Here is a 247,148-nt window from a genome sequence, read left to right as displayed (position 1 = left end):
CCGAGCCCTGAGGGCAGCAGGTGGCGCTGTGCCGGCTCCACCCCGCCCGGGGCACAGACCGTCCCTCAGCGCCGCGCCGTGCCCCTCAGGAGCACACGTGAGGCTTCCTGGAATGCCGGGGAAGCTCCAAGGGGAGCCGTTCAGATTTCCTGACCAGGAGTGGCATCACCGGCTGAGGTATCCCCAGATTTCCTGACCAGGAGTGGCATCACCGGCTGAGGTGTCCCCAGATTTCCTGACCAGGAGTGCCATCACCGGCTGCGGTGTCCCCAGATTTCCTGACCAGGAGTGCCATCACCGGCTGAGGTATCCCCAGATTTCCTGACCAGGAGTGGCATCACCGGCTGAGGTATCCCCAGGGCTCGGGCGGCACCTCAGGCTATGGGATAACACCCCCCACCCGCCAACTCCAAGAGTCGCACCCAGGGGCACAGCAGCCACAAACCAAGCTAAACTGAATATTCGACACATTTCCGTCCATCTGTCCCTGATGGGTTATYGAGCTCCATCCCTCTGCGAGGGGCTGCCCGCGGTGCGAGGGGAAGGCAGGGAGGGAAGGGCGGGGGTGGGCTGCTCTGGCTGCCCCATCTGCCGCAGGAAGCCGGCAGTGGGGACGCGCTGTCCTGGGTGAAAGCTGGCTTGGAAGTAAAGCACCAGAAAACAGCTCACTCAGCCCCTTCGCTCTCCCTCACCCCGGAGGGATGGGGAGGAGAATCAAAGGGAAGCTCCAGGTTGTGATAAGAACGGTTTAATAGTCGAGAACAAAGTAAAATACAGAAATGACAATAAATGATACTGATTATGATAATAAAAAGGAAGCAAACAAGTGATGAACAAATCAATTGCTCACCACCCACTGACCAGTGCCAGACCCCCATTCCCAAACCCAGATCGGTCCCACTTCGGGATAACTCTCCCAGGCTATACCAGGMATGATGTTGTCTGATGTGGAATATGCCTTTGGCCAGTCCAGGTCACACATCCCACCTATGGTCCCTCCCAGTTTCTCTTGTGTACCTTCTCACTGGTAGAGCATGAGATTAAGAAAAAAAAAAGTTAAAATTCACTGACTTAAGATAAACACAACTTAGCAAAAACCAAAACATTGGTGTGTTATSAACACCCTTCTCATTCCAAATCCCAAACACAGCACTGTAACAGCCAGAGAGAAGAAATTAACTCCATCCCAGCTGAAACCAGGGCACAAGGCTTGCCGTGAGCTCTCACCTCAYGCAGGGGCCTGGCCACTGCCACAGGGAAACACGCGTGTCCTCATTTTCCAGCCTGGCCTCGAAGCAGGATTGCAGAGACGTTTAGGCTCAGAGCTCAAACACAGCMAGCCTTTGGGGATTGGGGTCAGGGAGAGCTGGTAAATGCTTGATTCAATCCCATTTGTGAATTAAACTAAAGCATGGGCTTAGCAGCCATGCTGCAGGTTTAATGAAGCTTCAGCTTGTGCAGCCTGCCTTCCATTAACTTGGACAGACTTTCTGGAGTGCCCCAGAATGGGGAATGTGAAAAGACACTTGGTCCAAGTTGATCAAGAGGCCTCTGGGCAAGCCCAAACCACCATGTTCTGCCTGCCAAGCTGTGTGTCAGCCCCTCCTGGCTGGAGGCATGCCAGGACTACTGCTTCCCCCTCTGAATASAGAGAAATAGTAGAGCTGTACTGCAGAGAGATTCCCAGCCTCATGATGCTTCCAGTGAAAACCCCAGKCATAGCTCCTGAAAATAGACAAAGAATTTTTTTTTTAAAGCCTGTCTGAAACTTGGGGTGTTTCAACAACCTTCTCATAAAAACAAGGCATGTTCTTCACATTGTACTGGTTTTTAAACATTTGACACTCKGTACTTGTGAGAGCAGCATTTCCACTGCCAAGAATATTTTACTCTCATAGGACAAAGATAACCAAATCTAAAAACATGGAGCAAAGACTTTGAGAAGATCTACCCAGTTATTTGACAGGCAGAGGARCTGCCTCATTTTGCCTTCTATTTTAATAACAAGCGCTCTTCTCAGTTGCCTGGATTGAACAGGCTGATCTCACCAGCAAGCTATTTTTCCACTCAAGTGTCTGCCCAGCCAACTTGGATCAAGACCGAAATGCCAGGCAGGGTTCTTTTATGGTAGGAGYAGTAATTAAGATCCCAGACGTTGCYGCTTTKCACCTGTACCTGCACCTTATTTTTGTCARGCTGCAACTGGAGCTGGAATGTGACACAGCAGAATTACAGCTGCACTTYGTGCATCCTGCTGATGAGACAGTGGCCTGCAGCCCTGTGTCAGGCACTGCCACTGCTGGGGACAGCCTGCATGCTCTGCTCTGAGGCCTCAGCGTTGTCATGCCCTGCCTGCTTTGGCAGAATATTTGCTGACCTGCCTGCGAGTTTTCTTTTAACTTGACTTAGCTGCAGCAGCATTTTTCCTTCTGACCGCATGTCATGGGTGATTTGGTTTTACTGTTGTTTATCCTTGTATGGTACCACTGTAGTTGTGTACAGCCACACCTGAGAAGTCACTGTTCTGTGCAGAAGATACAACCAACATGATGATGYCGTGTGGAGAAACACAGACCTGGGGTGGTAGCTGAGGCCTTGAGAGGAGGATGCAGTGGGAGAAGTACAGGAGTGAGATGACCAAAGATGAGGCACGGGTTTGCCACTGGAGACACCACAGCTACAAACAAACCATTGTTTTCATTTAAAAACACACACCTAGGGTTAGACAAAACCACCTTTTCATGCATAACAGAACAAAGAACAAGTTTCTACCATGTGTAAGATACATCATGTATAGCAAATTTGGATATCATGTGGGTTCCAAACCAGTGATGAAGCAGCAAGGTRTGAAAGCCTGTTGGCAAACATAAAAAAAGACCACAAGTGAACCCTGGAGTCAGAAAGATGCAGCCATTATCACATCCCTCCCAGCCAAAAGACCCTGCCTGCTGGTGACCAGCCTTAGTGCCCCTTAGCACCACCACACTGAAGGCAGCAACATGAGGACTCTGAGAAGTTGAAGGTTCTACAGCAGGAAAGGGGCAAGAAGCTGGAACTGTGAGTATGAGACTTATCTGTATTGTTACTATTACTGTTGCAATCCTTTCTGTATAGAAGTATTTTTTTCATAATAGGTCTGGACTAATTATGATTCTTAARGTTAAGATTTCAGCTATACTAACAATAAGTTTTTGGCTTTGTGTGTGTGTATATATATGCATAAAATATGTTTTCTTTTTCTTGATTAACAAGATTTTGAGGGTAACATGCTTTAAACCTACTCTGTTGTCACAGTAGTACTCAAAGTGCACTCAGAGATGCAGGACTAAGGTCTGCATATGGAGGAGATCCCATACTACAGGTCACTTTTCTTGAAGAAAGTACAGCAAGCAAAAAAAATGGAAATACTAAGAAGAGAATTTAGTAAGATGTAAAAGTTGTCATGGTAATGTACTCTTACATGTAAATCAGTGTATGAATTTAGGCAAATTAAACTCAGAGGTGCCACTGCTTATGGATTTTTATCTCTTTTGTAGGAAAGTCTTGCAATTACTTTTTCCATTTGTTTTTAAAAGTGTACATTTCTTATTGAAAGAATAGCAGATTATTTGCTGAATTTTACTTCAGACATTTATACATTTCTTTGAAAGAATCTCCATCTTCTTGTAAACCAACTCTCCCTGACTCCCTCCTTTTAAGGATTTATATTTATATATAAAGTGGCCAAACTTGCCACCCTGTGATGTTGGAATGYGTGCCTAGAACTCACGCCATTGTTTAACCTTCCCAGTGGGGAGGAGGCAGGAAAKAAATCTAAGAAGTTTTTAGAAACATTTCTACTAATTGCATGGAATAAAGGTCAAAATTAATGAAATACCTGACATTGTGATGAACTTCCACAGCAACAAGGTTTCAGACATACGGAATTTATTGCGAAGGCTTACTAAAAATACCACTCCTTAATAATTAACCCAGAGCTGGCCTTGGAGCAGAGCAGTATACATTTCTGTGAGCAGCTCCTTGAATTTGGGTCACTTTCATGTGCAATTGAGAAGCCTTTGCTAACCGTGCCAGAGCCCACACATATCCTTGGATGGACTTGGAACAAGCAGCAGTGTGGCAGTGCGGGGGTTGAGCTCAGCGGTGCCACTACTTTCTGGGGATGTGAACTGCGGCTCTCAGCATTCCGAGTGCACCGAGCCCSGCTTTTGGCAGCGCGCACGGGAGCGAGCAGGCTGCTCCGGCTGCCCCTCGTTGATCCCCGGGGCTGCACTCTCTCACWGCTCCCTCCCGGTCACTGAGGCTGCCGCAGAGAAAACAGCACTGAGGAAAGAGCTGAGCTGCCCCGAAAGATGCACCAAGTGGGGAGCAGCAGAAAGGCTGGCTGAGGAGGTGCCTCAGCAGCCTGGTTTCATGTGACCCGCGCTGCCCGAGGGGATACGCCTGACCACTGCACTGAGGCCATCTCCAGCCATCAGAAGCTGGAACTCTACCCAGGGTCAAAGTGAGAACAAGATTTGCTGCCAAGGCATGTCTGTCTGACTGTGGCATTTGTTTAATATTTTTGGAAATGCAGTCTGAGTGTAGGAGATTCTTCAGAGAGGACTAGGWCTATTTTTGAAAAGAATACAAATTATTTATACATGGGGTGATAGGCATGTGGAGGCTGGGAGAAAGCAGAGAGATGAAGGGAAATTAGAGCTAGAAAAGAAGCAGGAAGGTGATAAATGAGTATATGGTGAACTCTGGAAAATACATGCCAAAAGTGTGGAAGAAATGGGAACAGACCCATGCTACCACCCAGTGGGATGGAAAMCATCTTCCTGCCCCATGGAGAGCGCCAGGGCCTGGCCAGTCTGCCTCTCCAGGACTGTCAGGCRGGGACATGACTCTTTAAGCCCAGCTAATCCTCAATCACAGTGATGTCTGGGACAYTGCTGGGTAACCGAGGAATTAGGCTCCAATAAAGCTGCTCGTGCYGCATGTGCACACTGCAGCACACAGATGATGCTTCCACAAGGAACAGTGCAGATGGGGGGCTGGGGCAAAATCTGAGAGACCAGCTCTTGTAGAAACCAGAGAGAGCTCCTACGGCTACCTCCTGCACTGCTGTGCACTTGAGCTGCCTGGTATGCAAAGGCTGCTGTTCAGGAGCAAAACATTCAGAGCAAACTGTTCCCAGGATTGTGGGGCAGCAAGTTCCACAGTATAATTCTGTGCTGTGTTAAAATGTACTTCCTTTTGCTCGTTTCAAATTCTCTTACCTGGTAATTGCACTGGGCCCTCTGTTACAACAACAAAGGAGAGCTCTGGGAGAAGGATTTTCTATTCATGTTTTCCACCTTGTATTTGATTTTTTGCTGTTATTGTTGCCAGTCATGTATCTCTAGTCATTATTTCTTCTTCAAGCTGAAGAATTCTGGACTATTTAACCTCTTCTGGCTATTCCACGTTCCTGATGATTCAGGGTATAAAGCAGAAAAAAAAAAACTAAAATAATCTTCCTCTTGCTATTTCCTAAACCCCATGCTGAGTTCCAAACAAGGCAACATCAGGGATGCATCCTGTGATTCAAAGATGGTCCTTGATTTCTTCTTCTATTTGTTTTCTGATTACAACTGATGTTACAAATGTTGTTCTGCCCTCTGTTGGAGTTGACCAGTCAGACTTGGTCACCGCCAGGTACCAGTTAATTTGCACTTTAACGTGCTATAGTAGAGCTAATTGTCCTCCTGTGCGTCGATCACCAGTGACAATCAGGCCAGGATTCACTACAGCCTGTGCAGCTCTGGGCACTCAGATTTGTATCTGACTATAAACACCCAACCACCCCAGAGTGCCGAGCGCCTGCATTCCCCGCCCCTCCTCTTRTCAGGGCAGTCATGAACCCAACCAATAGGGCACTCAGCCCGCAGTCCTTGGACTCAGCAGAGTCCTCCTTTCCTGCAGGGATGACACTGCTATTTCTGCTCAGTTCTTTTGAAAGCTTGGAGTGAAGGTTATCCATGCAAGAGAAGACTTTTCTCACTACCCATAGCTTAGGGGCTCTCTGAAGCATTCATGAAAACTCTGGTTCTTTTGGTGTTTTGTTTTTTGTTTTATTTTGGTTGATTTTTGTTTTCTTTTTTGACAAATACAACTTACTTTTTTTCACTAGGGAAGAAGCACAGCCCTGGTGTGGATTACCCAGAGAGGCTGTGAAATCTTCATGATTAGATGTTTTCAAAATTTGGCGAGGTAAAGCCAGGGCTGATCTGAACTAGCTTTGAGCACAAGTCTGGASTAGATGATCTCCAGAGTCAACAAACACTTGCATGGTTTTATAGTCATGGTATTGCCCCTGCTTATAAGCTCCTCCTGGCATCTGAGTAGCAGCATCATTCTGGAGCCTGAGATAAAGTCTGCAGACGTTACACCATGCACTGCCAAATCTTGGGCAGAACACTGRCCTCAGCTTATCCTGCCATGTTCGCAATGCTCCAAATTGCTTCTGGTTCAGTGTATGGAATCTCCATGGCAACTGCTTGTAGGTGATATGCCCTGAAGTATGTTAGGAGACAGCAACCTAACCCTAGACAGGACGCAGTACTCCTGGGATGTCATTTGGGAAGGAAGACACTCATGGGCTAATTTTTACCCATTTGGAGACCCTCAGAAGCACCTTGCTTTCACCAGAAATACTTGGCACTTGAGAACTGGGAGTGCTGTGCAACCACACACCAGCCCAGACGTTAATCCAGCTTCTGCTGTCATACCTTGCATGATGTTTCTTCTTCATCCTGTCAGACCTTTGTGTCTCTGACTTCATCTCCAGGGAAAGCTTGTTAACCAAGGCTATTTACTCTCCTTCCCCACTGTTGGTCACAAGCAGATGACATCTTTTTAGCATGCAATGGCTGAAACATCATTTTCTTTCACAAGTCTGAATCTGTGATTCTTAATTTATCTCCAGGACATCAACAACTCCACATGCTCCCAAAACAATTTGATATTTACTGGTGTTGAGAAAACTTCATCAATTAAGATAGCAACTAAGATATACTGAACAGTCCTGCYCTTGCAGATACCCCTCTCTTGCATATGCCTTAATTCTGTGTGAAAGGAAGATGATTTCTACCTCTCCAAGAGCACAACTCTTGAGCTGTGTTTGGGAAGTCAAAACACAAGTCTAAGTGGAATCTCATATATGACACTAGTTAGTGAAATCTAAGTTTATAGTACTCCTTCAGGCCTTCGGCTGTATGATTTCTAAAATCTTAATGTAACAGTTTTCTTGCTCAGGAGAGAAAGTGCATTCCAAAGGTGATGTGCTGCTCTCACTGCAGAGGCTCACAAGGGCTCAGCAACCAGGTGGGTTTTGAAATCAGCCTGGGAAATGTGRGGGAGTTGTGGCATCAGCAAGACCTGGTGCAGAAACAGCCTGAGCAGGTGCCCTCCCCACCTTCCAGCTCAGACTGTTCCTTTGTGAACAGGCAGAGACCGAGACAGCCGCTTCCAGTGACCTGAGCAAACCCCCTGTGCACACGCCAGCTCCTCCCGATGGATCTGGCACCGTGCCCCACTCTCTGGGTCTCGCTGACGCAAGAGCCCTGTTGGTCTTGCTGAGAACTGAGCATTTGCTGAGGGCRTCTCGCAGAAAAAGGTTCACACTGAGCTCAGCTTTAAAGACCATCAATCACCCCAATGACTGAGGTTGGCAGGCTTTGAATTGAGCATTTTGAAAACTGCAACTAGATAAAATCTGCACAGAGAAGGGTGGGATTGTGCCGACACCTGTGGTTTGAGAGCTGCTTCATTTGGTCCCAGGTAGCAAAGTTCAGAAACCAAAGCACACCCATCCTATAGGATTTTCACATTTCAAAAAAGCTGAAGCTGTATCATGTATGTTAATCAAACAGCACAAACCAGTTCTCCTGAGAACTTCTGAAGGCTAATCACAAATATTACATAAAATTAACATGTATTTCATCTTTGTATAAACCTACTGACACCACCAGGATAGACAGGTATWTCATTCTTCTGTGAGCAGCACTAACATTTAGTTCTCTCAACAGAAAGATTTCAGGTTTTGCATTTTTTTAACTACTAAACTGGATGCATAATAGACTAACCAATCTAACCATTCTAAAGTACTGGTTTGCCCCAGCAATTTCAAATTATATTCTACAGGGATACATATAAATGAAGTCCCGTACGTTTGCTTTTGTTTCACATTTGAAATTTCGCTTGAATAACCATTATCACCTATATAAAATAAGGGGGAACCTGTATGATTATTTGGGATAAAATAGCTACAAATTTGTTCTCACAAAATCCTCAGTAAGACTCTCACTGTAATCTAAGGTATCACAAATAAAAACCCATTGTTTTGCATTATGAAGYTCCATTTTGAAACTGGATGTTTGAGAAATATGAATATACTTAGCATACAAATTCCAATCAGATTTTTCCACTAGGGAGATGACTTTTTTCCTTATTAAAAATTTATAGGCACGTTTTAAAAAGAATTAGGGCAAAACAGACAACAAACAATTAATTGCATCACTTCTATTTAATTTACAATGCTCAATTTCTGCTGCTGAAGTATAATTTCATTATAGCATTTTAACCTAGCTATTTTTAATTTGGGTAAGATAGCTTTGCTTTAAAATTCCTTGTCAAATGAAGACAAAAATTTGAAATATGAGCCAGCAAAATGACACCAGATGTTACACAGTGGTTTTATATAACACATTACTGAACTGGTTTTTAAGGCTCAGTAACCTGAATATCAAGCTTTTGAACCTAAATTCATGCCTCTGCACAGAGCTGAGTGATTTTACTCCCAAGTTTTTCTTAYGGTTTGTACTTCAATTCAAACAGASTATTCATTTAACAGTAGATCAGAAAACAACTCTGGCTGGATATTTTAAAACTTTTGCCCCAGAAATGCTTTCAAGAGCCATATGTTTGGGGTARAAGGCCAACAATACCCCATGAATAAAACCTCAGAGTTCCACTACTTTGGCATCATTCCCAGAGGTAAGGTGTGTGCACAGCTCCTGAATGGTATCACTTGACACAAAATCAACCCCTTCTTTCCCTTTGTCATTCAAACTTCTGCAGTAATGCCTTTCACCTTGATTTTCACACCTTATGTACTAGAAACAGTGAGAACAAAATAATCGTCATTCTAGGACATAATCACAAGGTCAGCTTTACAGATAGAATGAAATMATTTCATCCTCTTCACACTCCACATTAACACTCTTCCTTCCTCCACTTAAAAAAAACAAATGCAAAGACACAACTAAATCATCTGTCATAATACAGGAAATTTAAAGGATTCCTACACTAAGCAGTGGATTGAATAAAATTCCTGTTATYTTTACTCTAAGCAGTTTTCTTTTCTGTATCACCTGATTCTACTCTGCAAAAGTTCAATGAACCTTGCTTTAAGTAACTTTGGTCCACCTAAGAGACCAGAATTCTGGAAATAGGTACTACGGCCTGCACAACTCTTCATTATCCAGCAATCTGGCTTTCCACACATAAAGAAACTCTTTGGCCTTTCCTTCTCCAAAGTGATGAAATGGAAGTCCAAGTTGTGGGTTAGGAGATGTGGATACAGTTTGAAGACACAGGTGATATAAGTGACACATCTGCCTCTCAAATGTCAGGCAGTCTCCACTTGGCTCCCAATAAGGGCTGCTTTTTCCAGGGCTCCTCACAGCACCCTCTGCATCCCCAGGGTGCTGTTGTTACACACAGGTGTATCATCCRAAGTGTGGCAACCTGGGGAATAACCTATAGCTGCAAATTCAGTTCAGTTTTCACAGTTGGAATAAAGATCCTGTGTCATTAGTAAACCAATCTACCCCTGGACTTCCAGCAGTTGCATTATTTATAATGGTTTCACTTTTATTTACAGTAAGACTATCTGAACCTACTGAGGCTGCAAACATCTTAATAAATTACAGTCCCTTAGATAGAGGACCTTTAGGGCAAGTAAAAAAGAATATGTATGAAAGGCTTCTGTTCCACACAGCTAAAAGAATCCAGTAGTGTCCTTTACCCAAAGACAAATTAACATATTACACAGAAGAAGAGAAGCAGCAGCATCAAAAATTACAGTGGCCTGGTTTTGAAAACACTTGGCTAGAGGAATTGAGGGCAAATTCCAACCTCATTATCTTCAAAACCCCAATTAACAGGCCATCCTATGAGGGCAGGCTTGGTGCAGAAGAATGACAGTTACCTAAGCCTTCTCTGTCTTTTGAACTCAAACTCACTTTTTTGGTCTTCCATGCCCTTTAAACAAGTACCACATTCATTAAAAGAAAATTTACTGGAAAAGCCATGTGGGCTTGCCTGGTAACAGCCCCAGCTAACCAAGAATACTTTGGCATCTCCTCAGCTATGTCCAGCAAGGAAAAACAAGAGGAGACAGAATGCTCAACAGTACATCTGACACCAAAAGTATCTTTATCAATTCAGGGGGTACTTGAGCCTGAAAACACGGTTAAAAGCAAAAACTCCTGCTAGAATATTCTGTTAGAGAGAGGTGAAGTGTAGCCCATGTCACTGCCTAGAACTGGTGTGAGAATCCCCACTGTCCCCTCAGGCACACACAGTGGTCCCCAGCAGAATCACTCCGTTGCACTGTGCGCTTGGCACCACGCTGGGCTCAGGAAAGAACCACAATGTTACASATTTGTGATCCCCTTCCATGCCAGCCTTCTGCTGACAGACTGAGGCTGCTGACAGCAAAACACCAGCTCCGTTCGGCTGCTGGAGGAATCACCTCCAGCACTATCTGCTCTGGTGTTCAGTTTCTGAAAAATCAGTGCCAYACACATCAGCTACTGTGCAAATCAAGCATTTCAAAACAGATCAGAAGGGAAATAATTTATGAGAAAGGCTGTGGCTCCCAAATCTTCTGCAGAAGCTTCACAATTATCCTGTTAATCTGAAATTGCTGATGTCACCCCTAAGCATCCACACACAATGCCTTCATTACATAACTGCCAACAAAATAAGAGGAAATACTCTTACCAGATTTTTTTTTAAACATTTGCTTACATAAAGCTGCATTTGTGTCTCACAGTATCACACACTAACACCACACTGTTCTGTAGATCAAACTCATTCCTTTACAGCACWGAAAAACTTACATTATGCTGCTGCTTGTTCAAAGCAGCAATGAGATGACACATCACATTCAACTCTCTTTACAGTTCATGAATTACTCTCTCTTGTACCCATATCTAGTTGYACCAATTAAGGAAAAATCCATCCTGAAATTAAAGCAACATTCACATTAATCAAGAAACAGAGCAACACTGATGGCAACCCTTTGCACTTAAGAAAGCCATTAAGATCCCCCATGATGTGAAAAGTCTCACCAGAAGAACTGCCCCACTTTCCCTGTGCTCTATTGTATTTTTGTTATTCTGGCTACAGCTCTTGAGAGTTGTTACTGAAAGTTCAATGGCAACTTGTGTAGAGAACGCCAAAATGCATCAAGAGACACAATACATCATCTCTAGAAAATTTCCAGGCTTGGCTGGTTTGAYGGACCACAGCCTCAGGTCCAGGCATTGTGTTTTGTTCTCCCAACACACAGGTGAAAAGCAAAGCACTACCTTCAGGATGCTCCACTGTTATTTTTTTCAATTTTTTTTTTCTTTTAGCAATTTACCTGACRCTGCCTTCTTTCTGCAATCACTCAGAGGAGTGCTTTATTGCATGTTAAAAGACAAGATATGTATTGAAAGTAGCAATTTTATTTGAGTTAAAATTATTTACAAAAACCCAAAGACATACTTCATGAAACTGGTACAAACTATTTTTCCTGCCGTTGGCTTTTGCTCCAAAGATCACAGCTGAGAAATACTGTATAAAATAAAAATAGGATTGGATTCAGAAAAGTACTCTACTGTTCTAATTTCCAATTGAGAGTATTTACACAAATATTTACAATGAAAAAAAAGTTACTTTAAAACTTTAATTTGCAAGTTGGCCTCAAGTACCCTTTAATGCAGAGTTATTTGAGGGTCTAACACACAAAAATGCACTGCAGTTCACAGGGTGATTTCTACCCCCACCCTCAAAAAAAAAAAAATCTGCATTTGTCAGTGCTTGACAATTAGTTACATTTTTAAAAAAAGCTGTTAAACACTGAGGTAAACCAATTCCCAAACAATTACCAGTGTAACAAAGAAAGGTAGTTGTCCCTGCTTTCCCCCTTCACCATATTTGTATCTTCTTTTCTCTTGCCATCTCTCCACAGAAAACTACATCATCAATTTGAAATTTCATTGTAAGTGAMAAGCTCTAAAATCCAAAAACTAGATGGGCCAAATATTTAATAATTTCCTCCTAATGAAGGTAATTTACATACACCTTTTCCCTCCCTCTCAATATGGTTTATTTTTTCTTAAAGAAGGGGAATACAACCTCAAAAACTTTTCTAAGTTACACTGATACACTAAGTTTTAGAAGGTGATGAGAGAAAATGCAAAAAAAATGAYCAACATAAGATTTTTGCCATTAATCAGTTACTTCCTTACAGAATTCCCAACAATCTGCATTATCAAAAATAGGAAGACATAGAAGGCAGCCACTGTATGTAAAAAATTTACAGCTGGCACTGATACAAAAGCACAAGTTCTTAACTTTATACATGGAGATAACACAAGATCTAAAAGCAGGTTAGATTTCCTGTTATTTCCCCCTCATTATACATAGAACTAATATTTTTATGGCTTCAAGTTTTACAAATTCAATGGAGTAACATGATGTAACTACCTATACAGGTATTTAAAAATGTCAACGAAGCAGATCGCAGAACAGTCTGCAAATATTCAAGACCACCTTAATAAAAATAATTAATAATCAATTCTGTTGGTCTGAATAGTGAGTGCAAGAAAAAAATTGTTAAAAAAGTCATGTATTTTTCTGGGATTCTTTGTTCCACTTAAGTCCTCAAACACAATGCTTTGCTGTGAACTAGACCTCAGACTGAACAAAATCTTAGCTATATCAGCAATTTAAGGCTTTGTGTTGTATGCATTTCAACTCTGTCATACTACAGAAGGATGAAATAGAAAGATTATGTCAGCTGGAACCATTAATCCCCATTGGTGTTTTAGCTTCTTTAAAATTCTTCCCCCTAAAGCATCCAAATTCTTTGTATTCAACATTATAAAACACACCTTGAGTTCTTCCTTGAAACAAATTAAAACAGCATTTCAAAGTTTTTGCTTATTAGAAGTGTAAACTACCCTGGGACTGAGTGCTTTGTAAAATATCTTTTTTTTTCTTTCTTTCTTTATTTTATTTGCATTYAAACAGGGCACAACTTTTTACAGTCACTGTTCCTTTTGTGGATAACATACCCTCAAATGGCTTTGTGTGTCGATGGGTCTGCATGCTCTTGGAACTACAAAGCGTTATGGTCTAAGCAGGTTACAGTACATGGGCCATGGGAGATTTAGAACTGAGAAAGACTTTATCGACCTAATTTCAATCAAAACAGTATAAAAAATAAACTATCCAATCCTCGCTTCTTTGGATTCCAACAAATTTTAAATATAGACAGTAGTTAAAATCACAAAAGTATTTAAAAATTTATATTTTATGATTTTGGAATAATCTAGTAATAAAAAAGCAAGAGCAAATTAAACTCAAATAGGAGCGGTGCTGCTGTCCAGAATTTCTTTATTAGAACATTTGTTTGATACCTCAGTAGCTAAGCTGCCTTTGCACCTGGCTGGCATGAAACAGTGGCTCAACAGTAAACAGCAGTTGCACTATCAGCAGCGTTTCCCCTTGAAACTTGTCACGAACAAAGCAAGAAAAAAAAGATAGGGAGGGTAAACCCTGCCAAAAATATTTAAATACTGCACTGCATCATAAACAGCAAGGTTTCTTTATTTACTTTCCTCAGAACCTTTTCCCCCTCATTTTTGATAGTTGCAGATTGATGTAGTAACTGTCTTTTAGAAAATGCTGAATGCATGGTTAAGAGACCAGGTAGCCTTAAAAATCCGAACACGAATGACACAGATGAATGCTCTTGGTATATCCTTCAAGGACTTCTTTCATGACTTCTTCTTTTGTCTAAGGGTAGCTCCAGCATTAGAGTGCCTGCAGCGGAAGTTAAGTATCTAGCAGTGTTCCAAGTATTCAATCACCCTAGAGATAGATTTCTGGCCTGTTGTTCCAACAGCACACTGGAAATGCAATAGAAAACACAAGTAACAAACAAGCATTTGTAGCACCTCCTTCAAATAGCTGAGAGCTATTCTATTTTCAGAATTTTAGTATTTACAATTATGTATCAGTAAAAGCGACTAGGTTCAGGCAGACAATTCAGAAATATCTTCCTGACCAATCACACTATAATGACATACAAATGGGTTTTCAGTGTTAAAAAACAGAATATCATCCTGWGCTCTTATGAAAACAAATATGAAAAAATGTCAATGCTTCTAAAAATGCACAAAATATTAACAGAAAACAATATTGCAATTAACAAAAATATCTACATATGTCAATTTAAAGTATGYATTACTTACAGTAAGGTTCATAAAACTGAGAAATTTTTTGAGCATTTCAGTCATTATCGAGAAGTCCCCTTCAGGTAAGTACTCCCTCACAGTAGTCACATTGATCTAAGAAACAAAACAGTCTTTTGTCATTTGAAAAATATTTTTCTGACACAGAACTATAACAGTCTGCACTTGAGATGCATTAAGCTAAGTATATTCACAGCATTATTAAGATGGCTTTTGCTGCCATCTTTATGATTTAAGTCTCTCTTAAACAATATTCATGTCTTTACTGTGTTTATGTTTCTAGAATTCAACTGCTAAAATAATTTTTTGTGTTTGGTTTGCTGGGGTTTCTTTTCCCTAAAAAAACAGAAGGACGATTAGACCTCCCCAGAACCTACAAAWTATCAAGAATTAAAAAGCCCACCAGATCATTTCCCTGACAAGGAGATTCTTCCACTACAACTGTGAATGGGTTGAGAATTGCTGTTCTTATTGTCAATCTCACGCTGAACACTAAAACTGTTATGGACACTAATCAGTCCAAAGGCATAGAAAACCACTTTAAAGACCATTTCTGCCACYACAGTTAATTTAGACAAGCCTGAAGGCAGGTCTGAACCTCATTTTCATGTGAACATATATTTGACAGAGACTATTGAGTTCTCAGCCACTGGAGTTCAGTATTTTTCACTGCAGCTTTCTATTTCCAATCTGAGACAATTATTTAACAGGGACATACAGAAGTTCATGTAATTTCAATGGAAGAGAAAATTGAAACAGACTGACAAAGAATAAATAAGTTTGGTGGTAACTTGCTTACTAAAACTACTGAGAAAGAACAGGCTTAGCCAATTTTCCTCTGCCTTTCCAAAGTAAGTTCTTTTGCTGGCTACAAGTAAAGGGAGAGAGGTAAAAKAGGTCAAATATTCAATTTCAACTCTTTTTGATAAACACAGTGATATTCAGAAAATCTGCTTTGGATGGAATAACTCTGGCAACTTCTCCCAAAGCTGTATATATCAATGTAGCTTCACCAATGTACTAGTTCACGCTGAAGCCAAATTTAATTAACCCCTTTCAACAGAGAAAATTATTACTTCATTAAACATTATACTGGATTTAATATCAACTTATTCCCTTACTGGACTCTCCTGGCAGAGACAGCCTAGAAGCAATGCTGTGTATGAGGCCACAATGCAGTCTTCCATGTGCTTCCCAGCATGCTGAAGAGCTGTAAAAGAGACAACAGTGTATTGTATTCTCTAAGCAGCTGGTATCTTTGACTGTTGTAAATACAATCTTTCATTATCATTTTCCAGAATGCTTTTTTCTCAAACAAAATGAGCTTTTGGACTGAGATTTCAGAGATCAGGAAACGCCACGCTTACTGACTCAGCAGCACATTCTTGACAAGAAAAATGGTCTTCATTCACTTTCAACTCATTCTGCYGCACAGTATTTTGTCATTTGCCATTTCAATGTGCAAACTATATGCTGAACACACCGAACTACCAATGCAAATGTTTCATCTGATACTATAGGCCTCTAAGTCTTCCCCCAAAGTAGTTTCTTGTATTAAGGATMACAGACACAGCACGTTTTGCCGGTGACTCAGCATTTCAGGAAAAACTACAAATAACTGCAGCACCAGTTGACGGAGCTACAAAAAGAAGCAAGGATATAAAGCAAGGTTGGAGAAAGTAATATACAACAACTATTAACATAAGATGAAAGAAAACACCATTAAAAGCAATACATTGCATCTACTATCAGAAGATTAACCAAGGAGTGATATTCAGATCCATTTTGCAGAGACAAACTATGTAACAAGTCAGAGATACTCAAATTCCTGGAACAAACTACCAAAGTTYGGTATCAAGGCACTACACAGCTATCTCACATATCACTGATGAAGTGACACAAAGCAGATGGGGACAGAAGAGGACACATGCAAATAGGGAGGGGAGGGAAAAAACCCCAACCCTTAAAAGTTGCTTTAAACAAGAAYCCTGGAAAACAAAATTAAGGCAGGTAACTTTCAGGAACTATTTCAGAAGAACAAGGTAACAGCGTAAAAGCCATTCTTTCCAGATTATTTTGTACATGCAGTGTCCCAAAAAGGTTTGGGGGTTTTGGTTGTTTCTTTCAGGTTTTTTTTTTAAGAAACAGATAAAAGTTTGTATTAAAAACATAAAAAGTAGCCTAACTTCTTCTACTTCAGATCTGAATGGCTCTTACGGTCTGCAGCAGTTTCACCAGGAACACACTGAAGAAATCTCAGCGCAAGAGACTGGATGTAGATAGGAAGCAGAGGACAAGGTGGGATTTTACAAGCAATCCCACTGTTCTTTGCCTTTTCTGAGTTTATCACAGCCACATAACGTACCTTTATTAAGATCAAGCTCTTCATCATCTTCCTCCTTCTTATCCTTCTCCTCAGTACTGTCTGACTTCTCTGTAGAGACCCACTGTATCTCCCCACTTGTCTCCTGCCATTCCCCACTCTGATCATGCTGAGCAGTGGGAGCTTCTTTAATCAGCTCGTCCGTCTGGCTCTCGGCCAGCTGTGCCGCTCGCTCACACTCCAGGAACAGCTAACGGGGGAAATTCCACCACAATTTCTGTTAGAAACTAAAACCTCCACACACTGAGTTCATACCTGTAAGCTTATTTCCTGTTCACCATTTGCCCCTTAATACAATTAGTCTTCAACACTTGTGTTAACAACAGGCTTTTCTTCTTTAAACGAATACACAATCTGGCCCAACTCTAGTGCTGTACTCCACACCAAGACCTCCCTCCYTGAAGCTGAACCACTTGCCAGGTTCCTCTTGGGCATCATAAATGTCTGATCACCTGCCTTGAGACATGGCTTCAAGACTAAAAGCTGCCATAATTTCCTGACCATTTTGTTCTCCACCAATTTTCATTTTCTTTTCATGCTAACTATCCCCTCTTGGCTTTCTTAGAGCAAAAGTATGAAGCAGTCATTTAAAATGACTTAGCAAGAATGTGAATGAAACAGGAATCACACATTGTGCACTTATTTCTCTTGAATTATTTCCCAAACCATACAACCACCCGTTATAAATATTGCTTTGCCAAGCTACATACATTAAGATATTTAGTATTAATATTTTTATTGTGTTTTTTGTCTGCTGCTGGACCGTTATTTCATAAAGTTAAAAACAACTTCTAAAAGCATCCATAAAATTAACTCCACTGAAACAAGGAATCTGTAATTCTCTTTCAATTTTTTCATTTTAGTTTCCATAATGAAACTCATTAACTAAAATTATTGGTGGCTTTCTTTTTTTTTAACAAGCTAGTCAATACAGTATTTAAGAATGCTGTTTCACATCCATAATAATAACATCTGTATTTTATTGCTTTTATAAAGGATGATCCTTTTTTAAAATTTAAAGTTGAAAACTCCCAAAAACATGGTACTTAAAAATCTATAGAAGCAAGGCATATAACAGGAAGTAGCTTATTTCTGGTTTAAAACAAAAGCAGAAGCAAACAACCTAGGAACAATAAAACTAGAAATAAATGGTATAAGGAGAGAAGAGTTTTATTGGATRTCAGTAAACCACTGTCTTTTACCAGGGAAGCTGTTTCTGTAATGGACACTACTGCAAAAGTCAAGATTGCGTAGGCAGCAATCTTCCCCTACTTTGCTCCATTCTTCAAATGCTGAACAGAAAAACTGACACATTTTCACTGCTGAGTTCTCCCTTCCCCCCGACAGTCTGATAAGGAGAAATGGAAACTACTGCAGAACGACCATTTCTCACCTGCACTAAAGCCTGAACAGCATCAATCTGTCCAGTTATCTTCAGGCTTTCGTCTCCTTCGCCCGTACACAAGGAGTCAAAAGAACACGATGTTTCCATGTTGACAAGGCAGTGCCTRTTCCGGGCACTGTATTCTACAAGATTGATCAACAGACCCAATCCCTGCAAGATTGGAGAGTCAGAAAGGATTACACACATTGGAAAAAAGGTCATTTAGCAAAAACCATCTATTCACATAAACATCTTTAGGCCTTATCTTTGTGAGAACACACAACTTATGAAACAGTCTGACAGGGAGATCAGKATCTAATGAAATACAAAGCAAAACAGAGATCCCTTTACAGGAGAACTTTTATGCGGGAATTTGTTTTTCCATTTCTGAACATGAAAACATTTTTTGAGCTCAGGTTTCATTTACAGTTAGGGATTCAGGTATGCAACCCTCAGTTTACATTCTTAAGAGATCCTCCACATACACAATTTCACTGTTGYTATTTAGGCCACTCTGACCCATCTTACATAAGCTGAGGTAAATTTGACAAAGCCTTTAACTCAAACAACAATATCAACCACATCTCCACAATTGAAAAGATGTTTAAAAATTAGTAAATCACACACTTATTTAGCTAAATCTCTTTGTTCATCAGCAGGGCATTTCTTCCCACCAATTACAGGGAAAATAYCCTCAAACCCACCAAATCCTTGCAGAAATTTCAAGTGCCTCACTTTAGGTGTATATACATGGTCACTGAAAATTGCAAGGGAAACTATTCCTTAATATGGAACATGAGCAGCTCAATGCACAAGGAGGCAAACCATTTTCTGCTGATGTGATGAACACAAGAACTTACCAGCACCCGAATATCAAATCTCTGTTCTTGAGGTAGGAACTTTGGAACCTGAAGCACACAATTCATCGCTGTGCCTATCAGACCATCTTGTTCACCTGTTTTTGTACTACCCCATTCTGCAAACAAAGAGAGTTCAGAGGCTCAACACTGAAAATACTCACACTCACAATGGTAAGCAGCTAACAGAAGTTTTTCAGCCCTGAAGACAAACCAGCTTCTCTCAGCCCAAGCCCTCATCTGAACATTTCATACTTGCAAAAGCTAATTACTGAAGGCTGTAAGAAAACATCTACCATGCATAACAGCTTTACTGCACTGGACATAAAAAACCATAATCAGCACCAAAAAGTATTTACGTTAATGATTTGACACTTTACCACAGAATATGCAAAAAAAATTGTTTTACCATTATCATTTGTCAGGTTGAGCAAGACCCCAATGATGGCCCTCATACAGTCTTCCACTGCTTTACCCACGTGGTTAGTTACATTCTGGTGAGGCAGAGTTTTATTGTCTGGTAAACAGATACTGTCTTCAGAACGATTATATCGCTGGATTAACTCCTCACAATGCTGCAGCGCTCTGCAGGGAGAAGGTGCARAACAAAATTATATTCACAACATACAGAACGTTCCAACTTTATACTTGTTTCACAAGGGAAAAAACCTCAAACAGAGCTTATCCAGARTTTTTCTGATATCTAGTCTGTAGGGAGAGATAGTAAAATTATCACCTATTAAATTTTTTATATACTCAACTAAAATTGTGAAAACAAAAACCTGGAAATCTTAGAGCCTTATCAGCTTGATATTTCAAGAGCAAATTAGCTTTCCTTTACAGCTTCATCACATGGTCTTACAAAAGGTATCTCCTCTTTTTACAAACCCAGTCTCTCATATTCTCTGACCATCAAGGCACACCAGAATTCTGACAGTGTTACCAGCACGTTCTTACTCTTTTCTCAGAGCCATTTCCATTGAGTAAGAATAGACAACTTCCTGGCAGTAAAATCTTAATCTTTTAATACTAATGGACCACAGGCACGATTCTACTCTATAACATTAGCTTCATGTTAAATCACCCCAATGATTTCAGTTAACAACAAAACTAGAAAAACCAAAAATATATACCATTTTAAATAACATATTAAACTGTGGTTTGCTTTGTTTTAATTGAAGAAATACTCCATATATCTAGCCTATAACCRTGAAATTATTGTGTTTCCAATGAGGTCTGCAGAGTCAAACTTTCAGCTTCATTTGTTCTCTCATGAAAAGCAATATAAGGGGTAGATAGGCTCTGCCTGACAAGTGAGACCTCACCCAGATTGATGAATGGGTTAGAGGTGTTTAGAGGTGTTAGAAACTCTGCCAGGGAGAAATGCCAGGAACAAAATTTCACTATTTTAGTTCCTAGTTACACTGTCAATTCTGCTATGCTCCATTCCTGTAAACACCTAACTATAATGAAAACACAATAAATAATGTGTWAACACTCCTCTGTATTCCTACTTAGTACAGCAGCAGCTGAATCCACAGTTTGCAGCATCTACAGACCCTAGGGGCTTATTCACCCCTAGAACATTCTGGTATAAACCATTTCTTTTTCTTCCCTGTCATGAGGTATTTTGCAACACTGGGGGTTTTTTTCCTACTTACTTAGCTGAGGAGACTATGAGTTGTGAGTCTTTGTATGCTATCAAATAGCTCTGATTTTCTGGATTATGCACAGTTACCTAAAAAGAAAAGGAGAAAGTAGTATTAAAAATAGCAGTTTTCTTCCCTGAAGGAGAAGTATTCCTTTTTACTACTACTATTACTACACTTTATTCAGTTCCACATTTCTTGGCAATTATCCAGTGTAAACTTTCATGTTCATTTTCCAGTATGTCCTTGGAGTTTTCATCTCTAAGTAATTGTGGCACTGAAGATAAAACCCTGATGAAGTACAGAAACCATGCAGCAGAAAGTTTTGCCACAGCAGAACCCTGAATTCACATTCTGGGACTACAGTATCCTAAGGGTGTATACAGAATACAAYTATATATGGGATATTTTAAGGATTTGACATCAAATCCACTACTGAGAGCTTACTATACATCCAACCATAACACACAAGTTTTTCCTTGATTCTCTTGACTGAAATTTGGAATCAATTTTCAGAAACAATCAACGATCTCTTGGAGTTGCATGATTTGGTGTGTTTTGAATTTTGTCACCTCTCTCAAGTTTCTAAGGATCTTACTACATCACAAACACTTGTAAGTCCAAATTTGAACATTCCAACACTAAACAAGGCTCTTCTGCTTTTGCTTGGCAATTCCATCTATTAAATATAAWAGCAGAAAATGAATCTCAATTTTTTTTCTCACTGCTGAGAAGGCAGGTAWAGAGAATTTTTAAGTAGACATCCTTCAACTATTTCATCTGAGTTTTTAGCTCGCATTTACACTAATTTTGATTCTATTTTAGTGAACAAAACAAGTGACCACCGTAGCTATTTGCCCTCTCATTTGGGTTTCAGGTGTTCAGTGAGATTCACTGACCTGTACTCTGACCCCAAATATTTTCTGATGTGTGGTGATGTGTYACAAGAACATAATAAGGTTCTTCTGCTTTCTTAGCATATCACAACAGAAACAGAGTAACCAGTAACAAACAACAAACTCAGTGAAACAAGGCATTGCAGAGAAACACACTCACCATTCCTGTCAACTAAATTCCACAAAAGTACATCTATTTTTATTTTCTTCCAAGTTCTCCAGGAAATATTTACCATCTGCATTTACACACTCAACTGATGACAGGACTCATTTGCCTTTCAGGGCAGTATTTTCTTCTCTGCACTTTGCCAGCTGATGGCTCAAAGTAGGAATTCTTAAAACTGATTATTTGCTTCTGAGAAAATACCATTTCTGAAATGATCAGCTATTACTAGACACACATTAGAAAGTCAAACGGATGCCTCAAAAACAACATCCATGAAGAGCAGTTTTTTGTAGGAACTTAAGRAAAAGCATCATGTTACATTAATTTATTCTTACCCAATATAATTTTGGAACATGGTACACACAGAACAGTAAAATAAATTTCCAAACATTACAGAAATACTGATAATCATCAGAAAGTTAGTACAGTCTACAAAAAAAAATCAACATTAGAGAGCTGAAATGTGACTATATATTGAAAGAATGTAAACCAGAACAGGTCTGCTTAAGAAGCAGCTTTCAGAAATGCAGTGGATCTGCTCATACTCACACTTTCTAAGACCCGTAAACATCTCTCTGCACCCCATAACGAAGCAACCAACTTCTCTTCATTTTCATCACTGCTTAGGTGATCCACACATTCTTTAACTAAACACAAAAAGAAGTTGTTTTCCACTATAAGTAAGAGGTCTCCAAAAGCCAGGTGCATAAACTAACCAGCTACASAAGAGTTGCTATCGCCCTTCTTTTACACTCTGTACACCTCTAACGCCAGAAAACAATCATGAAGACATGCTCAGCACTCCAAAATATTTTACTTCTCCACGTAAGTAAAAAAAAATTTTACAATTTTGTCTTTATAAGTCTAAGATGGTTGCTACAGATTACCTAACCATGTATTTTCTTCCAACAATAAGAGAGGCCAGCACATGACTGTGTTCCTTACCTCTAARGGACTGTCTCTTAGAAGAGGAAAGAGATAGGGCAAGCACACACTTCCCACACTTTACAAGTCTGAAACCATAACCTGAAACTGTGTGCAAATTGAATACTTTCATCTCACCAATCCTACCTTTGTTCTCCTTCTGCTTACTTAAGATCAAGCTTTATTCAGGTCAAGAATTCATTTAGAAATGTCCCTTTTCCTACCTGGGAGATTCTGATAAAAAAAAACACTAACTTAGACATATCCTTGAAAAAATAATGAAATCATCAACCCCCCCCCCACCACCACCATTTCTTCTTGAAGGGTTTGCTTCCTTTACTACATTTAGTTTAAAAATATCTTGACTGAAAATAATTCTAGAAGACTACAAAGCAGATTCTACTCTAGAGTAAGTGTGCTATAGAGAYATGTAACACAGCCTTCTGTCCAAGCTTAACCCATTTTTAGTCTCACACATTATAACACAACACTTTACACATTCTGTTTAACATGAAAACTACTTTCAATTCCACAGGCAACAGATTAAAGTCACCAATATTTCTCAGTAATCTGATATTGAATTGTATACTTTATTTTTAACACTGTTAAGAAAAAGATATAATATTTCTGGTTTTAATATAATATTTCTGTTTATAACTACAGGAAAGGAACATTACAAAAAGCATACATTTTCTTACAATTCATTATGTTTTCATGCTGTCCAAGCAGTATCCCCACTATACCTTTATCTACAATATGATCCAGACCACCCAGAAGTCGCAGYTCTTCTTTAAACCAGTCCCCAGCTCGCTTTGAGGTGAGAGACAGTAAAGTCTCCATTGCCAAATGCCCAGTCTGAAAGAATGAGGTTCTGGAATCAGTGAAATCATCATATGCAGCTGTGGACAATATATCAAGTCATACAAATATACGTCATATAAAAACCATCAAAACAGAAGTATAGATTCTGAGTAGAGGAACCACCAGAGGGAGCAAGAACAGACTGGAAAATACATTCATCTTAAAAAAATGACAGTACTGATAAAAAAGGTACTTGGCATTTTCARATTTCTGTAGTTTTATTAATAGCTTAGAAAACCCAAGCATACTCTTGTCACTTCTCGTTATCAAAAGAAACAAGTGGAGGAAGGAAATGAACAAATCAGCCAGGTAGCAAAAAAATCAAGGAAAGCCCAAGTGAACACAGCTTCTCCGTCTCCCAGACACGTTGGCTCTGCTCACAGAACACATTTGCTTCCAATGTAGCTATCTTGTGTTCTTAATTTAAACCTACAGAATAAAGCAATTAACTGAACCACTGCAGAAAATCTTATACTATTTACTCACATACTTTCTTTAGGAAAAAAAGAGGAACACATATGCAAATTTAGCAATAGTGAAGCTAAGTTCACTCCCTGCAAATGAAAGAATAGTCCTCACCAGGCTTCAACAAACACTCCATTGTCTTAGTATGGGCCCTGCCCCCCAACCATGCAGCTTTTCCTGCTGCTTTTCTTGCTTTCAAAATACTTGATTTGCAAGGAGAAAAAGAAAGCTGAAGATGRGACAAAGATGAGTAACCACCCAAAGTTAATAATTTCTGGGTTTTAGGAGCAAGCGCTGCAGCACAATGTCACTACGAGCACAATAGTAACAGCATTGCTCCAGTGCAAATGGAAGCATCCTTGGGTCATCAAAGTGTTGTGGGATCAAGAGAACACAAGCAGCAGTAAATCTACAATATACTAGTTTGCTTCCTAAACACCTTCATCACGAAAGCTCAAAGGCCACACAATATTTAAAAGATGGTGATTAGTTTTTGCCAGAGGGCAATAAGACTTCAAGTAATTCCAGAAGAATAAAATCTAGTATTTATATATAATATGAACACTAATATGTCTACTTAAGGGTTTTTTTTGTTTTTTTTTTAGAAAAAGCAATGACACCTTGTAACCATATTGCTTGAGGGAAGTAATCCATTACATTCCATTTTTATGTCAATTACTACAAAATTTTRACACCAAAGGCTCAAAACATGGTTTTCTTAAGCTTTCAGCTTCACGCTGAGAGTGAAAACCATCTGAAAAGAGAAGACATTTCTGAAGGTTTTTATTCTGATGCAACAATGAGGAGGTAGCTGCAATAGCATGAGCTGCAGAGGGCTGTGCTCACTGACAGGTGAGGGCCATTTGCTGAGGCAAAGGCCAAGTTCTTCACRTTTTATCTTCTTCTAATCCAGCACAACGAGCCTAGAAAAAATTCAACCTGCACACACCTCCTTTTCARTTTCTGGGTTTATGTTTTTAACATTAGTAGCAGTCAAGAAAACAGAACCTTTGAATATTCAAAAGTTAGCCCAGCCTAGCTTCTAGAGAGACACACAAAWGACATTGTCAGTGGAAAGAGGGAGGCAAATTGATGACCTTGGCCTGATCTGTGTATGATTCAAAAAAGCCAAGGTGTGAGAGGTTAGGCACAAACTGGAGGAATAAAACATCTGCAATCCTCCTGTTTCTCACTGAGTATGTCTGAGTCTGAAAAAGCAAAGAGCTTTACTTTACCCCCAGAAGATTTGCATTTTTGTTTGTATTTTCTGCCTGTCATCTGGTACAAAATAGAGATTACTTATTGTATCTTATGACAGGGATCTACATGAAAGCAGCTTGATCTTCAACACATGAAGTTGATTATTGTCTCAACTTACCATTGCTACTATCTCAAACTGCAAGAGAACCTAATCATCTCATTTGGGTTGCAAATATTCTCTAAATACTACATAGTCTGCTTCTAGATGGTGCAGCTGGGAGGAAACCAGTTTCCATCTGTGAGGCACKACAATATTCAATGCATTTACAGCAACAGCTCGAAATAAATTTAAGAAATAGAGCTGCCTTAGGGAAAAACCCTCAAATAAAACAGCTGAAAGTGATGGCCTAGGATATTAATGCTCTTTACTGATGAACAACTTCCTCACAAGACAGAGTCCCTTTTGATATATCCTCTCTTTTTAAAACCCATGTCTAAGAAAACACAAGAACAGAATTACAGTTCATAAAGAAGCAAGAGGCTAGATCAGATTATGAATATGAGAAAAGCTCAAGCAGGAGACAGTGGTCTTTGTGGCTGGATGCTTTAGCAATGAGGAACCTGCACCAGCTGTTCAACGCTTAATAAAGGGAGCTGTCTTACATTTTACAGTGCAAGAGATATCCTGGCACTGACAAACTCTGCTATGTGAGCTGCCTTCAGTGCCAAAACAGCACTGAAAGAAGACTCTGATTACACCAAATCCTAGCTGATCACCACCTAGAGAACAAATTTTATTCTGTGGTGGTATTTTCAGGCTGTAAACCAAAAGTGCAGAATAWAATCTCCAATTCATTCTCCCTTTGCAGATTTCCAAGGCCAGAAAGTTAACTCAAGCTCCCTACCTGCATGTTTCAGATGTTTGTATGAAACAAACCTAAAACTGAAACTTGTACTCCACTGTCACCACAATCTGATTACCAAGGTTAACAGTGATGMCAGGGATATTATCTTCCTCACCCAAAATTCAACTCTTGCTAAAGCTACACAACAGTGACTTTTTGTACTGATTCAGCTCTTTGTTCCATAGCCAGAACTTGGAGGGAAAACACCCCAACGAATCCCTTCCTAAACTGACTCAAAAGTCCCACAAGCTACAAAAGCAAATGCCAGGTCAATAAGGCACATCATCTTTTAGCCCAACCCAATATAAAACACAATCCTGACTGCGGATTACTGCCAAGAGTTGGAACGTTACTTGCAGAGACAAAGCTCTGAAAAGCTCACTTCATGAAGAATAAATSAGAAGCTTCTCCTCTTGGGTATAAGCATTACACAAAAAATGGCAAAAGCCCTAGTAAGAAYCTTAAAAAGAATGTATTACAGAATGCTAAAAAATGAAGATCATACTAACATCCACTGTACAGAAATATGAAAAAAGCAAGACACATTACTAATTTTTGTCATTTATGGCCACTCATCTAGTCAATCTGTCAATCAATTCTTTAAATACACTCCTCTAAAAAGCCTTGCAAYTTATCCTTTTTATTTTCTAAACTAGCTTGATGCTAGCATCAAACCATAGCCAAATTTATTTTTAAACAGAACCAGTTTGCTCTGCTACACATGAAGGTATTTTTATAAAGAGCAAGTATGTTTGAGAAAGGGAGGAAAAAAATTCATCCACATTTATGGTAAGTAGCAGAACTGCCACCACACTTTGGGCAGGGAAAAATCAGTTTCTTCCGGATAGATTTTTTTTTAAATGGGAAAACCTGCACCACATCTTGAGTTTAGCACACAATACTCTTACTCCCTTGCACAAACCCCTATTTGTTTGTGAAAGTACTTAGAAAATTTAGGCAAGGAAATGGAGTCAAATAATCTAAGTGTGGTCTTTAAACACACAGTTAGTGTTACTTGTTTGCAACTGCTCCCCKAACTAGCAACCCTTAGCAGGGGGAAAGGAAGACTCAGGACAGCTGTAAAACATCCTAACTTTATGCTGCTAACAACCTTGGAAAAAGGAAATTTCAAATTTAAAGAAGAAAATACTTGCAGTGCAGCCAGATATGCATCAAAGGCAAATCAGATATCAGGAATCATTTGCTGRGGATATGAAATGAAGGATGAAGCTCGCAAGTTCCATTTTATTAAGCATTCCACAACTGCCAAGGCTTTCCAATAAAAGCATGTCACCCACCGTGATGTTTTCGAGATCAAGATGTTTGTTGTGAACCGTTTCACACAGTCTCCGAATTTTTTCCTTGATTTTATTCATGTCTTTTTCATTCAGCAGYTTGGCAGAAGAAGCATCTTGTTCCAGTTCCAGAAGCCGTATCATCAGATCTAGACTGGCTCTGTCTAAATCCATGTTCAAACGATCTCTACTCAGGATGTACATGAGAGCTGCTGTACAAAGGGACAAGTTCTTGGGTTGGGAGAGAAAGAAAAAAAGCCAGTTAGCTTTTACTGATTATTTTAGGCAGACCTTTTATGTTCAATAAACAAGTTGAAGATGTATAAAAGAAAATGCCTGACAGATTCCAGTCTTAGCACTTGCAGGAGCACTCACTGTTGAATGGAGATTCCTTCTAGCAAGTTACTAATGCATTCTCCTGACAAATAAAACTAAGACATAAAACACTCAATGTATTTACAAAGCCCTAGTAGAAACGCAGGGATTTCGCCTTTTTAGGGACTCAGTGCTGCAGACAGAATAAGAAACAGTAACTCCAGTAACACGGTATTACAGAAGAGCCAGATGGCAGGGAAACAAAGTGAAAAAGCCGGGGTACATGGCAAGGTAGGTGAACATTCTGCTTCCTGGGGATGAACTGGTGACAGCACCAGAACATACAGAGATCATGGGAACAGTGTCTGCAAGGGGGAGCACCTGATTCTGCCAAATGGGTTTGTCAGTTAACAGTTTGTCCAAACCTTTCCAGCACAGACACATTTTATTTCCAGGGGAATTCTGCTTTTTGGAATTGGCCAGAGTATAAATCAGTTTTCCCCTATGCCTCATCCCCATCAGTCCTTAACATATAAATGTTATTAACCCGACCATCCGTATCTTATACAGAATTGCTGTAGAGGGACATCTAACTGGCTGAAGAATTCTTAACTCCTCTTGAAGGAGGAAGTAAATTCTACCTTCATGAGGATGCAGAAAGRCCAAGGCAGAAGCTGACTGTCAGGAAGGGACAGACGACAGTGAAGATCCCTGGTGGCTATGTACAGCACTGCAGTGAGAGCACTGACCCCTGAGTTCCCAGTTACAGTAAAGAGGAGAAATGKTCACTGGGAACTGAGCTGTGCTGGGCACAAAACTTTCAGAAACCTCTGGAAGCAACTGAAGGTGTTGAGAGCAGGGGGTGTATGGGGTATGTATGTGTGTGTCCTACTGAGTTCAACCCTCAAGAGTCAACASGCTGCACGCATCCATCGCAATTGTTTCTGTGTAAGGTAAATTAAACATGGGAACAAACTAATTCTGGAATATAAATGTTGTACAGCTCAACAGGAAAGAGCAGAATYCTGTGTCATAGCAGATTAACATCTTGTTTAGAGTTCAGCCAACTGCCAAAGCAATCATTACCTGCTCTGTTTATTTTAGAAGCAAGTAATAATCATACCTGCTCATACTATCAGCATTTCCAAAACAGGATTAGGCAGTTGACAGTCTACCAAAAGCTATGTCAAAACTCCTTCCTGTCTGAGTCAAGGTGAATAAAGACTGGAATCTGACCAGCTATCAAAGATGCATTTGAAGGAAGGAAGCAAAAGTTTCCAAATCTGCATCTTTCATGAATATATGAAGATGGGGTTGTAAAAAAAAACCTACACAAAATCTTAGCTGTGAACATCACTACTCCAGCCTTGCCAGATGTAAGGCAGAAAGCATCTCTGCAACTTGTATGTGGAGGGTACACATTGTTTACCCTTAATTTTTATTAACTTTCTCCAAGAAGCCTTGCAATTTTATCCTTTTAATCACAGAAATTGTTGACTCTAGATTTACTTGCAGCTGGCTTAAATTGTACAYGTCAGGTTCCTTGAAGAACTGGGTTCTTTCAGAATGGCAGTGATTAAAACAGGCTTTAGCTTCATACCAGTGAAATGGGTTTTCTAAAACTGGTTTCTAGTCCCTGTAGGCTTCATCTGGCTTCATCTTGAACAAAACAATTCTRTATTTTGCAATTAACCACACTGCCTGAAAGGGATCTCATGCCCTACCATACATAAATTCTGAGGTCAGAATAAGTGGAAAATGGTTGGTACAACTCAATTTTGATCAGTAGCCTAAGAAAACAAAAAAAAAACCCAACCAAAGAACCAAATCAATCCTTCAAAATCCCACCCTTACAAACTGCAGAAGAGTGCCTTTTTTGATTGTGCCTCCCCTATCCCACTCTATTCCTCAAAATGCATAAAACACATTCTGATCCCAAATAAATCCAGAGACRAGAAAAAAGTAAAATAAATAGAATTTGCTCTAGACATAAATTTCATGGCATATCTAACTATGGATTTGCACTCCATACTTCTACAGAATTCAGGAAAACATCCTAGTTTGAACATACACTCCAGAAATGGCAGACCATTTACACCCACACTCATCCTTGTCTTCCCTTGCTTGTTCTATTTATACTCCAGCTTGTGGGAACAGATGGTTATTTTCTAGGGTTCAGCACTACATATAATGCACTTTTATCTTTTTTAAAGTTATTCACATGCTGAAGACATTACAAAACCACATTTCTGTGCTTAACTACTGACAGCTATAATGAAAATRCAGTTTTTATTTTAAAAATTAATAACTTCAAAACTTTTACAGAGCACCACTGAAGAGACAACGTCAATTAAAAACTTATGCTTAAACACAGGTCTACAAGAAAAATGTGGCAGAACAAGTAATTTTCTTGAGGTTATTTCTGGGCATAGACCAGATAGCTGGTTATTCTGTTTTCCCTGCTGGTTAAAGCAACACCAACTGCTACTATGCCACTGCTACTTTATAGTCCTTGGAAAAATGTTAAGATTCCCCTACACACTCAGTCTATTCCACTGCATCAGAACAATGAATGCAGTGTAATCTCATATAAACTCCTATTTGTTTCCATTAACCATGTCAGTTTTCCCATCTTTAAAATACTCTGAAGAAATATTAACCAAATAATTGCAYGTTTTTAGTCAGCTCTTATTTATCTTACAGGGATTTGAGCCATGCATGCAAAGCTTAGTGTGATATTATTCTTGAGTTCCTTTGAACTGAGATTTAGTGGAGAAGTTTCTACTCATTTTGAAAAAATTAAAATTTCAGTGAAATAATTAGTGAATGAAAGAGTAGTACAAAAAGACAGTGTGCTTATCCAGAGATGATTGTGCTGAAGCAAATGCGGTCAGTAGTTAGGGCATATCCATTAGCATTTATCAAGAGTAGTTTGATAAATCAGTAATTTCACAATACTGTAAAACTTGAACCAAGAATGTACTATAACAATACTCAAACATGAGCTACCAATTTTTTTCTTTGACAGAAGGGAGCATTTCATCAAATATACTGAAAATAGTGAACATAATCAATGCTTTTGTTACTGCAGACTAATAATAGCATGCAATTTCCTTTTGAACTGCATGCGCTATTTCTTTTGAAAATGAAGGAATAATGGTAACAGTTAAAAGACAGCCAAAAATACACCCAGCAAGCTTGTACATTTTCCAGGGAACCATAGCTGTCCTCTGCTGATCTCCTGCAACTCAGTGGTGGCAACTGTCCTAAATAGTGACTGTATTTCATTTATTTCTAGTATCACTTTAGTACTATTTTGACAGCTCACAAAATAATGAATTCATTGAACCCGGTGCCTATGCTTTACAGTTAGCCACTGCTAATTTTTGAGGGAGACAGAAAACAAGCTATTATTCTAAATCAGTTACTGAAAACTACAGCTTTTTYCCCCCCACCCACAGTAAGATATCAAATACCATCTCTGAAATTCTATTTCTGTGGGTGCAAAGTTGCATTCTGCATTGTATGTCATTCTTCTAGAGTTATTACAGAAAGTTATAAACTTGACTGATATACGTATCTACTCCCCATTTCAAGTAAAATCCTATATTTTCAGTTTTTGTAAAAATACCTCAAGGGATACCCCACAGAGGTAACACCACTAAGAAGGAAAACCAAACCCCTTCAGTTTAACTCTCAGATCATGTTTCCATAAATAGTTGAAATTTACCTTTCCTAGAATCCAACAGAACAAGGGATTCTCAAACTGCACTTACAGCAGTGCTCAAGGAGACAAGCACAAAGCATGAAAAAATCCCTACAACACCTACAGAAGGGGTGGGAATTTCCATACAAGCAAGTCTGGAGACAAGCATTTAGAGCCACCTTGAAATCTAAGGAGGAAGGATTCCTTTGAAACCTATTGTATTTGAACAAATTTAAAATACAAGAATAAAACTATTAAACAAGCTTAAGAGAATAAATAAAATAGCAATCCAAAGCTCAGCCCGTTTTTACAAAACCCCTAATTTTYTTAAAAAATAATTTCCAAACCCAAAGCACATAAACAGTGGAATAAGGAATCTGTCAGTGGCACGCAGGTGCTCTAGTTTTTCATTCCTCTAATGAATGCTTTCTAAAATGGAGCCACTGATCCCAGAGGCACCATTATATACAGTAAAAAAAAAAAATATATATATATATATACACACACATACACACACCAGTACWCACTACACTGGATGCTTGACCACCCTAGAATAAAATTCCTGCCCAGTAGACAGGTACCAACAAACTTCCATGAAACCCACAAAGTGTCCATACCTGGTGGTGCTGGGAATCATCCAGTGTTTTGAAAACCATGGCTACCATCCCATGKGCTCTCAGATGCATTCGGAAGCTGGGCATGGCGCACTTGGTCGCCAGGCTGATTACACTGGAGAAAATGAACTCTGGGTTAGAACTGAAGTGACCACACTGACAAGAACAGCAGATAAACAAGTCTACATCACAGGACTCATGACATGCCTCACACCCTGGAAAACTCTGCTGGGATGCCTCTTCTAAAACTTGTATAAAGGCAGGTTTGCAGCTGGGGAACAGAGCACTGTTTTAGTCAAGCTGCTCATCAGCACAAAACTATGTCTGCTTTATTTTAAGCTTGGCTAAAACTTGGATTTTAAAAGGCAACCTGAATTTGCTTCTTAAAAAAAAAGCTGAAAATTTCTCATAGTTAAATTGAAAATAAAATGTCACGGATTAAGCATGAAGCTCTGATTTAGAGACACGGGAGACCTCATTACGGACGAAAGCACTATCAGAAATTACAGACGTGACCTTCCATTGCTATGTAATAGTTATCTAATTAACTGACTGGTCCCACTTATGCTTAACACTACTAACATGTAAAACTTTTTTTTTGTATTTAATGTTGCATTTATGATTGATGGAAACACTCTAGCTTTCTGAAAAAATCTGACAAATATATCAGTCTAATCAGCCACTGGCATAAGAGTTTATGTTAAAAATGGAAGCCTTCCCTTAGCTTTCTCAGTAAGCTGCCATTTCTAGCACAGTGCAACATAACAACTGCTAAAAATACATTGCTTTTAAATGTGCAGTAATGTGGGAGTGATTCTGCAATCAAGGCTTCCATGACTGCCGAGGAATCTGCCTCTAAGAGATTCACACAGTAAGGTGTTTAAAAGWACAAGTGGTCTTTCCATCTCCAATCACAACAGCACCAGTTAGAGCTTACCTACCTGAGTCTTTCATGTCTACTCCTATCCTTATATACTGATTTCCTTTGGAAAAACACCTTTCTTTTAATTTGTTAACTGAAAGAAAATATTTTTGWTGTGTTTATACATTATATAAATTTGAAAATAATTCAGTTAAAGATCTTAGTAAGTTTGCCAAATGAGGAAATGAGGAACGCTCGTGTGCAAAATATTCCTGTAGTGTCATTATAGCAGTAATTTATTCTTATAATAATYTATGTATGAGATGGATCATTGAGTTCTTGTATTTATACTCCAGCAACAATATTCACTGCAAGTTTCTGAGGAACAAAGAGTAAACTTTATAGTAGCTCTCTCAGAGGCATATAAAGCTTTATCTCAGCCACAGTCAAATCACAAAGTACTGCCATCACCTGTATCTACAGCTTCAAGTTTCTCCTTCTCTACTATTTTAGTTCTACTAAATAGAGAGGAAAATTGAAGTTAAAAAAAATTAATATCTGGTTATTATATTTAACATTATTAYAGTAACTTTTATGTCCAGGCAATAGACATCAATATCAAGTCACAAACTTTTTCAAAGCGAGGCTAACATTTTTGATGCAAACTTCACAATAATGTGTGACTTGAATATTAAGAGTGCAATGAGTAGTCCAAGACAACTTATGGAAGCCTCAGCGCTTCTAGTGGGTGCCAGTTATGTCATTTCTCAACAGAAAATAAAGAACAGGCAGCTGGAGTTAAACACTTATCTCCCTATCACCTTAGTTCTAGATTACTGGCAAACTTTACAGTCTCAAGGGTTTTATCTTAGAATTGAATATGCATGAAAAACACAACAGACATCACACATAAGATGCACTAAACAAAGAGGAGTTGTCAGAAAGTTTTAATTTACAGCAAGAATAACCAGTGTGTCCAAGATGTCTCTCAGTGGACAATTTTCTATTTCATATTCATAGCCATACTGCTTTTGATTATTCACAAAATATCATCTTAATTATTATTTTCAGATTTTATTCTTCATGGCAGAAGTGCCAGGTAAATGTCAATGACATTCTAAAGCCCAGTCACTTCTCTGATGCATATTTAATTCAATATCTCTTAAATACAGGTTCAGTGTTTTACATTAAGATGTCTTACCTAAGGCAACGTGTGTTTAGGGGCTGATTGCTCTTCAATCCACTTAGCAAGTACTCAATATCATCTGTGAACTCTTGATTTTCACCAAATTCCACTACATCATTGAAGTGCTTTACATGCTGAACAACAGTGTATAACTGGAAAAGACAAATATTTTGACCTCAGTAAGTTGCTCTTGGGATTGATTATAATCTTAACAAGCACARTTTAAAAATCTATTCAGTTTTAAGTGCAAGGAAACATTAAGATGTTAAGAAAGGCCGTTCAACTATTTAGATAAAAGCATTATTTTTAATAGGAAAGGCAAATTTCATTTTGACACTGTTCCTTCAGTAGTTAGGGTTACTAGTAATTCTTATCTGAAAAATTTGTGAAGAATACTTACTTCTTTGTCTTCTTTTCTACATTTCAATGCAGTTACTATCTCTTGATAGGGCTGAGTAGGTATTGTCACAGTTTTTATCACTTTGGGAGGTGGTGCAGGAGCCTTAAAAACTCCATCATCTTTATGAATTGCCTCCTTTGAAGATAGCCTTACCTATTAATAAGAAAGCGCTAAAATGGGCAGATGTTTTGAGCATAAAACATACACTAAATACATCAGGAAACAGTACAGGTGTGCAATTGTCAAAGTCACATTTTGGGACTATTTAGTCCTTGCCTTGCACTACCAAGATGTACCTAAGCTGTGTGACAATCCATCTACCTTTAAATACAAAAAACCCCATTTCTAMGTATGAGGAAAGCTCCAGTTTTCCAGCTCAGAATTCTGAAACTAAAACCAATAGAAGAAGAAAATGTCCTTCATATCTGTTCCCTAAGCTCTAGGGTAAGTAAGCCAACCGAATTCAGTGTTTATAATTTGGTACTCTTTGGAGTCTTCTACCCCTCTGCACTGGAGATGCCAGGAATGACCAAACTGGCTGCTCTCTGGAACCCTCACTGGGCTGGGTGTGAGCACAGCCTTGAGCCATCCCTGCCCCAGCCCAGCCTGGCTGCAGAGCTCTGTGCCAGCTGCTCTGTCCCTGCCTGCCAGGGGACACTGCACTCCTGTCCAACCTCACACTGCAAACTGCAGCTGGCCTGGAGGTGGAACACTACCACTACACATTTTGTAGCACCACAACAAATGCCACACAGAGCAATCAGAGGCTTGGAGCAGGCCTCAAACAGGTAGAGCATACTCTTAGCATTCTCTCATCCCTACTTGTGCTGTCAAATATTTTAGGAACATCATACCATAGCACAAAATACAGCAAAACCTGTTCTACAGGGAGTAGRGAACTTGATGTTAGGTCTAGAATAACTGACAGGTTACCAGACAACTCAGGCAAGTATTACAGGTTTCTCCTCAACGTACTTAGCTATATTACTTTAAGGTTCCTACAAGCTAAAGTGCCAGCTTATTTTCAGATTACTTCTTGGGCACAAATTCAGATACGAAGACAAACTACAGCAAACAAAGCATAYGGAAAAAGACTTCCAAATGCCAAAGTCTAAATGTGTAAGTGCCAGTGCCAGTGGGCATTTACTCACCCTCAGTCTCTCAGCAACATCATGTACTTAGCTTCCTTACACAGCAAAATGAGAATATTTGAAAAGCGTGACTGAAAAAATAGCATTACTACGTAGGCATAGAAAATACATGAGCTGTTACTCCAGGGAACAGCTGGAGAGAAAAGTCTTGCGGATTGTACATTGACAGTAAAAATGAAAATAAAGGCAGAAGAAGCTGCTGTATTACTGAAGTATTCTTTACATTCTGCCTCTATCACTGTGTGGCATTTCAGTCTCCACTCATTTAAGTGCCAGTGGCAAAATGGTAATAAATCACACTGAAAAACTGGTTCAGAGCACGTACTGGAGGACTGATCTTATCAGTCTGTGAACACAGGAGAGCCAATGAAGGATCTCCTSCAAGTCTTGGTTAATGGCTGCCCCTTCAAAGCAAAGTTAAGGGAGCTTGGAGAGGCCATAAAAAGAGTATTTGGCATAAGCAGTTTGCATGCTGTGAGTTTCTCACCATACCTGAGACACATTTCTCCCAACCTTTAGGCACTTTCGGTGACAAATTTCTACAGAAATTAAAGAGGCAGGATCATATGTGCAGGAAGTACCACTGAACAATTAGATCCAGGCTCATTTACCTTGTAACTTTGAAGTCTTACAAACATGTAAATGAAGGTTAAAAAAAGCATCTGAAGTAACTTCAGATGTACATCAAAACAYGAGCAGCAGATACAAATTCCCCTCAGTGGTTTGTTCAGCCAAACCTCTACCACATTCCTGAATTAACATTCTGATGGTTCCAGACACAAAGTGGGAGTCTGACAGAAGACAAAAGTGACTGACTGAATGAATGATCCAGACATTTTTCTACCTTGAAAAAGCCATATTCAAAGTCTGTCTGACAGGACTCGGAGAAAATCTGCCTTTAAGTCAGCTATCAGAGTACTTCACAAAAATCAGTACCAAWAGATTCAGTAAGCAACAAAAGCTTCAGTTCAAAAGTACATAATATGAGAAAAGGGTTTAGGAAAAACCCAGGGCTAAAATTTTTGCTCTCTACTCAAACTCTAGTGGAAATGGTTATTTTTAAATCAGTTATCTGCATTTTCCAGCTGGTRCAGTAACATCCAAAGAAGGCTGTTCGGAATACTGTGAGAAGCAACGAAAAGCAACCACAAATCAAAGAGGAGGAACTACCAGAACACCACAGAGGTAGAATTAAGAAAAAAACAAAACAAAAAAACTAACCAAAAAACCCCCCAACCAAACCCAAACGAAAGAAACAAACAAAAATTAAACAACCACAGACTGGCGACAACTACAAAAGCAGAAGATTTATCACTGCAAAAACATCTACTTTCTGATTTTCTGTTCTTGGGCAAGTACTATCAGCAAAGCACCAAATGAAATTATGTTTATTGACAATGTACCATGCTCTATTAGTATAATCAAAAAAAATTTTTACAAATATAAGCCAAAGACCCTGGATTCTCAGAGTCTCAAAAGAGTTAAGAAACAATTACTCTGAGTCTTAAAATGACCACTGACTTTTGAACAAACTACATCAAGAACTGTTTTCACCCCATGTCTATTTTTTGCAGATATGTTTATGTCCAATACATTGGTATTAGCATTTCTGACTCTACACTGAAAATGGTGCTTCTTTCATTGTATCTAAAGACTCAAGTCAGCAACCAGCATTACTCCATTAGAAAGGAAAAATAAATTAAATACCTCTTTTCGAGTTTTTTCTTTTTCATGTGCAATTTACTGACTTCTGTGGTCATTAGCAAGTTAATCCTGAGAGTTCTCTCAGGAAATGAAATGGAGTCCATTGTAAGAAAGCTTARCTTCAGCAGATTAGGGAACATAACTTGAAGAATTTTTTTGTAACTCTATASTGAAGTGATATGAAAGATCCTATTCTATAGTATTTCCACTGACAATTTCTTTTCTATCAAATTGCAATGGCTTACATCACAAAGGGGACTTCATTCTGAATTACTGTGACATTACCACATCACAAGAACTTGGGTTTAAAAAAAAAATAAAAAAAATCACTGAATGTTGAAAGGAAGTTTAGTAAATGTGAGGCAGAAAACCAGTAGTCTACTTACTGGGACACTGGGAGTTTTCAAAGCTGGTGGTGCTGGCAGAGCCTCTGATTCTGGCTGGTTCCAGTGTCTAGCATTATACACAGCTTTTGTGGGAGACTAAAAGATAAAAATAAAAGTTATTTTTAAAGTAAATTACCAATAGTCACTATACACTTCAAAAATTACTGTAGCAATACTGTGGCCAAACAAAGAAAATGAGCCTCATTTTCCCTGCTGTAATCCCAGCAACACAAGTTCTCAGTATCACATGTATCAGAAAATCAGACATTGACACATCTGATGGTTTTAAAGATACAGACACACTCAAAAGACAAAAGACATGACATGTATGTATTTAAAGAGTTTTTCTGCTGTTTCATCTCTTAAATTTATTCAAAGGCAAAAGGTCTGCAGCTTTCCTATAGACAAAAACTGACAGCTCTGGGGAAAAAACAAGTTAGCAAACACCATGTCAGTAGAAATATGACTGGTTTCGAATCAAAATGCAGAACCGATACAGACTTTGATGCTAGGAGGAATAAAAACACTCCACCAAAATGCCTTCATCCATATTAGTAAATTAAGAAGTCTTTTTTTTCGTGTTGCTCAAAAATGTGTCAAATCAAAATGCATCAAAATTTATTGTCCTTGAATTTCTGGAAAAAATTGTTTTGCTTTCCTTGAAACATAACATACTCCTCAGAAGAAAGAAAGACAGAATTCTATTTCTAGCATTTGAGCTTACCAATCTACTTGCATATTATTATTCTAGAGAAATACAGCATAACAATTTTCACTATTTCCCACCATGCCATAGAGCGAGTAAACTCTTAAGCACCTGCTTTCTCACAGCACTTAAACAACATTTTAAATGTGAAAAAATGCTTTCAAATAAACACTTTCTGTCAAAATGTAATATATCAATTATTTATCCCAAATACAGCTCAAGTAGAGCCCACACTGGGGCTACATGTGCCAAGCCTTAATACCAGCCAGGGACTGAGCACCACCCTACAAAGAGCAACAAGGTTCTGGCATGTCAAAAGCTGGAAAGCCACATTTTTAATTCAAGGGTTTCTGTATCACTGCAGTGTAAAACTCCACTGTGCTCCATGCTTCCATTGTTCACAAGAGAAAGCCCTACCTAACAAAATTTCAAGGAATATTAGCAGAATGAAAGCCTCAGCTATGACTTTTCACAGCCCAGAAGCACTAAATCATTCCAGTCTTCAGCCAGGAGAAAAGCCTCTTTCCCTCCTAGCGTGTGCTTTGATGTGGTCCTGAGAAACTTGGATTGTTAAATTATGTTCTTAAAGCAGTGCTCATGTACCATTCATCAATGTGAATACAACAATTATCTCAAGTTTCATCAGTTTTTGCAAGGAAGCTCTTTYAGACAACATCTGTTCAGTTCAAAAAGTTAAACTGAGAAACCAGTTTCATGTTTACGATACCGTTTACAGTCACAAGAGCACATCTGGGCCCATACAGGAAGAAAGTGTCATAAGGATCCCTATCTGAAAAAAGGTAACTGGGGAAAGGACAGCATAGACTTTAACACTTTTCTCCTAYACATTTCAGAGCAGCAAATATTTACCTGGAATCAGGGGTGCAGYAAACTAAGGAAGGGCAATTTACAAATGTTTTTTAATAAAGAAAGATACAAGTTTCACAGATATCTCCAACTGAAAAGAACAACTGAGTGTTTGTTTCTTCAATTRCTTACAATTGCTCCACACTTTATCTCAGTGCATATTTAAGATTGGGAGGAGAGGGTATAACTTTCTGGTTGCCCTGTCCAGGTAGAGGATAAATCAAGGAATAACATACTCTGTCAGTAACCTGCATGGTACAGGTTATCCTAGAATCCCAGACTAGTTTGGGTTGAAAGCCTCTGCCTGTGCCCCACCTGCGTGTTCCCTTTTCTTGGGCTCCACGAGGAGCCAAACACAGCCCCAGGCAGGACAGGGGCAGCAGAATCTCRCTGGATTTGAACTTGTCTTGCCGAGGCAGCAGCTGGGACACAGCTGAGCACAGCCAGCAGTACCTGCAGTCTCCTCGGTTTGCCAAATTCCTCAGCTCTGCTGTGCCCATGTGTGCAAGGCAAGGCGGCCCAGGCCACAGGAAGCTGCTCACTGTGGAGTCAGAACAAAGCACACAAACAGCTGTGCCAGTGCAGCTTTAGTGTGTTTTCCTCAGCAGAGAGCAACAGCTGATGCATAGGAAAGAATTCAACAGGGCAAACAGATAAAACCAAATTCCTTCTAAATACTCGGGGCTCAGAGGCTTCCAAAGATGGCATGCTTTCTATTTAACAGTCAAAAATGGGCTTCTCTTCCTCGGTTTCCCTTAATCCCTTACTAAATCAAAAGCTAGGGTATCCCAAAGTGTTTTGTGGCACGGCACATTACAACTTAAGCATTACTAGTGCAAGAGAGAAAAAAGGCTACATTTTACATAAGAAAACAAGTAATGCCACCAATAAATGCYTGTTCTGAGGAACAAGGACATCTTCATTTAACAGCTCTCTTGTAACAGGGCCTGAAGTGTAGCTGGAAAGAGCAACACTTAAAAACCTCAAATACCAACGGAAGGTTAGTTTTAGCCATCATCCCTTGTAGTATCTTCCACTTTCAGATCAGAAATGACCTAAAAAAAGTGATTGGCTCATGATTCCATATTTTCCCAGCAGTATTTCCTTAAACATCCAAGCATTTGGTATCTGGTAGTCTCACACTGCCTGCACAGAGCTGATCCACCAAAACACACCTGCAAAAATCCAACTGCTCTCTAAAGAAATAKCTTCTAATCAGTTCTAACATTATGCAGGGACTTTGGAGCCTCTCTTACAACTCACATGGACTTTGACACAGCAAATACATCCCTCCTTTCCAACCAACTCTTAAAGCAACGTTCTCATTTTCCCTTGCAACACAGAATTAAGATGAATTTCCTAAACAACTGCAAAGAAACTGCGTCAATACTGACCCATCAGTAAGCACTGTGTGGACTTGCTTTGGATTATTGTATGACAGAACTGAAACCAAGAAAAGTATCAGAGATCAAATGAATGCTAGTGAAGAAAGACTTTTCAGAAGGGCTTGATCACAAAAGCAAATAGGTTGGTTTGTTTGGTTTTGGGATKKTTTTTTTAAGGCAACTCAAGCGCTTGTGATAACAAGCTTCCCTGAACAAGCARCACTGATATTTAAGCAGCAGTAATTTAAGAAACTGACTTACYTTCTCTTAAAGACAAGAAAACCTTGCAATTATTCAAATAATGCAGACTTTTCCATAGTAATTCTTTCTCTTAAGATTAACTTAGAATAGATGCAAGTGGAAGTACATAGCTCCTTTGAATTCTGTGTTCTTAAAGCAAGAAAGTTCTGCAATATTAATCAGCTGTAAGAGCTTCTGCTGAATAGCAGAGGAGTTTCCTTTTTTCGTACATCTAGAACTGACAGCTGCTTACCCAGAGATACATGTCTGAAAGACTGCAAATATTCCAGGGAGGGTATGAGGCGTAAGGTACTGTGGGACTCTGCATGTGGTTCTGGGGGGTGAGTGGAGACACAAAACCAGAACTAACACCAGGGATTTTACAAAATGCACAGAGCTGTCGCTTTTATAAGATCATCTCCAAACAGCATCAGCTATGGGTCATGCTTAACCTCCCATCCCTGAAAGCCTCAAAGCTGAAATTTTCAAGAGCTGGCACTCTGCACATACTGATGCAGCACTGCCTGCCATTCATGGATGTAAGAATAGAAGAAGATAAGAGCCAGGGACATGAGTCACACAGAAAATGCTCATAAAATGAGAAAGAGCATCTATTTGCAGGCAATAATGCTTTCCAAGGTAGAAGACAATAGCAAAAGAAAACCCAAGAACCTTTTTTAACAGATATSCTGATAAATTATTTATTTATATCTTAATTGCATTCAGTAATACTGCCAGATGCTTGTCAAAACAAAAAACCCCAATAAACAAAACAGCTGATTTACCACTTTGTATTCATAATCATTAAAAGTACTACCCTGTACTGCATGTCTCACTTTGAATAGAAAAAAGGTTACAAGCATGTTATGCAGCACAGAAATACTGATAATGGTCTATTTCTTTTGAAAAGGAAAAGGAATGAACATTACTCAGAGCAATGAAAAAGAAATGATGCTTCAAAACAGGAAGATGGAGTATCAATTCAGCACAGGCTGAGCCATGTGTACAGAACAGAAAAGAAGGTAATTTGGACTCCAGGTAAGACAGCAGTTGCCAACAGAAGTTTAAAACCAGGACCAAGTCATTTTTCCAGTGTTCAAAATCTGAACGGAATATCCATTATTTGAATCACAATGCAGATTAGTGCCAATAAATCACCTCTGGGTGTCATGGATCACTTAATTGTGAGCTGCTATTCCATTTAAACACAAAACACACTATGCACACACGTAGCCAGATAACTACAAGCTGTTAGTCAGACAAGGCTGAAGAGTACCAGCAGCAGACAGCACAATGAGAAGGGGAAAAAAATATCACTGAAGCTTTCTTTGCATCAGACTTTAGAAGAACTGCAAAATACTTTTTCTTCCTTGAAGCTCCAAATGAGGCGCAGAGGGCACAACAAGATGATGGCTCCAACACCCAAGTGAAACACGAAAACAGAACTTAAGAAACAGGACACTTTGATAAACAAAAATCATTAACAGAAATAGSCACTGATGTTCTGTATGCTGCTTATGTTGAGTGTAGTCCAAACTGGTCAGCTCAGAWGCAGAAGCCATATGGTTATGGTCACTAATTTGGCCTGAAACCTATGTTAAGTCTAATTAAAAGGGACAGGGTACAATAGTTTAGACATATCACTACAATACTGAAATCATACTGTTTCACTGGAGAGAAGAAAAGCCTGCACTTGCCTGCAAGGARCACCCTGGCACAAACTCTTCCCAGCACAAATTGTTCACACAAAATTCCTGCTCTCTTGGTTGCAAAAGGCAGAGACACCCAGGCAAACACAGCCACACGTGTCYCCTCACCTCCCCCAGTTAATCCTAATCCACTCAAAGTGTATCAATCTACTAACAGGAAAGCCTTACAAAATTGTAACTGCAATGAAATTCCAAAGGTCGTACGGCTGGGGTGTGTGTACACCCACGGAAGTGTTTCCATTTGGATCAGTAAAACATTGTCCAAAYAAATCTCCCCAATGTCCTCAGTTACAACACTGGGCTTTGCATCACTGAGTCTGAGGACACTGACCTTACCACTTGCCAATGTGACCAAACTTTGGATGCACCTCCACAGCACCTACCTCATGCCAGCTGATGGGGCACTGCCTACCCCAGCTCAAAATCAAGCTAATTCAAAGTAAAACCTTTGAAATGTGTGTAACAAGAACACTGGGCTCTCAACACCAACGATTTCCCCCTCCAGTCGTGCCCATGTTGCATTGTGCACTTATCAAATGTACATCAAGTCACAGACACAGTGAACCAATCATGCTCATACAGTACATGGGAGCTGGSAAGACAATTTTGCATATTCATCTGCATATAAATTAAGCTCCCACTGGCAAATCAAAGTGGTATATTTTAATCTCTTTGAACATTTTTCCCATTTTAGAACTTCCTACAGGGCTTAGACCTTGTGCAATGTAACATTTATCCTACACAGATATCCTGCATTGCCAAATTACTAAAACATTGAGTTAATTACCGGAACTACAAAACTTATGTGTGAGTTTTTTTGCAGGGAGTGTGAGGATGCAAGAGAGACTCTACTTTCAAAAATACTTGAATGCATCTTTGCTTCTTGCCTTAGAGCTAATACCAGTAGGCACTGGAAGTAGAAAATGCCAAGTTTCCACTGTGACATTCAACATTTTCCATTCAACTTGATTTTCCACTTCCTGAAAAGCATCAGTACTCACAGGAGAAGGATTTCCAGGCTTACTTTTCCTTTGTTCCYCCTGCCTTTATGAGGACTTAGCCTGTTATGCTCCCTTTGCATCCCTACCCTTCCCAGACAAAGCTGGTAACAACACTGTTGGCACCACCTAGAAACACAGCCATGTCCAAAATGTTGCTGCCACAGTTCCACCTAACAGCTGTATACCAAGGACACTGGAGGAAATAGTTTTGCCAGGTGGTAGYTTGGCATCTACCAGAACACCGACTTGACCACAGTTTAATAGGAAGGAGTGAGAAAAAAATAATTTTGATCAGCATCAATTAYTATCTTGAAGTGAGGAGACCAACTGCTGGCATTTGCTTTCACTCTGAGATGGCTTCAAGGTGCTAAACTCCAAYTCAACTCAGAAAAATTACAGCAGTTACCTCATTCTTCAATTTAGGTGACTAATCTAAAAACCTGCCAGTCCTGACTAGTGTCCTGCCTACTACCTTGAACATTAAGAATTGGTTTTGGTCTATTTACTTTAATAATAATAATAGAAAAATCATTACATAGTAAGCACTTGGAAGCCAGTTCTAAATAAATGTGCTCATATAGGAATCTGGTTTTGCAAATGTAAAGTGAAATAATAGTATCAATATGAGGATTTGGTTTTTAACAAATCAGCTACTTAACAAACAGATTTATTGTCACCTTTTATCATACTTTATGTTTTTTTAGTTTTTTTTGTTTTTTTTTTTAATCCAGCAATATAAAACTTGCTTACCATACACAAGCTGCTTGTAACTGGCTGGCACTTAGAACACCTCATCTCTTGTTTACCATTCCAACAAAATGTATTTGGACAAAAAATTCCCCCTAAAAACCACTTCAGTCGAGGACTGGGCAGATGATCTGCCAGAAGCACCAACCAGCAAATGAAAGGAATGCACTGCAGAAGCAGCAGCCAGGCTGTGAGCTCTGCCCAGCACAGTTTGTCAGCCTGCTGACAGACAGACTGGGCTTAGCACTGAACTGAGACATGACAGAGATGTCACAGAGTATTTCAATTGTCCAATTTCAGCCTGACTCGTCAATGGAGTCAAACCAGCATTTGTCAAGTAATAATCTTTCTTTAAAACAAGCAWTTTTGACTTTGTAAATTAGTATGCAAAGAGCAGCTCAATGTGCTTAATTATCAGCAGTTTAATATCACTGAAAAAAAAGCTTTATTACAACTGTTCATCCTTAGGGTAGGACATTCTTTAGCTAAAGGTTATGTGAGACCAAGACAAGCAGTTCCTTTTCAAATGAGCCCTGGCCAGTCTGCTCTGATTCTACCATTATATGCAYAGAATATAGCAAAACTCTTGAGTGATGATTCCACTTCTTTTTCAGGACTATTTATTTAAAATAAGTTATGGAAAAAGTAATTAAGCAAAACCACATAGGTTTGTGCACTTAAAATAGGCTAATTTTCACATAATTTAAAGCTTAAAAATTAAAGAAGAAAAGAAAAACCTTTAACAATCTCATTTGGAGAAAYGCTAATTCATTTGCAGGCCAGCAAAAAGAAATGTTACTTGCAGGATGCCTTTGATAAACATCTACTGTAAAGTATAACACGAGCTAAGTGGAAAACTACAGACCACAGTGCAGCYTAGTTTCTGTCCCCTCCCACGCACACATCATTGTCACATTAGCCCTAAGATTACTCAGCCAGCCCAGAGCCGGGCATGAGTTCGTACTTCTCCAATTTCAAAACACTTTCAAAGAGCAGGTATAAGCATTTCACCTTGAACTTCTACTTTACTTAGATCCAGCATTTGTTTCAAACTGGTATTTATAGTTCCTTCCAGTCAGCATGAAACACCAGTGGAGAAAGCTTCCATCAATCTGCAAGAGATCTCTTATTACCCTTGAMACATCTATTATAATGAATCCTATTAGAAACAACTGGTTCACATGTAAGTTTTATTCTCAAAATTGACCATGTCTGAGAGTGCCTAAACTTAYAACAGGAGTATGGCAACTCAAGGAAATTAACCTCCCCATGGAAGGAACTGCCTATAGGCCAAGAAAGATGTATTTAAATAATGAACTAAGGACTAGCTGCAGATCAGACTGGAGTGACAGAAAAGAAGAAAACTTCTCCTGGTTCAGCATCTGGTAACTGGAAATAAGTATTCTTTACACAGTATTGATTTAGCATGTCCTTCCACCTGACCTGTCCAAAGACCACACCTAGAAATCTTGCACACATTTCTGTACTTGTTGGGTACAGAARTTATTCTTAAAACTTGACTAAAACATGAAAAGCAATAAATAGTTACAGGGTTAAGACTGGCTCAAGTTTTTCTCTGGGATACAAAGTTCAGCAGCAGTCTGTTGGCTAAGCCATGTCTGAATTCAGCAATGCTTTCATTCAAGTATTCGACACTACTGTCATGACTAACTCTTCTAATGTCACTTGATCAAAGTGCTGCACGTAATCCTGCTAACGCCGCTGTGTTTAGTGAGTATTTCTCAGTTGCAATGTTGACTTAACCAGGTTAAGATGACTTAATCTCTCTTCTTGGGTTCCCTCAACTGAGTTCATAGTTTAGAGTCTCGCAGTGAACTGGACTAAGATTTATGCTAAATGTTTCCTTTTTAGTGAGTTATTTTTATGGTAATGTTGGGAAGCTGAAGGAGCTGGTGAAGCAAAAGGAGCATAATAACCTGCTTCTATCAGTATTTTTTGCCTGCTTCAGGTAAAACCAGTCCTTAGAGTAGATGGGGCTTTCTTTGGTTTGCGGTTGGYTTTTTTTTGGTGGTTGTTTTCTGATGCATAATCCAAGAAGATCTCAGGGCAAATGCAGTCTGCATTAGTGGAGTAACTTTCAAGCAATGCCACTATTAAAGCAGTGTTATCAAAATGTTCCCAGGCACAGCATGGAGCGAAAGCCAAAAGCAGCCACTAACGAGCACCAGGCCATGCCACACAGTARGGCAAGGGATCCCCATGGCAGGCAGACACCTGTCAATGCACAGCTCAMCTGCACTAACAGCTATCAATTTGATCTAGCACATCACAATCAAATCTGTCATTATCTCAAACCCGCTGAGCATCACATTGGCTGCCAAAAAGGACTGCTGTGATTTAACCCCCAGCTGGCAAAAAGCCCACCCAGCTCCTCGCTTACTCACCCACAGTGGGATGCAGGAGAGAATTCAAAGGGTACAAGTGAAAAAACACGAGGGCTGAGATGAAGACAGTTTAACAGGGAAAGCAAAAGCCATGAATGCAAGCAAAACAGAACAAGGAATTAATTCACCACTTCTTATGGGCACACAGCTGTTCAGCTGTTCCCAGGTAAGCAGGGATCCACCATGTGCAACAGCTACTTGGGAAGACAAAGGCCATCACTGCAAAGGTGTGTCCTCCCCCTCCTTCTTCTCCAGCTTTTTATATTGTTGTGCCAATGTCACACGGTATGGAATATTCCTGAGGTCACAGGGATCAGCTGTCCTGTCTGYGTCCCCTCCAAAGCTCCTTGYRCAGCCCCAGCCTCCTGGCAGGCAGGGAGGGATGAAGAGCAGGCAAGGCCTTGGCTCWGTATAAGCACTGCTCAGCAATAACAGAAACATCCTAGTACCACAATACTGTTCTCAGCACAAGCCCAGAACAGCCCAAAACAACTGCTCTGAAGAAAATTAACTCTATTCCAGCCAAAACCAGCACACACAGGGAACTCCACGGTCCAGTATCTGAAYGACCCAAAGGAAACACCGTGATAATTAAGTCAGTGGCAAAGGGGTTTTTCATACCTTTTCCTGTATAACCCAATGTGTGCACAACAAGAGCAAGAAGCAAAAGCCCACTGATGTATTCTTATTCACTAGGTACATGTGGCAATGTATTCAYGTCGCAAACCTGACAGGTTTTTTAGAGCTAAGATTTCAACAAGTGAACTTGAAAAAATTTCTCCAGGCATAGCAACACAAGAGAGTAAGAAAAAAATCTAAACTAGCTTAAATTGATTTATAAACATTCAATTTTCATTGTAAGAGTGAGTGCTTAAGTGAAATACACCCATTTTAACTGGAGTCAGAAGTCATTAAACAATAYATTAACCTTCAGGTTAGTTTCTAGTTTGATCAGTAGTTTGTGAATCACCAGTGTAGACTGACCAKGCAGTGAGCACTGTCATCCTCATCTTAGGAAAAAAAGCACATTTCATACTCTCAGGAAGAAGTTTGTATTTTATAGGTGCTTTTATTGCATTGTGTAGTAGCATGGAAGCTTAATGAAATAYACTCAKTGCACAAGATACCAAAATGTAAGAAATTAATTTCTGAAGACCTGTCTCTAAAATTCACCTACTCTGAAGCATAGGAAAAAAAAAATCCTCTTACAGCACTCATCTAATCAAAATTTCACGCTACTTTGAAAAAATGTAAGACTGAGTCTGCTTCCAGTTGTGTCAACTTGAGAGAGTCAGGGCTTTTTTTTCTGTTATACCTCCTTTGTCTCCTTCATGTAGCTCCCTAAGTCTTCCCATGTGTCTCAGCAGCCCTGAAGAGCAGTAATAGAACGAATATAGTTTGTCCCACCTTCCCAGGCCCCTTGAGCTGAAMGGCTCCCATACCTTTTAACTATGATTTGCAACTCTATCTAAATTCTTACCTGGAAATATTCAAAGGTAATCAGTATTCACCATGTCTAGGCTGGCTTCCTACAGCCACAGGCGGAACTAGGAGCAGCACAGAGCTACAGATCACTCATATATTTTTAGAGCAGAGGGGCCATCCCAGAAAATGTGCTGTTCAGAGGAACATTTGGGATCCCTAGTGACATGCTGGACAACACAAACACTGAACTGACACAAAACAGCAAGTATCAATTTTTAGGGCTAATAGATAAAAATATTAAGTTTGGGGACAGACTAGTTCTCTTTATCTTACACTTTTAAGTTGGGGTTTTTTTTCAGGTTCCTATTTAAAGACAGGTATTTTGCATAAGACCACAGGAAACCGTTCCAGTGAATTCCTACAAAAACTGTTTGTCTTCATTTGCTGACTCTAGCTCAAATCTGTTGTGAAAACAGCAGGARCAAGAAATCTCAGGAAATCATTTTTATGCTCCCTATTTTCAAGTCTTCAGTCTGAGTAGCTTTGGACCATAGCAACAAAAAAWTTCCTGTCTACATTATTGGTTTTGCCTGCTAATGGAGAAACAGTTTCATCTGTAGAAGGGGAACTAAGCTCAAAGGGGCTAGCAGGTGGGGTATCCAGAGCTCCCAAACATACATGCTAGAGCATGACTTACCCAACCAGTTGAATTAAAATTGTAAACAGCTGCAAACAAACTTCTGCAGATGTTACTCATGCATGCCTCACACCCTTAATTTGCAACTCAAGTAATGCCAATATTTATGTACTGTAAGCACTTAATTATGTTGCTATGGAATGTAACACTCCTCCTGGAACTCRGGCTCAGGATAAAGGGGTTTGATTCACTTAAAAGCATGGCTCTGGTTAAGACTTGACTTACCTATCATAAAGAACATGGCTACTGCAATCAGGCAATGATTTCAGTCCTTATGGTAATCTAAACATTACAATGTTTAGAAACACTGTTAGTCACTAAGTCAATGGTGTTGGTAACTTTACTGTACATACACTCAAAGTTCCAAGAACTGGACTTTAGCATTAGGAGACAATGGTTACGTTTCAAAACCACAACCATGGGTGAGCGATCTGCTGAATACGAACTGGAAAAAATACTTGCTCTTTCTGGATCTGCTGAAGYTTAACAATAGCACCTGTTGCTTCCTGAGTGACAGAGCTGTTTACTTGGCAGCTCCATCTGATGCAGTGTCATACCCCTATAACATCACCACCTAGCAGAAAATAATTAATACTCTATCTGCTAGTGCCTAAACGAAAAAATAAATGGTGCTGTGACAGTGAAGAATTCCAGAGGTGGGGTTTTTTTTTAGATCATTTAGTTATTATGATCAGGTTAATATTTCGGTTCTTTTTTTTCATTCCCAGAATGAAAATTCCCTTAAGATATAACTAAGATTAAGAGTCTATATCTATATTTTAGGCAGATAATTACAGCATCTCTAATTACCATCAGAACAAGCTTTACAAGCTTTTTTAGTAACTCAATGTAACAGCTATATGATTAGAGAACATTAAAGATCTGAATCTCAATTACACCAACATCTACTTCTAGGTCCATTATATCACTACAGGGTCAAAAAAGCTGTTTCATTCTCAACTTTCCCACTTGAATTAAGTTTATTCCCAACTGAGAACTTTCTAGAGTGGAAACCATTCTCTTACATAGTATGATATTGCTGTAAGGGTTTCTCCCCCCATGTAATTTCATAACATATTCATTCAAAATTAATTAAAACCATTTTCACATAAAATCTCAGGGATTTAAGGAACAAAAACTTAACAAGAAACATATGAAATGCAATTATAGACTATTTGAAGCACATAAATACTTAAATTAAAAAATAAAAAAAAATCTGTAGTTACCAAAACGCCCACAGCTGTTTTATGCTGGTAGAAAAAYAGAGCCGAAAAAGTGACAGTTAAATTTACACTTCCTGTACTTCTGTTTGACAGTGTACAGTAACATATKCACTGATAAGAAACTGAATTTAAAAAAAAWMYATTATTTAATCAGCAGWAGCTGAGGAACTTTCATCTTCAAGAAATATTATTTCAGTTCTGAAAACACCCTCTTCGTTATCTGACTTAAAACTGTGGAGGCAAGAGCTTCCCACTGTGTCCAAAGTCAAARCAACAAGTGACACTTCTTTTCCAAAGACACAACTGACAGGACCTATTGGTCATGTACCCTCCCCCTGTGTGTTTTAAGAACTAAAATCTGCCATCCTTTCTCCAGCTGCAAATCCGTATTTTTAAATGAGAAATCATTATATATCAACACAACTGGGGAGATAATAAATCTTCTGGTTCTGGAAGACCAATAAATAAATGGCAGCTTGAAAAATTACCTCAAGTGAAACTATCATAACACAAGTAATCAGTTATGTTCATGAGAAATTACTAGAATTTCTAAGGAAAAATAATTTTAAATCTTCTTGGAACTGCTGGACTGATGAACATCTTCTGAGTGCATATAGAAAACAGTTTCTATAATGACACRCAACACACAAAACCTATGGAACTCAAAGGGGAAGCAGAGATACAGATTCATTTCCCTCTTTCTCCTACTGGAGTAGTTGTGGGTTGCAAGGATGGTGAGACAGAGACTGTTGCCACCAGGTAACATGAACAAGTTATGCATAAAGCTCATGAAAAAGCCTTCAGCACTGAAAATGTCTGTCCTGGACATTCAGATGATAAACATTTCATTTAATGGAGATTACAGGGATCCTCCTATTGCCAACTTTCACCTGGTAGCTAAACTCAATTTTTGCTACATGCACATTTTTAAAAGCCTCAAAAAACTGAGTAGCCTATAATGGCAGGTAAAATAAACCACACCTAAGATCAACAATATGAATAAGCTTTTTTCATGCTATGAAAGGGCAAATTTATTCTGGATACTACACAGCTGGGGAAGATTGGGGTGGGATTGGTGGTTACCTTTTTCCTAAGTAAATCTCACTATACCAAATGCTATAAAGACACTTAWAAAGACTATACCAATGTCCAACTTGAAGTTTTCAGGAAAGCTCAATTCTATAATATGAGAGATACTTCTTGGGAGAGCAGAGACCAAAAGAATCCTTCCCAAAATACCAACAAACCACAGAATAAAATACAGCATTTACTGATGCTTTGCTTTAAAAATCATCTCCAGGGAATGCATCAGTATTACAACTCTGGTTCTCCATAACAGTAATGTGAACCTGAAAAAAGAAACTTCCAGTAACAAATAGAAAAATTTTACACTTGAATGTTTTTCTTTTCCAGAAATAATACTAAAAGCCAACATATGATCTCAAGTGCAGATACAAACTGTGACAAAAGCTCTGCTGCATATGTAACAAGAAGCATCACTACTGAGTTTATTAAAATAAGAACTCTGTATCCATCTCAGCATTATTACTCACCCGCTTTGGCCCACTAAAAATCTTCCTGGTGTTTTCCTTAGATTTATCACCTTGTTTATTTGTGGATTTCTTATTGCCTTCAAGCACACCAGATGTATCCTCTGAAAACTCCAGATCTGTTAAAGGTAAATATAGACATGAAACAACCATTTTAAAACCTTGAACTGCTAGAGCATTTCTTGTATCTGATGCTATACACGTGGAATTATTTCTAAAATTACATAGTGAACAATCAATCTTGAGAAAAATCAGCTTTAATGCTAAGCACAGGATGCAGCTCAGGTTTACTGACTGGGTTGCAGTAATACTCAGAAGCATGACAAGGTACTCAGTCACAACTRTTACAGCACCTCTTGCCCACTGGRTAAGCTTCAGGCTACTACTTCTCATTCCATACTCCTGTAAATCCCAGGTTACCTTTTACATGAGCTTTCTTATGGCTGGCTTACTGCTACAACTCTGAGCAGCAGCTGAGTAAAACAGCAGATTGGGCTCTTCAAAAGTGTGAGATTAAGAGTTTTAGAAGAACACACTGCAATTACAGGACTGAAGAATTGATTTCTCATAAAGGCAGTGGTTTTATTTGCTTATTCTGCTGTAAACAGGAACACAATATGGTCATCCGCTCAGGAGAGAGTCAGCAAGAAGAACTGCTGACATGGCCTTTCAATGGACTCAATACTTGCCTTACCAATAATTTCAGCACCCAAAACAGGACTATAAATCTGCAATTCACTCAAATTAAATTTTTGTCCTTTTTCTTTTTTTAAACTTGTGTTGTTTTATTTGAAACATTATCCCTTGGAGACAAGGGAGAAGGGTTTACTTAGCACAAACCAAGAGTTACCACAAATTTCAAGATRGAAACAAAGGCAGAGAAGCACTGTTTCATTTGATAAACTATTTAGACATCTGCAAGTCTCAATAGTTCTCCACTCCTGAGAAGCTGCTGTTGTTTGAAAAGTGCAAAAAGATAAGCAGGTAGGACGGGTTACTCTAATCCCAAATACACAAGGGTGAGAAGGCAAGCAAATGCAAATGAGGCAACCAAATTTCTAATGGCACTCTCAAGGACACAAAACTCGTCTTAGGAAGGTAAGTATTCTCAAAATAAAGCTCTGAAGTTTCCTGAATTGCAGGAAATTTCACCAGGCTTGGCAGCACCAGGACTGGCAGGATGCCTACTGGAAGGCACCTCCTGGGAACACCGGTTTTCAGTGCAGTTGTGCCATGAGAGCACAAAAGCCTAAGAACACACCATCAGCAGCCCCTCTGAAAAAACCTGACTTTAAAACATGTTTGATAAAATGAGTGTAATTGAAGAAAAATACTACAGACCAATTTTCATTAACCTAAATAAAGCAAAACCAATTCCAAATCTRTGTAAAAGACAATTTAGTCCTTGCTAAAGCCACTGAAAGAATAAAATCAAATTGCTTTGATATACATCCTTATAAATCCTGAAATACTTTTGAAGAAGTCAGGCCCTAAATCCAAGTCTCAAAGAAAGTCAAAACAACAGAACTGGATCTTCCTATTGTAGATTAAAAGCTAAAAAAGCAAATTACTTGAGCACAGCCCTTACAAATATGCAGGTCACTCTAGAAASACAAAATGTTTCACCCACCAAATGAGAAAAGTTAACTCATGCCCTGTGCTAACACTTGGACCTGGCGTTGCCTTCAATAATGATTAACAGTGCTCTGAATCAACTAAGCCAAAACTGTAACATCATTTTAAGTTTCCTTGTTCGAACTCTACTCCTGTGTGATTCTGAACTATCCTGCTTAAATTAGGTAATTTTAAATTCAAAGAAACTTCTTGATAAAAACATTTCACCTCCTCTTACACTAGGATAATTCTGCATTTTCTGATGTTGCTAGCACTTCAAACACTTATTAGCTTTAAGTAAGATTACCTGGGATGTTTTTATTTGAGCAGTGCTTCTGGAGGCCTTCTAAGTAYCCTAAAAGCACTCTGCATACATTATCTTAGCAGACTTTAAAACCTAAATTAAATAGGGTTTGGAGAGAAGTCTTTTGTTAACATGAACTGAGTGAGGCAAACACATGAGTAGTTTGGCAAGAAGTGACCCTACTGAAGCTTTTCCACGGGCTCTCTCCTGTATGATTTTTTGGGGTTTTTTTTTTTACCCCCTCATAGAGAAATTGGTCATATTGACCTTTTTCTCAATGTGGGAGCATGTAAGGCCTTTTCTCCTTTGTCTAACCATTTTCAAGGCATTTATAATCTTTGAGATAATTTGCCTGTCTCGGCTAGAATTGGAAARATGTTCAAAGACCAACTAATGCAACAACCACAGTAAATTTCCTGGAGAACAACAACGTAGTTGTTGTTTTAATGTCTCAGGTAATTCTGCAAAAGGTTCGAAGTCCAAACAGGACTCTGCCTTTGATGTAGTTTTAACTGGCTTAAAATATTTACCCAATAAAGGCAATTCAGTTCTTGAGAAGATGCAAAGGAATTAAAAAAAAAATAGGGCAAGTTGGCTCACTAGAACTGAGCCCAGTGCTAAATGCTGGTTTACAAAAGCTACATTATCTAGAAAGATTACAGGAATCTCATCTTGATCACTGAAAAGAAAAAATAAATAGGTGACACAAAGGTTAAGCTATCAGAACTGATTTACAAAGCAGAAGTCTAAGCTGCAGTACAGATTTCTCCCGGATCCAACTCCCCACTGATTACTACACTCAAGTCAGTCARTGTCTTCCAGTATTAAAAGCTTCTCTTCACGGGAGTCATCCTGTGTACTCTGGCGACTCAAATGAGAAAAGCAGAGTTTCAMAYCTAACAAAGTCTCACCAGAACTTTKAGCCCTTGGCAYTCTGGCAGAATCCAGCTSATAGGCTCACAARTCAAAGGGGTTTTTGCTTCACTGGGCTGCTACAGCATGATATGAGARAATTTTAGACTGTAGTGGAAAAATAAAAAGTAAACTTTTAAAACAACTCAATGCTTCAGCAAAAATCCAAGGCTAATAAAATAATGAAGTATTTTCATTAAAAAGAAAAGTGTGGTAACAGCATCTAGGAATTTAAAAGGTAGACTTTTTTTGGGAGTCGGTGGGTTTTATTTGCTTGGGTTTTATTTGGGTTTTTTAACCACTTCAGCAGAAAAAACTATCATAGAAGCAAGCAACAGTAAATATCTTTCAATGAAAAAAAGTCTAATCAAAACTGAATGTATTGACTTTGCAATTTTTCCAGCACTAACAATATTGTTCCTACAGTCTTTCCACTTTCTTGGATTTCATTTATCGAAACATTTAAATACGCATTGTAAAACTCACTTTCCCCTCTGTGAACTACTAGACTAGAAGGAATATTCTTTATAATGTTTCATTACAATATCTTTTTAAGATGTTTTGAATTAAGATTCAACATGTTTCATGAAATTACACCCAGATTATGGCAAGTAACCAAACCAGTATTATGGGAAAGTAAGGCTGTTACAGAAAGCATCAAAGGCATTAAGTTTCTTGAAAAACTGATTATGCCATGTAATATTCTTTATGCATGGAACACCAAAATCAGTCTTGGGAATTTCCAGGGCTGAAATTCAGAGAGGCAGTCTGGCGTCTCCCCTGTCAGCCTGGAACAGGAACACTGGATTTTTATCTGTGCATTTATTCATTAGTACAAAAAAAAGAACAGCACATACAGAACTCAGATGGCATTAGCACCCCTCAGTACTGTTCATCATTTCAGGAGGCAGTTTTATCGTGCAAGATATTCTGAAAGCTTTTGTTCAGGCTTGGAGTCAAAGCCAGCATTTTTCATGGATGCAGAAGTCATGTTTTTCCAGTATGTAAAGACAATACCTCACAGCAATGTCACATTTTACTGCAACYTCAAGGCTTAGGTCCAGAGGCTGGTGATTAATTCTCAGGCTCAGGATCACTGTATTTAAGGATCTTAATATGGCTGTTCTGAGCTATCACGACGCTCAAAATTTGCAAAGGTCTGAGAGAAGAYAGCATGAACTTTAGCAAGGAGTCCYACAGATTTTAGGGCAGCATCAGACTCCCTGTTTTCATAATCTGTACCACAGGACATCACCCTTACAAAATTCAGAAGAAAAACTGCAAGTCAATTCTCACTGGGCTACAGTAGCACTGAACAGGAATCAAATGAGCAAAGGAGATGCAAAATAAAGGGGAAGTGTCTCTCAGCAGAGGAACTGGGAGGTAGCTCTTACCTGAAGTGGAGAAGTGCRTTAAGAACTAACAAAACATAAATTTACATCTCCCTGTGCCATGGAAATCTCTAGGAAAATACTTCAGAGAAACAATCTGTGATACCTCAGAGTATAAAGGCCAGCTTGGTGAGAGCAGTGCCAAATGCAAAGTGTAGATATTTTGAGACTCCTGAGGACAGCAGCTGAAAGGATTATTTGATGGGTCAGCATCTCAGCCGCACTAAGTGTATAAGCAATTTTTTCCCTTGGAATMAATGGCTGAACAAAGACTCATTAGAGACAGGGACTAAGAGTACTTCTTAAGCAGCCCAGTAAGATAAACCCATTTTCCAAAGTGGCTGAAACCCAAGTTTCTCATCATAAGTAAATTCTGTGAAAACAAGTCAGAGTCTCTTTTGTTTGAAAACAGAATCTTCTCGTACAACATCAGCATCCATTTGTTCCTTTCAAATCCAGAAAAAAACCCCTAGCAGTGACATTTACTTTTGATTAAAAGGCTTACAGAAAATTCTGGTTTTAGATACAGCTATAATTAGAACAGAGAAATGAACGTTTTTTCCTCTGAAATTTTATTTCTGGATCATATTAGCAGAAGCTATTTGTAGGAAAAAAACCCAGCTTCTCCAACATTTGCAAGGCTAGACTGAGATCCCCCTCTCCCTATCACAATGAAATATATCTTCCCCAAGTTTTAACTACGTAATAGTGAGTAGGTAAAATTTCTCATGCTTCATGCTCCAAAATGGAGGACCAAAATGTTCCATAGAAGAGTGGCAGTGTTTTGAAATAGTTATTCCAATGTAAGTGATTCTTCAGTGTTAKATCTTCTCAACCTAAGAGCTAACCTTCCACCAAAGTTATTCCTTTTATTTTTCCACTTACACACGTCAACCTTGATCTAAGTCACTAGGCAGGACCCAACCAACCCCGAGGCAAATCTTAATTTTTTGAAAAATTTTTAACACCAGAACCTGCYCAGCAACTGCCTCATGTACAGTTTTACTCATGTATGTGTGAGTACACACACACACCTTGCCAGCCTGTACAGAAGATGGAGATCTCTAAAAACTGAAAACTAGCTCAGAAATAAATGAATACGCAGAGGCTTTCCCAAAGCCCATTATCTGACTGGCACTCCATGAGTCCCCACAGCCTCTCCCTCGAGTCATGCATCCTCAGATAGGATGGAACTTGAGAAAGGCCCAAACTGCCTACAAACACATTCAAAAGCAGAAAAAGCTACTTCCCATCTCTTAAGAGCTACTTAAATGTCTGCATTGAGCTCCATAATTGGGGGTTGATCTGGAGGCTCTGCGGGAAGATACCTGCCTTCCAGGCATAGATACTGTATGCTCAACACACCAAAAAGGCATGAATTTTCTGTTCATAATGAAAAAAACCCTCCCAAGAGATCAAGGGGTATAAAGCTTACTTCAAGAGAGATATGAAAMACCAGACAGGACCACAGGAGAAGTGAGTTTAACTGCTAGCCTTCAAGAGATCTTAACTGTTAGATTTACAAACCAGTGGTATTGTTTGACAAATTCCTAGGTACACTGCAAAAAGAACAAAATACTGAARTCAATTAAAATTAAATGACACCTATGCATTCCAAAAGAGTTCTACTGACCTGCATTAGTAGTGAGCTGGGTGTCCTGGGAACAGTTTTCATTGCCATCAGAGGTTGACTGTAGTGAAGCAGATGGTACAGYTCTACTTCGCTTTTTGCTGGCCTTCCGTTCCGCTACCTGCCACTCTTCCTCTTCATCCTCGCTTTCACTTAGATCATCAAACCCAAAGTAYTTGATTTTGTAATTGGAACTCCCAGAACTTCTAGAGGCGCCTTCATCTCCCCCTCCCTCATCTTGATCATCAAACCCAAAAAACTCTAATTTGACATCCTTTTTGGATTTGGTATTGCTCGGTCGGAACCTGGTTGTAGTTTTTGTGGTAGCAATGTCTGCTTTTTTCCTTAAGCGCCCAGCTTCGCCCAGGTCAGTAGGGGTTGCTGTGGTGAATTCATCCATGCGCTCCATGGTGTCCTGGATGGTGACATTACAAACTGACAAGCAYGATGGATGCAGAACAGTGTAGTCTCTAGTCCGTCCAACCGTCCCTCGAAAACTGGTCCCACTACTTAAAACTTTTTTTCCTGGGTTCAGACCATCATTATTTGACTCATTGTTTGCTTTGGATAAAGACTGACTAGTGCCATCCATTAGCTTGTCAAAATTTGTTGCCCCCTGCAGTTTTGCTTTGTTGGATCGACAATATGTCCTACAGTTGCTTGGCCTAGGAATAGGTTGCACAAGTTCTTCACTAATGGCTTCCTTTGGATTTTCACTATCTTCTTTATCACACTCCTCATCCTTGCTCTTCACCTCTGAGAGATGTTCATTGTCAAAAGTTAACGCATASTCTCCAGTTCTGGTGTCTTCAGTTTCATCCTCCCATTCATACAAGTGAGTTCTTAGTGGCCCCTTCGTCTGAGATATTTCCGATACAGAATCTGCTGTTTTTCCCACRTGGGAGTCCCAAGAATCAGACAAGTCCTTGGTTTCAGTGTTGCATCCAGAAGTGTCTGTAGTCTCGGCGTTGGTTTTATTACTGTTTTCAGCATTGTCATAGRTGAAATGACTGTTCTCATTATCTGCTTTCAAGTTCTGGATTTTATCTACAAGAAAAAGTAGATTTATTACTAAAATGCGATGCTAAAAAAACCAGCCACCCATGTGGGCAACTTTGAAAAGTCACAATGTAGCAAAAAATATTCAATGATCAATGACAAAAAAACATTAGAGGTCTTTATCCACCTGGTTTATACTTTTTAAGCACTCCAGCTTGAAGGTTTTGCTATAAAAAAGTCTTCTTATAATTTCTAAAAACAACTTAAAGTGTCACTCTGAAAACATGTGCATCATGAAAAAGACAACAGTAAACCCTAAATACAACCACTTACTTACTGAGGTACATTACACAAAAAAAGGAGAAACTCTATAGTGAAATTTTCAGAAAAGACAATTACCAAAGTTTCACATGCAAGGGACTTACAGTGAATAATTAGAGATGAATAACAACTACATATTTTCTCATTACATAAAAAAATAATTTCCTTCTTGGACCCTGAACAAAATGGCACACAAATTCAGCAACTGTCACTTCATTTTGCTGCTTCAAATGAAAATATTTGGACTTACAAAAGAAATATAGAAAATGCAATTCTCATCTCAATTTTTAATTATMTCACTTCCAAAATTCAGGTTTTTGAAATTAATTTCTCCATCTCTGAAGAAGAGCTGTTGCCAAAAATTATTCTTGCACTTCTCCAACCCATAGCCACATTCACATTTTACACTGTCCAAATGAATAAGTTCCCCTACAAAAATCAGTTTTTATAAAGTTTTTTCCCAGCCAACCAGCATCCACACATAGTAATGTCAGGAAATAATGMAAGTACTAAGTCTTCCACCAGTCATCCTCTGGTAGGGAAACCATTCCCTTTGTTTTCATTGAATACCAACAAAAGTTTAAGAGTTTGATGAGACTGCATCTGCCATTCTGTGTTGTTGACATCACACACACACACAAAGCAACAAAACTGGGTTACTTCCAAGAAATATTAATTTCTTGGAAATTTCTGAGACTGTATCACCAAACACAGGAACCCAGGTGCCTGCCTTTACTGCTGATGCACAGAAATGGCTGACTGGGCCAGGAGAAGCAAGATAAGAAGTCTGACAATGCAGAAGACCCTGGTGCACAGAAAAGTAGCACACGATGGTATAAACTGGAGACACAGAAGCAATTGGGACAGGTGAAAACAGAAATGCTAGAAGAGAACATACTTAGAAGACACATGCAGAAAACCAAATAAAAGGGGCTCCACTAGCAAAATGCAACCCCTAAAGTTCAAATTTTTTAGACAGAAAAGGCTTCTTAAACTCATMATTCAAATGAAGGCTTAAGCATCTCTAGTCCTGCCTACACTAAATTTCATCAGCTTCCATTTATCCAAGCAGCACAGACGTTTCACAGCACTGACCAGATTTCAACCTCCTGATGAGGGAAATAAGCACCAGCTCTGTTCCAGRAACTTTTGCTTATTTGTTATCAAATTAAAATGGCATCATCTAAATGCCATTCTTGCACTTATGTTTTATAAAAGAACTTTCAGGTACTCAAAATTCTAGTAAAAGAAATGTCTACTAAATCCAGTTTTGCAGGAAATGCTAAAATTCCTCGGGAACCAGGACAGGTAATATCTGACAAACTGGATCTAAGTTTTCTGGGAGCCCAGCTGAGGTCTGTCACATAAGTACACATACTCAGCCAAAAATAAAAAAAAAAGCTTTTCACCGAATATATGAAATACAAAACTCAAAGCTAAATCCATCAAAGAACAAGGAACCATAACCCTGCCATCTCAGTGTTGGAATCTTGGTTATTTCTTTTTCAGTATCAATAYGTTATACAAGCAGTATTGTTATTCCCATTTCTATCTCATGCTTGTGATAATCCAAGAGGCACAACCAGAATGAATCTTTCTGTAATTAAGGAGTGAGTTTGACAGTGTACAGTATGTTCCTTTCTCCCATATGTTTTAACATTATTGTGAAGCTGAAGACTACCACAACACTTAGGCATGAAAAACAGCAAATTAAATGTAAAAAATGTTCAGCCCTCCTTGCTAAAATACCCTGTTTTGCAGTCTCTCCATTACTGCTCCATAGCTAAGCGAATTACTTGAATTAATAATGTCTAAGAAATATTGAAATAAGTACMTTTAAAACATGTCTGTCTTGGCTCACTAAACCATACAGAACTGCTAGGAAGAAGTTTCAGTATGCATATCTGCAATAGGAATAGTTTTCCACTCCTAAGAAAGTTCAGGATCCTAAAGAACTGCATTTYGTAACAGGAGCAAACCAAATCTCATCTTCCCAGGAGAGAAACGGAATATACAAGTGTGTACATGCTCCATGATGAGCCAAGAGCCAAATAATTCAGGAATCTGTTTAGAGATGACAGAAGTTGAAATTTAATTTTATGTTTTCACTTGAACCATTATAATTACAGCTACAGTCTGTACTCTCAAGCAGGAAAAATGATCAACACATCAAGCCTGGAAAACCAACTGAAGAGGCCAAAGCTGATGCACATCAATAGCATTGATAAAAATCAACAGAAAAAATTATCAAAGAATCTACCTCCAAAGAAATGTTAATCAACTATTCTGAAAAAWTTTTATTTATTGGTTTGTTTTTGCACTCTGCTACTAACAGACCACAAAAATCAAGTCTACCCTACAATACAAAACTCCACAGAAGTTGTGTTAAAACTCCAGGTTTTAAAAAGTGCGACATGTGAAGATATTCAGGGAGTGCATATTTAACTCTTTCACTTGAGATCAGTTCATCTTAAGCACAGCTCCTGAATGCTTCTGTTTATTCATTAGTTCTGACACAGTTTAGCAGCTGGAACCATTTTACTTTATCAGACCCTTACCAGGAAGTTACTCTGCCAGTAAAAGCCATTAACTACTACGCCATTGTAAKAAAGATGATCTTTACAGCACTTACATCAACAACAACGCTGCTTTTATTTAAAAGAATTTTTCCAACAAGCATTAGGTATTTACCCAAGTAATAATAAAGTCAAACATAGTATTTTCATTAAGTGTATTTGAATTAATTTTGATAATGTAGTTACACACAGAGAAAAACTCCACTAAAAATTGTTCTAGAATAAATTAGAAGGTGCTAAAATTAGCCCAATATTTGTAGGACTGAAAACCAACACAGCCCCATCCAATCATCTGTTACCTACTGAGAGAACAAAAAATTCTTCTCTTAYAGTAGTGGCCTCATTTGGACAAACTGAAGCATCAGTTGAGAGCTGCATCATGACAAGAACAATCCCACTTCCCATCTATTTTCTCTATTTCAATTTTTTTGTACTTGCGGTACTGAGGTCACTACTTCTTCTGCTCCCATCTCCAGTTTCACACTTGCCCAACCCACCTGCTCTTCTCCTCATGCTCGCTCCCAACACCCCAAAAACAAAACCAAGGAAACCAAGCTAACTGTCAGTTCCTCAAYGCCCCAGTCTCCACCACCTCTATGAGAACCACCAAAGACAAATTTTGGAAACATATAGTATTTCAAACTATTGTGTTTTGAAACAATACACTAAGACTAGTCTTAGTAACTGCAACAGGGAGGTTTTTCCATCTCCAGTAGCAAGGTTGATGGAAAATGTAACCACTAAACTGTTTAATGTACACCAGGTAGAAAGTTTGGCTTTAAAACCAGATCATCACAATGCATCACTGGAAAACTAAGCAGTGACATTTAGAGGAATACCTCCTCCAAGGATATTTTGTCAAGCATTGTTCTCATCTCATCAGTGGGTCAATATCTGTCAGCCTGAACCTTCAATACCAGAAAGTACTGTTAATCACTTCCTAATTGCCCAAAGGTGTACAGTAATAGCAATTCCAATAACCTTGATTTTAAAAATACAGTATTTATTGGCAGTAACTATTACAGCAGAAGCTAGCATGACTGTATGAAAAAACATGAGAAAACAAACTAATTGTGAATTACTAGATACTCTGTAGTCCAGGAGAGGCATGGAATTTCTCCTCCCATTTTTAACTGCAATTAGGCTCTTTTGGGGCTCAAATACCAGGGTAAGTCTCCCAAGAAATTTTAAATCAGCAACAGCATACAACTCCCCGCCCCAAGTGCAAGCACCATATACCTAGGAACYTAGGTAATCATGATTTGTTTTCTCTTTAAAGCTCTAAAACTTAATTAYCAGAGTATAAGAGAACCAATCTAAATGACTGGCAAGTCAAAATCCAATGTCAACTGATAAACAGACCTCTTGATACACACTTCTTGCTTTATTTTATGCTCCAGTTTGTCACTTAACAAAACATAGATGTCTTTAGCATTGCTGACGAATTAAAAAAAGTACACCTTATGGTCTTTCCCACCAAGCACAATGATCGTTTTCACACACAGATGAATATTAYCAAATCTGTAAAACTGTGTTTAAGTGATGATGATTATTGTTCCAAGTAATCTTTGTCAAGTTACAACCAGAGACAAAATTTCAAGTTCAGCCAATGCAAGACAGTAGATTTACATAAGACAATAGAGTTTATACTCCTCTATAACATGTATAGATACACCCAAACATTCAAACAGCAGGAATGTAAGAGTTGGCAAAAGCCCACTGCTTTTTCAGTAACAAACCTTTAAACATTTATCAAATATGTGTCTGTATTTATATGGATTAGACTGGATGGAGAAAAAGATAGCATTCTGTTCATATTTTATTTTTTAAAAATACATACTTGCTGTAAGCACTCACTTGTTAGATGGAACAATGTTATTCTATACATCCAACAAAAACAGTAAATGCTTTCRGACTACCACAAGTAGCCAGTGGTACTACCTCCTTCCCTTTCATTTTTAAGATCATTGACAAAATGAAGAATGCAATTCTAGACTTTAAAAAAAACCACACTTTAAAAAAAAAGAGAGAAATTAGTTTTTTAAGAGGTAAGAAACCTACATCCTTCAGCTCAACATCTGACAATTCTGACATTAAAATGTTTCACTCYTCAACTTACTTTTTTCTTTAAGTATCTTTAACAGTAAAAGTTTGACAGAAACTTCTTACTTGAAGAGGAAACACTGAAGTTTGGAGAAAAGATAAAAAACACTCTCCACCAAATACTGAAGCTATAAGAGTTACCATTCATACCCTGATCTTTCAGGTACAGCGTTTACTGAAATGGAATCCAAAACAAAGTAATCTTTTAGGAAATCACTCTTCTGAGCAAGAAAACCAAGCAACCACAGTCCATCTATCCTCCAGCCTAGTCCCAGTTTTACTTTTCTTTCACTTCCATTTAACTCACAAGGCTAAGCCACTGGGTTCCAAGTCTGAAAACAMCACTATCAGCTCCATAAAAACCAAATCACCATTAACAGCCTAGCACTAACTGCCTACAGTCAAATATTACATGCTTTTGTTAGCAATTCAGTGGGAGAGCTGCAGAATCTGATTTGCTATTTTCAAATTATTTGATGCACAGAGCAGGATCTTGGGCTGTGAGAACAATGTCTCCCYGAACAGATTTGGGGCTCACAGGGCAAAGCTGCTCCACAAGCCAGCCATCAGCTCATGCAAACACCTGAAGAGCAGCCTGTGTGGCTGGGCAGGGGACATCAGCTGCTGTGGATCACGTACCACAACATGTGCCAGCTCCATGTGCCGGCTCAGCCACTTGCTGCTGCCTTCCCAGGGATTAGGGACCCGGTTAAAACCTCATCTGCCTTGCCACCATGCAGCCAACAGAGGCAAGGGCACAGATGACACTTGAAACWACACTGTATTTGTGAGATCTCTCTTTACCTCTCCAAGTTAGATCAAAAYTGGTTGAACAGCACAAATGTTAGTAGGAAATTGAGTAACACAAAAGGACAATCAGTATTAGCCTTGGTATGCTGAAAAAACACAACGTCAAAATATCACACATGCAAAATAAATGCTTACTTTTTCYTGTGTACTCATGGACAGGTCGCCAGTGTTACATGCTAGCTAACTTGAACTTTGGGTTACTTTTCTTTCATTTMCAGCAATTCTTAATTAAAGCAAAACAAAGTATTCTCCAAGCTACAAAGAAAAGGCATATGGCCTTCTATAGCCATTTGCAGCATGAAACCTTACACTCCTTCATTGCTGTGTAAACACCTGTCCAAGCCTTCACTTTAATACTGAGAGAAACATGATTAGCATTCACAGGAAACAAATCTACAGACTTAAACTAGGTTTCTCTTAATATTAGCCACAATGCATATAATTCACTGCAAATATTAAAGGTAGTCAAAAGCAATGAAATCATAAGAGCGGGTAGGTGCCATGATGCCAATTTTATACTCCTCTTGATTTCTCTTCCAACAGACTCCAAGAGATGGTAGCAAGAAAACAAAACAGCAAGAAAAAGTAGACAGTAAGATTAAACCCACAAAAATTGTACACAGGGCCTTCAGAGCCCTCCAGCTACTGAGGGCACATACAATTAACAGGCTGCAGCTCATGAACAGATCACTGACACAGGATGGAAGGAACACTTTGTTAAGCTCATTATGAGCTACTGCTCTGCCTGATGTCCCTGAACACTCAGAAACATTTAYTATGGTTCCATTACATCATCACCAATGTTCTCAAGCACAAAGCTACATCGCTTCAGTCTGCAACTTGCAGCTGACCAGGCTGACGGAAAAGACAAATCTTTACCAGATTCTTGTATCACAGCCTTCATTGGTAGGAGAGCCCAAATGAAAGACACAATATGATCTCTGGCCACTAAAGAAGMATCAAAGGAAAAACAAACAGAACAATTATCACACCAGTTTGAACATGGGATATTGACACAGCAAGAAAATGGTGTGTAAGGGAAAAAGGGCTGTCTTCAAAAGGGGAAAACTTACCAAAAGGCAACTAAAGAGAGGACCTGTGGATAAATTGCAGCTATCTACATACCCAGCATAACTACTGCCAGCCAAACAAACCTCTTAACACTGAAATTCTACAGGCACGTATAGTTTTTGGACAGACTTTTCCCCTTCTCTGCTATCAGTTTCTTAATGCTTTGACCCAACCAGAGCACAGATGGAGTTCTTTTTAATCATTGCTGCTGCCAGCGGTCTCCTAAGACTGCCAAATGCTCAGGCCTTATTCAGGTTCCCACACCTCTGCTCCATTTTGGGACAGAAAATATTTTAGAACTTCTGGTTTGTGAACATTTAAGATAATAGTTAGGCCAGAAGAGTATCTTTCTTCCTCTGCAGTTTTTGAGTGTAAGTTATTTACTTTGTGAAAAAGAATTCCAGTTTAGTCATTTTCTGTCCAAAAATTTGAAAGGAATACCCTGACCAATCCAGTTATCAAATGCAATTACAAAACAGACCTGCATTTGGGAAGTTGAAACTTAACTCTAAAGATAGGGCTCCCCACCCACATAATCAGGATGCAGAAGCTTTGTACACAGAGGCACTGAGGCCCTATCAGGATAGTATGTCAGGAACAGACTTGATTACTTAAACCATCTCCTTTCTGCAGGGCATCCATTTTCTGCCATTTACTCACTGCTTTCTGTGCTTTTCCAGCAACCAACCACAACTACAGTCTGCATCCTGGGCCAAGACGTAGAGCACAGCCATATCCCTTTGCTGCTGCACTGCATACGCACCATTCTTAAGAAGAACTACACTTGCCATTTTGATTTGTCACCTATAAATGCATTGGCCTTAAGTGAAAAATAAGGGCATTAAGAACTACCTAGAAAAACAAAAGAATTGAATAGCAGTCAACAGATAAATGCTTCCTCCCTTACACCACCAAGAGCAAAACTAGTCCCAAAACAAAACCTCTTTGAATACCAATACACAGTAACAAATAACAAGATGAGGAATAGCTGTTTTCATTATTGCTCTAAATGTTAGGGGGGAAAAAATATTTGATTCTTTTAATCTTAAAGAGCCTAAAGGTCACTRCTGACACAAGAACCACAAAATCAGTACTTAACATCACAACACAGCAGAAAGTGCCACAATTCTTAAGCTGTTTTGTAGTCTGGAAATATTAAGCCATTCTGTTTCTCCACAGCAAGTAAAATACATTTTCAAGAAATAAATTSATAGGCTCTAAAACAAACCAAACTTAATCCATATCAAATTAAAATAYTTCTACTTAAATTAAAAAATTCAATGCATGATTAAATACCTAATATTTTTACTTAGAACCATTGTAGAAAAGGAATATTCTCTCACAGTCCACAAACARGAATACAAGGTGGCAAAGATGAGAMAYGTCTCTCGACTCAAATGCTTTCTCTGATGAGGAGCACCAARYCCTTGRACCAACCCCCCAAAAGGCCTGAGTTACACACCTCTAAGCACTGTGCACAAAAACAAAAGCCAGCAGATCATCACCACATCGAGAGTCAAAATGCAAACTCACACTACAATACCAGAAGTACTTCCACAAACTGAAACAGAGTAGGCAAACCAGCTATTCCAAGTGAAACATGAACATAATTATGAAATGCCATACCAACCCTTAAAATTCATCRAACTTTGACATTAATTTTCATCTGAAAACTGGTACTAATTAATTTCAACCTACAAGCTAACAAATATTCTCAAAGAGCAAACTTAGAAAATTTGCTCTGCAAGGCCTTGTTTTTATACCAAAGCTTATGTGCAGATGAATACAGCATGGCTATTGGGTTTATRCTTTACAGAGTAAGTTCAACAATTAAAAAAAAAACATCCCACCAAACTGTTTCAAAAATCTTCAAAATATTGCTCTGAAGCTTTTCACCTTGCCCTACTGTAAGACACTGTCATGAAACCTAGTTTTCCAATTAGCTGCATTTTTACTCTGTATGAACTACCAGTGTGATATTTTTCAATGACACAACTTATTTTCTAGCTACCAAGYTCTCCCTAACTTCACAAAGATAACCTAACAGTAACTATTAATACTGAACAGTCTTTCATTGTTTCAAATTTCCCTAAACTCCCATGTGTAAATTACCTGCTACATAGAGGATTACTCATAGATACTCTTCAGACAGTATTAAGTCTTGATCAAGCAACATTAGGGTGAGATTATGAGAAGCTTTCCACATTAAGAGCTTCTCAAAGCCTTTAAAATGAGATTGTTACAAGCACTAGCTGAAGGCTATTAAAAAAAAAAAAGACCAGTAAGTTCTACCATTTTAAATAAAAGATACAGATCCTCAACTCTGTTGCATGGCTGCACAGCTACTAAAACAAACCCCCAAATCAACTATTTCTTAATACCAAACATTAGCTAAAATTAACTGACATTGTATCACCTTCATTTTAATGCCCAAAGATATGGCCACTGAGGCAGGATAATACAACTGGAGCAGAATTAACTGTACCTCTCAGTTTGTGCACAGCCATGCTAAGTCACATTTTTCAACTCAGTCTAATTCATAGCATTATCCCATCTAGGTTAAGCATTAGGTTAGAATTAAGATACAGGCTAAGAATTAAGATACAACTCCTGCTCTCTGGAAGTCCTGAGACCTTCATCATGCASTGTCTAGGCAATATGAGGACAAAGACTAGCAAATTGCACATGAAAACACGCCAACAAGCACTTCCTTCAACATCAGTACCAACACAGCCTAGTTTCTCACACCCGGAGACCCAGTGCTGTATGTGGGTTAAGGCTGAGTTCACATTGCAGTCTTCCTTACACTGGGAAYAGTAATATTCTTCTACCTGCCTCCTTTCCCTCCCACCTCCAGCCCCTTTCTTTCCTCATCAGGAATAGTCCAGCATGCAGTCTCATGGATCTATAAGCCCTTTGGACAAATCTGGTTGAAGCTGCTGGAGTTCAAGAGGCACCAGGAAGGGGAAAATTATTATGGGGAGGGCAAGGACATGTAAGCAGTTGAGGCAAATACATTATTGCACTCCTCCCAGGTCCCTTTTTCTTCCAGAACCTACCCCAAATCAATCAAATTAACTCCCTACAGTTCTGGAAGAGCCTCCCTATCAAACTTTACTCAACACTACAACAAAGAAGCCTTTGAAGTACCTACCYTTACACTAGCTGACTATATACCACTATCTCTAATTGCTCAGTGCTGAGCAATGTCCTCAGAGACAACTTTTATTTATTTTGGATCAGTTTACACACAAGCATAATAGCACCTTAAACCATCCAAGTTTTATTTACACTAACTGCCAAAAATAAACGCTATCACCAAAACTGCAGTCTTTAAATATGGGTAAGGAAACCAAAGACCTCTTAGGATGTTCTGCAAAGATTCATTCTCAGCTGAATTTCACTTCTGAAGAAAGAYACGAGGAGTTTTTATCTTCGTTTAACTGGTGTCAACACAATGTAATAGACTCTGAAAGAACAGAACCATCAGATCAAGATCCACCTTTCCCTTAACTATTTCTGGCTGAACTGCCATCAGTAACAGATATTTCAGAAAACATWGCAGGAACAGAATTCCTTCAGTAAACTGTTTAAATAACCTCCCCCTCTSCATCCAGGCCTCCACCACACTCAAAAGCTGGATGAACTTATTCACCACAACTCATCAGCTTCCTTCTGTTCAGAGCTGCATGTTTACGGTATATACAGTACTGTCTAAYAAGGAGTTTTATCATTTAAATAAGCACCAAACTAGTAAGTTTTTCTGTGCTAAATATTTTATTTTATTATTTTCCACTGGATTGGAATGAGGCAGCACCAATGCAACTGCTGAAGTTAGCTCCTCTTAGCCTTTCTCTCACACATTACGAATTTTCAGAGCTCTATCACATTTTCTCCCCATAGTTCTCTCACTTTCTTTTCCAACCTGAAAAATACTGTTCACAAAGGCTGTCTACAAGGAAACCATTTCACTGTAAAACCTGTTCTACTACAATCTCTCATTAACAACCAAGAAAACTCATTACTATTTCTTCCTCTTATGAACACTGGGGCATGAACTTACTCCACTTCTTATGGAAACTATATTCAAACTTAAAATGTAGATTTTATTTCAAGAYTGAAGATGAATCATAGTTAGAGACAGCTGCTGAAAATCATATGAAAACAAGAAATATTTTTTCAGCAAAAGTAGGAGCAAGATCAAAAGACAACTACACATCCCACCAATTGTGTCTGTAAAACTACGATTCAAATCAACATTTCCTGGGTTTTCTTGAATTAGATCTTTTAACATATATTACAAATAACTGAACTGTGTCTATCTTCTACTATTCTGTACCTTCTTGTTTACTGCATTACACCTCAACAAGTCCACTAAAATTTCKRATTYCMAWTTTYTAAGGGTTTGCTATAGCTGAGAAATGAAAGTTATGTAAGTTCTTCTCATTAAAATTGATTTTGATAAACCAGAGCAAGTCAGTAGGTGTCATCTTCATCCAGGTTCATCTAATGTGATCTTCTACCCAATTATAGAACTGTGGTTTAATCAGCCCATTATACAAAAACCTCYCATGAGATATTCCAAGAACGACTTGAAAAAATTACAGTGATGTTCAGCTCCATGGGSCCCTTGAATTCCCTCTGAAAAGTATTAAGGTATCTTACAAACACTCCAGAGCCCAAAAACACCTCCAAAAGGAAGTTTAACAGAATTCAGTTTCACAGGTCTGAAGTTGTTTTATATACACTGATACAGCTGTGCTAATTACAAACAAAAAACATTTGTGCAGCTCAAGTTCACAAAACTAATTTTCCCATCCAAATAATGAAATAAAGCATGGTCTAAGCTGTATCTGCATCTTCATGGCAGTAAACACGTACCTGCACTAAATCAAAGCATTCTGTTACAACTAACRCATCAGTGTTCAAAGTACACGCTTAAAAACCAAATGCACTCAGCMACTTTAGAAAAGGAATATGATTATTCCATTTTATGGAATAACTGGACTAAGTGGATTAACATGCTGCACTGAATCTAAAGCACTGTGCCATGATCTGCAGACACATGGATTACAGTGCTGAACACCTTGACCAATGTGTAAAATGCACAACATGTCTTAGTGCTTTTAGTTAAGCTGAATATCCCCTACAATTGTTTATAATAAAGAATTGCCCCCCAATTTTATTAGAACACACAACCATCCCTTGAAAACACAAACTCTAAAAGGAGATTAACAAAGGAAAACAGAAGTATCTGAACAGCTAAGCAAACATACCTGCRGTTACAAGTTTAGCACTGCTGCCCTTGCATTCTCCATCTTCCACACTTTTGCTYGCAGTTTTTTCTTTTAAAAGAGGAACAGTATTGTCAAAAGGTATGCACTTGCTGGATGCAACATTTTCTCCACTGTCTGGCTGATTAATTCTGCTGTTTGCTTCAAGTAGAGGAGTGAAGTCCTCAGACTGAGCAGCTTCACCAGGTTCTAGCTGAGAGGAGCTTTTAGCCTGTGTCACATTCTTTGAAGACACAGGAAGAGATTCTTCATCACTGTCAAATCCAAATGGATCCTCTGTTACCTCATCTTCAACTTTGGGTTTCTTAGGAACTTCAGAAATATCTGGTTTGACACTGGGCCTCTTCTGTCCTAATTTGGCCATGAAGGTGGTTTCTCCCCACTTTGTACTAAGGGTGGTCCGTTTGTTGGAAAATACTTCATCAAACTTGGAACTGCCATTTCCCCCTTTCCGGCTGTAGGTCTTTCCAAATCGGGATGTCATTTTGGCTCCTGTTTCATATTCTCTGTTGTGAAAGAAATAAGAAACATCAATTCACCGACTTTCTAGTACAAATGACTGTTGATCAAACAGATCCATCGTCTGTTTCTTTGTAGACTCTCTCATTCACATGTGACTGTCATTATGGCAAAAGTTTCTGCACTAAGTATCTACTAAAATAACTCAAAATTCAGTTGTTTGCACATTTATAAGACAATGGGACAATGGATCCTTAAAAAAAAATCTGCCAAGAATGATATTGCTTTGCTCTAATGTTATATTTTCAAGCACAAACAGCACTGCTATCATGAAACACCATGAAACAACTCAGCAATATTTTCACCACATGTGAACATGCAGCTCTCTCCTAGAGTCCAATAGCACAGCATAGCATGAAAAACATCTTGCCAGTTAAATACAAAAACCGTCAGAATATTTTCAAGTTAAATATATTTAAGACATATTTTAAGTACTGATTAATCCCAGCGATGACAACTCCATCCAGTGTTCTTCTTTCACACTCAGACTCACTCAGMAAGTGTTTTACTTGGTAACATGATGTGGTTTTTGCCATCTGCATCAGTCCTGGTCAGGGCTGGTGCACAGCAATCCCCCACGAGTAAATGTGATTCATCAAGGGACAGGAACAGAGACACTGCTCAACCATTTCTAAGAACATGGAGGACACCTTAAGCAGGCCAGTGTAAACCATTACTGTTCACTGGCTCTTACAAGCACAGCCACCTCACAGCTCACTCAGAAGAATGGAAGTTTAAAATTAATATATTAAACAGGAATACATTKTAGAGCTCCTTGCATGTGATCTATTTCTACTTTTGTTTAATTCCAAAATGAAGACAGGCCACCTGGGGTTTTTTTACCCAAAACAAACCCTTCAACTGGACAAATGGAAACTTAAACCCTAAACCTTCATATCTGTTTTGTGAACCACTATTTCCCTCTTTTTGGTCCAAACATGGATAGGAAATTGTAATTCTTTATAGTCACCCTGAATCTAATCAAGCCCATCTTTCTCTCTGAAACTCCTCTCCATCCTGGAAGTCTGTTAAAAAGGACAGTTGTCTAAGGTACAGAATCAAAGAAATCTAACTTTYAGAACATTAACTAACTTCATATCAGGTAAAATATATGAAAAATGTCAGGTAAAATTATCTTTATTGAACTTATCACGATCTATTTGTTCAATGCAACTGTTTTTATTATTATTCCCAAAAAAACATGGGTATACTGTCTTTGCTATTTTTCACCTCAACACTCATAGTTTCTCAACCTGAAGTATGAGTCTTGCTTCTGACAAAATGGCCAGACTGCTTTCCAAAACCGTCCATCACTTCATTCTAGCAAGACTATCTCACTAATAATAGCCTCCCTCTATCACACCAGGCCAACCTTCATTTATACAAACCCAGCAATTCATGTGGAGAAAACAACGGATAAAATGTTAAGTGAATTAAAATGATCAAATTAGAACTTCCTAAGTTTACCAGGTAGATGGTGATGCAATGCTGAAGAACTACAGGAACACTCACTTTGGGAAATGCTCTTCACCTCAGCAGTGCAGCCAAGGGAAAGGGARGTGCTTATCTACTGACCAGAACTGTGCAAAAGCCCGCTCTGCAGAGGGCTTCTGGCTGCTCCTAGGAGACAGAGCWCTTTAACCCCAACTCCTCTTTTCCCCACAGTGTTATCAACCCACTCCACATTGTTCCAAACACATTGCTGCCAAACTYASTCTTTTTTACTCCCCTGAAGGTAGCTCAAATTTTCTATCTACACATACTTTAGAAAGCAATCAGCAAAATAAACCAAAATTACCAGTTTTATTTTGCTGACACTTGAAAATATTCATAACATCAACCAAAATATTTTACAGCAGAAAGACCAGTTTTTTGAGCCATAGAAACTAAAGCAGAATATTTATTAATATCTCAGTTTCTAYACAACTTACAGGAAAGAAAAATTACTTCACTCACCACTAGTACATTTTTCTCCCTTAAACCCTTAAGACTCAAATAAATATTACTTAAATGAGCATTACAAGAAGTACTCAAATGTGTATTTTTGACGCTGCATTTCCAGCCTATGCAAAGATAATGACAGATTTAAATTACAGCTTGTGGCTTGCAGTTCTAATGAGAACATGCCTGTAGTCAAGAGGGCTTCATCTTCAGAAGCTTAAACCACATTTTTCTATATACAGATTTTTAAATTAATATCAGTTCGTAAGAAGTTTTAAATCAAAACATAAAACCSCACATTAATACTCAATATTATGTGCACAAGTTAAAAAATGAGYATCAGGAGAATACAAATATGCCACGCTATAAACTCATATCTTAGATAGCGATTAAATTTAAGGCATAAAAAGGTGTCTCCTTACACAAGAGCATCAACAGAACAGGATTTTTACCCKTTACTTACAATTTTCTCTTGATATTTCACTCAGATGAAAATAAAACACTTGGTCAAATTCACTCTGTTTCCACTCCCTGCCTCCCTCTTCTGCACTGTCCTGCACCATTTGGAGTGCAAATATAAATACRTGTAAAAACCCGAAACGCAGTGCTCCCCCATTTCCCAGAGCTAACTCGGCGGACCAGCTGGAGACAAAAAACCCGGTAATTCCCGAGGAAGCCCATCAGCCACCCCTACTCATCACTCCTCTACACCGCTCTTCTTACATAATCAAAGGAAAGAAAAATAGGTTAAATGCACGGAGGCAGAAGGAGCTGATGAAATCCCACGGTGACAGTTTCTTTTTTCCTCCCTCCCCCTGCGGCGGGGGGGTGCGAGCGGAACCGGGTCACCCCACCACTCCCTGATGTCATTTCCCTTCCCGCCCGGCCACCTCCCCCGCCCGCCGCACCACCGGCCCACATTACACAAGTGCCCGGGGCAGCCGCGGCCCGGCCGGGCGGCGCARCCCGCGGAGCCGTAACCCCCCCGCCTCCCAGGCCGCACTTCACCCCCGAGCCAACTCCCGCCCCACAAGTTCGCGGCGGGCCGGGGGCGGCGGCCCCACACGCCTCTCCAGGCGGGACAGCGCCGGGGGCCGCGGCTCTCGCCCGCGGGGCGCAGGGCCCGCTYGGCGGCCCGCACGGCGCCGCCACCCCCTTACCCGGCACCCACCTCGGCGTCAGCGGTGGCGGCGAGTGCCGGGCGCGGGCCCGGCCGATGTGGCTCCGGCCGCGGGTTCGGGCCGCCGATGCGCCGCCTGAGAAAGGCGCTCAGCCGGCGGGACGCCTCCGCCCCTCCGGCAGCGGACCCTCTCGGCGTGTCGCGGGCGTCAGGGCCCCCGACGCCGCCTCCTCCGGCGCCGCTTCCTCCGCACCGGGATTATCGCCGCGCTCGGGACAGGCCCCGGGACCATCTCTCCGCCATTTGCCCCCGCTCCTTCCTGCCGTCACCGCGCGCGCCCCGCCCACCGCCGCCGCGGCCAATCACCGCGCGCCTCGCTCGGCCGCCCGCGCCGCCTCCGCGCCTGCGCCCGCTCGCGCGGTGGTCGACGGGAACTGTAGTTTGCGGCGCGGCGCGGACCCCGGCACGGTGCCGGAGCCGGCGAGCGGGTTCCTGCGGCGGGGCGGCCCGAGCTGGGRTGGAACGCGGGGGTCCGGCATCGTGGGGCCTGCCGCCTCCTCGCGGCCGCCTTCACCCGGGCCCGCGCCAAGGCTCTGAAGGCGGGGCCAGCGGGGCCCGCCGCGGGCAGCCCCGACCGGCCCCACCCCGATGGCGCTCGGGCCCAGGTGGGTCCTGTGGCACCTCGAGGGGTCTCGGTGCAGCGCGGCCACCCCGGCCCGGCTGAAGCCGGAGAAGGTCAGAACGCTGCCCGGGAGTTGGGGAAGGCTGCAGGCGCTGAAGCGGCCCTGCGTGGACTCCATTAAAAGTTTGCGGTGCCTCTTTGAGGGCAGGCGAGCCCCTCGCGCTCGTGGCCGCGCTTGGCTGGTACTCACAGTGGGTGCACAATGTCCGGCCTTCACATCCGCTCCAGGGAGGAAACATGCTCTGCACAGAAGGCCCGCCGAACCAACACGGTGCAGCCTGTGAAATTGTGCCTTTCACATGCTCCCACTTCCACAAGCTGTTACATCCACCCACATGCGTTAGATTTATGCACACCTTTGAGGCTTTAATTAAGATGCATACTGTGCAGAGAGAAAAAACGCTCCGCAAAGTTTGTGTCATGCAGCAAATACATATGGGCATCAAATAGTCACCAAATCCAACATTTTACATTCTGCAGCAACATTTTATAAAATCCTTGTGGGATAGAAAACTAAGGATTCATGGCCAGAAAAACTGTGTTAAAAAAAGAACATCACACAGATGTAGTTTGGCCATTTTTCAGAGAAGTGAGTAATTCAGAAAAATCAAATGAAACTCTCCAGCCTTGGGGTTAAAAATAGTTTCACATACTCATACACAAACCATCATAAAAAGCTTTGCAGTACAGGTCCCAAATACAGAACTAATTAAAAAATCTAAAAGGCTGATTTCACAGCCCAGAAGAGGTTAGAGTTGTCTCCCTACCTCTACGTTTTTTCTTAACTTTATATTTACCCAATGATAAGAAATGACTGCCTCTCAACAAGAAGATGCAAGACTGGGTTTGTTTAGTCATCCTGAGTGTAAATCTGGTCTTTACCTGGTCCCTATTGATGTGTTAGAGCTTTCAGGCATTACTTCTGAAGGGCAAACATGCTGTGAACRTGCTCTCTAAAGCCAGTGTACAACTGGTCCTGCTAGAGAAAGTGAAGATAAAATCAGCTGGGCCTTGCAATGAGAACTACAAACTTCATTTGGAATATTGTTGAGGTTTGTGTTGTGTTTCAGAGAAGGCTTACAAGCTCATCTGTATCTCACTGCCTGACTTAGTTATTTAAGAGCCACTGAAAAACAGGCGACAAACTTTAAAATTCGTCATTTGAATACAAAAAGTGAGATTTTTTTTTCTCCTGAGAGTACTCTTGAGCATAGCTCCTAATTAGCTCATTTAAACTCTAGAGTAAAACAGATACCTAAACCTGTTTGAGTTTTGCATAGTCTTATTTGGCAGCTAACTGATCTGTTAAACAGAGAGTAAAACTACTGTGAGAGCTCAAACTACTGAGGCTCTGAGAAGTTCTTTACCACATAAAAGTTTGTTCTGAGAACCWGAAAAAGGGAAGAATATGGCCACAGTAAGGAAGTGAGACCAAGAAACTATTAGGAAAAAGTTTCTATTTTGCTATGAAGTTAGAAGAATTGAAATGAAATTARATCTGTTTCCAGTGTAAAGCCTACCTAAGTCACTTATACGGTTATTTAGAGAATTTTGCAGTCTAATGATAGTAATTGGATGTCGTTTGAAAGCTCTCACACACCTTATACCCCTGGGCTAGCTTCATATTTCCAGCAGTATTTCCAGTCTTTATAGAAACCCTACACAGAGTAATCCAAAACACTGCAGATTCCTGGTCATGAGGGAATTTCCCATGACTAGCAGAGGATAAATTAAAATCATTTATATGCTGCCTATCCCATCTCGGGTACCAGCAGAAGTCTGTAAGTTAAGCCTTTTACTAGGACAATGGTGGGAAAACAAACCTCATGTTCAAGAGCAGCAGAGATGTGTCAGTTTTACTGCCCTAACATACTTAAGCTAAGTTGAAAATTTGACCCTGTGTCTTAATAAGCTTGGCAGTTAACATGCTAAGCCTTGCTMTTTTCATTTTCATCTGGCTCACCTCAAATATGCAAGTGCCATGGCACAGCGAATAAAAGCCAAATCCCATCTGTGTTTGGCAGTAGGTATGTTTAATTCTCAGAGGATGGGATTTAACAGGCATTTAATGTATTTTGTGAAATTATATTACTGATAGTTGCCATCTCGCCTCACACARAAAAACCACCCCAAAACAAAACCCCAACCACACAAATCCTTTAATAAAAAAAAAAGTAATCCATGAAACACTCCAGTTTGGCATTTGTCTCCATGAGAAATGGAGTGGGAGATAAGCAGCCATCTTCAAACAGCACATTTTCTACCTKCAAAGTTTTTGGGGAAAGCTAAAGTGAGTCCTACAGCTTCCCATTACTGCCCATAAGAGAAACCATCATCTTTATTACTTATAATGTCACAAAGCCCTGAAAAACACAGCTCAAATCCATCAAAGGTGGAGATAAGGGAGATAAAACCATAAYAGCAGAAGGAACACATAAGAGTGACAAAACAGTTATTTGGATACATTGCATCTTGATACACTCTAGAACCCACTCAGTTCTCTTTCTGAAGTTCTGTGTCAGCACCTGTGCTGGGGGAACAAAACAATTTTCAAAATGAGTTGCGGCCCAGTACAGAGCTTTTAAAAAACATTTTAAACTGTTTCAGTTTGTTCCAAAACAAAAGGGAAGTTCCTTCCCTACCTATCATCGAGGTGGGAAGGGATGGATGTGAAGAGGGTGTCCCGCTGCACTCACAGCTGCTGCAGTGCTTTCATGTCCCAATTAGCACCACTTAAAATGCTAAACATTTTGGTGCTTTTTTCTTTTTCTTTGCAAAATGTCAGCCTGCTCCTGTTGCTGTCCTTCAAATGTCATGGGGCACACACAGGTGAGAGTACACAGGCCCTTGCCATTTTGATTCACTGGGGCAAGAATGTCCCCCTTGCTATTTGCACAGTAAAGGTGAAGGGAGGGTGAAGAGRCACAAGAAGTAACTAATTACCATATTTTCGTCAACTTCTCCAGAAATAGTCACTTAGACTGTAGAATTGCCATTAATGTGCTGGAGGAAGGGCAGCAACACCAGCCCCAGCAGCAGCACAGGACTGGGCAGGAACAGCAGGGCTGTACTGAGCTGCAGCAGCTGCACAGGGCAGACACAGTGGATTGACCCAGGCTGGATTCATGTGCCCATGAAAGCCACTCTGTTACTGCCGTTTTTAACTGGGCAGGGGAGAGAAAATATTACAAAAGGCTCATGGGTCGAGAGAAGGATTGGGCAAGATCACTCMCCAATTACTGTCATGGGCAAAACAGACTTGACTTGGGAAAATCAGTTAAATTTCTTGCCAAGTCAGAGTAGGATAATGAGAAATTAAATCTTAAAACACCTTCCCCGCATCCTCCCTCTTCCTAGGCTTAGCTTTACTCCCAGTTTTCTCTGTCTCCTCCCCCCTCTCACATATTCCTCTCTCTCCAGCTGCAGTGGGGCAGTTTTTGTCTTCCCTTTCTTAAATCTGTTGTCCCAGAGGCGCTACCACTGTCACTGTTGGGCTCAAGCTTGGCCAGTGGTGAGTCCATCTTGGAGCCAACTGGCAYTGGCTAAATTGGGCACAGGGGAAGCTTCTGGCAACTTCTCAAAGAAGCCACCTCTGTTACCAAAAGCTTGCCATGCAAACCATAAAATGGAAAGTACAGGGGCAGGGAAAGAGGAGAGCTCTGCAGCCCAGTGTACAGCAAAGCATGATTTGTATCAGGAATAYGGCTTTTCTTAGKGAGGTGTTTCCAAAGGATAATGTACCCCTAATTGCTGACACTCAACCCTGAGAAGRAGGACTGAAAGGCATTCAAACAGGGGGTCTTTATGCAGCTTTAGATCATAGTTTTCAGTAGCTGCCTCCTTATGTGTGGTGGTCAAGCCAAGGCATTAACCGTCAGTAACTGGAAGATTAAAACAGCACAGCTGGACAGAACAAAGGAATGTTTATATGAGTGCAGCAAACGGACAGTTCTCTGTGATTTAAAAAAAAAAATGTTTCCGGGATCATGGCATTACTGAATCAGGCCCAGGCAGCAGAAAAAGTTGTGCTACTCCACCTTCTCKCCAGCCTCCACACCCCTCTGTTGCAATCATGCAAGAGGCAGCATCATCCCTRCAATGTCAGAGCCTCTGGAAAGACTTGTTTTACTCGATGAAACAACAGTAGTCATTCACCTACGACTRAATTCTCAGTGGTTTTCTGTGCAGCTTTTTTCCCCTAGGTGATCAGCCTGTAAGTCTCCTGGAAAAACCTGTGGTGAAACTCTRGTGGGAAAGCACAAAGCAGCTCTCACCTTGTTATAATCATCAAGGTCAGAACYTTTTTTGCTTTGCAGTATATTCCCAGCAAGCTCTGCTGAGAAAGTAACTGCCTGTGCTGTTTCCCAGTGAAGATTTTACGATGTGCTAACATGTTTCAGGAGAAAAAAAAACCCAACAAAACAAAGGCATTTGTAGTAAGGATGCAGCCTCACTTTAAAATCTGCAAGGAAAGTCCAAGTTCCTCTGTCCTTTAAACAAAGGACATTGTTTTGTTAAGGAATAAAAAGGTGCTGTCTCTCAAATATCTGAGATGTCTTGCAGCCTTGTAGGATGACCAGATTGAATACCAACCTTTCCTTCTCCCTGAATTTTTTGGACTCTTTTTAGGATCTTACTGTTTTCCATTATTACTGAATTTCTGTTGGTCTTTATAGCAATAGCCCTTAAGGAAAKCTACCAAAGTGCACCAACATAGTGCTTGTTGGAGAAAGAAAAACACATGGGAACCCAACAAGAAATTTTTCTTAAAACAAGCTCATTGGTGCAACTGTCACGGTCCTATATTATTCCTCCTCTGGCAACAGGGGAGCAGCCATTTCTGTTGCTTACTTTGCTACTTTGCTTCCTTCATCTTTTATAAAGGGCAGTATGTGACCAATATTTTATCTTCCTTTGTTCTCTTAGTTTTGGTTTTTGGGTTTGCACGTGGCTTTCACGTGCAGATGCTGTAACCTGTAACATTACCTTTTGAATTTTAACTTAAAAGTTTTATTTTCACCTTTATATTTCCCAATTACTTGTTTCTACTTTTTAGAAAGAGGCCAGTAACCACATCTACAGCAGTTACAAACTATTAAACTCCATCAATATCAGGTCAACAAATTTGTGCACTGGAACCAGGATGTGTGGCCATTGAGGATTGTGTGCAATGCTACAAAGGACAGCAATATCAACTACAGCTAGAAAAGAAAATCCACAGAGAGTTAAAACTCGTGTAACTAATGAGGTCTGGATGGACGTGTCCCTGAACATCATGACAGAATTAATGTACAATCTAGCAAATTAAGCTGATAAAATGAAAATTGAAAAAAAAAATTAATGTAAGATTTCCTCATGGGGATGTAGGAGGCAACAAAATATCAGTTAGTGACTTCATTAGTTTCCTGCCAGAATACAGCCCCRAACAAATTACTTTCACCTTTACTCAGATTACAATACAGCGCCATGAAAAAAGCCGCCAATGCCTGTTGCACAAGACCCTGGTACACCCAGGGCCTTAMGTTGTGCCAGTTTTGCAAAGCTGTTCACACTTCAGGTTACCTGCATACAAYGCAACCATGTCCCAYGAAATGATCAAAGATCACACTAGARCATGAAACAGAGGGCTTGTTAATGAGTGGGGGCAGAGTACACTCAGAAAAGTAGTTAAAGATGATAACAAAAGGCTAAAAACATCTGTGCATTGATTGGTTCTTTAGACATGTCACAGAAGTGACTTATTACTAGATCAGTCACATGTAAGGGCAACAGAGCAGGCAGTGCATTTACTGTCCAAAATCACATTATTATTCTAATAATACAATGGCCTACGGGCAGCCTCCTTATGTTATACTTCTCTGCTGGATCTGTGACCTTGAAATCGTGTGACAAATGTTTATTGTGCAGCAGAGGGTGTTTTTTTCTTGGTAAACATTTGAAAGAAATGGAAGGAATTATTGATGCAAGAATTTAGGCTCAAACTAAGACGCTTTGACTGACGCAAAATGCCTCCCCAGTGGTTTTCATAAAGAGTAAGCCTTGCACCATGACTGGGGGAAAACATAATTCCCTTTTTATCGTTTAGTGTATGATACCAAGTGGCTTGAACAATATGCCAAGTATCTACTTGGTGCTTTTTTGTGCCTTTCAGATAGTAGATACTTAAACATACTTGAAAGCTCATCTCAATCAAAATACCTTTGCTGATCAGCTGTCAAGCAGACTACAACAGAAAAGAACTACAGTTCACTGAAAAAGAAAAAAATCTTTCCATGTTATGCTTCAGCTAATCCTAAGGAGACTTCATCAGCAGAGTGCTATGTCTTCTAATGCAAGGTGTAGGAAATTTTAYTCCTTAAATGCTTTCTCAGTCTTGCAGAGAGCTGTTTGGTGGCTAACAGGTCCTTTCTGTCCCCTTCAGTTCCCAAACTCTAATTTTTAACACAGGTCCCAAAACAAGAGAGGGAAAAAAAGTATTTAGATCTTTTGGTTTGACTTTCCATTTTCTCCCCACCACCAAATGCAAGATTGGGTAAGGGCTRAGTAATCATACAGGCACAGTTAAGTGGTTTCATCTTTGTATAAAATCATCACTTGGGTCATTACCAGCTTGGACCAGATTCAGGCATGCTGCAGAGGAAAAAATCAGAAATCTTTCTCAAACTGTTGAATTATCCACCAACAGTTATCAGTAGCTAAGACAGGAAAAAACATATTTGAAAGAGCATTGATCACAGTTCTTCATTTTTATTGTACGTACGTCAGCATGTACAAATATTGAATGTTCCTGTATGAAAGAAAGGGTCGATTAAGCAGAAAAGAAGTTTTAAAGCAGTARTACCTCTCTGCTGGACTCCAGTGACACCTACTGGTAAATAGAGAAATTACAAAACATTGCTTGAAAATACAGCAGCATCAATTTATGAACCTGCCCTTAGGATCGCTAATAACTCTTTTTTTTTTTTTGGCAGCTCAGGCTACTAACTACACTGCAATCAGATTAATTAAACAGTGTATTTTTCAAAACCGGATTTTTACTCGATTATTAACTACTTGAAACTCCATTTTTATCACTCCAAAGGTATTGTSAAGTTACATATTTTGCTAATGGCAGCAGTAGATTAAGATAGGCCAGTGAATTCCTTGCTTGATGGAGTACACTGGACATATTTCCAATTTAATGTATTTTCATTAATATAACTATAGTCAAAAGTAAATAATTTAACACATCTCCATTTGCTTTCAGGTGCATTCCTTTTAGCACAGATTCCAAAAATGAAGATCTCAGTAGCTGTGAGAAAGTGACTGAAATCATGGCTTTCTGACATGTCTTTGCGGTTTGTAGTGCTGAACTGGTTTGYCACAGCTGTGTTAGTCTGGCAGGTCATACAGATATTTCTGAATGGAACTTCAGCCAGCACCCGTAAGAGAATAAATACCAATAAATTCCCTAAGTGACAGTTGTGGGATGGGGATTTCAATAAAACCCCACATGATGCAAGGCTTTACCCACTGAAAATGGATGCAATATTTACAGTGTAAASTCAGAGACACCACAGTTGCCAGTTGGAACAAGCAGAAGCAACACAGTAAGGAAAAGCTGCACTACAGCTATCTGCACGAGACTCACCCTCCTATCTAATTGGGCTCCATTGCATAAAGTAGCTCAGTGCATGGACATGAATTTCTCTGAGACAGTCTGTGACTGAGGGATTTCTTCTRTGATTGACAGGGAAATAGCATACAAAAGGTTTTCAATCCACAGTCTTGCCACACAATTGGCGATAAATATCACTGATGGAGCTCTGACCTTCCCCATTGCACCAGCAAAATTTGCCCTACTACCTCTGTCAGGTTTAGAGTTGTCTTAGTTTCATCCCTAACACTGAGGYACTTTCAGATATGGCTGAACAAAGCCATGAAGTTTTTACTTCTTTGTTCTGCAAATCCTGCAAGGAACTGAAGGTTCCTGTCCAAAAGYCTATTTTGGTTAATTCTGACAGTTTCCAGTGCAAACTGTCCAAAGACAATCAAAATGCTCTATTATAGAGTGGTGAGGCCACCTGGCAATGAACACAAACCACCTCAAATCAGCACAGAGGTCAAAGTATCAGCCCAGGCATCTCAGAACAAAGAATGCACAGACTTTTTTTTTTTTTAGAATACAAAAATTTAAGTTGAAAAATCRCTTCTGACAGAACACATCAGCCAGATTTGCACAGGCAGGAATATCGTTGTAAGTTACTTGAAAGCAGACAAATGGGAGCAAGGCAACTTGGTTTTGTGGTAGAATACTTGTGAAATAAATGCTGTTCCCGGAACTTATTAAAAAAACTGGAATATGAAGACAACAATTTCTAAAGGAAATGTAGAAACATTTTTAGAAGTCAGGCTATAAATCTGCTAAGCAGTAGTTCAATATTGATTTTACAAACATTTCCATAATAATAGCTGTACTAATCTGTGCACATAATTAGAACGGGTAGCTATCAGAGAAATTACAGTATGTTGCAACTTACGAGATGTGTTAAAAGAATTATTTTTTTTTAACATGATGCATTATACTTTATCAGAGCAGAACTATGMATGATGCCATGGAAATCAGATGCCCAGTTGTTACTTCCTGGCACTCTGCATTTAGGCCCTGGGTTAACCATAACTTCTGTGAAGTGCACAGTGTTGACAGACTGATAGGAAGCTATCATAGTGACAAGCAAATGCATATAAAGAGACATATTTAGAAAGAACCATCCCGTAAAAATCAGACTTTGTACCTTGGCTAAACAGATTCACATAATAYAATTATTTACCAAGATTAAAGCTTCTTGTAAATCTAATATTAATTTCTCCACATTTGGAGCAAAAATATTTAAATGAAACTGAAGAAAATCCATCCAGTCCTTTGTTGAAGATAAGTGGGAAGCTTTCCTTGGCAAATGAGCGAAGCCAAGTAACCTGTTTCCAAGTTTCCATTCAAACCCAGTAGTTTAAATTTCTATTATTAAAAAAAAAAGACAAGCCCAAAGCTATCTTTTATGTGAACAGATGCTGTGCTGTCTTCGTGAAGCTGCAGGCTTAGAGGCAGATTTTTCATGCAGCTGCAGAATGAAGTCAACAAGCCCACTCTGTTCCAGGGTTGCTATTCAGAACCTTTTGGGCAGCAATGAAAGAAGATCACATCAATTTCATGCTGGTTTTGCTGCTCTACAAAGAAATGAGCAGCAGACAGAGACACGAATCATGCCTAGATTGCGAGGGAGAAAAATGTGTCAAACTCCTCAGGAAAACAAGGTATGGAAGATTTAATCAAATACAACTTTTACAAATACATCTTTTACTTCAGGGTACTTTTGATGCCATGGCACTATTTCTGTAACAGCCTCTACTCTGCCTGAGTTACAGACATTGAGCTTCATGTGCAATTAAGTACCATGAGCAGGGCCCCTGGATCCCTCCTAGAATAGATCTGACAGACATTGGCCTCTGTCCCCATCAGCAGCATTTCTCCTGTGGCCCATGTCGATTCTCAGGATTSTGCTCTGCATCTGACATTACTCCCAAACTACAGTCCAACACACTTGTTTTACAATATGAATTTAATTGTAATAACAAGAGAAATTCTGACTGCAGGTACAGAAAAACGTTTTCAGGCACGTAAGGAAGCAAGGTGCCCAGARAGCCTGTGCAGTTCCCATTCTTGAAGGTTCCCAAACCTACCTGGATAAAGCCCTGAGCAATCTGGTCTGACCTTAGAGCTGACCCTGCTTTGAGCAGAAGGCTACGTGAGACACCTCCTGAGGTCCCTTCTCAGCAGGACTATTTTATAATTCTATGATAAACTCTATATGCTAGTAAGTGCCAARTGATTCATATGCTTTTTCAAAATGACATTATATACATACACACACTAATACCTGTACATTAAAATACTTTAACTTCAGCTCTCTATAATGTTAAGAGTCTAAATTATTGCCCACAGAAYACCTCATTCTGTGTGACACTGCTGCTGCAGGTTAGGATGGCTGCAGTGCAGGGCTAGAAAATACAACTCTCAGCACTCACCAGGTTGTTCAGATCAACAGAGTAAGTGTGCATAGCTAGACATTGTTCTTGCAGTACTCCAACRGAGAGGATATAAGGAATTAGCAATTTGGAGGTGAATGGATTGCCTTTGTTTTGCCACTAGTTAACAGCAAACCCTAGCATTTCAGTGTTAGGAGTCTTGGAAGCAAAGCTTGGTAAAAAGCAGTGAACACATACCAATGACCACAATCAGRGTTAACCATGCTGAGATATGAATTTATAAAATTGGATAAAAKTAGAGGCACAAGAGAGCTGGAAAGGAAGGTACTGCAATGGAGCCTGTCAAAACCCASAGACTAAGCATTGCCGTATCTTTGCCTTTAAGGACACCCAGCAACCTCAACCAAGTACATTCACATTAAACTTAAGTCTTGTTTATTTCTTGTTTATTTCCCATCTTTCACGTTAAACTCCAGGAATGTAATCTGTATTTTTCTCCACAGCTTAAGAAAGTGTTAAGTGTGCCTGCTAGCAGCATTGATTCATCCAAAATGTCCTCATGTTGGTAACTTGGGACATTAAAAGAACAGGACTTTGAAATTCAAATGGATGAACTGCTGAAGTGTAACCTCTGATCTGCTTCGGGCCATACTTGCACATTCCCTTGATTACAGATGAGGCTTGGTCTGTTTCCTACTGGAAAGTCTTGCTCCCCCACCAAAGCAGCAATTCCACTAACTCAGTTTTGGGCAACACCTGTAATGCAGGCAGGTGTTTGTGGCCTGAGCCTGCACATTCAAGCTACTTCTTYATCAGGTAGAGGACTGGAAAAGCTAGAACTGCCAGAGTGTCCCTGCTGCTGATACCCAGTATGGGCAGATGGGAGCAAACTGGTGTGACTCCAGCAAACCTGTCTTATATCCCTTTGCAGGAGACACTTGAGAAGGTGCAAGACAAGCACAGACCTTCCTCTCCATTCGTATTTCACTGCACTTAGACATATTACAATCAACATTTGCCATTCTGCTTGTTGGCAAGTTATCAATCACGAGACTTCAGCACATTCCGTCCTAGAGAAAAGGGATTAAACGATCAGATTTTCTACTGACAAGCTAAGCAGCCAGTCTCCCAGGAAAAAGATCTTTTCCACAAGATGTTAAAGAGGACAGCTTTGTACTCCTATCACCAGCTACTTGCTTGTTCAAATACTTGATAACACTTTATGCTGACAACTAAGGTGCCACATTGATCTGGACCCCAACTCAGCTTTCTCATCAGACCCTGGACACAACTCAGCACTACAGACAYGTCTCTGATGGCTGTGGCTGCCATGGAGCCTTCTCTGCTCTTCCTGCACAAGTACTGTGAGATTGGTAAAGCCACYTCCTATACCTGCTTTGCTGTCATTCTCAGCTCCTGGTTCACCAACATTGCAGAGCAGTCTCTTCTTACTACTCCCTGATGGTAATCTCTCTTTTTTAACAAAACAGGAATCTCAAATCTAACCTAATAGAAAAACAAACCMMAGTCTGGTAATAAATAAGGTGAACKGGAAAAGTCCTTGATGAATTCAGTTCTCTTTCCCAGGTCCTTCTCCAAAYTCCATTAAGAAAGCATAAAATACAAGCTCTCATATATCCTASGTACAGAGCAATTCAGACAACTGGCCCACAAAAGCAACACTTCAGAAAACATAAGATCAAGATTCTCTGCAACTCATTTTCCACATCTCATGGCTGGAAACCTGCTGCATGTCCTAGCACCTTGTACAATGAGTCAGATTCAGTAATCAGTAGGAAACAGAATTAGCAGAGAAGGCAAAGATATTCATGCAGTGCAATTTACAAGGCATCTGTCTGTTCATGAATAAGTATTTTCCTTAATTATCTGTAATAGGAAATCCCAAGATTCTCAGCTGGCCCTGTCAGTCAATATTAACTACGGACTTGGAAAATGACACAAAAATAGAAAGGAAATTGAATCCTGCAGAGGCTGCAGTAGCACTTTACAAGGAATGCAAAWAGAACTTCACTGGGAACAGTTTCATTATTGGCATCATTGGTCCCACTCCACTGCAGTTTGCCAACACAGCACGCAAAACAATACAATGTGACATTTAGTTAACTTGCAGCTCTCACACGGTRCTAAGAGACCACCAGAGCTGGCAACACCGATGAAAGCGTAAAGACCAGAGCAACACATGATGGTTATCCATCCATGCTTACCTTTTAGCGTGCAGTGGTTTGCCTTTTCAAATTTCTGAAGACTTGATCATAAAGATGATGCAGTCCTGCAAAGAATTGTGTAAGGCATACTCCTGGTTTTGSCTGGTTGAGCACATAGTGCAGATGCTGTTCATTAACAACAGGGGATCTACTGTTCCTTCTGTCCAATAGCCAATCACCTGCTACAAAAGATGGAACCTGCACCTAGCAGGCAGGGACTCTGGGGACTTGGCCTGGGGTAGGATTGTCACACAGATATTAGGTGGTCTCACTCGAGGCTTCAGAGTACTGCTGGCAYAGTCATTCCTCATTACTGCATGACAAAATCCATCTGCAGTCGCGGGTCCAGGAGCACCAGATATCAAATACAGAGCTACAGACGTGGTCTGCAGGCTTCCAGGTCAGCCAAKCATAGTTATCTGGGCTGAGCAGCAGCTACAGAAGACAGGACACACAGAATCTCACTAAATGTCAGTAACAGCTGTAACCATCCTGGAGACAGGGAGTGAAAACTGGCAAACCAGACACTACTCCATTACTCTTACACAAAAAGAAAGCTCGCAGTCTTTCCCATCATCATTTTTCATTCAGTCTGCTTCATCTGCTCACTCTGCCTCTGGCATTTCATATTGGCATCCATCTCTCCTTACCACATTCCTTCCTTTCCTGATTCTCCTATATTTTCCCCCTTGRCTTCTCTGACATGTTTAAGAGCAGGACGGATGGCACAACAATGCCATCATGCTATGTCTCCATCACTGTACTTAGCTTTGACCCAGCTAAATACAACTTTGCTCTTTGGCTAAATCAGCAGAAGATTTAGGTTTTTCTAAGGCACTGGGATTCAATTCCTTTAAAGGGGAGCAAACACAAACAAATGAATAACTATATGGGACCAAAATATTTGTTTTGTCTTCACAGGCAAATCCCCAGCAGCAAAAGACTGGCCCAACGCAGAACAACACACACACATAYACACCCCACACCATCAGATTGCTTTGCTTCATATAAGCCAGGAATCCAAATAAAGCTGACACCTTCGCAACAGCCAACAATCTGCCAGGATTCATCACCAGATGACTGCAACTTACTCAAACATTACTTTATAATTTTAAAAAAATATCCATTTTATAACAATACATTTCTATGTTAATCAAAAAAGGTTTTTTTTTTTCACCTCCAGACTTTCACAAATATATGATTTCTCTTGCAGGAGAAGAGTTAACTCAAGTAATTATATTTCAAAAGAGAGCACAGTCAATCTTCTTGTAGAGAATTTCATTTACAGTCAATTATTAACAGTGCATTGTGTCATGCTGACTTTGAATATCTAAATCCACTGCTTGCTCCCAACTTCTTCTGTTATATAATTTGTGGCTTGAAAAATATCCATCTAGGTCCTGTCATAAACTGATAACAGCTCCAAATATCAGTGAGAATTATTTCTGTTGGGTAGGTTTGAATGTCTGCTTGTAGCAGTGTACCCGAGAGCTACTCTGTAAACAGACCTTATGTGCCAGAGTATTACACTTCCACTGTCTGCAAGTGTCTGTCCTTTTATAAAAGCCTGCATATATCTAATATTTACTTGATAGCTTACAATGCATTAGTGATTAAGGAGCATTTAAGACAGACATGAATCTAAAGGTTTTTCTACACACAAAAAACTATTAATGCAGATTAAAATAGCTTTGAAAACAAGAAACTTGCTTTTAGCTTCAGTTTCTGTAAACACTTTAAAAAAAAATGCTCCTAGCCAAAGTTAATAGCCAACTTGTCATTCCTTCCTAGGTATTGTTTATCTTTYATATTCCTTGGAAAAAACCTCAGCATGGCAACCTGCAACCTGAAGTTCTACCAGCTAAAGAAGCTGCACCTCTCCCATGTCTGAGCTTTTTCCCTGTCAGAGCAGGACTGTTCCGTCTGACCCAGGTATGMTAGAGCATGAGACATCAGTCACAGAGACCATTGGGGATTGAAAGCATGAGAAGAGAAGCCACGTCCTGCACTGCCAAGGGCTGYTGGTGTTGCACCAGGACCACAGAAGCAGAAGAATTTTAAGCTTTCTGAGAGCAGGTCTACAGCCCATCACAGACTGTGGCACTTCCTCCCTAAGAGAAACACCAACACCTTTATAGGGTTGCAAGAGTTGAAGAAAGGCTCTAAGGAAGCTACAGAACAGCATGAAGGCTGAGAACAAAGCAGGATTCTTTGACATACGCTGGCCTGACATACTGGAAACACTGGGGATTTAGGCTGCACATTAATTCGTACGACCATGGCTCCAGGACAGATTACACATCATACAAACAGTATACTGAACATTGTTAAAAAAAAAAAAAAAAAAAACAAAAAAAAAAACCCAACAAAAAAACAAAAAAAACCAAAAAAGCAGTGTTAGTGTTTTGTAGGTCAAAAGTGATTTAACAGCAAACCTCAGACAAATTGTAAGAAGGTAGAAGAACATTAAGGCTGTGAAAATTGCAGAACTAAGGGGGTAAAAAGAAAGTAATTTCCTTGCCTAAGGGTGAGGATCTGTGCTACACTGATAGAAAAAAAAAACATACTTCATACACCACTCCTACATTAAAAACAGATTCTTCTGTCTCAAGGAGAAGATAGAGTAAAAAAGGCAAGTATCTATAGTAGTCAAAGAGGGTTGACCAAATAACTTTAAATATTGTCTATGAAGATCATCATTAGTATTTCTGACTCCTAAAAGAAAAAAAGGTTCCACAMGCCATAAACAWCTGGTCAGTTTTGCAAAATTACAGCCCTGAGGAAGCTTCTGCTGCCATAGTCTCCACCTGACCAGGCTGTACCTGCTGCAGCATCAGAGCCCTCCCAGGCTGCTACAACCAGCAGCTGTAGTTCTGTCTCCAGCTGGGTGATCCCTCAGTAAATTCACACCCACAAAGACAAGATTTACTACTGACTTCCTCTTTAGTAGTAGCCATAAGGCAGAAATAATTGTCTTTTTCTTTTCTAGGATAACATAGCCTTCTGTGCAAGCAAGGACAGACGGGTCTTCTAGACAAAGYTGGGACTCAGGCAGCCTCTGTTTGTGGTATGGACTTTCTGAGTAACTTTACATGACTCTTAAATCATGTCTAATTTCTGAGTTACAAGGAAAAGATACTACTTTTTCCTTCCTGCCTTTTGTTGGGTTTTAGAGGAGAGAAAACCCCATTTTTGACATTCTTAGAATGGAATCCTGTTACCCCTTGCAGTCTTTTACGGCTTCCCACTAAAAAGAGCTCATTCTTTGGTGAGAAATGTGGCACTGGGGAAAAGGGAATGTTATTACTTCCCTTTCCTCAGTGACCTGCTTTATGAGAAGAGCATCTGGCATGGCAGGCCTCCCTTGTAAAGTGTGGTAGGACTTGACTGATACAACCAGACTAGTCACTTCGAGTTGCAATTTAGCCTAGAGTGCAGCATAACAAACCTTTATCTTCTCACACTTATAAGATAARACAAAACCAAAATTTTCAGAGCACAAGGCAGTAACATATGGATTGTCCTATCATTATTATACTCCTGGGATTTGACAATAGGGGCTACTCAAACACTAAATAAAGTAAAAATCCTCACTAAAAAAATTACCTTGTAATTACTTTCCGAAGGAGTTAAAGCAACTAAACCCTTTCTAACTCCTGAGCAGCTAGGAAGAAAAGTTCAAATAATTTAAYAGGCATATCTAAAGAAGCCAGAATAGAGCTTTGTCATCATTCATSCTCAGCCTCCATCAGCTTCCTGTACTCACTTTTACTGTACTTTATTTTCAGTTCTCTGAACTGGCTCATTACACAGGAAGGAAGAACCCTACCTTTAGGAAGCAGCATAATAACACATTACATAAACGACAAACTGTAGGAACAGCCTCAAAGGTAGCAGATGAGAGCAAGCTGAGAAATTTCTGTAAGCTGTAAAGCATTATTACCAACAACACTAAAAAAAAAATGAAAAGGCAGTATCACATAGAAATATACTGACTAAAGGTGCTTAGGCTCAGMCCTGAGTTTAAGTAGCACTCCTGGGCCAATAAGCAGAGTGTCTGTGGGTGTGGGTGGTGGGGGGTGTCTCAGATGAGGTCAATTAGGGTCATTAAGGCCTTGTCATTCAGGCCTGACACATTTCCATTCATCTTCAGCAGGAAAAAAAAATGCAACACAGTTCTTCAGAGAATTCACAGCTATGCAAGCACTGTATTTGCACAGACTTAGGATATATTTGAGGAATTACACTGTCTCAAAAAGGTATCACARGCCCCATTGCTCTTACAATTTAATTTTCAAGTGATTATTGGCACAGCTGGCTCTGCACATGACTTGTGCCTACACAGCATGTGATCACATTCCTCACAACCTTGTGACAGTTCACAAGGCCTGTGCTCACTTACATCCATTTAATTTACTGTCCTGAAAATGRCAGGAGTGCCACAATATGGGCTTTGAATCAACGTGGCCAGTTGCCTTTCCCTCCAACTGCTATTTTAAATAATACCCCAAAGTACYTTGCAGAACATGCTGCATGTGTACCTTCCCAATACCAGGGATCTTTGGGTATCCAGCATCAGGACATCCAAGAGTACAAGGTGGTGCAGATTCTYGACTGTTATCCCCATGTGTTTTCTTTTTTTATTACCATTTTCAGTATCCTATCCCATATGCTGTTTTGCCATGCAGAGAAGCTAAAAGTGGTAAAAGAAGTCAAAGACAGAAGAAAGTGCAGCACTACAATTAGAACAGTTAATATTACTGACAAGCAGKGCCCAACAGCAGTAAGTGGCTGGGAAGAAGTGTTGTACTGACATCTCTATTCTGCCTCCACAATCGAAACTAGCACCTCTGCATGGTGCTTCTTGTGTGGTGTTGACATGTCCTCTGTTCTCTCCTTGAAGCACAGCATTCATTTGCTCTGTCGATAAAATGAAGGGGAAGCATCAACAGCCTCATGTCTACCTGATCTGACAGCCTGTTAGAGTCCAAGTTATAGAGAGCAAGAGAGGCTGAAAATCACTTAAATATAATTCACATCAGGAAATCAAAGAGAAACCATAGTGAATTTAAATGCAACATGAGAAATATTTGGGGATGTAATTAAAGCTTGTGTGATCACATGGTAATTTTGAAAGAGATGGGGTTTTTTTTAACTTTTTACCTTGGTGAGCCTGGCAATAAAAGGTGAAAGAAGAGCTATATTAATRTTAGTGAACCAGCTGCTCTCAGGGGAGTGTTTTCAAACTCTCAGAACCTGGAGTGAACTAACAGGCCCTAATTGCCCTGACCAGCCTCAGCTGCTGCCTCTACCCACCCCTCCTAATGAGGAGCTCTATTTAGCTCAGCCCTGGACACTCTTTTTCTCTGCAGGAAGGCTGCTGGGTTGTAGCTCTCTCCCTGCTGTGACTGGGTCTTTTTTGGTTTTTGGCTTCTTAGCTTGACTTTAGACCAGCTTCCCTGAGATGTCTTGCCTTTATTATCCTTAGCTAGTTATTTCTTAACTTAATGTTGATGCTGCTTTGTTATCCTTGGGTGCTTAGGGAAGGATGTGGACTCTCAGCTGCTCTYCCTCAACCTGGCAGCTTCTCAGGTAATGTGAGACTGGACCCTGTCTGGTGGAGGTCTCTGTTCTCTTGATTGTGCTGCTGGGTCTGGTTTCAGTGTTAGCCCTGAGTGTTTTCTGATACAGAGTTTTTTACACCAGTTTTACTTACTGAAAATCATACTTTGAGTATTTCTCCTGCTCTTTTACTTTTGTAAATGAGTGGTACTAACTTGACAGGGCTTTTATGAGTGGGCTTAGTTCAATAACACTTCTACTGGTGATCCATGTCTATGAACAGTTTGTGTGAAAAGACCTTGATCCTGTGTTTCTTGTTCCTAGGGAACTTTGAAAAGAAATTTAGACTATTGCAGTCAGCTTTATTGGAACTACTAAGTCACATTTCACATAACTCTCATATTCCATTCTTTTAATAATATATTAGCAAAGCAGTCTTCTATTTATATCTCTGATGCTCTTATTCACATTATAAATCACTGTTGTTTAAACTGCAGTGTCTCTTATAAGAAACTCAAATTAGCGTTAATCCTTTTTCTAGTGATAAAATATTAATTCTGTAATACCTTAAAGCAAGGGTATTTGCTATTAAGTGATAAGTCAATAAACAATTTTATCCCTCCTGATACATACCAAACTAAAATTTGCAGCATTCACTGTGATCCTTAAACATCCCAAGACTGGGAGAAGTAAGCTTTCCCTGAATTAGCCAACAACCCTGAATTTCAGGGTTGAGAGGAAGGTAACAAGACTCACCAAGTACATACAAGTCTTCTCAATTTATAACTTCTAGYAACAAATACCAAGTAGGATCTACTKATGMATGTTATCTTRTGTTGATTTATTACATCTGAAAATTGCTTCTGGCAAATGYAACTGGGAATTATTTCTACTATTTAAGCTAAAATCAGAGCCATTGCAATAAAGCCCTGCTTAGGAAAGACTATTCATGTCAGGACCCTTGACAAACAGATTAACTACTGCTCTCTCTGCTAATTAAAATTTGCATATTAAATTGGACAATACTGTAGTATGCTATGAGCAGGAAATTGATGCTTGCTGTGGGTTAYAGCAATGGTTCTCAGTCTTTCTCTGATGACCCAGACTGCTTACTTCTGCAGCTCCCAACTGAGAAACTTCCTTACAAAGTAAGTTCCTCCCCGAAGGTTCACGTTTCATATAATTTGTGTCTCAGCTCTCCTGATTGTTACTGTCAGAATATTCAATCTTCTCATARATAACGAAGAAGTTGTTTTGTTGCTTTTTCCTGTTGCTCTAATCAAATTGATAAGCTGGCTAGAAAAATCCTGTGGTATTTTTTTAGAAGAGCTGCACAATTGCCAGCCACAGTAGAGCATGTAGYTTGAGGTAACAGAAACAGTAAGTGCTTCTCTTAAAACTGAATGTTCTAGAGCTCTACTTAGTGATTAATCAGAATCTARCAGGCAATATAATCTAATCAAATTAAGGAACAGTAGATAAGTTCATGGTGTGACTTGCTTTTCAAGCACTGAGAATTGCTTAGACCAAGTAGAAGAAGAGAAAGAAGTGGTGTACGACTGAGACTATATCAAACATTACTACCAAAGCAGAACCAGGGAAGAGAGGTGTGAGAAAGATGGACCTCCACATGCTCTGTTAAGGTGGAAGACAAGTTCAACCAGAGAAGTTTACTTTTCCCTCTTTACAGAAGGCTCTTGTATGTCTTTCAATACAACTGATAACCAAGAAAGAGGTCCTTCTAAAGACTTGAGCTCTTTGCTAAAGTACTTTTTGCTGTCTTATATCAGAAAGACCTTCTTAGTTGGAGCTATCGTTTCATTTAAAAAAAACCAAAACCAACCTGTTTTCTATAATGTAACAAATACAAACTGTGTGAAAGAGATGGAAAATAGGCCCTGTAATTTTGTCATGTGATAAAATAGGTTGTTAGTAAAGGTATTATGCCTTGTCAGTGCTTTCACATTAAAAATCAATATCTGTTCAAATGAAACTGTACTCAAAGAAATCAAAGTTAGCCCTTTTACTTCATGCAGAGCAAGATACTCCCTGTCCCTTCTGTATAAGGTACTGCTTACTTGGACATGTTAATTGCTTGTGAAGCAAATACGAACCTTTTAACAACTGTCTCTGGCCGGGGCCTATGTCTTAGAGGGTAGTTAATGTTTCTGAGATTGCATTTGTTGGAACAATGTAATCAAATGAAGAAACAAAACCTAGTTCCATTGTTTAGAGCTCAACAGACTGTATTAGTTTGTAAAATAGATTCTGTACTAGTTTACCAAGCTCACCTTAATGCTATTGGTTTAAAGAAAACACTCCCGCTCTCCTTGTCTAGCTTCTAAAACCAGAATTATGCTGTTCTTGGACTAATTTACAAATACTCAAGTTAACATCTATCTAAAGGAATAGCTGTATCTATTAAATAGCTTCTGTGTAGTGATATTCTGATAGTACAGGGCATGGACTTCTTTTGAACTGTTGATTATTTTTCAGAATAAGCATACACTTTTTAAATTTACATTAATTCAGCTAGTGCATTATATGCAGCAACATGCAGTAGTGTGCCTTTACTCTGGGGGGAAAAGCCACATTCTCTTGTATTTATCTTATAATTAAGTAATGTCATTCTCCTCAAAGAGCCTTCTGTCCTTTCCTAAAAAAAAATGCCCCTAAGTCTGCACCAAGTATTTCAGTGAAAGCTTTTTAACGGTCTGTTAATAAGTCTGTGTATTTGTTAGCTTGCTGGGTGTGCAAAGAGCTCCTGAACACAGAAATAGAGTGGGGCTGGCTGCTGTGAGACTTGGAATTGTTCCAAGCAATATCCATCCCAGATTAGTTTACTTAACAGGTTGCCTGTTAAGAAAAATAACTTGCCTTTGTGCTTTTTTTGTTTTCCTGTAAGACTAACTGTTCTTCCTCAAAGACTGAAAAATGTTGAAATGAAAAAAGGATAAATAAGAGAATTAAATGAATTACAGATGCAGCTTGGGAAAATGGAAAGTAATGAAGGGTGGGAGGAAAAAGAAAAGTTGGTTGGGATGAGAAAGAACAGAGGAAGGTGAAAAAGGTAGCAAAAGAAATATTTCATCACTAAGGCAATATTTATAGCAGAACAAGAACAGTGTATGCTGGGTAAATGAACTATTGCTTGAGCTACCAAGCTTTCACAGAACACCATTAAATAGTAATAAGTGTAATATTAGGAGGCCATCTTATCGTTAATTTCTTCCAGTTACACTCATAATTTCTTTTCAGCAGGACTCCAACTCCTAGAATGACATTTTCCGATTGGTGTGTACAATACTGTATAAAGTTATCCTTCTCCTGTACAAACACCTGAAAGAACCCAATCCCCTCGAATGTCCACCATTATGGGATTTAACACCAGTTCAGTGCTGGAGCTCTCAGGACCAAGGACTCACTTGAGAGTGTTGCTTTTACCAGAGTGTGCCTTAGTCTAACACACTGTGCTCTTGTCTGACCTGTAGGGATTGAGTGCTGTTAATTATTCACTTGTTTAGCAAGGGCCTATGTTCATTAGTGAAATAATCATATTAATATTTACTTTCCTGGCCAACAAAGGGGCTTCTAAAACTAGTTATGCCTTACTCTACCACATACATAAACAAAACTAAAATCAATATGACTTAGCATATGCTTTACTTTCAGTTACCATAAGCTTTATAACATTATCAGGTTTGATAGAAGTTAAGTGATCCCAGTTATATAAAGTTATCACACTGGTTCTTACAGACCTTCTGTAATCCCATTTTATACCTTTTCATCTATATCTGGAAGCTTGCCCAATTTTTGAAACCAGTTTTATTTACAGAATTTGTATATAGCTGTAATTTAACTTAATTTGCTTTTTCCAGATAGTTCAGTTTTTAACTTGCGTTTCAAACAAATCACAACTTCTAGGCACAAAAATAAAGGACCAAAGGGATAAAACTAAAGCAAAGTAAACTAGTAGTGGGGCCTGAAGTTAATAATATTTTAGTATGAGGAAGGAAGTAACATGAGCAGCATTTGCATTGACTTTTGGAAGCCTCAAATGTCTGCTTGTAAAAATATTTGACACAGAATTTCAGAATTTTTTTTTCAAGAAAACTATCTTTGGTTATCCCCCTTTGTGGGTGGAGGCAATGAGAAAGATACCTCTTCCCTTTGTGTGCTATTCATTATTAAAGATATAAGTATTTTTGTGAGCAAAGCCTGCTAGAGATGTTTTCCATCTGCTTTGGACATKCAAAGGCCATTCTTGTCTGAGTACAGCTGCTCTTCAGAGGAGGGTCTTTTTTTAAGAGATGATTCCCGTGACATACTTGCTTTATGTATTTGTAATCCTCTCACATAAATATTATGTCAGCACAATTAGTAAGATCAACATATTTCATGTCAMTAAGTATTCCTTATGCAAGATACATTTGAATTGATTTACTAGWCTTACAATAGCACTTCCATCTCTTTTCTTTCTATCTAAAGAATAACTCTGCAACAAAACATTCCTGTAATGGAAGAGCCTTTTCTTCTAGATAAAATAGATAGAAGTGTTTTGCTTTTCACATAGCTAAAGGGAAAGATAGCGAGATGGCACAGTCACTGTATTTCATGACTTCTCATATTAACTTCTGGTACTGAGTAGTGCTTTACTAAAAAGTTTCTAAATTGCTGACCCTTAGCAAAAGACAGTTCAACGAGATATTTTTTAGTGATGTAACCTGAAAAAACCCTGAATATTCTCCCATAATCTTTTTGAAACCAAGRTATTTTTAGTTTAGAAGCTTCAGGCAAAAAGTATTGAAAGGAACCTATCAAGACACTTATTTTGACAGTTCTTTTTATGAAAAAAAATCAGAATTTGCTTTTCATTTTACTTGAAAATATAATATTAGGTTTTGCACAGTCAAAACTGTCCATTTGCTGACTATTGCTAATGTCAATGTTCTTGCAAGYTGCTTTTAGTAAGTAAGCTTCCCATACCACTAATGACTTTTCAGTTCCATTAGTCTGCTGTATATTATTGATTTCAGGCATTATTGATTCATGCTGTAAGTAGATTTATTTATGTTCCTAGAGAGTAAAGGATTGGCACCTCTGGTGATGAATGGTATCTCACTGCTTGCTTTGGTCAGTTCCTTGCTGACTCCTTCCCTTCTTCTGCTCTAATCTGTCCCCTTGTTTATATTTTTTTCTAATACTTAGCTAAATGTTAGATGCGTTCTGTCCTCCTTCACTGTAAGAGAAATTTGCACTAAACTTTGAAAAGTATGAAGTGGTACAGAAATGGAAAACTCATGCATGTACAGGGGTCTTTTTTTTCAAAGTTAACAGGGTAGTGTTTCATGTTCATTACTCCTTGCAGAGCCCCACTCTGCCCATGGCTGCTCCTGCTCTGCAGGATCACAGGCTGCTGCTGGCACTGTGCAGGCTCTTCAGTCACTGAAGCAGCTCCTTATCTYATCATTTCCAGCTTCCAGAGCCCAGATACCCAGGTGCCCAGATGTGTGGGATAAGTTGGATTTCTCACGATTCACTCAGGGCAGCATGGTATGCTTTGTGTTTGTGATCAAGCCCCATAAACTCAGATCCAGCTCTCCAATCTCTTGAATCCAAAGATTATGAACTTTGGCTCCTTTTATCTTTTAAACTAGTAACTTGTTACATTGTGTGTTCTTGTAGTTATCATCTCGTCTGCACTTTTGAATTACTTTGTGTTGAATATCTAAATTCAGCCATCAGYACCTCTGCTCAGTACAGGTGATATATCTTTGGCTGTTCTCTGCATGCTGCTCTGTAGCTGAATGATAGCTCATGTCCCTGCAGACTACAGGTATTTTACTCTGTAATAGAGTATATAGCTCAACACCTGCACTTTTAAGTCCCTTTCTGTTGCACAGCTATAATTGACTTCATATTTTGCTATCAGCACTGATAATCTACACCATTTTTCAAAGTCAGGGTTTTTTAAGTACTTAAATGGCATTTTGGGGAAATCTTACGCAGTTCCAGGTTACAAAATGTCTGTGAGATTGTCAATCAAGTTACTTCTCAGTTTTGAGAATGTGCCACCTCCATCAGCTGTGTGACAGAAACACAAATATCACATGCCTATGTAAATAGAGACTTGGAACTTTCATATAAAAGTTAGTGCAGGTGATTCTAAAAGCAGAGTTATAGAAGTTTTAAATGTACCTGGTTTCATATGTTGGGGTGGTGGTCTTCTGTTAGACCTGTCACCTAACAGCCATTATTTTTCTGCAAGGAGACAGAATGAAGCACTCTGTATGAAGTGGAGAAAAAGTTCCTCAGCTGGGGACAGGTGGCTAAAAAGGTTTTCCTTCCTGTGAAGGAAAAAGATTGAAATTAATTTAAATAGACTGAATAGTTTCTATCTTTTGGTAAATAARTTGTATCCTGAATTTAAATAGTGTCAATCTTCTGCCTCATGCAATTCTAATTATAAGAAAACAAAATGCAAATTATTCCTCAGAGTTTAGTTAGATAAGTACCCTGCATAAAAGATCACTGGCATCTTTGACTCCTATGGATGTACTTGTAGAAAAGTACATTAAGTAACCTCACAATAAATATACAGGTCGAGTTCCAGAACCAGGGCTCCAAAATGCATGTGCACAGATGATCATTAAAGGACTAAAATACTCATCTCCCCATGAGTGGATGTGTTTCTCATATATCCACAGCTCTGCTGGCTACCAAAAATTAAGAACCTGGCCCCAGTGGAATAGTTGGAGAATGAAAAATACCCTCTCTGAAGCCTCCCCTTCATTATTTTTTGATGTTCACTGAATCATGATGAGTCTTTTACTGCTGTAATCTCTAATAAGCAAAGGTAAGAAATTCAGAAGCACCATAAAAGTACAAGAAAAGCCTGAGAAACAGCAGTGATAAACTATTTCCAGCACAGTGACTGTATTCCATTACGGTGATAGATTTTTAGTTCTATTCAGCCTCTCCATTCTTAAGCCTAATTCTCATACAGAAACCATGTTCTTAAATCTTCAGGTAGTCTGGGTGCTTCAGTTGCAGGTATTTCTCCAGAACGTAAAATCTCAGTTCTGATCACCAAACCCTAAAAAGCTGAGCTTTCACTAAAACTATCTGGGATATTAAAAAAATAAAATGTTTAATTAAATTTGGTGAAGCAASAATTCATTTTAAGAGGAATAATTTCTCTTCCAATAATTAGAAGAAAGGAAGAAAAGGAAGCTTGGGTCTCAGCTGGTTCATTCTGGCAGTTCTTTTGAAAGGCACTTGCATATCATGAAGAGGGTTGCTAAGCTGAGCTGAAAACTGGTTTTGTAGTATGACTGTGTTTTAAATTATACAAAGCTGTCCAAGAGAGGCTGTGTTAGCTTTCAGATTTCTGTGCTTGTGCTCAAGCTAAAGAGCAATTTGGTTTGGACCAAAATAACTTCATGGTTCAGACTGCAGCCTTTCTTCTCCCAGACGTCTTCATTGACAACTTGAAACTACATTCCTACCTGCATCCTGAATCCTTTTAGAAACCCACAAAAGCCCCATCAATGTTTGATTTAGATCACTGAAATATGGGTTGAGAAGCACAGATTTGCTAAGATTAATGCTGTTTGAGACTGAAAGAGTATTTTAGGGAAATCTCATCATATTCTTGCACTCTTTCCTGGCATGTTGCTTTCAGTCGTTGGATGTGGATTAGAGACAYCTTTGGACAGACTCAGAATGGTCATTCTCATACTCTAGTTTATGTTCAGAAAATAGCTCTGGGTTTCTTTGATATTGAACTTAAGAATGCTGCCATGAGGTTTTTTGTTCATGGAGTAACCACCTACAGTCATTGKTGACTCACTGCATATACCAGTGCAGACTGAGATCTCTGCTGTTGTCTAACGATGGTAACAAGTTCTGATTGCTACCCAAGGACATTTCTTTATGAACTGTGAGATAAATAGCCCTGCTCTCTCCCTCTGAAAGAAACCCAAGAAAGCAACTGTGCTACAAGTCCATGAATTTGAAAACAGAGACTTTGTGGGCTTTTAAATATGTCTATAGTCAGGAATAAAATAGCAAAAGTTCGTACTGGTTGCATGGTTAGGATGTTTTGAGCTTCATTTAAATTTGTGAAGACAGAAGTGACTAATTCTGTTTTCCTCTGCTTCCTGACAATTACATACTATAAATGAACACCAAAAAGGTAGCATTCTCACCTCTTGGGTCAAAGGCAGCAGCAAAGCTTTTTTTTAGTAAAATATATGTGTAATAAGGGCAAAGATTTATTTTTTTGGCTATATAGAGTTTTGTTTTGGTGGGGGGAACAAGAGATTATAAGAATAATTATTAAATTACATGTTATAACTGAAACTGTAAGGAGGGGCAGAGACACACAAAGAAAATGTCTTTGTGATTGGGGAGAAAAGCCTCTAAATGTCCATTTTTATTGAGGTGTTCTGTGGCCTTAAGTCCTACCRCTGAACCTCTATTTAGAAAAGAGCACATTAATTTTTCTCCCTAGGAAAAGAAGCAGCTGAGTCATTCATTCAGAGGTGAGATAAGGCCTGTCTAAATCCAATGCTCCTCATCATGAATCCATTTGTTTATTACACAGGGAGAGGTCAGTCACTCCCTACTGGTAACATCCTTAACTTTCAGTTTGTACAAGAAGGAAACTCTGTGATGGTGTGCAAAATAGTCCAGGTGTTCTGGGGACTAAAGCCTATATTCAAGGCTGTATRTTAATGTGTTTTCTTGTTTTAAGCACATTTGTAGCTGTCTGAAAGAGCAGAAAGAGGGTGCTGCCCAGCTTTCCCAATCACATATATGAATTTCATGACATGATTTCAGTGAAAAGTTCTTACAGTAAGTAGATATGCCATGTTTGTCTGCTGGGCAGTAAAATTATCACCCAATTATGTTTTTGTGGTTTGCAACATCATCTGCAAGTCATGAGCAGGAATGCCAGTTCTGAAGGGAGTAAGCAGAAACATAAAACTWAAGTGAGAAACTGTAGCTTGACTTTCTGAGGATCAGTGCCAGTTTTTATCACTTTATATGGGTTTGCTTTTCAGAGGCCTGTTTATTTAGAAGGCTTATTCTTTTGCTTTTTAAACTCAGAAAACCATTTTCAGCTGCTCACTTTTTTACTAAAACAAAACCCTGATGTTTTCTTGTAGTCATACTGAATTATTCACAAGTTCATCACGAAAAAATTTAAGCAGAGTGTATTTGTTAAGTGAATTCATGGCATGACCAGAAAATGAAAGTCCACTATATTTGCATTATTCTCGTGCTTAGAAATGTTAGGCAAGTCAAAACATGATCCCAGCATAGAATAAAAAGTCTCTGCTCCAAAGAGCTTGTGAACGAGGTATAAGGAGACAAGAAATGGAGCTGTACTTGCAGGAGGTGGGGAGGTACAATCAGACAATATAAATCAGTGGTGTCAACAGGGCCAGCAGGCTCTATGTGCCTGCAGCCTAGCTATTGTCATTGTSTCTTGCTGCCACTGCCACCAGCATGCAGAGCTGCATGGAGACAAGCAAACCATGCATGGTGGAAACTGTGTTCAGTGAATGATGGAAATGGGCATCACTGGCTGACAGGATGAGAGAGTTGGCAAGCCAGAGCTGTCTGAAAGATGATAGCTAAGCTGGAGATGGAGAATCTATCACGGTTTCTAGAAGTGAAACCCAAAATTTATATCTGATTTAAGAGAGGAGAGTGGAGAGTTGTCAAAGAAGGGGATGAAGGGAAACAACATCCTGCCCCAGTTCCTGAAAGCACTGAGCACAGTCTAGAACAGCAAAACAGGGCACTGCCAATGGCTGGAAGCTGCTCAGCCTGCTTTTTAGTGCAGCAACAGAATTTTCTCCCACCAGTGGTTTGACAATTGTGATTTGCATTTCTCCCCCCCTACATAACCACTTATGGTGTTTCTATAAACGACAGGATTTCTTTCACAGGGATGTTGTGAGACAAGACAGTTTGTGCCAGAAGAAAAAAAATTGGACAGCCACCAGGGCAGCATATGTATTCTCTGCAGATCATTTGTGGACAATAGTGCTATTTTCTAAGGAGAAAGATGATAATTCTTTAATGTCAAATGACGCCACACTTTGTTTACCCTCTGGTTATCATGAACTATTATTTCTCAAACATCAGGGTTTTCATTTTGATTGCTGTGTGTGGGTACAAATTGCTTCATACTGTTCTTCTTTCCATAGTCTATTCACCAGAGATCTGTCTGTCTCCATTACTGTCTTCTGTCTTTCCCAGTAAGATATTTCTGCAGCCCCTCCCATGAGAGGCTGGAGTCATTGAGTTCTTTCTATTTCAGAAGTAACTTCCACATAAACAAATGGGACTAAAATCTCACAATCAAAAACCAAAYGGTACCAGTAGTTCTTCCTGTAAGCAGCACAAGTTTTCTCCCAGTGCTGACCAAATCCTGGCACTGCTGTCTGCCACTGGCTACAGTGTGCACTTCTAGTGGTAGCCAGCACTTCAGTCTGAGGGGAAAAATGCTTGATACAATTTCTCTGCAATTTTATTTCTCACCCCTTCTCTGTCARTAATCCTTCTCTTATTGGAGTGATATCGTATTTGGGAAACACACAGTTCTGCTGTGTCTCTGCATGAGCAAATCTTTCACAGCRCATGCCTTTCATAGTGCATTCAGCAAAAATGACAAAGCAGCTTAGAGACCACCATATGCTGATCCCACATTTCAGCCCACTGTAGACTGAGTTGTCTGTGAGAGAGACAATGGTTTATTGAGGAGAGGAGAGTAACAAGAGCAGTTTTCTTTAAGTTTTGTATGTAATTATTGCCAACAAGATAGGAGGGTCTTTTTTTTTCTGCAATGATACAGCAACTTTTCAATCATTTTTTAAATACGATTTCTCCCTGCCTACAGTAGACGCTAAATTGCACCAACACAAACCTCTCTAGTTCACACATGTGAGAAGGTGAGAGCTCTTATTTAGGAATGGGAAGTAGGGAAGCTTSCAGCTGAAGTTGTTTGAAGAGAGTTTGGCTAATCAGAATTCCTTGGTGAAGGGTAGGCTTGAACAGAGGGAAAGTCATAGTAGGCAGGGAAGGATGAACCTGAGAGCTCATCACAAATCAGGGTCAAGAGGCTTTTTCTGGAGGCACTAAAATCCAACTTGGCTGGTCTTGAGAGCTCTTTGTGCAACTATTTTGTGCTCAGATTCTGTGGGGAAGGACCACAGGGGAGAGAGGCAGGCTGACCTKTTCAAGCTACCTGGCCTTGAAGCCATAAACCCCCAGAGTAAGCTGGAAACACAAGTGGGGGTACTAAGGCAGAGCAGCTGCTGGATTGTCCCTTGCCACGGAATTGCAGCCCAATGCCATTTACAGGGCTACATTCAGATTGTGGGAGAGATCACTGATAGAATCTTTTTATCTCAGTGGAAAACATTTCGGTTTTGCTAAGTACTAGAAAAAAACTCATGTGTTTGAAGGGACTTTTCTTAAACCAATCTTTCTGTTCTGACCCTTCTGTACTTGGCCCAGCCCTGGGATTCYTCCTCTCCTGCTCCAGGGCTAAACAGCTTAGTGTTAGCACTTRCTGGCTGCACCCCCACTTTGTGCCTTTGCTGTTCACTGTAGATCTTAGATCTTAGCTACCCTACAAAATTAGAACTATCCATGAGGTGAATTATTCACTTCTACAGCACAATAGAAACCATGTTGATTTGATTTACTGTTTTCTATTTTGTCTATTGATTTTTGAGCAGTCCCAAGAGTATGATCCCATGAAAAGCCATACAGAACTTTGTATTCAGTTTAACAATTTTATTTACGAAGGGTCTTCTTGCCTCCTGTCCACTTGCCAAGTTGCTGCAGGCTTGAAGAACTAAATTTAATTTTTATGATTAATAGAGCACACAGAAGATATATATTACACAACTCTCTCCCTGCTTTGTTATTTGGGGTGCCAAAATTGCAGTACACTCTCTGAGGACAGGCAAGAGGTGGGAGAGCTCTCCTCTGACAGCTCTTAGCTGTTAAAAGGCAAAAAGAACACAGATGGTTGAAACKAAGAGCTTTGTGTCAAATGAACAAMTGCTTTTCACCTGCATATCTAAGCAGATATGTTTGTTGCAGGTAGCAGTATAAAAATAGGGCCCTGAAAATGCTTCTGAGAGAAATATGTTTTCAGATGTTGCAGTGAGTGAGAAGCAATGCCAAACCAGGTATCCCAGGCTCATGCTATGCAGGAGGGGCTTTGTAAGAAAGGCTGCTAGGGACTCAGATTTTATAGTATGATATTGCCTTTTGAGAGGCAGATACTGCAAATGGATGGACACTCAAATGAAAAATCAATAGTTCTTCCCTCTCTCCCATTGCTTATAGGATTACCTAGCACGTCTACAGGGCAAGCAGAGCATATTTCGAGCATTGAGAACTGTCCCTATCATTCTCCACATCCCAGTGGGGAAAAATAAAATCTCTCAACTTAYTAAAAATACCCAACAACTTTGATTAGTGCATGCCTCCTTTGTGGTATGCACTGGTTGCACAGGTTGCATGGCCTACCTGACCATGCCCCTGGCCTTTTAATTCTCCTGGCATTTCCCGAAATCAGTCTGTCTTCTAGGCTGATTACCCGCTCTTGCAGTGTACTCTGTATTCCAGTAGATGAGTGAAAACCTAATTCCACCCACAGCTCCCAGCCAAGGAAGAGGACAATGAATTCTTTTTCCATCATTGTGAAAGAAATCTTAAACTCATTTGGACTTTAATTAAATTTTTACAGGCTTTATCTTTCCCTTTTTCTGTTAGACAATTTTYTCAGTTTCCTGGAAGGGTCTGGAGTCCATAGTCTTTCTGCTATTTTTGCTTGTAATTTATAAAAAACTGWGAACAGAAGTAAATTATCAGCAGCAAGAGTTTGCCTTGGCCCTGTCTGAGCTGGAGCTCATTTTCCCCATCACAGCTCTCCCTGAGCTGTGCTGCATTGGTACATAGARAGGTGCTGCTCACACCCYGGTGTTTTGGCTATGGCTGAGCAGAGCTGGCACAGCAGCAACGCTGTCTGTCCAACATTCTCCTCTTGCCTGTGGGCTGGGCAAGATCTTGGGAGGGGCCATAGCYAKASRGCTGATCCATCTGACCTAAGGGATATTCCACACCATACAATGTCTGCTCAGCAATAAAAGCTAAGAGAAAAGAGTGGGGCATTTGTTATTACAGTGTTTGTCTTCTGGGATAATTGCTGTGCCTACTGAAGCTCTGCATCCTGGGAATAGGCTGGCCAGCTCYTGCTGRTGGGAAGTAGASMATAAGTATTGTCTTTTCCTTTGCTTCCACATGTAGCCTTTTTATTTTATTAAGCTCCCTTTAACTTGAGCCCCAGGTTTTTTTCTCCTTCCCCCGCCATCCTGCTGAGGAGGAGGGATGGAGCAGCCTCGTGGGCAGCTGGGACCCAGCCAAAGGCAGGACTCTGAAGATGGGAAGGCCATTCTCATCATAGCTCTATGTGACACAATTCTGAGAGATTAATGCTGGACGGATTATCTTTTCTCTAGAAATGACTGGAGGACAATTCAGACTTGGGCCATAAGCCAGGCAAACTTTCTGCATGTTTCACACAAAAAACTTGTGGTAGAAATGTCAGAAAGCTTTAGGATGAGCTGATGCCTTTGGAGAGTATCTGGGGTCATGAACTGTTTTTTTCTCCATTAGGCTTCCCAGGAATACAACAGGGGTAAGCTTTTGGTAGAGAATAAAGAAGGGACAGAGAAAGAGAGAGGTCAAACTTTGCTCCAGATACACAAGTCTAATGTTCTGATAACTTCAAGTGAAATAGCCTCAATGATAAAGATACAATTATAGCTCAATGCAATACTTAGAACTGTTCTCTCTGGTTTAGCACTGCATATAAAGCAAAGCAAACCTGAGAGAAAAAAGTTTTGTGAATAATTTTCTATGAGTCTTTGTCTGACTACCCAAGCCTTAGGGACAGAGAATGAGATGTATCGTTCTTCACACCTTGAACAGTTCTAGGATTATTCCTCTCCTTCCATAGAAGCTGAGTCACCAGGCATAAAACAGGGCAGCTGAATGGCCTCTAGCAAATGGCCATAATAAAAGATCACGCAACTGCCATCATATGAGAACATCTCCAATTGACATGAATCTTGGTGTCAGGGTCCAGTTTTCAGAAATAATTTCCCTAGCTTGTCAGTGTCTAGCATTCACAGAAGCAGAGTCCTAAGGCTAAGGAAGGATACCAAATGAGCAACCCTCTGCACTAGCATCTGCTTCCCAGTGGGAAAACTTCCTTTCTTGCCTTTCCACTGCATATTCTTTCATAATATACTCGCAGGGGCTGCTGAACTAATCAAAGTAATCTCTCTGCAAAGGCGTGTACACCAACTCCAAATCTAATGAAGAAAGGAGACAGACAACTTCTATAATGTCTGCTTTACTTTTTAAAAAAGATTACTTTTATTCCATTATTTGATCACTCTGCCAAGCATATTGGCTTCCCTAAAAATGCCAAAAAAGTCAACGCTTCCAGGCTAACTGGAAATGAAGTATATTCAGTGCATTGACTTGTTGTTAAGATGRGAGGAAATAAGGAGGAGGAAAAATGTCATCTGAGACCCAGGGAAAAGGAAAACTCTATGCACAAGCTGTATGTAAACAGATTGAGTGTTGGCATTGTCCAGAATTGAGACATAAAGCAGAAAACGAAGACTTTGTCAAGTCAAAGATCACATCTGACCTAGTGTTTATGCTTGTCTTGRAGAGTATGTCTCAAACTTTACATCTTATCAGTTTGACAAGAACAGGATGTAACTGTATGCAACTCCTTTGAGCAGAGTTCACATACACGGGAGCCCTCCCATTGTCTCATTTATCTGCACGTCAGTCATTTCTGTACTAACTCCTCTACTCCCTCAATAAGCTTAATTTGAAGATAGTATGAGCCTTTGCCAGTTTCACATTGTGGCATTCTGAAATGACATCTCCTGACTAGTTAGTAGGAAAATGCAAAATTATCTTCCAAAAAGATCCTGTCCCTCAAAATCTCCAACACCATTGTTTGCTGCAGCATTCTTACAGCACTGTGTATGCACATAGGGGTGAATTTGGAGCTCACATCAATGTCTTTGAAGTTCATACCATTAATGTCACATACAGCATTGCCCTGGTATTTATGTGTCTGGTGTCACACAGAAAGAAGAGGGGAAGAGCACACCCTAAAAAGTGACCATAGAATCTCAGACACTGGCAAAAGGTGAAACTTGTCAGTTGATCAGCCACCTCTGGGTGCAGTTCTGCCACTGCTGGTYTAAATCTGGCTTGGTTGTGTCTRCCAACACTGTAGGGCAGGGACACTYGATGAAATTTCTCTGCCTTTCATAATGGGCCTGCTAAAAATTACTCTTAGAGTGTCACAAAGAGAGCCTGAAGAGTCTGAGGASTGTCTCTGTTTATTAATGTTCAGTGGCCTGGTGACAGCAAGGATCACTTCYCTCCTTAAGTGACCATCAAGGAAAGGAAAACTGCAACACTGTAGGTGGGTGCCTTTCAATAGAGGCACAGCTCCCATACAGGCAAAAAAATGCAGTACCTTTTCCTTCATTTTATGGTTTAGCGTGCTGCAGGTGCTTATTTAAGGAAAGGTATTGTGCAGAGCTGGGGGAATGCAATCCTCACCATTACTAACACAGCCTTCTCACAAAGGCTTACCAGTAACAGTTCACACCATCTATTTTTATTATCAACTGCAGTGAAGCTAATAGCTTTCATCAGGGTAATTTTGACAGTGGGTGGAAGGCCTAAACTCTGTGATACTCCGGCTGCAGTATGTGCTAGAAGAGCTTTTTCACACACTGTGTCTAATTCTCTGTTGCAATTAAACTTCACTTTACAACAGTAATGGGCCTTCAACTGGGAATACAGCAATTCATCTCTCTTTGCACAGTGCAATGCAAAGCCAGATTTGTGTGAATAAGAATCTGTTCATGTATACTTTATCTAAACACAACTGAAAAGAAAGCAGGCAGCTCTTGAAAGAGGTGGATATTTGCTCTTTCCTGCCTAAAGTATTTGTGTGTGGTTTGGTTKKTTTTTTTTTTAACTAAAGAGCAGAAAAGGATGATGTCAGGTTTTATCCCTATGTTTTGTTTATTTTTAGAAGTGGACCAACAAACAACCATGACCTAAATTCTACAAGACAGAAGTGCACACAAGCGCATTATTAAATATCAAAATCTATTTGAGTTCTGACAATTTCAGCAGAACTGTACACACACATCTTCTTTAAAAGCAGACTACAAAAAACTAATTCACCAATAYAGTGAAAAAGAACTATAAGGTCCAATATTTAAGACAGAGAGTGAACTCCACCTTTAACTTGTCTTTATACAGAGACAGTGTGGAAATAGCATTGAAATCAGACATTAATTGGTCAAAGGTAAGAAACAGACAACAGCACTTTTGAATGAGMATTAGTTTTATACTGTCATTAAAGTGAAGCTGGAATCAGGATGGAGCAAGCTTCAAACTGGGCATGTGCGGACTCTGCCCCCTCCTGTATTTAAATGGMAGCCGCTGTGCTGTCCTTTGCTAAGCTGATGATGGACTGTAGCAAWCTGAAGCTCTAGTGAGAAACTCTGCACTGGATCTCACATCCTTCCAAAGAGTCTAACAACCTGCTTCACCCACACACACAAAGGTAAAGTGGCTGGCTTAAATTCAGAAGACAGTTCTTCTTTGTTGGTTTTTGCTTAGATTTTGTTCACCTGAATAATCAGCTCATTCAGAAGGGGATCTCTTTTCTATCCGAGGACACCATCAAGCATCAAAATTGTGAAGTCCTTCACTGCGTGGAATGGCTCAGAAGCCAATGCTTACACACTGATGGATCTGCCTCTTAGATCCCCAACAGTAAGTGTTTTCTCTCACTTAAAGCTGTAGCATGTAGATATCTAGCAAGGCTGACATTTATAGGACTGTAAAAGGACAGTTAAGGAGCACGTGCACATTTAATGCTGTAATGCAATAATGAACAACTTTAAAATCTTCTTTTTATTTCTTTAACTATTTAATGCAGAAAGGGCTGTACCTGTGTTTTTCAGCAGAGTTGCATGGRTAGAAGACAGACAGGGATGTCTAATGGCAAAGTGCATCAAATATGTTGCAAACTACCAAAACAAGATGTTCTTGTACGTTAAACTGCTGTTTAACAGTTCAAACACAATGCTCTCTCGTGTTGTTACTCAGCATGGAAATCCCCATAATTTCTCTAATAATCTRTAAGTGCAGTAGAGTGCCTATGTAAATGTTAGAAGAGTTGTTATATGCATTTACCCAAGAAAGTTGTTCAGAAGGTCTTCTCAGGTAAGTCCTATCAAAGCTCTTTTTCAGTATTTAAATCCTAAAGTTACAGAATTTTTCCTTGGAAGTGTGAAGGTGAGAATCTGTTGTGATGACACTTCAGGATAGAACTTTTTGGGTTTGCTAAAAATTTTATCCATCCCACTCCACAAGCATAAACCAAAGGAGTTCAGAAGTCCTCTTCCTGGTTTTGTCTCTCAGAATATTATCAGGGCTAGAGAGGTTTGGTCACATGCTGTTTATACAAAAGTTTGTTTAAAAGCATAATAAAAACATGAGCCAACCTAACTTATTTTTTTAAAGTCTATTTTTTAATAAAACCTGGATATCTGCAGTGTATTACAGAAAAATAAACAGAGAAATGTCCTGAGGCAAGGCATTTACAAGACTAAATTAGAAGGATAACACATAAAAAAGGATAGCAGAACACAGCAGGGRAGGGGAAAAGGGACTGGACAGCGCATGGCAAAATGGAAAAGGATTCTGGGGACATAGTGATTTACACTGGAAAATTAAAAATTGATCTTTTCCTTATTCTGCTGAAAGATMTAATTAGCTGATCCTTTCCTCTCCCTAGGTCAAGTGTCTGTATTGCCAAAATTTTGTGTTTTAACTTGACACAAAGACTGCCTTAAGAGAGTTTCAGGAGTGAAAGCAGTACGTGCTGCTTGTGGCTGAGATTAAATCCGGAAGATGGGATACAAAATCTGCTATCCAAATTGCTCAACAGGACAAGCATCATCTATGGAAAGCCCTGCTGTCTGCTGGAAAGGGCTTAGCAGTTAGCGTCACCCTGCTGAACCCATAATTGAGGGGGGATTACACTCCTCTCTGTGCCGCCTGTCATCACACAGCAAGTGCCCACAGAGGCAAGCTCAGAAATCAGAGCAAGGACCTGTGAAAGAGAGCAGGTCCTAGCAATTGTTCAAGGCCTCTTGTAGGTAGGSAGTACAAACACCACACAGGAAACCCCAGGAAATTACAGTGTTTCTGGTCAGGTAATTTTTTAAAACTATACAATTTGTTGTAATGTAAAAGGGCTAGCCACTACCACTGGTTGTGCAAGTCATACCGTGTAAATAAGTGGCTTTCTCACCTGTATTTGTAGGAAAATTAGGAACAAAGAAACTTGTTATATTGCCAAAGTCTGTGTTGGACTTCCAGAACTTACAGTGTTTTGGAACTGGRCTCTATTCCATTATAACATTCATTTCGCAAACCCAGTGCCTATGGTTTGAAGTTAGGTGAATTCATAAACGCAACCACAAAACACTCCCTATATTCTTTTTCCTTTCGTTGTCTCGTATCAACCAAGTTAGATACAATCCATCTGCCATGTTCAGGCAGAAGTAGCTGAAAAATTGTCCTTGACATAGTTTTTTCTACTGCTGACTTTGGAATTGATGTCATACAAATAAATCAATCAATCAGAATCAACACTGAAATATATTCAAATGCCCAAATGACCTTATGAGGATTTCCTCTTTCTCTGTAATTATAACTAAACCTGATCTTATATTCTTGCCATTGTGAGACTGTGAGGAGTGGGCTATATCAGATATGATTTATATTTAGTAYGAGTATTTGCTTGCATGGCCTTGCTCCTACCATCATAACTGTTAGCCTTAGAAGGACTTCAGTAATAATCATCTCCAAGTGAATGGTAATTAAGTGATGATTTTATTTCCTCACTCTGAAAAAAGAAGATGTTTTTTCCTCAGTAATAGCTGAATTGTATTTTTGCATTTTGTCCTTTTGTAAGTTTTACACAAGTATTTTTCTCATGATACAGGGATGTGTGTTGGATGTTCAAAAATGGTGTATCTTCTGCTAGAAGTTATTCAGCAGTTTGAGTTTTTAAATTTATTAACTGAATTATTAGTAACTATTAAAATACTTAATAAATAACTTTTAAAAGTTCTCTTTAGGAAACCGTATGATAAACAGATAATCAACACAAAACAGATGCAGGCATCAAATATTCCTGGATTTAACATCTGATCTAGACTTCCTTGTTACCTGGATAAATCACTTAGGAATTGTAATTTTTGTTTGGATTGCAAAGGAGGTCTTTTATCCTTTCAACTGTCTTCAGATTAGGTTCTTGACAAACTTCATGGGGAAATACAAGTTTTGCCCTATGTACCCTAATGAATCTGCTCTGTGGCTGATTCATTTTTACTCCCTTCTCTGCTTGCACCAAGCCTTAGTCTGTCTCTTCCTAAAGAAGCAACCTGGCTCCTCGGATTGTCCCTCAAGGAAGAATTGTGCTTCYTTTGTAAGCAGCTGTAGCAGCAGGCCATAAATATAGAATAATGAGGCTCCATATTGTGCCTCGGCACGGATTTAGGCATATTTATCTATAAAACATTTGCTTTTCTCCAAACTCGCAGAAAGCATCTCAAGTTTAAAAGTCTCAGTCAAGTTTACTGAAAGACAATTGCAAACACAGTTCTGTTTTAGCTGTTTTGTTGTGGGCAGTAGACAAACATTCCTTTAAGGAAGAYAGTGAACATTTTAAGAAGGCAAACTGCATTAAACCTATCTCTTCCCCTCAGCTCTAGTGCTTCCACAAGGATGCACTTAAACCTGCTCGCAGGAAACACACTGGCATAGACCAGCTTCATAATTTCTTCGTGCTGCATCTATTGAGGCAAATGACAGAGTAGGATTTAGCAAAGGATTACACCTATATATGGAGGATTAAAATTTATGGAGAACTAAGATTTTCCTTTCCAAGGGATAATAACACTGGTTTAGGRTAGAAACCAATTACTAAGACTCTACTTAAATTCCCACATCACTATTCATTACACACATTTGGCACCTCTATGAAATACCTGGTCCTGGCTAAAGGCAGGCTGGTGTTTTGTCAGGAATGCTTGTCTGAACCAGCGTGGCACTTCTCAAACTGATTCTGCAAAACTACAGTAAAAATAAATAATAAATTATATGCCTGTCAGAAATTAAAAATGTAGATTCTTACACAGCTCTAGTAAAAGGCCTGTTTTCATACACACCCAAACAAAGTTACAGAACTTGAGTGCTATAATATACAAGTTATAATCTTGACTAAAGAGACAACTGGACTTGTTGAACCTGAGGAAGAGATGGCTTTAAGGAAACCATAGAGCAGCCTGACTACCTAAAGAGACTACAAGAAACTTGGAGGGGGCAAATTTTACAAGGTCACAGTGGTTAGGACAAGCAGAGGGTAGGTTTAGATTAGATATTAGGAAGAGACTCCTTACTGTGGGGATGTGAGGCTCTGAGTATGTTGCCCAAAGAAGCTGTGGATGCCCTGTCTCTGGAAGTATTCAAGGCCAGGCTGGATGACATCTAGTGGAAGGCATCCCTGCCCATGGCAGGGGTGCTGGAACTAGAGAAGCACTTACACAGCTCAGTGTCATTGGCAAACCTGCTGAGAGTGCCCTCAATCCCACTGCCCATGTTGCCAGCAAAATGTTAAATTGTGCCAGTCCCAGTACCAATATCTTCATTACAAGGTGTTTATAGGAATAAGGTCGAACAGAAAAACATGCAAGGCAATACAGTTGTGTAATATCACTGCAATTGAAATAGTTGTTCAGGGTATTCTCAAAGGACAAGTGCTACAAYAGAGATTGCAACAGGGGATTTTTTTAGTCTCCCTTGCCCACTTGTACTGTGGGATGACAACAGAAGACAGAATAAACAAGGCTAATGCACTGGAGAGACTGAATAGAGAAAAGCTTCGGGAATTACCTGATTTCTTCATTATCCTGCTGACCTGATTTTCTCAAAGCACTCTTTTTCTCCCTATCCTTTCTTTTGATGCACAATTTCTGTAGAAGACACAGAGCTGAACTTGATACAGGCACTATTTTTGTCTTCTAGTAAAGAAGCTGTATGTGGGCAACTTAGTGATAGATTTGAAGTGCTTAGGGCTGATTTAATGCCTTCTTGATCAACTAGTACCTTTCTTTGACTTAAAGAATAACAATTGTATTTCCAATGAAAACAATAAAACTAATTTTTGTTTTTAATAATTGTTTTTTTTTCTCTTAGAGAACAGCCACAGTTCTACCCTTGGTTAAAAATCCAAGGCCTACAGAAGTCCACACTAAAATGCTGATTTATTCCTTTTGCCACATACCTTTTCTTGATCATATATGTAGTATTATAATTTATGCCCTATCACTGCTCAAGTATAAATATTRTTCCTTTATTTTTCTCACACTTGACTTTTTTATTACTCTGAACTTGTTTAATCTGTGAATAAGTAATTTGAAGGTCTTCTACTTTCCCTTAAATAACCTTGCCTCCCTTGTGATTTCTCAAGGTTTTTGTGTATTTATATTTATCTTTTAAATTTTTCCTYGTCCTTAGTCTTCCACAAATTTAATTCAAATTAAAGCCCCTTTAATCTGTTCTTTGTAGCCAAAACAAGCTCCTTTAGTTGCCTCATTTCTATTACATTGATCCAGTTCTGATTAAATGGATAGCTACAGGGGAAAACATCAGAAAACTCCATTCCACTAACATTCATAATTAACTTTCTACAGAACAGCAGTTTCAAAACGCTCTAGCCAAAAGGCTAAGGAGAAATAAAACCAACCCAAACCAAAGAACACCTGATCTCATTTACTTGAAAGAGTTTTATCTCAGAMTCTCCCTGTCCACTTGCTATGGATTTTATGGGATTATTTTTGTTAGTTTACTGGCAGTGGATTGAGCATGGCAATTTCTACCTGGGCAAGATGCCCGTTGGTGCTATTAGTTATACCAACTTCCACTTTGCTGCAGGAATCTGAATAATAAATGCTGTGATACCATCCTTCAGTGAGAATATCAACCTTAACATTTTGCTGCAATTACAATAACAGCTAGAGCTACGTTTTCTTTCTCTAAAATCAGAGTATTTGTCCAGCATTTCATTGCTGCTAATGTAGAAACGCAGGGAGTGCGCTCTGGTTGTTGAGGATTGCTGTAGGCAGATCTTCAGCATACAGAGCAATCTCTTCCAGAATTCCAGGCACTCCTGGGGTTCACCTCTTGCTACTGGCACATTGGTTTTAAATACACACTGCCTGTAATAATCTCAGCCTAACCTCACAGATGCATTCAAGTGTAATGTCCACCTCTGTTGTCAAAAAATACCCATTTCCAATACTGCAGACTTGGCTACTGAATTTCGCAGTGAGTTATTAAAAGGTTAAAATASAAATGCTTCAATCAAGTGGTTCATGAAACACTTCACAGAAAGCAAAATACCTTGATTCAGGCAGACCAAAACCAAAACTGGTGTGGAAATGAGGCATAARGTATAAAAGATTTGTGGTTTAGTTTTTTCTGATCCTTAATTTAATTTCCAAAAGACTCTTGTTCAAGCTGCAACGCTTTTGGTAATCAGCTCTTGAGGGCAGCTCACAATTCAGTGTTAATCGGTGGGAAAAATGAAATTGCCATCTGCCAAAGGAGTAAATGCCTATTTATCCATAGCTTGTTTCTACTTAGTGAGAGAAATCTAGACACTGATGTCAGAGTACAAGAAATTTTACTTCACAGGTACAGAAATTCACCTGAAATTAAATCTATAGGAAGCTTACTTGTTGTTAAAGGCTGCATTATCTGATATTAGATGCAATGAAACAGGTTCCTTCTTGTCTCTTTTTGTCCTCCATATCCTTATTTTTCTTTTGGGAAAGAATATGTTGCTTTTCTTCACCAGACTCCTAAATCAACAGTAAACACACAAACTGTCCTTTGTCCTTTGCCCTTTGCACTGCTGATGGCATATTTTTCCCCCAAAGACGATCAACAGGAAATGTATTTTAAAAGCAATTAGCTTATTCTGACTTTTTTTGCTTGTTGTCTTTTTGCATTCTTGACTGTTTCCTCTTCTAGAGAAGCACATGCCTTATTCTTRTTTGCTCCACAGAAGATGACAGTGCAAGATGTTCCTGGTGTCTTTCCTACAGTGGATGTCCCAGATCACGCTCATTATACRATTGGAGTAGTCATTCTTATAGTGGGGATCACAGGAACTCTGGGTAATTTCCTGGTCTTCTATGCTTTCTGCAGGTACTTTCCTTTCAAATGTCCTTTAAAATACTCAAATTTATGAATTTGAATTATATCCTRTGCTCTGCAAACACATTCCAGGAATACTATCAGACTATTTTATGGAGTAAAATGCACTGAGAGACATTGGTGTAGGAAAAAAGGAACAAGTTGCCATTTCCTTCTGACTTCTTCCTATTAACCGCAGCCATAGCAAAATTGCTATCAAAATTGTAAAGAACCACCCAGATATGCCAAGCAATAGGAAGTCAAAGTAGAAATGTTACAGTGATTGTCCTTCTACTGGCTGAACAGTGTCTGCACTGGACTGATGGACTGGTTTGTCCTGCTGKATCCCACAAATCTGCTCCATTTTAGATGTTTCCTTCCTCATGTTTCTTACCACTCAATTTCCTTCTTCCCCCCTGTTCCTTAGTGGCCATGTCCCTTTTTTTTTTCACATTTTCCTACACTTGGTTTGTTTCCTTTCAACTAAAGCCACATTCCAACTTTTATATCTGACAGAAATAGGATCTCTGACAACAATGTCATCTGTTCACCATTCCTGTTCACTCCTCATTCTGTGTCTGATTTGTCACACTGGGGAAGCATTGACATGACGTCCAAGCCAGTGAGCTTCTACTGTGTGATTAGTCTTTAGGCACTAAAGTAATAAACCAAAATAACAGCAATTATGTGATCATTTGGCCATGTTAACTGACATCACTGGAGTGTGGACAAAAATTTTCTTGGCCTCAAGCCTATATTTATGGGGTGCATTAAGGAGTAGGTTTCAGTACATTTATTTAGAGAAGATACTATAACTTAAGTGAGAATGACAGTGACCTTAAGAAGAGAAAAGGTGTTGGCATGCAGATCAGATATGTGAGGGTGAAGTACATGAGCCGGCTTAGCTCATTGGCTGGTCCTATACAGGAAATCCAGTGACGGCACTTACACTTCCACTGGAGGCACAGCTTGTCTTCATTTGAAGGTGATATGAAGACAGAAAGGGATACTGATAGCTAAATAATGAGCACATCAGAAATTCAGAACAGTTTAGGTGCTTACAAAGCAGCCTCGGATAATGGCAAACCATAAGACAACCAGCTGCCTGAAACAGAAAGGTGTTCAATAACTTTACAGACTACAAACAAATACACACAACCTATGAACACCTAGTAATATCTCTTTGTTCCCAAATTGACAGCCAGGGGACGGTGATCTTAGTGATTGATTCTGGGACAGTGCAAAAAAACTATTTATTCATGTATTTTTCAATTATGTTTAAGATTGAAATTGAGAAAGGAGCCACATAGTTACACTGAACCTGAAACTCAAGAGCTCTTGGTTGAATTTTAATGTGTRACCTTTAAAACATTGTGCTGTAATACTGTGAATAACCAAAGCAGGCAGAATACACTGAAGGCTGCTTATTGTTCTTTTAAGGACAGAGTCTGGGCCGGTGAAATGAGTATCACAGAGAAGAAAGTGCTTCATGTGATACATAGTGAGTTTGCTTAATCCCTGTGTTCGGAAGTCACCGAACTTATCTTATCAGCAGTGGAAAATGTATGTCCCTTCTGCTTAACAAAATCCAGATCCAGAAATCCATAGTGTACATCAACTTTAATTTCCTGTTAATCGTGGACATGAAGTGCACTGGGTTAGAATATTTAAAGAACTGTGTGATGTATCTCCATCACAGAGCTCGTTATCAAAACAATCCTGTAAAATGCACAGGAGTGTAAAGGTGTAAAMCTGAGCCTTGCTCATGTTTCGTCATGAGAAAAATGAGAAGCACTCTGCTTTAGTTTACCACRTAGTGTTCCTTGGTATTGTGAACTCACAGGAATGAGTAACAGCAGAATTAACAGTGCAGCAGTGTTTAGCAAAATTTCTTCTGATCTCTGTAGGAGTAGGAGCCTTCAGACTCCAGCCAACATACTCATCATCAATCTAGCTATTAGTGACTTCCTGATGTCCATTACACAGTCTCCAGTTTTTTTCACCAACAGCCTCTACAAACGCTGGATTTTTGGTGAGAAAGGTCTGTATATATTCTTTTTAAAATATCGCTATCTATGTTCTTACCGTAGTGGCAGCTAATCTACCATTTCCCTACCCTCAGGTACTCTTGCAATATTGGGAGCATTTTTCAACACTGTTTCAGTGTTGACACAAACATTTCTTTGAACATTTGTGTCTGTGTGCAATAAATACACTGCCACCAGGAGACGAAAATTACATTCATGAGACAGATACAGAGGCACCAYTGGCAACATGAGGCACAGCACTCATCTTCTTGTTTCTGCTCTTCCCCAGTCACCTCATGACTTAGCTACTGTTGGAGTCCTTTGACAAAGAAGCACTGCCCCTCAGCAGACCAGCTTAAAAGCCCTTCTAAATAACCTGGTCTGGGACTTGAACCTTGCAAAGTGAGGCAAGAAAGCCTGGAAAACCTMATTTTTCACAACTGAAATGCTAAGACTTCCTGTGTAGTGAGAAAATGTGAAATGAAAGTGTTTTCATTCTTCCACTATAACTGTTGTAAGAGGAATACTAGTTTTTGCCTCTTGAACAGGTACTGACAAAGAGGAAACTCAGAGAAGTAAAATTGCTATTTTGATCTCTGATGACCAAAAGCATATTATATTTTACTTCCATTAAGTGTTCATTTGCATACATGATAAAACTAATGCAAACCACTGCTTTTMCTCATTATGTTGTTTGAACAATTAAAATCACTCATTAATGTATTCATAGTCTGAATATTTACTTCAGCTAAATTATTAATATATTCATATTTACTTCAGTTTTGCTGCCCTTGAGATATGAACAGCTCCATGATACCAAGGTAAATATATCCCATTGTTAAGGAAAACAGCTGCTTCTATGRGACCTGCAGTAAAACTGGAGTAAAACGAGATATTAATGGACTGCTGAAATTACCCTACTAGAAACATCAGAAATCAATGGGTGAAAATATGTTAAGTATCACTGTCTCCAGCAATTGAAGCAAACAAAATCTTTGAAGTTTATCTCCATGGATAATGTAATTAGCAAGACAGACAGCAGCTTTGAAGTAGCATTATAACTTCAGGAAAACTCAAGTTTCATTGCTTTACAAATTCCAGAAGACATTATGAACTCTCCTAGAAATTAATTAGTATGGGTAGATTAATTTCACTGCTACTTCTGTCATCTTCATTGCAAGGCTGTGAGCTGTATGCCTTCTGCGGAGCTCTTTTTGGCATTACATCTATGATCACTTTGATGGTGATTGCCTTGGACAGATATTTTGTCATCACAAAACCTCTGGCTTCTGTTGGAGTGACATCTAAGAAGAAGGCCCTAATAATCCTGATAGGAGTCTGGCTGTATTCTTTGGCTTGGAGTCTCCCACCCTTCTTTGGATGGAGTAAGTGAAATGGAATAAAACTTTTTTGCTCTCATAGTATTGGATTAAAACCAGTACAGAAGAGGGTTGAATCAATAGCTCGTATGCCAGGCTTGAGTAAACCAATTTGAAAAAAAAAGATTAAATGCATATTGAAACTGAAGAKCTCTAATCAAAAGAAAAAAACACAGCATGCATTACAGCATATTATATGACAGTAGTGCTTTTCCTTAAGCACGTTACTAACTGCATAAAAAGCAGTACATAAATTCATGCCCAAAATTTATGAAGAATACGCCTGCTCATTATCCCATGTCTACTTCTATTGAACCAAATTCAACAATATAAAAGTTAAATAAATGTATTTGTCTTATTCCTGATTAATTTTTTCCCCCAAAGGTGCTAAGACAGCAGCACCAATTTAATTCTTTTTATTCACATAAAAGAGTCTGAGCATTTGTGCAAGCAGATCTTCAGAAACCCTTGACTGTGTTCTGGATGGACAAATTGCACTCAAGTGTCATGTCCACATTCTCCATTCAGTCATTGGTGTTGTCRCTGGCTTCCAATAAGGATGGCATTTAGTAGTAACTAAAATGCTTTTGTAAATGTGAATTTTGCACATGGKAATTGGAACATTCATACAGCACCTCGATTGCTGCAATTTGTAGCAAAGAGAGTTTCTGTCCTCATTTGAATTTGCCTCACTACCATTATTTCCTGTGAGTCACCAGTTTCAGTCACTAAGTTAGAATGAACTCATCATTCAAAACCCCAGTTCRTCATTATGCTCCCTAATTCCAGAAGTCAATGTATCTGGCACCTGAGGTGAGAACATAGACATGTTTGACTATTAAAGGATGCAACAACCAACTCAGGTACTGAGTAGAATTTCAGCAGAGTTTTGTTATTGTCRTATTATTGCCATTGTGGTCCCCCATTAACATGAAGCGTGTTTAAGCAGGCAAAGTGCAATACTGGCAGAAGCAGTCTTTAGTTGAGTGAGGAGCTGTTAAAATAACAAAATGACCATATAACCTTAGATTATAGATTTTCAGTTGAAGAAAGTGGAATAATTGCTTGAAGGGTGTTATTATCTTAGATTAGATTGTAATAGTGTCCACAGTATGAACTCTGACCCTGTAATTAATGCATTTGAGAACATCTGTTGCAATATTTTTAAGAGCTGAACAGAAAATATCAGCATAAGCAGTTAAAATTCAAAAGTAAAAAGACATTGCTATTGCCAATTTATTTATTTAACAGTTTGAAACAGTTCCTTTAAAGAGAATATATTTTATTTCAGGCAGAACATTAAGTATGTATTTTTTTTTACTTCTACTCAGTTTTACTTCATGACAAAATATTTTGGTCTAAACAATTAATCTTTCTCCTTTGCCCAGTCAATTTTTCTTATCTGCACATGCTTAGAGAAGTGGTATCTAGAGCAATTGGTTTGACTTCATAGGAAGAAAGCAATTTGACAGGAAATGGAGATATTTAAAAACTATRCAAGTCTTGTCCAAGATCCAAATAAGAATTTGGAGAGATTCCCTTTGACTATGATGAGTTTTAAACAATATTCAAGGCTGAAGCAAAATTACTCAATTTTCTGAATGCTTAGACTGCTAAACATGAATACAATAGGGAAACAAAATAAAAGAAAATTGAAAAGTGCTTACGTGAAGAATTATTTATCCTCTTAAAACCTTTTTTCCCTTTCAGAGAAATAGGACTAAATCCTGTTATTCTAAGTAACTTATTCAACTTCTGCTCTCAGAATAGCAATCACTTTGTGGTTTACGCTTTCTCCTGTCCTTCTTTCTAGGTGCATATGTTCCTGAGGGTTTGCTGACTTCCTGCTCCTGGGACTACATGACTTTCACACCATCAGTCCGTGCCTACACGATGTTGCTTTTCTGCTTTGTCTTTTTCATTCCTTTGATTGCCATCATATACAGCTATGTCTTTATATTTGAAGCTATCAGGAAGGCCAACAAGTAAGCTGCGAACTGTCCTATATTTTCATCCTTGTGTTTAAGTGACTGTTTTCTTAAAACAAAAACAAAAACAAAAAACAAAACAAAAAAAAATGGGATGTTTCTCTTATTTATTTTGTAAGCACAACTGAGACAGRAAACCAAATAAGAATTCTGTCAATAGTCAACCTGGTATGAAACATGATTCTTAGAAGGGCCACTCCTGACTTTAGGCCAGAGCTGATCAGTGTATTATCTAATGACATGGAAAAGGGTACAGAAATTAACCAACCAGAATAAATACAAAAGAGGCCTCAGAAACACCTCATGGCAGTGTATCAGTAGCTATTTCACAGAAAAATAGATGGAATTGAACTACTMTTTTTTAAAAAAAGGGTGAAAAGGAGATTAAAGATTTAATCACAGGACTCTGAAACAAAAAGCTATTGCTTTAAAAATAAAGGCCAGCCCACCACTGCTTGTACCATCTGTGTGTACCAGTCCTGTAGATCCCAGCAGATCTGGTCACTTAGCTCAAAAGTACAAAGTGACAGCAAGGTGGTAAAACTGGTTCTACGGCAGTAAAGACTCCTCTAACTGTCTTTTACACAGCATTATTCAATTCGCTTAAATATCTGATTTATGTGGAAATTCTTTTGGTACAGGGCTATTTTYTTCACTGAAGCACAATGTGGATCTTGCCACTGATTAGTGCAGCAAAAGTACATCGAACTGTGAAGGATGGGTCACATACTTGCATTAAGATGCAAAAAACATGCATGAGTTCTAACCTAAAGTAGCAGAAGAGTAATTGTTGCTCCACTTCATAAAGCTCTTTGCTCATTTTTCTACCTTTGTTTTTTGCTGTTGTATGTTTATTTTCTCTAGGTCTATTCAGACATTTGGATGCAAACRTGGAAATAAAGAGTTCCAGAAACAGTATCAGAGGATGAAAAATGAGTGGAAGATGGCCAAAATTGCACTGATTGTCATCTTGTTTTTTGTTATTTCCTGGTCACCATACTCTGTTGTTGCTCTGGTAGCTTTTGCTGGGTAATTATAAATGTATTAGCAAAGGAATATTCAGTAAGAGCAAAAGATGTGAAATTGTAAAAGAGAGATGAAAGTCACAGCTACTTGTCAAGTTTAATGTCTGAAGTGTGTCTAAAACATTCATATATTTAGGACTGATATTTAACAAATGGGGYACATGATGACTTAGTTTCACTTTAAGAAAACTAAAAAAAAAAAAAGAATATTATTACTGGCAACTGCCATGCTGAAGATTTCTGAACACATTCTCTATGCTAGGATACTTGAACAATCTGAACTTTATTTAGTACTAAAATGCTAAATAAAGGACACAAAAAGATCCATCCAGGGGTTGATTCTCTTTTCTTTCTCCACTTCTTTAACTTACAAAAGTCTATTCATTTCCTCATGTTTCATCAAATGGCTGCAATTCCTTACATGTATAAGCAAGCTCAAAATTAGTACATACATGCATTGAGAGCTTTTTGATGCTGGATATAAAAGGTCATAAATATAAAACATCAAAGCATGTTCATCTGTGTAATTGCCAGCATTTTATACAGTAATTTCAACAGAAGTGTGATAGTACTGAAACAGTATCTGCACACAGCTTGACACCAGCCTACAGCTGATAGAATCCAGGCACAAGTAATGAACTGGGAGCCCAGATGCCTTAGCTCTATATGGTTATTTCTCCCACTTTAAGATGTGAATTTTCCTGTGTTTCTGCTAAGCTTCTCTAAAATGTGTGTGACTATCTGCTTTAGGAAGGCTTGTCACCTGCAAAGCCTCAAGTGGAAGATTCTTATGACAGTACAAAATACTTCTCTTTGTATTTTTCAAGTTAGAAATAAAAAGGAGGTGCTCCTAAAATTGACAGACAGTCCAAATTTACTTATGATGGAGCATTTTGGGAGACAAGGGTGATTTTTGTTACACACCCAAGGAAGAGGCCACCATAGGGACTCATCTCAAATGCAGCTTAGGCAGGCAGTGTCCTAACACAGCACTTCGAAATCTTAGGTTTAAGAAGAAAAAATACTCAGGGAAGTGAATTCTCTCCCTTTGTAWGTAGAGAGGTAATTCCAAGCTGCAGCGAATATTTTCTCCACGAAGGTAAACAAATTCCTCTCTCAGAAATACGAATCCTTCAGATTCGTGTCCTAGTGTCCCATTTCCTGTCAGAGGGGGAGCTTAGGTACAGGACAGCCACCATTGGTGACATGTGACCGGTTAGACACAGAGGAGGAGCAAGGAGACAAAGAGATGCAAAACAGCCATCTTGCAGTACTGTAAGAGAACTAAAAGAAAACAGGGTGTGCTTTAAGCTGACCATTTCAGCTGCATAAAACTGTTGGGCTGTCCTGCACGATTCTGCATCTGCCTCAGGAGAATCAAGTACCTACTGAACTTGRCTTCTACTCCATGTTTCACACTCAAAAAAATCTGAACAAATGGACAATTTTATAACTGCAGTATGTCACAAATGGGCATTTGCAAATTTTGCTCGTGAAGATATCTGGAGAGCAACATAGCTTCATTCAGTTTTTCTTCCATTTCTGAACTACATCTTTTAGGCAATATTTCTGGGATTTTTGAGTGATTATTAGACTAAGTCTGGATATCTTCTGTGAACTTTTATTGCAATGGACTCAGATAAAATCACTGTATGCGACATATGGGAGGCAGACATTGAGCCTGCGGCTACAGTCTTGGACTAAAGACAAATCATCTGAAAGAGCAACATATGAAAAAGGAAGGAAGAACTTTCATTCCTTTAGATAATACTTTGAATGGGGAATGGTGAGCCAGCACAAATCGTGCTCACTAATATTGTTGGTCTATAGGTTGCATTTTCTGGCAATGGTTAGCTTAAGAGACAAGGCTTTGCCATTGTTTGTTTCTCCTAGCTCAACTCTYCATCAGCCTTACCAAAGCACTCTCACAGCTCAGGGTCAAAAACTCCATTCCAGTAAGGTCATGCTGTTGTGTGTTATCCAGAAGCTGTGGAGATTTATCTCTCTAAGCAATTCTTTTGAAGTATGATCAGGAGAAACTATGCTAAAAATTGCACATGGAGAACGCTCTTAGCAGAGAAAAACCTTAAATTAAGGTGAAATGGCATCTCAACATTCAGTCAGCTGACAAAATGGTTCCTGTACTGCAATTGGCAAACCATTTCTACCTCTACATGGAGCATAAAAATTCCCACAGTATGATGAAAAACTTCCTCACCAGGATGGTGACAGGCTTCTTAAAGGCTGACATTGTCCCTMGGCTAAACAACATTGGAATTACCATCAWCCTGAGTCATACTAGTGCAGTGCTRCAAGAGAAGCYGCAAGAAAATAGTATTTTTCAGAAATGCAATTAGATTGATGTTGATATTTACAGGCAAAGGGTGTAGAATTTGTTCTCTCACTGTTTTGGTATAGAACTCTGCTTTAATTCTCTCTTCAGCCTTAATGAAGTATTGTCTTGCCACCTATAACTGCATAGATAATGCAGATCTTAACAGTAAACATATAATGTGTTTGCATTGCTCTAGATATTCCCACGTCCTAACACCCTYCATGAACTCCATACCAGCTGTGATTGCCAAAGCTTCTGTCATCCATAACCCCATCATTTATGCCATCACTCACCCCAAATACAGGTAAGTTCACTCTTGCAAGTTATGTTTAATATAGCAAAGAAAATCTGAGAGTAACTTTGTTACTTTTAGGTCTAGTACCTGACCTCTTCTTCACCTGCTCATTTTAACTCTGCAGGACAGCCTTGCCCTCCACAGGAACACTTCTCAGTGCCATAGAAATGTCAGTGGAATTTGTACTTGGAACAAACTACTAAGCAGATGGTAGTTAGAGATGCTTATGGATACTGATCTGTATTYACCTACTGCATGATAAAAGATGGAAACCTTTCTATTTCAAAGGAAAGCACTATAGATTTTTGACTGTCTTCATGAGAGAGGCAGACATTGGGCAGTGTTGCAAACAGCACTGGTACATTACCCAAGCCTGTGAGAGATGGCCATGTCACCTCTTCCCTATTTGGTGCATCCTCATCACGTTTCTCCAGGCTTTCATATTTCAGATAGTATTTCCTCTGACTGGTAACATGGAGGGTCATTACCATTCCAAGTTTAGAKGCAGGCAGTGAGATTTGACAGATGGCAGCAAAACCACAGATAGGCTGTTGTTTCACCACTTACAAAGACCTGCTGAGAAACTGGATAGAGAAGAGGTGGGCAGGAACACCTAAGTGGGGAAGGCTGGCAGGAAGAGGGAAGGTAGGCCAGAGTTTCCTAACGCTGCATATGAGCAAAGTAATGCAGTAATATAAATGCACACTCTGTACAACTCTGCAGATAGCCAGCAAACAGATGTGTAAGATGAGCTAGAATAGCTGCTTAGGGGAAGATTAAAATAATTCATTATGTAGTACTTCTGTGGGGTTCAGTTTAAAGGGACAGAATTTTATTTTTGCCCTGATTAAGCTGAAAGCAGATAAAACATAGTTTTAATAGCTCCCTTCAGTTCCAAGACTTGTATTTTAATGCCCTTATCCCTGCCAAGCAATAAATTTGAGTTCTGCAGAACACTGCGAATAAGTGATCTTGCAGGGCAATTGTATATGAGATATCTGATATCTGGAAAACTCTTTATGTACCCAGTAATTTTCCAGTCCATGCAGCATTAGTTCATCTCTCTGACTAAATGCATTGTTTATAATGATTGGATTTTTGTGCTAACAGAAAAAAAATCTAACTGGTTCTACCTCTTATCCATTAGAAGAGCCATTGCAACACATGTTCCTTGCCTTGGATCGCTACTGAGAGTTTCTCCTAAAGACTCACGGTCCTTCAGCAGTTACCACTCCTCCAGACGAGCAACCGTAACCAGCCAGTCTTCTGACATAAGTGGGCTGCACAAAGGAAAAAGGAGACTATCTTCTCTCTCTGACAGTGAATCAGTAAGGGAGACACTTCCCATACAGCCATTTTTATTTTCAAAGTAATTCATTTTCATATAGAGTCCTTCCAAGTGGTAGATTCTTTAGATGAAATGAATTATGGTGCTTGTYATAAAAGCTCCAGAGAAAGTGGAGGGGCAAAGCAAAATTAAAGACAGAAGGCTGAAGTGTAAAAGTAGAGTGTAGATAATTTTCTTCTTGATGGTTGGTGGCACTAMAGGAAGACTGGAAAGATGGAATAACAGGAATTTTAGAAAGTAAAGGAAGCAGAGAGTCTGAGCTCCATTGAAAGTCTGATCATACTTATAGGCTGTGCTTGTCAGACCACAGATTTGCAGCCAGGACACAGAAAAAAGAAACTGCTAGTCACTTAATATTTCTCTAGTGAAAGCAAGATTGCAATGAAATAGATAATGCTTTCTGAAAGTAGGATGTATTTGGAAACACATTCATCAGATCTAGACAAATCAGTAAATCCATTACAGCATCTTTCTCACAGAAGACCTCAACAGCTGGCTGCTGCCAGTCTAAGTGGAAAAATATGTTTTGCACAGCAGCTGAAAACAGGGCAAGTATTTGGCACTCASGCTCTCTCTTGTAACTCAAAGCTATATTACTAACTAAATAAGCATATTAGTTASTTCATTGCAATCATATAAAACAAAATTTCCAAATAACTGAAAAGACAAAATTTTCTTGGCAATTCCTCTTCACAGTCAGGATAATAATTGTATCTAATCCAGCCAAGTGCTGAATTCTGACAGTTGTTTTTAACAGTGACATTTCAATTTCTTTGCCCTGTTCTTTTGACTTCTCAGTCCAAACAAAATGAAATTCTTCTGGCTGGTAGCCTCCAGTCAGGTGGAAAGTTTAAAACTGGCTAATAGAAAAGGAACATTTTGATATTGCATCTCTTACACTGCAAATCTTGTGTCTTAAAAGAAAAACAGACTCCATCACTAACAAGGTTTTGTTTTCCCATTAATTGGAACAAAGTTTATAAACMTACAACTCCCTCCTGAAACAAAATATTTCTAAAGCACCAATTCTGCAGTCCTGAGACATTTCCTTCTATTTATTTCTGCTTCCACCCAAACCACTTTGGAAACTTTGGCTCTGATTCCTCCAAAAACCTATGCTTCCTGAGTGGGTAGTATTGTGGAAACACTGTCTCCATGGAGTTATGAGATGCATCAGAAAAGTTTCAATAATAGATTGTAACAAAACACTATTTTCTTTCAAATTTTGCAGTGCATCCTGTGGAGGAAAAAAAACGTAAGCCAAATTTTAGATGCAACAGACTGATARTTCTTATAAGCAAACATTCTATGAACTTGTATATGGCAGAATTTTTGTGAAATGTCTTCTATACAATGCCTGTCTCTTCTGCAATTTCTGTCTTGGTGAAACTGGGGCAAATTGGATTAAAGTCTAAGGGACCTAGAGTGAATGTTTTTGTTGTATTAATTTTAGGGCTGTACTGAAATAGAAACTGATACTCCCAGTATGGTCTCCAGACTTGCCAGAAGACAAATTTCCTATGAAACGGATAAAGACACAACTCAGACTAGTGATATAGGAGCCAAACTGACAAGCCAGGATTCTGGGAATTGTGAGAAGGTAATAGACTGTGTAATACCTAAATTCTCTGACAACTGGCAAGTTAACAAATCTTCACATTGTACCATAATTTATCATGAAGGTTCCTGCCAAGAAGATGCGGATAACTATGAGTTAACACAATGAGTAATGACTTAGAGGCTGTAAAAGGTCATCAGCTTTTTATTCCCACCCTGGTTCATYATTCAGCTGTCTTTGTTGCATTTCTGCTGCTGTTTTAGAGACCTTAGCATCTGAATRATGTGTTGCCTTGTGTTTGGTTTTAAGTGTGTATTCAATAATACTTGTCTTTCACTGTCCAAATTACTTGGTCAATCTTTCTGTTGTCTCACCATTTGTTACCAAATGAACACATATGCTAAGATGTAAAAAACCAAGGCTATATTTAGCATATCACTGCTTTTCAGTCAGTCCTCTGCTCTCCTTTTCCCTATGCATTTTGCATATGCTAGATATTGTGACATACCTATATACCATTTATGTCTTTCTTATCTGTGTTCATTTTTCAGACAGCTGTAGATGCTGATGATATATTGATGGTGGAATTGAATGTCACAGAGTGCATGGCTACATCTACTGTAAGAACTATTAYTTTAATATTTGGCATGCATCTAACWGAGGGAATAAGAACTAATGACAATCCCAGTCCCTGAGCACAAATTAAGTTGTTTTTGAGATGCAAAACTTATACAATACTCCCAGCTCAATGCAGAAAACATAACCACAAAGGGTAGACCATTGCTGAAACTAGGCAGAAGGAAAACACAGCGTTCTCCTGAAGCCAAACTTCCTTAAGCTATCTGAGTATTTTCTTGAATTTAGTAATTCCTCTGATGAGGTCTGTGATTTCCTTGGTGGATCATGGAAGCATTAATTTTGTACCATCTTTATATTAATGATGTATACACTAATCTGAGACAGTCTTAGTCCTGTGATAAGTACTGCTGTACAAAGTGAYGCTGTTACCTATTTAATGTTCTCTGTTTTGGGTTGCAGCAAACATCTAAAACATGCATCTTGGAGGAAATCAAGGTCAGTTTTTGAAATGTGCCATGTCACCTATTCAGTAAGATGYGATAGTGTGTGTTTCTTCTTCATCTCACACAGCTACAGCATATGGGTAAAAATATTTGACATTTCTCACAAGACAGTCAACTTGCCTTAATTCTCAACAGACATGAAAATGGAACCAAAGAGTCGACAGGTTGAAAACAAAGCAGTTTTATCTTTTCAGCATTAACCTCAGTGTAATACAACCACCTCAAACTGTCTCCTTATTGTTAGAAGTGATCCTTTTGATTTATTGAGAGCCTCATCCKAACTGATTTTTTCATCCTGTTCAAGTGACAGCTAACATTGCTTATTGTCAAAAAAAGCTAATTAATTTTTCCTTCAATTTTTACCTCATTATGTAATTTGCTCCCCCCTTCAAACTTTCCATGCTGTTGTCACTGCATTTTACATTACCTCTTTCTTGCCCAATGACCCTAAACACTCCCTCTTCATGGAGAAACTCCTTACTCAATTKAATTCATAGGCTGTCTGAGCATATTCACAGTAATTCTGTTCAGAGTTGAATGTGCTGTTATTAGTCTGGCCTTTCTTCAAAGTAGATCAGCTCTTAAGTAGCAAATGTATTTAATGTATTTAAAGTATTTAATACTTTAGTTAACCATTAGTTAAACATTAACTTGTTTAACAGCTGGGAATTATTTTCGTAAGTTTTTCATGAAATTTAAAAAAAATTCTCCTTTTGTCTCCATCATTTAAGTTTGCTTTGGAGTCAGTGATGGGGAGCAGTAAAGTGCTTATCTAAATATATGCCATTTTTAATAGATGATTCAATGTGATCTCCTTGTAGATGTTTGTGTTGTCCATTTCTTGTAAATTTTTGCATCCTTTAGAAAGGTGASAGCCTGAACAGTATTGGACAAAGAAAAGGAGAGTCTCACCAGGGACCAGCTTCAGCCCAGATACCCAGTATTAYAATAACATGCAGCAATGTCCAAGGAGTAGAGCTGCCTTCTAGATACAACTCTGGTTTCCTGTACCCTAAATCCAACAGTCACAAGCAGAACAAGAAGTCCAGCASTTAAATGAGTGGTGCCAGAATATCATCTTAGTCAACAGCTCTGGATCAGCTGTGGACTGGCTGAATCCAGAATACCTTTCTTGACTGGTCTGAAAYGCTCCTACAAAGACTCAGCACAAGACAAGCAAGGATAGAAGCATGAGGAGTGATCTTTTCAACATCAGAACTCTCTCCAGTGGATCACATCTTGATCTGAGTCTCATTGTAATTTTAATAGTTCTTCTTCATGCAACTCATGAAACAATTTCTTTTGTTTGGATTTTACTCTGCTTATATATATTCCTACCACTATACAGACCTCAACCAAGAAGYCTCCTAAGATTAACCTGAGAGGGAAGGGAAGTACGATATTCCAAACTGGCTTTGTTYACTTAGTGTATTAACTTCAAAGCTATTACGGAGCTAAAGCTGAGAAATTTGGGTGGAGATGTACATTACTTCCTGGGGATTGTTTCTTCATTATTGTGAAGTTTCTCGACCAAATGTAAACTTAATTACACAGTCAGTGCTCCCTTCTTTCATTAACGACATGTTTTTTCCCATTTTCTTCTACAACCCCATGAAAGGCAATGCACTTCAGCAGTAATTTGAAGTCTCAGATCTTTAATTTCTGAGACTGTGGGAAGAGAAAGGAATAACACTTGAGGACGAGGCTATGCTCCTTTCCATACTTAGCCTCTTTTCTAATAGTGGCTTAAGACATGATTTTAACCCATTCTCAGCTAACTTCCCCAGAGCTATAAGAGATTATTATGAAATTCCTTCTGACTTTCCTTTAGCAGGTTTCATGAGAAGAATGCAGAATACAAAGCAATGTTTGTACTGAAATGTCTTATGCATAAGTCAATACATCTGCTTTCTGATACTTCAAAGTTGTCTACCCTTTGATGTGCTTTTCTAAAGTAAATATTGGGAGAAAAGGGTTAATTCCCCAAAAATAGTTCTTCTAGAGATGTTAGAATCCACACCATCCCCACTTTGTCATTTCCATTTTCCTCTTCTCTAAACAGCAGCATTTGCATAGCTGAGGGTTTTCTTCCACAGCCACTACATCCACTTACTTATTTCCCCTGAAAGGTAAAGAGTTCCATCAATAGTGATTTTCAGCTTTTCCCTTGTGTCTCTCCTAGTCCATAAGAATAAATAGAAAAAAATAATTTTCAATTCATAGCAGTCTTTGCCACTAGTCAGTCCATACTGGGGCTGAGCCCAAAAGAACAGGGCACAAAGAGCTATTGAAACAGCTCTTCCCTACAGGCCTTCCAGCAGTTCACCCTTTGGCTGCAATAATGGAGGGAACCCAGCAAGGCATTTTGTCCTAAGTAAATCAATTCTTCTCTGTGTCACATCATAAAAAGCATAAAAGCCTTAAAATCAATAAAAATGAAACAAGCTTATTACTTTGAGGGGAAAAATCAGTGGGTTCCAGAAGATCTGGGGCATTGTTTTGAAGCAAACTTCTGGAAACTTTGGTCAAGCTGAGGTTTATGAAAAGGAACGTTATTAAAACTATAAATGAGGTGATAATTACTTCTGCACCAGAACAAATGTTAGATCATGAAAAAAGTGAGGCATTCAGGCTGGTAATAAACCACCAAAGAAACACATTGTTCAAAATCCAGTGGTTTATGTWAATAAAATCATAGGCACTGGAGATGGAAAGCTATTACAGTTTCTGCCYTCACCTACCACAACAGGATATTGTCTCCCAGCAGATGACAATATTAAACTGATAATATATACAGCTAAGCAATAAGGAGAAAGAAAACATCTTAAAACAGGAAGCATGTTCAAGGATATTTATAAAGTCTAAGGAGTTCTATTATGATTTACTGCTTAGGCTTTTAAAAATATTTAAAAATGGAAAATTTGTAATTCTTCCTTTGTCATTAAGGCCATTGACACAAGTAAAAGATGGGAAGAAACGTTAGCAAATGCTGTCTGTTTCATATGGGTCACAAAAGACTGAACCTGTCAACAAAATAGGTCTAACTCACACGAGCCATTTGATGTATTAACAAGAAGTGTATGATATGTGTCTTTACTCCAGTCATGACTTTGTTACCAAGCAATATTCATCRAGACTACACTCTGCACTCTTCTGCATTCCCTTCCACTTTTAGAGGGTATAAAAAGAATACTTCCATGGCTAGAAGAGCTTTATGAATCCACAGCATGTTGTTCTCTGTATCCTTCAACTCCAACATGTATTAGAGATTAGTTTGTATCTATAAAAAGAACTACAGCTGTTCATGCTCATCTACTTACAAGAGACTTGTAAAGCATATATTAATTAGGGAGAATTTGTTTGTGAGCACTTCAAAACCCTTGTGTGTACTCTCTCTGTAGCTAACAGCTTTGCCTTCCTTCACCTCTGCTGTGTCTATAAAAATCATACAGGGGAAAGCCTACAAAATTCATCTCATCTGAATATCTCTACAAGTGGCTCACAAGTGTAACCCCTGCGGCATTTGGAATAAATCATTATTAGTTCATATTTCATCTCATCCTAGCAGATTTATTTGTGTCCTGTATCCTCCACTTGGCAGCCATTCTCTCGGGTTCGCTGTCTCTTTACACCCTTCAACACAGATGACTGATTGGATTAAAATAATTTAGGACTGAGATGATTCACGTTTCACTTAAAGTCAACTGTACAGGCTGTTCTGCAGAGACTGCCTGTGGTTTGCCATGCACTTGGATATGTTCCAGTGACTTGGAGTGTGACAGGACTAGGGCAAAACTGAGACTTCCCTTTGGCCTTTTGTACTCCAGCAGCTGTTCACAGASCAGGCTGCTGGCAAAGGCAATGGCAAGCAGTGTTGGGAGTTAACACACAAGCTCTGCCCCTTCACAGGGGCACAAACTCAGCCTTGGGTCACCAGTGAAAATGTTTGGTCTGAGCATTCAAGCAATTCTGCAAAACTGCTGAGCCATTGGTCACCACTGCTGGAGCTGCAAAGATGATGCCAAGAGCCAGTGTAATGAATGGCTTCTGCAAGCCAAGACTGAAGGACTGCATAAGGCAGCAGCCACAAGTTGCTGATCTTTTCAATTTTAACATACCACCAGGCTTACTCCCTGTGTTTTCCTGGTTACATTCACATTTCATACTGTTGGAAACTTTTTTTTTACACCCATTACTGAACTAAAAAGCRGCATCATATAATGTGACATTGAGTATTGACATTTCACACATTTTCTGATAAGACAGAATACCAAACAGTATTTTTCTTGGAGTCATCTGCAAAACTAACAGCAAGCTTGACATTCAGACATAAACAAAGACACCTGCAATGCTTTTTGGGGTGTTTCTAGAGCTCCAGGGCATAACATGGGTAAGTCACCATTCCCACATGTGCCCATTTTCCTTGAGGTGGTTGGTGCCACTTTTTACTCAGGCCATCTCAAGAAGTGCTGCCATSTGCCCCTCATCCTCTGATCCCTCCGTGAAGGGCACTGCCATCTCAGTAACTGTGRCAGGGCACGTCTCTGTTGCTGAAACCACGACTGAGACAGAGCCCTCACCTGCAAGGCAGTGTTAGTATCAGACAACGGTGGCTGAAGAAGTATCTCTGTTCAAACACTTGTGTTTGTAGCCTTGCAGTTGATAATGTCATAGGAATGTTAGAAATAGGTTTATATAAAGGCAGTCTTAAAACAAATAAATTAWTAATAGCGTAATTCCTAGCAACTTTATACATGGGCCACGATCCTGTACACAAAATTATTACTGTGCCTCCCTTGCCCTCTCCAATTTATAACCTAAATGCTCATTTTCAGACTTATACAAAGATTTACAAACTATCCTATTTACTTCCCTTCTACGGAGAACAGACTGAGTAGATCACCACTTTAAGMTTAATAAAGGTAGAAAAATTTTTCTACAGCAAACCCAGCCTTAACATTCTGATATAAGCCAGTTACAAGATTTTTTTTTTTTTTTTTAAGAAAACAGTTACAGTAGTTCTGGCAGCAGCAGGGCTCTGAATTCTTTATACCCTTCTCACAGAGCAAAGAAAATGCTGTAAGAGTCACATCTGTGCAGGAAAATGCTTGCTCACTCTATATAGAGATGTAAGAATCTCATGATATTAGACTGCAAAGCTGGACTCCTAGTGGTAGGTTTGATATTACTTCACAAACTCTTTTGGCAATGAAATTGGCTCCCAAAATTAGGATTCACCCAAAACTGGAGGTAAATTGTAGGACTACCCCACTAGCTGTGAAAAAATGGAAAGGGATTCATCCCTTCACAGTGAACTTTTCTTCCCTTCTGTTTAGTTTTTTTGTTGAGGTCTGTGGTTTTTCGTTGTCTTTTTGTTGTTGTTGTTGTTTGTTTTGTTTTGTTTTTATTGTTTAACCTTACACAAACACCAATATTAATGTGGATTTAGTACCAAAGATATTTTCAATCACTTTCAGGAAAATTTTAACCAACCCTTGTCAAGGAGACTTTATGTGGGAGAACCTTTTTAAGATCCCCTTTCATTGGGGTTACTGCAATCCATATTCAGTCATAATCAGTGAAGCAGAAGCACAGAAGCACAGAAATTTACAGCAAAATGGCCTGAGTARATCTTCTGATGATGACTGTAATTGGGAAGATAAGAATTTTTAACTTTATCAGGGCTTGAGTCAAGCCTTAGATATGCTGTAGAGCAGAGAGAGCTGCAGCTCTGATTAACCTGCGTCAGAGCACAGGCACAACCTCAGAGTACAGTTCATTATGCACRTAAAAAAATAAACATGACACCTATGTAAATAACTTGCTAAGGWGAATTTTTGCTGGGCATGTTTTACCCACAATGTAAAAGCAAAGCAATTGCTCATTTCCCTCAACATTTAAACTTCATTGTGAGTTCCACAAGTGTACAAGAAGATGGTTTGGAAATGGATACAAGAATCTGAGACTATGTCATTGTATAGCACAAAKTCTCCAATGTAAAGTTCCATAGAGGATATTTCCTGAATAGGCTGTGGGCATATTTACAGTTGCTACAATGTTTTCCACTGACTGGAAAAATAGAAAGRAAAATCTATACCCATGCACATAGTGCCATGTCTGAAGAGTTACAAAGAAAGTGACTGTACCTCCTTCAAAAGCCTCAGTATTTCAGCAAATGTATTACACACACCCAGATGCAGCCTTTGCTGTAAAACTGGTAAAACTGCTTTTTTTTATGAAGTTTTTCAGATGCCTAAAGTCAATTATATGCATAAATATTCACATAACCCCTCAGGACACACAAGGAAAATGAAGTAGTTAAGGGTATGTCAGGTCAGTACTAATAAGTTACTGAATTTTTAAAATATTTTTCCAGACTAGTATTTGCTAACTCCATGGCACTGTACATTAATAAATTTTCTGACTTTCAGATTTTTTAAAGCCAAGGTCAATACTGATAGGCGAGCTCAGCCGCAAAGTGCTGAGAAAATGCACAGAAGTTGGAATCAGAAGTTCAAGATCCTATTTTTTTCCATGTTGTCTGTGTGACCTTGGGAAAATGACTTAATCTTCCCATATYTCAATATTTCTGCCTGTGAAATAGAGATAATATGCTCTTCATCATCATGTGGCTACTCTCAACTAGGTTTTACAGTTTCTTCCAAGATTCACAACTGGAAACAATTTTTTTTCTATTTMTTTTATTCACATTTTCTTTCTTTACTGTGCAGTTGTCAAAAGATCTAAACTACACTATTACAAATGAAAGACAGTGATATYGAAGGGGATAAAGGATGTATAGTCATTCTTTTTTTCATCAAGAGTTACTCAATAAAAATCATTTACAGACACCCACCACACAGACTTCAGTTACTGTTCACAGGTACATTTTAGTCTGTAACATGAGTGAAGTAGAATCAAGCATTTTATGGATAAGTTGTAACTAACAAAAATATGTAGCATGCAATTGTGTACATTTTTTTTATCAAAAGCCCTGTATGCAATATATATGTTTGTTCTCTGAAGTCAACAAAGTCAAACAGATGGTAGAATCATTTTTAGAGTTTTCTCTTCTATTAATGGGCCAAAAAATTTTTATGGAAGAATGAAATCCTTGACCAGCCGTGTCATCCAGGCAACAAGGGCAACATAAACAGGATGAAGCTCTACAAAACCAAACCTACAAAATTTCCACGACCTTTCCTGAATACTGCCCAGAATGAAAACTAGAGAAAACTRTAGTTTATCCCTCTCTGAATATCAGACAGTTGTTTCTGCCCTGTCCAGACAWGAGCTACACTTTCAAGACTAACTTCTACATTCATGCAGAAAGCACTCCATTAATATCAAAGGATTTAGAAGAGGGCAATTCATCAAAGCTTGAACTCCAAGAACTGTTAAGAATATAGTGAGGCTCAGTCATGAAAAGAAGGAAAGAAGACAAGAAAAAGACTGTACTCTTAAAAGCTCATAAAGGCCTTTCCAGTGGCTGGAGCACGTAGCTATTATCACAGCATGCCAGATTCTCTAAAGTAACTGTCCAGTGCTGACCTGTGACTTCAAGGAAATCAGTATTCATCAGAGTCCAAGCAGTGTTAACATAGATTGGTCATAGTTGTAAACACAAAACCATAGAACAGAACATATGACAATATTTCCAGTAATGCCTCTTCCCTCATTTGTCTGTATTACATATGCTATGCAAGTTCACCTCTAAAGAAAAAAGGAAAACAAGAAAGAGAGGTTTAAAAACAAGCTAAGAAAAATTGGTTTTCTCTTTTTTGATAAAAAGTTTCAGATCTGAACTTACAAGTTCTTTCCCAGTGTGACTGCTCACCTTCATCCTGTTGTGCAGACTTCAAAAATCCTGCTCAGATCAGTCCACATCTCTTAGCGATTTTTCTTATTTTCTCTACTTCCAGTAATGAGGGACTAGTCAAACCTTCTCTAGTTAACCCACAGGGCCAGAGGGAAGGCCCTTGCTTACCTTTTCCATGAACCTGCTAAGAAATAGCTGTTGCTCACCACACTTTCCTTTCAAGCCCTGATCTCTTGGGTGTCTGTAAGCCCACAACTCAGCCCTCTTCTACCTGGCAGTAGAGATAATACCTCCCAGCAGTATCACCATCTTCTTCTAGTTGTCAGTAGTTCACACTTCTAGTACCCTCTTCCAAGCAGCCCCAATGCCCTCAGGTGGCAAAACCASCATTAATTAAACACAGCTCCCTCCTGGCTTTTGAAGAAACTATTTATGCTTCCACCTTAACATGTAAACAGATGGAGTCTGGGCTTATAATAACCCTCCAACTGTGATTTAAAAATATGAATCCTTTTGATGCTGCTGTCCTCAGCTGAAGCATCTGAGTAACAGAAGCAAATGGCAGAACCCTTAATGTGTATTGATAGATCTTATTCAAAGTGCTATTTTCCAGACGCACTTGACAAAACTCACTTTCTGCTGCTGCTCAGTGAAGTAAGAAGAGAACTTAATCTGATGAAGGACAGAGTTGGGGTAGTAGCATCGGGCAGCTCRATGGTTCATCACATTCACTGCATGGATTCCTTTTGAAAATCATTCCTCTGAAAAAGAAAAAGCCACACCAGTSTTTCAGGTTCAGGACCATTATGTTCAGTTAGATGAGAAGTAAGTTTCAAACAGAAAGAGCTGCTCTCTTTAGGCACTGTARATAGCATTTATTTCACCTGAAGGAATTAAAATAATGTAAATTCCATGAAACATGATGTGAAATTCCATTTTGATAAACAACACTCACTTCAATTCTTGTTTTAACCCAAACTGTCATGCTAAAGTATGGCCAAAGGCAAAGAAAGCAAATAAGAAACCGCAATCAGGACACCCATTAGCACTGCAACAAAATAAACTGACTGAAAATAAATTAGGGAATCCAAAAGTGTTGGAAAACACAGTAACTTAATATGAAACAGGCATCTTGTCTTTCCATTTGTGGGCCAGAAAAGGGACTCACAGTACCATCTTCTGGCAGATTTCTCCTTGACTATTCTCACTGACTCYTTAATTTTCCTCATGTACAGGAGCCAGACCATAGTGATTTCACAGACAGGGCTAAGGAGACCTCAGCATGTGTTACAGAGYTGCATCTTGCAGCTTCCCTTCATTGTGCTGTTTCCTGAAATAGAAAGAGTCCCATCACACCTAAGCCTGCTCCATTTTCACTGGGTCACAGTACAAAGACAATTGCTTATTAGAGCAGTTCATGTACACGGCAACAGTGTAAGCTGTGTGAATTCTAGCTTTTTAAAATAAAATTACTGCAGGAGTTTTCAAAATAACACAGCTGACTGTCCAACATCACTGGAAGCCACTTCTGGGAAACCTATGATTTGGGGATTAGGATCAGGGCATTTCTTTAGCCAAAAGATGGTCAAGGCCAGATGTCCTACCAGACCAGCCATACAACTATCATGGAATGGCATGATACCAGTAAGGAATTGGAGCAAAAGAATTCAGAGAATTCAGCCATAAAGGATGGATCCTGATGGAAACTGGGTTTCTTATCTATTACTTAAAGGGAATTCTCTGAACAGAAAATCATTGGGTTAAACAACTTCATGAGGATCGTAAATCAGTTCTGAATTTTTCAGTTAAAAACCCAAGAAATCCAGTGGCAATAAAGCAACATCCCCTACTAAGCACTATGTGCCTTTGTGACTACTTGCTTAAGATTTTCACAAGTATTTATTTCACTAGTATTTATTCTCCAGTTTTGTATCTCTCAGGATGGCAGACAGAGATTTGAAAAAGGATTCTGGTAGTGCAAAGGACATTCAATTAAATTTCAGCATCTGAAAATCTTTGGAAGTCCCAAATGCAACACTCATAGCTATTACATATACATATAGAGTTACACCAAATTMCACTCCAAATGATGGTTGATTTGACAAGTCAAGAGGACCCCATAATGTTTCTATTTCAACATGTGACTAACTTGCAAGCACTTGTTTTTCTCTGCTTCCTCCTTCCAACGGCAAATGGCTTGGTTCCAGCAGAATTATTTGACTTCAGTAAAATTTGACTGTTACTAGTTCACTTGATCTCAACTTGAAAGAGCTCATAAAAAGAAAAAAGCTCATCACTGAAACTTTTATTCCCTTCCCTCTACAACTGATATCCAGCATGTAAAGAAAATGGCTGAGAAACAAAATAAGAAAAATTGAATAAAGAATAAGACATTCTTGTTGACTTGTCTGGGAGCTCYGTTCTTGTTAACTTATGCACTCTGCTAAACAATGGGGAATTGAAACAGGTTATTTATACAATAGGATCTTCAACTTGTATCCCACTTGTCCTCCCATAGCCCACAAACTCACTTGGAAAGCTTGACTGACCCTAAACAAACCTTATATTACTGAAACTGCCAATAAAAACCACAAAATAAATAAATTCATTTTACTTACTGTGATTGTACAGTAAGTAAGATGTGATCTAGAACTTWTTTTTTTACGTGGTTTGCCTTTCTTTACTAGTCCTTCATTCTGCTCACTGTGTGAAAACATTGTGCAAGGACAGAGMTGCTTGCTCAGTTATCATCTAATGAGTTGTGTATTTAGCAACTGACCATCAAGGTATTCTTGATCTTCTTCCAAGGTGGGGCACTGAGGTGCTACCCTTTGAAGAAAAACATATACTAGCACTCAGGCTCCAGCAGAAGCTGAGTTACACTTAGCTCACAGTTTCCTCAGCAAAGTTTATCCTGGTCTTCAGACATCACAATGAAAATTGTTTTAATAAATCAATGGGATCAGCTGAACAAATCATCAGATCAAGGAAGCAAATAACCAAACTCATCAAGACTGGTACTCAGCTGACACTGCTTTGTGGTAAGTATCAAAGAYAGTCAGTTCTGAGTCAAGAGTACGGCATTAACTCCTGTGACTTAGGCAATTCAATTTCATGCAGAACCCAAGATTATCTGGAAAACGCCATATCATTTACTCCTGGAGTTCTRCAAGGCAAAATCAGGAAGGTTTTGCATCCTCAAACAGATTAGCACTGCCTGTTTTAAGAAAGATGCAATGATGGATTAATCAATCTTCATCTGAGCAAGGAAACAAGTGGGAAGAGATTCACCCTTCCCTTTATACAAAAAGCCTSCACTTAAAACTGAATATTTACAGTTAAACAGTGAGTTAGAATTAAGAGGGCAACAATTATTTAGCCAGACTAACTGAAAATACTAAGTTTTAAGAGAATTACAGCTTTTCTTCCATCTGAAATCAATGAACAAGATTTTTGTGCTGACTTTTAGGGGCTGGATTAGCCCAAATTTAGCATGAAAGTGGTAAGGGCTGTAAATCAAGTGGCATTGCTGGGTTCATCCCGCTGACAGTTTCTCTTGAATTACCTACTGTCATAACTCTGTTTTCATCCTGTTTGAGGCATGCTGTGCTAATAATATAGCCAAGGGAAATGACAGCAACAGTCCAAGGAGGTTACCATGTGGACAGCCTTCTTTTTTATGTTTGAGCAACACTCTAGAGTTGCAATTCMAAATGTTTTATTAAACTCTCTGTAACAGCTTGACCTTTTGATTATTTTGTTTGCATGTTTGTTTGTTCTTGTATGTGGGAAACATGAGGAGCCCTGCAAAATTATTACTATAAGACTGAAAATGGGAATGATGACTCTTACAAGGGTAAAATTACTAAAGTAGTGAATGTGATCCTCATCTGAGTGAATGTGATCCTCATCTGAGCTGTGCTTGGTACATGTTCCTAAGATTTTCTGTAAAATTTCTGCCACAGAAAATAATTTGGGAGATCCAAAATATTAGATTTCTTTGGCAGTTTTTTGCCAATRCCAGAACACAATCCCATGTGAATCAGACTGTTAACCTGACTGTTAAMTATAGACACATCTATAGTCCTAATTCTAAAGAAATTCCTTCCAGTCTTTTGTCAGAAGRGATGTGAAAACTCTGAGTTGTTTTGCAAATTACTCATTCATTTGTCAGTGACAGAAGGAAGAGGCCACTGACTGTCCTTCCCCCTAATGAAGCCATGCTGCAGAAATTTATGAARAAGCAGGGGTCTATTTACAAGGAAAAATATGTTTSTGAGACTGATCTGAGGCTGAACAGMTGATRAGACAGTCTGGGAGATCAGACTGTGRTTAGAAGAAAATATAAAAGACCAGGAGAAAGACTTGCAGAAAATTAGCTCTTGAAAGAACTGTCTGATTTTCCCAGCAAAGGAAATTGCCCAGGCTGGAATGAAACTCATGGGTCAAACGCAAATCACAGTGAGTGAGTCACTGAGGAAAATGGACGGCTAAATCTACCAGTAAGCTACTTGCCAGAAAGCAAATAGGATTGTTTGCACAAGATGGCCCAGCCWGCGTAGTCTCAATGCTCAGCTTTTCATAGAAAGTGGTGACCCTGAAGGTCTTTCAGGGAACTATTCCAAGGCCATTGGTGGGTAACCAACATATTTCTGAAACATCATTTAAAACACAAGTTTAAAAATGTCACTAGTGCTTTCCAGAAAAATAGGACAGAGAATTTTGTCCCTCCAAGTGACAGGCACAAATTTCTGGAATGAAGCCTGCAGCTCTTTTAGASAGTGCTAAACAGGTGGAGTTCCCACACTTTCAAATTCCCTGGCCTTTAGTGAATGAATGAGCAACATACAMGCTAGTGTATTTCATCCTGTTTCAAATAAAAACAAAAACAAAGTCTGAAGCAAAACTGACCCACCACTTMTCAGAACAAGATTATTAGTCAATTCCAAGTCATCCTTGCTGAWACTTTTACCAGGGAGCAGAAAATCAGGTTAGTGAAGGCCTTGGAAAGGTTCAGGTATAAGTCCTTAAATCTAAACATGATTTTTTTCTGTCACAGAGAGAATGGGATAATCTAACAGAACATCATGAAATGAACATAATTTTCCACCATCTGGATCAGGTTTTCCAGCCTAAATCACCAAGTATGCTACTTTAGGAGGTTGCTCACCTCATCACAAGATGCAAAATGTTTCCTTTGGAAATATAAGCAAACTTGTCAGTGGAATATTTTTGCAACTGCCATCAAGTCACAATCCATATGAATATGAATTTTGGCCAAATATAAATAMAGAAAATATTTAGATCAAATTTTCCTGGCCTTTCTGTGCATCCTGTGTACTGGGCCAAAAAAGCCCACTTGGTGTATAATGCAGCCAGTATGTAAAGACACTTCAGGTTCCATAAGACAAGAAACACATTCACAGAGGGAATCTCTCGAAGAAACGCTTTCTCTGYGCTACATGCCCATTAGYCTGCATTCRGGCTGAAAGAGYACRAAAAGTGAGTTCTCACTCAGAACACRTTCACCTGTGCACACGGCTATCCTGAAATGGCAGCCCTATCCCTGCTTTCAGGCTGGCAAGATGCAGCAAAAGAGAGACTTTACAAGCAGAATCTCTCCAAGAAATGCTTTCYCTAACGTACCGCCCTGTATGCTGCATTCAGGCTCCAACAGTGCAAAAAGTGAGTTCTCGCCCAGAAAAATTTCACTTGACTAGAAGGCTTTCCCGGAACGCCAGCCCTGCYTGAATGATGATCCTTTTAAGTAGGCTGGAGCTGAGAAAGTACTCAAAAAGGTTGTGTATTTCAGCGATTGCATTGCTGGGTTTATCCCGGCCCGTTGAGGCGCTTTCGGCCCCTCACTGCGGGGTTTTGCCCCGGCCCCGCGCAKTGGGGCGGATCCCGGCCGCGCCGCCGCCCTGTCCCTGGTGCTGACCGGGAGCACAGCCCGCTCCGCTGCGGAGCCCGGCCCGTGSCCGCCTGCCCGGGCACTTCCCAGCCGGGCAATGCTCTCCTGGGCAAATCCAGGGGGCTCCGACACGGCACCGCGCACGTTTCCAGCGGTTTAACACTCGGGAACAGGCTTTTCTGGTTTTTGGTTGTTTTCTTTTTTTTTAAATTTTTTTTATTTTTAACAAACTCATAAAGCAGTGTCTCCGTCATTGCACTGAGAAAACAGCTAACTCTGCAGGACACTTTGGGGAGCATAACATAAAAAAGTACCAAAAAAGCAAACCAAAMAGAACTGCTGAATAGAGGGATGTATGGAGTGGATTGCCTGGTCCTTGACAGCATTCAGCAGCCATATGAAAGCACAACAAGGCTCAGTATCTTAAATCATCTCAGTAGCAGTATCTCGTGGGCAAATTGTTCCCTATGCATTTTTTGTCTTTCAAACCCTTTGTCTCCTCTCGGGACGTCGTTTTAACTTTTACACTTAATTAAAACGACCATTGCTTATCAACACCAGTGATAAGTGGGGGAAACAACCTCGTTTCCACTTTTCCTACGGAGCAGTGTATGAAACCGATTTCACTCGTGTTCCGGCGGCGAGCAAAGGGGCTGAGGGCAGCAGGCAGTGAGTGAAGGGGCTGAGGGCTGGGGGCTCCAAGCCCGCACAGCATTAACACACAAGCTCGAGAGCTTTTGCTGAACTCGGGCAGGACAGCAGCCCCTCCCGGCCGCCCTCGCCGCCTTCCAGAGCGCTCCTGGTCCCACCCGCGGGCGCAGCCCCCCCGCTCCCGCCGCCATTTCATCCCTCGCATCCTTCCCTGAGGGCTCAGACGCGGAACGCCCGCCCCCCGGGATACCTGCTGCCCCGGCGCTCGGCCGAACCGCTCCCCACAGCTTTGGGTCACCTTCCCGCTCTGCCACCGYGGCCCCGAGGTGATCGCGGCCCAAACTCGGATATTTACAAGCCGCCAGCAGCGGCTTCTCGCGGATCTGCCCCTGCGCCACCGCCTGAGGCAAATCCCCTCCCGCGCCGCCTCGTCCCCACAGCGCCCCCTTGCGGCGGGACGGGGAGCAGCCGCCTCCCTCAGCGCGGGGCTCCCGGCGGCCCGGCCGCGTTAAAGGCTCCTCCTGGGGCGCAGCGGCTCTTCCCTCGCCGCAGGGGTGGGCGGGTGTCTCAGCGCTCCCCTYAGCGCTCCCCTCAGCCCTGTTTGCGGCCGCCCTCTGGCTGCGGGGGCGATGTCCGTGGGAGCGGCAGCCGCGTCTCCCGCGGGGGCGGGACCCGCCCGGTGCGGCCCGGGCAGCGCTGCGCGGCCGGAGGTGGCCCGGAGGAGGTACCGGTGAGCGAGACACTGAGAGCGGGCAAGGTGGGTCCCTCCGTGACTACAGCGTGTCTGTAGCGGGAAATTAAACCCCGTRGAGCCATTACTAGGAAGGCAGAAGWGAGTAGGCGAGGCTGAAGCGTAACTTTTGGGAGGCTGCTTAGTTATCATGCACTCTTGTGCCTGTGTGCGCACCGCTACATCAGCGTGCTGTGGTGATCCCTGAGGAATCTGCGATGACCAAATTACACTGACGGCACAGGATCCTTCTCGTAAGCCTCGCTGTGTGCCCACTGCGCTGTGCCAGACCTTAGGCTGCCTGGAGGCAAAGCCAGAGCTGTAAGACGCCCTGTGACCTCGATGTCAGAGCTCAGTCTCCCTGAGTGGAGCTGACGGTGATGTCTTTGGGTTTGTTTGTTTTTCATTCACCATTTTCTCTTTCCTATAACCAGTCAGTTAGGTTCCCCTACAACAAGGCAGAAATTACAGTAGTCATAGGATTGCTGTGAACTTTCCAGGTTTCAATGCAGAGCTGACAAACAATGAAAACTGAACAGCAACACATTTTGCAGACTTCTTTTTCTGCTTCAAGTACCTGTATTAGTGACACCTGCGTTTTAATCCATTTGCTGCTGTTGACTGTTTTTCTCTCGTAAAGCTGGTAACCTAAGTGCTGTGATTACATTGATAAACAGGGCATGGTTAAAACAACCGGTGTTKAGGTGTTATTTACCTTAAAAGAAGAAATTTTTTTGTTATCATGGGAGGGTAAGTGCCGTGGAAGTCTTAACTATTACATGGTGTAGTGAATGYCTTTAAAAACAAGGACTGAAAAGCTGGTAAGATGAGAATTTAATAACATACACTCAAGTCTTTGCAAACAGTCTGGAGGTTATCTTCCCCTTCCCTTTCACAGTGAACCTGTCTCCCCACAGGTTTCCAGTTTAACGTACTTACCAAAAAATATTCAAATGTTTTAAAGTTTAAGTCTGACTAAACTGTTTGGTATACCAAACCTTTTATGGCAGTGAAAGGAGGTCAGTTCAGGAGGAAAATAAAGGTCATGCAACAGGGGAAAAGAGTGTGAAATACAATTTTGTTTTGTAAAGGTAAAAGTAGTCCTGGTGAAGGATCTAGAGGGAGGGGTAAGTAGCAAATTGGGTTAATTGGTAAAGTGATACTGGMAGCAGCAAACAGCCAAACAGGAAACACTTGAGCTACATTTCTGAAAGGATTGTATTATAGAGAAAGAAGATAATATTTTATCATTATATTGCTCTAGCATATCTTCCCAGCATTAAGGGCTTTTTCTCCACCCCACAAAGCACACGTTAGTAAGGGATTGACAAAGCAGAATGTGGTGAAGCTAAGTGTGTTAGAAAATTTAGTTTCTTGAGAAAGATCAGGAATTAGACAACTTGATAAAGGAGCTAAAAGGAACTCAAAACTCCTAAGGTCTGTGAGAATTGAAGGATTTTTAATAAATAGGTAAAACAAAGCTGTACATGGCAATACAAGTAGGATTAGCTTAACTTAGTTGAGAGTTCAGCAGCAAAGGAAAGGAGATTGTAATGAGCTCTTTTGCAAAATAGAGTCTTATTTTGGAAGCAGTATCGAACGTGTGCTGAACTTGTAAGGGAAAATATCTTTGCTGTTGGTAATTAGTTTTATATTCAGTTTGTCATGGGCAAGATAGAAATTCAGAGCTAAAAWTTTTTCCATCTGTAATGTGTCAGTTTCAAATTCTGTAGCACTGCTTAACTAATATACAGTAAATATTTACTATTTTKTCCTGTGGATGACAATAGAGATCAGTCCCCAAATACAGCTGTTGATTTCATGTGAAGTATACTTATCATTGGGTTGATTCAAAACTTTGGAAAACTCTAGGATTGCATATATTGGAGTGCTGGTTCAAAGCCTGGGTTTTCTTCAAGCATGTGTGTAGTGAGTAGTCTCTTCAAAGGCTCCATTCGCCTTGCTTTYCCACTCTTCTGAAGGACTGTAGATAATTGGACTGGGGACAGTGCAGGAATCCATGGGACAAAARGGGTGTGTTTGTCATAAAGCTGAATGCTGCCTTCTTGTACTGCCACTCCCTCAGGTRAGAGAGACTGAAAGAAAGACACAATCTTTTTACCTATTTTGTTTTGCTTTATTTTGTTTGTTTGTTTGTGTTTTTTGTTTGATTGGTCTTTGAAATTGAATTTTTTTTTTGCTGGTTTTTCTTCTAAAGGGAGGTCTGTACAGCTTGCTGAATATCTTTCTATTAAGGAAGAAATGATCGCTTACACCTGTGCAGCACAAATTGTTCACTTGCCTAAACATAAAACATTGAAACCATGACCTTGTATGCTCTTCTTATTTGCCAGAGATGCATAGCCTGAAGCAGCTTAGAAGTCAAACTCTGAGGCAATCTCATTCGGAAATCCTTGATGATACAAATGATACAACCTTGTTGCTGCAGTAAACAGAAATTCAAGTCTCCCCTGTGCGCACATCTACCACAGCAGCTAAAATATAACCCCTGACTAATGAGGCCATTTTCATGAAGTAGTAGCAACTTTAACARTTGGAATTTCCATTACTTGTTTCTTTCCACCTTAATTTAGCACTGACAGTAGTGGGTTTTATTTCATTCACTCAATGTCTCCCGAGCCCGCAGTTGTAGCTCTGCTAAAGTCAGTTCACTGTAATAGGCTCGGCATGGTCTCTTAACACGTGTGAATTGTTTCCGCTGSTGTAACACCTCTGGTGGAGTTGTGAAGGGACAGCTCTGCTCAGACTCAGAGGCATTTGCTGGAGGTGGTGGCACTCTCCTCTGCCTGGTACCCATCCAGCTCCCTCCCAGCTGTTCCCATCAGTCAGCTGGGAATAGCTTGGGATGGGAGGGAGGTGCCTGGTGAGCTCAATCCTCTGATTTGACATGTGTGGAGAAAATGTCACCCTGCTCCTGGAATATGTTTTTTGTTTAAATGTCACTCCTTACATCAGTGACCTCATCTGACTCAGCATAGCTTCTCTCTGAAGGGAGGGAGCTTTAAGCAAATCATAGATTCAGACATAGCCAGAGAATGTGGGGAAGAGGGCACATTGTAAGGAGCAAAATACTGTTATCTGGGCAAACAAAAAATTATTTTTGGAGCAGTCTAGGAGKTAGTTATGTAAAGCAACTTAAAACTTAATCTAAACATCACAAGCCTCTGAAAAACAAGGAAATTGCCTGTTATGTACACATAGTTTATTTCAGCCTCTGCTTTCCCAGAAGGTTTTGCTGAGGTTAGTGCTGATAGCTCTGATGGCACTGTACCTGCTGCACTGATGTCTCAACTTTGGAAACAGGGCTGAAACAGCCATCTGGGTGGATCACCAGCTTTCTTATTTAGAGGCTGATTGTACTGAAAGTCTGTAGAAGGGGAGACCTGTGCTAAGGGTGTCCCTAAAAAGTGGAGCTCTGACTATGGCATATAGGAACTCCTATAGCCTTTTAACTTCATTATTAGGAGCAGAGTTTTCTTCAAGCAGGCAGAGGAGATACAGACATAGAAAAGAAAGGTCATAAGGAGGCATGGAGAGTGAAAACTGTGTAGTATTCTTTCTCCAAATTGCTCCTTGTAGTGATTGAGMAGACACATGTGAGAGCTATGGTCCTGATGTGTTGAAGGAGAATGTTGGCTAGGACGTTGGCATATCCTCTACACTTTCCTTTTAAAAATGCCAAGCTATGCTGAGCATTCGTGCAGAACGGATGGAAACCAAAGGAGTAGGAACAAGTGACCTCAGTTTAACATTTCATTCAAATGACAGAGCCCCTAATGAGATGCCCACTCTGGTTTCTTAGCATACCACCCAGCCTGAAGGATCTCTCAGGTCCTTTCAGATGTCCTAACTGATAAGCAAATGGCATGTCACGGGTGTGAATGTAAGATGGATGGACATACTGTTTGATTAAACATTTCTGTTTCTTAAAGCTTAGCTCTGTTCAGCTTGTTGTGCAGTTCTATTTTATTCTGGGTTTTGCTTCCCCCCCYYTYYYYTTTTTTTTTACACAAATGACTGAAGATCTAGGTGTGGAAAGGTAACATGCACAGAATTCACAGTCCATAAAACTGAAACCTTTTTTCTAATACTTGTTTAAATGATACTGTCTTCAGTAGTAAAGCATTGACTTGTGTTTAGCTTATGGTTTTATTCTGTTCTCCTGAACCCTTAAAATGGAGCCAAGAAAGGGCACTAAGAACACCAATGAATTCCTAGGAAGAGGAAAAGAATAGTACAATGAGAATTTACCTTCTAACTTTTGTGTGTGCATGTGGCTTTTTGAAAGAAAAAAAAGAAGTCTGTACTAGATAAACTGGCAGGCCTGGAAACTCTGCCATTTGAAGTCCAGAAAGTCAGTTTTGTCTCTCCTMAGAGTCCTAATCCAAATATCACTGGTTCTGGACTCATGGAGTACAGGTTATAAATATTCTTAGTGTAAATATACCTTAGAGGTATTTGTGAGACATCAAAACCCTATTTTCTTCTCAAGCTATGTCTTGCTATTTGCTTTAGTTTTGGTTGGGGCCAGTTCTACTGGCTTAGTGTAATTTTTATTTAAATCCATGTGAATTSCTGTGTATTAATGTGGACCTCTGGCTAAAAGAGAGGGTTGTATGGTTTAGTCTAGTGCCTATGCAGAGATTARTTATTCTCTTGCACAAATGGCTTTTCTGGCACTGTGAATGCTGGACAGAACTTTTATTGCTTCATGGTTTTGAAAAATTATCGACCATCTTGTCAGATAAAGRCTGAAGTCCTGGTAGTGTTTGCTCTCTGCTCTTTTGTCATCAGATATTTGTCATGTTTTAAGGTAGGTGTATTGTCAGGGTGACCCGCTATCAATGTTCAAACTGACCTACCTCACTCTAGTGCAGTGTATTTGCTTTTTGATTTGCAGTCTTTTTGATTATCAGAGTAGAACCCTTGTTTGGGGGGCTTTCCCCCCCTTTTTAATATCATGGCAATTTCTCTCTAATCAGAGTGTAAAGGAGAATAAATTCTGGGAAGATATAGGAGAGGGGTTCTGGAGCTCCTGCACAAATCAATAACTTGAAAGGGGTGAGCATTTTTAAATGTTCGTAGCTTTACCCTGAGAGYAGAAACTTTTGTTTGTATCTATAGTTCTGCCAACAGCTTCTTCTCTACCCTCATGTCCTCTGTATTTTAGCAATTTCCCATCTGAGGCAGAAATGCTATCCAGCATTACTGAACAAGAATTATAGTTTTATAACTATACAGGTTATTCTTAAGAAATGGAATGTAAACTATGAAAAAAAMCCAAGAAATTAATTAAGGAAGCTGTAAACTATTTGTGTTCTTAGCCTTTTAATAAGGCATCACACCTTTAGAAGACTTGTATTGAAATGATGAAACAGGTATGTAATGAAACCATGCTTTTGTCACAGAAATTAAATGCTGATTTCTGCATTCAGAAAGAATAATTGTTATTTTTTCCTAGACAAAGAAAGGGCTGTGGAACCAAGAGCCAAASATGAAGTTGTGGAGAGGGTTTTTTGTTGATTATGAATATATGTAGTATGTACTTTTTTTTAGTTTAACAAACCATTGCAAAAGAGGGTAAACACTTTCTTGGTGCTTTTCCAGCTACATATGGGAGTTTCCATGTAGAAAGAACTTGTATTATATGTCACTGTGCAATAAACCTATGTGCTGAAGCAGATTTTTAAAATAGCTTTATAGTTGTTAACAGGTTAGTGAAGAGAGTTGCGTGTTTGGGATTACAGCATGGGATTTTGTTTGCTTGTTTTATTACAATGTATGTTTTGTCCATAAAGTAACTGAGCAGCATGAGGGGCTTGAGGAGCCTAGAAAGATCTGTCCCCTTCTCTGGGGACTATATTAGACCTCTGAGTCATGAAGTCTTTGCATAGTAGGTGTCTGGTTACAAACCTTTTATGGGCCCTACTCAGCTGGGATATCAGCATCTGCATTATAGCTCCCATCTATTCTTAGGTGGTGTCAGAGCACGACTGAACAGGCAAGTCAGAAAGAGAATTGCTTCCGTTATGTAAAACCCTTCCCTGTTCTCATTCTGTTTTTTCACACTTTTTTCTGTCTGCCCCATCCTTCTGTCCTGCAGTGCCGTGTTGCTGCCTTGTGAAAGCAGTACAAAATGGCTTACAGTGTGAATCTGAATGGACCTGGACCGTGGGGCTTCCGACTGCAAGGGGGCAAGGACTTCAACATGCCCTTGACCATCTCCAGAGTAAGTGTGTGAAAAAACCTTGTTGAGTTTGTTTGGGGTGGAAGATAGCAGTCATATGTACACTTTGACCTGGGCTAGCAGAATTGAGGATCTTTGCACCTAGGTGTGAATGAAGAGAATATAATGTGTATGTGAAATATACCAGTTCAAAGTACAACCTGGCATTGATAATGCCTCAGGAAGAYAGTTATGATTAGAATATTTTTATGAATGAAGATACTGTCTCTTTTAAATAAGCTTCTGGTTCTGTTTTGTACAGTGTTGTCTCTTTCTCTGCTGATAGGACTACTGCTGTTTGGGAGGAAGGGAGTGGAACAGCTATTAATGGGGCTAAATAATTATATTTTTAGAAAATAAACATGAAACTCTTGTAAATGTGTGAGGTTGGGTATTAAAACTGAACTAAGACAGGGATGTGTCCCCTTTTGTGATGGGTTGCAATAATTGGGTAAAAATTAKACATGGCAAGCAGAAGACTCCATAGTTCTTAAAATACTGTCTTGAATTATGCAGAAGCCTTCCATTTGCAGCTGACAAACAGCATTTGATTTAATAATTAATTACCTGGTGTATCTGTCAATTACAGATTAGTGTATTTATTTCCTAGCTGCCCTTTTTTTYTGTCTTCCCCTTGAAGTATTATTTTTAAAGATTGGATGGTTTTCAGGAAATTTGTGTTTCCCTTACCTACTTCTCTCTTATCCAATAGCCGTATTTAATTTCTGGTAGTTCCCTTCTTTTATTTTCCTGTTTCTGACAGTCTCAAATCTGCTCCAGAATGTACAGATCTTTCTAGAGAGGTCTTGGTTCCTCCACAAATCACCTGCAGAAGGTTTATTTTGCAGTACAGTGAGAAGAGAGGTTACTTACATAACAGTGAGTAAGAGAAAAAACAGAATCGTTTTATCAGACAAACAAGTAGAATTCAAACAAGAAGTCTGCTCCACTGCAACAATAATTTAAAAAGCCACCTACACTGCTTTTAAAACTATGCTGGTTTTTTCATAATGAAAAAATACAGTCTGTTAAGTTGTGGGTACAAAATTGATCTCTGTGCRACAAATGTGATTCAAAGTCAGTCAGTGAGCGTCTGAAATCTTATCTGTGCTATTTCATATTCATCCTGTGAAACTGTATCATCTGATCTCCCTTGTTCTTATGCACATTATCCCTTTCTTGGAAAACAGAACCACATTTATCTTAACGCTAAGACCTATGATGATGAGAGGTACGTTTCATATCTCCTTTTGCAGAAGCAGCATAGTAATTGCAAAGAAGGCTGTTCTGGCACTATTATTAAAAGCAAACAAGTAAAAAAACAACCCAAATACCCTCTGCCCACAAAAATAAACTCTCTTCATAAACTCAGATTAATTTTGCTCCKGTAAATGGTGTTGGTATTTCTTTGCTCCTCCCAGCCAGGATAAGTAYAGAGAGGTCCCATCATATTTGTATAGGCATTTTCATGACACTTTGCAGTGTGGTGYTGATTATTTCCTTGTTAGTCATTCAGTCATTCTACCTAGAGTCTGTCAGTCAAGGGCCAGGGCCTTTGCACTTGCACTGTATATAGCACAATCAGTAATGAAAAGCCAATTGTTGCCCAAAGAGCTCATTGTCTCTGATTGTAATCTATGATAAAGACCATGCCCAAAGGCTGTATGATTCTCATGGGGTTTTTGAGAGCACAGGAGGAACAGAAGTGAAACTGCTATGGCTGAATTCCCAGAGGTGTGGAGGAATTAGCTCTTCACAATGTTGACTTTATTTTCAGCAGAAAATGCAGTGTCAGAAAGCACTGATAAATGTTTTGAACTCCTTCCCAGTGAAGMCCAGWTTTTAGTTGGGACTACTGCTTTGGGATGGGATTGGATTTTATAGCCTGCCTTATGAGGGCAGAAGCAGGCATACAGGAATTAACATAGCCTCTTTCAGAGGGAGCTGGGATAGTTATGCCTGCTGGTTGTGATGTTTTTAWTTGGAACACAGGGTAATAAATGGCTTTTGATGTTAATCTATTTTTTTCTTTAGCATCTATCACATAAATATATCTCCAAACAGATCAGATATTCCCCTTAATTAGAAAATTGCAGTCATAAGTGAGTTGACYTATGAACTCAGCTATAATTGTGATCTTACTGTGGGGGAAAAGGGAAGCTGTACTTATAATTTTAAGATATTCCTGGTGGGGAGTAGGGGAGAGGATATAATTKCTGTGCAGAAATTCTCCTCCTTGGAAAGGGCATGCAGCTCTAAATGTTGCTAGTGKATGCAGTACACCAGTTTATRGACTGGTTTTGATTCACTGCTGCCSTGAGATGAGATTASACTTTCTATGAACGAGTCCTAAACCCCAAATACTTCAACTTAAAGGGTCTTATAATTGCTTTTAATACCAGGTGTTCCATGGCCCTTTTGGCTACATGTGTGCATTGTCCCTCTAAGCCTGTAGACAGAGTTTGCATGCAGACACATTCATTGTGCTCTSACTGCTCCCAATTAATTAGACTGTAGGTGGGCCACAGAGAAGAGAAAGATTCCTCCTTTTYCATGAAGGCTCTGTGCTCYTCTTGTCATRCTGCAAGAGAGTTGCCTCTAAGCTYRTGASAGAAATGATGGAAAGAATCTAAGACACCAGGATTGTTCATCGCATCTGTACTACTAGACTAACACATTTTCAAGGACCCCCCCAAAAGAGGATACCAGTATTGTGCAATGGCAAAGTTAGCCCATGCATAGCCATACTGTGGGTACCTGTTGACCTGCAGTCTGTCAGCCAGCCCTGTCCAGTTTCCATACATCTTGCACTTTACCTGGAGAGCAGGGGAGAAATTCTGAAAGTCTTTGAAACTTTCTGACAAAAGCACAATACGGGATTGTGGGATTGCTAAAGCTTCTGATCAGGAAAAATGCTCTTAACAGAGTGGACAAAGAAGGGAATAACTCAGAGTGGTTTTGCACAACAGTTCACTTCTAGAGAAATCTTTAAAATGGTGTGTGAGGCACTATATTTTCTTCCATTCAGGTAGGCCCAGGTGATCAGCTCATTGCTTCAGAGTCAACAGCAGAATGCACAGGAATCACAGTCAGTCAGCTGGGTGACAGGTGAAGATGTGTTCCCCTGAAATGGATTGTTCTGCTTATMTGTTCTTTATTTAAAAATAAATGCCTGACTAACATAGTGGGTGGGAACAAGAGGAGACAAAAACAAGTAGGGAAGAATTAAGGTCACTCTTTGGCTTTCACACTCCTTTAACAATAGCACTGGGAAATCATCTGTAAACTGTTTTTCCAGTCCCCACCCTGCAAACCATCCTACCCACTGGAAAAATTCTGTCATGAGATGTCAAATTCTGTCATGAGATGTCATGGGCAGGTAGCAGAGGTAGGAAAACAGTATTGACAGACTTAGTAAAACTGAGCATCTGTCAGCCCTGCTGAAATGAATGATCTTGCAGGTTGTTGGCTGTGTTAAGTGCCGTCACCAGTGGTGTGATCATATACTTAAATCTGGTCTTTCCAAATTGGGCAGCAAAGCTGTTTATTCTCTCCTGCTGCTTGCACTGTCTGGAAGCAAGCAGAATTCATTAATTTTATAGACCTAATCCTCTGTAAGAAGGCTTTTGGACATCGTTAATTATCTAAGTGCTCGGTTGCATGTTACCTAAGATGGTACAATTGTACATGCTTGAATGCAAAAACAGAACATCTCCACAAGTTTCTGAATCTTTGTTTCTGAACAGCAAACTTTTCTAGTGAGACAGGCTGGCTTGCAGGTGATACAATGAGCTGAAAAGTGTGAAGGTGCTATCATCATTTGAGGTAGTGGAAATACTACCTAAATCACTGTGGTAACTCATGACTGATACATTCACTCTGTGGTTTTCCATACAGTTTTATATTTCCTAATAGAGAGGTTTTTTTTAGTTACAAATCAAAAGCCAGAGCCTGAAACAGGAGATAGTCTTTAAACAAAACCAAAACATTCAAGAACTATTTTTCTTTGTTCAATTAAGTGATGAAAAGGTTGAAATCTGGTGATGACGTAAGTGCAGGAAGGAAAAACAGCAAACACTACTACAAAAGAATTAAATTAGCTGATCTGTGTGCTTTTTCTGGTACAAGCAGGCTAAAACAGCTTTTTGRGTCTGGGGGAAAACCCTGGTCTAGCATTTTGCAGTCTGTCTCTGCAGGAGCAGGAAGGTTTTTTGTCACAGTTGTTAGGCTCTTTCCTTTAATCAGCATCTCTTCCTGATTGCTTCCTGTCCCTCCCCCACTGCTGAGTATACATATGCCAACCTCTGGTTGTCACTGCCTTTGCTTTAGAGGAGCTATGTGAGAGTATTCATTTCCTGTGGGCTATATTAGTGCCTTACAACAGACAACTGAGGAGTGAAGGCAGTCCYTCTTCACTTTTTTTCTTCTATTCTTGAATGCAGGGAAACCTCAGATGATCTGGGTCAGGCTCTGTGCATTCTCCAGCTGTCCTTTGAATGGCCATGTGGTGCTGTACATAAATTGTAATCAGAAGAATGCAGTTTACGTGTATTATTTGAAATGAAACAATTCAACAAGTTCTTTTGAAGTGTTGATCCCCCATCATCTGTTAAGCATCCACCTTTGGTGAATCAGACTGCTGAGTAGCTGTCCTACAGCTAAAAAGAGATTTTTTTTTTTTTTAGATCTCCAAATAGAAAGTCCTTCAAGATACCAAAAGCTATGGATTAGTATTTATAATAGTTGATATTCTGCTAAACTAACAGTTGAGTCTGGTATCCTCCAGAAGTCCAGGAGTCTTCCTCTTTAGCTTTACTCAATAGAGATGTTTCCTTTTTCCTTTAAAATTCAAATGACTGAATCAAGTTCTGAAAAGGGAGTGAGCTGTTTAATATAATGAYTGTCTTATGCCTGAGCAGTTTCACATTCTTCCAGTCTTCTTCCAGTTTAACTCAAAATAATTCCTTGTGAGAAATTAAATACCTCCAGCTTTTCCAAACACTCCAAAGCATTAGTATTTATTTTCTTTATAAAATAACTATTCTGTGGGCATCAGCATTCCTTTGGCATAATCTGTTTAATTTGTTGATTACTTCTTGAGTAACTGTCACTTCACCTGAAGTTACAGCATTCTGAATTTTATTACCTGTAATTATTTGTTATATATGCAAATATGTCAGTATCATAGGAAAGTACTAGTTACTTGAGGTGGCATGTTTGTTTCAAGCTTATTTTCAAGCCAGTTCTGGTACGTTTACAGCTACATTGGAAATGACTGTGGTTTTGTGACCCTGAGCCCTACAAGTGACTCCTCAACTCCTGATTTAGTATTATTTATTTGAGATGTTCCAGTAGACAGCATCTGTACTATAAATGGCAGTTCGGTGTACAAGGCATTTGTTTGATACGGTTGCATGTCTCATCAAACACGAGTGTCATATCTACGTCAGACAAGGAAAGAGGGAGCAAATTCTGTAGTTGCATTCCATTTAAATACTACTAGCTGGACCAGAGAAATGGATTCTGGTACCTGAGGATCAAAAAATCCCTGGGTACTGGGGAGGGAGTTCAAGTGAATGAAACAGTTTTAGATATGCAGGTGCTCTAAGAAGTAAGGCATTAGTTATTCTGAGGCAGACAACATTTCCTGTCTTGACCAAAAGTACCCTATAAGGTCTGAGGATTCATTCCAGAGTATTCATCAACCTTCTGAGAGAAGATTTGATTTCAGCAAATACCTGATTTTATTATCTAAAGCAGTTCCAGCACAAGATGGGTTATTTTTCCCTTCTGGGTAAACAGTCATGATAGAAGTAAGAAGCTTTTGTTTTCTGTCCAAGCAGAAAATATTCTGAAAAATTCATGAAGTTGGTTGTTATAAGTTTAAATTCAGGTTTATTTGTTGRAGAGTCCTTTTATTACAATTTTTATTTAAACTGTAGCATGATAATGCAATGTGATTTGAATGCATATATTGTACTTGACAAAATAACTTACAGGAAGACCATGTAGCCAGCTGCAGCTCTTGATCAAATGGTTTCTCCTTTAAATCATTGGAACACAATGGCAGTCTCTCTTACCTGTTTGTGTGATTAAAGTAATCACTAAATACTAAGTCSACTGTTGAACATCAGGGGTATAGAAGGAGTATTATGTACTCTACAGATACTGTGCAGAAATCATCTATTTAAAGCTGTGTTCTTCAATTCTATCTGGTTTGAATTTCAGGAGAAACATAAAACCCAGTTAGGATATAGGCCAGATAAATGTGAGTAATGGCCTGTAATAGCTGAGGTTCTGGTTTAAATGGTGTTATATCATCAAACCTGCTGCTCTGACTGTTCTGACACAAAATACATAACCCATGGGTTTAAAGCCCTTTCTTTATTTCACCTCCTAAGTGCATCCTTTTAATTTGGACTCTGACTGTAGCTGAATCATCAATACTCGWGGCTTTATCTGTGAAAAGAGCTCAGTGTATGAAATAACTGGGCTGAAAAACATCTATRTAATTGCCAGCTCAGTTATAAAGTGACTTTGCAGCTTTCTTTCCTGCAAAAGAAAGGGAAATGCAACTCTTCCCTTTAACAGGAGGCAATGTAGTGAAAGCTGTGAGAAGCTTGGGCTCCAGATTGGTGAAAAACTGAGTTTAGAAGTGGGGATTACGGTACCTCTTATGGTTTTGTGGAGGAGGGAGGAAACGGTTTCTTACCTTAAGGAAACAGATCCACAATTCAAAATGAGTTATATTCCTTTTCCCCTTATTTTAACCTTTAACAGTGTGCCCTGGCAACTGGATAATGCRGTCTGACACATTGTTCAGTGATTGACACCTAGCCTTACTTGAGAAATAGTTGATGTAGCATTTCAGGAAGTCCTCAGATTTACATAATCATTATTTAAGTTAATTATTTTGTAGATCCTTTAGAATGAGTAAACACCAGGAGGTAACCATTAAATTATGAATTTAAAGCTGCTGAACAGTTAGTGCTTTATAATTAAAAAACACAATAAGCTTTTTTTCAAAGAAAACTTTTTATTAGCGTCTGATGTCTCAACTCTGTAAATKACTGTCTTAATAATACAGCAGATAACTCTGTCATTATCTCCATTCTGAATGCATTGTTGGAAAATGTTCTCCAGCCAGTGGAACACAAAGAGAAATTAGCTCTGCAAATATGTTATCATTAACTTTTCTCTATCAGCAACAGCAGTTCACATCTTGCTGTCTAATTAGTAGCMTAAAGTGTATGTTATTCTGCAACTACCAAAAATATGGATATTTAAAAACAAAATAACACCGACCTTGAGTAGCAATGTGGAAGTATGAAAATGGTGCACAAAATGCAATCATCTTCATTRTCATCTGGCCTTCACAGTGGCCTGGAGCTAGCTGAGAAGACAATCTCATGTGTAACTAAAAGTTTCTGCTCTTGGGTATCTGAGGTGCCACCATTTTAATGCATAATGTAGCATTAAGTGTARTATGAGATACTGCTCTTCTTTTTTTCCAGTTTTGTTGCAAGGTTAGCCAAATGATCAATGTGCAGGTAAATTATTAGTCCCCATTGAAGGATCATGAAAAGGAGAGAGGAAGGATGGAAATTTCTGGTGAATGTGGTAAAAATCAATTGCACCTGCAASTTTTGAGGAAATAAGTGAATTTAAAACATTGTCTGGCAGTGTCAGCAGTAGTGTGYTAGTAGAAATGAATAATGCTAATTGGAAAAGAATGGTTTCTATATACACACACCATGTTAAAGGGCTGTTTTCTTCTGTACTAGTGTAAAAAAACCCTTAATAAAAAGTTTATCTGAAAACAAAATACTAGAAAAGGCTTTTTGTTAYAATTGCCTAAATTCCTAAATACTTATTTGATTAAAGTATGCTAACATATTTAATAAATGGCATTTGTAAAGAATTTCATTTTTGCAGGTACAGAGTGAGGAGAAGGATCTCAACAAATGTGCTGTTCAGGCAAACTCTGACCCATAATTTATGTTATATATTTAAAAGCAAGCACCTGTCAAAATGTGTTGCATAGATGATAATGATTTTTTAAAGTATTTTATTTAGCTACTATCATAAACTCAGGTCCTAAAAGTAATAAAAGCTTGGTCATATGAAGCTGGCCCTCAAGCTTTGATCAGCCTTAGTTTGGGAACAGTTCTAAACCATCCGTTTTTCAGATCCGTGAARAGTATAATATTTTCCCCAAATGTAAAGCCATCTGTGTTCTTCTAAGAAATTTTCAGGAGAAAGAGCACTTAATAAATAGAGGGAAGTAACTTGGAATTAGGTACCCTGAAAAAATTAATTTTCAGCTTGTAATGGCTCCAGCTGACATCTTGAATGGGYTTTATACAGGGTGACTTTTCTCTTTGGTAGTGGTGGTTAGCAGCCATTTTCCCAAAAAGTCAATGAGATCTTGCTCTTCTTTTAGGAAGATAAAATGGGCTAAATGTCTTATGGGCATGCAAATCCCCTGATGAGGGTAGAGTTACTTTCTGCACCTCCCACRTGCGTTAGCTGGTGTTGTGATCATCTGTGCCACAGGTGTTTGGGTCCTGGACACGACGCATAAATAGGTTTTAACCTTTCTCCAAAATCCTTCCAAATACACTTGATTTGTAGCAATGGCAGCTGAGGATTAGGAAGAACACAGCCTTTCACATGCTCTCTCCATATTCCCACCTTTSCCTTGCTCAGAGTACAAATTCCAGACTCTGGGCTATTTTGGCTCCATGCCCCTCTTGCTTAGCCATACCTAATACAGACATAAACCCTTATTCTTATTAAAAGTAATAGGTTTGTGGGCATATGCTTACTTTAAACAATTMATGGGTTCTCAGTTTAAAGCTAGCTTTAGTGACAATTAGTCTTTGTGGCTTTAATAAAAGTATTTGCCATTCATTGTAGTACTTACTATACCTGGTTAGGGTGCCATGCACACTCTTGAGAAGCCTCTGTGGGGCTCTCATGCTATATTTAAAGCATCCAGTAACTTAGGAAGCTATTTTGAATTGGAAYCAATGCTACATTTACCTCAAGCTTCTGGAATGGGACATCTTATCCAAAACTCATGTAACCCCAGATTCTGGTACACAGTGCCAAATCGGAATGCCCTGGTATGAGGGTGAATTTGGGCTGCTTTCCTTGATCCTGGGGGTCACTGGGACCATCCTGTTCTATTTGAGAATGTCAGCATTCTCTCCTTACCTAATCATAGCTGGTTCAAAAATGGCTAAGGGCAATTGTCACTATGGCTGGTGTTTAAAAAAGAAATAGTAGAAACAAGATGGTCTTTTTCATCAGTGTTGGCTAAGTTTATCTAGTGTAGGAAATAAATGGATAGTTTTTTTGCTATTTTTTATAAGAGTTGCAAAATGCAGCAGCCCCCCAACCTACTGTCAAAATTGCTTTCCTCTTTAAAAGATCCCTTTGTTACTGTTTTGCTTATTTTATCTAACAAATTATTCAAGATTAAATCTTTTTGCCAACTGTATGGGGTGGGGTGGATGAGGATCTCTCTATTATGTATGTGCTTTGCTGTTTTGATGACAAGAACTGGTCAGCAGTCTATAAGCATAGTCAGTTGTGTGGGSAGCAACAAACCAAATGCACTTGAACTGCAATCTCTTCTCTGTTTAATTGCCCACTGTTTGGTACTGCTTCTTTTCAGGGCAGCACTTCTCAAAGTGAAGTAYGTGCTGGTTTGCCATACAGTTCGCAATAGTTCTGGATGAGTGCACAGAGTTGTGGGTAGCAGATTTGGGCGTGATGGGGAGGGTGAACAGATTATTGAGGTGCCAGAATTGTTTGGCTGTTTCACCCCTGAGGAGCCACAAAGGCCTCATCTCTTTYGAGGGAGGCATTATCCCACCCGTGAGAACTGTGCCTTGGCTGTAGGAGCCAGCTGCAAGGATGAGTTCTGTTGGCTCTTGGCATTCATCCTCAGTCCATGTSAGATGGTTCTCTGCTGTCTCCTCCTTTCATCTGCCTGCAATGCTCATGTAGCCTCCTTCCCCTGCCTCCTTTCCTTGCTCCATTCCCACRTTCTGCCTCCCCAGAAGGTGCTATCCTTTCTTTGCTCCCAGCTTTTGATGCTGTTCAGATTAAGTGCACTTAGAGTGGAGGAGCATAGAGATGAAGACTGCATTTGGAATGGGAAAGTTTTAGACTCTCCAAGAGGTGTTATAATGTCCTATAAAGCCATGAAGGGAAAGAGAAAGAACGTGCAGAAAGGAGCTCKCTAAATATGGTACCTTATGGCACTTCGTGACTGCTCTGTGTGAAACTGGGGGGTTTCCTGTTCTCTGATTGTATATATTGCTGTATTAAATAGTCTTCTTTAGCCTCTGCTGAGGAACCCAAGTTGCAATTAATACCAACATAACTTCTGTATTGWCAGTAGAGTGCATCTTCATTGAGAATTCCTGGAAGAGAATTTCCTCCTTTTACAACCACACATCATTTGGTCCACATTTGCTCAGCAGCAATTCCYTTTTCCTACATATCTGTGTTTAGGTTTCTGCCAAGCCGCGGTTCCGCACCCTGCAAAATGTCATTTTAGATTGCAATCTCCAACTTTTTCTCTGAAGAAAATGTGCTGAGCATAGATCAAAAAACTCACTAATCTTCTTAAAGAAATACATAAAAAATACAAGTAGATAGTGATTGAGATAATTTCCATAAGTTCTGCATGCCAAAACATGGGGATTAAGTGGTGATGAGGGGAAGCAAAACAGAATAAACCTTCTTGAAGGTCTAGATAATTTGTGAATTAATTCGGTTTTAATTTCACATCAGTTTAATCTAGACCCAGTTCTCTCCTCGGAAGAATGGGAAGAAATCTAAAGATTGATAATTTACATGAACAGCATTGCTCTCTGAAAGAATATAAAGTAGTTTTGTTTTTTTTCCAATGTGTGTGCCTTGTCATGGCGGATATCCCAGCTTGTSGGAGCATTCCTGGCCAAAAGTGATCATCCCTTCCACAATATTGAARACATATTTGCAGTGTGATTGACAAGATGAGGAGGTGGCATATCATTTCTTTGCATGTCAAGGGACTGGCAGTGTATGAAACCAAAACTAGAACTTAGCTGCTTTATTTATCCCTTGAACAGATGCAGTACCAGCAGCTGCAATAAGATCTTTTATACATTCCACCCACGATTCCCTGGAGTTCATGTGTCCTAAAGACAACCTGGAAAGAAGGCAGGACACAGTACAGTATTATATTTTATAAGTACAGTGTGAGATGCTGATCTTTCTCATAGGGAAAGAATTCCAAGCTGGATCAGAGTTTCATGCCATGTGATGAATGGGTAGATGTCTTTTTCCCTTGCCAGTCTGAATATTTAGSTCAGATACTTAATTTGGTCTCTAATTTTTATAGACTAGAAAACAGCAAAAATAAGTAGTTTTATTATAATTTGACACTCGTCTTATTAACTGAGCTTTTAATTAATTCAATCTGAGGGAAATGTTGCTAGGAAGACTGGTAAACAATGTTACTTCTTTTGTCTCCATTAAATTTTTATCCTCCTCCAGTGGTTTTGCAGAGATGGGATTGGATTCCAATATTAAGTGCATTTCCAAGGAGGAAAAGGAAGAACTCTTACCATGTAGTTGACTGTTAAGCCTCTTTGTTCAACATGTAGATAAAGGGTTTAGGTAGSAATAAACTTTCCTTTTTGGCATTTAATTTTAAAACATCCACAGTGAAAGTTCTGGCCAGGATGCCACAAGTCTTTGGTTTCAGTCTTCCCACAGAGCATCTTGGCTACTGTCTGAGTAGAGACTACTTGTCACATACATCCACTCCAGTGTGCTACTGCCCTTGGACATACTAATGCTGGAAAGAAAAATGTTTAGAAAATACTTTGTAAAATATTATCTTTTTCCACTGCAGAGAAGCCRATTTTGCAATAGCAAAATAGGGATCAGGAACTACTGAGAAAAACCCCCAAACTGCCAAAGTCTTTCCTGAAAATAAAGGGTATGTGCCRTCTTCTGAAGCTGTTTGTATCTTCTCACTATTGCAGCAATGACAATGTGATACKCAGTAAAAATGAATCTTCTTAGTGTGTCATGAGAGAAGCATTTTTCTGGCCAAATTCTAACATCTTAAAAGAGATGATGGTACCCTCTTTACCCTTGAAGAGGTAAAGTTGAAACATCTAATTGTTTCTAAGTATTTATTTGAATATTTTCATATATTTGTTGGGTGAAGTCAGAATGAATAAAAGCTCCAAATTCCTAGGTTTATCTGTTAACAACAACTACAAAATCAAGTAAAAGCATGTTTTTATAGAAAGTTATCAAGTCCTGATAACAGATCAAAAAGACAGTCCCTAGAGCCTTGTTCTYCCTATTTTCCCTACTGAGTGTGCACTGCCTGGGACCTGTGTATTTATCTTTGGGTGCAAATTGCCTAAAGAAAAATTTCTCTCTTTCTTTTTTTATTTTTTTTTAATACCTGTGATGAACAGATRTTATTGATTACATATATGTATATAACAATATATGTATCTTTTCTCTGTCATTTGTCACACCATTACTTACTTTTTGCTCAGTTTATCTTGTTTTGATACCAGAATAAATAAAATCCTGGCTGTTTTAATGGCATTTTTTTTTGCTTTTTGTGCAGCTTCATTCCAAGGACAAATAGCCATTGGTTGGCTCTGCCTCTTGGCGCTTTCCTCTGTTCCTCTAGTGACTTGTATCACTTTGTAGTGTGAGTAGGTTGCACTGTGACAGTMCTCAATTTAATTAGATAATGTAACAAAGAGAGTTCCATGGCCTCATGTTCAAGGAGAACTGTCTGTAAGTTGCACTTAAAAATTGATAATATTAATTTTAACATCCTCTTAACTATGAAATACATCTTTCATTTGCTGAGATCCTTGATATTGTCTTGAAGTGTCTTTTTCCTTTCTATTCTTACATCTGACACCTCCATAATCTGGTTTTTATGGCTAATTTTCATTGCGAAGACCAGTGAGAGAGACTAGGACAGGGCTTTATTTTTTGATTGAATTATACATTGTCACTTGTGAGATGACAAGACCATGGTATCCTTTTTGTTAGCTTCAACCCACTGTTACCCATAGTGTCAGCATATATGTAACTGTTTATATCCTCCACATAGGAGCCAAAGGAGCCATAAGACTGAAAAAACTGTGCAAATACTAGGAATGTGAGCATATATTCCAGGATAGTGAGGTTGTATGTACTGATGGACATCTAAGCTGCATGTGGAAATTATTCATCATTTTTGTTGTCACTGCCTCTCACTGTCAAAACATTGGGCAATATTCTGACAGGATTATGATGGGTTTTTGAGATTTAAGGTTGAATTAAGTAATGTCAAGAGAAATGCCAGTGTCAAGTCTCACAGAAGAGAGAGCACTGTAAGCCTACATACTGGCGTGGGACCATAAGGAAGACGTTTGAAATCTTGCCTGGCAATTGTTCTTCTGTAACAAACACAAGACTAATCTATTGTAATTTAAACAAGGAAGTTGGAGAATAAATAATCCTGCTTCCACTTCAGTGCTTGCTTGCAATATTTACACTGATGTTTAGAACAGGCCTGATTCATTTTGTGTYTTTCTGTATGTGGTTTTAAATACATTGTGGTGCTAGTAGTTGAAAGGAATGTTACCCTGGAGGGGTAAGAAAAACCCCATAGACAACTAAAACCCCCCCAAAAGTAAATTGTCAATAGAGTGATAAATTTTTGCACCTTTTAAGGACCAAAGCTATTCAACTCATAAAAATTTTGGTAGACTATAATTAAAGAATTCTTTTGCATTTGTGTACCTCAGACTGAGCACTAAGTTGCTGTGACATGCCCAATTCTCAAAGTCAAATCTCCTCTTCCCCCTCTCCCCCAGTTTTATCAAAGTATGAAAGTCTTGACTGAGTGAGATGCTATTGTTGGCAAGCCTTTGATGGACACTCCTGGAATTTCATTGCAGGAGCCATGACTTCTGTTTTATCTGAAATCTCACTGGCTCTTGATGACAGACAAACTCTGTTTTTAGCATTGCACTGAAGGTCAGGCAAATGACTGCTTTCCAAATAGAGTAACTGAAGATACTGGAACATATTTATTCCTGGTATAATTCCACTAGTTCTATGAAGTTACAGGGGGAATATACTTGTCAAGAGAACCTTATGAGTTGAAGGATAATACTGTTCTCAATCACCTATGTATAAAAAGAGCTTGGAAAAAATACTATTTAACATAATTTAAAAATTCTATAAGAAATTCTACACTCACTAAGAGCAATAGTTCTAGCTGGAATAAGCTGATATAATTCCATTAAGGAGACTGACTACTGTAGAATGTAGGGGTTTTTTTCTAATATCTGGGAATCTAGCTCTGGCTTTATGGRTGAGGTTGAGGTTTTCTGGCTCTGTAAATATTTTAGGACTAATCTAGGAAACGTGTGCACTGCCTAGGCTGCTCTTGTAGTGACATTTGGGATTATTCCATTATTTTTCACAGATCTTTCATTTTAGCTACAGTTTTGGCACACCTGAAGTCCATAAACTCACTATCAAGCAGATTAGATATTTCATAAAATTTTTGCACGTTGTCTGTGACCTTAATTCATGCAGAAACCAAAAACTGATTTTGCAGATGGATAAAGAAAACTAAATACTATACCGTTGCTGGTAGTAAAGGAATAATCAATGTCTTTGTAGAATGACATTGCAAAGGCCAAAAGCACTAGGTACTGTGAAAAAGTTTTGTGGGAAAAACTTTGCAGAGATGACAACCAGATTGACATTTTCACATTGATTGTGGAAAGCAGAGGACCAAATGTCAGCTTGTGGATGCAAGAAATGTTTGTGTGTTGGCAGAGGGGTTGGCTAATGAGGAGGGGCTTTGCATCTMCTGCTTTGTTGGAGTGAATTGGTCAGTCTATGTTGGGGACATAAAGTCACAGATGCAGAGAGATCCTTTGATTGGCAAAAGCTGGCACCTTCTATGCCACTTCGTGCCTGAAGGACTAGGAGTATATTGATTACCAACATCCTGTGATRCTGGGAGTTGGTGTAAAAATTCGAAATTTAAGTTTTTACAAGGAGGGCATTGTCAAAAATGGGGAAGAAATRTAAACTGTGTTTTCTGTAAAACAGATGCAGGTATAATTTTTGCAGTCCTTTGGCAGAAATGTATCTCTYAAAGCTCAGAGAGCTTTAATACTTTGTCTTATTATGTTTTAATACTTTGGTTACTGTCCCCAAGAGGTTACACTTCAGTGAGCTTTTCCTTAGAGGTGTCAAAATGTTTCTTTAATGACAGATGCCCTGAYGATCATGAAGTGCAAGGAACTGTTGCCATGACGAGGCAGGATTTCTTCAAATTCTGTTAGCTTTGACTCAAATTCTATACCCTGAAGCCTTCACTTTTCCAAATCATTCACAACATATGCTTTTGGAAATCCATCAAACAATCCTGCACTCTTTCTGTGCCCTATGTTTTAATGTCAAAGCAAATCTATGTTCTACTTGTGGCACCTGCTGTGTCACATACTTCAGGGGAGTACTAAGCATACCACTGTACTTAAAGTCCTGTCAACATAGTTGTGATAAAGACCCTTTGGAAAATGTATAACTCCACCCTAAAATAACCATTTATCATAACTCAGAAGGGAAAATTAATTGGCATTTAGTACATGTTTTAATATGGATTAGTGCCCTTCATCAACAGGGCCATGTATCAAAGTATAGGCCACCTTGAGGAGTACTTTTTAGCAAGGCAAAACAATTTCTGTGACAAATAAACTACACTTCTAAAAAAATACTTACGACAGTCAATATACTGGTAAGTGCTGTTGTACTGTATACTCTGAAGTAAGGCTTCAACAACATCAATCTGTATTACTAAACATTGAAAATACTATCGTAGCTTAAATTACAAGTTTATATTATAAAAAACCTTTTCCATTATCAATACCAACATAGTTGAGATAATGGGTTAACAAAATGGTATATTGTAMTATTGCTGTCCACTATGGAAGTACCTGCACTATACACTGATAAACGCTTTGTCTRTAGCTTATTCAAAAACATACAGATCCATCAAACTTTTTGGCATATTAGCATGTTATGACATGGATTTGAGGGTGTGCACTATCTAYACATGGATGATGTTTCCTGGTTGATTGTTCTGTCTATTACAGAAAGTTAGAAAAGGAAGCAAAATACTCTAAGGGGCAAAAAAGTTACTTTCTTAGTACTGAATCATGTTTACTTCAGAAGGTTCTGTAGTCATCCTTTCTTCCCAGTGAGAAAAGTGTACAACTCTGAAATCCAGTCTCTCCTACCTCTATCATATGTATGTATTTTTTAAATGGGTCTCTATGCTCCATAGGTTTGTCATCACAAAGAATTGCTTAATTGACCAACAGATAAATTAGGTAGATCCTTTTGATCCTGTGGACCATTCTTCTGACTTTCCACCACTAACCTGGGCTGTTTGTSTGCATTCTGCCAATACAGGCAACTTCGAACTTTAATTTCTGTGATTTAAGCTTACATGTCATTCCAGAGTTGCAAAGATGATATGCTTTGAGTGCCTGCACTGGAGCAAAAGATGACTCTGGTACAAAGAGGAAGGTGGTTACATGTTGACTTTGCAAAATGGCAAGTTATATGTGAGTCTCTTGTGAAGTGTCTGCTCTGGCCCTGGCCGTAGTCATTAGAGAGGGTTTCCGGATGTAAGGGTGAGATGGACTAACAAGTTCTTATTTTTGATAAGAGCAGGGAGATTGCTTTTTGGGACAGAAGTACTAGGCTGCCTACCATCCTTATTTTTACTTCCAAACTCATAAAACCAACATGAGCATAAAACTATAGAGGGAATAGAAGAGCTTTTAGAACTTTATTGTAAATTAAAGTTATATTTTCCAAACGTGATTTAAAACAAAATCGTTGATACCTTGCCTGAGGTGAAAATGTACGCTCTGATTTACCATTGCCAGGCAGTTAGGAAGGCATTTGTAGTGCAAAGCAATTAAGATAGAAACTGAAATACTTGCATTTGCACTGAAGAGAATAAATTTTTGCAAAGTAATGGGAAGTTGGGACCATAGTATTTTTGCTCTGCTAAAGTTTTATTTCGAATATGTTGACAGGACAGAAAAAGTTCTCTGGTTCTGCAAAGCAAACAGGCTAGGGTCACAGGAATAATGTGTACGATGGAATTAATTTCCTGCGTGAGACTCTTTGACTCACTAACTTTCACAGCAGCTTGATTCACAGCTTACTTGGGGAAGGTACTTGTAATGATGCWGTTTCAAAAGCTATTAATCTTAGAGCAGTTCTGTTCTTTGTCCTTCCTTCTTTAGAAGGACTTCACCTTTTTTGATATTCAAACTTTTAGTTCTCCATTCTGTTTTTCTTTTTGGTTTGGGTTTCTTTTTTTTTTTTTTTTTTTTTTTTTTTCTGAGAGTTGATTATCAATGTACCCACTGATATAAGCACAAGACTTTCTAATTACACACTGATATACCATAAACAGTGCACAGCTTTCTTATCAATTTTTACATAAGATGGGCATGACTTTGTATCATATCTGAGTTGCAGCCAGCAAAATCTTAGCTTGACAGCCTAGTGCTTTTTTTTCTTCTGGATGATTGCATTGCACATTCTTATGGGGTCATGCATGATAAAAAAGGATAAGGGGCTCTCAAAGCGACTTGACCAAAACCTTTTTGTCTGTGGAGCTTTAAGCACTGCACTATCACTGCAGATCTRTTCACAGAGGCTGCAACAGATGCTAGAATTACCTAGACTGCAGGGCAGAGTAGTGTAGAGGTTGAAATCCATACTTTTGTGACAATTCTGTTTGTATTCATACAGAGCAGCAGACGAGATGATTTTAGATGTTTTGAAGGGGAGAATATCTTGTTCTTCTCTGACATAGGCAGAAACTTGAAAAATAAGTTTTCCCTTTCTCTTATGTCTCAGCTTCTCTTTTTTTTCTTATTTACATTTTTATTAGCAACTCCTKCAAATGCTTGGATGATTTGTTTATACCAGTCTCCTGTGTCATTTGCCCAAAATACTGTTTGATGTCTTGTTTGTCACTGTAAAACATGTTGATTCTTTATTTTCCATGTCTGTATTACCCTGAAGTACAGAGCCAGGGAAGGTCTCGGCGCCATTATGCTCAACACTCAAAATGTGTGGAACAGCCTTTGATTCCTCCCTGTTTAAAACCAGAGAATTTCCTCCAATTACTGKTGTGTCCCATATCAAAGAAGACAGCTGGATGAATCTAGGCTTACTYTTTTTTCTGTGTGAGTGATGCATATAGCTTTGATATCAGTTACTGTTTATGATTCATATTTTTCTCTGCAGCCTTGTGAGTCTCTCCAACTTGATAATAAAATTTTGCAGGTTAAAATGCAAAATTCTAGTAGTGAATRTTAGTCATGAACATCATGACATTTATCATGAAAGCAGTCTTAACTCAATGTGAGACAGGATAATAGGGATCTTTTTCTAGTTCTTACTTTGGATAGCTGTTCAAGAATAATGTCATGACATAGTTGCTTTCTAGATATGGCATAGGAGGTTAATGTAACTGCAAAATAGAAATTCCTTTTACTTGAATGTACRTTGGACTGGATATGACCCCAAAGACTGGTACAAGCAATCATCTGGAATTAAGGAGTTCTTTTATGAGGCTTTTATGAAGAAGATAGATGAAAAGTCTAAGCAGAAAGTAGAGGGTGTATTTCTTTCAATCCTGAAAATTATACAAAAATGCAGGAGGGAAGGCCATTCAGAAGAAAGTGCCTGTCACCAGCTGAGAGAACCAGATGGACATAATGTGTGGTACTATTTAAAATAGGTCTACTGAAAGTTGGGGGGCATCTTTGGATTTTATTGGGCAGTTTCCTGTAAAATGCATATGTTGCTCCTGTATCATTGACGTATGCAATCTTACAGTTTCTTCAAGRGCTGTATAATTCTATAAATAGAAGACCCATTGTAGGATAAAGAGAGATTACTAATACAGCTCCATTTGGCGCTTCTGTCTGCCCCAGGAATCTCCCCAGCTGTCCAATAACCATCCAAGCATTCCTAATTTTCATTTATTTCCGCTTCCTGGTATCTGAAGTAAAAGCCTCCTGTTTGTTAAATAGGTGTGTATTTATTTGAGAAATGTGTTCTGTTGTCATGGCAGTTGTGACAGCCCTGATGTTGGTCACATCAAAGTTCCATCACTCTCAATTTTAAAGTATTTTCTCTGCAAACATGATTAATGAAATTAAGCAAAGTTACTGAACAAAATGTTGTGAGAGGAGGAAAGATAGAAGAGAAAAAAAAACATGAAAAATAAAACTAGAGAGGGTGGCCAAGATCAATCTCTTGCAACATATTAAAACACAGAAATGCCTACAAACTTTGTTTCTATGTGGGTGTAAGCTCTGAAAAATATCCCTGTAAATATAAGTGCCTAGAACAGAGAACTTTAATAATCCCATCAGTCAYGATTCTGGCTGAATCTGAGATTTGCATGCTGTTATTAGGGAACACATCAATCTTCTTTAAAGACATTTTTTCTTTATGTAGTCCAAAATGTCACTTTAATTTAGCCATTCAGATGTTTGCTTGATGGCAAAATACAGTGATGAAGCTCATTGTCCTGCAGTTCAACTAAGTCCTCATTTGAGATCAAGTGGAGGGTTAAATTTTTTCTGTGTTTCTTTCATTCCTCATTTGTATCTGGCAAATAATGATTTCACTAGCAGCAGGAATCCCTATTAAAGTAACTGTCATATCTTTTCGTCTATACAATTCATTGTTCAGCAGTTCATTTGGTGCCAGATGAAGGGAAAAAGAGAAACTGGACACAAAAAGGCAGACCACCTTAGACCTGAAATACTTTCTTGGTCAAATGACATCTTTCCTACTGTGTCTTCCAAACCAATTATTTTGACATGCTCCATTGCAGAAGTTATTGTCTACTGCAGCCAAGGAAAATACTGTTAAGGCAAATTCTGAACTTGATTGCATTCCTTCCATGGATTTAAATAGATGTCCTGTGAACATTTATTCCTTAACAAAATACACTAACAGATTATCATAATTAACGTGCTTGCTCTGGAACAGGAGAGGAAAGTTCCTAATTTGGAGAAGCAGAGTTTAGAATCTCATTGTGACTAGGTATGTAGCTCATTACAGCCTCTGCTTGCAGTGCAGAGAAAAATTTCTGTACTTATCATTAAAGAAATTAAAGAAAAAAGTACAACTTCAAAATGAAAGTGAGGCACCCTGCAGAATAATTCTGTTACTTCTGCGCAAGTTACACAGTCTGGTGATCCTTAAGCAGCTATGCTCTGAACTGAGGATGAATATCTTAAACTAAGAATCAGAACCCTATTCTTGTCTATGAAGCCTAGCTAAGTATCCCAAGCAGGCTGATGATGATTTTCACACAATTCATGCACCTAGCTTTTGTTACCTAAGAATRTTTATTAGATACGAATGTCTAAGCCATTTCAGAATAGCCACACTAGRTTCCTAAAGTGTTGATCATGCTGCCAAACTGGTAGAAATATTTGATATTTCCAAGTRTAGGTAATCACCTGAAAGAAATAGGAATGTGCAGAGGAGTGAGAGTTGGAGGAGCATATGTAGACAGCATCTTTAAGGCCTTTCCTGAAACATTACATTTAAATATGCATGCTCTGGAAGAAAAACACTGCCCTATCTTATTGCTGTTTACACTGGTAAGTGGTGAACACCAAATCTACACGAGATAAAACAGGAACGACACAGAATACCCAAAAAGGAATTGGCAGAAATGTTGGTCCCCAAGTTAACGGGTAAAAATATCACTAACCAGCAATATCAGTACCACAGGCAACTCTTCAGACTGTGTTTTGCAGGCGCCATTTATAAGGTTTGGCAGAGTGTTCATTCACGATTGATGGGTGTCCACTTCGCTCTCTGAAATTTAAACAACGGATGTTTTCAACTGGAGCTTCTGGAATGTGGTACAAAATAAAGCTGAAGAATGTATTAAAATGGGGTATGTCTTMGTATTCCCAACAAGCCTGAAAGCTTTCTAACCCTCACCTGTTAATCAGCAGGATGGGCAACACAGAAGGGGAAGGGCTGTCCACAGCAGGATGCCAGCTGGAGAGGAAGCTCTGATCAGGCTTCTCTTCCTGCCTTAACACCTTCTTTCAAGTGCCWTTACTGATCATAGGCATTGCACTCTGGAATCCCCTTCCCCATGCACCTGTGCTGGGTAACTCCTTGAGGAATTCAAAACATGTCAGCGCAAACAAGGCTGCAGAAAATAAAAACTCAAAGATAATTGAAGCTGCTCAATCTATGCACTCTGCTGAATTAAGAGTCATGAGATGACAGATTCCTGCCTTTCTCTGGAATGAAAACTCCCCAAGAACAGCTTTTCTTCAAGTTGTTGGGAATTTTTGAATCAAGTTTCAGTCCAAAAGTTGGGCATAAAAATAGAAGACATGTTGCAATGGAGGTGAGCGGCACTGTTTGGATCTTCTATTTCAAGATCACTTCAAATGAAGAACCATTCTCCATAGGRAAATATTAACTGGCTGAAGTCTTTAATCTCTTGAAGCTCTTCTTAAATAACCTTCTTCTGAATCTGCTTATGGCTTCTCAATTTATGGGATTTTCCTGTCGAAACCTTCTTGATAGTACATTTTCTTAATTTAGCAGTATTTTCACTACTTTTCAGGAAGTAATGACTCATAAAAAACAAKTATGTTTAATGAAGACTTTCTGTGAATTTTCGTCACATAACATTTTTTTCTTTTGTGTAATTTTTTGTAAAAGAGGTTTACTTCAGATTGTCCCTAGAAAATGGTGCAGCTTGGGAAGGGGAGCTGGTGAAGCAGTACTCTATGGAGGAAGAAGACAGTCTAGGTTACCTCTGTGTATAGCACAGCCAGTGGATCTGACTTCCTTTGGACCTGAAATTAAATAAGCATTAGTAGTTGAACTAAAAATTACTGTGTGTTTCTCAGTAGGTGATATTTTTTCCATCTTAGTAATTTGACTTCGTTTTTTTTGAGTCTTAAATATGCTTGTCCTCAGCAATCATTTCGCCTTGGAAAATTAAGAAAAACAAGGTCTTTCATTTTTAAAAGTTGAGGCTGTGTTACTGTAACATAACGATTTTCAACATAACAAGATTTTCCCTTTAGATTTGAGATTGTATCAATACATTCAGATTGCTTCCTGTTAAACAAATGTGGTTCCTGTGGCTTCCCAAGGGAAGTGGCCTCTCTGTRTTTGACTGAATACAGCTAAGAAAACAAACTTTTAGTCATTACATTTTAACAGGTAAAATGAAACATCCTCAATCTCTACAGCTTCGTAGTTTCCTGAAACATCCAGCAGTTTATGTACCTGTTAAATGKGTTAAGATTTTATTTTCTTTGCTAGATCTTTAAATTTCCAAGGATCCTGCTGGGATGCCTGGCAGGATGTCATGTTATGCACTAAACTTGATACAGCCTATTACAGAAGAAATTGGCATTGCATTTTCTCAGGGTAACTTTGCTTCTATCCTATTTTATTCACTTTGATCTTAAAAAGAATTTTTCACTCTCTGAAGTTAGCCTGTGCTTTTGTTCATTTTCTTGGATGACTGCTCCAGGTACAAAACAGCTACTGCTCTGGATAAAGTGTTTARGGAGGCATGGATGCTGTGTGCTGGCTGGGCCCTCCACTTGGAACAGATTCACCTTGGGCAACATGACCTCCCAAAACCTTAGATGCAAAAGTAAGGGCATGATACCAAGTGCAGTTCCTGCAATTCYTGCAAGTTTAGTCCTGAGGATGTGTGTCACTGTGGATGTGTTACATTTAATCTTCCTTCATACAGCTGCCAGCTGGTGTGTGCTGTGCTGTTCTACACTCTGAAGCACAGAGCTGAGTACTAAAYACATCAGGTTTTGAGACAGGACTGCTGTTTGCTATGTCAAGGCCCRTATTTTAGTGAGCAGAGGAAGAATTGCTCCCCTGGTACTCTGGTGGCCAGAAACAAAGAGAACTCAAACAAATGCATTTAAAGGACAGTTTAAATGCAATGTAAGCTTGCATGCATGGCATCCATGTAATAAATACTAATTTACAAACACACAGGAGCAGARGAGTCACACATCAGTCATATCTGTGCTGGAACCTCAGGACTTACTCAAAGTCAAATCTATTTTAGGTTGCTTAATATCAGAAGTGGCTGCAGGCACTAACTGCCAAACTAAACCTCTCAGTATTGTCTCAAAAGCTCTTTTAGTCTGGTCTTATTGTTTCTGAACCAATTAAAGRCCCTTCAAAGTTATAAAGCATTGTGATCTTAGTTACACACAATGAGATACATTAAGCAGAATGACCTTGAAAAAAAGAAAATCTTACCATAGTGGCCAATAGTAAAATACGTAAACCCCTCAGTTTATTGCTAATGGTTTTAGGGAGAGACAGGAAAAATTGTGTTTCTGTGAGCAGGGTAAAAAGCTCCACAGCATGTAGAATTCAAGAAGCTGCTAGCTGTGAAAATGTAGGAGGCAATATTGATGACCTGTCTGCTTGAAACACAAAGAAACATCCAACCTTATACAACTGCTTTAAAATGAATTCAAGTTTAAAAAAAAAAAAAAAAAAAAAAAAAAAAAAAAAAAAAAAAAGAAGCAGGGACGAGGACGGGGAACCTTTGAAGAAACTTGGCAGTTCTGCTCCTGCAGGCACTTGGCTGCTGAGTGTAAGTTTGCTGCAGGGGGTTATCCTTGGAAGTTGACAGATCACACATAGGGGCTGCCAGAATATTAAGAATCAGTACCTCAGTTATATTCTTGTTTTTGATTCACATTCAGGTTAATAAACTCCTTGATTTTAAATAACAACTCCATCACTTGTTTCTTAAAACCTGTTGTAACTAAACAACCAATATTTGTAATTACATGACTCACCTCTTTGCTTCCATTTAATTTCTGTGAGATACACAGCACACACTACCTTGGCCTAGTGTGTGATGCTGACTGAGAACAGACTGAATAGCTCTAAGAGCTATATTTGGATAAAGATTGGGAGAAGAGATATTCCTATTAGTCATACCATACACAATGAAAAGAGCTGTGGAACCKTCTAGTTACGCCAACACATCCAATAAAGAGCCGCATCCACACTTTTACTATCATCTGTATAGCTGGTGTATATAGAGTAGTCATGCTTCTAACAAGCTAATCCATAAAGTCCACAGTGTTTATTTTTTAAATTTTTACATAGAGGATGGACAATTTTTCCATCAGACCACATGGAGGTGGGGCAGGGGATGAAATTATCTTCCAAGTAGGAACAGGTGTATTCACACTGACTCTCAAAACATGCCCCATAGGCTTGCCTAGGGCAATTTCCTAAGCATTGCCTGTATGCTTCCTTTCATTTTGCAGCTGAAAGTCTTTTACATTTGGCTTATTTTCGTCACTTGGGTCTAGTTAGCTTGGCAGGAAGGGCTATCTGTCTGTCTTCTCCCTTGAAGAGACTATATATTGTGCATGAAAAGCAGCTATTTGTGGGGTGTTAATGAAATTTTTGGTGTTTATCAAGGTGGCATCATTCCAGCCTGGTTTGGCACTCCCAAAGACTGAGTTAAACTGGATGAGTTTAAAGCTTGAGTGCCCCTAGCCCTCCCGCTGTTGGAGTACAGATTTCAGCACACGGTGTTCCTGAGTTGTAAGTGCTTAACTGTTCATCCCACAAAATCTCTGTGCTTCTGTGGTATTGTGATTCCTGGTACCCRAGAGAGGTAGATTAGAGCTATTTTGGGTGGCCTCACATGTGTTGTAATCTCCCTTCCTAGCTACAGATGAAGCAGAGCCTGAGAGGCCACTTCAGAATGTCTTTGCAGCTTGCCAGCTCTGCTCTGTTTAGTATAAATGGAATCTCTTCAAGGTGTCAGTGGCATATTTTRCAGATGCCATGAGCATTCATTTAAGGCAGGTCTTGTTATCTTATTAAAAACAAAGAGGRAAAAAAAAMAAACCAAAGCAACAAAAGATACACCAKAGAAAGGAGTTAAAAAACATTAAAGCCCATTAGTGTATTGAAAACAATGAKATATATTATTCAGGCAAGTGGTAACTGCAAAAGGGAATTTTCTTTAGGTTTGGTTAGTGATGCCAGCAATGACTTTAGTTTCAGGCTTCCTACAGACTTGTCTTAAATTTAATTGCTCAGCTTGCATATGAATCTTGCTTAGCTCTCCCAGAAAGGTGTAAAAGCTATGGGATGCTTGCTCTATGGTATAGGTTATCTAGGCTATTTCTTTCCTGGTTTATGTTTTGTGCCTTCTGGCTATGTGTCAAATGAAATGGTGAACTTCTGCCTGATGACTTACCCCAGTGGGTTTCATTCATTTTCTTTGCARTTTTTTCTTGTCCCAAATGGACTTCTGTTTTCTAAGAAAGCCTATTGTTTTCCCTTTGGAGCTGTTACATGTTTATTGTGGGGACAGGGATGGGAAGTGMCTCATTTAGGAAACAATAATATAAATTTCCTCAATTAACTTTTTTACTATGGGAGAGGAACTGATGTCTCCAGTCCAGAGAAAACTACTTGGATTCACATGGGCATTCAGCAACTGCGTTGCAGTGGGGTTTCAAAGCCTGTCTCTCGTTTCAGTAGGTCATGCTCCTGTGCATGAGGCAAGGAAGTTTTGCAGGCACTGAGAGCCTCAGAGATTAGAAAGACTGTGAAAGTTTGTTGGAAGCTTCTGTGCAAAAAAAACACTTGCATAAATATAATGGAGGTAGATTTAAATGCTGTTTTCTGCATAGAGAAACATATTGTGTTTTCTAGTGTTCCTTAGTCTCTTTCCAATCCTTTTCTTGTAAGAACAATTATCATCTCTAATTTTCTGATCATGGAAAAGTACTCTGTCTTTTAGTTATTTCTTCTTTTCCAGAGACCTTGAAGGTGAGAGGGGTATTCATTCCCTGTGCTTTTGCCTATTTCTAGTGCTAGTGAATATCTGATTCTGTAAAATGTTATTCTTATATGAGAATCAAAAAATATAAATTGTTGATTTTGAGATGAGGCCAGGATGGAGTCARGCATAGCTCAAGTCCTGGAAAAAGAAGAGGCCCTGACTAATGCTGYAGACTACTCTATTAACACCTTCTCATTTGTATAGGCCTTCTTATGTATTTTTATTTGCCTTGTAAATKAGGAGCTCCTTGGAGATAGAAAAGTGTGTCCATCCATCTGTTTATACGATCATTCTCTTTAGTATTTGAGCACTCATCCACTCAAATTCTGCCTGATCCCTATCTCTTCCCCCTTGGAGTGGAGTCAGGGGGGCTTGGCTGGGAGCATGTGCCATTCTCAAGGTGGTGCAGCAGCTGCTCTTTGTATGCTGCCTCCCAGAGCTCCTGCTAAGTAGTATTTACTGTGAACCCAGTGCAGACGAGCTTTTTTAGGGCACAGCTGTCGCTGTGGTACTATATATTCACCCAGCATACAGATCTGCTCACAACAGAGCGTAGTAAGAATTCTCTGTAGTGTGTTGAAAGTAACATGTGATACTTCCAGCCTGCCAACTTGCTTTAAGCTGGGGATGTTGGAAGTCAGATGTCTGTCTTGTAGGAAATTTGTGAGGGCTGMAAATTGCCATCTCTGGAGCAGCACATATTCCTCTGGTTTTCTGAGAGAGAGGTGAAAGAGATTTGGCTTTTCAAGATGAAATYTGTGGTTGGGCTTGAGGCGCTAGAGAAATACTATTAAAATTAGATCTGTTGGTGGTRCCCTGGATTGGATTTTGTAAATCAACAGACATAAATAGCTGTACACTGAAACTGAKGAATGTCTCACTGTAGCATTAAATAAAGGCATTTGCAGCACCTAGCAACTGAAAGCTATGTTATAATCCAGAGCAAGTGAGTTAAGGCTCTTAAAAAGGTTTTCTGAAATCATTGTGTCTAGATCTTGCCCAGAGATTTATTTTAGGAAAAAAAAAAAGAAAAGAAAAAAAAGATCAATGGTCAAATTGAAAAATTTATATTTATCCTTGACAGTATTATATTTTTCTACCTTTATTACTTCTGTAATAGAAGAGAAGCTGAGATAAGAGCAAACTAGAATTTGCTGTGTAGACAGAATCTGGATTTCCAGTCTGTTTCTAAGGGTTAATTAACATTTGTCCTTCCAAAGTATTTTCAAGAAAGCTTTTTAAATAGAACACATTTACTGGAGATTTTGCAAAGACACAGTGAGCTCTTCTCTGTTTGTGATTATATTTAGTAATTTTTTTAGTACATCAGAGATGAATTTTCAAAGGAAAATACCAACAGATAAAAGATAAACACTTTGCATTCCATTCCTTTCATCTGGATATTTAAAAATGGGAACAAGATAGTCTTGAATGTGCCTTGACACTTCAGATCTGTCTGCCCTGTRTCTCCATCTGTATGCTGGTATTTTGTTCACAACAGTTACTGGCTGTTCTCAATGTCTGCTATAAACACATGCTGTGGCTTCACTTGGAACTCTCACAGAGATGTTTCTCAGGTTCTAACTAAAATATGTGTAATTTTGTGCTTTGATATGCATGCTTCATACAGATTATCCATCTGGTCTTTAATAATGCCTTCTGTATTAAATTCTACAGGACCAAATACTCTGGCATGTTTTTAACCAGTGGGAAAACCGGGGGAAGAAGTATTTTTTTCCTGATATTTACTATTTGTCTAAGTAGCAGAGATAATAAACTACATCTATCTTTTATACTTGTGAGTCTATGAAGWAAGGATAAGCTGAGTTTTAAAGTGACATCAGCAGAGCACTGTCCTCTGAAATGAGAATTGAAAAGGTTGAGTTATGTAAAAGAATCCAGCCCAGAATTTGCTACCCTTATATGTAGTTGAAGAGACAACTACAAATCTCTTTCATTTGCTTTTTAGRTAAAGATGACTGAGCTATGAAGCAATTGCTTCCTTGTCTTTCACAGTATGGTTCTGCTGGAGCTCTTTGCCTCAGAAATGGTGTTGCAATGGCCATAGTTAGAAAGTCATGTAAATCACAAATTCAGAGTTACTGAGAACTTTTTGTTTGCAAGGTTCTTGGGATGAATATTTTTTTCATTTAGATAGTGTTTTCTAGAAGTATTAGGCAGAAAATACCTCRCTAGAAGAAGTGAAATTAGGTCACGTATTACAATCATCCCCTGCCTCTAAATTGACTCTAATTCTAGGAGAGTTGTAGTTGCTGTGTCTTTATTTTAACTTTAAAATAAACATCATTTTATGTTTACTTTTACTTTAAAACATCATTTATGTGTGGGGCTGCTAAAAGCAGAGGTCAGAGAAAAGGAGAGGGAAGTCAGTGTGTTACAGCTGTGTTAAACTAGACCCAAATCTAGAATACTTTATCCTTTCTGTGGAAGCTCTGCTTCTCTGGGCTTGTTTTGTTTGAGGCATCACTGGGGAATGGAAGGAAAGTTAAGTGTTAAGTAAGACTACCAGATTAGGGCAGATGTATGACTTTCAATAACTGGATTGATGTTCAAAAACTAGTCTTTGTTCTTGACAAGAGAGAGGTGTACGTGGGAGAGAGTGTCCCAGAATTTGGAACTGGCATCTCACAGTTAATATTCCSTGGTGTGAACTTGTATGTTTCATGAGGAGGTAAAAAGTGGTGTCCTAGAAAAGTGATGCGTGAAGATTATTTGTTAAAAAAAGGATAATCTGAGAAAGACTGAAGTGTCCTACTTGATAAATTCAAGTCTGATTGACTCATTTGTCTGAGATTGGCTTTGGTTCACTTTTTGCCCTTTCTTTGCTTCTTTTCTGTTGCAGATTTTGTTTCTCAATGTATTTGGGGGACTTAAGAGGGAAGGATCTTTGAGTAACTATACAAGTACATGTGGGTGAACGAATAATCCATATTCTTTATAGGTTTCTGGATTCTGTGTATTTGGCACAATGCAAGTCACTAAGATGCATAGAAGCTAATGTTTGTATAACAAGTTACAAAAACTATGCTTGTAATGTGAATCTCCTGTTTTAATTAGGGTGTTTTTGGTTTTTTTTTTTCTGTGAGGGTGCATTAGACTGTAGAATAAAACTATCATAAAGTATTTTCCCCCATCCTTCAATTCCTTAACATCAGGAAAGCACATTGGGGAACAGTACTGCCATTATCAGTAGATTCTACTTGCATAAGAACATTCTATCTGCGGCTGTCCTTCACTCAGAAAATATAGAACTCATTGCTTCCATCTCAAATGAAAAGGTATTAAAACTTATCTCTTCCAGTTGAATCAGTTCTGGAAATTACTTACAGTGCATAATTACAAAGTAATCTTTATTTTAAAGTAGTCAGGGTATCCAGGGTACTGTGTGTTCTAGCACTGATACTAGAGCTAATGTTCTAGTAAACTGACACCTCCCATTGTCAGACTACACTGTCAATTGGACTGAGCACCTTTGATAGGGTGTTAAGAAAGGGTTGTTTTTTTCTTTTTTTTTTACTTATTTGTCTTTGCCATTAAAGAGCATAAACAAGCAGTCTAGAGAATTGTTTTGGAAGTAGGTTTTTTTTTTTAATATGTATATATTATTAGGGTTTTGAGGTTTTATTAAGRAAGGCAAGTTAAGGAATTTCACTTAACAATTCAAAGTGTTTGAATTTGTGTTGGGTTTTGGTTTCCCTAGAAATTTAGCTTCATGGTTTCAGCCTGGCTGAATTCACATGGTAGCTTTGGCTCATAAACACATCTTTCTTTTATGCTCACTGTACTGAAGGAACAGTTTCTGAATGCAGCTTTTGTTGTAGTGTTTTAGATTATTTGGGKTTTTTTTAGTAAGGAATGTAAGGGAATCTCTGAAAATAAGAGCAAAGGCCTATAGCTCTTTATGTACCAGGTGCTGAAAGCAGAGGACAGCTCTCTGGTGTGATCATTAAAWTTTTTCTGGCTGATGATATGTGAAGGTTTTTCTGGTTTAGTACTGTACTGGTGTCATCCATATGGAATATGAGAGGGCTGTGGAAAATTGAAACAGGTATTGTCCATTCAGAAAAGATGTAGTTCACAGGGTACCTAGAGCTAACAAAATGTGTTGCCATAGTGAATGAATGGAACCTCTGAACTGTTGTGTCAGTAGCTGGGTTTGTGGTTGCAGCATTGTGGCTTCTTACTTYTAAGAGTGCTGGTCAGCCTTTGGAATGTGAGGTGTAGCAGGTTGAGGAGATCATCTTGAATATGCATCCGTCTGTGTTGGTAATGGAGCTGTAGTTGTATATGGGTAAGGTTAAGCAGAATGATTTCCTCTAAAGCTTGCTGTAAAAGAAACAAAATATGCCCAAGGCCCCTTCAAACGTATTCATTTAATGTCCCCTCAATAAACTGAATTAATTCAGGGAAAATGGCTCTTAGGAGGAAAAATACAATAAAATCATGCAGTGGAGTTGTTCATTAGTTTTCTGATTTTGAGTAGTATCTCTATATACTGCTGCTATATAAATAGAGATAATTATCCCCTTGAGATAGAGATAAGAGATGGTAAGGGAACCACTACATTGGGTTTAACCTCTCAAAATGGAAGTAACAAGAAGTAGTTGTTGTCCTGGACCTTTGCAGAATTGCGAGTTAACTTTGATTTGTTTAATTTCCATTAATTTTGTTTTTTCACCCATACAATGATGGATACAACTACTCTTGTATCAATTAGTGTATTTTGCTGTATCTGTTATGTACTATAATTCTGGGTGAGTTCTTCAACTGTTTTATATACAGAATGACTTATCAGGATAAAACCTTTTCTTCTGTCTTTTCCCACACAGATCACCCCTGGCAGCAAGGCAGCACAGTCACAGATGAACCAGGGGGACCTTGTCGTGGCCATTGATGGAGTTAACACTGACAGCATGACCCACCTGGAGGCCCAGAACAAGATCAAATCAGCCAGCCACAACCTGAGCCTCACTCTTCAGAAGTATGTTGGTATAACTTCAACTCTCTGCATTCCTAAGGACAACCTATGAAACTTGTGCCTGAAGGTTGCAAGTGTTTTRTATCTGTCTGTTAGATTTATTTGAGGTGCTCATGGCACAGATACAAGATGGAAAGCCAAAATCTGCTCTGATTTTTGTAGAGGTCAGTGTGGATTCCTACAGAAATCCAATGGTTATGTTGAATACATCTGTGTGGGATTTAGCCTATTGAATGCAGGTGTAATCTTATATCCATTCAAGCTTCTGTTAAATAAATCCAATGGTGGTGGATTTTGTTTATTCTTATGTGGGCAACAYAGTTTAGTTTGGTTAATTTATGAACAACTGTTCTAGAAACAACAAACATAAATTGTATGAGTGAATGGGAAGAACCTGTCAATCCCAGGAAGGATAGTCACAGTGGACTGGGAATTTGTGATAACTGTCTAGCACCTGTGAGTTTGAAAGTGTCTGCTCTGCATATGACAGAATAAGAAAGGTGTAGTCTGAGTGCAGGAAAGGGAGGCAGTAGAACATGGAGAGGGCAGGTTTTATCATAGAAATGTGAGAAAAGTTGTCTTGCCATTAAGAAAGCAGTTAATGGGTCTTTTAACTTTCTTCTGATTAATGTTGCTTCCAAGGAAACCTGTTCTCAAGTTAGATAACCTGGCACATTTCTGTAATAAATGCATTAATATTTAAAGCTCTGTAATTTTAGAAAGCCAAGTAGCTGCTAATTTTATTGCATTGTGAAGAAGATAGTCTTTGCCTACCCWGAGCAAAAATTAGTATAGAAAGCAGATTGTGATGTGGAAGTAAAATTTCTGAAAATATACCAAAAAATCTCATACATGAATATGCAGTAGAGATCATCAGTCAGGAACAGATTAATCCCTAAAGGAGTAAGTTTTGCTGAGGTTTCCAAGACAGGACAAAGTACTATAAAGYGAAATGTATGGCTGATTTTCCCCCATTACTTTAAGTTTGTCTTTGTTCCAGATAGAGTATAAAATCACTGCCTTGATGTGTAGTTAAATTCTCATCCTATCACTTCAGCTTCTTTTTTCTTCACTCTGAGTGCTCGTGTTCTTACAAATATATGTATGATATATTTTTTTAAAATATTTACATTGTTCTGGGTTATTTCATATTTGAAAGTTAAGGAAAATCCTTTTTTATTATTTTAGAACTTCTGTCTGCTTTTCTCTTGGATCTTAGTGGTTCTGCATTGAGAGAAAATGTTTCTTACTGTGCTTTGGGTTGTTCACACTTTTTGTATTAATTTCTCTGAATATTGGACCTGAAAAGTTGTCCAGTGTCTGCCTTTATGGCMTGACATTTGAAGCTACAAACCAGCAGCTCTGCTTCCACATAGAGGGGCTTCCAAATTTGTGACTAATAAATCCAGATTATCCAAATACATATAACAGATATGAGTCACTTAAAACAGTAATTTTGATCAAGTGTTGGCAGGGATACTTCATTTGAGTGATCATTGTGCTTTTTTATTTGCTGACTTCTGAATTACAGTACCAGCAACTCTAGTGGCCACATCTTTAAGAAAATGAAAGCTAGTGGAAGTACTTTATTAATTGTTTTCATGCTCTATTTGTTGTTTCTTCTTTTTTTTAATTTTTTTTGAGTCTTACTCTGTCTCTTGGTTCCAAAACAATAATGTATAATTCAGATACTCGAGTTGTGTGGATAATCAATAACTCCAAACAAAGGAGTAATGGAGTGTTTTTTTACAGACTGAAATATGCTTGCATAAATAATAAATGTAGATGAACTATGATCCATTTTGAAAAGAAGGAAAATGGCATAAAGTACAATGAAATACCAGTAAACATAAACAGACTATAAACCTGCTTTTTTAGCAAATGGAAGCTTTCTCAGGTCATATTTTTGCTCTGAACTTATGCAATTAATGGACTTTCCTCTTCAGCTGCTTTATGATGTGAGCTATTCAGCCTCACTGGGAAAAAACAATGMCAAAGACTAAAAAGTAATTTTTTTWAATGATTTTTTTTAATAGATGACTCAGGGCTACTCAAAAAGTTGTTCTCAGAGGCTTAAGCTGGCTTTGCTTTGCACAATTCAGTATTTATATAAGCTAAACCTTAGCAGCATGTGATCTCAGCCTACTGCTGTACGTATAGAACCTATTAAAGATCAAATATCTTGAACAAAAGGCATCTCCACTATATGCAGGAAGTTACATCAATCTTGCCTTGAAAAATCTTTTTTTTTCTGGACACAAATGTGTTAATTTACCTAAGGACAAAAAGACTGTCAGTTAAGTCATCTGCCCAAAATTTACAGTGCAATATACTTTTTTCAACAACAAAAAAAATTTACAGATGTTGGATTGGTGAAAAGAGTAACAGTTGACGTGAAAGATAAGGTAACCGTGACAAGGGATAGTAGCTTTCAACCAAATAAGAACAMGACAGAAGAGAGGCAAAATCTCCTGGGACTTGTTACCAGGAAAATGACTATGCGATCACTTTGACTTTTTTTAGACATGACTTGCAGCAATGAAACTGGAGCAGTTTGTTCTACTGCTATGGAAAAATAGCCCTAGTTGCAATAAAGAGCATAGTGATGGAAGTGCTCACTTATCCTATTTGTATAAAAGTTTGGAAACACTGAAAATCCTTTAAAATTGAAAATATGCGTGTGTGCATTAGGAGATTGACTGTTGTGACAGGAAAACTTAAGCTCTAAATTGCGATGATATTTAACATGTATGTGAAGGAGTGACTGTGCTCTACAGAATGTGTTTCAAGGTCATGGAATGCCTCACCAGGCAATCTGTGGCTTGGTTTCCCTGTTGCAGCACTGGAAGTAGAACTGATCTTGTTTGTTTCATCTGTAAGGCCATGGAAGAAGCGGTGGAATGTGAACTCTCAACRTAAATGCTCCGAGATAGAAAGCATTTTATTTTTCTAATGTCTCTTGGCTCTTAGGAGTGATGGCCTTTCCCTTTATTGATCGTGGCCGTGAAGGTTTCAGGAGCATTGTTTATAAYGTGGCATTCAGACAGTATTTGCTGCTACTCACTTTTATTGTAACAGTTTGGTTCCCTGTGGGCTTTTTTCAGCTGGTTATTTTTTTAATTTGGCTGTCAAGAAAAGCTGTACATGGTGTCAGCACTTATGCAGGACATCCAGTTGCAAGACATCAAACAAAGAAGAAAGGGAAGAGTAAGAGTGCTCATTCATGCTTGCGTGCCTCAACAGTGGGAGTCTATGATTCCCAGTCTGCATTAACTTAGTTTTAATTCAAGCACCATCTGCACTATTCAAGGTACTCACATGGCTCTTCCATGAGTGCTCAGTGCTGGCCTGTATTGAGTTCTCCATGTTTCAGTCATGTGAATATCCCTTTATGGGTTCAGGAATTTGTAGATGTCAAGTTTTTTCTGACAGCTTCCTTCCCCTAAGTCCCTGTTAAATTTGTTCTTGTCACCTCACCCATGCAATGTTTTCAGATAAACCTACAATATTAGACTGTAAGTCTTGCCAGCTATGCCAGAGGTTTGATCAGGCAGCCAGAACTTGTTAGTGGCTTGAGTGCAACGCTGCATTGTCTGGCTGCCTGTTTCTCTGGAGCCTGCAACGTGCCTTTCTTTGCTGCTTTTGGGGAGTTAAAGGATGCAGACAGCCAAGTACCAGGGAGTTGAAGTATTTGGACCGTGCCTGGAGAAAGGGATCTGTGATCCAGTGATGTGGGAATGTATGGGACCCTCCCGACTAGCACTGCTTCCTTAAGTTCAGAGGACAAAGGGCATCTAGGAAGTGAACTCATTTTTGCTGAAGAAAAGAGAGCAGGAGCGAGAAGTGAAGGAAGTCTTTGGCACTGTGCACTATTACTCAGCAGAACTCCATGAGGCCCTCAGGCAAACTAGGCTGATTTTCTAAAGCTTTATATATCTCTATAGATGCAGCTTATTCCTTAGTCATCTGTATTGCTTTAGGTGTACTGAGGGGGGGATTGCTGCTGGTTCTGCTGGACCATGCTAGGGAAGGCTGTAACCATACTCTATAATGGCCTGGATTGGGGTGGAAAAAGATATTGCTTTGCTTTTAGACTTTTTGTGACCTCCTTGAGTTCAGTTCTCAGTCATTTTTCAGTATCAGTTTCTAATCAGTTACTTGAGCTACACAGCTGCCCTCAGGCATTTTAATTCTAGGCCAGTCAAAGTTCATTTTTAACTGTCTGTCTGTCCCACAGATACTAGGCCATAAACATTGAGTCCTGCAGTATTCAGTTCACAGTGGAAAACAAAATGCATGCAAAGTCTATTTTTATTTCATACAAATGGGTTTCTTTTTTAAATGCACAGTAAGTGCAATGCACAAGAGAGCAGCATTATTTGTCAACATGTTTCACTGGAGCATCCACAACATTCATTTGATCTTAACTCAAGAAATCTGATCAGCCTCCCTGGAAAGGATTCACCAAATGTGCTGGCTTAGTTTTGGAAAGTGCTGTAACATGAGTGTGCCTCATTCTGCTGGCACAAACATTCCTGTGTCACTCTGAGGCTCCGCTTTGGCGTCACTCTGTGCTGCTGGAGAGGAGCAGGGGAGGTGGAGACTTTTGTGCCTGGTGCACATTGACAAACTTCCCCCTCCCAGGGCATGCCAGTGATGCTACCCTTTGCTTACAGAAAGTCACAATTTACTGTCTTTGGCTGGAAAGTCATGAGCTAAATAATCCTTTTCTCTACTGAAAGTGTCAGAGGCAAGGCCTCTGATAAACCTTACAGTAAATATTTTATAGATTTCCTTTTTTGTGCAGCACCAAAAGAYGGTTGATCCTGCAGTATTTATTTCAGGCCTACTATAAATAAAGCATGTGGTGACAGCAAACTGCAAGCAAGGGGAGCTCAGTGGTTATTGTAAACTGCTTTCTTTTGTCTGAAGCTGTGAGTAGTAACCAATTCTATGCATGTTTTAGGTCTGCTGATGGGCACATTTAAATGAGAATCAGAGTAGGGCTGCATTTATGCTCAGAAGAATTAGAAGATGGTATCTGTCCGAGTTCAGGGTAAATTGGAACTACATATACCATATTGGTGAAAGCATGCTCTGAACTAGTTGGACTATTCAAAATGTTTAGCAGATTAGTAGAAAAAAGTACATTAATGGTGGATATGACATGTCATACTAGTTAATTTTGCTTAGGTATGTGCCTCTGGAACTTCTGAGAGTCGTCTGTCACTGATAGCCAAGGTTTCTTCCTTCCTTCTGGTGATTCTGTAGGCTTAAAACATTAAAAAGATATTCCACTACTGGAATAGTAGTGGAAGCTACCTTGTGTTACTGAGAGAGAATGGTCCTCCCTCACTCCGTGTGAAATAGAGGTGGCTCCCATTGTGTGTCCAGTTGTCTCTGCAGGTRTGAGAGAACTGTAGGATTTGTTTACAGATGTCAGGCAGTCCTATCATTTGCACAGGACTGTGASTTACTGTCTTTTGGTAGTAACATTTAATGCTGTTGAAGTTAATGAGCAGTTATTTCYATGGAAAATGAAATAAAGTATCAATGTCAGCCACTGCAATAAATACARATATATTCCTTACATGAGCAGTTTAATTGAGTGGACTGTTATTTACACTCACTGCATAAAGTGTCCTTGTTAGTTTTAGAAAAGGGCCTGGAAACTGTGGATATGTGCCAAGGCTTTAAAGGGCAGTGAAGTTTTCATTGCAACAAGATTCTACCTAGGGATTAGAACTGTTCTCAGAGTGCACATCACTTTTTTTTCCCCCCCAAATACCAGCTTAGAGGTGAGATTAAAATTCATCATTTTATGTGAGAAGTATTTTCTGGATTCCCTAAAGATAATCTCCATGTGAATTCTTTCACATATTATATTTCACTCACCATGGAAGGGTCAGGATGGGTACCATGCTCCCATCTCACCAAAGTCAGTGGGGTGACATAGCTTAGTAAATATACACGGCAGTTGTATTCTTYCAGGCAAATAGTTCCTGGTTCCTTTCTGCAAGGAGGAAATTGATACGGTAGCCAAAATGTTACAACACACAGCAAGGTCGCAGTGTATTCAGGCTGGGACCTTTTCTTCTTAATGCTAATTTGCTTAAGCATGTTCATGGAAAAATGTAAATTACACGTTTAAAGCTAATTGGAATGGATGACAAAGTATATTTTAGATGTGGAATGAGAATTACTCAGCAGGTAAAACACTAAGGCTGTACTACATCAGTCTTGTAAACACTGTGCTTATGGGGTTTTGGGTTTGGTTTGGATCCCTTTTACCATGGTGTTTCTTGCCCACCAACGCCTCTAAAAGGTGTCTGGCCTAATTTTTTTTCTCCCACAAACTCCTAATTATTGGCAACCCTTTGTTTCTTGCAGTGATACAYCAAGGTCTGTTTTGCCTGGCTCTCGGGCAGCTCTTGGTGTTTGTGCTGTCCCTGGCTTTTGCCTTGAACTCCTCCGGATGGAACAGAAGGCATTTGCAAAGCCTTATGTTATTATTTTGAGACTCATCATATCTTTGAAGTTTAGATGTAATTTCCAGATTCTGGAGCTGGCTATTTAGAACTATGTTCTACATCAGTCTCCATTGCTGCTCTGAAATCTGTCCCTGAATGATTTTCACCCATAAGGAAGCTGTTAAAAAGCTAAGAGTTGCAGGACTGCAGGAGAATCTGATAATACTGGAATGGGGGTCCATTAGATCTCTTAGGCTCTGGTGTGCTATTTGCATGGAGGTGAAGAGTAAAGAGAAGAAATAATTTTGTTTCACTTCAGGTATTTTTCAACTGAAGAACTCGCTTAAATATTTGATACTAAATTCTTCAAAACTGGTGTTTATTATGTTTACTGGGGAGAGTTGCATCACTTCTTAAGACCAGGGTATGATAGGCTACATCCAAGAACTGAATCTTTATTCAGTGCCTCTTCTGCTCTTTATTAGTTATTACTAATTCTTTGCTTTGCACTATTATACCCTTTCATAACCCAAACATTTTTTTCTGATCTTCTTAAACTAACAAATCTTTTTATTATTTATATACTTATCTTAAATAGATTTTTCGCATCTCTCAGTAATTATAAATAATCAGTCTAATAATTTAATCATTAATAATAAATAATTATGTCAAACTTAAGCATTGCAAGTGAGACACTATATCTGAAGTTTTTGTATCATTAAGTCCTGCTCCGTCTCTGACAAATTTGATTGCATTTCAGTCCCCTGTTTTTTTTTTCTGAACCAACATTATGTATAGCTATGCAATCAAATTCTGCAATTAGCTAATTTGTTATTGCTGAGCATAGTGGCTTGCTATTTATAATCAATACCTGTTTACATATTTCTGAGTAATTCAAGAGTACTATGGGTTTGTCTGCACTGGGCTGCATATAAATTTGATATAAATGAATGTATTTCTTCAACAGTGTTAATGGCAATACACATATACATACAAATTCTACCCATGACATCATAAACAAGTTTTATAACTGAATGAAATTTCCTTGGTAGGAACCCACATTTCTTTATGGCTTACCCAAGTTTACAGTAATGATATGTAGAGGAAATTTTTTGAAATGGTTTAAAAACAGGAAGAAGGAGACAGAGAAATAACCTGCCTGAGTAGGGGTGCCCATGCTCCCTGGAGTTTACGTGTGGGGTTGCTATGTGTAGTGAGTGAGTGCCAGGCATGTACTCAGTGTTCATACTTGGTACTTTGTGGATAACTGTCACCCTCGGGGCAGAGCTGCAGGGATACTGCTGGGGGTATCCAGCAGGGATACTGGCACAGCCTCCCTGTCCGCTGGGATGGTGGAATTTTAGAGTCCGTACCAAGTCAATTAAGAGCAGGTGGAGGCATCGACAGCCAGTGGCTCCATTAGGAGGGAACGAGCTGGAAGGTAGACTGTGGAGCAGTTCAGGAAAGGAGGGATTTTCCATAGCAGGGGAGAGGATAAGGAGGATGCAGCAGGTACTGTGCAGATGCCAGAGAAGTTGAAAGGGTCAAAGGGAGATGAGGGGAGTCTTTACAAAAACCTCATCTTTTCACATACTAGTTTCAGTTTCCTTTCCTTCCTCCCTTTCACAAAAATCTCCAAGGCCTCTTCCCTTTACTTTCCCTTTCTGTCCCTTAAAGTTTGTGTTTGCCCCTGACTCAGATTCCTTCTAAGGGAAAATGGGTATTACATACTTCCAAACAGCTTCTTTATTGGATAGCAGCTCCCTTTTTAGGTGAATACCCTCTATGCATAAAAAGCTTTTTTCTTTATGTTGCTGTGGGCATGAGCATTAGGTCTGGAAAGTGTAATTGCCCARCTTGCAATCTGAGTGCAGCACAATGCAGGGAAATAATTAACGAGTGAGTCATCCAGCCAAATGCTAATATTTGCATTTGCCATTGACATATAGACAGCAAAAGTGCTGATGGAAGTATTTTTCAATTTTATTGCAGGCACAGATGATGTCCTGAGAGAAGGGAATTAGGTCTGATCCTAGGCCCAGGGTGATTGCACTTGTATTTGAGTATTGTGAAATATTCAGGGCTTTGTGGTTCTTATTGGAGTCATCCAGAGTGGTTGCTGATGTCCCAGGCAGGGTTTCATGAGACTCAAGATTTTCTGTGCAAGACAAGTAGCAGCTTCTATTTGGCTGCCTAATTCACAGGTTAGCTGAAGATTTAACTGGCACATTACTACCCTAGCACTTATTGATATCAAATCAATAAGCGAGAAAAAGTTAACCAGTCCTTTTTACATCTCTTCCCCATGCTCCCATCACCATCCCCACCAAGYTGTCAGGAATATTTATGCATTAAAACAAATGGATATCAGAAGCCGAATTGTACAAGCTCTGTTGGTTTGCTTTCTGCTGTGTGCTCACCCGCGCCACTCCACAGTGGCTCCATTTCAGTTAGGTGATAGCTCTAAAGTATGTAAAATGTTTTCTAAGCATTTCTAACCCAAATCTAATATTATTATTATCTTTCCATGCACTTCATGCCTTTTCATTTTCTAGTAGTTAAAATAGTAGGATACAATTATTAAGATATTCAAGAGGCTGTAAATAAGTGCTCATGTGTCATAAAATGACAAATGAAAAAAGCATACTCTAAGAAAGAAATGTTGATTTCAGTTGTCCCAAGAATTAGAAAATATAAACACTGACTGGTGAAGATATGAAACAGAAAAAAAGCCACATGAAGATGAAAAAGTGCTATTATCTCTTAGATCATGTCACCTCTCTGCAAGTACAACAGTGTGTTCCCCTGAGGATGCAATTTAAACTGATAAYGCATCACAGAACTCCTTTGCAGCACTTCCTTAGGCAGTTCCTCAGTGTAGTTGACTCCTAATGAACCTTAGTTGTGAGTACAAAAATACCAGGATTGARGTCAAGTACTCTTCAATGAAAGATATATTTAGGGAGGTGGGAACAAGTAGAAAATCTGGCAGTCATTTCAGCAGTACTGTCAAAATTGAATTGCATTGCAAAACTACATCCATCTTGGTTTTGAACTTAATTAAAAAAGARAACCGGTATTGAGGCAGAGGAGAGGTGTATCTGTGGAAAGGAAAAGATTTTTTAAAAAACAGAATTATGTATTTGGCCATCATAAGAACTGTTCCAAGATTTTATTCCRAAATGAGATTTTTGTTTCCATCTTTAATTTGGAAAATGTAGAAGAAAATGACTAAAATTTGAAATAAATTTAATTGCCTAAGAAAAAAAATCTTGATGGAAAAATCTCAACATCAAATCTAAAATTATCACAATCATCTGTGAAATTTGGGCTTTCATCCTTCTCATAGCCCAACTGAGCAGGTACACCCTCAAGTGTTTGGAATAAAATCATTTTGGATTAAAATGTAAACCTGGACACATATGTTTGCTACAACAGCTTCATCACTTGAAAAGCAAACTTCTGTTGCAGCAGGATTTGATCCATCTAGCAAAAGAGGGAGGAAAAAAAGAATGTTCTGAACTTGCAGATGTTTTTTCCAGAGGAGTAATGACTCTTATGTAAATAACCACTTTGTTCTGCAAGTGCATTCACTTTCATTCCACAAATTGATTTCACCTCTTCTGCCCTTTTCTCTGGTGCARGCCTCTGCTGGATCTAGCAAGCCTCATTATTCTGTTTTTAAATATCAAAGCTATAAACATCCAAGTCAGAGTTGTGTAAGAACAACGYTGTTTTCAAGTAGCATCTTGAAACCTCCAAGCTGGTGTTAAATGCAAATCCTGGCTRACACTGTGAATGTCAGATGCAGTTYACCAGTAATGTGGAYRAAATGTAAGTTTTTAGCATCATCTTCTGTGGTCAGGTAATGAGAGAGGAAACAATAAACATCAGAAGTGATGGAATAGTGGTAAATAAATTCCTTTGCTGCAATACAGTTGGTTTCCAGTTAAGCATCAACCATGCAATGTGTGGTAGTTTGCTACACCTCTGTACTTGGCAAATCATATTTACAGTGCTGAGCTGTGGTGGCATTTAAATTCATCAGCAGTGAGCAGAGCAGGGGGACACTTAACATGGTGTGCCCAGGTCCACCAATGTCACTTCACAGAAATAACTGGGTGTACTCAGAAATTACAGTCATGGAAGAGGAGCAGAATCATCCCCTAAATCTTTGTGTTCATAAACTGTCRCTGTCAGTTTTCAGCTACTGTGTGTTATGAGCTGCAGTTGATTTTTTCTTTTTTGCTGTCTTTCATGATATGTGTGCATGTCTCATAAATATGATTTATTATTTCTCTTTTTCAAGCTAAAATGGTTGGAGGAAGAGTACGGCATTTGTTCCTGAGGGAAGATAACTTGCCTGAAGAAAGTTTGTTTTAGGCAGTTTGTTTTAGGCAGTGAGTAGCTCTTGTTCTTAGAAATTGAAAGTATCTGTTACACAGATAATTATGTGTTAGGGACTATATTGTGATATATTTCAACTGTGAATATGAATTGCAATTTTCTAGCCTGTTGTTTCAGGAATACTTTGTCAGTGAATTTCACAGGTTAATTGCACGCTGTTTAACAAARTGCCAGTTTTCATTGTCTCCTCAGACTGTGTTCATTTTCATAGTACCTGCTTGTGACCTTGGCATCTATTACATCAGCTTTGTTTTCAGTCTCTTAAGTAGCAAAATTTCCAGACCTTCTAAGTGTAAATCTTCCAGTTGCTGTAAAGAGTTGCTGTAAAAAGTTGCTTTTTCCTAGTATTTTTTTTTGTATGTTCACATCTGCACATGGAAAAATGCTATGTGTGCTAAAGTTAAACAGAGCTCAACGTGAAGCTGGGTATTGATGCAGGGACTGCCACTGGGGATGAGCCCTATTTCTGTTTAGCTCTKCTTTCCCCCTCTGATAGATGCCCCATGTAAGTATTTCAGGGGAAAGTGCAACACAGCCCTCAGTAAGGAAATAATGAACCCAACACAGAAGGTCTTTTAAGCTGTGCCATGGAAAATGAGAGTCTGTATGTTTACTTATTATACCCAGTCTAAASCAGCTCTAGGGGGTTTTTGTTGGAAGTGTAGCTGTTTGATCCTTTCTGATACTCTGCTCTTCTCCTAGTCTCAATGATATCTTGTAACAATGAGTTTCACCTCAGGTTAATCCAGCTCTCTAGAAAAAGATGTTTGCCTTTATCAATTTTGTGTGTTGTCTTTTCAATTTCACTCACTGTCCACAAGTCTGGTTTTATTTCCCTTTTTCTAACATTCATTATTTTCTATCCCTCTGTAATGTCTTCCCTTATTCATCTCCTGTCTGAAGGAAACAATCCCAAATATCTTAGTCACTTCTACTTGATTTGTAAGCTTTCAAGTATTTTTATTTCATTTTTGTACCTATCTTAATTTTGAAAAATACTTTTTAAAGATTAGAATTTGAGGCCTAATCCTGATTTGTAGGTAGGAAATGGGATACCACTTGTATTATTCTGATTGTTTTGACTATTTTTGTTTTTCATTTSATTTTCTCTGTTGATCCCATGGGTACTGGAACGATTTTAGAGGAATGTCCAGTGCTATGCAGATTCTCACAACACCTCTCACAATTATATCTTCACTTACCTGGACTATCCTAGAAGTGCTTCAGTTAACATTTACCACTGTGCTTTCATTGTTGTTTATGAGCAAAATGACAAGCTGTGTGTTTTGGAAGCATTTTAGTGGGGTTTGTTTTGAACTTTTTCAATGATCAATACACCTGTAATTGTCAAACAYGGGTGAAAGACAGGCACATGGAGTGGCTAATTCAGCAGTGTTCTGCTCATTCTGAAACTCGGTTGTCTGAATTGAAGCTTGTATTTCTTCCTGAAGAGAGGTTTCACTAATTGTAGTTACAGTTGTACATTTTAAGCTATTAAATAATAATCTTTTGAGGAGTTGATCTCAAGATGCCTCAGCACCAAAGTTTATCCTCTGCATTTTAAAACATGTTTGAGTCCCTTTTTCCATAGTGCTACCCAAACTTGAATTTATCTAGTTGTGGCTGACTTTCATCTATGAAAATGCAGTTTGTCTCAACTATCAGGAAACAGATGATCTCTCAAGTCAGAGGTTGCTTCTATAACTGGTGGGTTTTCATAAATCAGAGAAACTTTCTCAAACTTTTTCTCTTATTTAATACCTTTATAAATGAGGATGTAGAAAAAGCCTGATTATTGATAGAGAAACGTTTAGGCTATGCTTAACTTTCAGTCTAGATGAAGCAGCTTTTTGGCATAAAGTTAGAGCTGAAAAATTGCACATAATTTTTTTCTTGTTCTTTTTTTTTTTTTTTTTTTGATCACCAGATCTAAACGCCCAGTGCCAGTTTCAACCACAGCTCCCAGAATTGACTCGCCCAGGGCTGTAATTCCCCATCAGAAGGTAAGTGACACATTTCTCCTCAGCCRAAGTGAATACCATATTTATCTACTGTGGTGAAGGTAAATATCTACTACAGGAAATAGCTTTTGCCTGTCCCAAAGAATTAAATGTTGAATGAATGCACAGGCAGCAAAACTGCTGCAATGCAATATATTAGTGATCTGTATTTTGCTAATTTCTGATAAGCAGGACCAAACCATCCAGCTATCCTCTGATGTGATTTGGTCTAACCARTTCTGGGCAGCTTGTTTTCATCTAGGCTACCAGAAGCTACTAAAGCTTCTCAAAAATACACATTTGTTTTCATAGATTATTGGGGAAAACCATTAGATTATGCCTCAGTCTGTCCAAATCCTGGCTGCAACTGACATGACATGATTTGGAAAGAAGGCATGAGGGCATTTGAAAGCTTGCATCATACAGTGTTCTTACCATAGGATTCAGAAGCCCTGAGAATAAAAAATAAGGAGGATAAGTCAATTTAATGAATAACAGCAAGTGGCAGAGGAAATGGATGGCTTGGTTTCTGTTGTCAAAGCTYATAATCTTTCATAAAACAAATGTTCAATTTAGAATAAACACTGACTGTAGCTGACAACTCATCTTCTGTATCTTTGGAGACACCAAGGAGCAAAGGTACCTGAAAGATGGTGTGTGTATATCCTTAGGCTCAGGCTCTGGGTAGAACATTTGTATTACTGATACATTTGATAAGATAAATAAAGAGGAGGTAAAGTTTCCATTGCTGCAACTTATTCCTTCTGTCAGTACCAGTTTTATCCCCARCAAGCATATAAATTCAAAATATTGAAGATCAAAATACATGGGGAWTTAGATGATGTTCTGCTGTTTTTGACAGTTCCAACTTCCATAGATCAATTTTAAGTAATTTTTGTAAACACTATGCTTTCCAAATTCAGAGCACAGATGGTAACATCATCCCTGAAACCACAGCAAATAGGTTCAAAATAACAGAAGAGGATGCACCTGGGGGAAATAATTTGATTTAATTTTATTTTGTGAAACTTTAAATTAGCCTGACTGGCCATTTATTAGTTGAGACAGAAATAAAGTTATTTCAGACAGAATCTTGTAAGCGTTTTTGGCAAGGGAAGGTAAAATTAGGAATTTATCTTACTCGGAGTTGTTTCTGCTTATTTCATGATTTTGTAAAAGTTATTTTGGAGGAAATTACTGGAAGATTCACCAAACAATACTGTGAAATTCCTTGAACAAAAGTGATGAATCATTCTCTTGGTTAAACTGGTGTTTGCACCAGTAAAGTAACAGGGACAGGAAGGGGAAGGAGGACTCATTTTCCATCAAGACTCACACAATGCTGTTAAATGTTCAAGGMAGTGAGCACATGTGTCTCTTCACGGTTACGCCTCAACACAAGATTGACACATCCCTTTTGGGACTTTATAGCACCTGCACAGTTATGAACATTTTSCCTGCTTCCTCCATAGGCACATAGACCTTTTATATATTGGATTTTTATCCCTCTTTTAGGTGAATTTCTTCATTCACAAGTGTTAGTTTTCAAATTATTGCCATGGATCTTCAAAGGTGTTTACCACAGAAAGCAGTTTTCTCTCTTAACAATCTACTGTATAGAAAAGTTAACTTTACACACTTTAGGGGTTTCTTGAAGGTCCTAAAAGAGCCCTTAGCATGAAAGCCATGAAGACACTTTATATTTCCTATTCTAACCCTTCAGAGGGAGATAAGGATGAAAGGACTCAACCYGTTTTCAGGAGCTTTCTGCCTCACACTTGAGAATTCTGTGTGGGATGCTTAGGGAAGGTTTATGGGAGCTGCTGGAAGCAGCCTTTCTGAGGCTACAGACAGTACCAGCAGCTGGGAAAGAGAGCTACTGGAACTTTTCTGGAGGAAAAGGRTGGCATCCAGGGGAAGGTATGAGGGTAAACAGGGTATCAAGCAGTATTCAGGAAGATTTAGGTGTAGGGTCTTTAGCACAGGGGGAAGAGCTAGCAGGAGAGTGCTGGAGTGGGGACCCTTTGCAGRTCAAGAGGAGTGACGCTTGTGTCTACACTGCTAGATAACAGTAAGTTTTAAGTGAAGAAGAATTCCTCTCTGGGGGTGGTTTGAAAGGGAAAGAAGGCATTGAACCCCCAGAGAAATCTCAAAATCCAGAATAACAATAATTTTCTGTTAGAAAAAATTTAATGCTGATGTTGCCATAAGGCATGTTACAGTAAATACACTTTAAAACCAAGGTTTCTTGTTCCTTTATTGGTTCCAGTAACAGAGTCATTGTAGAAATGAAGAATTCTGTGACACACAGGCAGAAGTTACCACTACATGTCTGCTTGACAGTGTTTAAATTGATGGTTCACATGAAATKAATTTGATTGTGATTTTTAAAAATCAGCCAAAAACTACATTACAAGACAGTCGCAACAGTGTCATCCTACATCAAGAGAAGCTTTTCTCACCCTACTCTGGTTAAGGTTAAGGCATGGCAGTGTTAGCTRAACACTTTGCATGTGCAACTTCAGTGTCTAGTTAAAACCATAAATCCTCTTGTACRTTATTGCTGATCTGATTGCAGCTTCCACTAATTTTCAAGCATGCATTTCTCCTTTCACTGCTTTTTTGTTTGTTTGTTCTAGGGAAACTAGCATAGTTTTTTTTCCACGAAGGTCAATCATTATTTCACAAAGCTGATCAATGTTTCAGATGATGCAAGTTCTGCAGCCATAAGTGTATTACTGGAAATAAGGTTTGGTTTGATTTTCAGTTTCACTATATCTTTGTCTGACATTAATCTCAAACTGGAAACAATTTTTCCTTAGTTTAGTCAAATCTTTTTGATTTAGTCAAGTCTTTTGCACAGGTAGGGCATAGCTGCAAGAAAGAGCATAGCTAATGRTGATAGAATTCAAAACAATAAGAGTAAACTTGAGACCAAGGATTTAAACCAAGCAGTCAATCAGTCAGTGAGCTCCTGCTGCTCTTCGGAGGGGACATAACACAGGTGAAGCTGTGTTATGAAATTCAGTGAAATTCAAAGCTGCAGTTTTAGGGCTAAGCATGGCTTTAACATTTATCCCTTTGCATGAAGGTATTGACAGTCCTGTATCATAATAATAATAATAGTAATAATATGTGTTGTATTTTTTGTGAAACACTACTGAACACACTTATTTTGGAGTCTCAGTGAGGATTCTGTTGTACTTAAGATTTGTCTGCTGCCAAATTTGGGAGCCTGTGTGTCTAAGAGGAAATAGATGGAGATAGACTTTTTAAGTAGAATATAGGATGGAAGAGCTAGCTCAGCCAAAAGCAGTTTGAACATGTCTTTGAGCAGAGTAATTCAGTGCCATGGTACCTACATTCCCTTTTACTTAAAACAGTTTAAAGCTACAACTGCTTCTTGGGCATGTTGGGTTGTCAAATTCACTAGTATACTGTTAAAATTTTCACCCACAAGTGCAAGGGGTAATGACTGTAGGGTCATAGCAATACATAAATAGAAAATGAGCTTTCAAGGGGAGAAGACCTGTCATACTTGGTATTGTGTCTCCAATATAAATTTGATTCTCACTTCCCTGATACATAAGAAGGAACATTTGCTGTTTATACGAACCAGATTTTTATAAACAAATACTAATAACAATATTTCAGAATGGAAATTTAGCTGATTCCTAGCTTCTTTCTATTTCAAAAGGTTTGAGACTCCTCCACATGTATCAGGTTTAAGCTCATTCCCTGACACGATGCAGTTTTCCTCCCGCAGCGAGGGATTGCTGCATGATCCCAGCATCTTCCTCGAGGGAAGCCAATTGCTCAGTGTCAGAGCCTCCTCTTCTGGTCGGCTRGAGGGGTAGCATCCGACTCCCAGAGCTGGAAATATCAGCTTGCTTTTCCAGCCACTGAAACAGAATGGGATGAGAGATGGKGAACAGGGGAATGTTTGTTACTGTTGGCTGCATTTCATGTGATGCAATGCTGAAAGCTCAGTGCTGCTGCTCAGTATTAGACATTCACCCCTCACAGTCAAAAATGGTTTCAGAAAATCTGCATTGATCTGGTTTTGACACTGAACTCCAGAAAAAAAAATTCTACAATATTATCCCAGGAATAAACTGAATCAGAGATTTTTTTTTTTTGTCAGTCACAGAAGGAAAGAGCTAAATATGCTGATGATTGGGCAGTAATTCTTTAGAATAAGTAATACAGCTGTTCTCTTAGACACTTCCTGTTACATCTATTYCCCCCCTGACAACGCATGGAAAACAATGACCTTAAAACTAAAAAAAATTTGAGCTCAGGATGGAGGTTGCTAACCTGGCTCTGATGTATTCTTAAGAATTCTAGTACTGAGTTACCAGTATGCTGGTAGAAATTGTTTGAGGAGTGAAACCAGAATTCCATTTGTGTCAMAAGGAGGAAAAATCATCAGCTGTCACTTTATGGCTGTCCTAGAATTTTCCTTTTGCCTACTGTTACAGTCCAGTAACACCAAGACTATGAAAATGCATTAGGGTTAAGRAAATATGGGGCATTTCTCTCATTACCAGTTGAAACTGATACTTTGCAATCAGTTCTCCTTGCATGTCCTTTTATTTTGGGGTGTAAGGAGAAACCCACAGTTGACTAAAARCCACAGAGTTTTCAGGGTAACAAACAAATATAACTCTGGCATATCCTTTTTCTTCTCCATTACCTCTATGTTTGTTCTTTTGTAAAAAGTACTTTTTTGTCTCTCTCTGCTGGCATGTAAAAATGGTTTGCCCAAGTGTCGGCTTAATTTCTGAGTATGGCCTTGTACATTTGTGCCTCTTTTTGAACATGTTTAGAGAGAACCCCTCTTTTCTGCTTCTTTAATGATATCTGGAAGCTTTCAGYAGGCACTGAAAGGGATTTTTGTTTSCTGTTTTCAGTGTTAGGGTATAATGACTGAAGTACATATTGCAAATGTATTTATTTTAAAAGGCACAGTCTGAAAAAYGCTTTTAGGATTATCTGTTTCACAACCTCAGGCAGCTATTAATGYCAGCTAAAATCTCTTCCTGTTTATCACTAAGAAAAATTACCTCAGTTCATTTTATCTGCCTGACATTTTTGATTCAAAATGTCTTAAATGTGTTTAATGCTACGATGAATTATATCCCTAGAACTTTAGAGGGTTTTTTCCAATAAATTTTAATTAATCAGGCCATATTATCTGAGGTTTTTTTTCAAATGTATGCTCYATAAACCTATATATGCAATAGAGAATAATCCAAGAGAGCAATAGAMATAKGTACTTTTCTAGCGAATCTTAGTATCAAAATTAGTAAATTACATTAATGATAACCAATGCTAGCAAAAGTTTGGAATTAGAAGCCAAGTTAGGCCTATATTTCATGCAAAGCTGTGGGCAAGATGASTGCAAAGTGTTAAAGATGATRATTGAAWTGCCRCTGAATGAGGCAAAATGTCACTGCAGGCCACCACCTGCTCTTAAACTGGCTTTCCTTGAGGCCAGACTGTGGGCTCTTTCTTCAGGATGGTGTCCCCTGCCGGTCCCTCTCCCCTGAGCTGGGCTGCAATGAGTAACCAGCATTACTGGGCCTCTTAACTGGGAGCTTTTTTCTTTTCTGATATCACCGTACTTAGGTTTCATTAAGGCGTGTTCATAGTGAATCTTTWATGAAATGGAAGTGTTGGACTGTGTTTGTCCAGGATTGGTTTTTGGTAGATTGATTTGAATYTGAGCACCAGCCCAGACTTCTATGGGTATAGGTATTGGAGGAGAGACTCCTTTGACTCAGACAATATATGCTGCTSTCCCAGTTAGGAATGCTATCTGGGACAGGACTGTAAGATCATACACACTCATATAAATCAAGCATACACTCCCTCAAGTGGAAATTATGCAAGAATGATCAGCACAGGAGCCTCCTCTCYGGAGCAGTAAYTGTTCAAGCAAGTCCTGTTGGTCTYTCTGCTAACCCTGCTGCACRGCCTGATCAGCATGAACCAGAGCCCAGGAAAGCAGTGTATAACTTTTGTAACTTCAAGTGCACTCATAGAAAACAGAACGGTATGGTTTAGAATCATTATGTCTTTATAATGATGGCATTGACTTTTATGGTTGGTTGTATGTTATCTAAAATTATTCTGACCACAAGAGGTTTTCTTAAAGATTTCTTAAGTATCCTAGAAATTAATGGACAGTGTTGTCTTAATATAAAATTATTGCTGTGGGGTTGACAAGTAGCAAGTGCTCTCTTAATGTTAAGCTTTATTTGTTGATTTTGACTAAAACCCAGTAAAAGAATGCCTGAGTTTGTTTTGCTTCCCTTATTTTGAAACAATGCATTTCTTTGTTGAAAATCTTCCCTGAAAGTTTGAATGCTTTGGCCCCAAACTATTTACTGCTAGTTTATGACTATGTTTAAAGCATTAATTGCAGATATGTTATTTTTGCATGTGTTCTATGATTGCTCTTTTCTTTTTGTTTTTCTTTTCTTGGCCTGCATGTTTGCTACTACAGGAACCTGCTTGGGAAATGAATGGCAACAGAGCAACCTTCAGCCCTCTAACTAACACGGCGACTGGGCCTATGGGTAGTGGTTTAGCAACCAATGGAACCTTTTCAGGCTACCTCAACCAGCAAGAGATCAGCTTTTCAAATAGCTCTTCCTACCTAAAGACTACCACAGTTAGATCTTCCATGTCCTCTCAGTCTGTGACTCCTGACATTTCACCTGCCAAGAGCACTCTAGGTTCCAAAGCCAGCCCTGCTTTGGCGGGTGGCAGTAGCCCTGCACAGCAGCTGAGCCCTGCGAGGCAGTATAACAACCCCATTGGCCTTTACTCGGCAGAGACCCTGAGGGAAATGGCTGAGATGCATAAATTGAGTCTCAACCGAAGGGCTTCGGAAGGTGGACTTCCTAGAGGGTAGGTAACATGGTAATAACRTCTTTGATTATTTCAGTAAGTAATGAATTTGCTGATCAGTGAATGTAATGGTACTTACCCTGTCGTGCATTTGTCTGGCAATCAGGATTAAGGTCTGGATCAATCATTACATTTTGCAGTAGSCCCCAAAACATAGCCACACTGCCATTAAAGAGCAACTCCTGGTCTTTGGTATCTGAAATGCAGCATTGTTTGGCAATAGTCAGCAGAGCTTGAGSGGGAACAGTAGGATGAAGGAACTGTGATCATCTCAGGGTTGTGGCACTCAGGAGTTCTGACTAATGCATGGAGTCTCAGAGAACCAAGTATTGCTGCCAGACTCCAGGGCAGCTGCWGTAAACCACATCTGATCTTTGGTACTTCACTAAAGAGAAATGTCTTGGACCAGCAAATCTGACATACTTGGCCCCTGGAGTGTCCTRCTGTAATTCCTGCCCTACTATATTGGCTTTCCTGTGCAAAATGAGTCAGAACTGCAATATTTTGAATCCTCTGCTTTGAAGACTGTCTTGCATCTGCTAGCTTTAATGTTACTTTGCTGTAACAGGGAATGTTCTCCAGATACTGCCCACATAATTTGATCCCATGCTGTCAAGGTTTTCCATATTACTGTATTGCAGAGCAGCAGTTTTATCAGTAGGTTTGTGAAGGGAGGAACTTGGACTACAGTACGTGAGAAAAAGCAGTGAGAATCAGGTTTTCCTAATTTTTCTTCCTTCATATATAAATTGACAAATCTGTTTTTTTTTAGTTTGTTCATTTGTGTTTTGGGTTTGGTTTTGTTTTTTTTTTATGAAGATAAATGTCTTTTTCTGAATATGGGGAAGAGTGTATTTTCTACACTAGGGACTTTGYCATATAAGGGAATCCAGAAAATTCTGACAATCCACTCAAGGTCTGATAGCAAATACATATCCTTRAGTACTTTATATCCCTTTGCAGAAGCTCTTTGCAGAAGTAAAACTGAGAGATTTTAAGTTGAAGCAACGTAGGGATATTTTATCCTATTAAAAGAGCATCTACACCTGTTCCAGATGATTCAAGCACTTTCAGATGATTCAATGCAACGCTCTTGAGCACTTGGCATTAATAGTCCTAATTAACTTATCTGAAAAAATTCTATCCTCCTTTCTCATGCTGGATAATGAAGTAAAGCAAATACTGTTTGAAACAAAATCATTTCAGTTAGTAAGCAAGATCAGCAAAACAAACCTCAGAACACTTCTCTCTTAATTTGCAGTTTCCTGAAGAATACCAGTTCTTGTCTTATTTCAACATGCAGAGTTTCCTGGGAGTATATATTGCTATCATTTTCCCTACTATGTTCATAACCCTCCTTAACACTTGCAGGAGTGAGGGTGATTGAGCTGAATTTTGGATGGSTCAGCATTATTACTTTTTGTTATCAGAATTACAACACACCTGCATCCATCACTCACCAAAGTCAATGTGAGCCTTTCTAATTCAGTTTGAAATTTTAGGGAATTGCTGTCTATCTGCCTTTACCATCTGTAACACYGATGAACAAGCAAGAAAATAAAAACACCTTTATCCTGCAGCCCAGGAACATTCTGAAAAGATGAARGAGCTCAGAAGCACTAAATCAACGTGTCTTCTCAGCTAACTTCTCTGAGATTTAGAGAACTCYACATCTCTGTTGGCATGCAGAGAAAAATCAGAGTTCAACAGTGCTGTCATTCCTGCTCCCACTTGACTGTTATCCATGAAGTAAGAAGCATCTTGCCTCCTGCTCTGTGGAGAAAAACATGAAACCTGTAACTGCCTTGGGACTTGGTGCCATTCATGATAATCTCAATCTCACAGTGGATCTGTGTGAAAAGAACGCACAAGGAAAGCACTGTGAGCGCTGCAAAATCAGCTGTGGCCTTTGTTATGAACATTCTTAGCATATAAGACAATATGATTGTGATACTGTGGTGCTCCAAAACTGAATTCACTGTGCATTCACAAACATGCACTTAGCTGTAGGGTAAAAGTTGTGAGAAAGTTCAAGATCAAGGGAGTGATCTTAAGGTATGTTTCAGTTCCATCCTTTTCRCCAAATGATTTTGGCATAATTGTGTGAATTGCTGTTACAGGTTTAGCCAAACCCTTTTGAAAAACCTATCAAGATTATTGAAATTATTTCCTTGATCTGTGAAGAATAACAAAGCATCTGATTCTCTGATAGATTTTACATTAGAGATTTATCATTTTGGCCCGAGGTGAAAAATAAGATAGCCTGTTAGGAGTGTGGAACGTGATGTGCTGAAAGCTCTGGGGAGTATTAATAAATATGAACAGTGAGTCATAGTTTGTAACATGTGCATCTTTTTCATTCCAGTGTAAGTTATTTTTCACATTGTAGGTCAAGGGCAATAAATACCTGTCCCAAAGTCTGTGCCAGGTGGTTTGGGTTACTGGCTTCTTACTGTGTGACCTCTGTGAGCAGCAAGCTGGATGTTCAGACATGCCCCTATATAGAATCAAACTAAAATAATGTGTAGCTCTGAACTGGGAGGAATTTTCTCATCACATACCAAACATAAGGAGAAGCAAAGCTTTACTGTTTTTGAAGGAAGCTATAGGAGCCTCTCCACATCTCAAAAATCTTTACTGAGAGATGACTGTTGAGCTGTTCTTAGTGTGTGCACGTAATGTTTCTTTTCTTTGAACATACTTTCATATTCCTCTAATTTAGGTATTTTTAGGGGTTTGGTAAAAAACCTCTAAAATATTATTTTATATGTAAGGTAGATGCCTGGATGAAACAGAAAATTATACCAGTACACTTAGTTTCATTGTAAATGAATGCCCAGCTGTCCTGCATACACCTAAAATGGATATGGGATCACTGATGTGCTTACAGGCTGCAGCTTGTTCCTAATATATCTCTRTAGTTCCTGTAACAGACTGATATGTTTGGCTTAACATAGGGTTTATAAAACTACAAGAATATTTTCAAATCYGAGAGTGTGACCAGTAGCTGCAAAGGGTGATCTGTGATTGCTTTACCATGGAAATGCAGGAATGCAAAGCTTTTACTACAGCTTTTTCCTTATTAGAGTGCTTTTGATCATGAAAAAAACTGTTGGATGAGCCCAGGCAAAAGGATTGTACGTAGGAATAAGCAGTAATATCAAAGGTTCAGTAAGGAAAAAGCAGGAGGAGCCAAATCCTCTTGGAGTGTCACTCTTAACAGTATAACTTTGCTGTCCAGTATTTTGTATCAGTCCCAGATACAGAAATGTCACAGCAGCAAGTTGGAAGGCTCATTGCCCCCTTCTGTCAACAGCATTCCATGCAGCCAAGTAAGAAGAAAAGTATATCAACTGACCCTGGMTCTCTTCCTCTTTATTTTACACAAAATATGATTCAGTGGTTTTCAACCAAGAAAAGAGCAAAATGTGAGGGTTCTAAGCTTTGAAAAAAAAWAAGTTAAAATAAACGTTATAGCCCATCACTGCTATTTGTGCAACCACCMTAAAGAGTTATTAGGAAGAACACCCTGGTTCAGACTGAGCACACTCTGCACTCCCAGCTTTAGCCTGTGTTACTCTGCTTTGGATTTACTGTGCAAGCATGGTCAAGACTTTATGCAGTGAAGCAGGAATGGAGAATGAACATACCTTTTTTTTTTCATACTGTATACATACCAGATGGAGTAAAATATCCTGATATGGGTATCCCGAAAAACATAAAATGCATGGCTTGCTTCATTCCGTGTAGAATAAATTCAGAATTACTATTCTGAAGTTAATTGGTTTACACCACTCTTGGCATAATGTAGGTACAGTCATATCTAGGGCAATACCTTGGCATGTAGAAAGGCATTTTGCTTAGTTTTAGATTTAAAACATCTACCAATATATTCTTTGGATCTTCTCCAGCATATAAAAGACCTAAAATTCAGTTTTGCAAAACCAGCTCTGAGGGTGGCCGGAGGAGAACAGACTTCRTCCCTGAATATTCAGTATCTGAGAGAAAAATATAGTCTCTACCACACATTTGCTATTTTCAGATGTGAATACACTCTGCAAATACTTCTTTCTTTCCTCTGCTCTCTCATCCCCTCCATTTGGTAGTAGTATTTTTAAGGATGCGCAGCAATAAAATCATGTTCAAGGGTCAGCCAAAATGCCATGGTACCCCACTAAGTCCTAGTGGATCAACTGTAATCCCTGCATTTTTTCCCATCTTAATCATGTTGGGGTTTTCAGGCATACATTTACTTTTTGTTCTTATTTGTAGATGGTCTGAGGAGAGCTGTGGTAATCTTTGGTAAATACCTCTTGCCCTTTGCAGTCTACAAACTATTGACTTTTTCTGTGTGGTTGTTTTTGATGTTGTTTGTTCTCTTTCTCTTCTTCTAGGTGATAACCAACACYGCTGCCAAGTTAGTATCACTTCTGTGTAGTGCCAGATGTTTGTGTGATGCTGTATGTGTGAAGATGTGTTTTCTGGGGTAGCATGATCCCCTGTGCTCCTGCTGTGTCTGCTTGCCAGTGCAAGTATTTTTTGAAACGTGCTTGGCGTGGCGGGGGGCCTGTGCTGCCCCTGCTGGCTGGCAGTGCTCCCACTTGGCGTTTCTTGGTGATGCTCCAGTGCTGCCAATGGAGCTGTCACCTCAGCTTGCTCAGCTCTTCTGAAAGCTCTCAGGTTTTGCTTCTACAGGCAGGTTTAAGTCCTCTTAAATGTTTAAGTCATCTTCATGCCTTCACAGTTTGAGCATTATCGGAGCCTTTTTTGGTGTATTATTAGTAAAACATTTCTAGTTTCAACATTAAATTAATTTCCAAAGTCTGCTAAAATTCAAATTTAGGTTTGAATGAGATACTGGTATCAGAAAAAAAATCTACAAAGTGATTTCCAGTGATAAATCTATTGCCCAAAAAAGAAATAACTATTGATTTGAAAATGTGGTTGATCTGTGTTATTTAGGAGAGTTCACAGAGTCCTCAGTTTTAATCTTTTGTTTTTGAAGGGCAGAGGATTTTCTCTAAACTCTCAGTTTTTGCCTCTGAACTGAATGTGCATACATTGCTGGAGATTGCATTAAACTGAGTATAGAATAAAAAAATTCTAATTGTAAATGTCAAATTCAAACTGCCAATACAAAGTTTGAAGTAGTAGAATACATAAAGTTGAAATAGTATTTAATGCATATAATTTACACTGATCTGGCATTCTCTGTTGATTTCAATGAGGTGTTGGTGTGATGATGTAAATCCTTTGGAGTGAAAATCCCTCACCAATTTACATTGATAATTATTCTGATAGGATTGTCTTAGAAAGCAGAAGTCACATTATTCGGGTGTTTGTAATCTTMCTTGCTTTGGGATTTATTTTTCCTGATCCTTTTCTGGTTTAGGAGAAAGATTCCAGTCATTTTGCAAACTCTGCCACTTGGTCCCAGAGCCGAGCACCCCTAAMAAGCACTAATATTTTCCAGAGTTKGCAGTTCAAAATCTTTACTTTTTGYCTGTTAGCTTTATGGGAATCCTGCTAACTTCAGTGGACATTTTGCCTTGGTATGTRTAATGTGACTAAAACCTCTTGAAAGACATCACTGAAACTGTTTAAATACCACAAGTGAAAGCCCAAATGACTCCTGCTGCTACCATGAGGGAAGTTTACGATGTTCTGACATTAGTAGCTTTGATTTCTGTAACTGACTGTGGAAACCAATTGCTTAGAATGTTATTCTTTAAAGGTGGCATATTTAACCTTTGTCCTTTCCTTCACACAATTTTCTCAGATCTTGGGTTTAGYATCTCTGCAATACTTCCAATAGTGTGAAAGAAAACAAAACTAAATTAAATATCTTGAGGACTGATGTGTTTGTAATTAGCATGGGATTGTTTAGGGTATTACAAAGAAAAGAGATAGTGTTCTTGAAGTCAGGCATGTGCATGCTCAGTACAGCATCCTGCACGTCCCTGCACATTACCCCTCCACAGATGATGTCAGTGTAATTACAGGATTGATGAATAATTAACRAAGATGTATTTTAAATGGGAGAATATCTCGTTAAAAAGATAGTTTTTGCTTTTTGAATGCATAATGCAGCTTCCCARTTCCCTCCCTTAAAATGTTGACATYGCAACTGAAGGCTGTGGCTGTAACGCAGCATGTGCACCTGTGTGTCTGTTCCTTGAGCATGTGGCTCGATGTTCTATCAAGGATTTGGAATGATATGTGACTGTATCTCTCTCTGCCCATCGGTCAGGGCATCCCACCAARCAAAAGGCTGAAAATATAGCAGAGCCCACCTCTGGCTGGCTTCAGAGGTGGCACAGCACCTGTGAGAATCTGCAGATAATTAAGTTAGATGGCTGCCAGCCTTGCCTGATTTTTCCTTTTCCTTCATGCTGGGTTGAGAGTTCAGTTTTAACTCTCACCCTCTGGGGCTGCCCATGGTAAACAGGCACACTGCTGTGTGTGAAAAGAGAAAAAACTTAGTATTAGCCAGTAAACTTACCGTCTAATATCTTAAACTGAAAAGGAAAATTGTTCCAGTCAAACAGGATTAAATTTCTTCTGCAGGGGGATACAAACATTTCCAACTTTTGGGTTCAGTTCTAAATGAAACATTTATAAAATAACCATTATTTCTCAAAGGACAGAATTCCCAGTTTTTTCCAGTTTGGTGAGTGTATGGAATCTCTCCTGCTGGCATCTGCCTGCTGCTAGAGATTCACCTGATCTGCCAGAGGCTGAAGAAGACCAGCGACTTCAGTGGCTGACAGTTGAGGTTCAGCTTGTTCCTTGGAGCWCTGGGCAGTGCTCAGTGCTAGCTCTAGGACTAGAACTGTGTACAGCTCAGCCCTACAAGAAAACCAGCTGCTCTTTGGCTGCAGTCTGACATCAAACTGGCTCATTCTGGTGTAATGGCAGCTTCAGGTAACATGTGTTTGGGACTCTATCAAATATAAAATCCTTCCTCAGAAATGGAGTCACTGGAAACTAAGGCAGCAACTCTTCCAGCTGCAGTTGTCCTGTTGGTTGCAATATAGGATATTTTGATCTGGGACTGAGCATTCATCATGCTGTAGYAGCACTTCAGTGTGGCTGTACAGAGATTTTGGGAGGAAAGCCGTGAAGATTAAAAGGCACAAGTACTAAATTTCACTGTGATTAATAATCCTGACAGAAGGTAATAAAATAGACAACCTGATATCTGTTCACTCCACTGCACTTTCTAGACCTTTATAAGACYCTTCTGAAAACATGAATGGATGAAGGAAAAGAGTGGGAATTCTTTGCAGTGTGTATGTAAATCCCATGGGCATGCATATATACATGTGCATGTTTGTATACCCTTAGATGTATATATGCATGTACAAAGAACTTTTAATATACAGAAGTATCACATAAATACTTAGGTATTTTTCATTTTGTACTTAGGTATGATGTTTTAATACAATGACAGCTATTTCACCTTTTTTTCCTTTTTACRTATTGTAAGCCATCCATCAGCACAGCCATCTTTTAGTTGTGCGTTGGTACTTACGTTGTCTGCTCTTCTCTGATAAGAAGCTTTGGTGGTGAGATGCCATGAACAGACATTCACATCCCTGTCTTGGTGGTGCTTCCCTCACTTAACTCTCACGCCTCTCTCCTTTCTTGCCCTCCTTTCCCTGTGGAACCTCACTCTTGCATAACCCAGCACGGACTTCACGGAGCGTTTCAACCCCAATGTCCTGAAGGACTCTGCYCTGTCTACACACAAACCCATTGAGGTGAAGGGCCTTGGCGGCAAGGCTACCATAATTCATGCCCAGTATAACACCCCGATCAGCATGTATTCCCAGGATGCTATCATGGATGCAATTGCAGGCCAGGCACAAGCCCAGGGTGGAGAATTCGCTGGGTAAGGTTATTTCCTTCTGTGGAATGCTCTTTCTCTGCATGATACTCGTAACATTCCTACCTGCATGCCACATTTGTCCTTCCAGGGCTCTTTTTCCTGGCATATATTACACATAAAAATATATATCAATCCTAGACGGCGTTCAAAAGAATGTCCATGTTTTGAAGTTAAAAGGGCAGGTAGCTAGAAAATCATAGCATTGTTCATTGTTGGAAGGGACCTTAAAGATCATCTAGTTCCAACCCCCCTGCCATGGTCAGGGATATTTTAATCTAACCTCGCTTTTTTGGTATTCCTCCTRGAGCTGGTAAACCCTGCAAAAATCCATCTAATGTTCTATATATTCTGTATATATTTTATTATAATGTATATATAATAGTGTTCTGCCATTGGATGGCTTTTCATTTCTGATGACCATGATTTATAATAGCATTATTTTATGCATAGCTCAGAAAGGACAGAAGAGGAYGGTGGAATTTTTATTGAGATGTGAAGAATGCAAAATTTTTATTTGGCACTGGCTACTGGTTTATTTTTCGGAGTATTTTCCCTGTTCTTAGTTTACATAAATGTGTTTTATGCATATCCTTTAGACTATGGCAAAATCCATTGACCTTTAGTAACTCTGCTTTTCCAATGCACGTTTCTAGAAATCTTACCTAATTAACATCCAAAGTTGTAATAACTTAACTGAAGTTATTTGTGCAATGAATGTAGCCAGGTTTCTCTCCTACTGGGTGTCTTTCTACCCAAAATAGAGCTTGTCTTCYTTTCATATAACACCAAAACACAGGTAAAGCAACATAGAAACTTTAACRYAGTTTCTTTTCCAGATGTTAGCCTCAGGCTTATTAAAAATGAGGATAGTTTAAGTATTTGCTTGTGCTTTCTTTTACTGTCCATTTCCCTCTCTTTTTTTTTTATAACAATTTTTCTTTTCCACTGACTTTTTGCACCAATATTGTTGTTCATCCCAGCTCTCCTTCATGGTGGATCACAAGCAGTATCTTTAGTTGTTTTTGGCCATGACTTGGTGTGTCTCCACAGGTGTTGAGTGGACTCATATTTCCAATCAGTCAAGTACAAAGAAAGTTCCTTTAAGTTCTTTAAAAAGGTTTACAACCTTCATAGGCATGGATTATATAAGACATTTTATGATACATTGGAGCTTTCTACTAAATGCTGTGGTATTATATGATGTAAATAGTAATGTTTAAGAGGTTTACCTATTTAAATGATCAAGTGATTTAAAAGTTAGTGCTGAATACATGGGTCCTTTTCATCTTATAAATTTCCTTTAATTTCCTCTGTGATATTCTGAACTTTAATTTGTAGTGGAAACCAAGATGTTCTTTAGCTTGCTTAATCAATCAAATCTGAGMTAAAATTATGCTTAATGCAGAAATACTTGTATAAGAAGTTTTTAATATAAAAGCAGACTAAATTCTGATTAATGCAGTGCTGATTCATTTTGTCTCAATTATCAGCCTATAGTTTKGTCTCAGTTCTTAAATAATAATCTCTGTGCTTTTCATTTGTCCACAAATCTATATAATGGTAAGCACACTCAGACTGCACGTCTAAAGGGCAGATGGTAGTTGGAAACACTGTTTACTTATTTTGTCAATGATGAAGGWCAGACAGRCTTAAGAATTYGTTTTCTAGTCTGACCATTTGAAATCAGTACTGTAACTTCATGAGATCAGAGTCAGGCTCTTGTCACTTAGAAAATAAGCCACGCTTTTGGGATCACCATGGAAAACAGAAAGGGAAGAACAGAATTATTCATACTGCAATTACTCAGACTCCATGCTGAAACTTTGAGGTGGAAAATTTTTAGTGACCTGGCTTTAGATCTTTTCCTACTCTGTTTTTTGTTTTGTTTTGTTTTGTTTTGTTTTAATTGATCTTACTAAACCAAGAACTAAGAGTTAGTTGACTGCAGTAAAACCATATGGACAGTCCATTATGAGTACATTCCTGTCAAAGCACTTCTAAACTCCATTATGCAGTTTTAGCCAAATTCCCAAGTTGTATAARGACATAAATCCAGCACCTTTATCAGGAATAAGATCTGACAGTTAACGTAGCAGAATCAATAATGTGATTGTACCAACTACAGTCTTGTGTGTCCTCTACAATAAGTCAACTTGGCTGATTATTTGCCAGTCTGCATGAACTTTCGTTTGTTGGTTTGTGGGGTTTTCACCTCTCAGAACTTTTTTTAAATAGCTGGGATTAGCCTAATATCTGATGTCATAATATCTTGTATGTCTACAGGGGTAGAATGCTACAGAGTTCTTAAGTTTTTACTTAATATCTACTTAAATTAAATCTAAATAATGACTCCCGAGAATGATTCACATAGTAAACCATAGTTTACAATGAACTCCGGAAAAATAAAATTCCATTGCCACTTATTCAAGACAGGTTTGTCTTTAAAGCTTGTTTTAATGTTAAAATGCGTGACTTAGATGATGATGTGAAAAGGAAAATAATTTTTATTGACTCTTACCAAAATACCTTRGGCTCCAGTATGAAAACCCCCAACAGCTCTAATCCACCTGGGAAGAATTTTTTTTCAGTAGCATCCATTTAAAGTAATATGCTTAAAGATGCATGATATTTCTGCACATCCACACCCAGATGGAAAGAAATTAAATTACAAAGAGGTATAACAGAGGTATTAACATGGTTATGTACATCTTTAGGCTGTCTGTAAGAATCAACTGTCACATTTAGGCTTACAAAATGCTCATAATCAGCAATGCACTCTATTTTACACTTCCATGCTGAGTGGCTCATATGTCCTAGTTACTCATCCACAATATAATTATGATTTTATAAAAAGAAAAAGGCCTGTTGAATTAAAGACAAAGTTGGAAATACTCCAATRTATTGCATTAATTTAGTTCCATTTATATGAGCATGTTTTACTCTGCTGGGGAGGTTAATTCACCAAGCTCCATTTCCTGCCTTAATCATCTACCATAAGGATATTAATATATCATATTAATGCTGCACATCTCTACTGTGAAATTTGTGGTCCAGCCTCCAGCTCTGGGTTTTTAACAATACTTGAGTTAATGGCATATCTATACATAACCTTGTGCATTGGTCATAATATAAGAAGAAAACATTTCAGCTAGAGGATTTAAGCAGAGGAATTTGAACTGTTGGTGGCTTGCACACTGTAGTTTGTGGTTAAAATCAGCAGCACTGTCTATGCAGTGGTTTATTATCCAGCTTAAGCTGGGAAATTTGCTGTCMCATTCAGCAGGTTTTTAAGCTTCCACAAGATTAAAAAGTCAGTGTGGGAGTATAAAGTTACCTGTTGGCCCAAATCAGGCAGTCACTTCTGGCAGTAATGCAGGGCCAGGTTCTGGGCCTGAAGCACCCTCAAGTGCCTCTGGGGACATGAAAACGGTCCCCTTTTGGGGGACATTAACAAGACCCTTTACAGTGACAAAACGTTCAGCATGGCCAGGTGTCAGAAGCAGCAGCAGAACAGTCTGGAGGGTGTTGCTGACTTGCTGTTGGTATTACGGAGAATCTCTTTTCCATGAGAAGATTATTTCTGCATGGAGGCAGCAGAGGGCAGAACTCACTAGTTCGCTTTCTTGCCTCAGCARGCCATTCAGCCATGTGAGGGGCCAGAAGGGAAGGACTACTGCTCTCTGTCCCATCTTCCATCTAAAGAAGGCTRTGGCACCACTTTGTCCACTGGTGCACACAGGAGCAACATTAATGGAAGCCACTGATGTCACACCTTCCCCAAAATAAATGTCTGCATTACGCCTTCTGTACCTGCTAGTGTTTGGATATTGTTAAGGATTGTGGTCTAGGAAACATGAGCTTAAAAAGGAGCTGGAAATTGCTTCTTCCTCCTACAGGCCATCTTTCACACAGGGAGATTTTTTTACATAAATTTGATGTTTTRTGGCAGAGCTTGAACTGAAGAGTCAAGTTTTTCTCTACATCCACCTTTGTAAGCTGTGCTCCATCCCGCAACTGATTGCACTGAAACACACAWAGAAAATTAACTGTGGTTTGTACTTTGGTGGGCCCTCAAGAAAATGAGAAATTTGCGTGTATTGGACTTATGAAGAACATAAATATGTGCTCTGATGTACAGATTCATCAAACCAGTGTATATTGCACAGTGCTGAAGGTGTGTTTCAGCTGGGAAATGCTGATCTTTAAAGCACTACCTGGCAACATTTTTCACCACTCTGTGTAAGATGTCAGATGTACTTCCTRGCTTTTTCATGATTCTTCTCAGGATTTCAAATCACAGACCCAACCTCTCTGYAGATTTTCTCTGCACAGTGGTATCCTGGAGAGCACTAACTTTGAGCCTGAACCAAGGAAGGAACTGTTCAACCAAATGGCCCTTAACTTTTAACAGAACTGTTTCTCAGTTTTCATGAAGTTGATCTCGCTGCCTGCAAAGCTCTATATGGAATAGCATAAAGCTGTCACAATAAATCACTTGTTTCAGAAATAGACTTTGTATTTAGAGCAGCCATGGACCCCAGTTGCTCCAAGCACACGTCATCCCCTCAGTGTATATTTCTGCAGCTCTGTGAATGTTAATTCTGCTATGCAGAAGTTATTTTCACTGGGGAAAAAAAAAAAAAAAAAGGGGGGGGGGGAAAAAAAGCTATTAAGTTACTAAGTCTGTTTCTAGCCTGCATCATAAATCAAAGAGAGATTACCTCACTTGTGCTACAGACCTTTGTAGCTTTGATTTTAGGTGTGCTCAACTGAATATATCCCTTTCCTAGGTGATTAAATATGTTGTAAGACCTTCAGATATACTCTGTCATTAAAGATTTCAGATACTACTTACATATGCAAGTTTTGAGTACAAGTCTAGACTTCTTGTGCTTCACATGTTTAGTAGACAATGAAACCAGACTTATAGCAGATGGAAGTTTAACTCTGTTTGAAAAAGAGTCATCCCCAGAAAAAGCTATTTTTATAGTGAAATATGGTTTTTATTTCTAATTGCAACCTTAAGGTACACTGGCCCAACACAATAATTTAAAGATATAACATAAAATAGTATCAACATCGAGTTATTATCACCACACGTCATTCTAACCAGCTTGTGTGCCTGCATTGGCAGAGGAATCACAAACAGGTATTTCCAAGCAGATTTGAATGATAACAGGCCCTTTCAGGGATAGAATGAGCCATAATATAAAATTGATCCATGTATCTTTTTAAAAAGGGATCATTTCAAAGCCATGTTGGGGATGGCCGGGTGAGAAACTGAGACCAGAGAGCTGCTTCCAACATTTCYCTTTCTGAATTGCAGTACCCTCCCTATTAAGGATCCTCACGTAGACAGTGCCTCTCCTGTGTATCAGGCTGTGCTTAAAACTCAGAGCAAGCCTGAGGATGAGAGCGAGGACTGGAGCCGCCGCTCTGCCAACCTGCAGTCCAAGTCCTTCCGCATCCTTGCCCAGATGACTGGAACTGAGTACAGTAAGTTGAATGACAAAACATTCCCCCAACCTTGATTTTAGATTCATGCCTTTCTTTATTGCCCTGGTATTGGCCCCTCATAGTAAGGGAAGACTCACATCCAGGCTCATGTAGTTGTCAGTGAGGGTGAAGATCCTGCGTGTAACTTGAGGGAACTCAGCAATCAAAGTGAGCAATCTCACCTTACACTTTCTCTATGAAGAAAATTCTGTGATCTGCCAAGGGTCTCACGATCCAAGTATAATAGACTGCACAGTAAACAAGCATTTGGGACCCCATAGTTATTCCTACTTGCAAATAAGTCTCTGCAGGGCAAGCTTTGGGTTTCCTGCAGCCTAGACATATAGAGCTGCCCATTCTTTAGACAAAAATGATAAACAAGTCATGCCTCCTGTAAYAGTCTTTTATAGAAGTGACTTCTGGAGGTTAAAAAAAAAAACAAACATGGATCACCATTTGTACAGAATCTATGGTTCTATCAGCCCTGTTATCTAAAACTAGAGCTGATATGAATGCCACAGAGCTTTAACTTTGTTGCTTGTTGCCTATGGAGATGTTTTTATGGATGTTTTTATGTTTTACCACCTGGTACTAAGCTCACAGTTGGTTTCTGATCTAGAGAGAAGGAAGGTCAGGGCCTTTTCCYGTATCAGGGAAAAGTATTTAGTATTTTCTTCTTCCATTACTCTGCTGCTGCTGCCTCTCCTGCTTTCATACAAAAAAGCAGGAGCTCTCTGTAGAATCATTGCCTGCAGCTGTGAAACTTTGCTAATAATGAATGGGAAAGGAGTTGTAATAGCTATTTGCTCCAAATGTCCTCCTTCCTGTCCCTAGGGAATCACTCCTCTTCATAATGTTCTTACAAATTCCACTGCTGCAAAGTCAGTGTGAATGCACCTTTAGCTTTTGATAAGTTTCTAACGAATTTATARTGTCATAAAGCCAATTCCTTCCTTTCTGTTTTTGAACTGAAACATTTTTTTCTACAGTGCAAGATCCAGATGAAGAAGCCCTGAGGAGGTCAAGGTAGGCAACCCCCTGTGAAAAATACAGCTTTCTTCTTCCTAATAACCCAATAATGTTTTAAAATGGCATTAATATGAACTTCTTTTATCATATTTTTGTCCTAAAATATTCTAATACATTTACTTAAAAATCACTAAAATTAAAACGCTATCATTGAGAGGCATTTGAATRAGAAGGATAACAAATTARCATGTTTTTAGGAAAAATGRTGCAAAATTCCTGAATTKTATGTTCAAATCTGAACACTCTCTRTTCATGCAACTTTCCTGTACTTTGCTGGGTGTGTGAATGCAATGAGTTCCAAGCCCTGTGTAACTACTTGATTGTGCAAGTGGATTAAAAAATATAATGTTGTGATAGCACTGAAATTYGTGAGCAATTTATTTGGATGACCCTCTGATTGACTTTTGATTCTTCTTAAATGATACAGTAAAGGARTTATTTCCATGCATACCCATAATCATTAGCTTATGTTTTGTTTGGAATAAATATGACCTAAATTTGTAGAATATGGAAGCACAGGACTGCTTTTGCTAATGGATAAATGTATTTGTTTCATATGATGCATCAAAAACATTGAAAAGGTGGATATGTTTGGAGGTATAATATGGAATTAAAGATTTATYRTCATCCTGCATAGCCAGGAAATAGATGTATTAAAGATTCTTATGTTGAGCTTAAAAACTGCAGTTGAATCAGGAGCATCCTGCATGCAAGCCTTACTTTCTCTTTGCATACTTCAAATCCCTGTTTCACATTAGCTGCTCTAAGCTGCCAGCTGAGTTTCTGATGTGTTTGGTACTCAATCCACCTCCTCTTCTTTTTCTTTTTCTATTTTATTTTTAATTGTCATGTGGCCTCTTTAAAGGTTCTGAACTTTTGATCACAGTGTAGGTTGCAAATGTTGAATCAGTGAGAAAGGTATCTGCTATCTTCCCTGTGAGAATACAAGAATGCTTTCAGTTGGTGTTTGCTATAAACCTTCCGCTGCAGTTCACCCAAGTTCATGGCTGGCTGCCCGAACATCAGACTTGATACTATAGCCCTCAGGGCTTTATTTCTTCCCTCAAATGTGCAAGCCTAATTCTCATTACATGTATTGTGCATTATCTGTTTTGATGTAATAGCACATGTCCAAATCCTTATTATGATGGGATTTAAAGCATTGTGCTGAACTTAACTATGCCCCATTCAAATCTGAGAGTAATATTTTGTTTTAGAATAATATTCTTTCTAGGTGCAGGCTGTGGCTTTGGGAAATACTAGATATTGGAAACTTTACATGGATTTCGATATGTTGACAATAATTATCTGTTAGCACATCRACATATATAAATTGCACATTCTGTCTAGTGTAACTCCAAGTACATGAGTGTATACACCATGCAGCTTTTAGGTATCACTGTGTTACCAGGCTTTTTTCCCCAAGGACAGTTGTGGTTAYGTTTAGGCACAGCTGAGCAGGTTTAAGGTATGCATTGATGGCAGAGGCATAAGGGAGCATGTATAAATAGTTACACAGGTGCAGTGCAACTGCTGTGAGTTTTGGTGCTAGGAATGAAATGGGATCTCCTTCCTACCMCACTGACTTTGATACCCACCTCAAACATTGCACACCCTCCATCCATGGCTGTGGCCTCAGGCAGGCTGGGAGCGATCTCTCTCTGGTGCTTTCTCTTGTCTCCTCAGTGTAGCCAGCAGGAGTTGCACAGATTGGTGATCAAGTATCTTCCAAACWCTCCTGAGTGGGGGGAGGAAAGATGTAGCTTATTTTTGGCAGAACTGTTTTACATAAAAATAGTTGCTTTTGGATTGCTCCTTCCAACTTCATGACATATGTTCTAAACAAAACCCATAAACTACGCAATTTTCGGGTGGCAGAATATTTCTTTTGATTAACATTAATGAGTGGGTTGCATGACTGTCCTTTGCTTATGCTTCTGCAATTTTGAAGGCACACATAAGGTATAACATCATGAGAACTTTTCTTTGCTGGTGTGGTGATTGTTATTGAATATTTTCTGGAGAGATGGGATTCATTTCAAGCCAAAGATGTTTCTGAATACCATTTCCTTGAGGAGGGCTAATATCTTGAAAACAGTAAGAGAGTTCTTAAATTACATGTCAGACCCATTGTAGCTAGTACATTCTGGTGTAGCTGAGAAAAAAAATGCCATCATGAAATTTTAGCTAGAATTACTTTTTATCTCTTAATTACCTAAAAGTATAAAAAATAGTCTGAGAAATCATACAAGATTCCTCCTTTAGGAGTGCTACTTGCATGACGCTGTGTTATTAAGAACAAAAAAATTAGAAATATCAGTGAATTTGTTGGCATTTAGTCTGTTTATTGTTTTGTGCTGTCCGCATCCTGAGAAATAAAACCAGCTCAGTCTGCTCCTATCTGTTTGGCTGGTTTCACCTCCCAAGTTCCACTGCATTAACACAATTAATTGTCTTGTGTTTTCAGTGTAAATAATGAGGAAAAAATGACCTTGTTTGCAATGACTCAAAGAAGTTTTGCAAATAATGAGAACATTTTATTTTTCATTCTGTTTAATATACTCCTCCTTGACTGTGCTCTCATCTCACATCCTTCTTCTTCCCCTTTTTATATACAAAAGCTGAATTTAAACTATAGAATGTCTAGGAAAGATTAAATCCTGAGAAATGCTGAACATGGCTCAAGCTCCCCAGTCTGCAGTCAGGGTGGGCAGGAGGTGGCCAATACTTCGCAGGGCTCTGCTTTGAAAATCCCCTCTTGTTCTGCTTTGTGACACAAATGACCAGAAATATCTAACACTAACATTCACTAATTCTGAGGAAGCTGTAGAAAAGTACTGCTGAAACCTGGGGTTGATGGTCCTTGCTGGAAGGACAGCAGGTTATATATGGGCTGACCTAGGTGCTAGAGAATGGAAAATATTTGCATTCATTTTGCACTTGTGTGAGTTAACTTTTACTGACTGCTCAGTTGTGTGAGAGGGTGGGAAAAGCCAAGAGAAACTGCTGGGAGGAAAACAATGGGATTACACTGCATTTCTAGCAAAAGCAGCCCTGTAATACCAAGCACAAGTCAAAGAAGTTATATCAAGTTACTTCTCAGAAATAAACAACTGCAAAATCTTTCACACACGGTCCAAAAAGCATCACCCAGCCTGATTTGAAAGCTGAGGAAAAAAAATCCAAATAAATTGCCATTGCCCTATTTGTAAGGCAGGGGAGTGGTAGCCATGGTCCCTAACCCCTTTCTTTCTCCCTCCTTTCTTTCTTTTGTGTATGTGTGTCTCTCTCTGTCTCTCTCTCTCTCTTTCTTCATGCCACAGGGAGAGGTTTGAAACGGAACGTAACAGCCCACGCTTTGCCAAATTGCGCAACTGGCATCACGGCCTGTCCGCGCAGCTCCTTAATGTTAAAAGCTAAAAGGCCCCAGGCAGAGGGCAAACAGCCGAGACAGAGTTACAGTAACACATTAACTCGCTGTCCTGAGTGTGTCACACATGCAAACATGTACTGCTAGGCAGTAGCGTTCTGCTGTTAGCCTGTTAGCCATTCACTGGCACCAAAAGTGAAATGATGCTACAACCCAGGTCAAGTTCTTCATGATAAAGTAGTTTAGCTTTTTTTCCTTTACTGTCTCAAACTTCAGCAAAACAACACTATTGCAGTCTCTTGACTTCAGTTCTAGAAGAAAATGAGWGGGAAATTATTGAGAGTATTTCTTTAGGAGCAACAAAAATGAGACTTTCACTGAGTTTTACTGATGTTAAGATAATGAAGTAGGAGAAAGAAAGTKGAAAAGGAAAAGTAATTGGCCTAGACTTTGCTAAATGTATAACATTCTTAGTTTGCATAGTTGAATGATGCTGTTTGAAATAAGATATTAGCAATATGGAAGTTATATTTCAATATATTATACTGGCAGAAGTAATTTACTGAAACCATTGCTGTTAAGTTTGGTRTTGGAAACTTTAATTTATCATTATATGAAAGTGAGAGATAGCTGGGGTTGCTTAGTATCTGCAGGGAAATAACATTTTGCTAGAGGTGGTTTAGGAGTGAGAAGAATATATCATACTGCTGGTGCACTGAAGCTTTTAAAAGCATCTTGTAAGTTTTAAGGAATATGTTGCCCATTCTGTATTGCTCTTGCTTTGGCTCACATTTTTTTCTGTATATAGCAGCATGCTTTATCTGAAATAAAAGGTTTCAAAACTAAAATAACTATGTGCTTATTTGACACAGTACTTTTTTTCTGTTTTAAAGCAATAACTGCTTCAACTGGTTATTGAAAGGAGAGCTTTTCTTTCCCAAATACAAAATTTGGTCAAAAAGCTTTCCATTGTTAGGTGTAATTATTATCGACCTGTAAGTTGTCTGAATTGCAATAAACCTGACAAAGCAGTTGAGTTAGGTACCTTTATCTGGTAGTAGTAATTCCAATCAAAGGAAATTTGTGCATGAGATCAGATTGAAACTATGATACTTTTTGCTGCTTCCAAATTTGCCTCATCAGTCCATACAAGAACCAAGTTCATTCAAACTCCTATTTTTTCCTGTGTTATAGAAATAAGGAAAGGCTACTGTTCATGGAGAGCTTTGCATGAATTAACCAAATATGGAAAGTGTTTATTGGGTTATCACACATATTAAAAAACAAACAAACAAACAAACAAAATTATTCAGTATTATTTAAGAGTACTTAAGCACTAATTCCTTTAAAAATGCATTTCACTTTTCTTAGGCAAATACCATAGCAATTCAGGACATACTACTTAATTCGCAACATGTATTTATTTTTTCCTCATGGGAACACAAACAGATTCTGATCACACCACCTTATTAGTACCTATGGTAAATCAGCATCACTGCATGAAATAACAGCAACGTTTTAACTTTTCCTGATTGTTGCCAAGAGCAACCTTTGGTAAACCAAGGTGGTGGTGAATTTTATTTATGTATGGGAAGTCATGATAGTATTTAAAATAGCAATGAGCAATTAAGATTTTTTAATAAACATAAAATGTACTTAAGTAGAAAATCTTCCAGTTCTAATTTTCAACCAAATTAAATGTTTTTCTGAATAAGTAGTAACAGTCTCTTCACTGTAATAACAATTGTGTATCCTTAATGTTTATAAATATAATACAAATACTACCTTTTTCCGATAGTCCTAGTGCATGTGTTATAATGAAAATGTCTTGATATAGCTCTATGTTTACACTTAATGTTATTTTGAAAGGTATTTTAAATAACAATTTTATCAGATATGAAATTAATAGAGATGTAATTAAGGAACCCTTTCCCCGTACCTCTGCTTCACTGGTTTTAATGATAAAAATTCAGTGCATATAAACCATGTAATCATATAGGGAAATAGTTTTAATCCTTTTTTCTGTAGGATACAAAATGGAATCTAACACTCTTCAAGCTTGTAGAACGTCAATTCTTTATGCAGTTACAGGGGAAAAAAGTAAGAGGAAAAAATCTTGAACATCTAGTATCTTTCAGAACTTTTCCAACATTAAAGACCTTTTGTGAAGGTGTCTTCATTAATCCTTACAGCAAGATTTTTACTACAACGTATTTCAACTGCTCAGTCCAGTTCCTTCAAAAAAAACTCACAAGTGATAGACTTTTTGTATTAAAACTGTTAGTCAAGTATTTCTATGTCATTTCTTATTTAGATCAGTAATTCCTCAACTCTTACTCCTCAAAAATCTTCCTTTATGTTGTCATGGTGATCTTCAAGTCCAGAAAATGAGTGTTATGGATCTTTTCTTGTATAAGTCTGAAGAGGCCTTGTTTTTGCTGCCCAAGGAAGCAGACTTTGTCTGCAAAGTAGAGAAATTGGCCTGGATTTTTCATTTTACTTCCTATCATTGCTAGAGTCTGTAACAGACTTAGGCCTGATTAAAAAGCATTAACAGCTTCGAAAAAAAGAGTAGCTTTGTTCCAGCAAAGGTCAAGCCTGGCCTATTATATTTTAGTACGGTCAGGCTTATCTCACTGTATGTGCCTTCTGAGTGACCAACGGCATCTTGCAGTGTTTTCTGAGCACTTGCAGAAGTCTGCTGTTTTGCATAGGAAAATCAGTCACAATTAATGACAGTGAGGCTTAAAATAGGTTCCTGATTGAAGACTCGATGAGTCATGTAATTCTTTCAAACAGCACTGATGATAGGCAGGCATAACTCTCCCATGCTCAATATATTTTGACCTGTGACTGCTCTGCTGAGCAGATGACAATGGTTGGTGACAATACTGTCTTCTAAATAACCTCCAGGCTAAAAATAAAGTAAAACACAGGATGTGGATAGTGATATGCACCCCCTGCCCTTCCCTATATTGCCAGTAAAGCGTAGTGTTATAAGCATTTAATGAAGACACAGCAAAGCTGATGCCAGTAGGAAATCAAAACCAAAAGGCCTTCCAGGTAAATCTGCTTTTCTGGTTATGGCAGAGGGACATGCTCATTTTCTGCTGTGGTACAAGGCTGTTTGATCTAAACTAACCTTTTTCCTGAATCCTGCTGCCCTGCCTTCTGCTCAAAGAGCCCCCTGACCTCGTGCAGTGCTTAGTTTGCAGCAGAGACACTGACTGCATGCAGTGTGCGCTGGTGGGAACGTGGCTGCGGCGTGGCTTTAGGAGAGCGGGTGTGAGAACTTGGCCTGTCTTCCTTTCATGCATGAAAAAACGACAAAGGAGAAAGGTTCTTGTGGCTCCTTYCCTTGCCTCCCTCTCTTTGTGCCTGCCTGCACAGGAAGGACAGTGTGTTTTTGCTAAGGAACACAGAGGTCACTTCATTGCAGTTTCTCTCTCATTATGCACAGCTGGGTGGAGTATATCTTCTATAGCAAGGAACAAGGATTTTTGGGACTACTGTATCACTTTTGAAGAGTCCAACTCTTGCATATTACAGAGCTTTCTGAAGCCTTCCATAGGGGCAGAAGAGGTGACACCAATTTTTCGTTTGTGCACTCAGGTTCCCACAAGAGCTAAGTTGATATTGTGGCTTCTTTAGCAGTGTTTACAGTGACTAGGACTACCATTATACATATCAGAAACATATACAGATCCTTACACAAATTTGAGTTTGCAAAGTTAAAAAGCCAGAATTTTGTTATGATGCATGGTATTACCAGATAATTACTTTCTTTAATCAGTTTGCCTTTAGTCAACAGCTTTCTGCAGGATACATGAAAATTAATTGACTAAAACTTACTCTCAAGCACAATAACATGCTTGTTCTATGACTCCTAATCAAAGCTATCTGACACCACCAAGACAAGCTAAGGCGTCTTGATTTCCTTCCTTAGTTGGCCAGAGTTTCCAATGATTAACATTGCTGACCTGCCCAATTGCCAAAAACCTCCCATCTGCTGCTCAGATTACCAAAATTGATACTTTTGAAAGACATGCCCTATCTTTCCCCAACATATGAAATAAAGCAGACTTCTCCAGGTAGATTTCTCACTTAAGGAACATAATAAAGAAGAATAAGCACATCAGTTTAATACTTTAGTCTTTGCTTACCTTTTAACACCTGAAGAGTGACAAAAACATAGAAATAGTGAGATAACTCAATTATCTCTATGGAATTCTGTGTGAAATCAAAAGACAAAATTGATCAAATGAAAAATCTTTCTTCTCCAAAGTAGTGCTGGAAGTTCTATGGGAAAAAAAAAAAGTTATTGAGACATCATATATCCTTTGTTTTCCAAGTCAGTTCTCTGGAAAATAAATTGATCACAGATAGTGACTATAAGGCATAGTGTATCCACTTGAATGTACCCACTTAAAGTTGAAAGAGTGAAGCTGCCAAATGCAATTAGAAAATACTTTGAAACCTTTCTCAAAATAGTTCATAGAGAAAGTAATGCATAAGCTAACAGAGCCTGTTAAAGCTGAAATTGAATTTTTTGAGTGTGGATGTACTGACTTTATGTTAGCATCTTCACCACCTCAGTCTCCTGCATGTTCCTGTCCACCATGTAACTATGCATGATCAGAAATGAACATTAATTTTTATTTCTGCTCTGCAAGCTTCAAAATTTTCATGTGCATCCTTCATTTGATGCAGGTAACCAATGCACAATGTTGCTTTTCTCTCTGACTGGCCCCTTGCATTGCCTTCAGTGCAACAAGGGAAAAGCAGTTCTAACATGCAGCAGGCTTGCCAACGATCATTGTAATTCAAAGGCACTCAGTTGAGGTCTGTGGATCATCAACCTTGCTCACAGCTTTGCTTAGGGTGAGCTGGAGCATAGCACTGGCACTGCTTCCTTTTATTCTGCTTCTAAATTGCATTAATGTCAGCAAAATTACCCTAAATACTAATAACTTCCTAATAGTTCACTTCCATGTAAGCATTTGTTGTAGCCGACCCAGACTTTTATATGATTACAAATGAGAGAGAGGGAAGGTAAGAAAATCCTTAGAGAGCTGACGAAATAAAATTGTTCTGAAAGAATGACAACTGTTCTAATTCATACCACTTAGTTATTTGATTCAGGAGCTGAACAGCACAGACACGTTGCTGTGTTTCAGGGGCAGCTTCAAACTTAGCTTAATGCCATGTAGAGGAAGTATGAATTTTCTTATCATCAATATGCAGGAATTCAAAAGTAGGTCTAAAAAACCTATCCCCTGAAAGTCAGGGGAGTTCTTGTTCTTTTCTCAGCTTCCCTGGAAAAAGAAATCATGATGTGTAAGAACACTGCAGTGAAAGGGGAATAATTTCATGGCGTACAAAAGCTAAGCTTGTTGTGCGTTGGTTTTGTCTGTAGTGGTCACAAACACAGGCTGAGAGTTTGGATCCTGTGCTCAGGTGCCTGGTGATTCCTGCACTCTACCAGTGGGGCTATGGAAAGCTCGAGGGATTCATTCCATTAAATCCAGTTGCACACTTATGGCCAAGATAGGGCATAATTATCTGAATTAATTCCCAGCTACAATTGCTACACATGCTCACAATTTTGCAGCCTTTGTTCTTATCAAAGTGATATATTTACCAATAAGATAAAATTTCAAATAGGAGTATGTATGCCAAATATCACAACGTAAACTTGGGCAAGAGTTCTCTTACTTTTCCCTGACACTGGTGCTGCTGTGTGTCCAGCTGCATTTATTCTGTGACTGTCACATTTAACAGCAAACCTGTAGATGCCACTAAAATGCATTCATAGGAGGGATTGGCTTGGATTTTACTGAGCTGTTTTGATTGAGTTCCATACTACGTGTTGAGAATGAGTTGCTGGTTGTTTTCCACAATCTGTGATAATGCTTTTCCTATTCTGTGGCACTGTCTGCACAAACCAGGATACCTTCTCTGAGAATAGTATTTCCCTGTTTTGGAAAGCAGGCATAGTAGGATATATTGCAATTGTTTTGGCGTGGGCTGCTCACATTCTTAACTACAGTGGCTGAAAAAGAGAGACCAGCTCTTCTACCCCCTCTTTGTCATCCCRAGCTGAAGTGTTAACTAAACCAGCATGATGGTCATCTTCTGTCSTCTCCAGTTAACTGCCTGTCATTTCTTTGTTTGTCTTATGGTGTCTTTGTTAAAATAACAGAAATATAGCATGGGGCAGGGGGGAGGAAAGGCAAGCAACCTCAACAGTCTTTTAGTCATTTGACCAAGGAAAAACTCCCAGCTGCAAATACAGAAAGGTAGAAATTGTCTTATTGGATCAGAACAGCAGTTAATCTAGTTCARTGTCCAGTTTTCAACAGTGTCAGCATCTCACGCTGTCAGGACAAAAAACGTTTGGAAGGCAGTTACAAAATAGTTTTCACACGACTTTACCACCAGATACCCTGTAAGAATTTCTTGTAAAGTTATTTCGTAAGTTCTACTTCTTAAAAGGAAATGTTATTTGTAGGCAAATATGCCTATATAAGTACATGTTAGGATGAAAGCTATCTGAATAGTCTGATRAAAGCTGTCTGATTAGCCCTGCAAATCCACACTATTCTACAAGAAAAACAGAATTTTTAATTTCAATAAATATAGACCCTAATATTTTGTAGGTCTGTTTCCCCTTTGAAAAAAGACTATTGTATATCTGTCAGACTGTAGAAGATGATTTCATTCTCAATACAGTAAAATACTGATAAACTGAATAGACATTTATTAAAAAGTATATAGTCTCTCATTAAAGGGTATGAGCTGGTATTTTAAATACCTCTCAGGGGTTCAGGAGAGTTTATTACAGTTCTTTGTACTGCTGTGGACTTGCTTTTAGACCATGAACAATTCTGTTAAGTTTCAGTCTCTAATTTTAGAAATAAAAAATAGACTTGCTCCATGTATAGAGAAAAAGAGAAAAAACTCAATTACAATATTTACTTCTTGTTTCATCACTGAAAGAAAGGACATAAGTTGAAGGATCATGTGGTCCCTCGGGACACCTCATGTTTGTTATGTCACCAGGTCTTCATTACAAATCATATGATTCTGTCTTAACAACATTTCAGTGGAACAGAGCAGAGCTTTTCAAGAGAGAGGGTCTGGATCCATCACTGTCTGAGGAGAAGGTAGATGGAAGGTGCACAACTACCACATTTCAGCTTGCCTGCTACATGTACATGTTTGGGAATCTTTTAACATTTGGTTCCCAAAAATAAAGTAGAATGGCAAAGTATTCCAATGTGCAGTACATATAATTCAGATTTAACATACTCATTAATTGGAAACTCTCTGAATATTCTCCAGGCTATTTTTAGGATCCAATAGTCCACACAAGCTTGGCTTGCAAATGAATTTTGCCTTCTGTTACTCAAACTATTGTAATTCTCRTTGGTGTGTGGGAGAGAAAGACTACTTCTATAATTTCACTCACTCTGCCTTTAGCACCATRTAATGTAACATATTTTTATGCTAAGAAAATGTTTCATAGTTTCCACTGTATAATATACTGTGTAACTGGGAAGACAGTATATTGCATTAATAAGTCTTGTTTGAGATATAGGTCCAGCATTTAATGAAATCTGTGGGAATTGCACTCTTCTCTCAGAGCAGTCATTGACTGAGGCCCTTCTATCAAAAGCCATTTCAGTGGGTCATAAAACAACTGCAGACCAAAAAAAAAACAAACTCCACAATAATTTTAAATTTCTCCCAGATAGCTCAAAACTATTATCCACCACTGTCAGTTATTGCTGCAGCCTGTGTAGACAGAGATACAAACAGCTTATAATATTCTGAGCCAAATTCTTTCATGTTGTGAAAGTATTGACTTTACTGAGCCTGCCCCAGGGATGTATTTGGCTCAAAAGTAAAGTTATTTCTGCATTTAGTTAGCAAAAAAATGTTTTGATTGTAAAGGCCAGAAATCCAATAGTCTGTTCCTTAAAATTYGAGTATTGCTAGTCAGAGGCACATCTGATCTTGAGCTTTTTTTCTTGGTAGCCAAATGGGAATTACTCCTATTGACTGGGAAGAGAAAGAGTTCCTGGAAGAAAAAYCATGTGCTTTTGAACTAATTTTCCCCCTTTACTGTCTTCTTTTTCCTTTGCTTTATTCTGTGGAATTTTTACTATATTTCTCTCTCTTTTAAACCTTCACAACTCCCCTGCTGTTGTCACTCAACATTTTCCAATATTGTACACTTGGGGAAAAAACTTTTGTGAAATCCTGACCTCAAAGTGACTTCTTTTGCCTTGTTCAGTGTAGCCACAGCAATTGGAGCAGAAAAGTTTGGATCAGAATAATTGTAACAACAGAGGCTTAACACTGCTTCAGCCTAACCCCAACTGCCTGCCTTTTGGTCTTGGCTGTAATTTCTCACAGAACATTTGATAACACTGGAGATAAACAGTGCTGTATTTCCTTTCCAGGCCGTGACTGTGTTCTTTAACATTGCTGCATGATTATTATGRCTCTTGGTAAATTAACACTTCCCACACGTGCACAGTTTCTAATGCATCCTCCTCGTCCTTGTTTCGTCCTGACTTTTCTAAAGCTGGCATTGCAGTGAACTCACAGCTTGGTTACCATAAAGACAGTGTTTGGTTTCTCATTGCTTCAGAGTGGTGACCCCATCAACCTCATTGGGGGATTGCTGTTTAAGGCAGGCTCCTCCTTACCAACCACAGCACATCYCAGGCACAGACACATCTGAGGGGCAGTTACAGTCAACTTCTGGGTTTCAAAATCTTCGGTTCATATATTTTGGAGTTACATCTTAGTTAGAGGTTTTAACAACGTGTAGAGAGCACCTGTGCCCAAGCCTTTGCTGATCTAAACTGGATTGKTTTTTATAACTTTATTGGAACTGAACTAAGGAAAGAATATGTGACTGTACATATATATATAAATATATAAGTACATCAACACAATACTTCCAAACATAATGTAAGTTAATGATTGGAGCCCAGCAAATCCACATAGAGAAGTGCATGTATTCCTTTTTTGTTTTCAAAGGACATTTCAGAAAAAGGTTTAGTTGGATAAATGAGAACATTTGCTTTGTGTTTTCTAATTTTAGAGCAACATGTTCTCATGTGGCATTATATATCTCATTTTGGCATTAAACCTGCTGAAATTTCAGCACAGTTCCATAAATAGGAAAGAATGCAACCACCCATCAAATTGCTAAATAGTGARACTATCTCAATTACTTAACTAACTGGATTTCAAACATAGCTGTTTAAGGCCAATGGATTCTATTCTTTATGAAAATACTTGTGTCTTAACTTCTTATAGATAAGCAATTGTTTGTATTTAAACTGGTCAATTATTTTTTAAAGTGTGTATGTGTCTACAGAATAACAGCCCAGTTCCCTATCAGTGAAACTGAGGCTGGCTTAATCCTCACCTCAATGAATGAATGATTTCCAACTGAAGGAATTGTCAATGAAGGAATTGGTTGTATTCCAATTTAGGTTCAGAAAACTAGTATTTGGATAGAACAGAGAATTTTTAAGTGATGTCAGGCACAAGAAATCCTTCTTTTATAAGTCTTTGTTCACCATTTAACTGCTTATCACTTCAAAATATCGGGTCAGTGAGGACAGCCCAACTCTGATTATTTTTACTGCTTGGATTTGGCATCAAATATATTCTGCTGAAATATTATTGATTCTTTTTGAAGGGAACTTATTAAAGYCAAAACTGTTCCTGAAATTATATACACACATAGAATGTCATACTTTAACTGTTAATTTTCCTTTTACTTTATTATTGAAACAAAGTTGTTTGCAGCTGATAACAAGCATACAGCAAACTTCTGTATCTGGTGGGTTTCACCTGGAAAGCTGAAGAGGTTTCTCACAACTACATTTATAAGCAACCACTCTAGGATGCTTTTTGCAACCAAACATTTCTCCTCAATCCACGTTCTTTTTCCCTGGGTGTTTGGGGTGGGGATTTTTTGCCCCCACTGGCTACTGCATTTATTTCATACTGTATCCCCTCCTTTCACAGAGACAAGGAAAACGTTGCAGCAGCATCAGAAAACAGGTAATGTTTGCTGTGTTTGATTTACTTCTGTTAAGAGTGCATCTCCACTTTCTCCATATTGTTCTTACCTCAAAAGCATAAAATTTATAAACTGTTTGAGCAGATGAAGAAAACAGAGACTTCAACTAAGTGAGTTCATTTGGCATTTCTTTCCAATGCACTGTGATGGGGGACAGGTGGGGATGTTGTTTCTCAGAGCTCACACACCTGACAAATAAGGAGTTTTTACGATATAATCTTGAAATGGAGTACTCTCAGTTTGTAATAGAGTTTTAAGAATAATTCCCATTTAAAATTTCATCTAGATTGTTCAAGATGTTTTTAAAATCTAMATACAATATATTTTTTGGTATTTTAAGAACATTTGTATGTCATTGATCCTCAATTGTTTATGAGGTTCAAAACAGTCCCTCTGTAAGTTCTTTCATTTTGAGTTGTTTTCTCCCAAAGGATCTCAACACATTTTGCAGTTAAGTATAGGAAAGTGTTTTCTATTAGTTTATGTACTAAGCCACACAGGTGCTTCTTCAGTGAATCTGACCAATTTTTTCATGGAGCAAAGAAAGGCCTCTTATGAGTTTGTCATTAAAATAATTTTATTGCACTGTTTCCTCTRTCTTCTAGRTTCCTGCCTCAGTGATAKGCAACCACTTCTTTTTTTTTTTTTKGTGTTKTTTTAAGACTACATTTGAACAAAGGCTGCAAGCMTTATTTGTTAATAAACACAAGCAATGGCAACTGGCCCTTGAACAGTTGAGAAAATAGATTTTTATTTTTAAATTAATTATAAAAAAGAAGAAAAAAAACCCCTTGATTCCTGAATACAAATTGAATTGTAAAGAACAAGCAACACATGTTAGAATTCCASCACCAGTTTTATTTGTGTAAAACCATCTATTGGACTGTGCAACTGCTTCACTGAAATCTCCTTTTTAAAAATCATTATTTTATTTTGCCAGGAACAATTTCTGATATATGACTGGTGTTATTGTCATACTATCTTGCCTTAATCTTGTGTGATTTGTCTTACCACAGCCTTTCTCCACCTCCACTATCATCCAAGCTTTGCTAATTTTGATATTCATAACAATATTGTTTTCAGATTTAACACAAGGTACCTTTTTTTAATTCATCAAGCCATACCTGGTCTTAAGCATTCATTAACTAATGAACTGTCAAAATTAGTCATTACTTCATCTGCACTATCATTATGATCTCCAGCTCCTTCCGTGGCTGGAATTGTGTGTTTCCTCAAACACCTGCTGTTACCTAGGAAATGCCTCATTTACAAACACCCTTGTAATCTCTGTTACCCAGGCCTGCAGGTACCACGCATGCACCACAGTATGTGACCTCGAGTATTTGGCATCCTCCTAAATCATCCACCAGGGATGCCAACACTGCCAATGCTCAGCCAGTGGCCTCCAAGGGCTCTGTGGGGCTTGGAGCAGGTACAAGCCAGAGGGAGGCCAGTTTTGGCCAGACAGCCCCTCTTGCTTCATCCAGTAACCAAAGGTACACTGTGAYGTGTAACTGCATAACTGACCCGGTTTGGAGCTTTGGAATGGTTTGTAATAACAACCTCTAACGCCTTCAGGTGGAAATGCCCAGAGCCTCCAAGGCAGGTGTCCAAGTTCTTCCAATTCCAGCAACTTCTGGCTCATGTAGATGTTACATTTTCAGTGGCTTTTGTAAGGATTGCACCTACAATACARAGTCAAGTCATTAAACATCTTCAGCAGAGAAACAGAAGCTGATATTTCTGTATTTGTAGTGTATTCCACAAATATTCCCATATTCAAGTGTAAAATCTTTCCATGTTACAGCTTTCTCTAAACACTTTCTCCAGCACTTTTTTCCTACAAATGCTGCAAAAACAGATTTTTTTCATATACATTTTAATTTTTGTATTCTATATTTTTGATTCTTTACAAGTGATCTGTTGGAGGATTAGAAACAAAAAAACCTTCATGAATTACATAAAGGAGACTAAGTACAGTTTTAATAATCCACTCATTCTTATCTGGACAGAAAGTTTCAGAACATAAGACTTCACTGAGAGAAAAGAGTATAATCTGCAYTTACATTTTAAATGTTAGAGTGCATTTGTTGCTGTGTTCTCATTATGGTTGTTAACCATTATTATCCTCTTAACCTCTACTGATCTGTGTTCCTTTTCATGGGTGAAAATCAGCTGAGAAGAGATGTGTGTTTGTTTTCATCCATCTAACTTATTTTTMTGTTTGTTACCATGAATATGAAGATGTTTGATCTTTTCAATTTCTTTTAAAATACAAAGTACTGTAAAGATTTAGTCTACAAAATGACTGTATTTAAAAACCAACCAACCAAACAAAAAACCCTCTGTAACATGTCATAATGAAGTTGTTGCAATAGATTATCTATTTTATAAACCAGCAACCACATTTATCAGTTCTTGAAATTCTTCCACACTTGAAGAACTAAAACAAACAGTCGGACTGAAAATCTAGAAAGGAGGAGGGAAATAACAAGTTTGGATATTTTACTTGACTGTATAAATAAAATTAYTTAAAGTTGATAGTTGTTAAAGTAAAACCAGTCAAGTTAGTCTTGAGATCTCTCTATAAAACTGTTTTGAGAATGTTGCCAACTGCATATAATTTATGTAACAAGCCACCCTGATTTTTAAGGTTATATCCACTTCACTTAGATTTATTCCTTGTTCTGATAATTAATATATTCTACCATGAAGGAAGGCAAGCAAGCCTCTAGCATTTTAATCACATAAAAAGAGATATTACAAACTCATTGCAAGAGAAAATTTCTTTGTATTTCTTTTAAACTTTAAAAGGTATTCCAGTATATTTGCATTTATTTTATTTATATGGGTWTGTTCCATTCAAATCTGTCTCCACACAGGTCCATGTTCACACATTATTTCATTTCATTATTTAGAATTGAATATGTATTTTGATTAACATTATTGAGATTGTTACAATTAATTAAGTTCACTGTTTCCTACTCTTAAAGGTCTCGAATCTTTTGAAATCTGTAGCAAATTCCCTTTCACATCAGTGCAAACAGACAAAATAGGTTAAATCCTAGGCTGTGTTTGTTTTTAAGACATACATTAAGTTCCATTTTTACGTGCAGCATATTTTCAGTTCGTTCCTGTTTGTCAAATCAAAGATATGTAAGTGTGTGAGATGGAAACTGTGACTCCACAGCTTTTAGTGGGGTCATTCTGGTGTCTGCTGTGGCCCAGGGAAAGCTTTCACTGTATTGAAATTCAGTAACAGACTCGCTGTGATGGATAATACACAGCTACTCTGCTACATAGGCCTTGCAATTCATAGACTACTGTCTAATTAAAAGAATTTGCATCATAAAACGCATCAGGATGGAAGAACTTATCTGAATCTCAAATGCATATTATGATGGAAGAACTTCTGCAAAACTTGATGTTAGGATTTGAAACCCAGAATTGCAAACGGGATGATTATTTTCAAGCAACAAGGAACTTACTTGTTACATACATAATTGTAGATAAAACTTCCTAAGGGTGAGAATACTGATTTCTTGCTTTTGTCGTGGGCTGCATTCAACTTTGAGTTTTGTGGGAATGACATCCAGCTTCTGTTTCAGCTATCAAACAAAATATTCAGCTGAATTAGGACACCATCATCTAGACTGTTGAACTATATAAGAGGAGATGAAGGAGAGGGGAAATGGGACACTCCTTGAAGAACAGGGATATCACAAATCCAGAAGCACTTGTTTTAGGTCCTGAGGMGTATAACTTGTCAAACCAGCTATTCTGAGAGAAGCAAAAGAGAATATGAGATAGAATGGCTCAAAGAGAGAAAAWTTGCACAATGAATGGTAAATCTGCTTAGGAAAAAAGCTGAGAAAGAGGGCTAAGGTTGGCTGAAAAAAAAACAGCTTTGGAACAGTAAGGTTTCTTTTGTAATTTGRTACTTCCTCTAATCAGGAAGGAGTATTTTTGCCATTCTTTGTACCTTGGAATCACCAAATTCCATAATCTTGAGAAGAGTAATTTGAAGAACACAGAGATGTAATGATATATTTGTGAGTTAGGTCTAAAGAAGTAGACATATATCCATTATGGTCCTGGGTCACTTCTCATGGACAGCTATGTACAGTAATGCCCTGATTTAAAAAAAAAAAAAACCTGTTAACTTTGCCCCTTTTATCTGTCTGTGAGACATGAGTAATTCTCAAATTTGAGTGAGGTGATGGAAGACATTAATAGTTCAGCAGGTTACTTAAATGGCCACAGGGTATAAGAACAGATTATTACCATTCATTTCAATATATTTGATGAAATTTAGTGCTCAAAGGCTTTATGACAAGTTCTTCACAAGCATTTCAGTCCTGGGTGCCACTTTTCCTGCCACTGGCATCAGTGGGAGCAGGATTAAAGTGCTGCCTAACACCTGGGGTAAATTTCAATCAAGCAGGACCAACATTGCATTGCAGTCTGAGCTGCACAATGGAAAAGGCTGAAAAAATGTCTTTTTTTTCTTTGCATAATTGTGCTTTTCCCTCAGTAACCCAGCCTGCTACTATGTTTGCAGCTGCAGGTTCAAACATAGTAGGTTTTCTGCTCTACATGTAAATGCGTGCCTTCTKAAGATGCTTCTTGTTTTATTGCATTGAACTCTAATTAGTACCCCTGTTGAGCATGCCCCGGTGGCTCCCAGTTCTGCTGCTCCTGCACCACATGCTTCAGCACCTCAGCCTGCTGCTGCTGCTGCTCAAAACACTGCCAGCCCGATGACAGCACCAGCCACCACCTCAGTAGTGCAAGAGTCTTTCTCATCCTCCTTCCAAAGGTAATGCTCCATTGCTTTGTACCCCATCTGGCTTTGGAAATGCTGCATACACATTCTTAACTTAAGAATGTAGTATGAAATGCTATAACCTGGTTTACATGCCTTTATATATTCTGGGGGAAGGGAGGGGGTGATGTTTTTGTTGATTTTTTTTTTTTTTATTTTGTGGTATGTTGTTCAAGTTTGCATAGAATTTGCAAAATAAAATAGTCCTAAAAATGTAACTTCATTTTCAGAAAGTGAGTCTAGGCTTAAAATTAGAAATATCTTTATACCACTTGTAATAAAACCAAAACAACTCCTCACAATAGTTACAGTGAATGTTCTTTTAAKAGTGTTTCTGCAGTAGGACAAGAAWTGGAAAATTAGAAAATRTCATTTRCTCACATGWTTGAGCTTACTGTAGCACAGCAGATAAGAGTGAAACAAGGTGGACACTTGATGATTGACTTGCTCTGTAAGTTAAGTCRATTAATTTCTATTAGWTTTATCTAATTTTTTTTTTCCKTATGAGAATTAGCCTTAGAGCTGAAGTAAGTTTCAAGGAGCCGCATTCCTAAAACTTGTAGCCCAGTGGGTGTTACAGTTGTATATTAAAACTGTCARACAGCTTGTGAGGAAATGTGTGGGATTTATACAGCTGTCACTTACACCACTGTCATTTTTGGAGAAAATAAGAGTGAATTCTTTTTGTRCATAATATTCTTTTACCTTTGGGGTTTGCTACATGAATATGCTGAAATGATGTATACTTTAGCATGCTTTAAAMATCCAAGGAAAAACACGCTTCTGGTAATGTAAACTACTTTAAAYAATTGAGACCTCAGAGATATCATATTTTAGGTATGTGTAAATGGAATTGGAAATGTTCTCTTGGCTCTACTTCTTGATTAATTTTTTGCTAGTTGACTTGCATTATGTGTATATGCCAACTATTTAGTTTCTCACTTTAGTCAGATTTTACCTAACCATGACCTACCAGAATGCAGTGGTTTTATTCCAGTACAAGAAAATCAGTCAGGCAGCAAAGGASATTTGAATAAGGTATTATGCTCTGATTCTGAACTGGCCTGTAAGGCATTTTTGCATGAAACAATGATAATATTATAACAATATGATATCCCTCAGTTTAAATTGTAGCATGAAGAAAATGTATTACCTAGTATCTGCTTCAAACAAAAAAATGCCTCTTCTGTTTTAGATACAATATTCTTCTGTCTAGTACTCTTGCATATTAAAATTTTTATCTTGTATTTAGACTCAAACATCTTCACATCTTTCAGATAAAAGCATGTATCCTTGACAAAAGTCCTGTCCTGTAATATTGTCTTTCTTAGTTATTGATAGAGTCTGGTTTTAAAATTTTTTCATAATGTGTGCATTTTGTCTTGTGTTCTGTAGGAATGTKCTTGGTTGTGCTATTCTGTAAATCTGCAGATGTATACTACAGAAAACCTGTTCCTATGTCTGAATCCTGACAGAGCTGGGTTCTGATGTCATGATTTGTGTCCCTGTTAAATCATTTTGTTCATGCTTTTATGTGTCTTCTGCAGAGTTCTTGCAGCACCCAGCTCTCTTTCCCAGCCCAAGCCTTTCCATGGGCCCAAGAACATGTCATTAGCAGCTTCCACTATTTCATCTGCTATCTCATCTCAGTCTAGGTATATCTGTAAAGCTCTCTTCTTTTMACCTAATTTGTTTTGATTTTGTATTATGCTCTCTGATTTGAGGAATTCACTTTCTGAAGAGATTGACTTGGCAGAGACCATTGAAAAGCACRATGTGTTTAAAGGAATAGCCCCTTCTTTATCTTCCACATGACAACTGAGCTAGGAAACAATCGAGTTTTAGATGTAGGATTTGTAACCACAAGGTCTCTTGGAACAGAGGGATTTCAGTTGGTTGGTTTGTGCTGCTTTTGCCATCCTGAAATGAGAATATTTGTCTAGAGACACCAGGTGAGAATGATGGACCTTTTTTTTTTTTTYTTKGTGAAAACACAGGATCACAACTATCTTCTACCACTAGAAAGAGAGAATGCTGCTGTACTTCCTCACTTCCAAGCCTTTTCACTGCTTTCATTAAAACTTTGACAACACTAACAGAGGAAAAAGCAGTAGATTTTAAGACTCATTTGGACACAGTCTTCAGAAATAATGAAAAATTGAATCAGCAATACAGTTGAGATTGTAATTATTCATGTCTCTCTTATCTTTATATGAAAAGACCGGAATCACCCAAAGGTGATTTTGTAAATGGACAAAGTGTATAGGTWTGAAGGATTCAACCAAGAGGTATAATGGTTTTTCTCCAGAGAGTCACATAACATGGCAGTGAAGTGCTTGGCTTCACATCACTGAAACCAGTGCAAAAATGAAATAGCTACAGAACAAATCATCATAAGKGTTTTTATTTTAGCATGTAACCATGTCTGTTCACAGCCATGGGAGTTACATAGGGGGAGTAATTCCAGTTTGGAGCTGATAAAACATAGGAAATAAAATTAAGTGCTGATGTACTTCTCTTTTTTGAGTGGAAGTACACCAGTTGTAACTTCAGTTTCAAGAAGCCTCTTGTACTCAGGTAAGGTTCCTTGCTTTCTAAGCAATAATAACTGTGGATATTTGAGCTCGATTAAAACACTGACATGCAAAACCTATTACTTCTTCTGAGCTACAGAAAATATTTGATTTTAGGATTGTTCTCAGCTGAAAACTGAAATATCTCTATCAGTGAAAGGATGAAATTACATTGAAGCTTTGGTAACTACTCTGGTCAGACAGAGCACATCTGTTCATGTTTCCCCAGTCTACATCTTGGGACCCATCTAAATCTTCCATAAGAGCTSTGTTTTCATTCCTGCCTTGGAAATCATGAAATCATAGAATGGATTGGGCTGGGAGGGATCTTAAGGATCATTGAGTTTCATGGGCAAGACTAAGTTAAGCACCAATATGCATAATTTACATATAAACAGCTAATAAATCAGTATAGCCAGTACTTGCTGTCTTAGCACTACTTGCATGTCTGTCTTAGAGCTAAAGCAATACTATTTCTTAATTRAYCTTTCTTCCATTTTCCTTAYATTTCATATCCATTTAATGGGACAWGGGAAGCAGTGTGAGGCCTTGAAACCATACAAATTCATTGGGAGTTATGTACCAATATGGACTAATCGTGTGAAACTAATTTTAATGAGTAATGGGGATAAACAGATGACCTTGAGCTATTAAGACATTTGAACTGGAAGTAAATTTCCTCTTAGATTTGGCAGGGACTATTGCCCTTTTTCCTGTCCCTTTGAAAGGAAGTGGCTTGTTCTGGAGAGAATGTCTTCATTCTTGAAGGTTTTAGAGACATCACTGGCTAAAAYAYGGAGCAAYCTGGTCTGACCTCRRAGCTGGCCTTGCTTTCAGCWGGTTAGATCAGATTCTTCCTGGGGCCTCTACCACCCTCAAAGGTTCTGTGAATCTATGAAAAACAGCTGTCTACTACAGAAAGCAATGCTTTAGTCAGACTCCTAAAACCACCTGCTAGTACCTGGCAATTGTTTAGGCCATAGATAAAAGATGTACAGCATCTCAGCTTTACACACTGCTGCTTTGTCAATGAATGACACACGGTGTGATGCTGTCATCTGCTCCCAGCTCTTACCAACAGGCAAACATTACTGCCTCTGCTTCACCAAAGGCACAGAAGGGCAAAGCAGAGAYTTGGAGGAGCTGTAAAAATTTGGTTCCCTGATAATCAGGGACAAGAAGCAAACTCAGTTTGGTTGGTTGGTTTTGGATGTCTTTATCTTGCTGCACTATTCCATGTTTATTTTTAAATTAAAACTGTTGTGTATTGTAGCTACTGTATTCAAACATAAGGGACTAAAATAATTTATAATTAAAATTTTTAACATCTGATAGTTTTCATTTAGAAATCAAGCAATGCTTTAGCATGCCAAATTACAGACTTAAAAATCCAGTTTCAGCTTGACATATACCAGAGGAGCATTGAGCATTTMATATAATTTTATTTCAAAATAAAATATGGATGACTTAATTACAACACTGTTTTATTTTACCGTAAGGGATATTCTTGGGTTGGTGTGGCTCAGGTTTTACCACCATTATTCCAGTGTTTGTGTGGGGTTTGTTTGTTGGTTTTTTTTTTTCCTTTTAGATGCTTTTGAAAGATCCACCAAGGAAACACAGGGGAATTTCTTGATTTATATSCTTAACAATTTAAATCTGATTTTAAACTTTAGTAGATCCAGTTCTATAGTGACTTTGCAYTTGTGAACATATGCATAACACTTAATGTGAGTAAAATCTTTGTAATGTTCCTAAAGAGGAGTGTTTGAAGTAAATCACTAATCTTTAACTGATTGTGTCACTCTTACTTCTACATCTGCAGTGAAATCTGATTTACTGTTATCTGTTCCACTTAAAATCTTACTTAAAAGAAGAAAGTATAGCAGGAGAGTTTTAAATAAGMTTGAAGCTCTTTATGGATGGGTTACTCCATCCAGAGGGTTAAAACAGGGCACCCCATGAGACAGCACTGTGGGCATACAAAACCAGGAGAAACAAGGGAAAGAGTTRCAATTATGGTTCTAAAAATCAAGTGTAGCTTCTGATTATGAGATTTTAATCCAAGCACTGTGTCTGTGGTAAAGGGAAGAAAAACTCCTAACTCCAGAAGTTAGGAGAGTAACTGGCATGAGGCAGGCTCCTGGCAATTCTGGCAGATATGGGCTGTGCTCCTGTGGGATGGGATTGRTGCCATACAGCCCTGCTCTGCTCTTTCTGAATCCTCTTGTTTCTCAGATCCTGCACTGTGCAGGCTTTCAAGAACTTCCTGTATTTTCATAAATGACTCATTTATGCTCTGAAATTATACTCTTTCCTCAAGAAAAAAAAAAGTCTACCTGTTTACCAAGACTCTGTAGCAGTAGAAAGGTTCAGCAAGGCACAAATTGAACATGATGGGTTGATGTTTTTGCTTCAACTACACCAACCTGTCCTTTCTGTGGGATTGTCTGAGCTGCCTYGTAAGCTGGGACACTTCCCTGATCTTTGGCCTTTGGTTCATTCGAGGTTTGCTTTTAAGATTTGATGCAATTTTAACTTGTAACACTGAGAAATATCTCTAGTATTTATTTTTTGTGTTAATAAAAATAACTGGAGTTCCACAACCAAATAACTTGACCAGGTGACAGTGACTTATGGAACAATATATTCAGCTCGTTGACTTGTGTTACCACTATTCAGGTTTCACTGTGATCCCTTAAATAAGATAACAAAATGTGATGTAATACTCATATGATTATAAATATGTACATGTTGTTTACCTTAGCACTTAAGAGCACTTCTTATTCATAGGAAATAAGGACAAGTTATCCCAAAGTTCTGTGTATTTTTTTCAAATACCACTTTTGTCTCATTTTAGTTTCAACCGGCATTCTTCCACCTCCATCAGCTACCAGTCAAASCAGAGGTATAAAAATGTTTTGTGCAGCTACTCTACCTTAAAAGCACTTAACAGACCAATTTATTGCTACTAGTAGGCATCTAGTGAAGCGTTAACATAAAAATTATCTGCTTAGAAATATTTACTCTTTTTTGKTTTTGACAACTAATAGTTCTTATAGCCAGAATTTAATTTGCTGCCTGTCATGTGCCATTGACTGCTACAGACAAATTTAATAAGGTTGCTTTTCGGGATGCCAGTGCTTCTTGATCCATTAAAGCATCTTTGATCCTTAAGACATCTTTTTATTCTTTCTTAATTTCCTTCTTTCTTTCTAGTTTCTTTTTTTTGGTTCTTTTAATCACATGCTATTTCCTTTTCTTCRGCAGAAATTCTGATAAATCTTTAACTTCACTAAAGCCTTAATGATGTAGTGTAACACTTTATCTCTTTGATAAGCCTTCTTATCTTCCTTAGTGTATTTAATATGCATCATACACATTGTAAAAGGGTTCAGTATTTCTTTGGATTTTGCTATGATTTTGGTACTATGAATGCGGGTGAAAGACGGGGGTGTTTTGGTTTTTTTCAGCTTAATTTCCCTGAACACAAGGAAATTTGCACTATGGTTTTACTATGCTATTACATTTGGGAAGCACTTCCATTTTGAATAACCATTTTCTCTTCGTGACAGTCTAGGTATCACTAATCTGGTTCAGTACTTCTTTCTTTCTTTCGTGCATTTAGAGAGATTCAAATGACTTTCTAACCATYGGACCTGTGCACCTGGGAGTAGACTTTCCTGACTGGATGACATTTTCAGATTAAGGCTGAATGACACGTCATTTTACAGTCTTCTAACTCACATTGTAAATATCTGGCACTGATCTGTCTAGTTTACCCTGAAGAGCAGATTTTAAAGCAAGGACAAGTCTTTGGGTGTTGTATTTAACTAAGGGCATTTTGAAAGCTGTGTGTGAAGCCAGGGTGCCCCACGGTGTCCATGTCCCTGTGCTATGATAGGAGCCATGGCCTCTGTCCAATGACTCCTTCTTAGGCACCACAGATGAGGTATCATCAGGAAAGAGATGRTAAAATGGAAAATAGAAAGTTTTACAGTGCTTAGAACAGCTTTGGCAGTTACAAAATCACAGCACACTTCACAACAGAATTCACAGTGAATACAAACCCACTAAAATAGTTTATCTTGGAGAGTCCTCTTCATTCACAGTATAGTGGGCTCAAATCCAGCCCTAAACCTTAGACTAGGTACAGAAATAATTAGCTGTAGCCATTGTAGCAATAGTTAGGTTTCTAGGTCTTGCTAAATAGACAAAATAAATTAGCTCGAGGCAGCAATGCTATGCAAACTGGATCTATAGTAGAAACACTGTCAGAGCAGCAAAAAGCTACGTCRTGAGGCCAGGTTTATTTTGTTCAAAATTAAAAATTGAAAGTTTCCATTTCTCAGAATGTTTTTTACCTGTATTAGAAGAAATCTGCTATGTTTGCCATGTAAGAGTATAATGGGTTTTCTCAGGGTGGCATCTGTTTCCACTGTTAAAGAAAGTAAAGTCAAGATGGACCAATAGTCTGGCAATGCTGGACTCTTGTTTTGACATGCTTACAAATGTTTTCCTATAGACAAACACTATGGAAATAACTCCTATCAGCACAAATAGATAGGGATCTGTTCCTATGAAGAGTGAGACTATGTTTTCAGGGTGAGCTAGAACAATGTTCTCTAGTGAATAGTTTTTCTTATTGCACACGTCTCGTTATCTGTTGCTTCTCTTCCTTGTACTTTATTCTCTCTTGCTTGCTTGGATTGTGATGCTCTTTTAGCAATCTACAAAGCACAGACACTGCAAACAGAATCATTCCAAGTAACTAGCAGATAGAAGAGGTGCATTTTTTAATGTGTTACTGGAATCAAACTGAGAATCACCATCTAAGCCATAAAATAGAGAAGAATGGTTTCTTACTGACGTTTGGAATCCTGAGCAAATGTTTTTTATTCTAGGAATGCAAGAAAGTGCATTATATTGCATATCTTATGGTTTTTCTGTCGGCTGAATCTGAACATCAAGAAAATTAATTTAATAAGTAAGTTTTGGGTTCAGTCTAAATAGGGAAAAGAGTTAATTTCAGAAAAATTTTTAGAGGTCACTAAAATATTTTTGAAAGTAATATAACAGTATATAAACACTAGTTAGCATTTGTARTAGTAGTAATTGTGCTGAGCAAGTATATTTTTAAGTCCAAATACCACTCATTGATTTATGTTAGACAAGACCAGGTCTTTTTATTTGCAGAGCAGAAAACACAAACTTYGTATGCAGATTTCTGAAGTCTGATCCCTTGTTAAACTGAGAGTTTCAAATTTGTTACATACCCTCAGCAAGCTAKTTTCTGTGACAACAACAGCAAACTTGGCATTACTTTAAATCCCCGTTCATCTAATTTTCCTTTCCAAAGAATTGTCCAAGCCTTGGATAAGCCTAGCAATGATAAAGACTGGTGAATCTCACAGCATTGTCTCTGTTGCTCTCACAGACAGTTCCTCATGGAGTTCTCTGGAAGCTGCCAGATCCGTTAATTCATGGTCAGTTTTGCTGTTTATAAAGCTGTTCACACCTACATTTTRCTTTTAGAAACACAACCCAGTCGTATACACCAATGCCAGTTTCTGGAAGCTACAGTGAAAGTCCTGCTCCTTCTGCTGCTTCAAAAATGAGAGTTGTTACTACTGCCAGCATAAAGCCCTCTGTCTACCAGCCAGGTAAGGAGCCTTCAAAGTACTGAAAAGATTCAGGAAAAAAGTCCTCACGTATTTCTTTTATTAAATGTCAAAAGCACACATTTTGTACACAGACATATCAGAAAATATTTATACACATGGAAGTAGATGTTGCTAGTTTTGCCTCAGATTATCTGAAGATTGAGGATTATGTTGTATTTGTATTGTACTTCAGAGTTAAAGTATGGGACAAACAGAGGGGAAAAATAAAAGCAACAGGAAAGTCTAAAAAAAAATGTGTAGCCTGATTTTTCAGAAGAGATATGTTTGAAAAATAACATAGTGTATCCAATTAGGAGCCCAGTGACACTCCAGAATTGATAAAATAGCAAAAGAATGCACAGTTCAGGAAGGAGATGAAGGAAGTGGAGTTTGCTTGAGTAGGATACATTTGCAAAATAAGTGAGACTGTATAAGGAACTTTATTTGAAATAAAGAATGAGGTATTAAAGCACTTTATAATGCCATTCCATTTCCTGGAGATCTAGTAACTGAAGGAGTATATTTGGTTTTTCATTCATTTGGAAAACACGTCCCTTGATATTACTTAAATTTCCTTTGTATTAATGTGTGGACTGAACTTCTAAAACCATTGATGACCAAAATGTGAACCTTCAGACTGAATGAATTAAATGAGACAGCAGTGTAAGTCTRAATGCAGTTCTGTTTCAAATTAAGGTTTTTCTGATCTTAGCAAGAAAATTATAAAKTTGATTTATATCTCTACAGTCAAATAAATATGAAAAAGCCAAGAATTATAAGTCTAAAACTGTAATGTTCTATTTCTGGATCAGCTGAAATTAAACAAATGTAGGAATTTTAGTTAGACATAAAACAGACAGACAAATCAATTGATCTTTATGTTTGAGACATAAAGGTAGAAAAAGTTAAGTCAGAGATCTCATTAAATATTTAAGGTCTCAAAGTAAATAAACTTCAGTTTCTCAGCTTCTCATTTGCTTTTGGTTAAGTGCATCAGTGTATACATATTCTCACTCAAGGCCAATGCTATTATTTTTGAATTGAAAAGATGATGACAGCAGTTTTATTTCTATAATATAGAAGAGAGCAAACTGTAGCAAGTTCAAAATCTCCTAAATTCACTGATTGATGTTAAGCCTGTGCTCATTTGGGGAAGTATAAACTCCAGTTCARTATACAAACCTGTCACAGAAATCAATCTGCTGCTATTTCCAGTTATTGGCTGTATCTGGTAAAGTAAAACGTGGTTGTTGAATTCAACTTTGAATAAGAGGAAAGGCTGTTGTTTTCTCCAAGTTGGGCATCTTCTTTGCACTTCCTTACATTGCTGGTTTTCCTTTGTAATTCCTTATGCTGCTGGTTTTGAGCCTCATTGTTTCTCAATAAAGGCTTAAATAATTGGCAGAGAAAGGGGGAAAAAAAMCCAAAAACCTGTACTGTTTAGGAGTTTGAAATATCCACTGAGGGATACTAAACTACCTTCGTAATTGAACCCTGAAGTGACTCAGGTACAAAAGAGATTCCAGGCAAAGATTTTGGTGAAGATGTTTGGTTCTTGTTTTGGTACCTTTGTGAAGTGTTATATATTTCATGTGGTAGCTCTTCAGAGTAKTTTTGGAACGTGAGCTGAACTCGGYTGCAGTCCTGACACAATGGGAAATTGCCAGTTGGGAAGAAATGGAGGAAATGGCATTTCCTGTCACAGATGGGAAAATCAATAGTACTTAGAAACAAACCACCAGTTAGAAAACTCCTTCACACAACTTTGTCAATGACTGGCTTCCCTTGGAAATGTGCGGTGGCAATTTCCAGATTAAAACACCACTCAACAGGCTCGTATATCCACTACAGAGACAAYTGAATCGGTCACTGAGAGGGTTTACAAGGCTATTTTAATGTATCAGGTTGAAAAAAAAAACCCAAACAAACTGAAACAGGTCTCAAATTGAAACAATTCAAATTGTTGAGTGTCTGGCTCCAATGGGATTTATCAGGAAGTCWACACTTTGACTAACCTAACTCAGGTGGGAAATTTTCTGCTGCTAAAGATCTTTGATTTTTTTTTCCCTGAAGGGAAAGCTGTGAACTCTGAAATCTTTTCCCTAAATTTCATATCCCATTTTCAAAAGGAGCAYAGATGCCTCTTCTGAACAAGGCCCACTAGATGGCAGAACATGCCTGGGTATTCCTTTCCCRTCGGCTTTCCCAGGCTAAAAGAGCTTTTCACATATCCCAAACAACTCCAACTTCAGTTCTGTACCACGAAGTAACATGACACGTAAATGTAAGAGAGAAGATCTTTCCTTTTAAATACCTAAGTCCAACTAGGCCTGCTTTTGTATGCAAAAGTGGTCAAGTGTAAAGGCCTGATATGCTCTTCTAGGAACTGGTAGAAAGATTCCCACAGTTCTTAATGAACTTTACATGGAATCCTAAGTATCTTCAATCCTAAAACAGCAGTTTCCACACCATTATTTCATTTTTAATTGTCCTGAATAAGAAGTGTCTCCCTATAAAACATAATCTCTTTTGTTTGCCACCTACTCTATACCGTAACAATATTGGGAAAACTTTGGGCTTCAAGGATGCAGCCATTAAGTGTAGAACAAGCCCAATTAGTTGTGGTTATTAATTTCATTTGTTATTGAAAATAATAAAGAATAACATTTACTTGATCTACTAACAAAGGAAAAAAGAACTTGTTCTTGCAGTGCAAGCCAGTGTGACCAAGGCGAGACTCTATAAATCTTTGCTTTGCTAAATGAGTCTTTGGTAGTGTGCCCTTTTGTCTGGAGAGAAAATAGCCATAGACGATAAATGAAGAGCTGAGAGGGAGAATTCCAAATTCCCCAGAAGCAAGGAATTGGCTTGTTCCCATTACTGTTAAGAGAAACCTCTTCTCCTGCCATTCTCTCAGGATAACAATAATCTCATTCATTCTCTCCTGCTTTAAGAGAATGTGTGGGCTGGGAGAAACAAGGTGATGCAGGCTATGTTTCTGAATTATCTGAAGTATTCATTTTTTAACAGTTAATGGTCAACTCATACTAAATTGGTATTTTGAGAATACATTCACTGACATACTGAATCTTAGTACTTTTTTAACAGCAAGCAGCCCCTTTTTTCTGCTGCATGTATGTTGGAAGGCTTTTGGAAATACATTAATGTTCAAGGTGAATGTGTATGGCAATAGCTACTAAGACAAAAGARTTGTTCATATAAGCTTGGGGGTGCAGTTCTATGCAAATAAAACAATAATTCCCTTTTAATAACAATTGCTAAAATCTCCAAGTTAGTGGAAGTTTTCTAATACATTGCAGTGATACTATTTTAAAGCAATAGTAATTGCAGCTTGTTCACAGGGGGAAAATGTATTTTAATAAATCAAGCCTGTAAAATTAAATTATAACAGCTGAAAAGAAAACTCAGAGYAAACGCAACATTTGCATTTTGCAATAATTCTCTGGTACTTTCTTTCAGTACCTGGAAAAAAATCCTATTTTGTTGTTTTACTTAACTTTCTGTTGCTTTATTTTACTGCAGAAATGGAAGAGATAGAGTGAAAAGAAATAGAAACTAGAGAGAATGTAGTGAAGTGAGCTAGAAGTCACTTAATTAGAGAGCCTCATAGGTGGGAGCCTTTTGAACTCACCAATTAGAGATGAAATATTAACTTCYAATTTTGCCTGTCTTAATACTGTAATACATAAATAGCAACAGCCTTAGGATCTAAAGAGATTGCATATAAACTCTGCTCTGAAATCTTTAAACACTCTTTACCATTTCCAAGTTAAAAAAAAAAAAGCAGCCTCAAGCTAAGGTGGGTACAGTTTTATGAAGCAGAAACATTGTTGATGCTGTACCATAAGGAATTTTTATCAAGAAAATGCACTAGGTTCAACTCTGACCTCAATACAGAAGATCACAAGATGATCACAGTGCGTTGATATATATGCAATTTAACCACGTGCAAATTGCCAATAATCAGTGTAAATTACTATGTGGCAGAGTGTAGGCTAAGGTAGGGATGTTGAATCAAACATAATCTTCTCACCRCTTTTTTAATCAGAAAGATCCATGTTACATTCAGAACCCTTTTGTCTGAAATACCTTTCTACTTGCAAGCCCCTTGAAACTGTACATGCTGTATTTGGTCATCATTTTATTGGTGCTGGGATCAACTGTGCAGAGTGTTTGCCTAGACTGCTGGAGAACTGGCTTCTGTTCCCAAAGCTGTGCTCTCTCATTTGGGCTAAACACTTCAACTCTCCAAGCTTCTTTTCAGTCAATCACTTTGTTTTCCTTGCAAAGGGAAACTGCTTTTAGTGCTCCTGCACTTGGCAAAGTGAGGCTGTTTCTTGGGCAGTAACTGCAGTCCTACATAATGCAAGAGCTGATGTTTTGAAAAGAGCAGGGCAATGGGAAARCTTGTCAGTATGTGCAGGCTCTGGCTTCTGCTTATTTTAATGTGATAAAGCTCCACCCAAGCTTAKAGCCTGGTGCACACAAACACAGGGACAGACTGCACTGAAGGTTTTATGTGCTAGTCAAAGGGTGGAAGAGAGAAAGTATAATATTCTGTTTTACACACAGGAACTGAGGCACAGAGAGATTGTGCTTTGCTCAAAGTTATACAGGAAG

At 38.8% G+C, this 247,148-nt stretch overlaps 3 protein-coding genes and 2 long non-coding RNA genes across 11 annotated transcripts in view; 2 read left to right on the top strand and 3 right to left on the bottom strand.

Moving 5' to 3' along the window:
* Nucleotides 1–11,747: 11,747 nt before the first annotated feature.
* WAPL (WAPL cohesin release factor) lies at nt 11,748–75,419 on the bottom strand. Of its 5 annotated transcripts, none has more exons than XM_057371415.1 (19): nt 75,303–75,419; nt 70,833–71,356; nt 57,680–58,723; nt 51,829–51,944; nt 37,871–37,966; nt 34,630–34,782; nt 34,245–34,381; nt 32,185–32,296; nt 27,550–27,777; nt 23,564–23,675; nt 22,446–22,543; nt 20,847–20,923; nt 19,595–19,770; nt 19,189–19,304; nt 18,338–18,499; nt 16,927–17,134; nt 15,683–15,771; nt 14,562–14,657; nt 11,748–14,216 (listed from the first exon to the last, which is right to left on the bottom strand). In XM_057371415.1, exons 2-19 carry the CDS (start codon nt 71,332–71,334, stop codon nt 14,151–14,153), a joined length of 3,588 nt encoding a protein of 1,195 aa, XP_057227398.1. In that variant the 5' UTR covers nt 71,335–71,356; nt 75,303–75,419; the 3' UTR covers nt 11,748–14,150. The 5 variants fall into 5 exon arrangements, with proteins under 5 accessions (XP_057227398.1, XP_057227396.1, XP_057227397.1 ...); XM_057371413.1 differs by lacking the exon at nt 75,303–75,419 and adding an exon at nt 74,482–74,756; XM_057371414.1 differs by lacking the exon at nt 75,303–75,419 and adding an exon at nt 73,774–74,020.
* A 23,708-nt stretch (nt 75,420–99,127) lies between these two features.
* On the bottom strand, nt 99,128–144,139 carry LOC130576620 (uncharacterized). Its single transcript, XR_008965682.1, has 3 exons — nt 144,018–144,139; nt 137,839–137,966; nt 99,128–99,269 (listed from the first exon to the last, which is right to left on the bottom strand). It is a non-coding gene; the product is annotated as an uncharacterized LOC130576620 (long non-coding RNA).
* OPN4 (opsin 4) lies at nt 109,769–131,268 on the top strand. The gene is made up of 11 exons (XM_057371411.1): nt 109,769–109,848; nt 116,219–116,361; nt 118,257–118,390; nt 119,558–119,761; nt 121,569–121,740; nt 122,608–122,772; nt 125,300–125,407; nt 126,546–126,726; nt 128,200–128,346; nt 128,856–128,924; nt 130,251–131,268. Exons 1-11 carry the CDS (start codon nt 109,822–109,824, stop codon nt 130,440–130,442), a joined length of 1,542 nt encoding a protein of 513 aa, XP_057227394.1. The 5' UTR covers nt 109,769–109,821; the 3' UTR covers nt 130,443–131,268.
* A 6,486-nt stretch (nt 144,140–150,625) lies between the features above and the next one.
* The window catches only part of LDB3 (LIM domain binding 3), a 105,821-nt gene continuing 9,298 nt past the window's right edge, over nt 150,626–247,148 (top strand). The window contains exons 1-11 of one of the 2 annotated variants that reach the window (XM_057371409.1): nt 150,626–150,747; nt 181,606–181,757; nt 194,559–194,634; nt 205,944–205,966; nt 209,240–209,443; nt 214,767–214,936; nt 215,926–215,962; nt 229,392–229,427; nt 230,745–230,942; nt 234,101–234,265; nt 242,380–242,507. In XM_057371409.1, coding sequence (XP_057227392.1) covers nt 150,655–150,747; nt 181,606–181,757; nt 194,559–194,634; nt 205,944–205,966; nt 209,240–209,443; nt 214,767–214,936; nt 215,926–215,962; nt 229,392–229,427; nt 230,745–230,942; nt 234,101–234,265; nt 242,380–242,507 — 1,282 coding nt within the window. In that variant the 5' untranslated portion in view covers nt 150,626–150,654. Of the gene's footprint in view, nt 150,748–181,605; nt 181,758–194,558; nt 194,635–205,943; nt 205,967–209,239; nt 209,444–214,766; nt 214,937–215,925; nt 215,963–219,288; nt 220,143–229,391; nt 229,428–230,744; nt 230,943–234,100; nt 234,266–242,379; nt 242,508–247,148 lie in introns of those variants that run through there. The other variant, XM_057371410.1, reaches the window with a different exon arrangement.
* LOC130576618 (uncharacterized) overlaps nt 230,239–247,148 on the bottom strand; it is a 37,947-nt gene continuing 21,037 nt past the window's right edge. For both annotated transcript variants that reach the window (XR_008965680.1, XR_008965681.1), the window contains one exon: nt 230,239–231,131. This is a non-coding gene — a long non-coding RNA (uncharacterized LOC130576618). The remainder of the gene's footprint in view (nt 231,132–247,148) is intronic.

The sequence above is a fragment of the Malurus melanocephalus genome, unplaced genomic scaffold, assembly GCF_030028575.1.
Source record: "Malurus melanocephalus ecotype Western Australia unplaced genomic scaffold, MMel_1.1 scaffold_146, whole genome shotgun sequence".
NCBI classification, from domain to species: Eukaryota; Metazoa; Chordata; class Aves; order Passeriformes; family Maluridae; genus Malurus; species Malurus melanocephalus.
This window is presented reverse-complemented; position numbering and strand designations above follow the sequence as displayed.